The sequence below is a fragment of the Phocoena sinus genome, chromosome 4 (assembly GCF_008692025.1).
Source record: "Phocoena sinus isolate mPhoSin1 chromosome 4, mPhoSin1.pri, whole genome shotgun sequence".
NCBI classification, from domain to species: domain Eukaryota; kingdom Metazoa; phylum Chordata; class Mammalia; order Artiodactyla; family Phocoenidae; genus Phocoena; species Phocoena sinus.
In genome coordinates this window covers 118,568,427-118,856,784 of record NC_045766.1, presented here as the reverse complement: position 1 = coordinate 118,856,784, position 288,358 = coordinate 118,568,427, and positions in this window count along the sequence as shown.

Sequence of the window (288,358 nt, the reverse complement as noted above, 5' to 3'; positions counted from 1 at the left end):
ACCAAGCTGACCTCTCTGTGCTATGTGGCTACCAAATGGAATACTATGTTTTATATATTATTTGTTAATATCAATGATGTAATCATTTTAATAAGTAATGATGTTAATAACATTTAAATCATTGCACAAGCCCTATATTTGCACAACTTGTAAACAACTTGCACAACTTGTCCTTTAGCCTTGCATTGTACTATGCTACCTCTCCCCACCCCCCATTTCCTAGTTCTTCAATATCATTTAACATTACTTCTGGACTGCTATTGGCAATATTGCTTTCTTTGCCGAAACATCTGTGCAGTTTTTTAAAAAAATAAAATACAGTTTTGACACACATACTGTGTATTTTAAATTGATTAATTTTAAAGTAAGCAGAACTACCCCTTGTATTAGGTGACCTCTATGATTTATATTAGTTGAAATATAGTTCTATGACTTAATAAATGATCCACCAAAAGAAATCTGAATTAAATTATTGAATTTGTTTATACATCTACAGTAGGGAAGGGTATAAATGAATCTTACAAAAATTAACAACCTTTTTTTGTTGATGGTTCACCATCCCTGACAATTCCTCGTAAAACTCAATTTTTGTATCTTACGGATCTTTATCTTCTGAAGTTGGCTTTCATTACATTTTATATGATTACCTATTTACAACCCACTTTCAAATATTATACTCTGTTAAAGGCGAAAAGTCAGTCTTCTTTTATGCATGTAGTGAAATAGAAACTCAGCGAGGTTAACTGAATAGAACAAGGATACACAAAAAATTGTAAATAGTTATGTGCTCAGAATTAAAAGTGGAACATAGGTTCAGTCCACAGAACCATATTTTGAAAATACTTTTCACATTAATTTAAAAATAGCTTTTTAAAATTCTGCTGAATCATAATGCTTAATGAAAAGTCAGATAAAGAATAAGCCACAAACCTCTAAAGGCAAATAATTTTATTGATATAATTCCTTCAGTTTGATGAGTAGTAAATTCTAATTCTTAGTATCAGATAGTTTTTACTCGGAATTTTCCTCTCCTTTATTTTTCGTAATGCATATTACTTAAAAAAAATGTTTATTTACTTTTTCTTATTAGTCATCCATTTTATACACAACAGTGTATACCTGTCAATCCCAATCTCCCAATTCATCCCATCACAACCGCACCCCCCGCCAATTTCCCACCTTGGTGACCATACGTATGTTGTCTACATCTGTGTTTCAATTTCTGCTCCGCAAACCGGTTTATTTGTACCATTTTCTAGGTTGCACATATACGATAATGCGTTAATATACGATATTTGTTTTTCTCTTTCTGACTTCACTCTGTATGATAGTCTCTAGACGCATACACTTCTCTAAAAATGACCCAATTTCGTTCCTTTATATGGCTGAGTAATATTCCACTAAATATATGTACCGCTTCTTCTTTATCCATTCATCTGTCAGTGGGCACTTAGGTTGCTTCCATGACCTGGCTTTTGTAAATAGTGCTGCAATGAACATTGGGGTCCATGTGTCTTTTTGAATTATGGTTTTCTCTGGGTATATGACCAGTAGTGGGATTGTAGGGTCATATGGTAATTCTATTTTTAGTTCTATAAGGAACCTCCATACTCTTGACCATAGTGGCTGTATCAATTTACATTCCCACCAACAGTGCAGGAGGGTTCCCTTTTCTCCACACTCTCTCCAGCATTTGTTTGTAGATTTTCTGATGATGCCCATTCTAACTTGTGTGAGGTGATACCTCATTGTAGTTTTGATTTGCATTTCTCTAATCATTAGTGATGTTGAGGAGCTTTTCATGTGCTTCTTGACCATCTGTATGTCTTCTTTGGAGAAATGTCTGTTTAGGTCTTCTGCCCATTTTTGGATTGCGTTGTTTGTTTTTTTAATATTGAGCTTCATGAGCTCTTTATATAATTTGGAGATTAATCCTTTGTCCGATGATTCATTTGCAAATATTTTCTCCCATTCTGAGGGTTGTCTTTTCGTCTTGATTATGGTTTCCTTTGCTGCGCAAAAGCTTCTAAGTTTCATTAGGTCCCATATGTTTATTTTTGTTCTTATTTCCATTACTCTAGGAGGTGGATCAAAAAATATATTGCTGTGATTTATGTCAAAGAGTGTTCTTCCTATGTTTTCCTCTAAGTGTCTTATAATGCCCAGTCTTACATTTAGTTCTCTAATCCATTTTGAGTTTATTTTTGTGTATGGTGTTAGGGAGTGTTTTAATTTCATTCTTTCACATGTAGCTGTCTAGTTTTCCCAGCACCACTTATTGAAGAGACTGTCTTTTTTTCATTGTATATCCCTGCCTCCTTTGTCATAGGTTAGGTGACCATAGGTGCATGGGTTTATCTCTGGGATTTCTATCCTGTTCCATTGATCTATATTTCTGTTTTGGTGCCAGTACCATACTGTCTTGATTACTGTAGCTTTGTAGTATAGTCTGAAGTCAGGGAGTCTGATTCTTCCAGCTCCATTTTCTTTCCCTCAAGACTGCATTGGCTATTCAGGATCTATTATGTCTCCAAACAAATTTTAAGATTGTTTTGTTCTAGTTCTATAAAAATTGCCCTTGGTAATTTGATATGGATTGCATTGAATCTGTGGATTGCTTTGGGTAGTATAGTCATTTTCACAATGTTGATTGTCCCAATCCAAGAACATGGCATTTCTCGCCATCAGTTGGTACCATCTTTAATTTATGTCATCAGTGTCTTATAGTTTTCTGCATACAGGTGTTTTGTCTCCCTAGGTAGGTTTATTTCTAAGTATTTCATTCTTTCTGTTGCAGTGGTAAATGGGAGTGTTTTTTTAATTTCTCTTTCAGATTTTTCATCATTAGTGTATAGGAATGCAGGAGATTTCTGTGCATTAATTTTGTATCCTGCAACTTTACCAAATTCATTGATTAGCTTAGTAGTTTTCTGGTGGCATCCTTAGGATTCACTGTGTGTAGTATCATGTCATCTGCCAAAAGTTACAGTTTTACTTCTTCTTTTCCAAATTGTATTCCTTTTCTTTCTTTTTCTTCTCTGTTTGCCATGGCTAGGACTTCCAAAACTATGTTGAATAATAGTGGTGAGAGTGGACATCCTTGTCTTGTTCCTGATCTTAGAGGAAATGCTTTCAGTTTTTCACCTTTGAGAATGATGTTTGCTGTGTGTTTGTCTTATATGACCTTTATTGTGTTGAAGTCGATTCCCTCTATGCCCAGTTTCTGGAGAGTTTTTATCATAAGTGGGTGTTGAACTTTGTCAAAAGCTTTTTCTGCATCTATTGAGATGATCATATGGGTTTTCTAATTCAATTTGTTAATATAGTGTATCACATTGATTGATTTGCGTATATTGAAGAATCCTTGCATCCCTGGGATAAATCCCACTTGATCATGGTGTAGATCCTTTTAATGTGTTGTTGGATTCTGTTTGGTAGTATTTTGTTGAGGATTTTTGCATCTATATTCATCAGTGATATTGGTCTGTAATTTTCTTTTTTTGTAGTATCTTTGTCTGGTTTTGGTATCAAGGCGATAGTGGCCTCATGGAATGAGTTTGGGAGTTTTCTTTCCTCTGCAATTTTTTGGAAGAGCTTGAGAAGGATGGGTATTAGCTCTTTTCTAAATGTTTCATCGAATTGACCTGTGAAGCCATCTGGTCCTGGACTGTTGTTTGTTGGAAATTTTTTTTTTTAAACATCATCTATTGGAGTATAATTGCTTTACAATGGTGTGTTAGTTTCTGCTTTATAGCAAGGTGAATCAGTTATACATATACGTATGTTCCCATATCTCTTCCCTCTTGCATCTCCCTCCCTCCCACACTCCCTGTCCCACCCCTCTAGGTGGTCACAAAGCACCAAGCTGATCTCCCTCTGCTATGTGGCTGCTTCCCACTAGCTATCTATTTTACATTTGGTAGTGTATATATATCCATGACACTCTCTTACTTTGTCACAGCTTACCCTTCCCCCTCCCCATGTCCTCAAGTCCATTCTCTAGTAGGTCTGCATGATTATTCCTATCTTACCCCTAGGTTTTTCATGACTTTTTTTTTTTTTCTTCGTTTCCATATATATGTGTTAGCTTATGGTATTTGTTTTTGTCTTTCTGACTTACTTCACTCTGAATGACAGACTCTAGGTCCATCCACCTCACTACAAATAACTCAACTTCGTTTCTTTTATGGCTGAGTAATATTCCATTCTATATATGTGCCACCTCTTCTTTATCCATTCATCTGTTGATGGACACTTAGGTTCCTTCCGTGTCCTGGCTATTGTAAATAGAGCTGCAGTGAAGATTTTGGTACATGAATCTTTTTGAATTATGGTTTTCTCAGGGTATATGCCCAGTAGTAGGATTGCTGGGTCATATGGTATTTCTATTTGTAGCTTTTTAAGGAACCTCCTTCCTGTTCTCCCTAGTGGCTGTATCAATTTACATTCCCACCAAACGTGCAAGAGGGTTCCCTTTTCTTCACAACCTCAAAGCATTTATTGTTTCTAGATTTTTTGATGATGGCCATTCTGACCAGTGTGAGATGATATCTCATTGTAGTTGTGATTTGCATTTCTCTAATGATTAATGATGTTGAGCATTCTTTCATGTGTTTGTTGGCAATCTGTATATCTTCTTTGGAGAAATGTCTATTTAAGTCTTCTGCCCATTTTTGGATTGGGTTTTTTTTTTGTTGTTGTTATTGAGCTGCATGAGCTACTTGTAAATCTTGGAGATTAGTTCTTTGTCAGTTGCTTCATTTGCAAGTATTTTCTCCCATTCTAAGGTTGTCTTTTGGTCTTGTTTATGGTTTCCTTTACTGTGCAAAAGCTTTGAAGTGTCATTAGGTCCCACTGGTTTATTTTTGTTTTTATTTACATTTCTCTAGAAGGTGGGTCAAAAAGAATTTTGCTGTGATTTATGTCATAGACTGTTCTGCCTATGTTTTCCTCTAAGAATTTGATAGTGTCTGGCCTTACAGTTAGGTCTTTATTCCATTTTGAGTTTATTTTTGTGTATGGTGTTAGAGAGTGTGCTAATTTCATAATTTTACATGTACCTGTCCAGTTTTCCCAGCACCACTTATTGAAGAGGCTGTCTTTTCTCCATTGTATATTCTTCCCTTCTTTATGGAAGATAAGGTGACCATATGTGTGCGGGTTTATCTCTGGGCTTTCTATCCTGTTCCATTGATCTATCTTTCTGTTTTTGTGCCAGTACTATACTGTCTTGATTACTGTAGCTTTGTAGTACAGTCTGAAGTCAGGGAGCCTGATTCCTCCAGGTCCATTTTTTGTTCTCAAGATTGCTTTGGCTATTTGGGGTCTTTTGTGTTTCCATAAAATTGTAAAAATTTTTGTTCCAGTTCTGTGAAAAATGCCATTGGTAGTTTGATTGGGATTGCATTGAATCTGTAGATTGCTTTGGGTAGTAGAGTCATTTTCACAATATTGATTCTTCCTATCCAAGAACATGGTATATCTCTCCATCTATTTGTATCATCTTTAATTTTTTTCATCAGTGTCTTATAGTGTTCTGCATACAGGTCTTTTGTCTCCTTATGTATGTTTATTCCTAGATATATCTTTTTTCTTTTTGTTGCAATGGTAAATGGGAGTGTTTTCTTATTTTCACTTTCAGATTTTTCATCATTAGTGTATAGGAATGCAGGAGATTTCTGTGCCTTAATTTTGTATCCTGCTACTTTACCAAATTCATTGATTAGCTCTAGTAATTTTCTGGTAGCATCTTTAGGATTCTCTATGAAGAGTATTATGTCATCTGCAAACAGTGACAGCTTTACTTCTTTTCTGATTTGGAGTCCTTTTATTTCTTTTTCTTCTGTGATTACTGTGGCCAAAACTTCCAGAAATATTTTTTTTTTTTTTAATATTTATTTATTTATTTTTGGCTGTGTTGAGTCTTCGTTTCTGTGCGAGGGCTTTCTCTAGTTGCAGCAAGTGGGGGCCACTCTTCATCACGGTGCATAGACCTCTCACTATTGCGGCCTCTCTTGTTGCGGAGCGCAGGCTCCAGATGTGCGGGCTCAGTAGTTGTGGCCCACGGGCCAAGTTGCTCCGCGGCATGTGGGATCCTCCCAGACCAGGGCTCGAACCCGTGTCCCCTGCATTAGCAGGCAGACTCTCAACCACTGCGCCACCAGGGAAGCCCTCCAGAAATATTTTGAATAATAGTGGTGAGAGTGGGCAACCTTGTCTTGTTCCTGATCTTAGTGGAAATGCTTTCAGTTTTACACAATTGAGGACGATGTTGGCTGTGGGTTTGTCATATATGGCCTTTATTATGTTGAGAAAGGTTCCCTCTGTCCCTACTTTCTGCATGGTTTTTATCATAAATGGGTATTGAATTTTGTTGAAAGCTTTCTCTGCATCTATTGAGATGATCATATGGTTTTTCTCCTTCAGTTTTTTAATATGGTGTATCACATTGATTGATTTGTGTATATTGAAGAATCCTTGCATTCCTGGGATAAACGCCACTTGATCATGGTGTATGATCCTTTTAATGTGCTGTTGGATTCTGTTTGGTAGTATTTTGTTGAGGATTTTTGCATCTATATTCATCAGTGATATTGGCCTATAGTTTTCTTTCTTTGTGATATCTTTGTCTGGTTTTGGTATCAGGGTGATGGTGGGCTTGTAGAATGAGTTTGAGCATTTTCCTCCCTCTGCTATATTTTGGAAGAGTTTGGGAAGGATAGGTGTTAGCTCTTCTCTAAAAGTTTGTTAGAATTCGCCTGTGAAGCCAACTGGTCCTGGGCTTTTGTTTGTTGGAAGATTTTTAATCACAGTTTCAATTTCAGTGCTTGTGATTGGTCTGTTCATATTTTCTATTTCTTCCTGGTTCAATCTCAGCACATTGTGTATTTCTAAGAATTTGTCCATTTCTTCCAGGTTATCCATTTTATTGGTATATATTTGCTTGTAGTCTCTTAGGATTCTTTGTATTTCTGTGGTGTCTGTTGTAACTTCTCCATTTTCGTTTCTAATTTTATTGGTTTGAGTTCTCTCCCTGTTTTTGTTGATGAGTCTGGCAAATGGTTTATCAATTTTCTTTATCTTCTCAAAGAACCAGCTTTTAGTTTTATTGATCTTTGCTATTGTTTCTTTGTTTCTATTTTATTTGTTTCTGCTCTGATCTTTATGATTTCTTTCCTTCTGCTCACTTTGGGTTTTGTTTGTTCCTCTTTCTCTAGTTGCTTTAGGTGTAAGGTGATATTGGCCTATAGTTTTCTTTCTTTCTTGTTTATTTGAGATTTTTCTTGTTTCTTGAAGTAGGCTTGTATAGCTATAAGCTTCCCTCTTACAACTGCTTTTGCTGCATCCCATAGGTTTTGGGTCATCATGTTTTCATTGTCAGTTGTCTCTAGGTTTTGTTGATTTCCTCTTTGATTTCTTCAGTGTTCTCTTGGTTATTTAGTAATGTATTTTTTAGCCTCCATGTGTTTGTGTTTTTTACGTTATTTTCCCTGTAATTCATTTGTAATCTCATAGCATTGTGGTCAGAAAAGAAGCTTGATATAATTTCAATTTTCTTAAATTTACTGAGGCTTGATTTGTGATCAAGATGTTCACTTGAGAAGAAAGTGCACTTGAGAAGAAAGTGTAATCTGCTCTTTTTGGATGGAATATCCTATAAATATCAATTAAATCTATCTTGTCTATTGTGTCATTTAAAGCTTGTGTTTCCTTATTAATTTTCTGTTTGGAAGATCTGTCCATTGGTGTAATTGAGGGGTTAAAGTCTCCCACCATCATTGTGTTACTGTCCATTTCCTCTTTTAAACTGATAACAGTTGCCTTATGTATTGAGGTGCTCCTATGTTCGGTGCATATAAATTTAAAATTGTTATGTTTTCTTCTTGGATGATCCCTTAATCATTATTTTGTGTCCTTCCTTGTCTATTGAAAGATTCTTTATTTTAAAGTCTATTTTATCTGATATGAGTATTTCTACTCTGACTTTCTTTTGATTTCCTTTTGCATGGATTATCTTTTTCCATCCCCTTACTTTCAGTCTGTATGTGTCCCTAAGTCTAAAGTGGGTCTCTTGCAGACAGCATATATATGGGTCTTGTTTTTGTATCCATTCAGCAAGTTGTGTCTGTTTTCAATTTAATGATAATTAAGACTTAGCATATTCTTCAAAACTTGAAAACTCGGAACAATATAGGCAATGTTCTAAATTCCCTATTCAATGATTTCTTTAAAATTCCAAAATTAAATTGAATCAAAAAGATTTCTTATGTATTCAGAAAATTTTCTCATAGTTGAGACTTTTTTTAGATTTCTTTTTTTCAGTTAGTAAACATTACTTTTTTATTAAGCGATAGATTGGGAGTTTGGAAGTGAGACTTTAAATGCCACAAGTGGGCTTTACAACATGGATCCATCTTACTTTCACTTGCATATAATTTTCATTTTGTGATCTGAATTGCTAAGACCTACTGACAGGACTGTGATGCTCACCATTATGGACTGAATTATTATGTCTCACCCTCCCCCCAAAATTGATATGTTGAAGTCCCAGCCCCCAGTATCTCCAAATGTAACTGCATTTGGAGATGAAAACTTTAAAGAGGTAATTAAAGTTAAATGAGGTCAGATTGGTGAGCCCTAATCTGTGTGACTGTATTTGGAGACTGGGCCTTTGAAAAGGTGAATAAGTTAAAATGAGGTCAATTGTGTGGAGCCCTAAAATGAGGTCAATTGTGTGGAGCCCTAATCCAATGTGACATGTGTTCTTTTAAGAAGAGAAGGAGAGACTAAGGATGCATGTGAACAGAGAAAAGACCTTGTGGGGACAATAAGAAGGCAGCCACTTGCAAGCCAAGGAGAGAGGCTTCAGGAGAAAGATACTGGACTCCCAGCCTTCAAAACTGTGAGAAATAAATTTCTGTTGTTTAAGTCACCCAGTCTGTGGAATTTTATTATGGCAGTCCTAGCTAATATATTCACTAACAGATGACTTTTTTCCAAAACATTCTGTGAGATTGAAACTTCAGGTTCTGTAAACGAATCAGTGCTTTACTATGTCACTGCTCTAAGTCAAATGGGAGATTGAATTTCCTGGACCCTTTGTGGATGCAGGGCCTGTGTTACTAGTTCTAGAGCATTTAACTGCTGGTGCAAGAATCTCCAGAATTCCCTCTGCCCAGGTGATTGTGAAAACGTGAGGTAGGATTTCTCCCTGACTGACTATGCATCTTATATATAAACTTTTATTCTGTGAAGCCACTGAGGTTGGGAAGGGCGGGGGGAGTCACTGTTTGTTACCAAAAATTTATCCTTTCTGATACAACTGTGTATTACATTCATTAAAAATGAATGACAACTAACTAATATTTTCCTGCAATTAAAGAAGACATACAAAAAAATCAGGTGTCAGTTTATGGATCTATGACCAGCAAAAAACATCTCATTACCTTGTTTATGCAAAATTGTTGAATCCACAGATAATTTGATCATTCCTATTCATCTCCATGGAACAAGGTTAAAAATATTTTATCCATATCAGGGGAAGAATATTCGGGTGATTAAAGGCCTAGAGCTGGCAAATGTGACTCTTCACTGTTTATAGAACAGCGTTGGCAAGATTCCTAAACATCACCATTTATAAAACCATAAAAACCCTCTATTCAACATGAAACAAAGCCAAAGTTCATTTGCACAGTTTTGCTGCTGTAATTGAAACCACTTAGGGCTGTTTATTGTTCTAAGACCAGAAACAATAAAGATAGCATAAACAAGAAAGTGACCCAGTGTGATGCTATCGGATGAATCAAAGAAAAACAACTAAGTTTTTGCATACACAGTTGAGCTCATGCTCTTCCTGACTGTGGAACATGCCAGCATGAAGCTTTGTGTTATCTTTTTTTGAAATTGGGGATGAGGGAAAGGGCAAGTCTGTAGTGGTTATAGAGATAGCTCTGTCTCAGTATGTTTCTCTTCTCTTCTTTTTAATTTATACATAAATCTGACTAGGGAGAAAGTAAAGCTGATTTTAATGCAGCCATTCATTCTGTACTTCATGAAGAAAAGATAAAATGTTGTTCTCTTTATTAAGTTTGGTTAAGGACTTGAATGGGCCTTACATAAAGATAATAAATATTAAGCAAACATAACAAAGACCAAAAGTAAAGTGAACTGATTCCGAAATGTTCAAACTATTAGCAGACACTAGGAAACTAGAACAGGGAATCATAAATTGGGAAGGTACCAGGGGCAACTGAGTGGTTTTTAGTCTTTTAAAGACGACATTGGGCCATTCCGTCTGCTTTGTTTTCAGTGTTTGTGTTGGTAGATTTTCAGATTCAATTCTGTTGATATGTGTGAATGGGACTCAGGTAAGAGAAACAGGATGGCAGAAGGAGAGAGTGGTTTTAGAGTCACCTTCTCTAAGAGGTTACACAGTGTACCCAGCTAGACACCCAGATGCCACTGCATGTGCTGCTTAGATAGAGCCGTCAGCTGAATTCATCAAGACCCAACATTAGAAATTAGGTATGAGGTCGCCTGCAGTTAGATTTAGGTGATAGGAGACCAGAGGTTCCACCAGCTACAACTACAGATAGGGAGGGCCAGCTCTCCAGGGCCCTGAAGAACAGCTACTCAGTGTCAGACAACAGTAAAAGTTCAGGGAACAGTGAATGTCAAGGGGGTCCTCCTTTATCTGGATACACTATTTATTTGTTTTGTTTTTATTTGGTGTTTGTAGAGTAAGGCTGGAGAAATTCCTGAAAGCCTAGAATTTAGAGACTGGGTTTATCTGAAAGAGAATGTTTTATAATGGAAGGGAGTAAGATAATAATTTACATTATTAATTATTACTATTATTATTATGAGGATGATGATGTAATTTTCCCCTGATACCCAGTGGAAGGTGGGCTCATGGATGATAGGGTCAGATCCATTATACAATTAAAAGAAGCAACAAAATTTTGCACAAGAGGAGTTGTGTTATGTACATTGTTTCTCCTTCTACAAATATTTATTGATACTAGCTATAAATAAGGGACTGGCTAGTCATTTTATTCATTAGTCATGTTACCTAAGATATTTTCATGGTTAACTTTTTCAGTACACACTTTATTATGGCTGTAGGTTGCTCTTTTCACTGCTCTAATTATTGTAAATACATATGCTTGCTCAGGTTTAAAGATGAAAAGCATAATTTGCCATCTCTATTTGGGAAAATGTTCTATCTATAGTGGTTTTATTAGTGGCATATGTTTTCAATTCTTGTTTCGTCTCCATTTCCATGCTCCAGGGTGGAATGCTCAAATAAATATTTGACACCTCTCTGTCTCCTAAATATGTCACATCTCTTTCAATGCCTACAATAGCATAAGTACCCCATAGAGATTTGGTGAATGAATGAGTGAATATATTATATATACACATATGTATATATATAATTTAATATACAGATACTGTATAACCCAGAACATACTCTACAATTCAGAGTAATCTGTTTAAAAAATAAATATCTTTTTTTTTTTTTTTTTGGTGAAATAAGCAAGAAAAAATATTTTATTTTACTTTGATGTTCAATTGGACTTTTTTCTTTCTTTTTTTTTTTTTGTGATACGTGGGCCTCTCACTGCTGTGGCCTCTCCCATTGCGGAGCACAGGCTCCGGACGCCCAGGCTCAGTGGCCATGGCTCACGGGCCCAGCCGCTCCGCAGCATGTGGGATCCTCCCGGACCGGGGCACGAACTCGTGTCCCCTGCATCGGCAGGCGGACTCCCAACCACTGCACCACCAGGGAAGCCCTCAACTGGACTTTTGAATACAGGTTGGGTTAACCACTAGAAGGTATAAGATCAGTAACTAGTCAAGGAGTCCATAACTTTACATAGTGAGCAGTGAAATGGTCATAAATAAATCAGACTCTGCGAAGGTCCCTGTGAAGGAGATGCCTGTTGTCTAAATCTAGTTGTGATCTGTGATATATTTTGGCTCCCTCACCTTAGGAAGAAATCAGGAAATGAAAAGGCAAGTGACACTGGATAGAAAAAAGAAAAATAAACAGAACCTATACTTAAAGGTTTGGTCTTGGTCTGAGTGCCATGAAACAGTAATTCCATTAAAAAAAAAAAAAAAGTCAACCAGACAAAAACCCACCCTGAGTAACTGAGATCCTGTAACTACATGGAAGCTCAGTGTGGAAGCTACTAAGGCATTTATGAAAATATCCTGGAACAGTCTTCAGCATGCTTGCCATCAGATCTCCATGTCTCCTATGTTTTAGACAGTTCCTTTTAATGGACCATTATTTTAATCTTCAGAAAGTTTTTTAGATTGACTATAGCCTGAGCATCTACTTATGAGGGGCTGTGAGTTCCACAAGCAGTGCCATCCCTTATGGTACCAATTGAGTGATGCTAGAAGGTCCAGGAAGCTCTCTTATAGGCCTGAAACTGCCAGTCACTGACTGGCAAAAATGCCAGACAACAATGGAGGAAAAGCAGGCTCGACATCATTCACACGTCTTCCATCAGCGTGGATGATAGGTTTAAATGTCAGGTAATCTAGTCAATGTTTCTCTAGACTTTCAGATTCACTCGTAACTTTTTTTTTTTTTTTACATCTTTATTGGAGTATAATTGCTTTACAATGGTGTGTTAGTTTCTGCTTTATAACAAAGTGAGTCAGTTATACATATACATATGTTCCCATATCTCTTCCCTCTTGCATCTCCCTCCCTTCCACCCTCCCTATCCCACCCCTCTAGGTGGTCACAAAGCACGGAGCTGATCTCCCTGTGCTATGCAGCTGCTTCCAAAAAATAAATATCTTTTGATGACATACTGATAAATGTTAATCATAGAAAATCAGAAAGAAGTGTCCCCTTTCAGAAAAGCAACATATATGTAAATGTTCAGTTTGTGTTGTCACTGAACTTTCCCTTATTCTTTTTTTTTTAAATTTATTTATTTAATTTATTTATTTTTGGCTGCGTTGAGTCTTTGTTGCTGTGCACGGGCTTTCTCTAGTTGTGGCGAGCAGGGGCTACTCTTCATTGTGGTGCATGGGCTTCTTATTGCAGCAGCTTCTCTTGTTGTGGAACACGGGCCCTAGGCACGCGGGCTTCAGTAGCTGTGGCACGTGGGCTCAGTAGTTGTGGCATGTGGGCTCAGAAGTTGTGGCACGTGGGCTCAGCAGTTGTGGCTCACAGGCTCCAGAGCGCAGGCTCAGTAGTTGTGGCACACGGGCTTAGCTGCTCTGTGGCATGTGGGATCTTCCAAGACCAGGGCTCGAACCCGTATCCCCTACATTGGCAGGCAGATTCTTAACCACTGCGCCACCAGGGAAGACCCCCTTATTCTTTTTATGGTAATAAAAAGTATATATTACCATGGGAAGAATATATATATAATGTTTTATGTTTGTGTATATACACATACACAAACACACATACATTATTAGCTGATAATAACTAAGACATAATGCTCCCTGGGAATATTTGTATTGCAAAAGGCAGTTTTTGGAGTCAAAATATCTCAAAGAGCCCATAAAATGACAATGGGAAAATGGCAGGCTGTTTCCTTCATTTTGAGTTGGGATTAAATAGTACGAGAAGATAGAATGTATACCGAGTTGTGTTATTACAGCATAAGAAAATGTCATTTAAATACACTCTCTTCCAAACCTGATTTAACTTGATTTTCCATAAATATGTTCATATTGTGAATAAAGGAAATAATAGTTTAAATTTAATGTAAAAGGCCAGATATTACTGAGACACGGTATGGTATAGTGGTTAAGACAAAGGCTCTAGAACCAGAAGGCCTAAACTCCAATCCTAGTTCTGTTACCATTAGGTGAATAAATTTGTTAAGTGATAAAAATTACTTAACCTTTCCGAGCCCATCAGTCGAATTGCTAAAATACCAGGCTTGACCTCACAGAGCCCTTGTGAGGATTCAATGGGTTAAGAAATGTTAAGAGTTCAGAATAATGACGATACAGGGTTAACTAATATTCGGACATCTAATCACTTCAGATTTGGAAACACTCTTGGAGAACAAGGAATCAGAGAAGAACAAGTGAAATACTTAAAAAATAGAATTCATCTTATGAGGGAAAATAAAGGGTATAACATATACATTGCCTGGCCAAAGGACAAGGAGAGAAACATAATAACCACCTACTCATTTTTAAAAGATTCAAGTGGTAAAGAGAATTATTTAACATGGTACAAAGGAATAAAACTATAATTAACAAAACTAAGTCTAGAAAGAAAAACATTTTGACTCAACATCAGGAAAGTGAAAATGAGATACTTTAAAATTGAGAATGATGTGATTGTGGGAAGCTTCCCAAGAAAGGTGAGTGAAGCCTTGCTCGTGAAAGAATTTTTAACACTTCCATGTGTAAGAGACTGTAAAAGGTCATTGTCCTGTTCAGCTCGGAAGGCAAACTAGAACAGCTTTCCCTGTGCCAAACATAAACCCAGTTTTCTTTCTTTCTCCTACGTCATGGAGAAAAGAGTTCATCAGTAGGAGCTTCAGACTTCTGTGATATTTACTGTATCTGCAGGACCTAACTATTCAGTTCATGGCAGGAATAGACATGCTTAAATAAAGTGAAAGATGAAAATATAAATGCATTTTCCTCCTAGACAAATATTGTATTAACTCCAATTTCATAGACCACAAGAAAGCCGGATCATCATACTCTGTTCCTGAGTGTCTCATCTCTCTGAGTCTGCTGGCATCCTGACCTGCCTTTATACAGATAGAATATTTGTTGGCCTGCCTTCACCTGGCCTGGCCTGTTCAAGTTTATGTTGAACCTGTATAATGGGAGAGACCAAGCTTTCTTCTTGGATACTTGCTGTTCTTTTATATTGTTAGAAAAGGGGAAGCTAAATTTATGCCACGTGAGAAAATTCAATAAGCAAAACCAGAGACCTAAGTCAGTATACATGGTTTCTAGAAAATAAGAACAATGGGAAACATATTTCCAATATACATTGTATAAGGTGAAAAAGTGAAAAAAAAAAAAAAAAAAGAGTAGTCCAGGACCAAAAAAGAAATGGAGCACACATTACTTGCTATAATAATGTTTTTTTAAGGTGATTTGAGTACCTCTTTGGAAGTATCCATAAGGATTTGCCTCTAATACTTGGAGAAAAAAATATTTTAGATTTGTTTGCTTTTCTTCCTAGAGTTGACTATGTAGAGATTCTAATATAGGCAATGTAAGCCAGTGGTCTTCTTGGAACTATGAAAAGAATAAGCTGGATGGCAGATTGTTAATCTCCAGATGGTTTAATTTAGTGTGGTTGAATAATAATAATATCTTACATACTTACAGCACTTTTTAATTTTCAAGTGATTTCATATGTATTTTCTCATTTGATCAGTTTTGATTTATTATTTAAAGAAATCAGTCAGGGAGGGAGGTCCAGCCCATGGTTAAGAAATAATAGACTGTTTTGTTTCACATGAATTTAATATACAGAGATTTCTGTGTTCAGAAAATTAGAAAAATGTCCAGAGAAGAGGACTATTAGCAATTTCATTTCTTTTAATGCTTGTATTCCCAAAGCTAATTCAGTAAGTGTTTTCGCCATTTGAAGTTGGAGGCCAAGAGATACTATTCTATATTTATAAACCTTGACTTCACACTATAAGTTAGAGTCCTTGAATATTTATAGGTGCTAAAATCTGATCAGAACCAAAGCCTTAATTATACATTATGATTAATAAAAATAGTCCAATGTCTTCACAGAATAAAATTGCTTTTTTTGGAAATTGATTTTAGTTACACCATGGCTTTTCATGAAAACAGAACGAAAAACTTAATCCAAAATGATTGAATCTAGTCCAGGTGGAATTGTTCTTGGTAAATAAAAATAAACTATTACTTTTAATAATATTCATAATATTGATGATAAGACATTAGTTGACTGAAATAATTGTTTGAAGATTATAATGTGCATTTTATATAGAATTTGAAGCAATACATTTGCTAATCAGTCTTCCCCACCACAGTTATTCCATATTTGGCTTATGGTTACATTATATATGGAAATTACAAGGTACTAAAAAATGGTTCTATAGCATTGGAACATTCTTCTCACCTTCCATGCTAGATTTAACCCCTTAATTTTACCTCTTAAACAAAGGAATCCCTGGGCACAAAAATTTTCTGATTGAACACAGGGTAATGATGCTTCACTGAAATAGCTTATTCAAGTAATGTCAAACCAGAGTAGATTTGTTCTTTTTTCTCAAGCACTTTTAGTGTTATAATCCCTCCTAAGACCAGCCATTTACATCACAGATCTTGTCTCACTCTGCAATAATTGAGGGCAGTGAAAGGTGTGATGGTGGTTCAAAGCAGGATTTATTCCTGTGAACTGGCCTGTCATGGAGTCGGAGAAGCTTTAAAGAAAAGTGACATTTGGTCTGTGTCTTGAAGGCAGAGGAGAGGCGAACTTAGTTCTGCAGGAGGGCAAAGGGGGAAGGAATACTAGCATCAAGGTACAAAGATGGGGATGTGGGAAAAAAGCAGAGTGTTTGGGGTCCTGCATCACCAAATAAGAAATTTCATGAGCTCTAGGCACAAGTGGTGGGTCATATGGTGTGTAGATTTGTGCAGGTTTGTAGGGTCAATGTCATAGCAGAGGAGCAGTCCACTGGAATTCAGAATTTAATTTAAATAATTGTGTGGCAATCTGTATGGAAATACAGAAGACCCTGAAAAGCCAAAGCAATCTTGAGAAAGAAAAATGGAGCTGGAGGAATCAGGCTCCCTGACTTCAGACTATACTACAAAGCTACAGTAATCAAGACAGTAAGGTACTGGCACAAATACAGAACTATAGATCAATGGAACAGGATAGAAAGCCCAGAGATAAACCCATGCACCTATGGTCACCATATTTTTTTATTTTTTGAATTTAATTTTATTTATTTTTTTATACAGCAGGTTCTTATTAGTCATCCATTTAATACACATCAGTGTATACATGTCAAACCCAATCTCCCAATACATCATACCACAACCGTCACCCCTTGGTGTCTTTCTCCCCTTGGTGTCCATATGTTTGTTCTCTACATATGTGTCTCAATTTTTGCCCTGCAAACCAGTTCATCTATACCATTTTTCTAAGTTCCACATATATGCGTTAATGAACGATATTTGTTTTTCTCTTTCTGACTTACTGCACTAAGTATGACAGTCTCTAGATCCATCAGTATCTCTACAAATGACCCAATTTTGTTCCTTTTTATGGCTGAGTAATATTCCATTGTATATATGTACCATATCTTCTTTATCTATTCATCTGTCGATGGGCATTTAGGTTGCTTCCATGACCTGTCTATTGTAAATAGTGCTGCAATGAACATTGGGGTGCATGTGTATTTTAAAATTATGATCTTCTCTGGATATATGCCCAGTAGTGGGATTGCTGTATCGTATGGTAGTTCTATTTTTAGTTTTTTAAGGAACCTCCATACTGTTCTCCATAGTGGCTGTATCAATTTACATTGCCACCAACAGTGTAAGAGGGTTCCCTTTTCTCCACACCCTCTCCAGCATTTGTTGTTTGTAGACTTTCTGATGATGCCCACTCTAACTGGTGTGAGGTGATACCTCACTGTAGTTTTGATTTGCATTTCTCTAATCATTAGTGAGGTTGAGTAGCTTTTTATGTGCTTCTTGGACATCTGTATGTCTTCTTTGGAGAAATGTCTATTTAGGTCTTCTGCCTATTTTTGGATTGGGTTGTTTGTTTTTTAATATTGAGCTACATGAGTTGTTTATATATTTTGGCTGTCAGTGCTTTGTCCGATGATTCATTTGCAAATAGTTTCTCCCATTCTGAGGGCTGTCTTTTCGTTTTGTTTATGGTTTCCTTTCCTGTGCCGAAGATTTTAAGTTTCATTAGGTCCCATTTGTTTATTTTTGTTTTTATTTCCATTACTCTAGGAGGTGCTGTGATTCATGTCAAAGAGTGTTCTTCCTAGATTTTCCTCTGAGAGTTTTATAGTGTCCAGTCTTACATTTAGGTCTCTAATCAATTTTGAGTTTATTTTTGTGTATGGTGTTAGAGAGTGTTCTAATTTCATTCTTTTACATGTAGCTGTCCAGTTTTCCCAAAACCACTTATTGAAGAGACTGTCTTTTCTCCATTGTATATCCTTGTATCCTTTGTCATATACTAGTTGACCATAGGTGCGTGGGTTTATCTCTGGGTTTTCTATCTTGTTCCATTGATCTATATTTCTGTTGTTGTGCCAGTACCATATTGTCTTGATAACTGTAGCTTTGTAGTATAGTTTGAAGTCAGGGAGTCTGATTCCTCGAGCACCGCTTTTATCCCTCAAAACCGCTTTGGATATTCTGGGTCTTTTGTGTCTCCATAGAAGTTTTAAGAATTTTTGTTCTAGTTCTGTAAAAAGTGCCATTGGTAATTTGATAGGGATTGCATTGAATCTGTAGATTGCTTTGCGTAGTATAGTCATTTTCACAATATTGATTCTTCCAATCCAAGATCATGGTATATCTCTCCATCTTGGTATCATCTTTAATTTCTTTCATCAGTGTCTTAAAGTTTTCTGCATACAGGTCTTTTGTCCCCCTTGGTAGGTTTATTCCTAGGTATTTTATTCTTTTTGTTGCAATGGTAAATGGGAGTGTTTGCTTAATTTCTCTTTCAGATTTTTCATCATTAGTATATAGGAATGCAAGAGATTTCTGTGCATTAATTTTATATCCTGCAACTTTACCAAATTCATTGATTAGCTCTAGTAATTCTCTATGTATAGTATCATGTCATCTGCCAACAGTGACAGTTTTACTTCTTTTCCAAATTGTATTCCTTTTATTTCTTTTTCTTCTCTGATTTCCATGGCTAGGACTTCCAAAACTATGTTGAATAATAGTGCTGAGAGTGAACATCCTTGTCTTTTTCCTGATCTTACAGGAAATGCTTTCAAGTTTTAACCATTGAGAATGATGTTTGTTGGGGGTTTGTCATATATAGCCTTTATTATGTTGGTTCCCTTTATGACCCTTTATGACCACTTTCTGGGGAGTTTTTATCATAAATGATTGTGGAATTTTGTCCAAAGCTTTTTCTGCATCTATTGAGTTGATCATATGGTTTTTCATCTTCAATTTTTTAATATGGTATATATATCACATTGATTGATTTGCATATATTGAAGAATCCTTGCAACCCTGGGATAAATCCCACTTGGTCATGGTGTATGATCCTTTTAATGTGTCGTTGGATCCTGTTTGCTACTATTTTGTTGAGGATAGTTGCATCTATATTCATCAGTGACATTGGTCTGTAATTTTCTTTTTTTGTAGTATCTTTGTCTGCTTTTGGTATCAGGGTGATGGTGGCCTCATAGAATGAGTTTGGGAGTGTTCATTACTCAGCATTTTTTTGGAAGATTTTGAGAAGGATGGGTGTTAGCTCATCTCTAAATGTTTGATAGAATTCACCTATGAAGCCATCTGTTCCTGGAATTTTTTTTGTTGGAAGATTTTTAATCACATTTTCAATTTCATTACTTGTGATTGGTCTGTTCATGTTTTCTATTTCTTCCTGATTCAGTCTTGGAAGATTATACCTCTCTAAGAATTTGTCCATTTCTTCCCGGTTGTCCATTTTACTGGCATAGCATTGCTTGTAGTAGTCTCCTAGGATGCTTTGTATTTCTGCAGTGTCTGTTGTAACTTCTGCTTTTCAATTTCTAATTTTATTGATTTGAGTCCTCTCCCTCTTTTTCTTGATGAGTCTGGCTAATGGTTTATCAATTTTGTTTATCCTCTCAAAGAACCAGCTTTCAGTTTTACTGATCTTTGCTATTGTTTTCTTTGTTTCTGTTTCATTTTCTTCTGCTCTGATCTTTATGATTTCTTTCCTTCTGCTAATTTTGGGTTTTGCTTGTTCCTCGTTCTTCTTTCTCTAGTTCCTTTAGGTGTAAGGTTAGACTGTTTATTTGAGATTTTTTTTTGTTTCTTGAGGTAGGCTTGTACAGCTATAAATTTCCCCCTTAGAACTGCTTTTGCTGCATCCTGTAGGTTTTGGATCATTGTGTTTTTGTTGTCATTTCTCTATAGGTATTTTTATTTTTTTAAAATACTTATCCTTACTATGTGTACCTATATGGTGTTTTACATTTTATCTATTTCATTTTTTAATTAATTAATTAATTAATTTTTGTGGTACATGGGCCTCTCACTGTTGTGGCCTCTCCTGCTGTGGAGCACAGTCTCCAGACGTGCAGGCTCAGCAGCCATGGCTCACGGGCCCAGCCACTCCACAGCATGTGGGATCCTCCTAGACCGGGGGCATGAACCCGTGTTCCCTGCATTGGCAGGCAGACTCCCAACAACTGTGCCACCAGGGAAGCCCTGTCTCTAGGTATTTTTTGATTTCATCTCTGATTTCCTCAGTGATCTCTTGGTTATTTAGTAACGTATTGTTTAGCCTCCATGTGTTTGTGTTTCTTAAGTTTTTTTACCCTGTAATTCATTTCTAATCTCATAGCATTTGATCAGAAAAGACGCTTGATATGATTTCAATTTTCTTAAATTTACTGAGGCTTAATTTGTGACCCAAGAAGTGATCTATCCTGGAGAATGTTCTGTGCACACTTGAGAAGAAAGTGTAATCTGCTGTTTTTGGATGGAATGTCCTATAAATATCAATTAAATCTATCTGGTCTATTGTGTCATTTAAAGCTTGTGTTGCCTTATGAATTTTCTTTTTGTAAGATCTGTCCATTGGTGCAAGTGAGGTGTTAAAGTCCCCCACTATTATTGTGTTACTGTCAATTTACTCTTTTATAGCTGTTAGCAGTTGCCTTGTGTATTGAGGTGCTCCTGTGTTGGGTGCATATATATTTATAATTGTTATATCTTCTTCTTGGATTGATTCCTTGATCATCATGTAGTGTCCATCCTTGTCTCTTGTAACATTCTTTATTTTAAAGTCTATTTTATCTGATATGAGTATTGCTACTCCAGCTTTCTTTTGGTTTCAATTTGCGTGGAATATCTTTTCTATGCCCTCCCTTTCAGTCTGTTTGTGTCCCTAGGTATGAAGTGGGTCTCTGGTAGACAGCATATATATAGGTCTTGTTTTTGTATCCATTCAGCAAGCCTGTGTCTTTTGGTTGGAGCATTTAATACATTCACGTTTAAGGTAATTACTGATATGTATATTCCTATTCCCATTTTGTAAATTGTTTTGGGTTTGTTTTTTGTAGGTCCTTTACTTCTCTTGTGTTTCCCACTTAGAGAAGTTCCTTTAGCATTTGTTGTAGAGCTGGTTTGGTGGTGCTGAATTCTCTTAGCTTTTGCTTGTCTGTAAAGCTTTTGATTTCTCTATCAAATCTGAATAACATCCTTGCCGGGTAGAATAATCTTGGTCGTAGGTTCTTCCCTTTCACCACTTTAAGTATATCATGCTACTCCCTTCTGGCCAGTAGAGTTTCTGCTGAGAAATCAGCTGTTAACCTTATGGGAGTTCCTTTTATATTATTTGGTTTGTCTTTCCCTTGCTGTGTTCAATAATTTTTCTCTGTCTTTAATTTTTGCCAATTTGATGACTATGTGTCTTGGCGTGTTTCTCCTTGGGTTTATCCTGTATGGGACTCTCTGCACTTCCTGTACTTGGGTGGCTATTTCCTTTCCCATGTTACAGAAGTTTTCGAGTATAATCTCTTCAAATATTTTCTCGGGTCCTTTCTCTCTCTTGTCTCCTTCTGGGACCGCTATTATGCGAATGTTGTTGCGTTTAGTGTTATCCCAGAGGTCTCTTAGTCTGTCTTCTTTTCTTTTCATTCCTTTTTCTTTATTCTGTTCCACAGCAGTGAATTCCACCGTTCTGTCTTCCAGGTCACTTATCCATTCTTCTTCCTCAGTTATTCTGCTATTGATTCCTTCTAGTGTATTTTTCATTTCAGTTATTATATTATTCATCTCTGTTTGTTTGTTTCTTTGATTCTTCTAGGTGTTTGTTAAACATTTCTTACATCTTCTCCATCTTTGTCTCGATTCTTTTTCCAACATCCTGGATCATCTTCGCTATCATTATTTTGAATTGTTTTTTGGGAGGTTTCATATCTCCATTTCATTTAGCTGTTTTTCTGGCATTTTATCTTGTTCCTTCATCTAGTAAATAGCCCTCTGCTTTTCATCTTGTCTATCTTTCTGTGAATGTGGTTTTTGTTCCACAGGCTGCAGAATTGTATTTCTTCTTGCTCTTGCTGTCCGCCCTCTGGTAGATGAGGCTATCTAAGAGGCTTGAGTGAGTTTCCCAATGGGAGGGAGTGGTGGTGGGTACAGCTGGTTGTTGCTCTGGTGGGCAGAGCTCAGTAAAACTTTAATCTGCTTGTCTGCTGATGGGTGGGGCTGGGTTCCCTCCCTGTTGGTTGTTTGGCCTGAGGCTGCCCAGCACTGAAGCCTACCTTGGCTCTTTGGTGGGGCTAATGGCTGACTCTGGGAAGACTCATTCCAAGGAGTACTTCCCAGAACTTCTGCTGCCAGTGTCCTTGTCCTCACTGTGAGGCAGAGCCACCCCCTGCCTCTGCAGCAGACCCATCACCACTAGCAGGTAGGTCTGGTTCAGTCTTCTATGGAGTCACTGCTCCTTCCCCTTAGTCCCAGTGTGCACACTACTTTGTGTGTGCCCTCCAAGGGTAGAGTCTCTGTTTCCCCCAGTTCTGTTAAAGTCTTGCAATCAAATCCTGCTAGCCATCAAAGTCTGATTTGCTAGGAATTCCTTCTCCTGTTGCCGGACCCACAGGTTGGGAAGCCTGATGTGGGGCTCAGAACCTTCACTCCAGTGGGTGGACTTCTGTGGTATAAGTGTTCTCCAGTGTGTAAGTCACCCACCCAGCCGTTATGGGATTTGATTTTATTGTGATTGCGCCCCTCCTACCATCTCACTGTGACTTCTCATATGTCTTTGGATGTGGGGTATCTTTTCTGGTGAGTTCCAGTGTCTTCCTGTCGATGATTGTTCAGCAGTTATTTGTGATTCCAGTGTTCTCACAGGAGTGAGTGAGAGCACGTCCTTCTACTCCGCCATACTGAAGCAATCTTCTGGTCACCTTATTTTTGATAAAGGAGGCAAGAATATACAATGGAGAAAAAACAGCCTCTTCAATAAGTGGTGCTGGAAAAACTGGACAGCTACATGGAAAAGAATGAAATTAGAACACTCCATAACACCATACACAAAAATAAACTCAAAATGGATTAAAGACCTAAATGTAAGGCCAGACACTATGAAACTCTTAGAGGAAAACAGGCAGAACACTCTATGACATAAATCACTGCCAGATCCTTTTGACCCACCTCCTGGAGAAATGGAAATAAAAACAAAAATAAACAAATGGGACCTAATGAAACTTCAAAGCTTTTGCACAGCAAAGGAAAACATTAAAAAGATGAAGACACTCCTCAGAATGGGAGAAAATATTTGCAAATGAAGCAACTGACAAAGGATTAATCTCCAAAATTTTCAAGCAGCACATGGAGCTCAATATCAAAAAAACAAACCACCCAATCCAAAAATGGGCAGAAGACCTAAACAGACATTTCTCCAAAGAAGATATACAGATTGCCAACAAACACAGGATAGGATGCTCAACATCACTAATCATTAGAGAAATGCAAGTCAAAACTACAATGAGGTATCACCTCACACCTGTCAGAATGGCCATCATCAAAATATCTACAAACAATAAATGCTGGCGAGGCTGTGGAGAAGAAGGAACCCCATTGCATTGTTAGTGGGAATGTAAAGTGATACAGCCACTATGGAGGTTCCTTAAAAAATTAAAAATAGAACTACCATACAACCCAGCAATCCCACTACTGGACATATACCCTGAGAAAACCATAATTCAAAAAGTGTCATGTACCACAATATTTATTGCAGCTCTATTTACAATAGCCAGGACATGGAAGCAACATAAGTGTCCATTGACAGATGAATGGATAAAGAAGATGTTGCACATATATACAATGGAATATTACTCAGCTGTAAAAAGAAACAAAATTGAGTTATTTGTAGTGAGGTGGATGGACCTAGAGTCTGTCATACAGAGTGAAGTAAGTCAGAAAGAGAAAAACAAATACCGTATGCTAACACATATATATGGAATCTAAGGGGAAAAAATTTCTGATGAACCTAGGGGCAGGGCAGGAATAAAGATGCAGACGTAGAGAATGGACTTGAGAACAGGGGGAGAGGGAAGAGAAAGCTGGGACGAAGTGTGGCATGGACATATATACACTACCAAATGTAAAATAGATAGCTAGTGGGAAGCAGCTGCATAGCACAGTGAGATCAGCTAGGTGCTTTGTGTCCACCTAGAGGGGTGGGATAGCGAGAGTGGGAGGGAGGAGATATGGGGATATATGTATATTTATAGCTGACTCACTTTGTTATTAAGCAGAAACTAACACACCATTTTAAGTAATTATACTTCAATAAAGATATTAAAATATATATATATAAATAAATGTGTGTGTGTGTGTGTGTGTGTAGGGGTGTGTGTGTGTGTATGTATGCATATATTTCTGTATGTAGTAGGCATTATACTGGGCACTTGGGACACAGAGAAGAATAAGATAGCATTACACTCAAGAATCCTGCAGGCTGCTAGCCACCAAGTGCCTCCTGCCCACATCGAGCTCCTCAGTGTGTCCTGACAGATTGGACGGAGCCTTCAGATAAGAAGAGCAATGGGAGTTGGTATCAAACCCCTCCAGTTTTGGAGAAAACAAATAGTAAGCATCTTATTTTAATGGCTGACAAGCAGCATCAACTTTTGATATGAAGAACAGCTCATTAGCGCTGAGTAAGTACTTTATTAAATGACTATAAAGAAAGTCCTTTAAGCCTGACAAGAGTCCTTTGTTTTTAACTTAAAGAATTTTTTTTTTATTATTTTTAAAAAAATTTATTGGAGTGTAGTTGATTTACTATGTTGTGTTAGTTTCCGGTGTAAGGTCCCAGGTCCTGATTCCAATTTTGTTGCTTTCTAGATGTCTGCACATAAGGTTACTGAGTTCCATTTCCCATTGATAACAGCAACATCCCTATTCTCTCCTGCTTCACCATATTGTGAGGATAAAATAAGATGGTTGATGTAAAGGATTATGTAAATTTTAAAAAAACGCTATATAAATGCAGTGAATTAGGGCATAGCTCAAAGTTAGGGCATTTGCTGCAAAAAATGGCACTTAATCATAGTTATTGCCTTCATTTTGGTGGATAGACATTTAAAAGCTGAGCCTAACAGTGACTTCTGTAGCTCTGTTGGGTCATTGAGAAAACAGCTTACATTATCCTTATACAAAAGTATCCAGATTATGAAGAAATACTATGTTTTAATAAGTTATCTCTCTTCGAGTATTTAGATAACATTTTGAGTGCCTTCTATTTTATTAACCTTCTCAGTGGATAAAGAATTGAGAATTACATTCCTGTATTGTATGAGGAATTTCACTTTATCAGCCTCTGACATGACTTCAGAAAATGCTGGTGCGTCTGAATCAGTTTGCTGCTCTGTACATCTCCCATCACTGAAAGCATTAGATACCCTTATCAAATAAGAATTGATTCAACTTACAGCTTCCCAGAAAGGCTATTAGTGCAGATTAATGAGTTTCTGAGAGATTAGAGTTAGGGAGTTTTGATATAAAACATGTACCAAAATTAGTAGAATGCCATGTTAGGGAAGAACAGAGGAAAAACGACATTCAAAATTTTCTGATTATTTAGTCTTTATTTAGTATGCAGCTATAGATATGCACATTTTAAAGAATGATGTTAAAATATCATTAATGTTTTAAAAACTGATTTTCTAGTGAATGTAGACATATAATTTTTTCCTTCATGATGAAAAACTGTTTATCTTCAAAGAGGTTGAACTTGATATATTGAAGATGGCTACAGTTTTCACTGGACTAAGAAACTAATGCCCCTAAATGCCAAACTTCAGTGTGTTCTTCCATCTGCTTTTTAACTGCATTTTTTGCAAGAATTTACCAACTACTCAAAAAGGATAGGGTTTCTCAACAGCCTTACTAGTGACGTTAGGGGCTGCATGGGAGGCTGTCCTGTGCATCATAGACTGTTTAGCATCATCTCTGGCCTCTACACACTAGATGCCAGTAGCATCTTCTTCTCAACAAAATGTACCCATACATTGGTAAATGTCTGCTGGTAGGCAAGATCACCCCCTTTTGAGAACCGCTGCTGTTGATGAATGTTCTTTTCTTATATTAAACTTATATTTAACAAACTTGATGAATACTATTAATAGTTCTAATGGTTTGAGGATTCTCTTGGTTGTTTCATGTAAGAATTATTTACCAACAACATCTAAAAATATTTTTTACCTTTTCCTTTCCAATCCTTAAAATCTTTTTTCTTATATTATTGCCTTAACAAAATTTTTTCTTAGAGTATTGCCTTAACTAGTTAGTACTGAACATCCTTGTCTAATTTCAGACTGTAAAGGGAATTGCCTGAAGTTTCTCCATTTAGTATAACATTTACTGTAGTTTAGAAAATCTTTATCAAAGCAGGGTTGTTGTCTGGTTTCAGTTTTCTAAAAGATTTTCTCTTTTTCTCATGATCATAAATAGGCATTGAATGTTATTTAATTTTTTTTTGCATTTATTCAGAAGATTGTGCATTTTTCTCCTTTATTTTTTTCTTGTGGCAAATTACATTACATATATGGGATCAAATCATCCTTGCATTATTGGAAAAATTCCTTCATGAGTGTCATTATATCTGTTTGCATATATCAATATCTCTGTATATAAAATTTTGTGCATTTGGATTGAACTTTGTATTATGTCCTATTCTGTATTTAGTTAAGTATCAGGATTATACTGATGAGTTGACAAATTAATTTTATTTTCTTGAAAAAAGTTTATTAAATAGGCATTATCTGTCTTATTCATTTATTTTGCTTCTAATGCTTCATTGTCTTTCTTGCTTTGTACTCGTACTCTGCAAATATATTTTATCACACTTTCCTTCATGTTTTCTTTGAACCATCCACCACATTCACTAGAAAAATATATCTGGTTGTTGGGGAGCAAGAGGGGTTGGGGGTGATAGCTGGGCCATAGTTTGTTCTCTTCCAGATAATTTTAGGGTGTTTGGGGAGTTTAAGGCAAAGAGCCCCTGGTATAGCCAGCTGGGCTCAACTGGTCCTCATTTGCCCATCCAAGCACCTTTAGTGTTGAAGGCATAGTGGGATTAACAGCGGAGCCTACCATGTCAGATCTACTGACTTTTCCTTTGTGACCTCTTTTTGAGGTTCAGTATAAATAGTATAAACAGTATACATTTTACTACATTTTACTATTTTTTATTTCCTCAAGTGACAGGCAGGAAGATTCTGGAATTCTGATTCATTTCATAATTTGCTCAAAAGACTTGTTTATTTGTATTATTGTGGGGAAGGTCAGTTATGGGACACATTCTCTTAATCCCTATAGGTCCAAGGTGGTTTTTCCTGCCATGGGGCTAGGTCAGGGGCATGTCCAGACCTAGCTTCTGAGTATTCTTTAATTTCTTAAAGTGATAAACAAGAAAGTATGCAACATTAGGTAGGTCCAAGTAACAATAAAAAATGTTAAATGGAAATTAATGTTTTTATTAAATGTGGCATACAATCCCATTAGTACGATATATATTTATAATATGCATGATTATTATGCACATAGGAATTAATGAAGATGGTAAGACAACAGTCATTAATAGGTGTTGTTAATTTAATTTTTATATAGCCAAACTAGATTTTGAGTATCTTTATTTCGTTATTGATCATAGCACTTAAAGAGATAATTATCTCTGCTAAAGAAGAAAGTCCAAGTCAAACTCTTCTATAGCCATGGTTCCCTGTTCTCCTGCCATATAATGCCCAGCAACCCCTCCCTGTCACTTCTGCCTGATATAGAGTTAATTAGAATCCTTCATTGATTTTCTAAGGAGACTTTCATTCTGCTTTCTGTACCATCTCTCTTCGAAGGTCCTTCAGATAGAATATCTAAGTGTCTCCCTACCACAGGACCATGCACTGCGTTGTAGCCACTTTTGGTGGTATGAGCTAACAGAAACTTCAGCCCTAGGTTCATGTTTTCTGCCAAACGTTCAAAAGCTCATTTGGATTCAAGTGAAGATTTTGCCTAAATAAGTACAAAGTCCTGGGCATCGAGAGTTTCATGGAAAGATGCCCTTGCCTGGGGAAAATACCTGACTTCCCAGTTTTCTCTAGGTTTAGGGGTGGTGCTGAGTATGGACCATAAATAATAATAATAATAATAATTAATGCACTGATTTTGGGGCATATGTTCTTACTTTCTATTGACATGAATATTCTCCAAGATTACTTTGGCACCAAAATAACAGCTAAAGAAGAAGGAAAAACATTTGGTTCTGGTGGAAATCTGAAATTTTATGTTTGCTTATTGTCCTCATCACACTACCTTCATCTTGCCTCTAAGTCCTTGCTCATGTTTCTTTCTTTTCTAATGTGTGTTTGGAAGATAATTTTCTTTCTACCTACTATGGTTCTACCCTGTTTCTAAACTTCTTTTCTTAATTCATTAAAATTTCCCTGGTTACTCCTGGCTAAATTAGTCTCTCTCTTCTCTAAATTTCTTAAAAGAGTTTGAGTCCCTACTCTAAATTTTAGACTTAATGTTATCTCCTTATACTTAGATAATTTTAAAGATTTTTATTATTCTCACCTCCTCAAACAAAATCTTGGTTCCTAGACTAATGGTTTCCAGAGATAGGGGGTAATGGGTGAGTGAAATGGGTGAAGGGGGTCAAAAGGTACAAATTTCTAGTTATAAAATAAACAAGTCATAAGGATGTAATGTACAAATGGTGACTATAGTTAGCAATACTGTATTGCATATTTGAAAGTTGCTAAGAGAGTAGATCTTAAAAGTTCTTACCATAAGAAAAACTTTTTTTGTAACTGTGGTGATGGATATTAACTAGACTTATTGTGGTGATCATTTCACAACATATACAAATATCAAATCATTGTGTTGTACATCTGAAATTAATATAACGTTATATGTCAATTATATCTCAATAAAAAAAATTAAAGGATAAAAAACATGTTGGTTTCTGAATACAGACTTTGCCTAAACTTTTTTATAGCTCCCACAACACTTAGTAGAAATAAATACATGGCACATGCTAAATAAACACTTGGTGACAGACATTACTAATAAATTGATGCTTAGTTAAAAGATGACACTAATTTTCTTTACATTTTCCAAAGCAAACAAATTTTGGGGGAAAGCCTCTTGTTTTGATCAGTTTTCAATTCAAGGACATCTAAAACAAAGATATGTTTGTTGCTTTTGTTTGTTTTGTTTCTGCTTCTCAATTTTATTTATTTTAGCATTTTATTTTATTTTATTTTTATTTTTTAACGTTTTTATTGGAGTATCATTGTTTTACAATGGTGTGTTAGTTTCTGCTTTATAACAAAGTGAATCAGTTATACATATACATATATCTCCATATCTCTTCCCTCTTGTGACTCCCTCCCTCCCACCCTCCCTATTCCACCCTTCTAGCTGGTCACAAAGCACCCAGCTGATCTCCCAGTGCTATGCAACTGCTTCCCACTAGCTATCTATTTTACATTTGGTAGTGTACATATGTCCATATATACACTACCACTCTCACCTTAATCGAGATATAATTGACACATAGCAGTTAGTTGTTTTTTGAAGAGAAATTTTTTCCCTAGTTATTAATTTTTTTCCTGTGCTGATAATAACAGGGATTTTTACACCTTTATGTACTAATATATTATCTCAATATTCAGTGACCATCTTTCAGTCTTTGACTTTCCTGCACGTTAACACAAGTGATTTGACTAAAATTCAGAGGAAGCTGAGGGATTATTCTTTTTCTTTGTTCTATACATAAGTCCTTTGGCAAACTTGGATTCATTCAGGAGAAGAAATTACTTATGTAATGAGTCTATTTTAAAATAGACCTATGGAAGATGTCAGTTCAACTCTGTCATCATAGGGGGTAAGAACTGAGTCCTAGAGTGGTTGTTATGTATCTAAAATCATCAAATTTGTTAGTGGCAGATTTAGGATTGGAGCCCAGATATCTATAGATTACATTTGAAATAGTAGGCATTACACTTATGTGCTTCAATGTTTCATTTAACTGTTGTATACGTTGGGTGAAAATCTTCATAATGTAATACAGAGAGAATATCACTCAATGCAAAAATACCTTAAACTGATTCATGCTCATAACCTTTCCTCGTACTGAAAGATTTTTATTTGATGCCTTTAACCTTGACTTTCTTTCTCCTCTGTGCATTATCTTCCGTAAGGGAAAAATAAGTAAATGAAACAGCAGTACTTCTAAAAAATATATATTTTTTAATTTTTTTAATATATATTTTTTCCAGCTTTATTGAGATATAATTGACATACAGCACTGCATATGTTTAAGGTGTACAACATAATAATTTGACTTACATGCATTGTGAAATGACTACCATAATAAGTTTAGTGAACATTCATCATCTCATATAGATACATACTTAAAGGAATAGAAAAAAATGTTTTTCCTTGTGAGACCCCTTAGGGTTTCCTTTCTTAACAACTTTTGTATGTAACATTCAGCAGTGTTCATTTATTTATCATGTTGTACATGACATCCCTAGTACATATTTATCTTATAACTGGAAATTTGTACCTTTTAACTGTCTTCATCCAATTTCCCCTCCTCCACCCACACCTCTGGTAACCACAAATGTGATCTCTTTTTCTATGAGCTTGTTTGTTTGCTTGCTCGTAGTATACAACATAGTGATTCAAATATTTAGCAGTACATTTTTTCTTTCCTTTTTTTTTTTTTTAACAATTTTTAAGCCAAGGATGCTAGTATTTAAATATGTTTGGGGAGACCTTCAAGATGGCAGAGGAATAAGACGTGGAGATCACGTTCCTCCCCACAAACACATCAGAAATACATCTACATGTGGAACAACTCCTACAGAACACTTACTGAAAACTGGCAGAAGACCTCAGACTTCCCAAAAGGCAAGAAACTCCCCACATGCCTGGAAAGGGCAATAGAAAAAAGAATAAACAGAGACAAAAGAGCAGGTATGGGACCTGCACCAGTGGGAGGGAGCCGCGAAGGAGGAAAGGTTTCCACACATTAGGAAGCCCCTTCACTGACACAGACGGGCATGGCAGGGGGGGAAGCTTTGGAGCCACGGAGGAGAGTGCAGCAACAAGTGTGCAGAGGGCAAAGTGGAGAGAATCCCGCACAGAGGATCGGTGTTGACCAGCACTCACCAGTCTGAGAGGCTTGTCTGTTCACCCGCCGGGGCAGGTGGGGGCTGGGAGATGAGGCTCGGGCTTCAGAGGTCAGGCTGCGTGAACACAGCCTGAAGGGGGCTAGTGAGCCACAGCTAGCAAGGAGGGAGTCTGGGAAAATGTTTGGAACTGCCTAAGAGGCAAGAGACCATTGTTTTCAGGTGCGTGAGGAGAGGGGATTCAGAGTGCCACCTAAACGAATTCCAGAGATGGGTGTCAGCCACGGCTGTCAGCACAGACACCAGAGATGGGCATGAAATGCTAAGGCTAATGCTGCAGCCACAAAGAAGCCTATGTGCAAGCACAAGTCACAATCCACACCTCCCCTTCCAGGAGCCTCTGCACTGCACCACTGCCAGGGTCCTGTGATCCAGGGACAGCTTCCCTGGGGAGAACACACAGTATGCCTCAGGCTGTTGCAACGTCATGATGAGCTCTGCCACTGCTGGCTCACCCCACATTACGTACCCCTCCCTCCCCCCAGCATGAGTGATCCAGAGCCCCTAATCAGTTGCTACTTTAACCCTGTCCAGTCTGAGCAAAGAACAGACGCCTTCAGGCGACCTACATGCAGAGGCGGGGTCAAATCCAAAGCTGAACCCCAGGAGGTGTGGGAACAAAGAGGAGCAAGGGAAATTTCTCTCAGCAGCCTCAGGAGCAGTGGATTAAATCTCCACAATCAACTTGATGTACCCTCCATCTGTGGAATACCTGACTAGACAACAAATCATCCCAAAATTGAAGCGGTGGACTTTGGGAGCAACTGTAGACTTGGGATTTGCTTTCTGTATCTAACTTGTCTCTGTTTTTATGTTTATCTTAGTTTAGTATTTAGATTTTATTATCATTGGTAGATTCGTTTACTGATTTGGTTGCTCTCCTCTTTTTTTAATGTATATATATATATATATATTTTTTTTCTTTTTCTCTTTTTGTGAGGGTGTATGTGCATACTTTTTTGTGTGATTTTGTCTGTATAGCTTTGCATTTGCCATTTGTCCTAGGGTTGTGTCTCTCTGTTTTTTTCTTGTTTTTTTTTTTTTTTTTTAAGTATAGTTTTTAGTGCTTGCTGTCATTGGTGGATATGTGTTTGGGTCTGATTGCTCTCTTCTTTTGTTCTTTCTTTTTTTTTCTTTTTATATTACTTCATAAATTTTATGTATTTATAATATATTTTATTTTAATTATTTTATTTTATTTTTTCTTGCATTCTATTTTTCTCCCTTTTCTTTTGAGCTGTGTTGCTGACATTGTCTTGGTGCTCCGGCCATGTGTCAGGCCTGTGCCTCTGAGGTAGGAAAGCCGAGTTCAGGATACTGGTCCACCAGAGACCACCCGGCTCTATGTAATATCAAACAGTGAAAGCTCTCCAAGAGATCTCCATCTCAATGCTAAGACCCAGCTTCACTCAATGACCAACAAGCTACAGTGCTGGACACCCTATGCCAAACAACTAGCAGGACAGGAACACAACACCACACATTGGCAGAAAGCCTGCCTAAATAAGGTAACATACAATGCAAAACACACCACCCTACATGGTCCTGCTGAGCAGAAAGAAAAGATCCAGCCTCATCCACCTGAACACAGGCACCAGTTCCCTCCAACAGGAAGCTTACAAAACCCACTGAACCAACTTTACCCACTGCAGACAAACACAAAAAACAATGGGAACTACAAATCTGCAGCCTGCGAAAAGGAGACCCCAAACACAGTAAGTTAGGCAAAATGAGAAGACAGAAAAACACACAGCAGATGAAGGAGCAAGGCAAAAACCCACCAGACCAAACAAATGAAGAGGAAATAGGCAGTCTACCTGAAAAAGAATTCAGAGTAATGATAGTAAAGATGATCCTAAATGGAAACAGAATGGAGAAAATACAAAAAACGTTTAACAAGGACCTAGAAGAACTAAAGAGCAAACCAACAATGATAACAACACAATAAATGAAATTAAAACTTCTCTAGAAGGAATCAATAGCAGAATAAGTGAGGCAGAAGAATGGATAAGTGACCTCAAAGATAAAATAGTGGAAATAACTACTGCAGAGCAGAATAAAGAAAAAAGAATGAAAAGAATTGAGGACAGCCTTAGAGACTTCTGGGACAACATTAAACAGAGAAACATTTGAAGTATAGGGGTTCCAGAAGAAGAAGAGAAAAAGAAAGGGATTGAGAAAATATTTGAAGAGATTATAGTTGAAAACTTCCATAATATGGGAAAGGAAATAGTCATTCAAGACCAGGAAACACAGAGAGTCCCATACAGCATAAATCCAAGGAGAAACATGTCAAGACACACATTAATCAAACTATCAAAAATTAAATACAAAGAAAAAAATATTAAAAGCAACAACAGTAAAACAACAAATAACATACAAGGGAATCCACATGAGGTTAACAGCTGATCTTTTAGCAGAAACTCTGCAAGGCAGAAGCGAGTGGCAGTACAATTTAAAGAGATGTAAGGGAAAAACATCCAACCAAGATTACTCTAACCAGCAAGGATCTCATTCAGATTCAAAGGAGAAATGAAAACCTTTACAGACAAGGAAAAGCTAAGAGAATTCAGGACCACCAAACCAGCTTTACAGCAAATGCTAATGGAATTTCTCTAACACAGGAAACACAAGAGAAGGGAAAGACCTACAATAATAAACCCAAAACAAATAAGAACGCAGTGATTGGAACATACATCTCAATAATTACCTTAAATGTAAATGTATTAAATGCTCTGACCAAAGACATAGACTGGCTGAATGGATACAAAAATGAGACCCGTATATATGATGCCTACAAGAGAACCACTTCAGACCTAGGGACACATACAGACTGAAAGGGAGGGGATGGATAAAGATATTCCATGCAAATGAAAATCAAAAGAAAGCTGGAGTAGCAATTCTCATATCAGACAAAATAGACTTTAAAATAAAGACTATTACAAGAGATAAGGAAGGACACTATATAATGATCAAGGGATCAATCCAAGAAGAGAGTTAACAATTATAAATATTTATGCACCCAACATAGGAGAACCTCAATACATAAGGCAAATGCTAACAGTCATTTAAGGGGAAATCAACAATAATACAGTCATAGTAGGGGACTTTAACACCCCACTTTCACCAATGGACAGATCATCCAAAATGAAAATAAATAAGGAAACACAAGCTTTAAATGATACATTAAACAAGATGGATTTCATTGAAATTTACAGGACATTCCATCCAAAAACAATAGATTACACTTTCTTCTCAAGTGCTCATGGAAATTCTTCAGGATAGATCATATCTTGGGTCACAAATCAAGCTTGGTAAATTTAAGAAAATTAAAATTGTATCAAGTATCTTTTCTGACCACAATGCTATGAGACAAAATATTAATTACAGGAAAAAAATCTGTAAAATATACAAACACATGGAGGCTAAACAATACACTTCTAAATAACCAAGAGATCACTGAAGAAATCAAAGGGGAAATAAAAAAATACCTAGAAACAAATGGCAATGAAAACATGATGACCCAAAACCTATAGGATGCAGCAAAAGCAGTTCTAAGAGGGAAGTTTATAGAAATAAAACCTTACCTCAAGAAACAAGAAAAATCTCAAAAAAACAACCGAACCTTACACATAAAGCAATTAGAGAAAGAAGAACAAAAATACCCCAAAGTTAGCAGAAGGAAAGAAATCATAAAGATCAACTCAGAAATAAATGAAAAAGAAATTAAGGAAATGATAGCAAAGATCAATAAAACTAAAAGCTGGTTCTATGAGAAGATAAAGAAAGTTGATAAACTATTAACCAGACTCATCAAGAAAAAAAGACAGAAGACTCAAATCAATAGAATTAGAAATGAAAAGAGAGAAGTAACAATGGACCCTGCAGAAATACAAAGGATCATGAGAGATTACTACAAGCAACTCTATGCCAATAAAATGGACAACCTGGAAGAAATGGACAAATTCTTAGAAAAGCACAACCTTCAAAGACTGAACCAGGAAGAAATAGAAAATATATACAGACCAATGGCAAGCACTGAAATTGAAACTGTGATTAAAAATCTTCCAATGAACAAAAGCCCAGGACCAGATGGCTTCACAGGTGAATTCTATCAAACATTTAGAGAAAAGTTAACACCTATCCTCAAATTCTTCTAAAATATAGCAGAGGGAGGAACACTCTCAAACTCATTCTATGAGCCCACCATCACTCTGATACCAAAACCAGACAAAAATGTCACAAAGGACGAAAACTACAGGCCAATATCACTGATGAACATAGATGCAAAAATCCTCAACAAAATGCTAGCAAACAGAACCAACAGCACATTAAGAGAATCATACACCATGATCAAGTGGGGTTTATCCCAGGAATGCAAGGATTCTTCAATGTATGCAAATCAATCAATGTGTTGCACCATATTAACAAACTGAAGGAGAAAAATCATTTGATCATCTCAATAGATGCAGAAAATGCTTTCGACAAAATTCAACACCTATTTCTGATAAAAAGCCTCCTGAAAGTAGGCATAGAAGAAACTTACCTCAGCATAATATGGCCATATATGACAAACCCACAGCCAACATCGTTCTCAATGGTGAAGAACTGAAGCCATTTCCACTAAGATCAGGAACAAGACAAGGCTGTCCACTCTCACCATTGTTATTCAACATAGTTTTGGAAGTTTTAGACATAGCAATAAGAGAAGAAAAAGAAATAAAAGGAATACAAATCGAAAGGAATAAGTAAAGCTGTCATTCTTTACTGATGACATGACACTATACATAGAGAATCCTAATGATACTACCAGAGAACTACTAAAGCTAATCAGTGAATTTGGTAAAGTAGCAGGATACAAAATTAATGCAAAGAAATCTCTTACATTCCTATACACTAATGATGAAAAATCTGAAAGAGAAATTAAGTAAACACTCCCATTTACCATTGCAACAAAAAGAATAAAATAGCTAGAAGTAAACCTACCTAAGGAGACAAAAGACCTGTATGTAGAATAGTATAAGACAGTGATGAAAGAAATTAAAGCTGATACAAACAGATGGAGAGATATACCATATTCTTGGATAGGAAGAATCAACATTGTGAAAATGACTATACTACCCAAAGCAATCTACAGATTCAATGCAATCCCTATGAAACTACCAATGGCATTTTTCACAGAACTAGAACAAAAAATTTCAGTTTGTATGGAAACACAGAAGACCCTGAATAGCCAAAGCAGTCTTGAGAAAGAAAAATGGAGCTAGAGGAATCAGGTTCCCGGACTTCAGATTATACTGCAAACCTACAGTAATCAAGACAGTATGGTACTGGAACAAAAACAGAAATATAGATCAATGTACAGGATAGAAACCCCAGAGATAAACCCACACATATGGTCACCTTATTTTTGATAAAGGAGTCAAGAATATACAATGGAGAAAGGACAGCCTCTTCAATAAGTGGTGCTGGGAAAATGGACAGCTACTTGTAAAAGAATGAAATTAGAACACTCCCTAACACCATACATGAAAATAACCTCCAAATTCATTAATGGATTAAATATAAGATATATATAGACACTATAAAACTCTTAGAGGAAAACATAGGCAGAACACTCTATGACATAAATTACAGCAAGATCCTTTTTGACCCACCTCCTAGAGAATGGAAATAAAAACAAAACTAAACAAATGAGACCTAATGAAACTTAAAAGCTTTTGCACAGCAAAGGAAACCATAGACAAGATGAAAAGACAACCCTCAGAATGGGAGAAAATATTTTCAAATGAAGCAACTGATAAAGGATTAATTTCCAAAATTTACAAGCAGCTCATGCAGCTCAATATGAAAAAAACAAACAACCCAAATCAAAAATGGGCAGAAGACCTAAATAGACATTTCTCCAAAGAAGATATACAGATTGCCAACAAACACGTGAAAGGATGCTCAACATCACTAATCATTAGAGAAATGCAAATCAAAAGTGCAATGAGATATCACCTCACACTAATCCGAATGGCCATAATTAAAAAATCTTCAAACAATAAATGTTAGAGAGGGAGTGGAGAAAAGTGAACCCTCTTGCACTGTTGTTGGGAATGTAAAGTGATACAGCCACTATTGAAAACAGTATGGCAGTTCCTTAAAAAAACTAAAAAGAAAACTACCATACAACCCAGCAATTCCACTCTTTGGCATATACCCTGAAAAAAGCATAATTCAAAAAGTGTCGTGTACTACAATGTTCATTGCAGCTGTATTTACAATAGCCAGGACAAGGAGGTAACCTAAATGTCCATCAACAGATGAATGGATAAAGAAGATGGGGCACATATATACAATGGAATATTACTCAGCCATAAAAAGAAATGAAATTGAGTTATTTGTAGTGAGGTGCATGGACCTAGAGTCTGTCATACAGAGTGAAGTAAGTCAGAAAGAAAAAAACAAATACCGTATGCTAACACATATATATGGAATCTAAAAAAAAGGTTCTGATGAACCTAGGTACAGGACAGGAATAAAGATACAGATGTAGAGAATGGACTTGAGGACACAGGGAGGGGGAAGCGTAAGCTGGGATGAAGTGAGAGAGAGGCATAGGTATATATATATATATACACTACCAAATGTAAAATAGATAGTTCGTGAGAAGCAGCCACATAGCACAGGGTGATCAGCTCGGTACTTTGTGACCACCTAGAGGAGTTGGTTAGGAAGTGTGGGAGGGAGACACCAGAGGGAGGAGATAAGGGGATATATGTATATGTATAGCTGATGTACTTTGTTATAAAGTGGAAACCCACACACCATTGTAAAACAATTATACTCAAAGATGTTTAAAAAATGATAAATAATAACGTAAAATATTTACTACATGTTGAAATTCTATTTTAGATATATTGGATTAAGTGAAAATATGCTATAAAATTAATTTCACCTGTTCCTCTTTACTTTTAAATGGCTTCTAGAAAAATTTTAAATTACATACATGGCTCACATAATATTTCTATTGTATATTGCTGTTCTAGAAGTATCAAGAGAAAGAGAGAGAGAGGGAGGTGTTACTAATAAAAGAATAAGAGTATTATAGGCATAAGACTTCTTATCAAAACACTGGAGGACAGAAATAATGGTCTTTAAATTTCTGAAGTGTAAAAAAAACCTTAAATCTAGAATTTAATATCCTGCCAAAGTTATCAATTAAATATGAAGGGAAAGGGACTTCCCTTGTGGTTCAGTGGTTAAGACTCTGCTCTCCCAATGCAGGGAGCCCAGGTTTGATCTGTGGTCAGGGAGCTAGATCGTGCATACTCTAACTAAGAGCCTGTATACCGCAACTAAGACCCGGGGCAGACAAATAAATAAATATTAAAAATAATAAATATGAATGTAAAATAAACAATTTTCCATCCATGTTGATTCAGAATGATTTCAGAATCCTTATCTACCAAGCAACCTTTCTTTTTAAAAATTTTACAATATTTGAGGATGTACTCTACCTACAGGTAGAGTACAGGAGAGGGAGAAGCAGCTCATGGTCCAGGAAACAGTGGTGGAATTCTAGGTGTGAACCAGAAAGGGTAACACCTCTGCAGCAGCCCGAAAAAACACAGCTCAATTTAAAACACCAGATCAAAAGATCCTAAAAGGTATTCCTCCAAGAATAGAAAGAGGAAGATTTAACAGGCAAGACAATTAAGAAGCTGGGAGTTCTTAGCTCAGTGGGGAAGAAGACTTAGGTTTTTTTCCTCTCAACTAGAAAAAAGAACCCCAAGAAATTAGAAATGCCGAGAAGACAATTTAAAAATTAGAGAAGAAAGTTTTGATTCAAATACAAGATCAGCAAAACTGTGGCCTGATCACTTGAGGAATATGAGAAGTCATTTGACTTTAACACTTGGGACTTTCTCCTTTGAGAGAATCAGTGACAAATCATTATATTTCATTTTCAGTGGACCTAATTACACTATTTCTGCAGTGACAAATAGTTGAATGACCACATTTACATAATTATAATTAGATGTTTATTAGTTTCAATTTTTATAATCCAAACATAAAACCTAATTTTAGTTATAGAATAGAATGTTCATGTCATAAAAGACATTGTAAAGGTAACGCTCCAGATGGCAGAAGTCAAGTTGAGAGCAGGAGGAGGGAAGGGTGAGTGTAGTGGTGCTACTTTCCTCGTTTTACTTTGGAATGATACAAGAGATACTATGTAAAGAAGACGGAACGAAAATACAGGATTATGTATACATTACTTAAAAATATAAAGGCAACTAATAGCAAAAACACACATACTAATATAAGTATTAAAACTCAGGGGAGAGAGAGAGACAAGTGGAGATGTGAGCTGAATTCCTTGTCTATCAAAGAGGATGGAAATGACTTGATTTCTACTGCTGGTAAATTAAGAAACTGAGATCTAAGCATATCGTTTAGAATTATGGTGGTAACTTATCAGAAGAATTAAAAACAAAATGTTTAAAGGGGTTTCCAATGACGTGTGGGAATTGGGTAGGGGAGGTGAAATGGAGTTTTTATTGAATAACAGTATAGTACATCCTCTTTGATTTTTGAAACTGTGCACATGTTCTAAAATGTTTTTGAAAATACATTTATAAATAATTGGCGTTAATAAGTATAAAGAAAGCCCTAATTAAAGAATAGTTCTTCCCTGAAAAAAGTTTGTTCTTTTAACATTGCTATTTTTATAACAATAATTTTGATATAATAGAATATTTTAAGACAATTCTACACTTAGAACTTAAATTTCTCTACATGTTTTAGTTTGGTTTCTAGATTGTTTCTTTTTTAAAAATTTTTATTTACTTTTGGCTGCATTGGGTCTTCGTTGCTGTGTGTGGGCTTTCTCTAGTTGCCACGATTGGGGGCTATTCTTCCTTGTGGTGCATGGGATTCTCATTGCGGTGGCTTCTCTTGTTGTGGAGCATGAGCTCTAAGCTCATGGGCTTCAGTAGTTGCAGCAGGCGGGCTCAGTAGTTGCAGCATGTGGGCTCTAGGGCATTCAGGCTTCAGTAGTTGTGGTGCACAGGCTTAGTTGCTGTGGCTCACGGGCTCTAGAGCACAGGCTCTGTAGTCGTGGTGCACAGGCTTAGTTACTCCATGGCATGTGGGATCTTCCCAGGACTAGGGATTGAACCTGTGTCCCCAGTACTGCCAGGTGGATTCTTAACCACTGTGCCACCAGGGAAGTCCCTAGATTGTTTCTTTTATTCTCTTCAGTCCTCTGGTAATAGGCCATGTGATCAAGCTGCATCTTAGAATAAGTGGTACCGTAGCCCTGAAAGGATAATGTCCTGAGCATCTTTTGAAAGACACTATACGTTAAGCATTTTTAACCATATATACATGCAAAGAGATAGTTATTATTTCAGTAGGGCAAAATATTCTGTAGAATGTAAGCACAAGGATACTTGTAAATGTTCTGATACCTACAAATTCAGTGAATTAGCACAACTTTCCACCAAATCTTTGATCCTTATTACTTTATTTGTTCTCTTCTCTTAGTGGTTTAATGCTTTACTAAGTACTGATTATTTTTTCTCAGAGGTCTCTACCATGTACTGTAAAATAATATTGTCATATAGAAACTGATCTCCTCCCAGTCTTGAAGTTGTATTTCTTTCTCAAGGTTTTGCCTTGTTGATTTATTCTACATTTATCTACTAAAAAATTCTGCCTCGTATATTATTTCAACCATGTCACATACCTGATAAATAATCTGTAGTAGCTTTAATTTGACAATCAGTTCAACATCTTCAGTCTGGCCTTCAGGACCCTTAAAAAATTCTCTTTGGGGCTTCCCTGGTGGCGCAGTGGTTGAGGGTCCGCCTGCCGATGCAGGGGACACGGGTTTGTGCCCCAGTCCGGGAAGATCCCACATGCGGGGGAGCGGCTGGGCCCATGAGCCATGGCCGCTGAGCCTGCACGTCCGGAACCTGTGGTCCGCAATGGGAGAGGCCACAACAGTGAGAGGCCCACTTACCGCAAAAAAAGTAAAAAAATTCTCCTTGATTTTTGGTTGATGTTTGCCAATTTCAGTTTTCTGTTTCACCCATGATCTCATAAAGAGGTTCCTTTTCCTTTTCTTTATGCCTTGTGCATGCTATTTATCCTCAGGAAGCTCATAATAAACCCCTAACACATTGGACTTTTTTTTTACTTTTGTAGTTAAAAATGTTTCCAGGCGAATGAGCTCTGCAATTGCTCTTTACCTCTAGAAGTATTTTTCTTTTTTTTTGGTGTGGCTTTAACATATGGTTTATTTATAAGAAAATTATAGAATATATTAACACAGCTGTTCTGTATTTAAATCCAATGAGAGTTCAACTACTGGTTCTTGAACATGCTATGCTGTTTCTTGTCTCTGTGAATGTGTACATGCTGTTTGCTCTACCAGGCCCTGTACCCCTCTCTCCTTGGTCATGTCTACTTGTCAAATTTAATAAATTTTATTCATAATTATTTTTGACTCTTTAAATATCACCTATTATTTATATGTTGGTCATTCATTCTATGCTTTCTAATTCCATCATTTTCTGATTTATATTTTTGTCTCTTTGTTTTATATTTTCATATTTTGTATTTCACAGAATAAAATTTGTATTCACCAGAATAAAAATTCACAGATTTTTATTGTCTGCAGCATCAGCTATGCTCTTACAGTTTCCAGTGAGAGAAGATAATTTTTTTGGAGCTTTTTCAGAAAATCTTTTGCATATTGCATACATCATCTATTTTGATTTTACCTCATTTATTTCATCTCCATCTTTCCTAGTTCCTTCCTCTTGACTTTGGGTATGTGATTCTCAGGCAACATGTTTACTTTTCCTCTTTTCAGAATGACAGTTTTTTGAAACTTTCTAGCTCCTTAATTTCATTTTCAGAAAATATACTTTGCTATAAATATTCTGAGTGTGGCTCCCTTTCTTTTATTCTAAAGTACCTCATTTATTCAGCAGTTCAGCTGCAGCCTCAGATATTCAGCAGAATGAAGGTAGAGATACAACATGCTCAGTACAATTTCTGATTTCTATTTAGCTTTAACCAAGCACAGTTATATTGCTTTGCTCTTGTCATAGTAAGACAATAACAACAACAACAATAAAACAAAAACAGAACACCCCACAAAAGCATAATAGCAAACAGCAATAAGCATTTCTTTCTCCTATGGGTTGTCTGGGCTGTACTACTGATGTCATTTGGGCTTGTTCACACGTCCATATTTTGACTTAGAGTGTGCTCTGCTCACATGTCTCTCCTCCACTTGGACCAGTGGGATAACCAGGGGTTTTCTTCTCATGGCAATGACAGAAGCCAGAGAGAATAAGTAGAAAAGAGATATCCTGACACAATCACCTCATTCAATTGGCTAAAGCAAGCCACATGTTGAAACCCAAAGTTACAAGTCAGTAAAATATGCCCCCTCCTTTAGCAAGAGAAATTAAAAAGCCACATGACAAAGGGTAAATATAAAGGGAGGGATAGAGAATTAAGACTAATTCAATTTACCATTGTTGTCTTTCTATTACTGACAATATGAGCCCTGCCTGGCAGAACTAATATAGTAAAAGAGTAAATACAGCTACCACAGTGGATTCTACCAGGAGTACTATTGTCTCTGCTAACACACACAGTGCTTAACCTAAACCAGTCATTTAAAATATTCTCTTGCATTATTTTATTTAATATTTATAGGAATTCTAAGATGTAGGTATTATTACCCTTGGCAATTTTACAGATATTCCACTCAATTTATCCAATAGTTAAGAAGTACCTACTCTTCAGAGGCACTGTTTTGGGCATGAGTATTATAGCAGTGAACAAATAGACAAGGTCCCTGTTCATACCTTGAGGCTATAATGGCAAGACAGACAAGGAACTTAAGATAATTTCAGGAAGGGATATGTTCTTAAACAATAAACTATTTTGACTCTGTTGGTCAAAGAAATTCTTTTGAGAAGTATTTTATTTAAGACTTGAATGATTCAAAAGAAGTAAGCAGGCAGAAATTTAAAGGCAGGTATTTTCAAGGAGAGATACTGTCTAGTGCAAGGTCCTAAGGCAGTGTGAAGCTTAGCAGAAACAGAGGTGACAAGGGTGGCTAGGTCACAGAAAGTAAGCCAAAGATTAATACTAGATAAAGCTAAAAAGCCAATCATTATTCAGTATACTTTGTATTTGAAATTCATGAATTTTTGCGGTGGTGGAGGACACAATTTATTCCATAACATACTCCCAAGCACAACATAGTAAGAAAATATAAATAAAAAATCTTAAAGCAGTTAAGGAAAAGAAAACAGATATTCCTTCAAAAATCAATAGTTAATTTGATAACAGACTCCTTAACAGGTAACAACAGAAGTCAGAAGCCAGTGAATAATATTAAGTTGAACCACATGATATTCCTATTTTTGTACACTGAAAATTGTCGAACATCATCAGTGGTGTATGGTTTAACCAAATATCTTTAAAGTGAAGAAAAGAAATAACCACCAAGATAGAATTCTATAACCAGTAAACATGTCCTTCAAGAATTATGGAAAAATAAAGACATTTCAAAACACCAGTAAAATGTCTCAAGTTGAAGGCAAATGGTTCCAGATGAAATGTATAATATGCAAAAAAGAATGAAGAACAAAGAAAGTATTAATATGTGAGTAAATGTAAATAAACATTAACTATATAAAACAGTAGTAATATCAAGCTGAGGTTTAAAAAACAGATAGAATTAAAATATTAGATACAAATAATTCATTTAGATTTTATAATGGAGTCAATGGAATTAAGATTTGTAAGGTCTTTGTATTATTTAGGAAGAGAATAATGGTTTCAATTAAATTTAGACTTTGACAAAGTGTATGATCTCCATGTTTATCAATGAGGTTTAACACCTTCTGTATGTCTTTGGCAGTTTGTATTTTCTCTTTGACAATGTGCTGATTAAAGTCTCTTGCTCATTTTTATGTTGGGAACTCTGCCATTTTGTTTTCAATTTGTTAACAGTCTTTATGTTTTATGCAATTTCTTTATATATGTTATATTTCAAAAACTGTAATACAAAAATGTAGGGAGGCAGGAACTAATGTTAATTGAGGATCTATTAACTTATCTCTTTACTATTTCATGCAACCTGGCAAAATAGCTATCATTATGCCTGTTATAAAGAGTGCAATTGAGCCTCAGTGAGTTTAATTCAATACCCAAGTTTATGCAATTTATGAAGGCCAGTAGGTGACTTTCAGGTCTGTCTGATTCCCAGTGTGTTTGTCCATTAGTCCAAACCAAAGAAGTAAAATCTCCTCATATGATTAATATACATCTGGAATATTATGTATAATTCCAAGTGTTGCACATTAAAAAACATTTGAGGATTTGGCATAATTTGTAAATTGGTAGCTAATATATTAATGTTGGGGCCTTTAAACTAGATCTTATAAGTTCTAAGGCTGCTTTCCATAAAAGACAAAGTAGAAGAATATGGGGACAGTGAGAGAGAGAAGAGTGTTATTCTTCATGACGTATCATCAAAAATCTGGAGCACTATGATATGAAAGAAATGATGTGTACTAAATTAGCAAGAGCAAGTCACTCTGTTTAATAGGCAATGTAAGTACAGTGCCTAGTCTAGAACCATGTGCTTTAATGGTCAATGACCATGTTTGGGTTTAGGAAAAATTATTAGCCCCAAAATATGAAAAGATAATTGAAAAATCCAGGTTAAGGAATGTCAGTTAAGTAGAGATCCACGAAATCCAACGTCATCAAGGTCAAAGATTGACAAAATTTTATCAACATTAAAATTTTATTTGTAAAAGTGTGGTTTAAATCAGGGAAGATCTAGGTTTATTTCATGTATGAACATGTATACTCACTAAGTACCACAGATTTGAGTCCTAAAACACAGAGATTCTGATAAATTTTATTTTGTATGATTTTCATTAAAAATATGTAATTGGTGGATTTATGATTTTATATACTGCCTTATCAAATATGTTTCCAGTAGAAGGGAATGTCCATTTGACCAGGTATTGAAATAAAAATTAAAGTCTTTAAAAACATTTTACATGTCTGATAATTGGAAGAATTTCCCATACAATGGATTCTGGCTCCATAATTCCAAGACTTATTTATCCTTCTCTACCACATACTTACAGGGCTGATGCTCATGTCACATTCATTATTATTCTAGAGCCTCTGACCCTGATCACTCATATAACAATGCTAGATAAATTTGCTTGTGAGATACATGAGTTCTCCCAGAAGCTATCTGTGGAATAAGGTTAACTCAGTAGGTTTAGGGTGTTCAAACCCTCCACATGCCAGAGAAAGGCCTGGTTCCCAATTAGATTCTGTGAAATAACCTCTAAGCCCTTGGCATATACGGTCTGAGAAGAGTGTCTTTGTATGCCTCGGGCTTTGGGCCACACCAATTTGTTCTTGCTAAAGCTGATTTATGGTGGATGTTTGCTTTTGTTTGCCTTGGGCCCTGAGCCAGGATGTATCCGTTTCAACTCTAGAGGGGTTGGAGACTGAATAGCTAAAGTCCGTCATGTGGAGACTCCATGCATATGTGACTATCCCCTGGTAAATTACCCTGGTGAGTTTCACAGGTTGGTAATATTTTGTCGGGATGGTAAACATCTTGAGAATGGGAACAGCAATTTTATCTAGCTTCTGGGTAGTTATAATGATTAAATGAGATAGTATGTGTGATATGCTTAGAATAGTGGCTGACACTGTTATAATAATAAAACCTGTATAATGGCTTGTTAAATAAAACCATTTGGTGCTTACAGGAAAGCCAGAATTTGGAAACTGCAAACATATATCAAGCGTCATAGTTGGGGTGATGAGGTTAAAGCAAACAACAAGAGTCAAGAGGCAAACAAATCTGGAGTGAATAAATAAAAGAAGTATACACACATGCATACACCTACACAAAGTATGAAGTAGATGGAAGGAAATTGGTTTGGTTTAAGATATAAACCCTAGTCTAAGCAAATGTTTTAGAAATTCACCTTGTTGGGTTCTGACCTAGAGAAAAGTAGTTAGAGCCTGGCAAATAAATTCCTCCTGCCCCCTCCTTATATTTCATTTTGCAGAAAGTTTTTTTTTTTTTGAAATTTGGAATTTTGTTTTATTTTTTATACAGCAGGTTCTTATTAGTCATCAATTTATACACAGCAGTGTACACATGTCAATCCCAATTGCCCAATTCATCACACTACCACCTCCAACCCCCTGCCACTTTCCCCCCTTGGTGTCCATAGGTTTGTTCTCTACATCTGTGTCTCAATTTCTGCCCTGCAAACCGGTTCATCTGTACCATTTTTCTAGTTTCCACATATATGCGTTAATATACAATATTTGTTTTTCTCTTTCTGACTTACTTCACTCTGTATGACAGGCTTTGATCCATCAATGTCTCAACAAATGACTCAATTTTGTTCCTTTTTATGGCTGAGTAATACTCCATTGTATATATGTACCACATCTTCTTTATCCATTCGTCTGTCGATGGGCATTTAGGTTGCTTTCATGACCTGGCTATTGTAAATAGTGCTGCAATGAACATTGGGGTGCATGTGTCTTTTTGAATTATGGTTTTCTCTGGGTATATGCCCAGTAGTGGGAATGCTGGATCATATGGTAATTTTATTTTTATTTTTTTAAGGAACCTCCATACTGTCCTCCATGGTGGCTGTATCAATTTACATTGCCACCAACAGTGCAAGAGGGTTCCCTTTTCTCCACACCCTCTCCAGAATTTGTTGTTTGTAGATTTTTGGATGATGCCCATTCTAACTTGTGTAAGGAGGTACCTCATTGTAGTTTTGATTTTCATTTCTCTAATAATTAGTGATGTTGAGCAGTTTTTCATGTGCTTCTTGGCCATCTGTATGTCTTCTTTGAGAAATGTCTATTTAGGTCTCTGCCCATTTTTGGATTGGGTTGTTTGTTTTTTTAATATTGAGCTGCATGAGGTGTTTATATATTTTGGAGTTTAATCCTTTGTCCCTTGATTCATTTGCAAATATCTTCTCCCATTCTGAGGGTTGTATTTTCATCTTGTTTATGGTTTCCTTTGTTGTGCAAAAGCTTTGAAGATTCATTAGGTCACCTTTGTTTATTTTTGTTTTTATTTCCATTACTCTAGGAGGTGGATCAAAAAAGATCTTGCTGTGATTTATGTCAAAAAGTGTTTGTCCTATGTTTTCCTCTGAGAGTTTTATAGTGTCTGGTCTTACATTTAGGTCTCTAATCAATTTTGAGTTTATTTTTGTGTATGGTGTTAGGGAGTGTTCTAATTTCATTCTTTTACATGTAGCTGTCCAGTTTTCCCAAAACCACTTATTGAAGAGACTGTCTTTTCTCCATTGTATATCCTTGCCTCCTTTGTCATAGATTAGTTGACCATATGTGCGTGGGTTTATCTCTGAGCTTTCTATCTTGTTCCATTGATCTATGTTTATGTTTATGTGCCAGTACCATATTGTCTTGATTACTGTAGCTTTGTAGTATAGTCTGAAGTCAGGGAGTCTGATTCCTCCAGCTCCATTTTTTTTCCCTCAAGACTGCTTTGGCTATTCAGGGCCTTTTTTGTCTCCATACAAATTTTAAGATTTTTTTGTTCTAGTTCTGTAAACAATGCCATTGGTAATTTGATAGGGATTGCACTGAATCTGTAGATTGCTTTGGGTAGTATAATCATTTTCACAATATTAATTCTTCCAATCCAAGAACATGGTATATCTCTCCATCTGTTTGTATCATCTTTAATTTCGTTCATCAGTGTCTTATAGTTTTCTGCATACAGGTCTTTTGTCTCCCTAGGTAGGTTTATTCCTAGGTGTTTTATTATTTTTTTTCAATGGTAAATGGGAGTGTTTGCTTAATTTCTCTTTCAGATTTTTCATCATTAGTGTTTAGGAATGCAAGAGATTTCTGTGCATTAATTTTGTATCCTGCTACTTTACCAAATTCATTGATTAGCTCTAGTAATTTTCTGGTAGCATCTTTAGGATTCTCTATGTATAATATCATCATGTCATCTGCAAACAGTGACAGTTTTACTTCTTCTTTTCCAATTTGTATTCCTTTTCTTTCTTTTTCTTCTCTGATTACTGTGGCTAGGAATTCCAAAACTATGTTGAATAACAGTGGTGAGAGTGGACATCCTTGTCTCTTTCCTGATCTTAGAGGAAATCCTTTCAGTTTTTCACCATTGAGAATGATGTTTGCTGTGGGTTTGTCATATACTGCCTTTATTATGTTGAGGTAGGTTCCCTCAATGCCCACTTTCTGGAGAGTGTTTACCATCAATGGGTGTTGAAATTTGTCAAAAGCTTTTTCTGCAATTATTGAGATGATCATATGGTTTTTCTTCTTCAATTTTTTAATATGGTGTATCACATTGACTAATTTGAGTATATTGAAGAATCCTTGCATCATTGGGAAAAATCCCACTTGATCATGGTTTATGATCCTTTTAATGTTTTGTTGGATTCTGTTTGCTAGTATTTTGTTGAGGAGTTTTTTCATCTATATTCATCAGTGATATTGATCTGTAATTTTTTTTTTTTTTTTTTTGGTAGTATCTTTGTCTGGTTTTGGTTTCAGGGTGATGGTGGCCTCATAGAATGAGTTTGGGAGTTGTCCTTCCTCTGCAGTTTTTTGGAAGAGTTTGAGAAGGATGGCTGTTAGCTCTTCTCTAAATGTTTGATAGATTTTACCTGTGCAGCCATCTGATCCTGGACTTCTGTTTGTTGGAGGATTTTTAATCACCGTTTCAATTTCATTACTTGTGATCAGTCTGTTCATATTTTCTATTTCTTCCTGGTTCAGTCTTGGAAGGCTATACCTTTCTAAGAATTTGTCCATTTCTTACTGTTGTCTATTTTATTGGCATAGAGTTGCTTGTAGTAGTCTCTTAGGGTGCTTTGTATTTCTGCAGTGTCTGTTGTAACTTCTCCTTTTTCATTTCTTTTTCTTTTTTTCCTGTGGTACGCTGGCCCCTCACTGCTGTGGCCCCTCCCACCGCGGAGCAACAGGCTCCGGAAGCGCAGGCCCAGCGGCCATAGCTCATGGGCGCAGCCGCTCCATGGCATGCGGGATCCTCCCTGACCAGGGCACGAACGCACATCCCCCACATCGGCAGGTGGACACCCAACCACTGCGCCACCATGGAAGCCCTTCATTTCTTTTTTTTTTTTTTTTTGCGTTACGCGGGCCTCTCAATGCTGTGGCCTCTCCCGCCGCGGAGCACAGGCTCCGGACGCGCAGGCCCAGCGGCCATGGCTCACGGGCCCAGCCGCTCCGTGGCATGTGGGATCCTCCCGGACCGGGGCACGAACCCGCGTCCCCTGCATTGGCAGGCGGACTCTCAACCACTGCACCACCAGGGAAGCCCCATTTCTAATTTTATTGATTTGAGTCCTCTCCCTCTTTTTCTTGATGAGTCTGGCTAATAGTTTATCAATTTTGTTTATCTTCTCAAAGAACCAGCTTTTAGTTTTATTGATCTTTGCTATCATTTTCTTTGTTTCTATTTCATTTATTTCTGCCCTGATCTTTATGATTTCTTTCCTTCTGCTAACTTTGGGTTTTGTTTGTTCTTCTTTCTCTAGCTCCTTTAGCTGTAAGGTTAGATTGTTTATTTCTTATTTCTTGAGGTAAGCTTGTATAGCTATAAATTTCCTCTTAGAACTGCTTTTGCTACATCCCATAGGTTTTGTGTCATCGTGATTTCATTGTCATTTGTCTCTAGGTATTTTTTGATTTCCTCTTTGATTTCTTCAGTGATCTCTTAGTTATTTAGTAACGTATTGTTTAGCCTCCATGTGTTTGTGTTTTTTATTTTTTTCACTGTAATTCATTTCTTATCTCATAGTGTTGTGGTCAGAAATGATGCTTGATATGATTTCAATTTTCTTAAATTAACTGAGGCTTGATTTGTGACCCAAGAAGTGATCTATCCTGGAGAATGTTCCGTTCGCACTTGAGAAGAAAGTGTTATCTGCTCTTTTCAGATGGAATGTCCTATAAATATCATTTAAATCTACCCGGCATATTGTGTCCTTTAAAGCTTGTTTCCTTATTTATTTTCATTTTGGATGATCTGTCCATTGGTGTAAGTGAGGTGTTAAAGTCCCCCACTATTATTGTGTTACTGTCAATTTTCTCTTTTACAGATGTTAGCAATTGCCTTATGTATTGAGGTGCTCCAATGTTGGGTGTATATATATTTATAATTGTTATATCTTCTTCTTGGATTGATACCTTGATCATTATGTAGTGTCCTTCCATGTCTCTTGTAACATTCTTTATTTTAAAGTCTATTTTATCTGATATAAGAATTGCTACTCCAGCTTTCTTTTGATTTCCATTTGCATGGAATATCTCTTTCCATCCACTCACGTTCAGTCTGTATGTGTTCCTAGGTCGGAAGTGGGTCTGTTGTAGACAGCATATATATGGGTCTTGTTTTTGAATCCATTCAGCAAGCCTATGTCTTTTGGTTGGAGCATTGAATCCATTCACGTTTAAGGTAATTATCAATATGTATGTTCCTATTACCGTTTTCTTAATTGTTTTGGGTTTGTTTTTGTAGGTCCTCTTCTGCCCTTATGTTTCCCACTTAAATAAGTTTGTTTAATATTTGTAGAGCTGGTTTGGTGGTGCTGAGTTCTCTTAGCTTTTGCTTGTCTGTAAAGCTTTTGATTTATCCATCGAATCTGAATGAGATCCTTGCTGGGTAGAGTAATCTAGGTTGTAGGTTCTTCCCTTTCATCAGTTTAAGTATATCATGCCACCCCCTTCTGGCTTGTAGAGTTTCTGCTGAGAAATCAGCTGTTAACCTTATGAGAGTTCCCTTGTATATTATTTTTTGTTTTACCCTTGCTGCTTTCAATAATTTTTCTTTGTCTTTAATTTTTGCCAGTTTGATTACTATGTGTCTCAGCGTTTTTCTCCTTGGGTTTATCCTGTGTGAGACTTTCGGCCCTTCCTGGACTTGGGTGGCTATTTTCTTTCCCATATTAGGGAAGTTTTCGACTATAATCTCTTCAACTATTTTCTCAGGTCCTTTCTCTCTGTCTTCTCATTCTGGGACCCCTAGAATGCAAATGTTTTTGCATTTAATATTTTCCCAGAAGTCTCTTAGGCTGTCTTCCTTTCTTTTTATTCTTTATTCTTTATTCTGTTCTGCAGTGGTGAATTCCACCATTCTGTCTTCCATGTCACTTATCCGTTCTTTTGACTCAGTTATTCTGTTATTGATTCCTTCTGGTATAGTTTTCATTTCAGTTATTGTATTGTTCATCTCTGTTTGTTTGTTCTTTAATTCTTCTTGGTCTTTGTTAAACATTTCTTGCATCTTCTCCATCTTTGCATCCACTCTTTTTCCGAGGTCCTGGATCATCTTCACTATCATTATTCTGAATTTTTTTTTTTTTTGGTTTGTTGCCTGTCTGCACTTCATTTAGTTGTTTTTCTGGGAGTTTATCTTGTATCTTCATGTGGTACATAGCCCTCTGCCTTTTCATCTTGTCTATCTTTCTGTGAATGTGTTTTTTGTTCCACAGGCTGCAAGATTGTAGTTCATCTTGCCTCTGTTGTCTGCCCTCTGGTTGATGCAGCTATCTAAGAGACTTGTTGCAGAAAGTTTTTATAAATCTGTGGCATCACCAGTGCTGGCTTTGGTGAAGGGAGTGTTGTCTTTCTCCCCAAAGCTATGTTAATTGCCTATGAAATTTATGTAAATACAATGATCTAGTTATATATAAGCAGATTCAAAAGAAGCTCCCTAATTTTCTACCCTACAATCATCTTTTCCACCCCAATCTCTCCTATGTATAAGTTCTGGAGCTGCTGTATAAGTTTTAAAACATAGTATAATAAGACACGATTGTCCCTTAATTTGTTGTGGAGTTTATCATTATGTATTAATAATGCCAAAGAAGGAACAGTCTGAGAATTTAAGGAAAGCATGGGTTTTTTGGTAGAACAATTGAGAAAGACAACTCTACAAATCTAATGTCATTCAAAGTGTCTAAGAAATTGCTAGACATAAAATATTTCCTCTGGTCCATGGGTATCATTATCTTATTCAGTAGCAACTATGAATTTTGCAGGATAAACCTTCTATATAGCTGATCATTGCCTCCTTTCCTATCTTATTGGGTACATGTTCACCCTTTTTACTTGCTAAATATTTATTACAATATATGCATATTAGCTCCTGATTCCTTCAGTGTGAATCTTCTGGGATCTCATTTCTTCCAGGTGGTAAAATCATTCTTCTTCCTTAATTCCTGGGGCTTTCCTGTGAGTAGGAGAAGAGAAAAAGGAGTAGGTTCAAAGTAAACCTGACATTACCTCTATTCATCCACCAAAAGTTAGGAAAAGAGAGAGGAGAATATTTGAACACTTCATCTCATAGTAAGAGGGAGAACATAGACTGTGTCTTTTGTGTGTTCTATTCACAACCATCAAGTGCTCTGAAACTGTTTCTGTATGGAAAGTAGTCACTCTCTCAAAACCAAGAAAGGGACACAAAGGCACACAGTCTAGTAAAGTACAGGAACTGAACAGATGGAAATTTCTTTCACTTAATTGGGTTCAGAGGCTCTGAGGAAATGCAGAAAAAGTAATTTGAAGGAGGTCAGCCTGGGAGGAAATCAGTTTCGTGGTTAAAGGGAATGAATTTACCATGTAGGAAACATCATAAATATAAGAACTATACCCTAAGAAATACTATCTAGTGTCAACAGCATCAGTTATGTCTCCTAACATTCAAGAGGAACAAAAAAATCCCCTGAATTGAGGAAGTCTTCCTTATTTCAGATTTTATTCTTTAAATCTGTGAAGTTATGGTTCAGATGGGATTTTGGGTGGCCATAAAGTGTTTCCACATAAGGAGTCGTCTACTTAGGGTGACAGATTATGATGTTGAACTTAAAGAGCATGGATTCTGCAATTCTGTAACCACTCTCTCTCTCATAGATCTGTTTATGGAAATCAGATTATAGAAAAAAAATAAAACCATATGTCTTGGAATGGCAAATGCAGAGATTGTGAGTTAGAGTCCCATTCTTTGCAAATAAACTGCTCTGTGCATTTAGACAGGCTGCCTAATTTTTTAATGCCTTCCAATTTCTCACCTATAAAATCTAAAATCCAAATTTATCCTATATAAATCTCAGAAATTTAATGATGAAATGGTCCTTGCATTGCCATTGAGGTTTAGAAAGGGAATCACTCACTCACTATCATGGACATCACAAAAAATTATAAAGGAGGGTAAATAATTGAATTCCATTGTCTACCTGTATTAGCACCTAATACAGGGTGGGTCATTTTTAGGAACTCCCTTGAGAACAATTTTGATTCTAGTTGGTAATGAAACATATTTGTTCAATTCATTCCTTTGATGTTTTAATTTTAAGGTTAGATTTTTTCTAGTGAAAATACTTTTCATAAAGTTTAAAAATGGTTTTCTAAAGAATGCTTGAAATAACATATATCTCACAAAAGGAAATGGAATAAATGTTTTTAATGCCAATTTAAGAGAAGGTTAAAAGCACAGTAACAGTTCTTGATCCATCATTAGTTAAAAATGAATTGTAGCTAGTTTGTAAGATAATTGAAACTATCTTTAAGTTTTTAAGTGAATCTCATTTTAATAATTTTATTTTTTAAATTTATTTTTATTTATCTATCTAATTTTTACTTTTGGCTGCATTGCATCTTTGGTGCTGCACATGGCTTTCTCTAGTTGCAGCAATTGGGGGCTACTTTTCACTGCGATGAGTGGGCTTCTCATTGTGGCAGCTTCTCTTGTTGTGGAGCATGGGCTCTAGGCACATAGGCTTCAGAGATGTGGCATGTAGGCTCAGTAGTTGTGGCTTGCAGGCTCTACAGCACAGGCTCAGTAGTTGTGGCACATGGGCTTAGTTGCTCCATGGCATGTGGGATCTTCCCAGACCAGGGATCGAACCCATGTCCCCTGTATTGGCAGGTGGATTCTTAACCACTGTGCCACCAGGGAAGTCCTCATTTAAAACAAAATATATTTGAAAATGAATAGCACTCCCTACATTTTATGTTGAAGTACATTGGGCATTATTTAATTTGTTCTTGATAACTGATAACTTATATGTTATTGATATGATCCTGTTATTTTTATGCTCTAATTCAGAGATTCTCTTTCTGGCAGTTTCTTGATCTTATTTAATGGCCAGGCTCCTAAGCTTAGTGCCTTAAATGGGCTCCTTGTCATTTTTATTTCTCCCCTTGTTACAGATCATCATTACTAAGATGTTACTTTCTTACTGCGATAGTGTACCTTCTGGTACTTTCCATTTCTTTTAATTTGTTGTATCTAAACTTCTGTAGACCAGGAATCTCAAAGTTAATGAAACTAGTCGAATAAGACCAACTTTTACAAAAATTTTAGACTTGAAATTCAAGATGAGTAAGATGAGTGTTAAGAAATGTACCATGAGGAAATGGATTCTGACACATAGAAATAAAGAATAGCATGCTGCACAGAAGCGGTGATGGCATAAATCAGGAGGTAAGGAATATTTCACAAATAACATGCTAATTTACCTGCTTCAGGGGCAGCTTGCAAATAATGGAAATGCAAAACAGTTTGTGTTTGAGGAACACAGCAGTTGCACTCAAGTTGCAGAAACTTAAATATAGTTTTGTATTTATAACTTTTGAAAATTTAAAGGATAAATCCTCCTCTCCTTTGTAAGTAGCCCAGGGTCATTTTCAAATTTAAAAAAATACAGAAGAAGTAATGAGGAGGAGCTGGGGTAAAGTCACCATACATTCATCAAAAACTATTTGATGGGCTTCCCTGGTGGCACAGTGGTTGGGAGTCCGCCTGCCGATGCAGGGGACACGGGTTCATGCTCCAGTCCGGGAGGATCTCACGTGCCATGGAGCAGCTAGGCCCGTGAGCTATGGTCACTGACCCTGCGCGTCCGGAGCCTGTGCTCTGCAATGGGAGAGGCCACAACAGTGAGAGGCCAACGTACCGAAAAAAAAAAAATTGATAATTCTTCTGCTGTGGGTGAGGCACTTTGCTAGGCATTAGGGATACAGCAGTGAATGAGGCAGACAGGCTCTCCTAAAAATTATTGCCCTTCTTGGAACTTTAAAGAATGTTTAAAAATGTTAACATTAGGGGAACTAAGTGAGGAATATATGGAAACTCTGTGAACTATTTTTGAAACTTCTACAGAAGGCTATAATTTGTTCAAAAGAAAAAGAAGTATAATGACATTTGTGACATGACAAGTTCAGGATGTATTAGGAACATTTGATGAATCAAGATCTGGTGGTTCAGGAGAAAAAGAGGTCAATTACATCCAGGCAGAGGAATTAGTATAAAGAATGGATCTGTTTTGGAAGACAGCACTGGTATATGAGTGAAAATGAATGACATTTATGGTGACTGGAGCATGGAGAGTGAGAGGTAAAGTGTTGCCAGCTCACTTGGCCATTCCACCATGGATCAGTGCTCTAATTAGAGGATGCTGATGACAAGGATGCTGATGACAATGTTTTTGGAAAACCAGAGCTGCTGATTTTTAACATGTAATCTTGGTCTGATCCTTTCTCCTGAGTTACTGATGTAAAGCTGCTGCTCAGCCAAGCTTTACATTATACTTTACCCACTTCCCTTCACCCATAGCCAAGCAACTAGATTTTGCCAAGAGAATGTGAGCCTATAGGAAATTGTCAGTTATCATATGGAAGATACTCTCCTATTATTAAACCCCTAGTGTGTTAACTCACTAACATTTTCTTTTGTTTATTCCAGTAGCTAGGGTTGCCTTAACAACAGAGATATTAAAACCTCTTTTCAGGGTTTGGTGTTTCGAATCCTGAAGTTTCTAGACCATGAAACAACCCTGATATGTGGATCTTTGTTCTTACTCCTTCAGGCATGCTTATCTTTTGCTTTAATTTAACAATTATTTGTTGAGTATCAACTGTAAGCAAGAAAGACAACATAGTAAAGTAGAAAGAGCCCTGAATTTGGGATGGGATGAGCAGCATTCAGACTCTTTCACTTACTGCTAGCTGAACAATATTACATAGCATACTTATCCTGAACCCCAGTTTTGCTTGATGCATGTGAATAGTAAGTAGGCTCAGTACAGTTCTTTAGCTTTTTCAAATATTTCTGTTTACATTATTTAATTTATTTCTTCAAAGAACTCTTTATGTGACATAAGTATTATCACACTGCACTCTCCTTTTACTGACGCCAGCATTTTATAAATAAGAAATCTCAAATTGGTGATGTTAAACAATTTCACCAAAGTCATAGGGCTGATAAATATCGTAGCCAGGGTCTTCATATAGGTTTTCTGACTCAAAATCACATGCTTATTCCTCTTCCCAGTAGCATCTCATCACTTACAGAACATGAGAATAACATCAGGAAAAATGTAAAAGAATTACATGAAAATTGACCTGATATTCATGATCTATTTTCCTTTCTGAGTTTTTAGCCTCAATTTTTATTGGCCTTCACTTCATATGATTATGCTCAAAACTCTATATTAGAAAAACACATGTGTTCACAAGTCTCTTGATGTGCCTACAGTTTATAGGAAATGCAGTTACAAAAGAGACAAGAAATTAGATGATGGGTATGTGAAGTTCATTATACTAGTCTCTACTTATTGCATGATTGAAAACTTTGTAATCAAAAGTTAAGAAGAAAACAAACATGAAGGGCAACAAAACTTTTGTACATAGATCTATCTCTCTCCTTTGCTTCTCAGCTAAACTTCTTGCAAGAACAACAGTATCACTTCCTCATTCTCCATTCACTGTGCACATATCTGCAGCCTGTCTCCAATCTCCTCCAGAGCTTTGAAACTGAAAAATGGTCACTAATAAACTCTGTATTTTTTCAATTGAAATATAGTTGATTTATGTTTCAGGTGTAGAACAAAGTGATTCAGTTTTATATATATATATATATACATATATATATATATATATATGTTCTTTTGCATCCTTTCAGATTCTTTTCCATTGTAGATTATTACAAGATATTGAATATAGTTCCCTGTGTTATACAGTAGGTCCTTGTTGTATATCTATTTTATATATAGTAGCGTGTATCTGTTAGTCCAAAATTCCCAATTTATCCCTACCCCCCACAATAAACTCTGTATTGACAGTTATATAAGGTAAGTTTCAGAGATCTGCTCTACAACATAATGCCTACAATTAGCAATAAGATAATTATGCACTTAAAAATTTGTTAAGAGGGTAGGTCTCATGTTAAGTGTTCTTACCACAATACAAACAAACAAGGAGACACAAGAAAGATATTGGAAGTGATAGATGTTTATTATCTTGATTATAGTGATGGTAACAGGAGTGTGTATGTGTGTGTGTGTGTGTGTGTGTGTGTGTGTGTATATATATATATGTATACTCACCAAATTGTGTAGATTAATTATGTACAGTTTTTTATAGAAATTATACCACAATAAAACTGGAAGAAAGAAGAAAATGCATGGAGATCCAGTAAGAATAAAATATCTTAGAAGAAGAAGAGTTTGAAGGAGGTTTTCATTTTTAATTTTGTGAGAAGGAGAGAAAGAAAAGAAGAAATGTAAGCATGAGATGTAGGACTTTAGGGAGAGAAGTGAATGAGGAGGAATTTTAGAAAGTTTTTATGTGTGTTGGAAAATGTAATTTCTACTTTGCTGCCTCCTTATGAGACATTCAGTAGAGTTATCTTACTTGAAGAAAAATTCAGGGATACCTTAAATCCTTATTTCACTTGATATTTCTTTAAACATTTACTATCGTTGCCCAATGTTGAGGCACACAATATTTTCTGAATATATATTTTTTTCTCTTGGATTTTATGATAGGAAATGAAAAATATTCTCTTTATTTTTTTCTTCTCAGCTCCACTGGCTGGCTCTTTCCCTGACTTTTGCCATTAATGTAGATCTTCCCCATATGTCCACCTTTGGCCCTCTTCTCTTTCAGCCTTCACACAGAATAATATCAATCTTGTCCACTGTTTTCCCTATCCACAGCTCCTAGTTCCACAGAGAGCTGACGATCCCCAAATGTGTCTTCTCACTCTAGATCTTGATTCTGCATTGTATACTAGCTATTGGATCAACTCCCATTTGTGTATCCCTCAGGAAACTCAAACTCAACATGTTTTGTGATAGTTTTAAATCATGTTCACACATTTTTGATATTGCCTCCCTTCAAGAGTTGAGGCTTGATTACCCACACTTGGAATATGGGCTGGACTTAGTAACTCACTTCCAATGAACAGAACATGGTGGGAAGATTAGCGTGTGACTTCTGAGACTAGGCCATACAGACATAGCCACTTCCTCTTTGTTCTCTCTCTTGTATCACTAGCTTTGGGGAAAGCTAGCTGTTCTGTTGTTAGGACACTCAATCACTGATGGAGGGGCCAGGAGGTGAGGAACTGGGGCCTCCTACCACTCACCTCCATGGGTGAGTTTGGAAGGAGATTTTCAGTTCCAGACTATCCTTCAGATGCCTGTAGCTCTGGTCAACATCTTGATTGCAAACTAACGAGAGACTCTGACCCAGCATCACCTTGGGAAGAACTGATGAGTTCCTGACCCACAGACACCATGAGATAATAAAGGTTATTGTTTTAAGTCACTATGTTTTGAAGTATTTTATTGTGAAACAATAGATAACCAGAAGGTGTCTGAAACCAAGCTCATTATTGTTTTCACTTTACACATCTGTCTCTTTTCCTTCATTTTTACATGCTAAAGCCAGGAACATCTATTGTCCTCACTTTCCATGGACAGCCAGTAGGTCTGGCCATTTTAACATCCATAGTTTGGATGCCTCTGTAAGGCTGTTACTGCTCAGCACCACATTATACGCCCTCTTCATCTGTCACTTGTCATTAAGACCTTTTCAACATGCGTTGTCTTACTCCTTACCAAAATATTCTCCATATCTCCATATTGGTCTCTGAGGATTCTTGTCTAAATGTAATAAAGATTTATTTCTGTGGTTAAAAAATTTAAATATCGACTCCATTTTTTATCACTTAAAATAATGGTTTCCAAATATTGTGGAAAATTGCATGAGGAAATGTGGGATATTAGGGTGAGCGCTATTCTGAAAACTAAATTCAGCATAAAGGACAATCTTTTAAAATGATATAATCTCAGAATGTAATTTTAGTATTCTAAGAAATAGAAGAGTAGTTGCTTATTGTTTTTATTGTTGTTGTTGTCAGTGTCCTTATGTGGCAAAATAAAGGATGACTCCAAATTAAGAAAACAGTTTTTTGGTTCATGAAATCCAATAAAATTAAATTGTGTATCTGATCTTTCACCACTCCCATGAATGATCATTATACAGTAGAGTCTCTAAGCATATGGAGCTATTCCATGCCTCTATGTCTTTGAATGGTTTAGTTATTCTACTTGGAATGGTTTTCCCCTGGACTACTTAGAAAACTTCTGCTTATTCCTCAAAACCTGCCTCATTAACCTCTCCTCTGTGAAACTCTTTCTGTTCTATTCAAGTGGAATTGATTACTCTTTGTGTAGTTGTACCTAGTATATTTATATTACTAAAATTAACTTGTTATTTTGATATTTGTTTACATGCCCACCTCTCACCCTAGACTGGTAGCTCTTTAATTGGCAGAATCATGTTCATGTGCAGTATTAAAACATTACGGGGAAGATAAGGTTGAATAAGGCATGTCACTTTATTCAAGGAACTAGCACCTCTTAAGGAAAATAAAATATGTATTTAAATAGCTATAACACAAATGAATATCATGATGGTGAAACAACCTGCTAATATAGTAATGAGAAAGAGAATTTCCAACTAGGATGATTGGGAAAGGCTTCAAATAGGAGCTAGTTTGTGAACTGGATGTGGAAGGGTATTTGGGATTTTTGAGATCAGGGAAGATATTCCACGTGGGAGGAAAGACCAAATGTATCTTGGAGTTTGAAAGAATGTTGAGTCTTCCGTTTTGACTGATGTATAGTGTTGATGTCATAGAACAATGAGAAATAACAGTTTAGAAATATAAATGGGGCTAAGTGTAGAAAACTTTTAATGCTAGGCTGAGAAATTCAGGTGAAAATGGGGAGCTATAGAAACCTGTGTGCAGGAGGAAATGAGTTAAGAAGACTAATTTGGAGGCAACAGCAGGATTGTGAAGAGTAAAGCTGGGTGTGATGAGACTATGAGGGGACATAGTACAGTAGTCTAAGCAAGAAACAAGTAGGGTCTGCAATACAGTGAAGACAGTGGGAATAGAAATGGGGTGAGGATGCTGGAGACAAATAATTACATAGGGAAAATGGAGAAGAAAAAAAGAGGGAAACCATATTTGGATGTTTTGAAACTGTGCTGTTTGAAGAAATAGAAATTATTATGTGTTGAAAGGGTAAAGGGTTCTATTAATCTGAACTTATACATCTTGCATAATTCCTCCCCTTCTCCCCCCAGCCCACCCACACACACAAAAAAGCTGTTTGAGGCAACAGTGAGATGACCAAGATGGGATAAAATGTGCTGAAATATCTCATTTAAAAGTGAATTTAACAGTAGTTGATAATAGTGTAAAGTTTAAATCCAAAAGACATATTCTTTTTATTTTTAAAGTGTCTATTACATCCTCCCCACTTTCTCCTCAACCACCCTGGTTTTGGTAAGAATTACTATTATTTTTTTGCCAAATGGCAAAACATGTGGATGAGGCCATCTGGGAATAGGCAGTCCTAGCTGAACTTGCAAATGCCACAGATATATGGTCAAGCTCAGGCCAGATTAGCCAAACCGGGCCCAGACCAGCAACTGTCTATCAGAATTGTGAGCTAATCAACTGATTGTTGTTTAAACTACTAAGTGTTGGAATAGATAACTAATACAGTCATCTTATTCCTTTTTCTTTTTAAACATCTTTATTAAAGTATAACTGCTTTACAATGGTGTGTCAGTTTCTGCTTTATAACAAAGTGAGTCAGTTATACATATACATATGTTCTCATATCTCTTCCCTCTTGCATTTCCCTCCCTCCCACCCTCCCTATCCCACCCCTCTAGGTGGTCACAAAGCACCAAGCTGATATCCCTGTGCTATGCGGCTGCTTCCCACTAGCTATCTATTTTACATTTGGTAGTGTATATATGTCCATGACACTCTCTCACTTTGTCCCAGCTTACCCTTCCCCCTCCCTGTATATCCTCAAGTCCATTCTCTAGTAGGTCTGCATCTTTATTCCTGTCTTGCCCCTAGGTTCTTCTGACCATTTTCTTTTTTTTAGATCCATATAGATGTGTTAGCATACAGTATTTGTTTTTCTCTTTCTGACTTACTTCACTCTGTATGACAGTATCTAGGTACATCCACCTCACTACAAATAACTCAGTTTCGTTCCTTTTCATTGCTGTTTGTTTTTTTGATATTGAACTGCATGAGTTGCTTGTATGTTTGGAGATTAATCCTTTGTCAGTTGCTTCATTTGCAAATATTTTCTCCCATTCTGAGGGTTCGCTTTTCGTCTTATTTATGGCTTCCTTTACTGTGCAAAAGCTTTGAAGTTTCATTAGGTCCCACTTGTTTATTTTTGTTTTATTTCCATTTCTCTAGGAGGAGGGTCAAAAAGGATCTTGCTGTGATTTATATCATAGAGTGTTCTGCCTATGTTTTCATCTAAGAGTTTGATGGTGTCTGGCCTTATATTTAGGTCTTTAATCCATTTTGAGTTTATTTTTGTGTATGGTGTTAGAGAGTGTTCTAATTTCATTCCTTTACATGTAGCTGTCCAGTTTTCGCAGCACCACTTATTGAAGAGGCTGTCTTTTCTCCACTGTATATTCTTGCTTCCTTTATCAAAGATAAGGTGACCATATGTGTGTGGGTTTATCTCTGGGGTTTCTATCCTGTTCCATTGATCTATATTTCTGTTTTTGTTCCAGTACCATACTGTCTTGATTACTGTAGGTTTGTAGTATAGTCTGAAGTCAGGGAGATTGATTCCTCCAGCTCTGTTTTTCTTTCTCAAGATTGCTTGTGCTATTCGGGGTCTTTTGTGTCTCCAAACAAATTGTGAAATTTTTTGTTCTAGTTTTATGAAAAATGCCATGGGTAGTTTGATAGGGATTGCATTGAATCTGTAGATTGGTTGGGGTAGTACAGTCATTTTCACAATATTGATTCTTCCATTCCAAGGACATGGTATATCTCTCCATATATTTGTATCATCTTTAATATCTTTCATCAGTGTCTTATAATTTTCTGCATACAGGTCGTTTGTCTCCTTAGGTAGGTGTATTCCTAGATATTTTATTCTTTTTGTTGCAGTGGTAAATGGGAGTGTTTTCTTAATTTCACTTTCAGATTTTTCATTATTAGTGTATAGGAATGCAAGAGATTTCTGTGCATTAATTTTGTATCCTGAGACTTTACCAAATTCATTGATTAGCTCTAGCTGTTTTCTGGTAGCATCTTTAGGATTCTCTATGTATAGTATCATGTCATCTGCAAACAGTGACAGCTTTACTTCTTTTCAGATTTGGATTCCTTTTATTTCTTTTTCTTCTCTGATTGCTGTAGCTAAAACTTCCAAAGCTATGTTGAATAATAGTGGTGACAGTAGGCAACCTTGTCTTGTTCCTGATCTTAGTGGAAATGGTTTCAGTTTTTCACCATGGCAGATGATGTTGGTGTGGGTTTGTCATATATGGCCTTTATTATGTTGAGGAAAGTTCCCTCTATGTTGACTTTCTGCAGGATTTTTATCATAAATGGGTGTTGAATGTTGTCAAAAGCTTTCTCTGCATCTATTGAGATGGTCATGTGCTTTTTCTCCTTCAATTTGTTAGTATGGTGTATCACGTTGATTGATTTGTGTATATTGAAGAATCCTTGCATTCCTGGAATAACCCCAGTTGATCATGGTGTATGATCCTTTTAATGTGATGTTGGATTCTGTTTGCTAGTATTTTGTTGAGGATTTTTGCATCTATGTTCATCAGTGATATTGGCCTGTACTTTCTTTCTTTGTGACATCTTTGTCTGGTTTTGGTATCAGAGTGATGGTGGGCGCATAGAATGAGTTTGGGAGTGTTCCTCCCTCTGCTATATTTGGCAAGAGTTTGAGAAGGATAGGTGTTAGCTCTTCTCTAAATGTTTGATAGAATTCGCCTGTGAAGCCATCTGGTCCTGGGCTTTTGTTTGATGGAAAATTTTTAATCACAGTTTCGATTTCAGTGCTTGTGATCGGTCTGTTCGTATTTTCTATTTCTTCCGGGTTCAGGCTCGGTAGGTTGTGCATTTCTACGAATTTGTCCATTTCTTCCAGGCTGTCCATTTTATTGGCATATAGTTGCTTGTAGTAATCTCTTATGATCCTTTGTATTTCTGCATTGTCAGTTGTTACTTCTCCTTTTTCATTTCTAATTCTATTGATTTGAGTCTTCTCCCTTTTTTTCTTGACAAGTCTGGTTAATGTTTTATCAATTTTGTTAATCTTCTCAAGGAACCAGCTTTTAGTTTTATTGACTTTTGCTATTGTTTCCTTCATTTCTTTTTCATTTATTTCTGATCTGATCTCTATGATTTCTTTCCTTTTACTAGATTTGGGGTTTTGTTGCCTTCTTTCTCTAATTGCTTTAGGTGTAAAGTTTGTTTATTTGAGATGTTTCTTGTTTCTTAAGGTAGGCTTGTATAGCTATAATCTTCCATCTTAGAACTGTTTGTGCTGCATCCCATAGGTTTTGGGTCGTTGTGTTTTCATTGTCATTTGTTTCTAGGTATTTTTTGATTTCCTCTTTGATTTCTTCAGTGATCTCTTGTTTATTAAGTAGTGTTTTGTTTAGCTTCCATGTGTTTGTATTTCCTACAGGTTTTTTCCTTTATTGATATCTAGTCTCATAGCACTGTGGTCTGAAGAGATACTTGATATGATTTCAATTTTTCAAAATTTACCAGGGCTTGATTTGTGACCCAAGATATGATCTATCCTGAAGAATGTTCCATGAGCACTTGAGAAGAATGTGTATTCTGTTGTTTTTGGATGGAATGACCTTTAAATATCAAGTAAGTCCATCTTGTTTAATGTATCATTTAAAGCTTATGCTTCCTTTTTTATTTTCATTTTGGATGATCTGTCCATTGGTGAAAGTGGGGTGTTAAAGTCCCTTACTATGATTCTGTTACTGTTGATTTCCCCTTTTATGGCTGTTAGTATTTGCCTTATGTATTGAGGTGCTCCTATGTTGGGTGCATAAATATTTACAATTGTTATATCTTCTTCTTGGATTGCTCCCTTGATCATTATGTAGTGTCCTTCTTTGTCTCCTTTAATAGTCTTTCCTTTAGAGTCTATTTTGTCTGATATGAGAACTGCTACCCCAGCTTTCTTTTGATTTCCATTTGCATGGAATATCTTTTCCCATCCACTCACTTTCAGTCTGTAAGTGTCCCTTGGTCTGAAGTGGGTCTGTTGTAGACAGCATATATACGTGTCTTGTATTTGTATCCATTCAGCCAGTTTATGCCTTTTGGTGGGAGCATTTACTCCATTTACATTTAAGGTAATTATCAATATGTATGTTCCTATTACCATTTTCTTAATTGTTTTGGGTTTATTATTGTAGGTCTTTTCCTCCTCTGTGTTTCCTGCCTAGAGAAGTTCCTTTAGCATTTGTTGTAAAGTTCGTTTGGTGGTGCTGAATTCGCTTAGCTTTTGCTTCTCTGTAAAGCTTTTAATTTCTCCGTCAAATCTGAATGAGATCCTTGCTGGGTAGAGTAGTTGTGGCTGTAGGTTTTTCTCTTTCATCACTTTAGATATGTCCTGCCACTGTCTTCTGGCTTGCAGAATTTCTGCTGAAAGATCAGCCATTAACCTTATGGGGGTTCCCTGTGTGTTACTTGTTGTTTTTCCCTTGATGCTTTTAATATTTTTTCTTTGTATTTAATTTTTGATAGTTTGATTAATATGTGTCTTTGTGTGTTTCTTATTGGATTTATCCTGTATGGGACTCTCTGTGCTTCCTGGACTTGATTAACTATTTCCTTTCCCATATTAGGGAAGTTTTTGACTATAATCTCTTCAAATATTTTCTCAGTCCCTTTCTTTTTCTCTTCTTCTTCTGGGACCCGTATAATTCGAATGTTGGTGCATTTAATGTTTTCCCAGAGGTCTCTGAGTTTGTCCTCAGTTCTTTTCAATCTTTTTTCTTTATTCTTCTCTGTAATAGTTATTTCCACTATTTTATCTTCCATGTCACTTATCCGTTCTTTGGCCTCAGTTATTCTGCTATTGATCCCTTCTAGAGAATTTTTAATTTCCTTTATTGTGTTGTTCATCATTGTATGTTTGCCCTTTAGTTCTTCTAGTTCCTTGTTAAACATTTCTTTTATTTTCTCTATTCTATTTCCAAGATTGTGGACCATCTTTACTATCATTACTCTGAATTCTTTTTCAGGTAGACTGCCTATTTCCTCTTCATTTGTTAGGTCTGGTGGGTTTTTGCCTTGCTCCTTCATCTGCTGTGTGTTTTTCTGTCTTCTCATTTTGCTTAACTTACCGTGTTTTGGGTCTCCTTTTTGCAGGCTGCAGGTTCATAGTTCCTTTTGTGTTTGGTGTCTGTCCCCAGTGACTAAGGTTGGTTCAGTGGGTTGTGCAGGCTTCCTGGTGGAGGGGACTAATGCCTGGGTTCTGGTGGATGAGGCTGGATCTTGTCTTTCTGCTGGGCAGGTCTACGTCTGGTGGTATGTTTTGGGGTGTCTGTGTCCTTATTATGATTTTAGGCAGCCTCTCTTCTAGTGGATGGGGTTGTGTTCCTGTCTTGCTAGTTGTTTGGCATGGGTTGTCCTACATTGTAGCTTGCTGGTTGTTGAGTGAAGCTGAGTCATGGCGTTGAGATGGAGATCTCTGGGAGACTTTGCCGTTTGATATTATGTGGAGCTGGGAGGTCTCTTGTGGACCAGTGTCCTGAACTTGGCTCTCCCACCTCAGAGGCACAGCCCTGATGCCTGGCTGGAGCATCAAGAGCCTTTCATCCACATGGCTCAGAATAAAAGGGACAAAAAATAGAAAGAAAGAAGGAAAGAAGATTAAATAAAATAGAATAAAATAAAGTTATTAAAATAAAAAATAATTAAGAAAAAAATTTAAAAAAACAAAAAATATCTGGACTGACAGAACCCTAGGCCAAATGGTAAAAGCAAAGCTATACAGACAAAATCACACATAGAAGCATAGACATACACACTTCCAAAAAGAGAAAAATGGGGGGAAAAAGTATATATATATATATATATATATATATATATATATATATATATATATATCATTGTTCCCAAAATCCACCTCCTCAATTTGGGATGATTTGTTGTCTATTCAGGTATTCCACAGATGCAGGGTACACCAAGTTGATTGCGGAGATTTAATCCGCTGCTCCTGAGGCTACTGGGAGAGATTTCCCTTTCTCTTCTTTGTTGGCACAGCTCCCGGGGTTCAGCTTTGGATTTGGCCCCGCCTCTGTGTGTAGGTCACCTGAGGGCATCTGTTCTTCGCTCAGACAGGACGGGGTTAACTGAGCCGCTGATTCGGGGTTCTGGCTCACTCAGGCCGGGGGAGGGAGGGGTATGGATGCAGGACGATCCTGTGGCGGCAGAGGCCAGCGGGACATTGCACCAGCCTTAGACATGCCCTGTGTTCTCCCAGGGAAGTTGTCCCTGGATCACGGGACCCTGGCATTGGCGGGCCACACAGGATCCTGGGAGGGGAGGTGTGGATAGTGACCTGTGCTTGCTCACAGGTTTCCTGGTGGAGGCAGCAGCAGCCTTAGCATCTCATGCACGGCTCTGGGGTCCGCGCTGATAGCCGCGGCTCGTGTCCTTCTCTGGAGCTCGTTCAGGCAGTGCTCTTAATCCCCTCTCCTCACGCACCAGGAAACAAGGAAGCAAGAAAATGTCTCTTGCCTCTTTGGCAGCCCCAGACTTTTTCCCAGACTCCCTCCCGTCTAGCCGTGGCACACTAACCCCTTCAGGCTGTGTTCACGCAGCCAACTACAGTCCTCTCCCTGCATCCAACCGAAGCACGAGCCTCAGCTCCCAGCCCTGCTCGCCCCGGCGGGTGAGCAGACAAGCCTCTTGGGCTGGTGAGTGCTGGTCGGCGCCGATCCTCTGTGCGGGAATCTCTCCGCTTTGCTCTCCACACCCCTGTTGCTGCGCTCTCCTCCGTGGCTCCGAAGCTTCCCCCCTCCGCCACCCACAGTCTCTGCCCGCGAAGGGGCTTCTAGTGTGTGGGAACCTTTCCTCCTTCACAGCTCCCTCCCACTGGTGCAGGTCTCGTCCCTATTCTTTTGTCTCTGTTTTTTCTTTTGCCCTACCCAGGTACATGGGGAGTTTCTTGCCTTTTGGTAGGTCTGAGGTCTTCTTCCTGCGTTCAGTAGGTGTTCTGTAGGATTGGTTCCACTTGTAGATGTATTTATGATGTGGTTGTGGGGAGGAAGTTGATCTCTGCATCTTACTCTTCCGCCATCTTGAAGCTCCTCTCTTATTCCTTCTTGTATTAAAAAACTTGCCTAATTTTATCCACTAGATTGCCCCAGGGCAGGGACTGTCTCTTCTTAGCCGTCTTTATACAATGACTATTCCAGGACTTTCCAATAATTATTTGTTGAATTTAATCCTATCCTAATGTTATTAGAAAATTTTGGCATTTTCCCCAAAGCTTGATTTGAATCAAGGAAAAGCATTTGAAAACCTCTGGGTAATTGTGAGCTTTGCCCAGTCTTTGTCTAAATGGGATTGATGGTTGATAGACACTGACTAGCACTTTCTGTTACTTAATTTTTTCAAAAAGATTTTCATTTGTCAGAATTTGAGCTAATATGTTTTTCCATTTCAAAATCATATTTTAACTCCTAGTTCAATTTTGTACAGATTTACCTTTTGGCTCTCATGTAAAGTAAAAGTTTTCTAAAAGGCACAGCACTATATTTAATAGCTAGCGCTAGGCAGAGGCAACCAGAGCATTACTGAAATCAAATAATTGGCCAGAAGGGACTGAGCCTGGACGCATTTTGGATTAAAACTGTTCTCTTCACTGCTGTCTGGGACAGTATATTTCAAATAAAACTGCTTTACATAAAAGTACTGTTACAATTCTATCCTATAGAGATTTTTCTCTTCTCACAAAACATCTAGAGTGTTTTTCCAAAAAAAAACAGTTAGCATTGCTTGATATTCTTTCACATTAACTACACATATTTCCCATGATAAAATTAAAAGTAGCTCACCTGTTTTATGTTGGAGTGCCTTTATATAAATACATTAGGAGGGTTTATAGTTATATATATATATATATATATATATATATATATATATATGTGTGTGTATATTTAATATATGAGTCTATAGCTAGTAGGGCATTTGTGGGATGGGAGAGGCCCTTAAATAGCAAAGAGAAAAACGACTTAGAGGAATACATACTTGTTAAAATTTACTTGAGTTCTGCTGAAGTGTTATTATTTCAGAAAATGGACTAGCGAAGGAAAATATTCACTTCTGAAATATCTGAAAAACTGAAATTAAAAGAGAATGTTTCAAAGACCATATACATATCTAGACAGTTTAAACTTTATGAATATGTGTATATAATTGTTTTTTTCCTTTTTATTTATTATTATTAATTTTTTACATATTTATTGGAGTGTAATTGGTTTACAATGTTGTGTTAGTTTCTGCTTTATAACAAAGTGAATCAGTTATACATATACATATGTTCCCATAACTCTTCCCTCTTGCATCTCCCTCCCTCCCACCCTCCCTATCCCACCCCCTAGGTGGTCACAAAGCACCGAGCTGATCTCCCTGTGCTATGCGGCTACTTCCCACTAGTTACCTATTTTACGTTTGGTAGTATATATATGTCCATGCCACTCTCTCGCTTTGTCACAGCTTACCCTTCCCCCTCCCCATATCCTCAAGTCCATTCTCTAGTAGGTCTGTGTCTTTATTCCTGTCTTACCTCTAGGTTCTTCTTGACATTTTTTTTCTTAAATTCCATATATATGTGTTAGCATATGGTATTTGTCTTCCTTTTTCTGACTTACTTCACTCTGTATGACAGACTCTAGGTCCATCCACCTCATTACAAATAGCTCAATTTCATTTCTTTTTTATGGCTGAGTAATATTCCATTGTATATATGTGCCACATCTTCTTTATAAATTAATCCGATGATGGACACTTAGGTTGTTTCCATCTCTGGGCTATTGTAAATAGAGCTGCAAAGAACATTTTGGTACATGACTCTTTTTGAATTATGATTTTCTCAGGGTATATGCCCAGTAGTGGGATTGCTGGGTCATATGATAATTCTATTTGTAGCATTTTAAGGAACCTCCATACTGTTCTCCATAGTGGCTGTAACAATTCACATTCCCACCAGCAGTGCAAGAGTGTTCCCTTTTCCTCCACACCCTCTCCAGCATTTATTGTTTCTAGATATTTTGATGATGGTCATTATGACTGGTGTGAGATGATATCTCATTGTAGTTTTGATTTGCATTTCTCTAATGATTAATGATGTTGAGCATTCTTTCATGTGTTTGTTGGCAATCTGTATATCTTCTTTGGAGAAATGTCTATTTAGGTCTTCTGCCATTTTTGGATGGGGTTGTTTGTTTTTTTTGTTATTGAGCTGCATGAGCTGCTTACAACTTTTGGAGAGTAATCTTTTGTCAGTTGCTTCATTTACAAATATTTTCTCCCATTCTGAGGGTTGTCTTTTGGTCTTGATTATGGTTTCCTTTACTGTGCAAAAGCTTTGAAGTTTCATTAGGTCCCATTTGTTTATTTTTGTTTTTATTTCCATTTCTCTAGGTGGTGGGTCAAAAAGGAACTTGCTGTGATTTATGTCATAGAGTGTTCTGCCTATGTTTTCATCTAAGAGTTTGATAGTTTCTGGCCTTACATTTAGGTCTTTAATCCATTTTGAGCCTATTTTTGTGAATCATGTTAGGGAGTGTTCAAATCTCATACTTTTACATGTACCTGTCCAGTTTTCCCAGCACCACTTATTGAAGAGGCTGTCCTTTATCCACTGTCTCCTTAATCAAAGATAAGGTGACCATATGTGCGTGGGTTTATCTCTGGGCTTTGTATCCTGTTGTATTGATCTATCTTTCTGTTTTTGTGCCAGTACCATACTGTCTTGATTACTGTAGCTTTGTAGTATAGTTTGAAGTCACGGATCCTGCTTCCTATAGCTTGTTTTTCGTTCTCAAGATTGCTTTGGCTATTCGGGGTCTTTTATGTTTCCATACAAATTGTGAATTTTTTTGTTCTAGTTCTCTAAAAAATGCCAGTGGTAGTTTGATAGGGATTGCATTGAATCTGTAGATTGCTTTGGGTAGTACAGTGATTTTCACAATGTTGATTCTTCCAATCCAAGAACATGGTATATCTCTCCATCTATTTGTATCATCTTTAATTTCTTTCATCAGTGTCTTATAATGTTATGCATACAGGTCTTTTGTCTTCTTAGGTACGTTTATGCCTAGACATTTTATTCTTTTTGTTGCAATGGTAAATGGGAATGTTTTCTTGATTTCACTTACAGATTTTTCATCATTAGTTTATAGGAATGGCAGAGATTTCTGTGCATCAATTTTGTATCCTGCAACTTTTCCAAATTCATTGATTAGCTCTAGTAGTTTTCTGGTAGCATCTTTAGGATTCTCTATGTATAGTGTCATGTCATCTGCAAACAGTGACAGCTTTACTTCTTCTTTTCCGATTTGGATTCCTTTTATTTCTTTTTATTCTCTGATTACTCTTGCTAAAACTTCTAAAACTATGTTGAATAAGAGTGGTGAGAGTGGGCAACCTTGTCTTGTTCCTGATCTTAGTGGAAATGGTTTCAGTTTTTCACCATTGAGGACTATGTTGGCTGTGGGTTTGTCATATATGGCCTTTATTATGTTGAGGAAAGTTTCCTCTATGCCTACTTTCTGCAGGGTTTTTATCATAAATGGGTGTTGAATTTTGTCAAAAGCTTTCTCTGCATCTATTGAGATGGTAATATGCTTTTTCTCCTTCAATTTGTTAATATGGTGTATCATGTTGATTGATTTGCGTATATTGAAGAATCCTTGCATTCCTGGAATAACCCCAGTTGATCATGGTGTATGATCCTTTTAATGTGCTGTTGGATTCTGTTTGCTAGTATTTTGTTGAGGATTTTTGCATCTATGTTCATCAGTGATATTGGCGTGTAGTTTTCTTTGTGACACCCTTGTCTGGTTTTGGTACCAAGGTGATGGTGGCCTCGTAGAATGAGTTTGGTAGTGTTCCTCCCTCTGCTATATTTTGGAAGAGTTTGAGAAAGATAGGTGTTAGCTCTTCTCTAAAAGTTTGATAGAATTCGCCTGTGAAGCCATCTGGTCCTGGACTTTTGTTTGTTGGAAGATTTTAAATCACAGTTTCAATTTCAGTGCTTGTGATTGGTCTGTTTATATATTCCATTTCTTCCTGATTCAGTCTTGGCAGGTTATGCATTTCTAAGAATTTGTCCATTTCTTCCAGGTGGTCCATTTTATTGGCATACAGTTGCTTGTAGTAATGTCTCATGATCTTTTGTATTTCTGCAGTCAGTTGTTACTTCTCCTTTTTCATTTCTAAATCTATTGATTAGAGTCTTCTTCCTTTTCTTCTTGATGAGTCTGGCTAATGGTTTATCAATTTTGTTAATCTTCTCAAATAACCAGGTTGTAGTGTTATTGGTCTTTGCTATTGTTTCCTTCATTTCTTTTTCATTTATTTCTGATCTGTTTTTTATGATTTCTTTCCTTATGCTAACTTTGGGGTTTCTTTTTGTTCTTCTTTCTCATATTGCTTTAGGTGCAAGGTTAGGTTGTTTATTCGAGATGTATCCTGTTTCTTAAGTTAGGATTGTATTACTATAAACTTCCCTCTTAGAACTGCTTTTGCTGCAACCCATAGGTTTTGGGTCGTCGTGTCTTCATTGTCATTTGTTTCTAGGTATTTTTTAAATTTCCTGTTTGATTTCTTCAGTGATCACTTAGTAATTATATAGTGTATTGTTTAGCCTCCATGTGTTTGGATTTTTTACATATCTTTTCCTGTAATTGATATCTAGTCTCATAGCGTTGTGGTCAGAAAAGATACTTGATACAATTTCAGTTTTCTTAAGTTTACCAGGGCTTGATTTGTGACCCAAGATATGATCTATCCTGGAGAATATTCCCTGAGCACTTGAGAAGAATGTGTATTCTGTTGTTTTTGGATGGAATGTCCTGTAAATATCAAAGAAGTCCATGTTGTTTAATGTATCATTTAAAGCTTGTGTTTCCTTATTTATTTTCATTTTGGATGATCTGTCCATGGGTGAATGTGGGGTGTTAAAGTCCCCTACTATGAATGTGTTTCTGTCGACATCTCCTTTTATTGCTGTTAGTATTTGCCTTAGGTACTGAGGTGCTCCTATGTTGGGTGTAACAATATTTACAATTGTTATATCTTCTTCTTGGATCGATCCCTTGTTCATTATGTAGTGTCGTTCTTTGTCTCTTCTAATAGTCTTTATTTTAAAGTCTATTTTGTCTGATATGAGAATTTCTACTCCAGCTTTCTTTTGGTATCTATTTGCATGGAATATTTTTTCCATCCCCTTACTTTCAGTCTGTATGTGTCTCTAGGTCTGAAGTGGGTCTCTTGTAGGCAGCCTATATATGTGTCTTGTTTTTGTATCCATTCAGCCAATCTGTGTCTTTTGGTGGGGGCATTTAATTCATTTACATTTAAGGTAATTATCGATATGTATGTTCCTATTCCCATTTTGTAAATTGTTTTGGGTTCGTTATTGTAGATCTTTTCCTTCTCTTGTGTTTCTTGCCTAGAGAAGTTCTTTAGCATTTGTTGCAAAGGTGGTTTGGTGGTCCTGAACCCTCTTAGCTTTTGCTTGTCTGTAAAGGTTTTAATTTCTCCATCAAATTGGAATGAGATCCTTGCTGGGTAGAGTAATCTAGGTTGCAGGTTTTTCTCCTTCATCACTTTAAATATGTCCTGCCAGTCCCTTCTGGCCTGCAGAGTTTCTGCTGAAAGATCAGCTGTTAACCTTATGGAGATTCCCTTGTGTGTTATTTGTTGTTTTTCCCATGCTGCTTTTAATATGTTTTCTTTGTATTTAATTTTTGACAGTTTGATTAATATGTGTCTTGGCGTATATCTCCTTAGATTTATCCTGTATGGGACTCTCTGTGCTTCCTGGACTTGATTAACTATTTCCTTTCCCATATTAGGGAAGTTTTCAACTATAATCTCTTCAAATATTTTCTCAGTCCCTTTCTTCTTCTCTTCTTGTTCTGGAACCCCTATAATTCGAATGTTGGTTGGTGAGTTTAATGTTGTCCCAGAGGTCTCTGAGACTGTCCTCAGTTCTTTTCATTCTTTTCTCTTTATTCTGCTTTGTAGTAGTTTTTTCCACTATTTTATCTTCCAGGTCACTTATCCGTTCTTCTGCCTCAGTTATTCTGCTATTGTTCCCATCTAGAGTATTTTTGATTTCATTTATTGTGTTGTTCATTGTTGCTTGTTTCATCTTTAGTTCTTCTAGGTCCTTGTTAAATGTTTCTTGCATTTTGTCTATTCTATTTCCAAGATTTTGGATCATCTTTACTATCATAATTCTGAATTCTTTATCATGTAGACTGCCTATTTCCTCTTCATTTGTTAGGTCTGGTGGGTTTTTATCTTGTTCCTTCATCTGCTGTGTATTTTTCTGTCTTCTCATTTTGCTTATCTTACTGTGTTTGGGGTCTCCTTTTTGCAGGTTCGTAGTTCCCGTTGTGTATGCTTCCTGGTGGAGGTGACTAGTGCCTGTATTCTGGTGGATGAGGCTGGATCTTGTCTTTCTGGTGGGCAGGTCCACATCTAGTGGTGTGTTTTGGGGGTGTCTGTGGACTTATTATGATTTTAGGCAGCCTCTCTGCTAATGGGTGGGGTTGTGTTCCTGTCTTGCTAGTTGTTTGGCATAGGGTGTCCAGCACTGTAGCTTGCTGGTCGTTGAGTGAAGCTGGGTGCTGGTGTTGAGGTGGAGATCTACGGGAGATTTTTGCAGTTTGATATTATGTGGAGCTGGGAGGTCTCTTGTGGACCAGTGTCCTGAAGTTGGCTCTCCCACCTCAGAGGCATAGCACTGACTCCTGGCTGCAGCACCAAGAGCCTTTCATCCACACAGCTCAGAATAGAAGGGAGAAAAACTAGAAAGAAAGAAACAAAGAAAAAAAGAAAAAGAAAGAAGAAAAGAAATAAATAAAGAAAGAAAGAAAGGAGGGAGGGAGGGAGGGAGGAAGAAAGGAGGGAAGGAAGGAAAGAAAGAAAGAAAGAAAAGATAAAATAAAATAAAATAAGACAAAATAAAATAAAGTTATTAAAATAAAAAATAATTATTAAGAAAAAAGGGTTTTTTTTTTAAAAAAGAAAAACCCAAAGATCTAAAAACAAACGAATAGAACCCTAGGACAAATGGTGGAAGCAAAGCTATACAGACAAAATCTCACACAGAAGCATACACATACACACTCACAAAAAGAGGAAAAGGGGAAAAAAAATCATAAATCTTGCTCTCAAAGTCCACCTCCTCAATTTGGGATGATTCGTTGTCTATTCATGTATTCCCAGATGCAGCGTACATCAAGTTGATTCTGGAGCTTTAATCCGCTGCTTCTGAGGCTGCTGGGAGAGATTTCCCTTTCTCTTATTTGTTCTCACAGCTCCCGGGGCTCAGCTTTGTATTTGGCCCTGCCTCTGCATGTAGGTCGCCGGAGGGCATCTGTTTTTCCACTCAGATAGGACGGGGTTAAAGGAGCAGCTGCTTCAGGGACTCTGGCTCACCCAGGCTGGGGGGAGGGAGGGGCACGGAGTGCGGGACAGGCCTTCGGCGGAAGAGGGCGGCGTGACGTTGCACCAGCCTGAGGCGCGCCGTGCGTTCTCCCACGGAAGTTATCCCTGGATCCCGGGACCCTGGCAGTGGCGGGCTGCACTGGCTCCCCGGAAGGGGGGTGTGGATAGTGACCTGTGCTCGCATACAGGCTTCTTGGTGGCGGCAGCAGCAGCCTTAGCGTCTCATGCCTGTCTCTGGGGTCCGCGCTTTTAGCCGCGACTCGCGCCCGTCTCTGGAGGTCCTTTAAGCAGCGCTTTTAATCTCCTCCCCTCGCACACCAGGAAACAAAGAGGCAAGAAAAAGTCTCTTGCCTCTTCAGCAAGTCCAGACATTTCCCCAGACTCCCTCACGGCTAGCCGTGGTGCATAACCCCCTGCACGCTGTGTTCACGTCGCCAGCCCCAGTCCTCTTCCTGGGATCCGACCGAAGCCCGAGCCTCAGTTCCCAGCCCCGCCCTCCCCGGCCGGTGAGCAGACAAGCCTCTTAGGCTGGTGAGTGCCGGTCGGCACCGATCCTCCGTGCGGGAATCTCTCCGCTTTGCCCTCCGCACCGCTGTTGCTGCGCCCTCCTCCGCGGCTCTGAAGCTTCCGCCTCCGTGACCTGCAGTCTCTGCCCGTGAAGGGGCTTCCTAGTGTGTGGAAACCTATCCTCCTTCACAGCTCCCTCCCACTGGTGCAGGTCCCGTACCTATCTTTTGTCTCTGTTTATTCTTTTTTCTTTTGCCCTACTCAGGTACGTGGGGAGTTTCTCGCCTTGTGGGAGGTCTGAGGTCTTCTGCCTGCTTTCAGTAGGTGTTCTGTAGGAGTTGTTCCACGTGTAGATGTATTTCTGGTGTATCTGCGGGGAGGAAGGTGATCTCCGTGTCTTACTCTTCCGCCATCTTCCCCAATCTCCCCTGGAGGATTTCCTGTGTATATAATTTTGACATATTTTACCAGTAAGAATTCCACTGAAGCCTGTAATTGTAGAAAATGAGAGCCATAATCCTTAAATTGCTGCAACATAGCTCTTTAAAAAGTGATAGCACAGAGGGTCACTGCTATTTAAAAAAAAATGAGGAATTAAAGAGTTTCTTTAGGTCCTAATAGATATACTTGGAGACATGTCTGTATTCTCAACTTCTATTTTCCCCTAGTTCTTTTGGAAGATGGTTAATGTAGAACTTTCCTTTTACTTTCTTTCTCTTCAAAACCAGGTTTGATATGCGATCCTGATGGAATACGATAATGTGAAAGGAGAAAATATGGTTCAGAAAGGGGAAGTTGAAACAAAGCTTTTAAAAAAGTAAGTTATTTATTTTTTATTAACTTACTGCCAAAGTAGTTAGAGCCTCCTCTTTTACCTCAGTCAACAGAAGGAGTCTTTTGAAACCTAAAAAGATGTCAAAAGGAAACTAGGGTTGGGGAAAATTACTAGGGCTGAGATTACATTTTGGCAGTTGTAGGAATTTACCAGGGTGAAATGACTTGGATAGGAATCATGGAAATGTAGGTAAAATAAGTGTGGTTATTATATGTTATTTTCTCTTAAAAATCACTTCGTTTTTAATGCTAGAAAGAAAAGATTGATATGAGGAGGTTGTAATCAGAATTCAAAGCAATTAAATTTCAGGGACATAGACCTTATTAATAAGGGATTTTGTGAAAATTGGATCAAGACTTGGCTTAAATTTTAGAATTTTCTCCTATATTATTTTGAAAAAAAATTGAAACAAAAATTGACAGTATAATATTACAAATATACATATAACCTTTACCTTGATTCACCAACTGTTAATATTTTGCCATATCTCTCTCTCCACGTCCTTTTAAAAAAATAACTTTCAAAACTGCAATGGTGATATCAAGACCCTTGACCCTTAAGTATTTTAGCAGGTAACTCTGGCATAATCACACTCAAGAAATTTAATATTAATATAGCAGTAGCTAATACACAATCCATACTCATATTTACCCCATTGAGCCCCAAATGTTCTTTTTTAATTTTCAACTCAGTATCTGATTAATGTTCTTATAGTATATTTGTTTGTCATATTTCTTTAAATTCCTTTAGTTTAAGACAGTCACCTTACACTTTTTGTTTTTCATGATTATATTTTTGAAGAACCCAGGTAAGTGGGCTTGTAAACTCTCTCACAATCTGGGTTTGCCTAATTGCTTCTTTATGATTAGATTCAAGTTGAACATTTTGTCAAGAATAATAATACCTAGATAATATGCTAATTAGCTTGATTGTGGTGATCATTTCACATTGTATACAAAAGTCATACATCAAGTTGTATATCTTAGATATATACAACTTTCATTTGTCAATTACACCTCAATAAAGCTAAAAAAATTAAAAAAAAGAATAATACCTAAATAATGTTTTGTACTTCCCACTGCATCAAATCAAAAGGTTAATGATATCTGTTTTTTTTTCCTCTTATTGGTGATACTAGAGTTGGTCACTTGCTTAAGATGGTTATCTACAAGATCTTGCTGTTGTAAAGGTGGTTTTCCTACTTGATAATTAATGTACATACTATATGCTGATACTTTGAAATTATATGAGTAGCCTGATCTTCAATAATTTATCAGCCAATAGTTTTAGTGCCTATTGATAACTAAACCATTACTTTGATATTTGAAAATGATCTAATTCTTTTAATTCTGTCATTCTATGTTAATTAACTGGCATTATTCTACAAAGAAGAACTTCTACTTACTCACCCTTTCACTATAGTTATGGACTCCTGGATTCTTTTTTAATGAAGACGTTAAAACCTATTATCATTTATTTTGATATTTACATTAGTCTAAAATTATCCAGTGAGATATCTTTCAACTGGGTCCGTGCCCTATTGATATGTCCCTAATTAATACTTAATTCTTCAGTAATCATGCTAGTTTGCATCATCCAGATCCCTACTTTACGGATAAAGGATTTATTACCAATTGTTCCAAAGATTGAGATCTGACACCCTCAGCTGTCTGCCCTCTTTGGGAATTGTCCTTAGCTGAAGATAGCTGCCTTTTTCAAGTTTATATTCCCTTTCTGGTGTGAGGGTGTGTGTGTGTGTTGTGGGGGGTGGGGTGGGGAGAGAGAGCTAGGAACCTGAATGTGATAACTGGTCAATGAAGGCATAGAAAAGCCTTGCTTCTTCTTTTCAATTTGGTACAACTTGGAAGAGTCATGCCAGCTTCAGAGCTCCATGTGAATTTGGCTAAGGGATTGTTGTGACTACATCACAGACCAAATTTTTCCTCCTCGCAAATTTGCTTTTGTTCCCTTCTCCCACTGTTACTCATCCCAAGAGCATTCCTTAATGAACCTCCAATTTGTTAATTTTCATCTGAGTATACTTCATATAGATCCAAACTTGTGACAGTTTGACAATAGTCTGAAAAAACAGATGCTAAAATGGGATTTTGGAGCTGGATCACTCACTGCTCAGTGAGTAATGAGGTGGAATATGAACAGCTCCAGGCATCAGGTAGCAATGATAAAGCTTTTACCATGGGCAAAATGGGAGATTATTTTGAAGGAAAGTTGGAGGCTAAGTGAAGGAAAATGCAGTGGTGGGTGCAATGTATTAAGCATTTGAGATACATGTGGGAAATAGTGATTATAAGAGCAATGGTATTGAATAATGCTTCCTGGGGGCAATTGATGCTTTTGGAAAGAGAAAATGAAAGACTGAAGAAGGTTAGCCATCAATAAAAGGCTAAACGTGCAAAACAAAAGGCTGACTTGGAAACACACAAAGAGATTCTTATTGCCAGCAGCTTAAGGCAGAAAAGACTGGAGAACTAGGCTCAGGATTTAAGGCTAGCAAAGCTCTAGAGAAACGTAAGTACCTTGACTAGTTAGATTTGCCATGACAAGACTAAGGCCCTGATTGGCAAAGAATGGGACACAAATGAGGACATGTGTTTGATGCACTTGGAAATCTTGAATCCTCAGATTCCCCAGGACCCACTGAGTCTGCAGATATAACCCACCACCCTCAGAGAAAAAGGTATTTCTTCTAAAAATAGGGTGTGGCTTATCAAGATTACATTAAAAGCTAACTTTAAAACGTAAAATTTGGCTTTGATATAAATTTACTAAATATGAAGGAAAGTAGGCTTTGATGAGAGGGGACAATTAACATATTATTGATTCAAACATTTAGAGCAATGTAAAACAGAAAGTTTAAGTAGAACTTCCATAATTCTACTGAGATAATAACTTGCTTGGTAAGAAAGTGAAGACGTTGCAAAGCATAAACTAATGTATGAGTATTGGGTATTTCAAAGTGTTTGTGGGGAAGGCTTGCTTTGACAATTAAGTTCAGACAAACACCTCCTATTTATTATGAAAGCAGACAAGCACTCCAGCCTTTAGAAAAATCGTAAAGAAAGGTGAAACTATTTTTCTTGAAGGAAAGATGCACATGATGCTTACAAGTACATTTTTTGGATATAATATATATTGATCATTTTGTAATGCTCAGTTTTCACTGGAAGGCACTTGAGCTTCACAGAAAAATAAGAGAAAAATCAAGTGAGAGGTTATATGTCTGTCTCATTGCTTGGCTAGATTAAACCAGGCACAATACTATAAGGCTGTTGGCTCCAAATCAGAATTTTTCAAGATTAAGGTTGACGGCTGTTTTATATCCAGCCAAAATTTATTATCTCTAGAAACAATATGTATGTCTTCTTTAATTATGGAAATTCAATATGATTCTGAATACGATACTTCATAGAAAGAGCTAAATTTATTTGTTAATCATTACCCAGATGTGGCAAACTGATTAAGAAGAAAAGAGCTTCTCTATTGACTGAAAACGTGCAACATATAGGGGGCTGACACCCTGTGCCAAAGTACAGAAATTTAAAAAGCAAATGTTTTGAGTTATGGGCAAGATTCAATCTAAGTGAGAGCCCCACAGTTAGAGTTTCCACTCAATAGCAGCCCATGTAGATACAGGCCACTCTGTCAACACACATACATAGACCCATGCACACCACCCGTCCTTGCCTCCAAGCCAGTGCAGATGGGATCTGAAATAGACACGTGACCCTAGCCTGGCCATCATCCTCTCCCACGGGTGTATACACAATGAGCTGGGGTGATCATTTTTTTTCTCAGGAATATGAATCAAGAAGCAGAGAGAAAATTTGACTGTTATTTTCCATATTTCTTTGAAATTAGAGCAAGATTTCCATTTGTGGAAAACAGAAATCAAAGGTGTAGAGCATGGAATGAGTACAAAAATCCAGGGCAAAGGGAAAGAGGGAAAAAGAGGAGAGATACAAAAAGGCTGCCTTGACAAGCAGAGAATTTTATATGACGCTGAATAAAAAATTAAGGGCTTGTAGAGTATATGGGATCATGTGATTGCCAGATGAGGAGTATGAATTCTGCCCAGTGATCAATAATGCAAGAGCTCTCTAAACCATAAAGCAGGAGAGTAGCATCATCAGAGCAGGAGGCATGAAATCTAATGCAGCAGCAACGTGCAAAGGGAGCTGGCGGCAGAGGTACCTGCAGGGAGACCATCCTGGGGGGTGATGAGCATCTGGCTGGGAAAACCACTCTCCAAAAGAACCTTAATCTGACACTCATTATTGCTGTCTCATTATTTCACTTCTTCACTCATTCTTCTTAACTTTCTTCCATTCTTCCATGTTCCCTTTCTGTCTCCTTTCCTACTGGACTTCTTGCTACCGTTACTCTGTGGTCATGCTATTTTTTCTTTTTTTTTTGCGGTACGCGGGCCTCTCACTGTTGTGGCCTCTCGCATTGCGGAGCACAGGCTCCGGACGCGCAGGCTCAGTGGCCATGGCTCATGGGCCCAGCCGCTCTGCGGCATGTGGGATCCTCCCGGACCGGGGCATGAACCCGTGTCCCCTGCATCGGCAGGCGGACTCTCAACCACTGCGCCACCAGGGAAGCCCTGTGGTCATGTTTTAAGCAGTATCCACTGTTGCAAAATTTGTTGAATAATGACTCCCCCCCATCCCCCCCACTGCTGTCTTTCTAACCTCACTATTTGGATTTCCTGAAGCAATTGTCTGGAAATCCTTTTTACATATGAATATATATTACTCTAAAATGTTGGAAGTTGGTGCTTTTTTCCAATGATTGATAGAATTTTCAAAAGTCATGAGGCTGTAAAAAAGTCAATTCAGTTTTCCAAGATTGTTTTGGCTCTGCTAGTATTTTCTTATCCAAAAACATGCTTATCAACTTTCTGCTTCATGTGTTGTTTGCGGAATGTTGAAGAATATAAGCATCTGCTTTTAATAAATATAAACTAATGCTAATATTAGAGAAGCCCAACCATGAAGAAGATAAAATTACTAATTAAAAGAAAAAAGAGAAAGAAAAGAAAGATATGTCTTACTTTTAGAAAACTCATGCTTTGATGCATATATAAGTGAGTCAGCATTATGGAGAGATTCTTTTAGTGATTTCTCTCCAGGTTCAAAAAAAATCAAATGATTTTTTTTCTGACTATGTGGCTAAGAGGCAAAGACCAAAATGCTGGAGGCCAATTGAAAAATAAAAAGATATGAAAACAAAATCAGATATTTTAATGAAAATAAAACTGGAAATACGGAAACGATTTACCAAAATTCTATCTATTCACAGGTTTTTAGCACGTCTTCTGAATGAGCTCAGGAACAAGCTTTACACTCATTTCATTTGTCTACTCTAGACCCGCCTTACTTTCTTGGTTACCATGCATGTGGCTGAGGCTGATTTTCATGGTGAGGACCTGAGAGGAGGGATTTTTAGGGGGGATTAAGGGAAACTTATTTAGCATTTTCAGTTCATCCATATCCTAGTCAGTAGATACGAGCTTGCCTTTCTCAAGGATCTCACTGGTGAACTATAATTAAGGAACAGGAGTGTTGTTAAATTGGTGTTTCAATAGTCTGAGAGCTCCAGCTACTTCATTTTGACACCCACCACGTCCCACTTCTGCCATATAATCTGGAGATCTTCAATTCTGTTCCCAATCAGTTCTACATGTGAAACTGTGCATGGGTCTTAGATTCCAGGAGTGGTGGTGTAGAGATGACATTTGGCAGAGATATTACCAGATTTGTACCCACAATGGCCACTACAAAGACTTGAAATTACATCAACAAATTGTGAGGTTGCACAGGTTGACTTTATGTCCTTTATGCTTTTTTTTTTCTCTGTGCCCTATAATTTTGTCTAAGCACTTTTAGACATGCAGTTAATACTGAATATGCTTTTCTTATCTGTGCATTTTCCTGTTTTGCACACCAATCTTTATGCTTAACCTCTGTCAAAACTCATCTCAAAATTAATTTCTTACAAGTAGTTATTCATGGTTAGCCTGGCTTGATATTCTTGAGAACTTTATTACTGTAGGATTCAGAAATTAATTTTGAGCTGTATTAAGCTGTATTAAATTCACTTACATGTTATCGCCCCACGTGTACTTCAGTGATTGTTTTAGTGAAGGTTCCTGCGTGTATAGTTTCATCAAGTGTCCCTGAAGTCAAGGACTGTGCCATAGATTTATTATATCTTCCTGTGTCTCTGTAATGTCCTTTCCTCTATAAAGAAACATTGCTGGCTGACAGCCCAGGACCAGAACACAGCAGCCTCTTCGTAGAAATGTTTTTTTAATAGGATAAATGTATAAATGTGCTTTAGAGAGCCCAGGAACTTACTGGGGATTCCCCTAGATGACTCCTTCAGTCCTGTTCTTTTTCCTCCTGAATCCACACTGGATGCTCACCTACTGCATCAGCTGCCAGCCATCGAAGACACCCTGGAAATTCCAAGCTCTGGTTGTTTGGCTTTTCTTTCCTTTGTTTCAGAGCTTACACACTGCTAAAAATTTCCACAATATGACAGTTTGTGAGTATTAATATTACTCAAATTAAAATACCTGTCTCTTTTCTTGTGCTGAATCCTTATTGATTCCCTGCAGAGTCCAATAACTGGGCTGTGAAAAGTCCCCCAAATTGTGCAGTTGTTTAATGGCTCTCACTTATTCACTGCAGCACTCGTAAATGACAGATCACAGCACACCAGGGCTCAAATATCAAAACAGACATTGAAAATTCCATGAAAATCCAAAAGGGTAAAACCTTCCTGACTTTTGTTCTCTTAACTGCATTACTGAAGAGACAGCATGGTTAACCTGGGCCACCACTAAAATGCCAATGAGCATGAACTTGAAAATACTCAGATGAGCTTTTCTGAAACTGGCTAAAGGGAATGCTAGGAACACCTGTGAACATGAATCAAATACTTCTTGGTCATCTATTACTGTGCACCAGGCACTGTCCGGTGCACTTCAAGAGAACTGTCTTAATTTTATTAAATCAAATCTCCCTGTGTCTGAATCTTGTTTTTTTCTTTTTAACATCTTTATTGGGGTCTAATTGCTTTACAATGTTGTGTTAGTTTCTGCTTTATAACAAAGTGAATCAGCCATACATATACATATATCCCCATATCTCCTCCCTCTTGCGTCTCCCTCCCACATTCCCTATCCCACCCTTCTAGGTGGTCACAAAGCACCGAGCTGATCTCCCTGTGCTATGTGGTTGCTTCCCACTAGCTATCTATTTTACATTTGGTAGTGTATATATGTCCATGCCACTCTCTCACTTCATCCCAACTTACCCTTCCTCCTTCCCGTGTCCTCAAGTCCATTCTCTACATTTGCATCTTTATTCCAGTCCTGCACCTAGGTTCTTCAGAACCATTTTTTTTCATTTTTTTTAGATTCCATATACATGTGTTAGCACACGGTATTTGTTTTTCTCTTTCTGACTTACTTCACTCTGTGTGACAGTCTCTAGGTCCATCCACCTCACTACAAACAACTCAGTTTCGTTTCTTTTCATGGCTAATATTCCATGGTATATATGTGCCACATATTCTTTATCCATTCATCTGTCGATGGACACTTAGGTTTCCTCCATGTCCTGGCTATTGTAAATAGAGCTGCAATGAACATTGTGGTACATGACTCTTTTTGAATTACGGTTTTCTCAGGGTATATGCCCAGTAGTGGGATTGCTGGGTCGTATGGTAGTTCTATTTTAGTTTTTTAAGGAACCTTCATACTGTTTTCCATAGTGGCTGTATCACTTTACATTCCCACCAACACTGCAAGAGGGTTCCCTTTTCTCCACACCCTCTCCAGCATTTGTTGTTCGTAGATTTTTGATGATGGCCATTCTGACCGGTGTGAGGTGATACCTCATGTAGTTTTTTTTTTTTTTTCTTTTTTTTAACATCTTTATTGGAGTATAATTCCTTTACAATGGTGTGTTAGTTTCTGCTTTATAACAAAGTGAATCAGTTATACATATACATATGTTCCCATATCTCTTCCCTCTTGTGTCTCCCTCCCTCCCACCCTCCTATCCCACCCCTCCAGGCGGTCACAAAGCACCGAGCCAATATCCCTGTGCCATGCGGCTGCTTCCCACTAGCTATCTACCTTACGTTTTTTAGTGTATATATGTCCATGACTCTCTCTCGCCCTGTCACAGCTCACCCTTCTCCCTCCCCATATCCTCAAGTCTGTTCTCCAGTAGATCTGTTTCTTTATTCCTGTCTTACCCCTAGGTTCTTCATGACATTTTTTTCTTAAATTCCATATATATGTGTTAGCATATGGTATTTGTCTTTTTCTTTCTGACTTACTTCACTCTGTATGACAGACTCTAGGCCTATCCACCTCATTACAAATAGTTCAATTTCGTTTCTTTTTATGGCTGAGTAATATTCCATTGTATATATGTGCCACATCTTCTTTATCCATTCATCTGATTATGGGCACTTAGGTTGTTTCCATCTCCGGGCTATTGTAAATAGAGCTGCAATGAACATTTTGGTACATGACTCGTTTTGAATTTTGGTTTTCTCAGGGTATATGCCCAGTAGTGGGATTGCTGGGTCATATGGTAGTTCTATTTGTAGTTTTTTAAGGAACCTCCATACTGTTCTCCATAGTGGCTGAACCAATTCACATTCCCACCAGCAGTGCAAGAGTGTTCCCTTTTCTCCACACCCTCTCCAGCATTTATTGTTTCTAGATATTTTGATGATGGACATTCTGACTGGTGTGAGATGATACCTCATGTAGTTTTGATTTGCTTTTCTCTGATTAGTGATGTTGAGCATCCTTTCATGTGTTTGTTGATGATCTGTAAATCTTCTTTGGAGAAATGTCTATTTAGGTGCTCTGCCCAGTTTTGGCTTGGATTGTTTGTTTTTTGATATTGAGCTGCATGAGCTGCTTATAAATTTTGGAGATTAATCCTTTGTCAGTTGCTTCATTTGCAAATATTATCTCCTATTCTGAGGGTTGTGTTTTCCTCTTGTTTATGGTTTACTTTGCTGTGCAAAAGCTTTTAAGTTTCATTAGTTCCCATTATATTTTTTTGTTTTTATTTCCATTACCCTAGGAGGTGGGTCAAAAAGGATCTGGCAGTGATTTATGTCATAGAGTGTTCTGCTTATGTTTTCCTCTAAGAGTTTTATAGTGTCTGGCCTTATATTTAGGTCTTTAATCCATTTTGAGTTTATTTTTGTGTATGGTGTTAGGGAGTGTTCTAATTTCATTCTTTTACATGTAGGTGTCCAGTTTTCCCAGCACCACTTATTGAAGAGGCTGTCTTTTTCCATTGTATATTCTTGCCTCCTTTATCAAAAGATAAGGTGACCATATATGCATGGGTTTATCTCTGAGGTTTCTATCCTGTTCCATTGATCTATATTTCTCTTTCTGTACCAGAACCATACTGTCTTAATTACTGTAGCTTTGTAGGATTTTCTGAAGCCAGGGAGCCTGATTCCTCCAGCTCCGTTTTTCTTCTTCAAGATTGCTTTGGCTATTCAGGGTCTTTTGTGTTTCCATACAAATTTTGAAATTTTTAATTCCAGTTTTGTGAAAAATGCCATTGGTAGTTTGATAGGGTTTGCATTGAATCTGTAGATTGCTTTGAGTAGTAGAGTCATTTTCACCATGTTGATTCTTCCTATCCAAGAACATGGTATATCTTTCCATCTGTTTGTATCACCTTTAATTTCTTTCATCAGTGTCTTATAGTTTCCTACATACAGGTCTTTTGTCTTCTTAGGTAGGTTTATTCCTAGGTATTTTACTGTTTTTGTTGCAATGGTAAATGGGAGTATCTCCTTAATTTCTCTTTGAGATTTTTCATCATTTGTGTATAGGAATGCAAGCATATTCTGTGCATTAGTTTGTATCCTGCTACTTTACCAAATTCATTGATTAGCTCTAGTAATTTTCTGGTAACAACTTTAGGATTCTCTATGTATAGTATCATGTCATCTGAAGTGACAGCTTTACTTCTTATTTTCAGATTTGAATTCCTTTTATTTCTTTTTCTTCTCTGATTGCTCTGGCTAAAACTTCCAAAACTATGTTGAATAATAGTGGTGAGAGTGGACAACCTTGTCTTGTCCTAATTTTACTGGAAATGGTTTCAGTTTTTCACCATTGAAATCGATGTTGCCATGGGTTTGTCATATATGGCCTTTATTATGTTGAGGAAAGTTCCCTCTATGCCTACTTTCTGGAGGGTTTTTATTATAAATGGGTGTTGAATTTTGTCAAAAACTTTTTCTGCATCTATTGAGATGATCATATGGTTTTTCTCCTTCAATTTGTTAATATGTTTTATCACATTGATTGATTTGCTTATATTGAAGAATCCTTGCATTTCTGTGATAAAGCCCACTTGATCATGATGTATGATCCTTTTGATGTGCTGTTGGATTGTGTTTGCTAGTATTTTGTTGAGGATTTTTGCATCTATGTTCATCAGTGATATTGGCCTGTAGTTTTCTTTCTTTGTTACATCTTTGGTTTTGGTATCAGGGTGATGGTGGCCTCATAGACTGAGTTTTGGAGTGTTCCTCCCTGTGCTATATTTTGGAAGAGTTTGAGAAGGATGGTTGTTAGCTCTTCTCTAAATGTTTGGTAGAATTTGCCTGTGAAGCCATCTGGTCCTGGGCTTTTGTTTGTTGGAAGATTTTTAATCACAGTTTCAATTTCAGTACTTGTCATTGGTCTGTTTATATTTTCTATTTCTTCCTGGTTCAGTCCCGGAAGGTTGTGCTTTTCTAAGAACTTGTCCATTTCTGCCAGGTTGTCCATTTTATGGCATATAGTTGCTTGTAGTGATCTCTCAAGATCCTTTGTATTTCTTCAGGGTTCATTGTTACTTCTCCCTTTTCATTTCACATTCTATTGATTTGAGTCTTCTGTCTTTTTTTCTTGATGAGTCTGGCTAATGGTTTATCAATTTTGTTTATCTTCTCACAGAACCAGCTTTTAGTTTTATTGATCTTTGCTATTGTTTCCTTCATTTCTTTTTCATTTATTTCTGAGTTGATCTTTATGATTTCTTTCCTTCTGCTAACTTTGGGGTTTTTTTGCTCTTCTTTCTCTAATTGCTTTAGGTGTAAGGTTAGGTTGTTTATTTGAGATGTTTCTTGTTTCTTGAGGTAGGATTGTGTTGCTATATACTTCCCTTTTAGAACTGCTCTTGCTGCATCCCATAGGTTTTGGGTCATCATGTTTTCATCGCCATTTGTTTCTAGGTACTTTTTGATTTCCCCTTTGATATCTTCAGTTATCTCTTGGTTATTTAGAAGTGTATTGTTTAGTCTACATGTGTTTGTATTTTTTACACGTTTTTTTCCCCCATAATTGATATCTAGTCTCATAGCATTGTGGTCTGAAAAGTTACTTGATACGATTTCAATTTTGTTAAATTTACCAAGGCTTGATTTGTGATCCAAGATATGCTCTATACTGGAGAATGTTCCAGGTGCACTTGAGAAGAAAGTGTTTTCTGTTGTTTTCCGATGGAATGTCCTATAAATATCAATGAAGTCCATCTTGTTTAATGTATCATTTAAAACTTGTGTTTCCTTATTTATTTTCATTTTGGATGATCTGTCCATTGGTGAAAGTGGGGTGTTAAATTCCCCACTATGATTGTGTTACTGTTGATTTACCCTTTTATGGTTGTTAACATTTGCCTTATATATTGAGGTGATCCTATATTGGGTGCATAAATACTTACAATTGTTATATCTTCTTAGATTGCTCCCTTGGTCAGTATGTAGTGTCCTTCTTTGTCTCTCGTAATAATGTTTATTTTAAAGTCTATTTTGTCTGATATGAGAATTGCTACTCCAGCTTTCTTTTGATTTCTATTTGCATGGAATATCTTTTTCCACCCCCTCACTTTCAGTCTGTATGTGTCCCTAGGTCTGAAGTGGGTCTGTTGTAGACAGCATATATACGAGTCTTGTTTGTGTATCCATTCAGCCAGTCTATGTCTTTTGGTTGGAGCATTTATTCCATTCACATTTAAAGTAGTTATTGATATGTATGTTCCTATTACCATATTCTGAATTGTTTTGGTTTTTTTATTGTAGGTCTTTTCCTTGTCTTGTGTTTCCTGCCTAGAGAAGTTCCTTTAGCATTTGTTGTAAAGCTGGTTTGGTGGTGCTGAATTCTCTTAGCTTTTTCTTGTCTGTAAAGCTTTTAATTTCTCCATCAAACCTGAATGAGATCCTTGCTGGGTAGAGCAATCTTGGTTGTAGGTTTTTCCCTTTTATCACTTTAAGTATGTCCTGCCACTGTCTTCTGGCTTGCAGAGTTTCTGCTGAAAGATCAGCTGTTAACCTGGTGGGGATTCCCTTTTATGTTATTTGTTTTTTTTCTCTTGCTAGTTTTAGTATTTTTTCTTTGTATTTAATTTTTGATAGTTTGATCAATATGTGTCTTGGCACATTTCTCCTTGGATTTATCCTGTATGGGAGTCTCTGCACTTCCTGGACTTGATTGACTATTTCCTTTCCCATATTAGAGAAGAGAAACTTGTTTTTTCTATTTCCTATCTGGACTGTGTCTTTTCCTGAGGGAGTAACCAGAGCAGTTCTTCAGACGAAATATACTAGGATACTGAAAGAATTTTACTTTACTACATGTGGGCCCTCAAATACAATTGAGAATGACAGTACTGCAACCTAACACAGTCTGCAAGATTAAGTTAATCACTGACAATTGTTTAACCAGAAAGAAAGCCGACATTATAACTCACTTCATAATGATATATCTTTGAGAGAGTCTTACATCATAAATGATATATTTTTCATATATGATTTATTTTTAAAAATCATCTTCATTAAAAAATAAACATCTAATTTTTAAAGAATGTGAAGCAAAAATAAGAAATTAAAAAGCATTTCAACACAGACACAGCCATGTTTAACAATGCATAGGCAGCTCTTGCTAAGTAACATTCACTCTAACCTTGGGAAATTTAAAACAAGAAGCATTTGAATTCACTCATATGCCTACCAGCCAGCTTGGGATGAAATGATCTAGGCTGGACCAGGCTGGTCTTGATTCCAAACTCAAGACAGTGTGTTGGATGGATGGCGCTCCTTCACATGTCTCTCGTTCTCCTTGGATCAGTGGGAAAGTTAGGGCACGATCTTCTCACTGCAAGGGCATCTGTGCAAGAGAGCACGTAGATATCAGACAAGCACATTTCAAATCTTTGCTTGCATCATTTCTTCTAACGTCCCATAGGTCAAAGTTAATTGTATGGCTAATTCTAAAATCAGTGGGACAGTGAGATAAATATATTAAGTCCATAGTGGGAAGGGGTGGGGATGCAAAGATTTCCTGAACAGTAATCCGAGGTATTTCTTCTTATAGTTGCTTCACAATTTTACAGATAATACAAGTATTCTAGTGCAAACTACTGTTTTCTTCAATTTGGTAATTTAACTAAATGCTCTTTCTAGGCTTCAGACCTTTCTATGCAGTTCCCTCTGCCTGAAATGTCCTTTTAGCTTTCTGACTAAATTTTACTTACATTTCCAAATTTCCTCAGTATCATCTCCTTTAGGAAGATAGGGCTAAGTCCCTCTCTCCATTTTTAATTTAGCTCTTAGTACATTATTTTCAAATTTCTAATTACATATTTTTCTCCCATAATTGACAGAAAGCTTCTTCAGGGCAAGTTTCAGGTCTAATTCTAGATAATTAGTTTTTTGGTGAATTGAAATGAAAGCACATGTCTTGTGTATGTTTTTCCTTGTCTTGTTGTTATCAATGATCATTTTCCAAGAGGTTTAAGGGAACATATATACAGTATTTCAGTTAATAATAAAAACAATACCTCCAACCTGCATAAGGCTTTAGAGTTTATAAGCTGCATGTATAGTCACCTAATTTGAGACAAGAAACTGCTCTCTGTCCTCAGTTCCTGTATTTTTATTCATTTCTATCATTATCCTTTATTAAATCTTAAATCTGTCCTTTGACTTCATTGTACCTATCTCTTGTCATAGTCTTTGATTCTATTATTGACAAGTAGTGCTGGAAAAAATCACAAAACTGTGAGCCCTCTTTAGATTTTCGATCTCAGTAGGGTTCTGAAAGAAAGTCCTTTGGCCATCTTTCATCTTGTCAACAATCTCTTCCAGTTTTTTCAGCTGCTACTATAATTCTTCATAGCAATTTTAGTCCTCTAATTCATATCCTAACCCATCTTATTTTTTCTAAATTATTAATAATTGCTTGGAGAAAAATATTGTAGGAATTACCTATGTGGTCCTTATCAGAAGAATGCATGAAGCTGCCCAGACACACCAATTTTCTTCTTCTCCCTGGTGCTTTGACACTTTATCTTCCTTGTCCTTGTATCCCAAAGCCTATCCTCCTTCTCAGATGCTCTTCATCTATAATTAGTTTATTCTCTTTTCTCCCTAAGTACATACTTTTAAAATGATCATGTCAATAAATTATGATCACTTCCTCATAAGTTACCCATTAGAAAATGAGCACCTGGGCATGATCATTTTAGGACCTGCAGTACCAGGTACACAATCATGTTACGTTCCCACAGCAGCCCAGTCCCTATTTTACCCAACTAGGATGTAGTCTAGAGTAATATGCAATGATAATCCCTTCCTTGGTGTCGGGTGCTTGGCCAGAGGATGAGATGGATAGCAAGGGCAGAAATGGTGAAATACGTCTATTTGGTCTTTGAAGGCAGAGGTACCACTGACAAAGTTTGGATCAAGGGACTGATACTTACAAAAGACAGTACAAAGCATGATAGGGTAGGGTGCACTGGATTATCAGGCTAGTTGTTGGTGAATATTTGAGGGCTATTGCCACTTGTGGGGTACTAGGCATTTCTTTTATCAGACTGTACACACAACACACTGATCCATTAGAAAACAAGGCTCAGTTAGCACGTGCATTGAGTTGTGCATAATAAATACTTTGACTGATTGACCACCCCAAGTGAGTTGGGCATGACAGGTATAATTATTTCCTTTTTTTAAAAATTGATTTTATTGAAGTATAGTTGATTTTACAATGTTATGTTAATTTCTGCTGTACAGCAAAATGATTCAGTTATATATACATATATATATATTCTTTTTCATATTCTTTTCCATTATGGTTTATCACAGGATATTGAGTATATTTCCCTGTGCTATATAGTAGGACCTTGTTGTTTATCCATTCCTTTTTTTTAAATGAATATAATTAGTACTTTGTTCAAGGACTTGAAACAAGAATGTGGAAAGGCCCACACTTAAACCCAAGTCTTTATTCAAGAACTATCTTTCCCATTATCATTTGGAACTGAGTTTTGGATTTATTCCAGAGAAAACTCTGTCAGTTAGATATAACTCGTTATCATCCTTCCTTCCCACTTTATATGCTTTCGCCAAATATTTTATGGTCTTAAATATACATGGTAGGCACATCTCAAGAAGGGCGAGATCTATTTATGAAAAAATCCCAGAGTTACAAAAATTTCACAATAGACACAGAAATATATAGCCACACACTCTGAGCTGGATTCAACTCTTCCTTAAGAATGAATTTGAGAAGTTACTCTTACTGGCAGATAGAGGCATACAATTTCAAAGCCAAAGTGCTTCTTTTAATCTACTTGATTTGCTTTAGGAGGAACATTTTTTTTCTATCTACTCTATCTCCCTTTTATTTTCCTGACTTTCATTCCTTTTTAATTCTAAGCATCTCATCTATGAGCGACTTTTTAAAAATAAATTTATTTATTTTATTTATTTATTTTTGGCTGCATTGGGTTTTTGTTGCTGCAGGCGGGCTTTCTCTAGTTGCGGCGAGTGGGGGCTACTCTTTGCTTCAGTGCACCGGCTTCTCATTGCAGTGGCTTCTCTTGTTGCGGAGCATGGGCTCTAGGTACACGGGCTTCAGTAGTTGTGGCTCACGGGCTCTAGAGCTCAGTTTCAGTAGTTGTGGTGCACACACTTAGTTGCTCCGCCGGCATGTGGGATCTTCCCGGACCAGGGCTCGAACCTGTGTACCCTGTGTTGGTAGGCAGGTTCTTAACCACTGCACCACCAGGGAAGCCCTATGAGTGATTTTTTAATTAGCACTTCTCAATGTCAGAAAAGACATAGTGATAAAATAATTTGACTTACATTAAATTTTAAGAAAGGGGAATGAAAATTCATGTTATGTGCTGAAACTTTTCCTTTTGCCTGAAATGCTGTGTCAATCTGAGAAATCTGACAAAATTTTGTTCAGTTTTAAAAACAAATTCAAATGACTTCTCTTTCCCACTCAAGTAATCTCTACTCCTTTTGTTCAAACCACCAATTCAATACTCTTTACATTTCATCCAACTAAATCATATGTTTATCCGCTTCCCATGTGGACCATCTTTCCTCTAAAACATCATGTCCTGGTTTTGTGTAGCCAGCACTTATTACAATTTTGCTGAATAAATGGATGAGGGCCGAAGCCTCAAGGGGATTATTAAGAAAAGAAGTACAAGAGGGAGGAGCACTGATGAAATCCAACTAACATCCATAGTGAATTTGTGGGCCATATATGATCACAGCCATCATTGTTAGGAGCCTGGAAAAATAAAAAGAACTGGAATGAAAATATTGGTTTTCCTCCTGAAGTGATCACCTGCTGACTGCAGCATTCTAGAAAAATGGTAAAAAAAAAAAAAAAATCAATTTTGAGTTAATGTGTTGAGGGTAGGAGTAGAGAACGATGCTCATTTCAGTCACTAAAGCTGATTGAGAGTGTGATCAGTGCTCAGGAAGAAAATCACTCCAAATTACCTGAAAACTTATTATTATCCAAGCCCCAAATAAGGCTGAGTTTAATGCAATAGGAAGTACATTTCATATAGACTCATTTATCTATCCATCTGCCTCAATCTAATTTACAATTATAAGCATTTCATTAATCACTTAAAAAGGCATATTTATAAGGCACATTATCATATGTTACAATGGTAAACTGCCTTATCTTAAAGCCAACCTTGGTATTTGAGCAAGGAAAAGCTAATGCTGTTTATTCCAGTGCTCAGTTTTATATTAAAGTGTTGGATTGGGAATTAGGTTTAAGATGTAAGTCAACATTATGTTAAGAAATGCTTTAGATTATTATTAATCGTTTAAAGAGGTGAATTATTGATGAGTCTGGCTGATATATGATAGATGCAACATGAATATCAACATTTTTATTTTATTGATTTCATTTTTTAACCTCTTTATTGGAGTATAATTGCTTTACAATGGTGTGTTAGTTTCTGCTTTATAACAAAGTGAATCAGCTATACATATACATATATCCCCATATCTCTTCTCCCTTGCCTCTCCCTCCCTCCTACCAACCCTATCCCACCCCTCCAGGTTGTCACAAAGCACTAAGCTGATCTCCTTGTGCTATGTGGCTGCTTCCCACTAGCTATCTATTTTATGTTTGGTAGTGTATATATGTCCATGCCACTCTTTCACTTTGTCACAGCTTACCCTTCCCCCTCCCCATATCCTCAAGTCCATACTGTAATAGGTCTGCATCTTTATTCCTGTCTTGCCTTTAGGTTCTTCATGACCAATTTTTTTTTTTTTTTAGATTCCATATATATGTGTCAGCATACGGTATTTGTTTTTCTTTTTCTGACTTACTTCACTCTGTATGACAGTCTCTAGGTCCATCCACCTCACTACAAATAACTCAGTTTCATTCCTTTTTATGGCTGAGTAATATTCCATTGTATATATGTGCCACATCTTCTTTATCCATTCATCTGTTGATGGACACTTAGGTTGCTTCCATGTCCTGGCTATTGTAAATAGAGCTGCAATGAACATTTTGGTACATGACTCTTTTTGAATTATGGTTTTCTCAGGGTATATGCCCAGTAGTGGGTTTGCTGGGTCATATGGTAGTTCTATTTTTAGTTTTTTAAGGAACCTCAGTAGTGTTCTCCATAGTGGCTGTATCAATTTACATTCCTACCAACAGTGCAAGAGAGTTCCCTTTTCTCCATACCCTCTCCAGCATTTATTGTTTCTAGATTTTTTGATGATGGTCATTCTGACCAGTGTGAGATGATATCTCATTGTAGTTTTGATTTGCATTTCTCTAATGATTAATTATGTTGAGCATTCTTTCATGTGTACAGGCAATAGAAGACATGTTTAAAGAATTAATCTTTCATGCTAGCATGTTGGCTTCCTGTCTTTGTCATCTCTGTGAAATGTGATCATAATTTCTTGCTATTTGTAAGAGTCAAATTTTAAAACACATAATCAGGGAAATGATCGAATTTTTAAGTTCTTACAAGCATTTACAGTCAACTGTTCTATATAAGTTACTGAACAAGCATTTTGGAAAAGATAAAATGTAATCCTAGTTTCCTGCACCTGTGAATTTCAGGTCCAAAGAGTATGAATGAAGGTGAATAACTATCTCAAAGCAAATGCATACTCTTTCAAAGTAATTACATATAAACTTTCTTTTCTTGGTCTGAAAGTCTGCTGATACCAGCATAATTTTGAATCTTTTTGTTAGTATATGAGTTTCCTCTTCAAGTTCTCATTCATTAAGTTGAGCCAAAAGCCAGATCTTAGTCTCTTGAATGGTTTCTATTGTTACATTTTTCACCTTTTTCTGCCTTTCTGAGCCAAAATAGAGTTCTCAGGCACTCTTTTACCTAACCTGACATTGACCATCTCATTAAATGTGGAAAATATTATCAGAAGCATAATCAATGTTTGCTGAAGCTCCCATGTCCTAACAGCTAATCCAAAACCTCATGATTCTATAGCAAATCTTACCTGATAATTATAACCCAACTACCATTTTAAAGGGAGCCAGAAACATGTAAATGTGATTTTATGCTTTCTATCCAGCAGTGTTGCAAATGATTAGCTTCTAGTGCCTGGAACTTTAGCAAAAATATTAATTAGCTTTCAAATAATGCTACGGGTAGTAAAATGTTGAATTTTGCTGCAGGTAAAATGTGTCCTGTCAAATAATAATCAACAGCCAATTCACCTGAGTATTTGAGGAAAGAATTCACATTTGGCAAGTAATAAACCAACATAGACATTAATATTAATTTGAGTATCCTTACTTGTTTCGAACACTTATTACACACATTTTCAGAAACATCTTGGCATTGAATATTTATTCACATTAATATTACTATTCCTTCACTTAAAAGCTACCCTAAGACAATTTTTGTGTTCCCGCTGTTCACTTTCCCACCTATGACACAAAAGGGCCAAGTTTTAAAACCATATTGAATGTATCATCAAGTCCAAGTAGTATCTACTGAAGAATGTTCAGACATTACCTCAGGCCACACCTTCAGGGGGAGGTCACGGGGAGAAAACAAACCTTGCTGGAGTCTGGATTCAGGCAATGAACTGGCTTGGGATCGCAGTGGACTCGTTTTGCCCTCTGGATTTTATTCAGTACAAAGTGAAGTCTCTCCACTAGATTATCTCCAAGGTCATTTACAGTTCCAGGGGGAAAAATTCAAAACACATAAATTCTAATTTTCAAGCCATTCGATGCTGCCTTACTTTTTCCTGTTATTTGGTATGTTTTAGGAATTGCCATTTACTTAGTGATTACTGTTCTTCAGCCCAGGCTGACTTGGTTATGACAACCTACTTCTTTGTGACCTTTTCTTCCTAACTTAAGCAAAACAAGCAGATACCATGTGCTACATAAGGGAATAAATATGGGAATAAACTAAATCCCAAATATGCAGTACTCATAATTAAGACTCCTCTCAGAAAGACAAAGCTGTGCTTTGAGGCTCTGTTTTGATAATCCAGCAATGTGGAGAGTGATGTGTAGCAGCAAAGTATCCAGATGGCCACACAATTAATTCACATACCAAAACCAAGTTGAAACCCTTATTTTTCAAAAGCTTTTGCGTAAAGTTCTGAATTGCTACCATTTTGCCTCTAGAGAACAGAACACTTTCTTAATATTATAAGCTATTTCATTAAATAGCACTTAATACCTACAATAAACTATATCACAAATGGCTAAGCAAAGAATATAGATTTAGGGCAGATTATGACCTTGTCATTATCAGGTACAAAGGAAGAAAGCAATTTCTTTGTGTATAATTGCATTTAAATTTTATGCCATAGCAATTGAAATGAGAATTGTTAGTTATTTAAAGAGGCACTTTAACGATTAATTTAATGACACATACTTGGACTAAATAAGGAGGCCTAAAAAATAATAAAAGGTAGTTTTATTTGGAAAAATCCCTCACTTTGTAGTCCATATCAGAATCTATTATTGCAGCTTTGTGCTGGATGAATAGGTTTGTGTGGTGGCAGGGAGGACAGAAGGGGCTGGCATTTACCCAGAGGGCTTTCCAATTTCTAAAATTGAAAATCTTCTGTCACCATAAATTAAGTTTAATTTAAACCATTTAATATCAAATATCTATAAACAATAACTAAATTGAAAAGAGAAAAAAAGACAAAACGAGAGTAAGAAAAAGTGTCAAAGAGCTGAAAATCTCTTCTAAAACAAACTAAACTGAAATCATGAAGCTCTTAAGATGGTGTGTCAGGTTGTTACTCACACACCAGCCCAGCTCCAAATTACAATGTGTACTCAGACAGCACCCACCCTCAGGGTTACGGAACCAGATATTTTCCCCTTGATTCTGATCTGACTTTCTGAGAGATCTGAAGCAAACCTCAGGAAATTTCAAAGGAAGGCAGCTGGTGGGGTTGATAAGATAAGGAGAAAAAAGGAAGGATGGGAGGTGGTGGTGGTGGTTGTGGGTGAAGGAAATCTGAAGAAGGTAGAGAAAACCTGAAAGGAGAAAGAGAACAACAGAGAAGCATGGCATAATTGGAAAAAAGAAAAAGTGATTCAGATGCTTTTGGGTTCTTGACATCTGTACATTCCAGAAGATTTAGAAAAGAAAACAACAGTGGGAGCTTATAAGTTATGCAGTTTCTTCCTAGACTGTATTTACCATCTTGGAGATTAGGAAATTTGGCTTAGTTGAAGTCATCATTATTATTTTTCTGGAAATGTGAGACTCTACTATAGCTTGTTTATGGCCTATAAATACTATTTTCAACATCACAGGTTTTGATTACTTCCATTTAGTCAAAATTATGTTGTTAGGACCTGTAAAACACAGACACAGTATCTTGTGGGTTTGGTTCCAGATCATTGCAATAAAGTGAATATCACAATAAAGCAAGTCACATAAATTGTTAGGTTTCTTAGTTCATGTAAAAGTTATGTTTACACTCCCCTGTAGTCAGTTAAGCTTGCAGTAGCATTATGTCTAAAAACACAATGTACATACCTTAAATAAAAATATTATACTGCTGGGAATTCCCTGGTGGTCCAGTGGTTAGGACTTCACGCTTCCACTGCAGGGGGCATGAGTTCAATCACTGATCTGGGAACTAAGATCTCCCAAGCTGCGTGGTGTGGTCAAAAAAAAAAAAAAAAAAGCATATTCCTGAGCCCTCTGATTTCCACTGAGTCCAAATAGGGTCCCAGGAATCAGAAAAAGAAAAAAAAACTATATTGCTAAAAAATGCTAACAATGATCTGAGCCTTTGGTGAGTTGCCATCTTTTTGCTGGTGGAGAGTCTTGCCTCGATGTTGAGGGCTGCTGACTGATCAGGGTGGTGTTTGCTGAAAGTTGGGGTGGCTGTGGTGATTTCTTAAAGTAAGACAACAGTGAAATTTGCCACGTTGATCCCTTCAAGAAAAATTCTCTATAGCACGCAATGCTGTTTGATAGCATTTTACCCACAGTAGGACTTCTTTCAAAATTAGAGTCATCCTCTCAAACCCTGTTTCTGCTTTATCAACTAAGTTTATGTCATCTAAATCCTTTGTTGTCATTTCAACAATCTTCACACAATCTTCATCAGGAGTAGGTTCCACCTCAAGAAACCACTTTCTCTGCTCATCTATAAAAATCAACTCCTTATCCACTGAAATTTAATCATGAGATTGCAGCAATTCAGATACATCTTCAGGCTTCACTTCTCATTCTAGTTCTCTTGGTATTTCCACCACATCTTCAGTTACTTCCTCCACTGAAGTCTTGCACCCCTCTAAAGTCATCCATGAGAGTTGGAATCAATTTCTTCCAAACGCCTGTAGATGTTGATATTTTGACCTCTTCCCATGAATCACAAATACACTTAATGACATCCAGAATGATGAATCCTTGTCAGAAGGTTTTCAATTTACTTTGCTTAGACATATTGTGGAATCACTATCACTATAGGCAGCTATAGCCTTACAGAATGCATTTCTTAAACAATAAGAAATGAAAGTCAAAATGACTCCTTGATGTATGGCTGCAGAATGGATGTTGTGTTAGCAGGCAGGAAAACAACATTAATCTCATTGTAAATCTCCATCAGAGCTCTTGAGTGACCAGGTGTGTTGTCAATGAGCAGTCATATTTTGAAAGGAATCTTTGTCTGAGCAGTAGGTCTTAATAGTCAGCTTAAAATATTCAGTAAACCATGTTGTAAATAGATGTGCTGCCATCCAGGCTTTGTTGTTCCATTAATAGAGCAGAGGCAGAGTAGATTTGGCATAATTCTTAACAGCCTCGGGATTGTCAGAATTGCAAATGAGCATTGGCTTCAACTTAAAGTCACCAGTTGGGCTTCCCTGGTGGCGCAGTGGTTGAGAGTCCACTTGCCGATGCAGGGGACACAGGTTCGTGCCCCGGTCTGGGAAGATCCCACATGCTGCGGAGTGGCTAGGCCTGTGAGCCATGGCCGCTGAGCCTGCGCGTCCGGAACCTGTGCTCTGCAACGGGAGAGGCCACAACAGTGAGAGGCCCATGTACCGCAAAAAAATAAATAAATAAATAAATAAATAAAGTCACCAGCTGCATTAGCCACTAACAAGAGAGTCAGCCTCTCTTTTGAATATTGAAACCAGGCATTGACTTCTCCTCTCTAGCTATGAAAGTCCTAGATGGCATCTTCTTCCAATATAAGGCTGTTTCATCTACATTGAAAATGTGTTGTTTAGTGTAGTGACCTTCATTAATTATCTGAGCTAGATCTTCTGGATAACTTCTACAGCTTCTGTATCAGCACTTGCAGCTTCACCTTGCATTTTTTATGTTATAAAGATGGCTTCTTTCCTTAAACCACATGAACCAAACTCTGCTAGCTTCAAACTTTTCTTCTGTGGCTTCCTCTCCTCTTCAGCCTTCAAAGAATCAAAGAGAGTTAGTTAGGGCCTTTCTCTGGATTAGGCTTTGGCTGAAGGCAATATTGTGGCTGGTTTTATGGTCTATCCAAACAACTAAATCTTTCTCCATATCAGCAATAAGGTTGTTTCTCTTTCTTATCATCCATGTGTTCACTGGAGCAGCAGTGTTAATTTCCTTTAAGGGCTTTTTCTTTGCATTCACAACTTGGCTAACTGTTTGGCACAAGAGACCTCGCTTTCAGCCCATGTTGGTTTTGGACATGCCTTTCTCACTAAGCTTAATCAGTTCCAGCTTTTGATTGAAAGTGAGAGATGTGTGACTTTTCCTTTCACTTGAACACTTAGAGGCCACTGTAGGGTTATTAATTGCCCTAATTGTAATATTGTCATGTCTCAGGGAACAGGGAGGCCTGAGGAGAAGGAGAGAGATGGGGGAATGGCCAGTCAGAACACAAACAACATTTATTGATTAAGTACACTCTCTTATGGGCGAGGTTTGGGGTGCATCAAAACAACTACAATAGTAACATAAAGGATCACTGGTCACAGATCACCATAACAAATATAACAATAATGAAAAATTGTGAAATATTGTGAGAATTGTTAAAATGTGACAGAGACATGAAGAGAACAAATAGGTTGGAACAATGGTCCTATAGGCTTGTTTGATAGAGGGTTGCCACAAACCTTCAATTTGTAAAAAATGCAACATCTGTGAAGCACAATAAAGTGAAGCAAAATAAGGTATACCTGTATAAAGGATTTGAAATAAAATTATTTGTCATTTCAATGGTCTTTTTAGTACTGTTTGTGTATTATTAAAAATTCTACTTCGAGGAAGAAAGGAAGATGGCGGAAGAGTAAGACGTGGAGATCGCCTTCCTCCTCACGGATACTCCAGAAATACATCTACACGTGGAACAACTCCTACAGAACACCTACTGAAGGCTGGCAGAAGACCTCAGAGCTCCCAAAAGGCAAGAAACTCCCCACGTACCTGGGCTGCCTAAAATCATAACAAGGCCACAGACACCCCAAAACACACCACCAGACGTGAACCTGCCCACTAGAGAGACAAGATCCAGCCTCATCCAGCACAACACAGGCACTAGTCCCCTCCACCAGGAAGCCTACACAACCCACTGAAACAACCTTAGCCACTGGAGACAGACATCAAAAACAACGGGAACTACGAACGTGCAGCCTGCAAAAAGGAGACTCCAAACACAGTAAGATAAGCAAAATGAGAAGACAGAAAAACACACAGCAGATGAAGGAGCAAGATAAAAACCCACCAGACCTAACAAATGAAGAGGAAATAGGCAATCTACCTGAAAAAGAATTCAGAATAATGATAGTAAGGATGATCCGAAATCTTGGAAGTAGAATGGACAAAATGCAAGAAACAGTTAACAAGGACCTACAAGAACTAAAGATGAAACAAGCAACGATGAACAACGCAATAAATGAAATTAAAAGTACTCTAGATAGGATCAATAGCAGAATAACTGAGGCAGAAGAACGGATAAGTGACCTGGAAGATAAAGTAGTGGAAATAACTACTGCAGAGCAGAATAAAGAAAAAAGAATGAAAAGAACTGAGGACAGTCTCAGAGACCTCTGGGACAACATGAAACGCACCAACATTCGAATTATAGGGGTTCCAGAAGAAGAAGAAAGAAAGAAAGGGACTGAGAAAATATTTGAAGAGATTATAGTTGAAAACTTCCCTAATATGGGAAAGGAAATAGTTAATCAAGTCCAGGAAGCACAGAGAGTCCCATACAGGATAAATACAAGGAGAAATACGCCAAGACACATATTAATCAAACTATCAAAAATTAAATACAAAGAAAGCATATTAAAAGCAGCAAGGGAAAAACAACAAATAACACACAAGGGAATCCCCATAAGGTTAACAGCTGATCTCTCAGCAGAAACCCTACAAGCCAGAAGGGAGTGGCAGGACATACTGAAAGTGATGAAGGAGAAAAACCTGCAACCAAGACTACTCTACCCAGCAAGGATCTCATTCAGATTTGATGGAGAAATTAAAACCTTTACAGACAAGCAAAAGCTGAGAGAGTTCAGCACCACCAAACCAGCTTTACAACAAATGCTAAAGGAACTTCTCTAGATAAGAAATGCAAAAGAAGGAAACGACCTATAATAACGAACCCAAAACAATATAGAAAGTGGGAATAGGAACATACATATCGATAATTACCTTAAATGTAAATGGACTAAATGCTCCCACCAAAAGACACAGATTGGCTGAATGGATACAAAAGCAAGACCCTTATATATGCTGTCTACAAGAGACCCACCTCAGACCTAGAGACACATACAGACTGAAAGTAAGGGGATGGAAAAAGATATTCCATGCAAATGGAAACCAAAAGAAAGGTGGAGTAGCAATTCTCATATCAGACAAAATAGACTTTAAAATAAGGACTATTAAAAGGGATAAAGAAGGACACTACATAATGATCAAGGGATCGATCCAAGAAGAAGATATAACAATTGTAAATATTTATGCACCCAACATAGGAGCACCTCAATACGTAAGGCAAATACTAACAGCCATAAAAGGGGAAATTGACAGTAACACATTCATAGTAGGGGACTTTAACACCCCACTTTCACCCATGGACAGATCATCCAAAATGAAAATAAATAAGGAAACACAAGCTTTAAATGATACATTAAACAAGATGGACTTAATTGATATTTATAGGACACTCCATCCAAAAACAACAGAATACACATTTTTCTCAAGTGCTCATGGAACATTCTCCAGGATAGATCATATCTTGGGTCACAAATCAAGCCTTGGTAAATTTAAGAAAATTGAAATTGTATCAAGTATCTTTTCTGACCACAACGCCATGAGACTAGATATCAATTACAGGAAAAGATCTGTAAAATATACAAACACATGGAGGCTAAACAATACACTACTTAATAATGAAGTAATCACTGAAGAAATCAAAGAGGAAATAAAAAAATACCTAGAAACAAATGACAATGGAGACACAACGACCCAAAACCTATGGGATGCAGCAAAAGCAGTTCTAAGGGGGAAGTTTATAGCAATACAAGCCCACCTTAAGAAGCAGGAAACATCTCGAATAAACAACCTAACCTTGCACCTCAAGCAATTAGAGAAGGAAGAACAAAAAAGCCCCAAAGCTAGCAGAAGGAAAGAAATCATAAAAATCAGATCAGAAATAAATGAAAAAGAAATGAAGGAAATGATAGCAAAGATCAATAAAACTAAAAGCTGGTTCTTTGAGAAGATAAACAAAATAGATAAACCACTAGCCAGACTCATCAAGAAAAAAAGGGAGAAGACTCAAATCAATAGAATTAGAAATGAGAAAGGAGAAATAACAACTGACACTGCAGAAATAAAAAAAATCATGAGAGATTACTACAAGCAACTCTATGCCAATAAAATGGACAATCTGGAAGAAATGGACAAATCCTTAGAAATGCACAACCTGCCAAGACTGAATCAGGAAGAAATAGAAAATATGAACAGACCAATCACAAGCACTGAAATTGAAACTGTGATTAAAAATCTTCCAACAAACAAAAGCCCAGGACCAGATGGCTTCACAGGTGAATTCTATCAAAGGTTTAGAGAAGAGCTAACACCTATCCTTCTCGAACTCTTCCAAAATATAGCAGAGGGAGGAACACTCCCAAATTCCTTCTACGAGGCCACCATCACCTTGATACCAAAACCAGACAAGGATGTCACAAAGAAAGAAAACTACAGGCCAATATCACTGATGAACATAGATGCAAAAATCCTCAACAAAATACTAGCAAACAGAATCCAACAGCACATTAAAAAGATCATACACCATGATCAAGTGGGGTTTATTCCAGGAATGCAAGGATTCTTCAATATACGCAAATCTATCAATGTGATAAACCATATTAACAAATTGAAGGAGAAAAACCATATGATCATTTCAATAGATACAGAGAAAGCTTTCGACAAAATTCAACACCCATTTATGATAAAAACCCTCCAGAAAGTAGGCATAGAGGGAACTTTCCTCAACATAATAAAGGCCATATATGACAAGCCCACAGCAAACATCATCCTCAATGGTGAAAAACTGAAAGCATTTCCACTAAGATCAGGAACAAGACAAGGTTGCCCACTCTCACCACTCTTATTCAACATAGTTTTGGAAGTTTTAGCCACAGCAATCAGAGAAGAAAAGGAAATAAAAGGAATCCAAATCGGAAAAGAAGAAGTAAAGCTGTCACTGTTTGCAGATGACATGATACTATACATAGAGAATCCTAAAGATGCTACCAGAAAACTACTAGAGCTAATCAATGAATTTGGTAAAGTAGCAGGATACAAAATTAATGCACAGAAATCTCTGGCATTCCTATATACTAATGATGAAAAATCTGAAAGTGAAATCAAGAAAACACTCCCATCTACCATTGCAACAAAAAGAATAAAATATCTAGGAATAAACCAACCTAAGGATACGAAAGACCTGTATGCAGAAAATTATAAGACACTGATGAAAGAAATTAAAGATGATACAAATAGATGGAGAGATATACCATGTTCTTGGATGGGAAGAATCAACATTGTGAAAATGACTCTACTACCCAAAGCAATCTACAGATTCAATGCAATCCCTATCAAACTACCACTGGCATTTTTCACAAAACTAGAACAAAAAATTTCGCAATTTGTATGGAAACACAAAAGTCCCCGAATAGCCAAAGCAATCTTGAGAACGAGAAAAGGAGCTGGAGGAATCAGGCTCCCTGACTTCAGACTATACTACAAGGCAACAGTAATCAAGACAGTATGGTACTGGCACAAAAACAGAAAGATAGATCAGTGGAACAGGATAGAAAGCCCAGAGATAAACCCACGGACATATGGACACCTTATCTTTGATAAAGGAGGCAGGAATGTACAGTGGAGAAAGGACAGCCTCTTCAATAAATGGTGCTGGGAAAACTGGACAGGTACATGTAAAAGTATGAGATTAGATCACTCCCTAACACCATACACAAAAATAAGCTCAAAATGAATTAAAGACCTAAATGTAAGGCCAGAAACTATCAAACTCTTGGAGGAAAACATAGGCAGAACACTCTATGACATAAATCACAGCAAGATCCTTTCTGACCCACCTCCTAGAGTAATGGAAATAAAAACAAAAATAAACAAATGGGACCTAATGAAACTTCAAAGCTTTTGCACAGCAAAGGAAACCATAATCAAGACCAAAAGACAACCCTCAGAATGGGAGAAAACATTTGCAAATGAAGCAACTGACAAAGGATTAATCTCCAAAATTTACAAGCAGCTCATGCAGCTCAATAACAAAAAAACAAACAACCCCATCCAAAAATGGGCAGAAGACCTAAACAGACATTTCTCCAAAGAAGATATACAGAATGCCAACAAACACATGAAAGAATGCTCAACATCATTAATCATTAGAGAAATGCAAATCAAAACTACAATGAGATATCATCTCACACCAGTCAGAATGGCCATCATCAAAAAGTCTAGAAACAATAAATGCTGGAGAGGGTGTGGAGAAAAGGGGACACTCTTGCACTGCTGGTGGGAATGTGAATTGGTTCAGCCACTATGGAGAACAGTATGGAGGTTCCTTAAAAAACTACAAATAGAATTACCATATGACCCAGCAATCCCACTACTGGGCATATACCCTGAGAAAACCAAAATTCAAAAAGAGTCATGTACCAAAATGTTCATTGCAGCTCTATTTACAATAGCCCGGAGATGGAAACAACCTAAGCGCCCATCATCGGACGAATGGATAAAGAAGATGTGGCACATATACACAATGGAATATTACTCAGCCTTAAAAAGAAATGAAATTGAGTTATTTGTAATGAGATGGATAGACCTAGAGTCTGTCATACAGAGTGAAGTAAGTCAGAAAGAAAATGACAAATACCGTATGCTAACACATATATATGGAATTTAAGGAAAAAAATGTCATGAAGAACCTAGGGATAAGACAGGAATAGAGGCGCAGACCTACTGGAGAACGGACTTGAGGATATGGGGAGGGGGAACGGTGAGTTTTGACAGGGCGAGAGAGAGTCATGGACATATACACACTAACAAACGTAGTAAGGTAGATAGCTAGGGGGAAGCAGCCGCAAGGCACAGGGATATTAGCTCGGGGCTTTGGGACAGCCTGGAGGGGTGGGATGGGGAGAGTGGGAGGGAGGGAGACGCAAGAGGGAAGACACATGGGAGCATATGTATATGTATAGCTGATTCACTTTGTTATAAAGCAGAAACTAACACACTATTGTAAAGCAATTATACCCCAATAAAGATGTTAAAAAAAAAAAAATTCTACTTCAATCTCTGAATTTAACACTCTAAATTTAATTAGTTAATTAATTTTTGGCTGCGTTGGGTCTCTGTTGTTGCGCACAGGCTTTCTCTATTTGCAGCAAGTGGGGGCTACTCTGTTGCGGTATGCAGGCTTCTCATTGTGGTGGCTTCTCTTGTTGCGGAGCACAGGCTCTAGGTGCATGAGCTTCAGTAGTTGTGGCACGCGGGCTCAGTAGTTGTGGCTCGCCAGCTCTAGAGATCAGGCTCAGTAGTTATGGCACACGGGCTCAGTTGCTCCGCGGCATGGGGGGGTCTTCCTGGACCAGAGATCAAACCCTTGTTCCCTGCATTTGCAGGCAGATTCTTAATCACTGTGCCACCAGGGAAGTCCCTGAATTTAGCACTCTAAATTATCATGCTTTGTTTTAAAGCAGTGTAGTAATAAAAGAACATTCACATTCTAATGGCTTTGAATTGGTAAAATATGAGTAGCCAGGGCTCAAGTTTACCTTTGCAAAGCAAATCCTGTTTCAATGGGACAAAAATTTTGGAAAGAAAAAAATTTACATACTAAGAGAATTTTCTTCAAAAGCACCAAAGCAATTCAAAAGTACCACTTCACTAAGCACAACCATTATGCTAACTGGAGATTATTTAAATTTATTCTTCAGATAGGTTTCTAAGGGTCATACTGGGTCCTCTGTTAGCCTAGTTGAGTTAATGTATATGACATCAGGGAATGCTTTTGCTACACTTTAAATAAGTCACTGTGGCAAAAACTATTATTTGCTTATTTGATATCTATCATCTTCTTCTTCTTGTTGTTAACAAAACATGAATTTTGTGTGATTCAGCAGTATCTCTAGGTATATATTCCCTTTCCTAACTTTCTTTGCAGCTAGGTTTGGCCATGTGACACAGTTCTAATAGTTTGAAAGGTTATATAATCTAACCAATGATATTGAAGTGAATGTCTGCAAGGATTTCTGGAAAAATTTATCTTTCTTTCTTTCTTATTTAATTTTTTAAAATTGGAGTATAGTTGATTTACAATGTTGTGTTAGTTTCAGGTGTACAGCAAAGTGAACCAGTTATACATATACATATATCCACTCTTTTTTATATTCTTTTCCCATATAGGTCATTACAGGGTATTGAGTAGAGCTCCCTGTGTATCTTTCTTGATGAAAGGGTGAAGCAGCTGATACTGTTGTTCATATTTTCTTGATGTAATGTCTGGTTACAAGCTAGAACTTGTAACCATGAGGTGACAAGCAAGCAGATGAAAGTGAACACTGTTAAAATGGTGGAGGAGAAGGATGGAAAGAGCCTGGGTCCCTGATGGCATCTCAGAAAAGCTAAACTTAATGCTAGAAAATGCCTACCTTTGGACTTCTTGTTGAGAAAAATAAGTTCTATTTAAATTATTCTTAAGTGTTTTGTTACTCGTAGTCAAATCCACTCTTAAGTGATGCATTAAATATTAAGAGGTGTGTGTGTATATGAATATATATATATTTTAGTTTGTCCTTATCTCTTGTTGATTATGAATGATAAGGTGTATTTCAATAAATAAATGTGGGTTTCTTCTTACACCCAGCTACCTTTGGAAGCTTTCAGGGAGAAAAATGGAGAAAGAAAAGGAAAAGGAGAAAGAGAAAAGATAGACGAGAATAGGTTATGGGAAAGGAAGATAGAAGGGATTATCTTGAAAGAAAAGGCAGCCATAAACAAGATGAAAAGACAACTCTCAGAACAGGAGAAAATATTTGCAATTGAAGCAATGGGCAAAGTATTAATTTCCAAAATATACAGACAGCTCGTGCCACTCAATATCAAAAAAACAAACAACCCAATCAAAAAATGGGTGGTAGACCTACATAGACATTTCACCAAAGAAGACATACAGATGGCCAAGAGGCACATGAAAAGCTGCTCAACATCACTAATTATTAGAGAAATGCAAATCAAAACTACAATGAGGTATCACCTCACACTGGTCAGAATAGCCGTCATTGAAAAATCTACAAAAAGCAAATGCTGGAGAGGGTGTGGAGAAAAGGGAACCCTCTTGCACTGTTGGTGGGAGTGTAAATTGATACAACCACTATGGAGAACAACATGAAGCTTCCTTAAAAAACTAAAAATAGAACTACCATGTGACCCAGCAATCCCACTACTGGGCATATACCCTGAGAAAACCTAATTCAAAAAGACACATGTACCCCAACGTTAATTGCTGCACTATTTACAATAGCCAGGACATGGAAACAACCTAAGTGTCCATAGACAGATGAATGGATAAAGAAGATGTGGTACATATATGCAATGGAATTTTACTTAGTCATAAAAAGGAATGAAACTGGGTCATTTGTAGAGACGTGGATGGACCTAGAGTCTGTCATACAGAGTGAAATAAGCCAGAAACAGAAAAACAAATATCGTATATTAACACATGTATGTGGAATCTAGAAAGATGATACAGATGAACCTAGTTCCAGGAATAGAGACATAGACGTAGAGAACTGATATGTGGACACAGAGGGGGAAGGGGAGGGTGGGATGAATTAGGAGATTAGGTTTGACATAAATACACTACCATGTAGTAAAATAGATAGCTAGTGGGAACCTGCAGTGTAGCACAGGGAGCTCAGCTTGGTGCTCTGTGATGACCTAGATGGGTGGGATGTGGGGAGGGAGGGAGGTCAAGAGGGAGGGGATATATGTATGTGTGTGTATATATATATATATATATATATATATATATATATATATAGCTGATTCACTTCGTTGTAAAGCAGAAACACAACATTGTAAAGCAGTTACACTCCAATAAAAAAGGGTTAAATTTTAATAAGAAACAAATTTACAATACAACAGTAAACTTGAAAATGCAATGTAATTTATGTGCCTAATTATCTGCATAAGTCTCTGTGTGCCTTAATTTATTTAAAAAATATTTTCAAATGCCTATGATAACATTCTTTTAAAAAAATTTTATTTTTAATTGAAGTGTAGTTGATTTACAGTGTTGTGTTAGTTTCAGGTGTACAGCAAAGTGATTCAGTTATACATACATATATACCTATGTATATATTATATATATACGAATATATATCTATATATATATATATATATACTTTTAAAAATTCTTTTCTATTATGGGTTATTACAGGATATTGAATATAGTTCCCTTTGCTATAGAGTAGGCCGTTACTGTTTATTTTATATATAGTAGTGTGTATATGTTAGTACCAAACTCCTAATTTATCCCTCCCCTCCCCTACCCCTTTGGTAATGATAAGTTTGTTTTTTATGTCTGTGAGTCTATTTCTGTTTTGTAAATAAGTTCATTTGTATCACTTTTTCAGTTTCCACATATAAGTGATGTCATATATTTGTCTTTCTCTGTCTGACATACTTCACTTAGTATGATAATCTCTATGTCCATCTATGTTGCTGCAAATGGCATTATTTCACTCTTGTTTATGGCTGAGTAATATTCCATTGTGTGTGTGTGTGTGTGTATATATATATATATATATATATATATATACACATATGGCACATCTTCTTTATTGATGGATATTTAGGTTGTTTCCATGTCTTGGCTATTGTAAATGGTGCTGCTATGAATATTGGGGTGCATGATGTATCTTGTCTGTATATAGGTCCAGGAGTGGAATTTCTGGATCATATGTAGCTCTATTTTTAATTTTTTAAGGAACCTCCATTCTGTCTTCCATAGTGGCTGTACCAATTTACATTCTCACTAACAGTGTAGGAGGGTTCCCTTTTTTCACACCCTTTCCAGAATTTATTAGTTGCAGTCTTTTTGATGATAGCCATTCTGACAGGTGTGAGATGGTATCTCATTGTAGTTTTGATTTGCATTTCTCTAATATTGTAATTAGCGATGTTGAGCATCTTTTCTTGTGCCTCTTGGCCATCTGTATGTCTCCTTTGGAGAAATGTTTATTTAGGTCTTCTGCCCACTTTTTGATTGGGTTGTTTATTTTTTTGATATGGAACTGTATGAGCTGTTTGTATATTTTGGAAATTAATCCCTTGTTGGCCACACTATGATAACATTATTTTGCAAAAATGCAGGCATTTGACTTTAGCAAGAATGTGATGAAGCTTAAAGGAATGAAGGCACTCTGATGACCAATGCAGGCATGTTTCCACAAGATAGATCTGCCCACTCTGTGGATGTTCTCTTTTGAGAATTCTCAGACAAATCATATTTTTCTCCACTTGCAAAGTGAACTGTGCATATAAAAGTAAAGTGGGTCCTTGAGGTAAGCATGGCAATATGTGGGGCCTCAAAAATTCAGATGGTACATGCATGAAAGATAGATCCATGCAGGATGTGCTGTGCAGACTCTAAGAGCAATTTCTTCCTTTTATGGTACCTGAATGGTACAGGTTAGGTGACCAAGGTGGGTTGACCTCTTTTAAAAAAACTGAACTGGACATCTATTTGTTGGTAAATATTAGTTTTATTCTTACAACATTTATAACTCAAAAAAATGAGTGAGATAAATTGTATTTGAAAAGGCATGACCACAGTCAATCTTTTTTGGAAAAAATATGATTTTCCCTAATTTCCTTCTTCCCATACATCCCCACTCCTTAACTTCTAGGAGAAGTATACTCTGAAAACTCTTTCAATTGTTACATACATAATATACATTTATTGTCCAAAACACAGAAATTCATTTAACAAAATATACTCATCCTCTCACTACCCAGAGGTATACACTGGAGACATTTTAGTATGTTTTCTTTCAATCACTTGTCTATTTATGTTTTCTCATCATCACAAAGTTGTATCCTTCTGTATAAGCGGATTTATGTCAGGGCTTATTTCTTGTCTTTTCATCATGATCATGAGCTTGGATAAGTGCATTTCCATAGGTTCGGAGGCATCTTCTGGGAATCAAAATGATGAAGAGCCCATCACATCCAGTAATTAAATAGAAGAGGGAGGCAGACAGATAGAGGGGTGAATGTTAAATGCAGAAACCACAAATAATTGAGTGATGCTGGTAATAAGCAAGGTTAAAATCACTTAACTAGACTAGGGCTTGTAGACTGATGGCTTGCCAGCCACATCTGGCCTGCACATGCTTGTGGTTTAGTTCATAGAATGTTTTCTTTTTTTAGTTGAGTTACTGGCCAACATTTCTAAATTGATAGATTTCACATATGAAATCTGATGTTACATTTTGGAAAACCCAGAATTTTCCAAATTTCCTTGCCTTGAATTGGCAAGTCAAGGACCACATTGCTACATGACAAATATTGGCTGGAGTCAATAGTGGATACTCAGTGGGATGGAGAACATGCTCTCTAGTCTCCTGGTCAACTTGGCTTCTACAGACCTTTGAATGTGCAAAACTACGGACCAGTCTAGATACAATTTTAAAAATAATAATTTATTATTATTATTAGTATTTTGTGAGAGCATAACATCTCATAGAGTTCTACTAGACAGGACAGAGCAGGGATCATAATTTTCTTCTATGTGGCCATCACATCTTGCTGACTTACATTATTCTCAGTACATATTTGAAAACTGGCCATACTCTCTGATGGACAGGAAATTTTCGTCTAAAATATTTTACCATAGGGTATGATAAATTGAAAATATATTTGACAATACCATATTTCCAGATGAGCAACATAATAGCAGTAACAAGGAACAGCTTCCATCAAGTTTCCATATTTATTAATTGAACTGAGAGGCCCCGTTGAAAATGATTTTCATTTAAACAAAAACTCTAGTGTTTTATATTCAACCTGTCAGAAGAACAGATCTTTTCATGCTAGGCATATATGAGTGGTGGGGGTAAAGAGTAAGGCAGAAAGTCTATTAAAAATCATAATTTGTAAGCAGTATAGCAGTGGTGACCTTTGTATCAAATGTTACATCTAGTCCTTCTGAGATGAAGATCATATTCCCAAGTAAATAAAGGTATTCATCAGAATGAACTATGGAGTTTCTGTACTGCTTTATAACATCCAGACAAAGGAGGAATACAGGATATAAGACCAAAGAATGCCCCATGGAGCCTTATAAATGAAAAGCAATCTCATAGGAGTAATGGTTTTTAAAATCCACATATGGATAATGATTTGGAATAGTTGAAAATTTTCTTATGTCTTATAGCCCTCTTGACTCCTTCTAAAGTTTCATGCCTTCATGGTGGAAGAAGAGTGAACTGAGGGAGAAAGGGATTTTCTTTATATTCAAATCATTCATTTTAAATACATGCAATATGTTTTCCATTTCCCATTTTGTAAAATCTACTTTTCTTTTTTTTCAGCAGCCTTATTCTTCTAAGGAGAAACATAAAGTGGCTTTCTTTGGGACCACTGACCTTGACTTATTGGTTATCTAGGTCTCTGCTGAGCACCCTTTGTTTTTACTCTTACCAGAGGCAGGTATTAGAATTTAATGGGAGCAGAAAGGTAAGGATTGTGAAGACAGGAGATGAGAGAGGATGCCAGAGCAAAATTTAGGTGGTGGAATTAGACTGGGCTTATGTCTGAGAAAGCATGGGACTCAGAAGGGAGCTTTTTGTTTATTTATAGGTTGATAAGAACAGTTTGGATCTAAAGGTCAGACCTTCACTAATTGATTTCTCGAAAGCACTTTGCCAAATTAATGGCTTTCACTAAATCAATAACCTTAGCAGTTCTTTATTCCTCTAGTGCAGGATAATGTGATGAAGTAAAAAAACCTATCCAGCCTAAAAGGTATTTTTGACAAAAATGCATAGAAATATTTATTAAAACTATAATAGAGTACTTATTAACCTCAAATTATTTATCTATCTATTTATCTATCTATCTTAGAAGAAAATACCATCGTAAGCAAGATTTCAAGAAATACACTCTAGGTCATGAATTGATGATGTCTTTCTCTATGCTGTCTCAGTGTTAATTATGATTAATTTGCTCTCCACAAAGTTTATTTCCAAAGCTAAATTATGATGGCTTTAAATCCCCCTCAGCTTTCAATATTTAGAAGCCTTTAGCATCTTACAATCAGAAGTCATCACCAGCATATATGCAATTCCAAGCAACCTCAATACTTTTCCAATGAAAGAATAACTTGAAATAATGTCAAAATAGTCTCTCAGCCCATTCTATTCCAATCACCTGGTTACAACTTTTGAATATTCAGGCAGCAAACTTATTAATTAATTAGCTTTATCAGAAAGAGAAGACTAACTTCATCAGGAAGATATGTATATCCTGCGGCCTTATGGTAAGTTTCCAAACTTCAACAATGGTTATTTTTTTAAAAAAAATCAGGACATGATTTCTTGAGTTCTATGTATTGTGCTCCACAAATACATATCAAGGTTTGGTAAAGTCACTAGATAAGACCATAGATGGAGTCCTCCACTCCAGCCTCAGTGCTGGTTACAAGATGTAACTTAGAGTAGAGTGGAGAGACAGGTAGCAGAAGAAAGAGAGAAAGACAGAGACGGAGGGACAGACATGTACTTGGAAGGAATTGGGAACCAAGGTCACCACTAGGGCTTGGGGTCCCTCAGGTAAATATTTTTATAGGCACATGTCTATATAATCAATTTGATTACAAATACTTTACAAAATTCATGGTCCTATATGAAGAATAGCAATTATCAATGATGACTTGAAATAATAGGGTTAGGAAGAGGTACTTACTTATTTGTTTATTGTACATGTACATGTGAAGATTTGTTATAGGGTCCAAGCAGCACCTCTTTATGCTCTGGTCTAGGAACCATTTCTTTATTTTTTTTTTTTTATTGTCAGTACATCACTCTTGTCTAAGTTTATTTCTCCCACCGTGAGAAAAGGTCAGCAATGTTGTTATTACTCACAGTGTCATGGCTCCTTGGAACCTGTTTGTATTGAAGCAATAACCTCACAGCACTTATTTTACTGTGGAGCACATCATCACTTATGGGTGGGGCCCTACCATCCAATGCTGCCCATAAATATCAGCCTTCATTGCTTCTCTCAAAAATTGTACTGTGCTTTATTAATTCCTTTAGATTCTTCTTAAGATTATTTTTTTGCTTAAATTCATGATAATCATGGTATATATTCAAGGTCAGGTGAATCAAATCTTTCAAGTTCTACAGGACAGACTTGTCTCTGTCCTTTCTAAATCATCCCAAATGACCACAGCTACAGTGCAGATTTTATTACCAGTGTTGACGTATGATGGGAGGCAAAAGTTCTCCCAGAAACTGATACCTTCCTTCACCTCAAGAAAGCAGGACTAAAATCCCAGTTGGGTGTGATAGTAAAGCTGTGAAATTAGGAGACTATTTCTGCAGTAATCTCCTCACATTTAGGCTTGTCTTTCAGAATCTCCCTTAGATTTAACTTGTTTTCCCTCACTCCCCCATTCCCTTTCATTCCACTTCCCATTTTCTTAATGCTATGTATTAGCTCCAAAGTTGTAGAAAGAATAGCTCAATAGAAATTGCAATTTATTTATCTTCTGAATCTTCCATAGAGAGTGATTGGTAGTGGTGCACAAGAAAGTCTAGGGGTTTGTTAAAAATTCCTAAGTAAATATATTTAAGTCATGACCAGGAGTTTGTGATTGAGTAGGTTTTAATAGTTACCAAAAACCTTCAGTTTTAACAATTCTCCCTGGTGATTCTGATGCAAATAGTTTGAAGAGTTACTAATGATACAGTAAGGAATCACTCTCACATAACTATTAGAAGACAGCTCCAAATCGATACAGGCAGATAAATTGTGACCTTCTGAAGATATCCAATATTTTGGCATAACCCTTTAATAATTCTTACTAGGGAATAACCAGACTAAATAATAAGAGAATTGACTGGCTAGGGAGAGAATTTTTCTTAGCCATAGTGGAAATTTTGGTGCCTTTTAGGTCACACACTTTAGGTAGCAGATATTCTTCCTGGTCAGGGTGAAGTATACCCATGTCTGGTAAATATCTTAAGTTGGTTGTGTAGCTAAGAAAGGTACATAAGGGATGGAATTAAGCAGCATCTACTGTGATATTTCTGAAAATATGGTCTGTATACCATCTTTGATATAAAATTCTTTGTTGGTGAAAGGAACATCCATGTAGGGCAAGGGAACAGGTTTAAAAAAGTAGATTCCAGGGTCCCATCCTAGACCTTTTTTTCAGAATTTTCTTGAGTATGGCCTTGAAGCATGCACTTTTGTCAAGCTCTCTAGGTGATTCTTATGCATTTGAGAACCACTGATCCAAAGTAGAAATTGAAAGCAAGATCTTAGAGAGACATGTTTAAAATAGAGAAAAATAATAAATGTCTGAGCATGAGTCTTTTGATTATGTTGACAATAATGAACACAATATAATACATATATATTTTTTCTTTAATGTCTTTCCAGCACAAATCTTGCCTGGCTAACCCTTTCAGTTCCACCAAAGCCCAAATGACAATTTGTGTGTGACTTGAACTAGATTTAATTCCTCATCCTATGTTTCTATATATTTTTTATAAATTTATTTATTTATTTTTGGCTGTGTTGGGTCTTCGTTTCTGTGCGAGGGCTTTCTCCAGTTGTGGCAAGCGGGGGCCACTCTTCATCGTGGTGCGTGGACCTCACACTGTCGCCGCCTCTCCCATTGCGGAGCACAGGCTCCAGACGCGCAGGCTCAGTAGTTGTGGCTCATGGGCTTAGTTGCTCTGCGGCATGTGGGATCTTCCCAGACCAGGGCTCGAACCCGTGTCCCCTGCATTGGCAGGCAGATTCCCAACCACTGCACCACCAGGGAAGCCCTCTATATATTTTTAAAAAGAAAAAAATTAGTCTTTGAACATATGCCCATGTTTTGATTTGTGTGAGACAAACTTCTCTCTGCCTTGCTAATCTCTTTAGTGTCACTCAAAAGGAGATATGGGGATATATGTATATGTATAGCTGATTCACTTTGTTATAAAGCAGAAACTAACACACCATTGTAAAGCAATTATACTCCAATAAAGATGTTTATATATATCTATATCTATATCTATATCTATATCTATATCTATATGTCTATATATATAGACAGAACAAGGACTGCCAGGGGAGAGATGACTCAGCTCCATCTACTTTATTTCTGGAACAATCACAGGCTAGTTTGCAACATCACTGGATAGATACAATCATTTAAAATTAGTTTTAATTATATGGCATTGCTTGAATTTTCTTTCCTTTCAAAAATAAAACATCCCAGAAATAACTTTCTGTTCTCCATGGCTCTCCTTTCTCTGGACCTGAGATTTTGTTATGTTCTTACCTTATTCCGCTAAAGAAGGGCCTCCCATCCCACTATTTGCTGTAACACTCAGACTTCACTTCTGTTCCCAGTATTCAGAGAGGCTTTCATTCCTAGGCCTTCATTTTGTCCTTGGTTTGTAGCACTTTGGCTCTGTTGATGATTAACCAACACAAATCTCTTTAAGTACCTGCAGTAACACTTGTACATGACTAATAGCTCAGGTTCATTCAGTGTTAAATTAAAAATTGCCCAGTGATGGGTGCTTAAGAGGTTTTGAAATCTAATAATGCTGAGAAATATGGTGTTCTTAATGCTTTCACTGCTGTCATGCTGCTGTGCACAGTTGTCATGTGGCACACTTGTAGGTTCTGAACCCACCTTCCAGTCAGTAGTCAGAGGAAAGATTTCAGAAAGCAGGTACTTGTGTGCATGAAAAACAATGACTGCTTGGGAGATCAGTGTAATTTATATTAATATGTTGTACAATCTAATTACCTATGAAGTAATAGTATCTTCTTGAAAATATTCAAAGAAAGGCATAAAATAAAAAGCTCAGGAAAGTCTCAAAGAATAGCTTGATGGGAAAGAAAAATAAGTCTGAACTAAAACTTTATAACATGCATGAATGTTTAGATATTCTTTTTAGTATTATTCTGATCTATTCCATTCCATTTTATTCCATTTCATTTCATTCTATTCTTTGGTTTCTCAAATGCTGGTTGAAATTAGTTTTATGACTTACCAATAGTTTTTTAGCCCACAATATAAAATACACTGTTTTAAAGATTAAAGATTCTGCAGAGAGTCAAGGGACATAATACTGGAGACTTCTTTGGAAAGAGATCAGGAAAGGCCTTAAAAGGCAGTCTAAGGTCATCTTTAAAAAGCAGTCTAAGTTATTATTAGGCAATAATTTAGGTGTCACCATAGGATGTTGAGTTGATGTAGCATTATTACTGCTAAGTTTCAGAAAGATAGATCTAGCAGTAAATGTGTAAGAGAGTATTGGAGAGTTTGTTAGCATCCTATAGTACTAGTCTAGATAAGAAATTTCCAACAGAGTGGATACGGAGAGTAGGGAAAAATGTTACAGAAGGATTTATACAAAACATATTTGAATGGAAAGAGGAAGAGAGAGAGGAGTCAGAAAGAATTTGAGTTTTGGATGATTAGCATTTTGGGGTAGTTATGGGCTCGATTTTGTTCTTCTAAACTTCATATGTCAAGGTCCTAGTCCCCAGTATCTCAGAATGTGACTGTATTTGGAGATAGGACCTTTATAAAGGTAATTAAGTTTAACTGAGGCCATTAGGGTGAACCCTAATTCAATCCAATTGGTGTCAGATAAGAAGAAGAAATTAGGACAGAGAGAGAGAGAGAGACCAGGGGTGCATGAGCACAGAGAGACAACCACATGAAAAGGCAGCAGGAGGGTGGCCGCCTGCAAGCCAAGGAGAAAGGCCTCATAGGGAAGCAACACTGCCAGCACTTTGATCCTAGTTGTCCAGCTTCCAGAACTGTGAGAAAATGAATTTCTATTGTGTAAGTCATCCAGTTTGTGATATTTTGTTATGGCAGCCCTAATAAACTAAGACTGATATATTAACAGAAATAGAGACATCAGAAAAAGAGATAAACTTGGGACCTGGGGCAGGGTAGAAAAGGGAAATATTTTTCTGACTTTGGATATATTGAGCCTGAAATATTGATGAGACAGGCAAAAAGATAATAAGAGATAAACAAAGAAACATGATTTGTTGTTACCAAAAATACATACATATATAATACATACTTTCATACATAAATAGAACAAAAGTAAACTTAGTCTTATTCAGAGAGAGATTGTAGAAAATTCCTCATATATTTTGGAGGTGTCAAAAAATGCCACTTGCTGGAATTTGAATTTATCTTTTTGCATTTAAGGCTTAAAACTATAATTCAACTTTATAATATACTTACCTCAAAAATATTGATTTGATCCAAAGAATAACATGATAATCTAATTTAAAATAATATTCTGCGGTTTTCTTAGTTATTACCACATCCTTAGACAGCAGCAAACCACTCATGTATAGCATGCATAAGGAACTGAAAGAGAAAGTGATATACTTGTTTAGAACCTGCAAAAGATATACAGCTCTCTTTGTAGGCAATTTCATGTCTAACTTTAATTTTAGTCCAGTTTTCCTCTCTTGCTTAAGCCCTTTAACTATGAAAAAAAAAAAGATTCATACTGATTTGTCTAGCCATCTTTTCAAAATTTTGCTGAAGTTAAATTGTAACCTATGAAAGTTACAAACCCTTTATATATTTTTAATTTCACTTGAAATACCTTTTTTAAAAACAAAACTATGATCTTTATTTCCTTTGTTTTATTTCACAGAAAAAAATCCCATAACATAATATATAACATTACACTTCTGCTCCTTTTTTTCCACTTAATAATAACAAACAAGTAAGTATAACAAAAAAGGAGACTCACAATATAGAGAACAAACTAGTGGTTACCAGTGGGGAGAGGGAATAGGGAGGAGCAAAATAGGAATAGACATAGGGGACTAAGGGTACAAACTATTATGCATAAAATAAGCTACAAAGAAGGATATATTGTACAACACAGGGAATATAGCTATTATTTTATAATAACTATAAATGGAGTATAACCTTTAAAAACTGAATCACTTTATTGTACACTTGTAACATATACTATTGTACATCAACTATAATTCAACAACAACAAAAGTCTTGGAGAACATTCCATATGGTAAAATAAAGCTCTTCCTCACTTTATTTACAACTGAACAATATTCCATTGTATGAGTTTCCATAAATTTAATCAGTTCCCTTTGGTATGCATTTTGGTTGTTTTCATTAATTTTTTACTATTGCACACAATGCTTCTGTAAGTGGTTTTGAATGTATGTCATTGAGAGAGGCAAAGTTTTAACTCTCATGATCTTTGCCCTCTAGTCTTATGCTTGTATATGTTATGAAACATGGCAAGGGGACTTGGCAGATGAAATTATGGCTATGGAACTTAAAATACAGAGATTATCCCAGATTATCTATGTGAGCCAAATATAGTCATATAGGTCCTGAAAGTCAGAAAAGTGAGGCAGAAGAGTCAGTTAGAGTGATGTAATGATGGAAGAAGAGGTAGCGGAGACTTGAAGTATGAGGACTCACTGCTGTGGCTTTTAAAGATAGAGGAAGGGGACCAAAACCCAGGGAATGCAGGCAGCCTCTAAAAGCTGATAACAGTCCTCAGTGATTCACTTTATTATAAAGCAGAAACTAGCACACCATTGTAAAGCAATTATACTCCAATAAAGATGTAAAAAAACCCCAGAGATCTTATATCCACACTGCAAAGGAATTGAATTCTGTCAGCCACTTACCCCCTTGAGTGAATAGGAAACAGATTCTTCCCTGGAGGCTCCAGAACAGAGCACAGCCCTGCCAGCATTTGATTTTAGTCTTGTGAGACTGACTTCATACCTTAGCTGAAGCTCATGTAAAACATGAAATAAAATGTGTTAAAAATAAATGTTATGAATCAGTAGTAAAGTTTACCCAAGGCATTCATTTTTAAAAGTTGTTGAGAAAATACTACCTTTAAAATAATGGTTTTAAAATTTTTGATCAAGTTTGCCATAAGGAAAAGTTACAGTTTTGAACATTCACATCTAAATGAGGAGCATCAGCCACCACCATGTGAAACCTTAAGGAAAACTAGTGTAGGACTCAAGGTTTTTTCTATGGGCTGTAGCAATATCATAAAAACTTGTCACAGTACCCAGATTTGAATAAATGTACCTAATGTGGGACCTCTTATGTGCTGAAATTTAAAAAATTACGTTATGAAGTGACAGTGAATGTCACAACTGATATAAACAGAGCATAATTAACTAGATAAATCTATTTTAGAAAATTGGGTAGTATATCCATAAACCAAGAATAAGTAGCTTCAAAAACTTGTCTACAAATTTTTAAAAAGATGTAATATTTCATAAAAACCAAGGGAAGTTTCTCACCAAAATCTTATGTATTCCCACAATGAACTCCATTCAACTTTATACACATGCTTTAAGTTATTTTTACAAAACAAATGGAAATGTGGAGAGGAAGTTAGATGAAGTGTATCTGGATTGAGTAAAAACAAAATCAAAGAAGCACACACACACACACACACACACAATCTACCCTCAGAGAATATTCAGTTAAACAAATTGTAGAAGAATGCCCAAGACTCAAATTCAAAGAATAAGATCTGATGGAATTTAAGAGTTAAAGGAGCAAACTTAAACACTAAAGCAAATTCTCATTTTTTATAAATTTAAATGAACAAGTTGTTCTGTTTTCTAAAATTAGTCTTTGGTGGACATAAACCTAATTATAGATTTTGTTTCATGATACTTAATTGTCTTTATTTAGGAGAAACCAGCTGAGAAGTTAGATGTTTCCACCTATGGCTACCTAATATAATTTTTCCCATAAAATTTTGCATCTGGTTATTTAGTTCACTGAGCACCCTAAGTGAGGGAACAAGTTACTACAGACTTCTGTGAAATCACTATTTCCATAAATGTTGGAGTCCAACTTACCTAGTGAATGGGCCTTTAGATTTTAAAGATGTCTAGATTGTTTTAATGTAATTGGCACTTGACTCTGCATGGAAATTCAAATAAATATTCAGCACTGGGAGAAGAGCTCAACTCTAGTTCCTGAGGCACAAATGAGTTTGCTCTGATTCCTTCCTATGTATTAACAACCTGTACAGAGTCGAGGACAAAAAATAAACAAATGAACTGCATTTCTTATAATTTATTTAAACATAAGGTATTATTAAATAAGTTAATATCATTAATCTGTTGAGTACAGCCTTCTTCATCAAAGAGAACTCTAAACCATAGAATTTGTAACAACTTTATGTTTTAAAAGCAAGTATATGCACAAATGGCTGAAGGAAAAGAGAGATAATGAGAAAATGTCGAACTCCTAGAAGTAAATCAAGAAAAGAATTAAAAAAAAAAAAGATGTACCAGGTTATCTCACACCTTTCAGAAATTAGCAGTTCAGTAGCTTGTTATTATAGGTAAAGATAGGTGGTCAAGTATGTTCTAATCCATTCTTTTTATCTAGGCATAATACCTGGCACAAGGTGAGACAAGGATTAAGGGACTTATTTCTCTTCCTTCTGGTTCACTCATTTACCAAACAAATACTTTTTGGGCACTTATTATGAGAATTTCCTTTGCTTATTACTATGCCACACACGGGAGATAAAAAAGAAAAGCGGTGTCATACTCCTGGACTCAAGAGGTTTTCAATGATATTGAACATGTGGTAGGTCAGATTTATACAGAAAAGATCAAGTGGAGGATTTGCAACAACTTGGTGATTTGGATCTTTAGACCTAGAGTGTCTAAAACATTTGGGATAAGCATAAAATAGAGTTGTTTCCTAACCCAACTATTTTGTGAATAATCTAAGTGGAAATAACATCAGTGAAGGAAAATGTTAGTGGTAGAATTTCAAAACTGATAAAATATCAACAACCATTCCCTCTTTGATAGTCTTCATTTACAAAAAGCCCAATAATGAGTAATATAATAGGCTTTAGAGTAGAAGTCAAAAGAAACTCTATTACTTTTAATTTGTGTTAACATTGACTTTATCATTAATGTCATTTTGTCTTTGTAACATAAGACAGTACGATTATACATTTTAAAAGTAAAATATTTAGTAGTAGTTTTTATGTAGGATTTTTATTTACTTTTAAGTATAACCAAAAGAAAAAAGTAAAAATAAAGCATTTTGAAATGATTTAGCTATTGTTGCTTTTGAATGAAAAAAGCTGATTTGGAGAAGATACCTTATGGATCTTTGACTCCCCAATTTTTTCACCCCATATTTTGTTTCTCAATCCTCTCCTGTGCATAAGCATGATAGAACATCTTTGATCTTGCCCCTATTATTCTATATATATTTGCTGTTACTAATACTCAAACTTTCCTAATCTACTCTAGGTCTATTCCTTGAAGCTTTGAAGTCTTCCTGGACTGTCCAGTTGTCAAGTCTAAAGGCTACGTGAGCCAGGGGTTCATTCTGGCTTCTATAGCTATTTATACAGCCCATATTGAATTTGCAGTCATAGCCCCATGATATGTACTGGTTAAATCCCACTGTTATCCTTCATTTGCTGACAGTTCTTTCCTTCACCATTCTCTGATTGCTTCCAAGCTGTTATTGTCAAACTTGAGTCCTTTGATGTCTTGGAATTTTGGTCTTGTCCATTCATGTGTAGTTCAAACATGGTATTATGTAATTATGTGACTATTGCAACCTAAAGCAATAATACGAAAATCCTCACTTTAAATCCTCACTTTAAACCTGGGATACAGTGGGTATTCTTTGTGAATTTTTCATACACACAGAAACGAAGGCTATTTCTGAGAAAATGTATTAGAATCAAAAGTGTTAGGCAAGCCGTAACCCAGTCCAGAGAGGTTTATATATATATATATATATATATATATATATATATATAAACGTTTAAATAGATTTTCCACATTTCAAGTTGTTTCTGAGTTATTTCAACCATCCATCCATAAATCCATCCGTCAAACATTTTCTCAGTGTCAGCCATTGTCCTAGATATTCTTGGGGAGAGAGTAATCAATAATATAGACATTCTCATTACCTTCCCAGAGCTTGGAGTTTAATTAGCAGTAGAGATAAGTTATCAGGAAATTTGAAATAGTGTGTGTGTGTGTGTGTGTGTGTGTGTGTGTGTGTGTCCCAAGGGTTTTGAGAGCAAAAGTAAAAGGCTCTGTATCAATATATAGGAGAGGCTACTTATCAGAGATTTGAGTATTCAGAGAAGGATTCTTGAAAGAAGAACTATTTAGGCCTAAGACTAAAGTTAAGGTTAGTGAAAATGAGAGTTAGGTAGAGTAATAATGAAGGCAGAGTGAGCAGCATAGGTGTTTGAGGAACTGGAGGCAGTTGACATAGGTGTGTGGTGGAAGTAGGGGAGTAGGGAAAGAAGTAGAAAAGGAAATGCACCTTAAGCAGGGTCCTGATTATGAAGGACCCTTTAGCAAAATTTAATCATTTGGGCCTCAAACCAATAGCAAAAGACAATCATTAAAATGTCTTGAAGTAGGGAATGATGAGATAGAGTGGGGAATGGATTGGAGGGAAAAAGCCTGGAGATATGGAGACTGGTGTGAGCCTATTGTAGGAACTGAGGTAAACGATGAAGGCTTAAACTAGGACGGTGGTTCTCAGGATGGATAGATGTTGATGAATTTGAGAAATTTTTAGGAGGTATGTTGAGAAAAATTGAAGAATGATTTAATATTGGAAGTGAGGATAAAGTTGATTATAATGACTACAATATTGTCTTGAGTAGATAATGGTGATACTCTATACTGAGATAGAGACTATAAGGAGGATAAGGAGTTTGGGGGAAAAGGAGATGATAGATTAGTCTAGAACTTCTTAAATTTGATACGTGAGTGGAACTTCAAAGTGGAGATACCAGTGTAAGTAGGATAATGTTTTCCCCAACTCAGGAGAGCCCTGGACAGGAAATTGATATTTGGTATATATCAACCTATAGTAGTTACTAAAACCTTCAAAGTAAAGGTAACCACACAAAGAAAGTAATTGTAGAGTGAAAAGAATTAGCTTAACTGAACTTAAAGGACAATAACATTTAAGGACAGAATAGGAATGAAACACAGACACACAGACACACAAAGACACACACAGACACACACATACACACACACCCCAAGAAAGTCCAAGAGATGTAGGAAGAAAACCAGGAAGGGAAAATGTGATGAACACAAAGGAAGAAAGTATTTTAAAAGTAAAGAAATGGATAATGTGTCAGATACTTCCAAAAAATAAAATGAGATAATGGGTGGATGCCTACTAGTTTAGGTAAACCATTATTGACCTTGGGAGAGCAATTGGGGCAGAAGCCAGATGACTGTGGATTAAAGAATGAATGGAAAATAAGGAGATAGAGACAGTGAATACAGAGAAATCTTCCAAGATTAGCTGTGAATGGGAAGGAAGGGCTAGGGTAGTGCTGGTTGCAAGACTATGGAGGAGACTATATTCTGATTAGAACTGGTTTCATAGAGAATTGTAGTATTGTAGTTTTCATAATAAATTAGTAAAGATGCCAAATTCCTTCAGAATGGATCTTCTTGGCACTGCCTTTTAGTGCGCCTCACTAAGGTCCATGGTCCGGTTAGTAGCTATGTTGGTTCCAAAAATAGATCTTACTTATATTAAAGTTTGCATCAATGGGTTAGTCAGAATATTAGAATCTTAATTAATAGACTATTTTTTGAAAAGTGTTAGGTTTACAGAAAGATTGAGCAGATAGTACAGGCAGTTCCCATAACCCTCCTCCCACCCCCCAACCCCACACATGGTTTCCCCTATTGTTAATATTTTACATTAGCATCATCTATTTGTTACAATTAATGGGCCAACACTGATATATTATTATTAACTGAGGTCCATGATTTATTCAGATTTCCTTAGCTTTTACTTATTATCCCTTTTCTGTTCTAGGGTCATGTTTCCTTAGTCTCCTCTTGGCTTTGGTAATTTCTCAGACTTTCCTTGTTTTTGATGACCTTGACAGTTTTGGGGAGTACTCATTAGATATATTGTAGGATGACCCTCTATTGGAATTGGATGTTTTTCTCATGATTACACTGGGGTTATGTGTTTTGGGGAGGAAGTTCACAGAGGTAAGGCATGTCATTTTTATTATATCATATCAAGGGCGCATAAAATCTACATGATTTATGACCATTGATATTGACCTGGGTCACCAGGCAGAAGTAATGTTTGTCAGGTTTCTCCACTGTTACTCTTTCCCCCTTATTTCCATACTGTACTCTTTGGAAGAAAGTCACTATATGCACCCTATACTTAAGGATGCGGAGTTAAGTCCCCCTCCATTAGGGTGGAGTATCTACATAATTTATGTGGAATTCTTCTGCATGGGAACTTGTTTATTTATTTATTCATTTATTTATATCAGGTGGACTCATGGATATTTATTTTATCCTTTGAGTTATAATCCAATACTAATTTATTTATTTTATTGCCTCAATTTTTGCAGCTCTGGCCTTTAGGAGCTCTTTTAGTTGGCTCCTGTGTCATTTTGAGCTCCATAAGAATGGGGTTTTATTAATTTAAAAAATGTTTTAATTTGAACCCTGTACTTCACCTATTTGTTTCTTCCACCATCACCCTGAGCCCTGGCAACTAGTGATCTTTTATGTCACTCTAGTTTTGTCTTTTCCAGAATGTGATATAATTGGAATCATATACTCTATAGCATTTTCCAGTCTATCTTCTTTCACTTGCAATATGCATTTCAGGTTCCTCCACGTCTTTTTGTAGCATGGTAGATAATTTCTTTTTATCCTTCAGTGGTATTCCATTGCTTGGATGTACTAGTTTACCTACTCATTTATTGAAGAACATCTTGGTTGCTTTCAATTTGGGGTAATTATAAATAAAATAGTTATAAACATTTAAGGGCAGATATTTTGTGTACATAAGTTTTCTAGTCAATTGGGTAAACACTTAGAAGCATGATGGCTGAATGATATGGTAACACTATGTTTAGCTTTGTGAGAAGGTACTAAAATGTCTTGCAGAATGGCTGTACCATCTTGCATTCCTACCAGCAATAAACAAGAGTTCTTGTTGCTGTATTTCATTGTCAGCATTTGTTGTCAACTTTTAAAAATTTTCAGTCATTCTAATACGTACCTCGTTGCTTTAACTTACAACTCCCTAGTGAAAAATAAGCACCTCTCATATGCTTATTTGCCATCTGTATATCTTCTTTGATGAAGTATATATTCAGATTCTTTTACCATTTTTTATTGGGTTGTTTTATTTTTATTGTTGAGTTTTAAGACATCTCTGAATATTTTAGATACAAGTCCTTTATCAGATATGTGTTTTGCAAGTATTTTCTCACTGCATGCAGCTGATTTTTAAATTTTCTTAACAATGTCTTTTGCAGAGCAAAAGTTTTCAATTTTAATAAGGCCAAGTTATTAATTATTTTCTATAATAATCTTGCTTTTAATGTTGTATCTAAAAACTCATCATCAAACCAAGGTCACTTAGATATTTCCTGTGTTATCTTCTAGAAATTTTATAGTTTTTCAATTTACATTTAGGTCAAGATCTATTTGTAGTGAATTTTTGTGAAAGGTGTAAGTCCTATATCTATATTCATTATTTTGCATATGAATGTCCAATTAGTCCAGTACCATTTGTTCAAAAGACTATCTTTTTTTCCATTTTTGTTTCATTGATCTAAGTATCATTCTTTTGCCAAATCTATGCTGTCTTGGTAACTTTAAGTCTTGAAGTCAGGCAGTGTCAGTCCTCTAACTTGTTCTTCATCTTTAAATAGCACTGGGAATTTTGGGTCTTTTATCTCCCCATATAAATTTTGGAATGAATTTATTGATATCCACAGAATAGCTTTCAGGGATTTTGATCTGGATTGCCTTGAAACTATAGATCAAGTTGGGAAGAATTAATGTCTTAATAATATTGAGTCTTCCTATCCATGAACATGAAATATCTATTTAGTTAGATATTCCTTAATTTCTTTGATCAGAGTTTTACAGTTTTCCTCATATAGATCCTTTACATATTTTGTAAGATATATATCTGATTATTTTATTATTTTTGGTGCTAATGTAAATGGTATTGTGTTTTAAATTTCAAGTTTTCATTGTTGGTATATAGAAAAGCAATCGACTTTTGTATATTAACCTTCTACCCTGGGTTTTTGCTATAATCACTTGTTTATTGCAGGAGATTTCTGTTGATTCTTTGGGATTTTCCACATAGACAATCATGCCATCTCTAAAAAAGATAATTTTTATTTCTTACTTCAGCGACTGTATATATTTTAGTTCCATTTTTTGTCTTATTATGTTTGCTAGAACTTTTAGTACAATGTTGAATAAGAGTTATGAGAGAGGATATCCTTGCCTTGTTTCCAGTCTTAGTGAGAAAGCATCTAGTTTCTCACCATTGAGTATGATGTTAACTGTAGGTTTTTTTTATAGATGCTACTTACCAAGCTGAGGATGTTCCTTCCCTTTCATCCCCAGTTTTGCTGAAAGTGTTTTTTTTGTTTGTTTGTTTGTTTGTTTTTTATCGTAGATGGAGGTTAGGGTGTGTCAAATACTTTTTTTTTTAATAAGTTTTCTTCTTTAGCCTGTTTATATGATTGATTGCATTAATTGAATATCATTTGTTGATATACCAGTTATATAACTGGAATAAATCCCATTTAATCATGATATGTAATTCTCTTTATATATTGCTGAATTTGGTTTGCTAATATTGTACTGAGGGTTTTTGCATCTCTGTTCATGAGAGATATTTGTCTATAGTTTTCCTTTCTTGTAATGTCTTTATCTGGTTTTGGTATTAATTTTTTTTTTTTACATCTTTATTGGAGTTTAATTGCTTTACAATGGTGTGTTAGTTTCCGCTTTATAACAAAGTGAATCAGTTATACATATACATATGTCCCCATATCTCTTCCCTCTTGAGTCTCCCTCCCTCCCACCATCCCTATCCCACCCCTCTAGGTGGTCACAAAACACCGAGCTGATCTCCCTGTGCTATGCGGCTGCTTCCCACTAGCTATCTATTTTACGTTTGGTAGTGTATATATGTTCATGCCACTCTCTCACTTTGTCCCAGCTTACCCTTCCCCCTCCCTGTATCCTCAAGTCCATTCTCTAGTAGGTCTGCGTCTTTATTCCCATCTTGAACCTAGGTTCTACATGGCCATTTTTTTTTTTTTTAGATTCCTTATATATGTGTTAGCATACAGTATTTGTTTTTCTCTTTCTGACTTACTTCACTCTGTATGACAGACTCTAGGTCCATCCACCTCACTACAAATAACTCAATTTCGTTTCTTTTTATGGCTGAGTAATATTCCATTGTACATATGCGCCACATCTTCTTTATCCATTCATCTGTTGATGGACACTTAGGTTGCTCCCATGTCCTGGCTATTATAAATAAAGCTGCAATGAACATTGTGGTACTTGACTCTTTCTGAATTATGGTTTTCTCAGGGTATATGCCCAGTAGTGGGATTGCTGGGTCGTATGGTAGTTCTATTTTTAGTTTTTTAAGGAACCTCCATGGTGGCTGTATCAATTTACATTCCCACCAACAGTGCAAGAGGGTTCCCTTTTCTCCACATCCTCTCCAGCATTTACTGTTTGTAGATTTTTTGATGATGGCCATCCTGACAAGTGTGAGATGATATCTCATTGTAGTTTTTTTTTTTTCAGTACGCAGGCCTCTCACTGTTGTGGCCTCTCCTGCTGTGGAGCACAGGCTCCAGACATGCAGGTTTAGCGGCCATAGCTCATGGGACTAGCTGCTCTGCGGTATGTGGGATCTTCCCAGACTCGGACACAAACCCGTGTCCCCTGCATCGGCAGGTGGACTCTTAACCACTACACCACCAGGGAAGCCCAGATATCTCATTGTAGCTTTGATTTGCATTTCTCTAATGATTAATGATGTTGAGCATCCTTTCATGTGTTTGTTGGCAATCTGTATATCTTCTTTGGAGAAATGACTATTTAGGTCTTCTGCTCATTTTTGGATTTCACAATTTGTATGGAAACACAAAAGACCCTGAATAGCCAAAGCAATCTTGAGAAAGAAAAACGGAGCTGGAGGAATCAGGCTCCCTGACTTCAGACTATACTACAAAGCTACAGTAATCAAGACAGTATGGTACTGGAATGAAAACCGGAATATAGATCAATGGAACAGGATAGAAAGCCCAGAGATAAACCCACGCACATATGGTCACCTTATCTTTGATAAAGGAGGCAAGAATATACAGTGGAGAAAAGGCAGCCTCTTCAGTAAGTGGTGCTGGGAAAACTGGACAGCTACATGTATAAGTATGAAATTAGAACACTCCCTAACACCATACACAAAAATAAACTCAAAATGGATTAAAGACCTAAATGTAAAACCAAACACTTTAAAACTCTTAGAGGAAAACATAGGCAGAACACTCTATGACATAAATCACAGCAAGATCCTTTTTTTGACCCACCTCCTAGAGAAATGGAAATAAAAACAAAAATAAACAAATGAGACCTAATGAAACTTGAAAGCTTTTGCACAACAAAGGAAACCATAAACAAGACGAAAAGACAACCCTCAGAATGGGAGAAAATATTTGCAAATGAAGCAACTGACAAAGGATTAATCTCCAAAATTTACAAGCAGCTCATACAGCTCAATATCAAAAACAAACAACCCAATCCAAAAATGATATTAATTTTTAATGGAGATATTCCTGGTTTTTGAGTTAGGATTTTTAGCAATGCAATAACATCTATTTTATTACATCCAATTAAATTTGATTTATTTAAATTTTATTTAAATTTTATTTATTTCAGCTTGATTCAATTTAATTCAATTTAATACCATCATTAAATAATAATAAGGCACTCTGGCATGTACATGATAGATAAAACAGATTCCATACTTCTTGAGTCTGACAATCAGATTGAGTATGTTCCCTTAAGGTAGCAAACTCTAGGTCATATTAGTTTGTGATGGAGAAAGGAAGTTCTTTAAAAACAGTTTAACAAAGCTTTGGTAGGCAAATGAATTTATGTATCTACCTCAGAATATCTGCTCCTAACGAGCATAGATATTACCTATTTTTGTTTCTGCTGCATCCCCAGGGCCTAGGAAAGCTTCTAGTATAGAGTAAATGCTAAAAGAATTTTTATTGAATAAAAAAATAAATTGTGTGTATATTTCTGTATGAACACCTGCAACTGGTATTCTGAATTTACCGCTTTAACTGTCCTAGAAATGTTTTTTTTTTTTTTTTTGCGGTACGCGGGCCTCTCACTGCTGTGGCCTCTCCCGTTGCAGAGCACAGGCTCCAGACGCACAGGCTCAGCGGCCATGGCTCACGGGTGCAGCCGCTCCGCGGCATGTGGGATTTTCCCAGACTGTGGCACGAACCCGTGTCCCCTGCATTGGCAGGCGAACTGTCAACCACTGCGCCACCAGGGAAGCCCGTATTGGTGTATTTTAAATTGATCACTTAGAGGTAATATAAAGAAAATCATTTTATTCTAAAATTAACCTATCTCAAAATCACATAAGGGGGTTCATTTTTATTTTGGTGATATTCTCACTCCACCCCACACACATTGTGCCTGTGATCCTCCTTCCCCTTCTCAGTGAAGTTTCCTGTAGAGTGCTCAATACAATCATTATGTTCATTACCTTGAGTCAAAATGAATGTTCCTTCATTGACCCACACACAAATTTTTCTTTTTTGCATTATTTCTCTACTTTTCCTCTGGCTCCTCAGCTGTACAATATGGTATTCTGGCTACATGTGCTTACTGAGCATTGAAATGTGGCTAGTGTCACAAGATAAAATTGTAGTTTTTTGGATACATTGGGTTAAGTAAAATGGATTTTACCTATTTCTTTTAACTTTTTTTTTTTAATGTAGCTACTTGGAAATTTTAAATTACTACATGTATTGCTCACATTATATTTCTACCTGACAGCATTGAAGACTGTTACGGATATGTGAGATTGTTAATTTGTTTGTTATTAGAAATAAGTTAATTTGATCTTTAATTTTTGTCATGCATCTACTGATTTTTTAGATGCCCAGGGGAAAGCACAAGCAGCTTGCCACCAAACATTAATGTTTTCAACAGCCTTTTCCAATGGTGGGAAAAGTTGGTAACAAACTGGTTGAGTCCAGTATCTACGAAAGAATATGACCTCAATGAGTCAAATGATATGTCTAGAAAATGCAGAGGAACAGTTATTGGTTTCCTAGTTAGGTGGTTTTATCTCCTTTTAACATGAGTATTACATACTGTTGGAGTCTATTCCTAAGTCTTTACCAGGTTTAGATTTCTAAACCACATTCAGATCTGCTACTTTTTCAATAGGGGAGGCAGTTTCTGCTTTACTCTGTGGACATTCTATTATGGGTACTACTAAACCTTGAATCATACTAAGTTATTTCTCTTGCTTTGAGGTCTGTGCCTTTCACATTCTATAGACCATCACACAATTTTCCCAAATTATTATTATTTTTTCCTCAGCAAATTTCTCTTGGGTAATTTATGCTTCATTTATATTTCCACATGAATAAAACAATCTAACTCACTCATCATTTTGATTGCTGTCCTCTCTGGAACATTTCCTATATTTAAACTATTCTGGATTAGAGAAACCTCAGTACTTTTCTTTCCTGAAAATAAATGCAATCTCTATTTCATGAACAGGTTGTGTTCCAAAAGGGTGGGAATCATATTACAGCTGGCGTTACAGTCCCAAGGCCAGCTCACCTATCACACTGTATATCAAAAGTAGAATACTATCTCAAGAATGCTATGAAACTTAACACCACATACTGAAATGTTTCTCTGAAAAACCACATATTTTCAGGTTGTGTTGGCAGCAATACAATGGAATAACAGAAGTCTCCCCAACACTCCTACCTCTTAACAAGAGGATGGGGACAGCTTACCAAACTAATGGTGGTGGGTACCACCAGGGCTAGTTTAGGGATTTAAACAGCTGAAGTGTTGGGGATAAAACTCACTTTTTGTTACTGGATCCTGTCCTTACATTCTGCTCCCCCTCTCCCCCATCTTTGGTTTGCCTACTTCACAGCACTGTCTATGGCTTACAAGTAAAGTTTTTGTTCAACATGGTTCAATATTAAAAGAAATAGTGTTAGTTTTTTCTTTATTGTCCATTTCTAAAAGTAACAAAACCTCTCCCTCTCATTGTTTAATTGCCATTGTAGAAATGAGGCAATAACAGTTTTTCCTATGTCACCTTTCTCCTTTCACTTAGTGATTTTAGAGGTGCATATGGTTAGTGGAAGATAATCTCTGTACAGAAAGGGCTTAAAGAATATCAATCCACATATCAGTGGAAAACCATACTTGAGTCACACTGGAGATTCACCAAAGGCACTAGCTTTGGAATGAAGAGAAGCTCTTGTTATGGAAGCTGGGATAAGAGCTGATGCTCAAGAGCAGAGTATCCTAGATGGGTATGGCCAGGTCTAGGAGAGGAGCAGGATAGAGGTGAGGGGCAGATACTGAGATTCTAGCATTTCCTCTTTCTTCAGATTTTTCCCTGACTTTGGCTAAGGGAAATGATGAGAAATGGAGAGAAGTGGAATCAATAGGACAAAGTCTTAGCTTGAAGCCAAGGAGAAAATGAGAGATAGAGGTATTTTCAAGGTATTTCCCCCATTTTAGATATTTATCTACATTATCTCAGATTTAGTTTCCATGATGAGCTTTGACTTTCCTTTGTATTCCCTTTTAAAATATACTTTAAATATGGTCTGTGCCCAGTTAACTCTGTGCTTATGGAATTCAACTTTGAATTCATGGAAATAATATCCATTGACTTGCTATTATACAGTAGGTGCCATTTCAGAATCTGTAAGTAGGTCAGGATGTTTAAACTAAGGTTCTTGGTATTCATGAGCTTGTAATTGATATTAAAAAGCATGGTTTTTGGGACATTCACTTCAGGTGAAGAAAAAAAAGTGACTTGAGGTCACTTGTGTTACAGGTGAATAAAGAAATTTAAGCAAGTTTGTTTCCTGCAGAATTTCACTGGTTTCTTAACATGATATAGATACTGTAACTCTCCAAAAAGGAGACGAAGTGTTCATCATTCAACAATATTATTAGCCAGAGAATACTTTTAAAAACACTGCTTCCAAGAACTAGGACTTTTGGAATACAATATGTGAAATGCTGTGATATATTTCATTTTAGTATCATTTTTCCACATGTTTTAAGGCTTAGCCTCCTCTAAAACATAAATCTAGGAGCTCAAGGAAAGAAAAAAAAATAAAACCTTTGTTTTCTGGTATTTGTCAAGCTGCAGTTTTATCAGCATTACTTATTTGAAATTAACTGAAGAACCTATTTGGAAAAAGGAGTTCTATAATAAAACAAAATATGATAACCACTAGTCTAGGCCAAGTGCCTCATTGTTGTAAGTTAGAAAACTTAGGTCCAGACATTCCTTGCAGTGATTTATTATAGATCTTATAAAAGCTAAGGATCAGAACCCTAGTTCATTGTACTTTTGTATTCCCCAAACTACAGTGAATATGTCCCGTAGGGCTCAAATACAATAAAAAAAGGGGTATAACACAGATCCCACTAAGTGACAATAAAATGTAGTTCTTCTCAACTTTTACTCAAAAGAATTTCTAATTTATTTTATGCTTATCATTCTTTCTCATGTTAAATTAAGATGTTTCACTTAAAACAAACTTTTGTTCTTATACAAATTGTACTTCATTAGACTGATAAATATTTAGGCTGTAATATTTCATTAAATTCTGTAATACTTTTCTTTTTCAATTACAGCGATTGTATTAATATATGTTAAGTAACTTTTTTGCTATATATTCCTATTGTTCTTTATTTTTTATGGCTCCATTTCCTTATTATTGGCTTAAAATTTTCATCTGCCAGTCATTGTGATGGAGCATAATTAGAGCCTCCATCACAGCTGGGCTTAAATTCCAGCTCCAGCATTTGCTAGACGTGTGAGCTTGGGCAGATCACAAAATTTCTGTGATCCTAAATTTCCTCAGAAGATACGTGATGTGATGTCTGCTTCATGCGTTGTCAAGTTCAGGAACTGTTCTGTTCAGGCCTTGGGCAAAGTCTTAAACCCCAGGTCCATTCTTTTTGGTTCTGGTCCTAGGCCCTATTTTCCTCCCCTCCCTCCCTCCCTCCCTCCTTCCCTTCTTTCCTTCCTTCCTTCCTTCCTTCCTTCCTTCCTTCCTTCCTTCCTTCCTTCTTTCCTCTGCCTCTCTTTCCCTCTCTCTCTCTCCCTCCTTCCTTCCCTTTCTTTCTCTTTGTGGCAAACAAAACCTAAAGTTTCGATTGGTGGTATTCTTGCGTTGCTTTTGGGAATGTCTTTACCCAACCAACATTGAATCAGACACGGGTTCTCCAACTAATAATCTATTTTATGACTGAAAGGATAAGGACTGTTTTGCTTTAAAGCCAATAATTTTATAAAAGTAGATGAAAAATCACAAATCAAACAGGCCATGGGAACATTAGAAAGATTAAGCGATGTTACTTTTTAATAGCTTTTGTGCCTCTTCTAGAAATCCCAACTTATTTTCTTTTCTGCCATCTTGAAGTCTGTATTAGACTTCTGTTCTCAGCTTTTATTTCTAAAGGTAGGGTTTATCAGATGGTACCCCTCCTTTTCCTAATTCTACTCCAGGAATGAAGTGGACGTTCTGACCCATCATATTAGAAGCATCCAGGTCACTTCTTGTTTCTAATGGGGAATTGACATTCTTATGAGTCTGGGTACAGTGTATCTCCCACCTCACCAGACCTTCCAAAGCATCCTCACCCTTCATGACCATGAGGATTGGACAAGACTGCATGTTGTCCATATGGCACTTTGTCAGGCTCATAATATTCCATCAGGAAATGTTAGTTTTCCCTTTCTCTTTTCTCCTTCAAAGAGTTATTCCATGGAATGTAGAGCAGAAGATGTCACCAATTACATGTAATGAAAATTATTAGTGACTAATTCCTGAATTAATTTATATCATAATTTAATTCAGCTTTCTCACATTTTTCTAGTGTACTTCTGACTGCTCTGACTTAGGTTTTGGCTACCTCTACTCTTGGGATGCTCAGTGCCAGCACCTTCCTCTTATTTACATTTTTTTGTTCATTTTTTTCTTCTTAATCTTTTTTTCTGCTTGAGCTTGTCATTTGACTACATCTTTTACTCTCTTGTCTATACATTCTTCCAAGATATCACTTTGCCTAAAATACCAATTTTATGGTCTGCCAATTCACTATCCTTGTATATGTATGAGTTCTCCATGATTTTCTACCCTCATTACAATCTTTTGAGTTTTATAAGCCAGAAACAATTGAATCACATCAACCCACGTGAACATCAGGGGTTGCTTTATAAATGTTCCATCATAGATTCTCCAAATATTGGAGGATTGGCCCAGGATGCTATATGCCAAGCAGGTAGAGTGATAGAGCCCTAACTAGAATAATTATACCCACATCTTTTATCAAGAAAAACCTAAACAAGTTTGTTATATTCAAACTCTGCTACATATAGATGAGGAAGGTGCATTTGCTTCCAGGAAGTGTCCAGATACCTGACTTTTTGAACATTTATGAAGACATTCTCAATTTTAAGATAGGAAAATTTTGCCGTAGCTATTACAAAAGTTAAAATTGAAGACAAAATACTCAAGCCAATATTCATGCAAGTATATCATTTACTGTACAGTTAGATTTCAGAATAATTGCATCACTCATGAAAGATAGTTTAGTATGTCCCAAATGGCACTGTTAAATTTCCATTTGTTATTGTGTTAAATTCCATTTGTTATTGTGTTAAATCACGTAAGTGATACAGTTAAAATTGAGCCAGTAAGTGAAATTAAGAATAGAGTGACTATAATACTATTAAAGAATTTTGGTATTTTAATTCCTAAATTTGTAGACTCGTCTAGCAGCAGAGGTCACTGGCATTATAAATTCTCTTTTGTACCCTTTGAGTTGTTGCTTCTGTCAAAATTACATCATTTTTATGAGTCACATGTAGCTAAGAAAACCACCAAATAACCTGCAACTTCTTTCACAGTTATGACAATACATGTTGAAGTTTTTTTTTTTCTTGACCCCAAAAATCAGGGTTCTTTTGTGTCAAAATTTCTAGTACCGTGAGAGGAAAAAAAAATCTATTTCTTGGTCAAAATAACTAAGAATATCACCAAGGATCCTCTGTAAATTTAGTCTTACTAGAAATTCATTTTGTCATATACAGTGAGATTCAGAGAGAAAATAACAGAAAATATTAAGAACCAATTTATATAGGCTCTGGTCCCTCAGAGGGAGGTTGGCACTTTATATTAGGAACAGAAGTCTGACTATCATTTTATGTATTCTTAGAAACTTAAAAATGTAGGGGGCTACTGAGAGAGTTTTGACATTTTATAATTTGATTAGTAGCTAAGATAATAAAAGAAAGTATATCTGTGAAGTATATGGGATTCTTCCAAGTTCAAAAAGTGCCCTAAGGACTAGTGGTAAAAGAGAGTAATAAAAAATTCAGTGGAGTCTATATAGCATTCTGGAATTTCTGTTTTTCAGTATCTTCAATTTCTTTATATTCCAACACCTATGGTTCTTCAGCTCTTCCATTTATCATCAGAACTTTGTCCCATAGAAAAAGACAATAGAATCCTCAAAAAAAAAAAAAAAACAAAACACACACAATAAACAAACAAAAAAACCTATCCTAGGTTAAATCTTATTATTTTTTTTTTTGACATCTTTATTGGAGTATAATTGCTTTACAATGTTGTGTTAGTTTCTTCTGTATGACAAAGTGAATCAGCTATATGTATACGTATATCCCCATATCTCCTCCCTCTTGTGTCTCCCTCCTACCCTCCCTATCCCACCCCTCTAGGTGATCACAAAGCACTGAGCTGATCTCCCTGTGCTATGCAGCTGCTTCCCATGAGCTATGTATTTTACATTTGGTAGTGTATATATGGCCACGCCACTCTCTCACTTTGTCCCAGCTTCCCCCTCCCTGTGTCCTCAAGTCCATTATCTACATCTACATCTTTATTCCTGTCCTGCCCCTAGGTCTTTCAGAAACATTTTTTTTTTTTTTTTTAGATTCCATGTATATGTGTTACCATATGGTATTTGTTTTACTCTTTCTGACTTCACTCTGTATGACAGACTCTAGGTCCATCCACCTCATTACAAATAACTCAACTTCGTTTCTTTTTATGGCTGAGTAATATTCCATTGTATATTTGTGCCATATCTTCTTTATCCATTCATCTGTCAGTGGACACTTAGGTTGCTTCCATGTCCTGGCTATTATAAATAAAGCTGCAATGAACATTGTGGTACATGACTCTTTTTGAATTATGGTTTTCTCAGGGTATATGCCCAGTAGTGGGATTGCTGGGTTGTATGGTAGTTCTATTTTTAGTTTTTTAAGGAACCTCTATAGTGTTCTCCATAGTAGCTGTATCATTTTACATTCCTACCAAAAGTGCAAGAGGGTTCCCTTTTCTCCACACCCTCTCTAGCATTTATTGGTTGTAGATTTTTTGATGATGGCCATTCTGACTGGTGTGAGGTGACACCTCATTGTAGTTTTGTAAATCTTACTTTTTAAATAATTTTTTCTTTGAGAATAAAACTAAGGTATTTTAGCTGAGCATGGTAACTGATCTTTATAACACAGATATAAAAGGCTTAGGACTACAACTGAATTTCACAAACATATTTTACTAAACTCTATTGCTTGCATTGTATATTTAATGTAATAATTCATACCCACCCAGAGCATAGAATATTTTCTATTTCTTGGAGTCAGGAATATCACAAATTTACTACATACTTAGAAAAATGTTTCTTCCTTTTATTAATTCTCCTTCTTTTATTAACTCTACTTCCTTCAAATATCAGAGTGACATCTAAGTTCATTATTTTAAGACTTGGCTTTTACTCTGTCCATATTCTTTAAGTATTTTAAAAAAAAAATTAGCTGTATTTTCCAAAGGTACTCACATTTTCCAATAAAGGTATCTAAAATTTTCATCCTTAAATAGAAATAAGCTCATCATTTATTCATTGTGAATTCCTTTCTATGAACACAGCTAACTTAGTTCATTTTTTTTCCTGAGGTATAGATTCTAGAACTGCTGAAGTCAAGGACTTAATATTGGTACAGAAGCAAAACAACTTAAGAAACAAAAAACAAACAAAACCCTGTTCTTTAGCTGCCAGCTTCTAGGAGCAGTTTATATGATTCACATATAATTAGTAATTTTTTTCATAAATTGATCATCTTTAACTCTTCATCTACTGCTTTTATGCCCTCTCATTGAGCTTAAGATTTTTTTTTGTAACTTGTCTTTTTTTTTTCTTTTTTTTGTATAAGAAAATTTAATGTTAACTGAAAATTGAAAGGTTTCCCAGTGTCTCTCCTCTTCCTCCCCACCTAAAACTATATCCCCTAAGACCTTATCATCACTGATATCTGGGGAAAAACACCTACTATTATGGTTCATCTCTTTCTCTTAAAGCTATTTATGAGACAGATATAAGTGCAATTTTACATCTATACAAAGCTTGTATTAGAACATATAAAAGTGTGACAGCAACCACAAACCTCCCATGAACCTATTTTTAGCCTATGAATTTTTTTTTTAATTGTATTTATTTTTAGCTGTGTTGGGTCTTTGTTGTGGTGCATGGGCTTCTCATTGCAGTGGCTTCTCTTGTTGCAGAGCACAGGCTCTAGGTATGTGGGTTTCAGTAGTTGTGGCTCACGGGCTCTAGAGCACAGGCTTAGTAGTTGTGGTGCACTGGCTTAGTCACTCCACGGCATGTGGGGTCTTCCTGGACCAGGGATCAAACCTGTGTCCCCTGCACTGGCAGGCGGATTCTTATTTATTTATTTATTTATTTGTTTGTTTATTTATTTATTTATTTTGCGGTACGCAGGCCTCTCACTGCTGTGGCCTCTCCCGATGCGGAGCACAGGCTCCGGACGCGCAGGCTGAGCGGCCATGGCTCATGGGCCCAGCCACTCCGCGGCAGGTGGGATCTTCCTGGACTGGGGCACGAACCTGTGTCCCCTGCATCTGCAGGCAGACTCTCAACCAGTGCGCCACCAGGGAAGCCCTGGCAGGCAGATTCTTATCGACTGTGCCACCAGGGAAGTCCTTAGCCTATGACTTTTAAAGTAAAGCTGTACCCTTTAAAAATGCTTAATCATGGGAACTGTCTAGTCACAAAGACTGGCAAAATGAATTTTTTCACAGATCCCTTCCTGCTGGTGCTATCCAAGCTAAACCTGTAAGCCTTTTGAAATTTACTTTTTTTTATTTTTTATTTTTAAGTAGTTGGTTTGGAGTTTTGATAGTTGGTGTGAAAATTTTCTATCTACATGTGAATACTTGATAGATAATAACTATATATACTACAAGAGCAGACAAAGTATTATTCCATCTAAATCTGTCAACTTACACCATAATTAGTATAATTCTATATTGTTTTAGTTACATTACATCATTTGGTTTTAAAGCAAACAAATATTTCATTAGAAGAAAAATGTGTAAATGTTGAGTCAGCAGAGCCTAAAGCACTTTCCTGTGCCTTAACATCAAGGAAATCTTGCAGAGACAAATGTTTTAGAAACTTCTGAAATAAAGCTAAAATAACAAGGGCAAATGTCACATTGTTTCATGCAATTGAAATAAAAGTTAAGAGCCCTTGTTATAAACATTGTAGCAAAAAAGAAACATCATGGTATGAGGCATATATTTCAATGAGTATCTTAAGTATGCTAGACACATTTGGAGCTTGCCACGTACAGTGCATCAAACAAGAGGTTAGAAACTATAGGACTTAGACTATTTGGATTACTTTGCAATGCTTTTCATTTTCAAAAAAGAAACAGACATTCTTTTTCCAGAGAATTCCTGCTTCTCTTGGATGGTATTTAGTGTGGATCCTCAAGTATGACATCACTATCCATTGGTAAAGAAGTGTGCCTTTTAAAGCAAAGTGCCAACTTCTGTAGCCAGATAATCATGTATTTTTCTTTGTATACTGATTTTGGGGTGGCTACAAAGATGGCCACTTTATCCTCTGGGAATGGCTGTCTTCTTTTGGATTCTCCCACACTCTAGGCATTTGTACTTGGGCAACTTCAGATGGATCCATGCTGGGCTTTTGAGGGGTGAGCTTTAGCTCAGAAGAGAAGGTTGAAAAACAATGTTTTTCATCTCCAAATGCGAAGAGGTTTTTTCTTTTCTTTTCTCTTCTTTTTTTTTGGAACAGAATATAATTAGCTAAAGTGGAATTGGGCCAACTAAGAAGAATTAACAGGCTAAATGTGCCCTTAATTTTTGGAGCATTCCAAAGATGGGCTCATTCTTGACTCCCATGAAGAAAGGTGGAGCATCTATGAAAGTCAAAAATGGTGACTGGGAGACATGAAAAGAAAGAAACAGTTCAATTTTCTCACAAATTAAAGACGATATCTGAAGCTAGCCACCCCCTCTCCAATCTAAAATCCATGTGACTAATTTTTCTAAGCAGGCACTGAAATGTTCCTGCTGGGAACGGGACCGATAATATATGTAGCTGGCACTCTCACCCGAGGGAAACTATTGTTCTGTTTGGGGAATGGAGGCCAACTCCCTGCAACTTAAAGAAGAGCTAATTTAGGACACATCTAAAAGCAACTGAAATGAGAAAGGGGAACAAAAAAACCTCAACTTACTGTGAAGTGTGCCAGCTGACCAAATGTAAAACAAAACAGAACAAAACAAGATAATCTCCTCCCCACCAACTAAACAAGAAGGAGGAGGAGGGGGACATTTCTCTTTGTGCTTGATCTGTACTTGTTTGGGCTTTTTTCAGATACTTCCCCAAGTTTAAATTTGAAATTCGATGACTCCCAGGAGTAGAAATGTTCTTTTCCAGGTGTTGTCTTTATCTATTTCTGTCAAGCCCTTTAATAAGATAGAGAACCATCATTTAAGAAAAAAAAAAGATACAAAAGATGGTTGACTCCAAGACAAAAGGTAGTAGAAATACAGTAAATTTACCTAAAGAGGGGAGATTTCTTTAGTTAGTAGAAATAAGTCTGAGAACAGTGCCTGTTAAAAGACGACATCTGGAACTCACTAGAATTAACTACTTAATGGAAAAAATCTCTCCAGATTAAAAAAGAAATCTTCCTACCCAGAAGTTATATTTCTTTAACGAAATGAAATTTATCTTGTTTGCTGTTTCATTTTAGGTAAAAAGACAATAAATGTTTTTGAGATATAGATGCGTTTATATGCTTCTGTAACTTAAAGGCAATTTTGATTTTAACATCAAACTCTTTCAGATTTCAGCTCATCATGCCAGCAAATGCCTCGGGACATTTGTTTTAGTCTTTAATTGAACTGCTTTTATGTGAAGCTTGCAAGAGATCATGCAAGAACATTTCATATGTGCGATGTGGGATGGTAGAGGGAGCACCAGGCTTGAAGTTGAAACAACTGGATTTGAATCCCCAGCTGAGTGAGGCTGGACAAATGACATAACTATTTGAAAAATGGAGATGATAACATTTGACTTCTTATCCATACATTTTTAGAAAAGATTAAATGAAATAATGAGTGTGAAAGAACAGTAAAATTTATAAAAAGTTGTATAAAGTAAGGTATTATTTTCCCTGGTGTGTGGTCTTTTCTTAATGCACTTGCTTTCTATTATGAGTTTCTTTTCAAATCTTTATTTCTATCTCATTTCTTGGAGTTTTACTCATTTTACTAAAAGTTTTTTTTTAAAAAAGAATTAAGTGGATATTTGTTTACAGGGTTGAGTTTTTTGTCTTCATTTATTTCTGTCAATAATTTCTGGAGTGAATTTTAGAGATTTTTGACTCAGATGCTAACCCTCTGAAACCATCCTTTGTCCCATTTTACCACAATACACAGAAATCCTGGATAAGAATGGAGGCAAGAGATCCCAATATGATTTTAAAGCAATTAAAAATACTTAGTGCTCCCTATGAGAATATGAGCATTTATGCTTAAGTATGGAAAGATTACAACGAGAGAGGGATATTACAGGAAAATACATTTGTGAAAAGTGGTGGCAGTCCCAGTAAAAAAAATAGGCAATGACATGGGACTGTGGAATCAGACTCAAAGAGTACTTTAGAATTATCTAGTAATCCAGGGCATGGTAAATGAACCTTTTAAATAACATCTCTAATGAGAGGTATTTGTACTGATTTTTACTTTTCATTTGAGCCAAAGCTGTTGTTTCTTGAACAGTGTTTCTCAGACTTTAATGTGCATGTAAGTCACCTGGAAACCCTTCCAAAATATATATTCTGATCAAAATCTCTGGGGCGGTGGCTGAGCTAGTGAAAGGATTCAGTGTTTCCGACAACCTGTTAGTCAAGGCCAAGGCTGCTGCTTCTCAGACAATATTAGTAGCTAGACAGAATGTCACTAGAATTATTTTTCGCTTACAAATAACACTCCTGGAATGATATCTATGTTGGAGAAATTGTGGCTATGCAAGTATTATTCAAGTAAAGTTTCCCTTTTTGTATAGCTTTGAGATGAAATTGATGTACAACAAAGTATCATTTTAAAGTGTAAAATTTGATGAGTTTTGACATATGTATACAACCACGGAACCATTACAACAGTCAAGATAACAAACATTTTCATTAAAAAAAAACTCATGAAGCTAATATCAAAAAAACAAAGAACCCAATCAAAAAATGGGCAGAAGATCTAAATAGACATTTCTCCAAAGAAGACATACAGATAGCTAAAAAGCACATGAAAAGATGCTCAGCATCACTAATTACTAGAGAAATGCAAATCAGAACTACAGTGAAGTATCACCTCACACAGGTCAGCATGGCCATCATCAAAAAATCTACAAACAATACATGCTGGAGAGGGTGTGGAGAAAAGGGAACCCTCCTACACTGTTGGTGGGAATGTAAACTGATACAGCCACTATGGTGAACATAATGGAGGTTCCTTAAAAAAGTAAAAATAGAGCTACCATATGATCCTGCAATCCCACTCCTGGGCATATATCTGGAGAAAACCATATTTCAAAAAATACATGCACCCCGATGTTCATTGCAGCACTATTTACAATAGCCAGGACATGGAAACAACCTAAATGTCTATCAACAGAGGAATGGATAAAGAACATGTGGTATATATATATACAATGGAATATTACTCAGCCATAAAAAAGAACTAATTAATGTCATTTGCAGCAACATGGATGGACCTACAGATTGTCATACTGAGTGAAGTAAGTCAGACAGAGAAAGACAAATATCATATGGTATCACTTATATGTGGGATCTAAAAAAAGCATACAAATGAATTTATGTACAAAACAGAAATAGAGTTACAGATGTAGAAAACAAACTTATGGTTACCAGTGGGTAACGGTGGGGGAGATAAATTGAGATTGACATATACACACTACTATGTATAAAACAGATAACTAATAAGGACCTACTGTATAGCGCAGGGAACTCTACTCAGTACTTTGTAATGGCCTACTTGGGAAAAGAATCTAAAAAAGAGTGGATATATGTATATGTATAACTGATTCACTTTGCTGTACACCTGAAACTAACACAAAATTGTAAATCAGCTATACCCCAATAAAAATTAAAAAAAAAAAATAACCCAAAAGTTCTTTATCCTGCTTTGTAATCTTCCCCTTATTCACCCTCCTCCTCCCATGTATCCACTAATCCACTTTCTGTCTTTTTATATTATTTTCCATTTTCTAGAATTTTATATAAAATATCATACAATACGATACATACTTTTTTTATTATCCAACTTCTTTCACTCAGCATAAATATTATGAGATTCATCCATTTGCTCATTTTTGAAAATTGTTTTTTTGTTTCATAATTGAGTTGCATATACTCTTTTTATTACTGACTAGTATTCCATTCAATGTATGTATCACAATGTGTCTATCCATTCAGCTGCTGATAGATAATTGTATCACTTTCAGTTTGGGGATCTAACACAGAACGCTGTTATGAGCATGCAGGAAGATGTCTTTGTATAGACCTATTATTTCATTCCCAAGAGGAGAATGACTGAGTTGTATAGCAGGTGCATGTTTACCTATTTAAGAAATTATCAAATTATCAAAAGTGATGACACCATCTTCCATTCCTACCAGCAATGCTTGAGGATTCCATTTGCTCCCTCCTCACTTGCTTGGCTGGTATGAACAGTCTTTAATTTTAGCTGTTCTCATGGTCATATAGTTAGTGGTATCTCGCTGTGGTTTTAATCTGCATTTCTCTAGGAACTAATGATGTTGAGCAGCTTTTCATGTTTATTGGCCATCTATACATCTGCATTCATGAAGTGTCTGTTCAAATCATTTGCTCATTTTTGAAAATTAGTTTCTTTGTCTTATTATTATGACACACAAGTTCTTTATGTATTTGAGATCAGGGATTGGCAAACTTTTTTTTAAAGGGCCAGAGAGTGCCTATTTTAGGCATTATGGGCTATATTATTTTTGTTGCAACTATTAAACCTGGCCTTGTATCATGAAAACAGCCACATATAAGACACAAATGGATAAGCACGACCATGTATCAGTAAAATTTTATTTACAGAAACAGATGGCAAGTTAAACTTACCCCATGGGCCTCGTTTCGATAATTCTTGTTCTAGATGGAAGTTCTTTGTCAGATATATGTTTTGCAAGTATATTTTTCTTGTTAGTGGCTTGTCTTTCCATTTTCTTCATAGTGTCTTAACAAAGAACAAATGTTTTATGTTTTGATGAAATCTAATATTTTATTGATTTTTTTATTGTTCATGACTTTTGTGCTCTATTTAGGAATCTTTGCCTAGCCCAAGATTTACTCCTAATTTTTTTTCCTGAGATAAGAACTGATGTTTTTTTCTTTCTTATCCCAAAAGAATAATCCAAATTGTTCAGCACTATTTGTAGAAAGATGATCGATTCTCTGTGGAATTGCTTTGGCATCCTTATCAAAATCAGTTGACCATTTATACATAAATCTTTTCTGAGGACTTCCTTTACAGTTCCAATGATCTGTATATCTAGCTTTATACAACTAACCACAATACTACTACCACACTAACTTGATTATTGGAGATTGAAAATAAGTGTCCAAATCAGGTAGTACAAGTTTTTCAACCTTGTTCTTCTTTTTCAAACTTTAGCTATATTAGGACTCTTGTATTTTCATATAAATTCCCATTTGACAGCCTGTTGGGATTTTCATTAGGGTTCATTGCAAACTATAGCCCATGTATCAAATCCAGTTTATAGTCTGTTTTTCTATTGCCCTCAGGCTAAGAATTTTTTTTCACATTTTTAAAGGGTTGTGACAAACAAAGCAAAACAAAAAAAACACAAATAATATGCAACAGACATCATTATTTGGCCTGCAAAGCCTTAAGTATTTTCTATTTGGCTCTTTACAGAAAAAGTTTGCAAAATTCTGATCAATAGATCAATCTCTGAAGAATTTGTATTTTAACAACATTGGATCTTCTGATTTTTGAGCATGCTATATCTCTCCATTTATTTGTTTTAATTCCGTAAACAATATTTTGTAGAATTTAGCATACAAATAGTCTACATTTGTCAAATTTATTCCAAAGAATTTAATATTTTTGTTGCTCTTGTAAATGGTATTTTTTTTCCATTTTATTTTCTGGGTTTTTCTTTGCTATATATTTAAAACTTTTAATATTGAGATTGAGTCATGTGATTTTTTACAAACATTACATATTAGTTATAATAGCTTTTTTTTAGATTCTTTAGGGTTTTCTACTTAAATCCACCTGTTTCTGTAAATAGTGTCACTTCTTTTTCTATCACTATACTTTTTACTTCTTTTTTCTTTCCTTATTTAACTGACTATAATAAAGTGTTGCATAGAAGTGGTAAGAGTGGGCATTCTTGCCTTGTTTGCAATCTTAAGGGAAAAGGGTTCAGCCTTTCATCATTAAATATGTTAGTTGTTGATTTTTCTTAGATTTTTTTTTATCAAGTGTAGGAAGTTCCTTTCTCTATTAGTTTCTTAGGCTGCTGTAACAAATTGTCACAAACATGGTGGCTTACACAACGGAAATTTATTCTCTTATAGTTATGGAGGTCAGAAGTTTGAAATCAGTTACACTGGGCCAAAACCAGGGTATGTGTCATCAGTGTCCTGAGGCTCTAGGGCAGGATCCATGATCTTGTGTTTTCCAGCTTCTGGAGCTACAATCCTTGCATTCTTTGGCTCACAGCTGTTTCCTCCATTTCCAAAGCCTGTCATATAACATCTTCAGATCTCCGAGGTCATCACAAAACTTTCTCTCTTCTGTAGCCAAATCTTCACACTGCTTTGCTCTTACATTGACATTTGTGATTGCATTTATGACCCACCAGATAATCCAAGATAATCTCATTTAAATATCATATCTGCAAAGTCCTCATTCCATAAGATAATATTCACACATTGCAGTGATTAGAAGACAATTATTCAATTTACTGAAAATTCTATTCCTGGTTTACTGAGTTTTAAAATTATAAATGGATATTGAATTTTGTAATTTTTCTGCATTTACTGAGAAACATATGATGTTTCTATTCAGTCTTGAGTATTATGATGAATTGTTTGACTTTCAAAATCTAAATAAAACTTTCATTTCTGAGATAAACCCCACTTAGCCATGATGTATAGTCCTTTTTATATACAGTTGAAGTCCATTTTCTAAAATTAGGTTTTAAGAATTGTTCATCTATGTTCATGAGGGTCATTGGTATGTAGTTTCTTTCCTTCCTCCCTTCCTTCCTCCCTCCCTTCCTTCCTCCCTCCCTCCCTTCCTTCCTCCCTCCCTTCCTTCCTTCCTCTCTTCCTCCCTTCCTTCCTCCCTTCCTTCTTTCCTTCCTTTCTTCTTTCTTTCTTTCTTTCTTTCTTTCTTTCTTTCTTTCTTTCTTTCTTTCTTTCTTTCTTTCTTTCTGTCTTGCTTTCTTTCTTTCTTTCTTTCTTTCATCTCTTTGTCTGGTTTTGGTATCAGAGTTACACTGGTCTCAGAATGAGCAGAAATATTAATTGGTGTTGTTTTTTCTTAAATGTTTAGTAGAATTCACCAGTGAAGTCTTATATATGCCTAGAATTTAATTTTTGGGAAAGTTGTTAAGTACAAATTCAATTTAAAAAATAGATATAGGGCTATTCAGGTTGTCTATTTCTTCTTGAATGAACTTTAGTAGTTTTATTGTTTTAAGAAGTTTGTTAATTTCATCTAGTTGTTGAAACAATTCAACAAAGTTTGTTAATTTCATCTAGTTGATGAAACAATTCATCTAAGTTGTTGAAACAATTGCAATGCAATTTTTCATAATATTCTTTTAATGTCTGTAGCATCTGTAGTGAATTTCCTTCTTTCATTTATATTGGCAATAGGTATCTTCTTTCCTTTTTTTTGGCTAGAAGTTTATCAGTTTTATTGACCTTCTCAAATAACCTGCTTTTGTTTTTATTGATTTTCTCTCTGTGTTTCTCTCTCTGTCTCTCTCCCTGTCTTTCTTTCTCTGTCTGTATATTGTATCTCTCTGTCTCTATCTCTGTCTCTCTTAGCCTTTCTCTCTCTCTCTGTATATATATAGCTATATATACTTTATTTGTTTATTGATTTATACTCTTTTTAAAATTTTGCTTACTTTGAATATTATTCACTCTTCTTTTTCTAATGTCTTATTGTGAAAGTTTAGTATGTTGATTTCAGCCTTTTCTGTTTTTTTCTTATATAAGCATTTAAAGCTATAATTATCCCTCTATGAACTGCCTCCCACAAATTTTGATATAATGTGTTTTCATTTTTATTTCATATATTTTCTAATTTCCTTTGTGATTTCTTCTTTGACCCATCAATTATTTACAAGCATGTTGTTTTGTTTAAAAATATTTATGGATTTTCCATATACTTTATGTTATTGATTTCTAGTTTAATTTAACTGTGGCCAGACAACATACTTCTAATATTTTGAAAATTTTATATTCATCGAGACTTGTTTTATGGCCCCCAATATTTTCTATTTTGGTAAATATTCCAAAATAATGTGTATTTTGCTGTTTTATTAATCTCTAGAAATTTGACTTTGATTTTTAAAATTAAAAAAAATTTCCATGTCTCTCCTTATCATGTCCACTTTCATCCACTTTCCTAGACATACAAAGCATATTTGTAGTGACTGTTTTAACATTCTTGTCTTCTAATTCTTTCATGTGTGTTATTTTTGCATCTGTTTGTACTGAGAGATTCTTCTTTTGCTTCTTCACACTCCTGGTATTTTCCTGACTTGGTGTCACATTGTGAATTTTATATGTGGTGTGCTACAGTATTTGCATTTCTTTTAATATTTTTTGGACTTTATTCAGGGAAGCAGTAAGTTACTTGGAAACAAGTTGATCTTCTCTAGGTGTGGCTTAAAACAATACCTCGCTAAGGACTCTACCCAGTGCCCCATGATGTAGGAAGCTCTCCACTCTGAATGTATGAATTAGGCTCATGCTCATAACCGAGGCTCAAGGGGAACTCTCTGTAGACTTCTGAGGTTTGCTCTTGTGTAGCTGTCTCTCCGCCCTACAAATTTGTGACATCTTGACCTTTCTGGACTCTGAACTTGTCTTTCAACTTGGGAATACCTGCAGATTCTCTTTCAGTTCCCTTTCCCTGTACTGTATTGTGGAAAATTCCCTAGACAGCAGGGTGGGGCAATCATAGGGCTTACCTTGTTTTGTTTCCGTTCCCTCCAAGGATCATTGTTCTGCACTGCCTATTGTCCAATATCTGAAAACCACTGGTTTTTAAAAAAATATTTTGCTGGGCTTTTTTAGTTGCTTAAGGCAGTATGGTAAATCTTAGACCTGTTACTTCCTTATTCCTGGAGGCAGAAGTAAAAACAGATCACTTTTTAAATGCTATTCTTACCCTAGACATAATGAGAAATCTGCTTCAAGTGGTTCAAATTTAGAAAGCATCAAGTGACCAATTACTTTTAATGCTGTTGTATATACCTTCAATACGTTAAAGTCTTTTTTTCTATTCTACCCATTGTAGAAGACAACCTAGTTTAAATCCAACTTGCGACATACTTGGTGTCTACACCTGTGCAGTTGAACATCACAGAAGAAACACACACAGGTAGGAGAACTGTCCCCCCTTAAAATCCATAATCATTAACAAATATCTATTAAGGTAGAAGACCAATACCAAGGTTATTAAAGAAAATAAAAGTTAACAGAACAAACTGAAGAATCTTACAGAAACTTTATCTTCATAACTGGACACAGTAAACTTTGCAGAAGTGAATCTAATACACACAGCTCCTTTCAAACCTATGTGTTTGCAAAAAGCCTTAGTGCAGAAACTATTTCTGGAAACTGATTCAGGCACATGGGGCAGTGAAACAAGCTCATTTTGGCACATGGGATCCTGAGGACATCAGAGCAATTAGAAGTGGAGGTTAGGGCTGAACCAAACTGGTGGGTAACAGTAGATCTATTGCCTCCACTTGCAGATATTTGTTAGACATGTGAGATCAGAGCCTAGCTACTGGCCCAGGGCAGAGTCCCACAGAACTGTTAATTAATGGGAAAAAAAATAGACTATGTTAAAAAAAAAAAGCTTTTAATAGAAAATAGACTGTTTTTTTTTAAGTACAGCTACAAATTTTATGAAATGTTAATTAAAACATGATTAATATTTAGACCAACAAAATATTTAAATAAAAATATTTGAATAATTATGCTTCCCTTGAATGTAGTCTCTGCTTCTTATCCATAGTAATTTATTTGTTCCCTTTAAAGTACATTTATTTTATTTTTATATTTTTTAACATCTTTATTGGAGTATAATTGCTTTCCAATGGTGTGTTAGTTTCTGCTGTATAACAAAGTGAATCAGCTATACATAAACGTATATTCCCATATCTCCTCCCTCTTGCATCTCCCTCCCACCTTCCCTATCCCACCTCTCTATCTGGACACAAAGCACTGAGCTGATCTCCCTGGATTATGGGGCTGCTTCCCACTAGCTATCTATTTTGCATTTGGTAGTGTATATATGTCCATGACACTCTTTCACTTCATCCCAGCTTACCCTTGCCCCTCCCTTTGTCTACAAGTCCATTCTCTATGTCTGCATCTTTATTCCTGTCTTGCCCCCAGGTTCTTCAGAACCATTTCTTTTTATTAGATTCCATATATATGTGTTAGTATATGGTATTTGCTTTTCTCTTTCTGACTTAATTCACTCTGTATGACAGACTCTAGGTCCATCCACCTCACTACAAATAACTCAATTTTGTTACTTTTTGTGGCTGAGTAATATTACATTGTATATATGTGCCACATCTCCTTTATCCATTCTTCTGTCAGTGTATACTTAGGTTGCTTCCATGTCCTGGCTATTGTAAATAGAGCTGTAATGAACACTATGATACATGATTCATTTTGGATTATGGTTTTCTCAGGGTATATGCTCAGTGGTGGGATTGCTGGGTCATATGGTAGTTCTATTTTTAGTGTTTTAAGGAAGCTCCATACTCTTCTCCATAGTGGCTGTACAAGTTTACATTCCCACCCACAGTGCAAGAGGGATCCCTTTTCTCTACACCTTTCCAGCATTTACTGTTTGTAGATTTTTTGATGATGGCCATTATGACTGGTGTGAGGTGATACCTCAATTGTAGTTTTGATTTGCATTTCTCTAATGATTAGTGATGTTGAGCATCCTTTCATGTGTGTGCTGGCAATCTGTATATCTTCTTTGGAGAAATGTCTATTTAGGTCTTCTGCCAAATTTTGGATTTGGTTGTTTGTTTTGTTGATATTGAGCTACTTATAAATTTTGGAGATTAATCCTTTGCCAGTTGGTTCATTTGCAAATATTTTCTCCCATTCTGAGGGTTGTCTTTTCATCTTGTTTATGGTTTCCTTTGCTGTGCAAAAGCTTTTAAGTTTCATTAGGTCCCATTTGTTTATTTTTGTTTTTATTTCCATTACTCTAGGAGGTGGGTCAAAAAAGATCTTGCTGTTGTTTATGTCAGAGTGTTTTTCCTATGTTTTCCTCTAAGAGTTTTAAAGTGTTTGGTTTTACATTTAGGTCTTTAATCCATTTTGATTTTATTTTTGTGTATGGTCTTAGGGAGTGTTCTAATTTTATTCTTTTACAGGTAGCTGTCCAGTTTTCACAGCACCACTTATTGATGAGGCTGTCTTTCCTCCATTGTATATTCTTACCTAATTTGGTAAATTAGGTGACCATATGTGCATGGGTTTTTCTCTGGACTTTCTATCTTGTACCATTGATCTATATTTTTGTTTCTGTGCAAGTACCATACTGTCTTGATTACCGTAGCTTTGTAGTATAGTTTGAAGTCAGGGAGCCTGATTCTTCCAGCTCCGTTTTTCTTTCTCAAGATTGATTTGGCTGTTCGGGGTCTTTTGTGTTTCCATACAAATTGTAAACTTTTTGGTTCTAAATCTCTGAAGAATGACATTTGTAGTTTGATAGGTATTGCATTGACTCTGTAGATTGCTTTGGGTAGTATAATCATTTTCACAATATTGATTCTTCTAATCCAAGAACATGGTATATTTCTCCATCTGTTTATGTCATCTTTGATTTCTTTCATCAGTGTTTTATAGTTTTCTGAGTACAAGTCTTTCACCTCTTTAGGTAGTTTTATTCCTAGGTATTTTATACTTTTTGTTGCAGTGATAAATGGCAGTGTTTCCTTAATTTGTCTTTCAGATTTTTCATCATTAGTGTATAGGAATGTAAACGATTTCTGTGCATTAATTTTGTATCCTGCTACTTTACCAAATTCATTGATTAGCTCTAGTAGTTTTCTGGTAGCATCTTCAGGCTTCTCTATGTATAGTATCATGTCTACTGCAAACAGTGACAATGTCACTTCTTTTCCAATTTGTATTCATTTTATTTCTTTTTCTTCTCTGATTGCTGTGGCTAAAACTTCCAAAACTATGTTGAATAATAGTGGTGAGAGTGGGCAACCTTGTCTTTTTCCTGATCTTAGTGGAAATGGTTTCAGTTTTTCACCATTGAGAACAATGTTGGCTGTGGGTTTGTCATATATGGCTTTTATTATGTTGAGGTAACTTCTCTTTATGCCTACTTTCTGGAGGGTTTTTATCATAAATCGGTGTTGAATTTTGTCAAAATCTTTTTCTGCATCTATTGAGATGATCATATGGTTTTTCTTCTTCAATTTTTTAATATGGTGTATCACATTGATTGATTTGCATATATTGAAGAATCCTTGCATCCCTGGGATAACTCCCACTTGATCATGGTTTATGATCCTTTTAATGTTTTGTTGGATTGTGTTTGCTAGTATTTTGTTGAGGATTTTTTCATCTATATTCATCAGTGATATTGGTCTGTAATTTTCTTTTTTTGTAGTATCTTTGTCTGGCTTTGGTATCAGGGTGATGGTGGCCTCATAGAATGAGTTTTGGAGTGTTCCTCTCTCTGTTATATTTTGGAAGAGTTTGAGAAGGATAGCTGTTGGCTCTTCTCTAAATGTTTGATAGAATTCACCTGTGAAGCCATCTGGTCCTGGGGTTTTGTTTGTTGGAAGATTTTTAATAACAGTTTCGATACAGTGCTTGTGATTGGTCTGTTTATTATTTCTATTTCTTCCTGGTTCAGTCCCGGAAGGTTGTGCTTTTCTAAGAATGTGCCCATTTCCTCCACATTGTCTATTTTATTGGCATATAGTTGCTTGTAGTAATCTCTCATGATCCTTTGTATTTCTGCAGGGTCAGTTGTTACTTCTCCTTTTTCATTTCTAATTCTATTGATTTGAGTCTTCCTTTTTTTCTTGATGAGTCTGGTTAATGGTTTATCAATTTTGTTATCCTCTCAGAGAACCAGCTTTTAGTTTTATTGATCTTTGCTCTCATTTCCTTCATTTCTTTTTCATTTATTTCTGATCTGATCTTTATGATTTCTTTCCTTCTGCTAACTTTGGGGTTTTTTGGTTCTTCTTTCTCTAAATGCTTTAGGTGTAAGATTACGTTGTTTATTTGAGATATTTCCTGTTTCTTGAGGTAGGATTGTATTGCTATAACCTTTCCTCTTCTAACTGCTTTTGCTTCATCTCATAGGTTTTGGGTAGTCGTATTTTCATTGTCATTTGTTTCCAGGTATTTTTTGCTTTCTTCTTTGATTTCTTCAGTGATCTCTTGGTTATTTAGTCATGTATTGTTTAGCCTCCATATGTTTGTATTTTTTACAGGTTTTTTTCCCTGTAATTGATATCTGGTCTCATAGTGTTGTGGTTGGAAAAGATACTTGATGCTATTTCAAGTTTCTTAAATTTACCAAGGCTTGATTTGTGACCCAAGATATGATCTGTTCTGAAGAATGTTCTGTGAGCACTTGAGAAGAAATTGTATTCTGTAGTTTTTGCATGGATTGTCCTATAAATATCAAGGAAGTCTATCTTGTTTAATGTGTCATTTAAAGCTTGTGTTTCCTTATTTATTTTTATTTTGGATGATCTGTCCATTTGTGAAAATGGGATGTTAAAGTCCCCTACTATGATTGTGTTACTGTCGATTTTCCCTTTTATGGCTGTTAGCATTTGACTTATGTATTGAAGTGCTCCTATGTTGGGTGCATAAATATTTACAATTGTTATATCTTCTTCTTGGAATGATCTCTTGACCATTATGTAGTGTCCTTCTTTGTGTCTTCTAATAGTCTTTAGAAAATAGACTATGTTAAAAAAAATCTTTTATTAAATTCTGTTGCTTTTTATTTATGCTAAGATTTTACCAAAAGTAGAAGATAGCGTTTTATGTTAATATTTCAGTTGCATTCCATTTCAAGTGGGATTGAGTCACCATTAATTTGGTACAAAATAAATGTGCATATGCACATCATACTCCTTTGCTCATTTCTTTTCTAATTCTGACATTGACAGCTTGGGCATACAATAATGCCAAGACATATACTCCTAGGAAATGTATGAACTTTTGACATCTACTTAAAATTAAACAAAACAAATACTTTGTTGAGGGTAAAAATAAACTCTAGATTCAGGCTGAAACAACATAAATGGTGACTTAAAAACGTGCTTGTCTTTTTTTTTTAGGTTACAGGGTTTCATACAATCCTAATTTTGCTAATTCAGCCATATTTTAGAGTTACATTCAGGCAGAGAATAGAAAATAGCTAAGCTGTAAATTCTAGGGCCAGTGTCAATGTCTTATTAAATGTACTTACTGAGAACTAGAAGTTTTAACACCACTTTCTCTTCCAAAATCTTTTATGTTAGATAAGATCTTTGATCATTGGTGCCTCGACTCAGGCAATATTGTAAGATTCTCTTGAGACAAAGGTTTATTAGAGAATCTAAGGAATTTTCATTGGTCAAGTAACGTTAGGGTGGGCCTGCCTTCAGTGGAGCTGTGGCAGGAGGTCTCTTTTCTCCACTAAGGAAGATATGAGTTATGATTTGCTACTTCTCACCATCTAAGGAAGTTAAATTTATTCATAATATGATCTCATCAGCCACTATCATGTCTGGCAGGTAATGCTGTTACAACACAACTGACCAAGAACATATTTTCTACTAAGTAAATGTACTGCAGCTGCAAAAAGTGAAGTGACTTCTTGCCCATTGTCAGTTACTGAGTCAGCACAGGGCCAGGGATGGAAATAGAAAATTCAATAAATTATATATCTTCAATATTTTTGTAGTACACAGAAAACTAGTTCATGAGATGAATGACATACAACATACTGAGTCTTTGTTCCCCCCTCTAGATTGCATTAGCTTACCTTCATTGGGTTTTGCCTCAAGTTAATTTTACTTATTAGGTCTGTGAAAAACATGGCCATGTCCTTGGGGCCTCTGGACATGCACACTGAAACAAATCAATTATTTGAAATGCCACAGTATAAATACTATCAGAATAAGCTCCTTGGGAGAAGAAAGGTGTTATATAATTCAAAGCAATTTATAAATATCTACTTTCAGACACTGTTTGAGACATGATCCAAACTTCTTTGAATGGGGTTTAAATAGAGCTGCCGATATGATTCCATTTTCTTTTGTTTCATTCCTGTAGTAATGTTAAGTCATCAGAGTTCAAGTGTTTCCTCTAATATTTGTAGAACAGTATAAAAATAATGTAATTACTTATAAAGGGATATACATAGAAAATTACTTTGACTCAGATAGCTCTAGGTTGTAAAGTAGAGATTTATTCCCACTGGGATAGTGCAATCTTTATTGAAATTTCCATGCTGTTCTTTGAGTCAATACTTAACATACTTATAAAATAATATTCTAAAGTGAATGCATTTTAGGTATTATGCAGATATAATCAAAGTTCTAATATATTGTTATCAAACATAATGAGGAATGTCAGGGAAGAGAATTCTGAAAGTCAACGTAAGAGAAATTGCAAAGAAGACTTCTACAACAATGCATAAATAAATGGAATAAAAATATTGGTTAAAATAAGTTTATGTAAGTATTAAGGTAACTGTAATTACATAGTTCTTGAATTAAAGGGCCCATCTATACAGACATAAGGAGGAAAAGAAAATATTTTAAACTCTACGTACTCTGAAAAGTAAAGTAATTTAGTATGAAGGTGGCTATAAACTATAATTATAATTATAAACTGACATTGCTAAAGTATGCAGTTTTCAATGTTAACATTGTGCTATGTGCTAGACAAATCAAGATCACACATCTCTATTCTAAAGGATATCAGTATTCACAAACTAGTGAGAGAAATAGAGAAGAACTAATTACAAAAAGTGGAATAAATATATTTTTCTGAGAGAGGTATGCAAAGGATTTTATGGGGTCTCAGAAGAAGTTATCAAATCTAGGTTAGTTTGGAAATGAGAAGGCTTTGAAGAAGCTTTGTCTGGAATGTAACTGGAAAAACATGCAGGAACTACATTTTAAAACTGTGCCTGGCCTGGCATGTTAAAAATAAACCATATCCTTAATTTTATTATTATTGTTACTGTTATTATTACTGTTATCATCATCTAAATGTAATGATGACAAAGACATTCTACTGAGGTTAAATCACATGTAAAATATGAAAATAAGGGATAGCATGGCACAGTTGAAAAATGCCAAGTATTACATATGAAGTGTGTAAGGTGTGAAGAATTGATGGGAAAACAATGAGGTTGGAGAGAAACATCAGTTCAGATTCTGAATGCAGAGCTTAGATTTTTATATCCAAAGTAAGTGAGAAACTTTGAAAGAATGATACAAAGTGAATCATATTTTATTTGCCAGTTTGTTATTACTATTTAACTTAAAAAGTAACATATTCCTGTGATGAAAAATAATCATATTATTCAAAAGGAAATAAAATGAAAATGAAATATCTTCCTTCTTATTCCTATCATACCTCTCAGTCCAACTTCCCATTTTCAGACATTTTTAGTTGATTTTCTTTTAGGTCTCTGGAGGCTTACAATCTGTGTAGAGAATCCTCTTGTATAACGCTTCAAAACATCTCATCCCCCACATTTTCCAGCCTCTGCTCTGGCAGTCTGTTCTGTGCAGGTTTCCACTAGCCTCATGCAGATGTAACCTGAGAGCATCTCATCTTGGCCCTATGCTAACTTGTTCCCTGTGCCAAGGCTTACTGATGCTATAGAGAACCTACTCAGCACTCATATGTGGAACACAGATGTGTGGGGACTCCAAGCCCATAAGGCCACTATGAGCCAACAGTAGCTGGGAGTCAATACCTAACTGACTCATTTCATAAAAATTGCTAGATGATCTGGCAGGAAAGGACACTAGTTGCCTGAAGGGGTAGCCAAATTCATTGTTCAGCCTTCTATTAGCTTTTCCTACTCTCCTCCTTCACAACCCCTATGCCTAACTCCTACTTCCTGAGTTTACTTAACAAATAAGTTACATGCACACACAACTCTGCCCCAGGCTGTGATTTGTGGAGAACCCATGCTAAGACAACTAGTTCTAGGAATAATAGCACACACTCTGTATGGGAATTTGGAACAGGATCATTTGCTGTTAAAAGAGGGATAGTAATCCTGTCCCTGATCTTAAGAAAATGAAGATCTCTCCAGTCCTGTTGTAGCATAAAAATACTGAGTCTCGCCTATTTTAGTCAGGATTCTCCAGAGAAATAACAAATAGGATGTGTGTATGCATAGAGAGATTTATGTTGAGGAATTGGTCTCACAATTATGGAGGCTTGCAAATCCACTTCTTGTAAGGCAGGTCTAGTGGTTTTGAATTCCCTCAGGTTTTGTTTACCTGGGAAGATCTTTATCTCTTCTCTAATTCTGAAGGATAGTTTTGCTGGGTACAGTACTCTTGGTTGGCAGTTGTGGTTTTTTTTCCCTTCAAATCAGTACTTTGAATGTATCAACTCACTCTTGCCTTGTCTGCAAAATTTCTCCTGAAAAATCTGCTTATGGTCTCATGGGGTTCCCTTGAATTTAATAAATCACTTTTCTCTTGCTGTTTTTAGGACTTTCTCTTTATCTTTGACTTTTTTTAACATCTTTATTGTGATATAATTGCTTTACATTGTTGTGTTAGTTGCTGCTGTATAACAAAGTGAATCAGCTATACGTATACATATATCCCCATATCTCCTCCCTCTTGCATCTCCCACCCACCTTCCCTATCCCACCCCTCTAGGTGGTCACAAAGCACTGAGCTGATCTCCCTGTGCTATGTGACTTCCCACTAGCTATCTATTTTACATTTGGTAGTGTATACATGTCAATGGCACTCTCTCACTTCATCTCAGCTTACCCTTCCCCCTCCCCATGTCCTCAAGTCGATTCTCTGCATCTGCATCTTTATTCCTGTCCTGCCCCTATGTTCTTTGAGTTCTGATAACTTAATTACAATGTGGTTTTTGTATAGACTTCTTCAGGTTCAACCTATTTAGAAACTTTGGGGCTTCATAAATCTGGATGTACATTTCCCTCTGCAGATTTGGGAAGTTTTTAGCCATTATTGCTTTGAATAATCTTTCTGCCCTCTCTTTCCCTCTCTTCTCCTTCTGGGTCTCCCATAATGTGTGTATTGTTTCTCTTGAAGGTGTCTCATTAGTCTTATAGGCTATCTTCACTCTTTTTTGTTTTTCTTTCTTTTTGCTTCCCTGACTGGATAATTTCAAATGACATCTTTGAATTCACTAGTTATTTCTTCTACTTGATAGAGTCTGCTGCTGAAGTTCTATATTGACATTTTCAGTTTAGTCATTGTATTCTTCAGTTCTAAGATATCTGTTCAGTCTTTTTTATGATTTCTATTTCTTTGTTGAACTTCTCATTTTGTTCATGCATTGTTTTCCTGATTTCTAATTGTTTATCTGTGTTTTCTTGAAGTTCACTGGACTTCCTTAAAGTGACTATTTTGATATCAAGTAGTTTATGGATCTCCATTTCTTTAGGGTCAGTTACTTTATTAGTTTCCTTTGGTGATGTCATGTTTCTCTGCTTCTTCCTGACCCTTGTATCCTTGCATTGGTGTCCTTGCATTGGACTTTACAGGGCTGGCTTTGGCAGCAGAAGGCACTCACCTATCACCTGGCCTAGGATTCTGAATGAGTTAGCTGGCAGTCTCCATAATTGGGTGGAACCTATTACTGGGGGCTATGGTCAGTGAATGGGGCCTGCTGATCAGATTCTAAGGTTGTGAGGGACTTGTTACTAGGGTTAATGGTCATATGGAACCCACTGTCAGTGTTCCACAGTTGGTCAGAGCCTGCAGCTAGGGTTCCATAGTCAGGTGGGGCTGGCTAGTGAGGCTCCACAGTCAGGCAAGCCACTGGCGGGGATCCATAGTGACGTGAGTCTACTGATGGAGCCTTGCCAGTTGGGCAAAACCAGTAGACAGGGGTCTGCAGTTATGTTAGTGGGATTCCAAGGTTGGGCAAGGCTACTGATGGGATTCCTTTGTCAGATGAAGCTGCTGGCAAGGCTCTGTGGTGAGATCAGGCTCCTGATGGTGCTCCATGGTTGGGCAGAGCCAGTAGGCAGGGCTATGTGATCCTGAGGTTCCTGAAAGGACTCCTGACAGGACTCTGTGGTTGGGTATGCCTAGTAAGGGGTCCACTTAGTTGCAAGGCTGCTGGCAGGGCTCCCTTGTGGGACACAGGCTACTGATAGCCTCCATCACTGGGTGGGGTGGCTCTGGGAGTTCTTGGCCTTTTGGCATCTGCAGAGCCAGGGGAGGCTCTCTGGTTGGGTAAAGCTGGCAAGGACTTGGAGGGACTTCAGTTTGGCCGGGCTGGCAAAGCCACTGGTGGAGGTCAGCAGGCTGGTGCCAAGATTCACACTTGCTGGCAGCTGAAAGTTCTGATCCTTTTATTTGTTCCTAGCTCCCCTCAGGCAAGCTAGCCATGACATATCCCCTAGTGTTCTGCATAAATTTATATATAAGTGAGCCACTAAGGCAGTGTCAAATGCTGAGGAAGTTGGATGTCTACCTTGGTCTCTCTTTTACCTATAGCAGAAACTGTGGTCCCAGGGGCTCCTTATCAGCACTGTGCTGTGGTAGATTGAGGGATAAGTGATATGGATAAAGTACTCTTCTTATCCATTTTGATGCAGTTTTTCTCATTTATTTTTGCTCCACTGGTGTGTTGTAACATTTCCCCTGGGTTCCATAATTCTCACAAATTCTCTCTCTCACCCTCATTCATATATAGTTTCTGTTGGGGGTGGAGACTAGGACCCAGGACTTCGTATTCTTCAATCTTGCTCACATCATTGAGAGTGGCAATTCCAAATATGTAGGGTGGACTGGCAGACTGGAGACCCAGGAAGAACTGTTGCTACAATTTATGCCCGAAGTTTGGCAGGCTAGGAAGATTCAATGTTACAGTTAAGTCCAAAGACTTCTGGCAGAATTTCTTTTTTACTTGAGGAAGGTCAGTCTTTGCTATGATTTGATGAGGTCCAACCACATTATGGAGGGCAACTGGCTTTACTCAAGGCCCACAAATTTAAATGTTAATCTCATCCAAAAGCATCCTCACAGAAACATCTAAAATAATGTTTGGCTACATATCTGGGCATCATTACCTAGTCAAGTTGACACATAAAATTAACCATCACAATCACACACCTGGGATGGATTTAAATGAAAGTGTAGGGAGAAGAGAAAGTATTGGGTTATGCAGAAACTATTGCACTTGAATGGAAGGGGACAAGGGACAGTTTAAGGATTGTGGAGCTGTCTGGTTACTGTAAACTACTTTGGATGCACTGAAAAAAGAAAATGACTAGTTCATTTTAGTTAATGATCAACTCTAAGCATACTGTCAAAACCAGAGTTGCTATATGGCAGCTTCTAAGGACATTTTCTGTATTTGCAGGGAACATTTTTCTGAAAAATTAGGCCCAGCATCTAATTGTAAGTATAGCAGCGCAATAAAGAATGCATAGCCTTAATGGTTCCCTGGTGTCAGAGACAAGGCCTTGATAAGAAGGGACGTGAGCTAGAATCGTGGGAAGAAGACATTAGGACTGGCAAACTTGGCACTGTTGAACAGCCAGGTTGCCCTTAGTTCTCTGTGCCAGCAAATAATCTGCATACTAGAGGGGAAAAAAGACTACTCTTGATTGGAGAACCTGTAAAAACCTCAAGAAAAACCAGCATCTCAAAACTTGATATTTTGTAAAGTCTGCAACTTCTGCCCTTGCCAGTCCCCATCATGATAAGAGAAAATAGCTAGAAAATAAAGTTCTTGCTGTGGGAGAAAAGAGCTCACAAACTAAAGAAATCTTAAGATTTGGCTAACATGTGCCATCAGGAACCAGAGGAAAATGTGTGGGATCTTGAGGATGTTAGAATTCATCCTAAGTTATAAGCCTGGGTAGGGAAGAACTCATTGCTTTAATCTGTTTTAATTAATTGTTTAATACTCATTGTATTTAATCTGCTTAAATATACCTCAGAATGGCTTCTTATACATTGGACATAACAATGATCTTCAATGATAAAATGGAAATACTGGGACAACTTTGACATAGTAATAAGCAAGGGGCCAGAAAGCTCAGGAAAATGGGAATGTTTGAATGGTTTCATTATGTGAGACCAGAGAACCTATCTACTGGCTGTTTCCTAGGAGTTCCCAGAGGATGTTCTCTTTGCTTAGACAATAAGAAATGTACTAGTGAGAACTATACTAGCTTCTTGGAGAATTAGTTGTAGTTAACATCTGGAGGTTGAGATTAGTATTAGAGGATGATGCTATGAGACTGGGCTCCCAAGAATCAAGGATAATGGGGTTCAAGAATGGTGGAAGCCAGCTTGAAACACAAAGTTTGCAGAGATAAATTAGATACAATTACTAAAATGTGCAGCAGAATTGAGAATACTGAATGCTCAGATTTCCCTAAATTTTCTGTGCTAGAGAAAGAGTCTGCATGCTAGAGAAAAACAATCAGGATATTTTGTCTCAGAACGATTTCTGGGTAAAAGTAAAAGATTACAGTGTCTCATAGCACATGTTATTCCATCAGTTAAATATAGTACTATCTGACTTATATTAACAACAACAAAAACAGAATGTCTGGTGAGCAGAAGTCTGAAGTTAGACACTGCAATGGAAAAATCACAGTGCCTCACCCAGTTTCCTGATGTAAGTCAATTCACACACCCAGCACCCATTGATTGAAAAGAGGCCAGATTCCACTGAGAAAAGTCTTTGCAACATCAACACATTAATTTCTGAGAGAAATTCTAATTTTTCCCCAGCTGGCTATAGTTATTTACCAAGTAAGCTATTCTGGGGAAAGGGTAATACCTAGACTCTATGATGATTGTTTGGATAAAAATCTGAGATAACACTGATACCAGAGGACCCAAAATGTCATTATGGTCCTCTGGATAAAGTGGGAGCTGATGGAGTCCAGGATATAAATGGCACTCTGGCTCAAGTTACTTTCTTGATGAGTTCAATGGTCCATGTATCTACCCTGAGGATATTTCCATGGCCACTGAGTATATATTTTATGACTGGCAGAACTCTAAAATTTATTTCCTGACCTGTGAAATAAGTGCCATCATTGTAGGAAGGGTCAAGTGGATACCCCTTAATCTGTTTCCTGTTTCCCAGCAAAAACAGAAAATCAGAAGCAACAATACATCCCCAGAGGAACTACATAGATTAGTGCTACTGTGATTGAAAGGATTGTGGAGAGAGGAGTTGGCAACATCATATCTCCATTTAATTTTCCTCTATGGCCCCTGCAAACACAAATTGATCATGACAGATTAGGATGCAATAACAGAGCATTAAACAAATGGTACTCTCAGTTCCTTTATTGGATATGGTATCTTTAGTAAAAAATATAAACACAACCTCTAGTACTTCATATTATAGCTATTAATTTGGTGAATGTAATCTTTATCATGCCAATCAGTGGACGGTTAAATTCAACTTGTTTTCACATAGAAAGAACAGTTTGTACACACTCACTTGCCTGAGGTCTTTTGCTTTTGATGAGATTCTTGATTGTGTTGACATTAGATAGAACACATGTTGGCTTTACCAATGGGCCTGGGAGTGGATGGATAAATGTTTTCCTGTTTCATTTCCTGGGAGATTAATGTAAACTAATTTTTCTAATGTTCCTCAGAAACACATTAGAATTGAGTTTTAATCACCTGTGATGGTAGCCAACTCAATAACCTGCTCATATGTTTGCTTTTCATTCCTCTCTGTTTCACTCACTGTTTTGCTCATTCTTGGAATCACTTCCCAAATAAACTACATTTATTAAAGCCTTAGTCTGAAGCCCTGCTTTGGAGGAAACCAGACTAAATATTTCACTACAGGACTAAGTAATAAATACCTTTATCTTGAGACATTATATTCTTCCCATTTGAAAGAGAGTTATTTTAGCATTTTTTCTCTTCCACCTTGATAGATATATTATCATTATAAATTCATTCACAGGTTTCTTGAAACACATTAAAATATATTTATAATTTATTTAAAGATTTTCAAATTTAGAAAGTTTCTACTAACTTTTCACTATGTAAAATGAAAACAGTACTTTCTTCTTTATTTTTAATAGGCCTTTATTGGAGTATAATTGTTTCACAATACTGTGTTAGTTTCTGTTGTAAAACAAAGTGAATCTGCCATATGCATACGTATGTCCCCATATCCCCTCCCTCTTAAGCCTCCCTCCCACCCTCCCTATCCCACGTCTCTAGGTCATCGCAAAGCACTGAGCTGATCTCCCTATGTTATGCTGCTGTTTCCCACTAGCTATTTTACATTCAGCAGTGTATATATGTTGATGCTACTCTCACTGCACCTCTCACTTCCCCCTCCCGACCCCCGTGTTCTCAAGTCGATTCTCTGTGTCTACATCTTTATTTCTGCCCTGCAGTACCAATTTTTTTTTTTTTTTTTTTTTTTTTTTTTTAGATTCCATATATATGAGTTAGCATACGGTATTTGTTTTTCTCTTTCTGACTTACCTCACTCTGTACGATAGACTCCAGGTCCATCCACCTAACTACAAATAACTCAGTTTCGTTTCTTATTATGGCTAAAGTAATATTCCATTGTATATATGTGTCCATCTGTCAATGGACGTTTAGGTTGGTTCCATGTCTTGGCTATTGTAAATAGTGCTGAAATGAACATTGTGGTACATGACACTTTTTGAATTTGGTTTTCTCAGGGTATATGCCCAGAAGTGGGACTGCTGGGTCATATGATAGCTCTATCTTTAGTCTTTTAAGGAACCTCCATACTGTTCTCCATAGTGGTTGTATCAATTTACATTCCCACCAACAGTGCAGGAGGGTTCCTTTTTCACCAAACCCTTTCCAGCATTTGTTGTTTCCAGATTTTTTGATAATGGCCATTCTGACTGGTATGAGGTGAGGACTCTTTGTAGTTTTGATTTGCATTTCTCTAATAATTAGTGATGTTGAGCAGCTTTTCATGTGCCTCCTAGCCATCTGTATATCTTCTTTGGTGAAATGTCTATTTAGGTCTTCTGCCCATTTTTTAATTGAATTTTTGTTTTATTGATATTGAGCTCCATGAGCTGTTTGTATATTTTGGAGATTAATCTATTGTCCATTGTTTCATTTGCAAATATTTTCTCCCATTCTGAGTGTTATCTTTTTGTCTTGTTTATGGTTTCCTTTGCTGTGCAAAAGCTTTGTAGTTTAATTAGGTCTCATTTGTTTATTTTCATTTCCATTAATCTAGGAGGTGGGTCAAAAAAGATCTTGTGGTTGTTTATGTCAAAGAGTGTTTTTCCTATGTTTTCCTCTAAGAGTTTTAAAGTGTCTGGTCTTACATTTAGGTCTTTAATCCATTTTGGTTTTATTTTTGTGTATGGTCTTAGGGAGTGTTCTAATTTCATTCTTTTACATGTAGCTGTCCAGTTTTTACAGCACCACTTATTGATGAGGCTGTCTTTCCTCCATTGTATGTTCTTGCCACCTTTGTGGTAAATTAGGTGACCATATGTACATGGGTTTTTCTCTGGGCTTTCTATCTTGTACCATTGATCTATATTTCTGTTTCTGTGCAAGTACCATACTGTCTTGATTAGTGTAGCTTTGTAGTATAGTTTGAAGTCAGGGAGCCTTATTCCTCCAGCTCCGTTTTCCTTTCTCAAGATTGCTTTGGCTATTCGGGGTCTTTTGTGTTTCCATACAAATTGTAAAATTTTTTGTTCTAAATCTGTGAAGAATGACATTGGTAGTTTGATAGGGTTTGCATTGACTCTGTAGATTGCTTTGAATAGTATAATCATTTTCACAATATTGATTCTTCTAATCCAAGAACATGGTATATTTCTGCATCTGTTTATGTCATCTTTGATTTCTTTCATCAGTGTTTTATAGCTTTCTGAGTAGAAGTCTTTCACCTCCTTAGGTAGGCTTATTCCTACGTATTTTACTCTTTTTGTTGCAATTGTAAATGGGAGTGTTTCCTTAATTTCTTTTTTCTGATTTTTCATTGTTAGTGTATAGGAATGCCAGAGATTTCTGTGCCTTAATTTTGTATCCTGCAACCTTACCAAATTCATTGATCAGTTCTTGTAGTTTTCTGGTAGCATCTTTAGGATTTTCTATGTATAGTATCATGTCATCTGCAAACAGTGAGAGTTTTACTTCTTTTCCAATTTGTATTCCTTTTATTTCTTTTTCTTCTCTGATTGCCATGGCTAGGACTTCTAAAACTATGTGGAATCAGAGTGGTGAGAGTGGACATCCTTGTCTTGTTTCTGATATTAGTGGAAATGCTTTCTGTTTTTCACCTTTGGGTATGATGTTTGTTGTGGGTTTGTCATAATGGCTTTTATTATCTTGAGGTAGGTTCCCTCTATGCCCATTTTCTGGAGAGTTTTTATCATAAATCGGTGTTGAATTTTGTCAAAAGCTTTTTCTGCATCTATTGAGGTGATCATATGGTTTTTATTCCTTAATTTGTTAATATGGTGTATCACATTGATTGATTTGCATATTTTGAAGAATCCTTGCATCCCTGGGATAAATCCCACTTGATCATGGTGTATGATCCTTTTAATATGTTGTTGGGTTCTGTTTGCTAGTATTTGGTTTAGGATTTTTGCGTCTATGTTCATCAGTGATACTGGTTTATAATTTTATTTTTTTGTGATATCTTTTTTGGTTTTGATATCATGGTGATGGTGGCTTCATGGAATGAATTTTGGAGTGTTCCTCCCTCTGCAATTTTTTGGACAAGTTTGAGAAGGATCAGTGTTAGCTCTTCTCTAAATGTTAGGTAGAATTCTACTGTGTAGACATCTGGTCCTGGACTTTTGTTTGTTGGAAGATTTTTAATTACAGTTTCAATTTCATTAATTGTTATAGGTCTGTTTATAGTTTCTCATTCTTTCTGGTTCAGTCTTGGAAAATTGTACGTTTCCAAGAATTTGTCAATTTCTTCATGGTTGTCCATTTTATTGGCATATAATTGTTTGTAGTAGTCTCTTAAAATCCTTTGTATTTCTGTTGTGTCAGTTGTGATTTCTCATTTTTCATTTCTAATATTATTGTTTTGGGTCCTCTCACTTCTCTTCCTTTTGAGTCTGGCTAACAGTTTATCAATTTTGTTTATCTTCTCAAAGAACCAGCTTTTAGTGTTATTGATCTTTGCTATTGTTTTCTTCATTTCTATTTCATTTATTTCTGCTCTGATCATTATGATTTCTTTCCTTCTACTGACTTTGGGTTTTCTTTGTTTTTCTTTCTCTAATTGCTTTAGGTGTAAGGTTAGATTTTTTATTTGAGACTTTTCTTGTTTCTTGAGGTGAGATTGAATTGCTATAAACTTCCCTCTTAGAACTGCTTTTGCTGTGTCCCATAGGTTTTGGGTCATTGTGTTTTCATGTCACGTATTTTTAAATTTCTTCTTTGATTTCTGCAGAGATCTCTTGGTTATTTAGTAGGTCACTGTTTAGCCTCCATGTATTTGTGTTTTTTACAGTTTTTTTCCTGTAATTGATTTCCACTCTCATAGCATTGTGGTCAGAAAAGATGCTTGATACAATTTCAATTTTCTTAAATTTTCTGAGGCTTGATTTGTGACCCAAGATGTGATCTGTCCTGGAGAATGTTCCATGTGCACTTGAGAAGAAAGTGTATTCTGCCACTTTTTGGTGGAATGTTCTTTAAATATCAATTAAATCTTTCTGGTCTATTGTGTCATTTAAAGCTTGTGTTTCCTTATTTATTTTCTGTTTTGATGATCTGTCCATTGGTGTAAGTGAGGTGTTAAATCCCCTACTATTTTGTATTACTGTCAATTTCCCCTTTCATGGTTGTTAGCATTTTCCTTATGTATTGAGGTGCTCCTATGTTGGGTGCATAAACATTTATAATTGTTATATCTTCTCCTTAAATTGACCCCTTGATCATTATGTAGTGTTCCTCCTTATCTCTTGTCACAGTCTTTTTTTTAAAGTCTATTTTATCTGATACGAGTTTTGCTTCTCCAGCTTTCTTTTGATTTCCATTTGTATGGAATATCTTTTTCCATCCCTTCACTTTCAGTCTGTATGTGTCCCTAGGTCTGAAGTGGGTCTCTTGTAGACAGCATATTTATGGGTCTTGATTTTGTATCCATTCAGCCAATCTGTGTCTTTTGGTTGGGACATTTAATCCATTTACATTCAAGGTTATTATTGATATGTACGTTCCTGTTATCATTTTCTTAATTGTTTTGGGTTTGTTTTTGTGAGTCCTTTTCTTCTCTTGTGTTTCCCACCTAGAGAAGTTTCCTTCAAATTTGTTGTAAAGCAGGTTTGGTGGTGCTGAATTCTCTTAGCTTTTGCTTGTCTGAAAAGCTTTTGATTTCTCTGTCTAATCTGAATGAGATCCTTGCTGGGTAGAGTAATCTTGTTTGCATGTTTTTCTCTTTCATCACTTTAAATATATCCTGTCACACCCTTCCGGCTGGCAGAGTTTCTGCTGCAAAATCAGCTGATAACATTATGGATATTCCCTTGTATGTTTTTTGTTGATTTTACCTTGTTGCTTTTAATATTTTTTCTTTGAATTTAATTTTTGTTAGTTTGATTAATATGTGTCTTGGTGTGTTTCTCCTAGGGTTTAACCTGTATGGGAAACTCTGTGCCTCCTGGACTTTGGTAACTATTTCCTTTCCCATGTTAGGGAAGTTTTCCACTATAATCTTTTCAAATATTTTCTCAGACCCTTTCTTTTTCTCTTCTTCTCCTGGGACCCCTATAATTAGAATTATGGTGCATTCAATGTTGTCCCAGAGGCCTCTGAGATTGTCTTAAATTATTTTCATTCTTTTTTCTTTATTCTGCTCCTTGGCAGTTATTTCTACCATTTTGTCTTCCAGCTCACTTATTCATTCTTTTGCCTCAGTTATTCTGTTATTGATTTCTTCTAGTATATTTTTCTTTTCAGTTTTTGTGTTGTTCATCTCTGTTTATTTGTTCTTTAGTTCTTCTAGACCTTTGTTAAACATTTCTTGTATTTTCTCAATCTGTGCCTCCATTCTATTTCTGAAATTCTGGATCATCTTTACTATCATTACTCTGGATTCTTTTTCAGGTAGATTGCCTCTTTCCTCTTCATTTATTTGGTCTTATAGGTATTTACCTTACTCCTTCATCTGTGACATATTTTTTGCTGTCTCATTTTCTTTTCCATTTTTTTATGAGTGGGATTGTGTTCCTGTCTTACTGGTTGTTTGGCCTGAGGCTTCCAACACTGCAGTTTGTAGGCTGTTGGGTAGAGCTGGGTCTTGGTGCTTAGGTGAGGACCTCTGGAAGACCTCACTCTGATGAATATTCCCTGGGGTCTGAGGTTCTCTGTTAGTCCTGTGGTTTGGACTTGGAGCTCTCACCACAGGAGCTTTGGCCTGACCCCTGGTTCATGAGCCAAGATCCTGTAAGCTATGCAGGGCAGCAAAAAAAAAAAAAAAAAAAAAGAGAACAATAACAAAGTAAAAAATAAAATTAGCCCCTGAAACCAACAGCTATGTTAGAAAAAATATAATATAAAAATATAGATGAAACAACAGAAAACAGAACCACGATAGTAAAAAAAAGAGTAGGAGAAAAAAGAAAACGTGGAAAAAACCTTGGCTGTGGAGGGCAGGGCCTAAGCAGGGGTGAGGGCTGTTCAGTGGGCAGGGCCTATGCTTAGGACCTACAGGGCTCGAAAAGATGGGAAGGGGGTGTTGCGGGTGTGTGTGAGGGGTTTGGGGGGTGTGGGGGCTGAGTCTTAGGATTAACAGTACAGAAGGGGCCCAGGTGTGCCTCCCACCTCTGGTCTCAGAGGGCAGGGGACCCCACCTGGGAGCCCAGCAGGCCTCCAGTGCCCCAGTGGGTGAGGCAAACACCCTCTGCTCTTTTCCCGCTCCTCTGGTCCTGAAGAGCCCCTCCTGCCTCTCCTGTTCTCTCCTGGCCTCCCTCCTACGCCACCAGGACCAACCCAGCCCAGAGGGGACCTCTGAGGGTTTAGAATCTGGCAGAGATTTAGGCAGCCTTCCCTAGCTGATTGCGTAGGGGAAATGTTTGACCCACGTCCCCCTGATTGGAGCCCCTGAGGGTCCCTCCAGGCGTGGGAAACTCTTCCCTGTCTCAGCCACCCCTCAGGGGTGCTGGTCCTGTCTGGCCTCCACTTCTCCTCCCTCATCAGTGTCCCCCTACCGGTTTTCTTGGGGGTTCTTCCCTTCTCTTGGGGCTTCAGGGTCCCCCACTAGCATCAAACAGGTGCCTTAGTTGTGGGGAGATTTGAACTCTGAAAACACAGTACTTTAAAAAAACCCTCTTTCTCTCCATTTTCCTTGTTGTTACCTCTAGCTTTTAAAATCTAATCTCCATATCCTGTAATTTTTCCTTCATGGTTTTCATTTCTATCTTTTTTGATCCAACTTATAAGAAAATTCCCTGACCCTGTCTTTTAGACTTAAATCTTGAGCTATGTCATTCTTATACTCAGCAATTTAATTTTTAATCTGGAAATTATATTTTTAACATCAAAAAAATCCAAATGTTCTTTACAGTTTCTTCGTGTTGCTCTTTGCATATGATATCCACCCCTCACTCCTGAAGTTTCTAACACATAAGACTGTCAGATTTAACAAATAAAAATACAGGACACCCAGTCAAACTCAAACTCTAGAAGAACAACAAATGACCTTTTGTATAGGGATATCCCATGCAATATTCGGGATATACTCACACTAAAAAAACCCTGCTTATTGCTCATCTGAAACTCAAATCTAGCTGAGTGTCTTGTATTTCATCTCAAAATTCTACTAGCATGGTCCTTTAGACTCAGAAAATTTGGTGATTGAATGGAACTTGTATTTTTAATTTCTATGAACTCTTTGTTTTCTTATTCTTTTAGACCTCAAGCAGTTTCTTTTTATGAATTCAATGGTCTCTTGATCTATTTGAGGATAATCATTGGATTTTACATGAAACTATTTTCTCTTCTTGAGTTATTGCTTCTTTTATATAGGATCAGTTTGATTTGTTATTCTTTTGTCTCTTCTTTGCTGCTGAATCTGTTTAAATGTTTAGTGATCCTTCTTTGTTTAATAATCATGCCTGCCTGAAGAACTATCTTGATCAGTATTGGTAGCTGCATTTCTTTTCTTTTCTTTTCTTTTTGTCACTGTGTGGTTCTGTTTTCCTAAAATGCTTTCCTTGATAACATATTGACGAGGATCTGACACCTCTTATATGAGTGCCAATAATTAATTATTGCCTCACTTACCAAGATATTTGAAGAGAAGCAAGTTTCAAGTTTAAGGGGAAGAAGATACATTTAGTGTTAGACTTATTAAATTTGAGTAAACAGTACATTACACTGTTAGAGAATTTAATCAACTGGAAATTCATTTGGAGTTTGAGTGAGTGGTTGCAGCTAGAAACATAGATATTGAAACTCCTTGTTTGTAACTAGTAAATAAACTTGTGAGAAATTCATTGGTATTCCATCCTAGTTTTTAATGTCAGTGTTTACATAGTAAGGATCCTAGATACCTATTGACTGTTGATATACAAATAAAAAGAGTCAGGAAACAGATGTGCATTTATATTTTCCGTCTGTAGATAATATTTTAGAAATCATGATTAGGGAACTGAATGAATCAGGGTCATATTGTTGCACCATTACACATGTTTCTGCAATATTTCTGTTTGGCCAAACACTAAAATGAATAAATTTATGTCCTTAGTCAACAAAGCAGTAATTTCAAACAATTTTAAGAACTATCAAAATAAAACAACTATGCCACATATAGATATCAAATATATATTTTCCAGAAGCTTTTATGACTTTTAATAATTTTTTTCTTTCTTGTCCAAAACTTATATTTCTTGAATGAATGCTTCTATGCTTATAGAGCATAATGGTGGAAAAGACAGCTTAATGTTCAGCAAAATGTATTCACCCTTTCAGGATGTAGAATGATGGCTGTTCTTAGTCTGGAACTGTATTTCTCTATCCCCTTTGAATCTGGGTATGACCTTGTGAGTAGAAATTGTGTATTCACATTCCAGGTAAAACTTTTAAGAAGTAAGAGTGTTTTCCTTGTGCATCCTAAAGCCAGGTAATATATTGAAGCCCTGAGGGCATAGCAGAGTCACAGTGTGAAAAGAGTCTGAGTCCCTAAATTGTACCATGAAGAAGAGTCTCCATCAGCCAGGGGCACATACCCATGACTGAGAAACAAGCTCGAATTGTCTTAAGCTGCTAAAATTTGGCGTCCATTTACTACTTCAGCCTAGCTTACCTAAATCATATAATATTCCTATTTGATGCATTTGTCTTTCACTAGTGGCACCATGTCTTATAGAAGTAGTTACAAGTTACAAGTAGTTACTATCATTAGAAATGGATAAAAACAATCTTATAATATACAAAATTAATTTCTTTAATTCTTTCAAAAGAAAGCATACTAACTATAAGTAAATATAACAAATATTTTCAGGGTATTATTTTTGCCAATATTTTGATCTGTGTTGATGGATTTACAAGTATTATAAATTTCTTCTTCTACTGAAAAATGATTTATAAAGGGGAAAAACAGGTTGTAATAAACTTGGCCTTGTTAAATATGACAGTTTTTTCCATATCATTTAATAACATTGAAGTGATTTTGAGGATGCTCAAATTAATACTATAAACAGACTGATATGGACTAAATTGTGTCTCCCGAAATTCATCTAGTGAAGCCCTCATGATGGGATTAGAACGTGTATAAAGGAGGAAGAAACATCAGAGCTGTCACCACCATGTTGGAACACAAGAAGAAGGTGATAGGAATGAAACTGGGTCATTTGTAGAGATGTGGATGGACCTAGAGACTGTCATACAGAGTGAAGTAAGTCAGAAATAGAAAAACAAATGTCATATATTGACGCATATGTGTGGAATCAAAAAAAAATGGTATAGTATAGATGGTCTTATTTGCAAAGCAGAAATAGAGACACAGACGTAGAGAACAAACGTATGGATACCGGGGGGGTTGTGGGTGGGATGAAGTGGGAGATTGGGATTGACATGTATACACCACTATGTATAAAATAGATAACTAATGAGAACCTGCTGTGTAGCATGGTGAACTGTACTCAGTGCTCTGCGGTGCCCTAAATGGGAAGGAAATCCAAAAAAGAGGGGATATGTGTATATGTATAGCTGATTCACTTTGCGATACAGTAGAAACTAACACAACATTGTAAAGCAACTATACTCCAATAAAAGTTTTGAAAAAATTAAAGAAGAAGGTGATAACCCACAACTCAGGAAGAGGGTCCTCACCAGAAATTGAACCTGCTGGTATCTGATCTTAGACTTCCCAGACTCTCAAACTGTAAGAAAGAAATGTCTGTTGGTTAAGCCCCCCAGTCTATAGTATTTTGTTACAGCAGCCTGAGTAGACGAAGTAATAGATCTAACATTTTCTTCTTTTTCTTTTCTTTTCTTTTTCTAAAATCTTGGTCAGAATATTGTAAATAGTTACTGTTACAATTTATCCTGAAGCAAAGTGGAAGAAAACTAAGCTAGAAAAAGGGTTTATTATGTAATTGTGTAAAGTATCATAGACCTTAAATAGAGCAAAAACTTTTCAGATTCCAGTAAAAAAAAAAAAATTGATTCATGTAATTTTCTGTGTGTGTATGTGTGTGTGTGTGTGTGTGTGTGTGTGCTTGTTCAGAGACAGGAAATTATAACAGGTGGGTTGTGGTAGTTAAAAAGGAACAAAACAACCCTACTTAGAATTTATGCTCTGAATTCATCAATTATCTTTTATTCTCCTACTGTCTTTGGGTATAAACCAAAGTTTTAAAATACCCTCACTAAAGCAGTGATTTTCTCAATCACCCCAAAAATTAGTATGATTGAAACCAAAGTCTACTCTTCCTGTGTTTGATAGTTATATTCTTTTAATTCTATTATCGTCAACTAAAACCCTGGCACTAATGGAGAGCCACTGTAGCAATTATATAAATAGAGACCCATGGATATTGTACCAATAGCAATGCAATAAGCTTCTGAAACGAGAAGGCGTAGAGAGAACTGAAGACACCAGGCCAAGTTAGCAGGTTTTTTCGTGCAATTATTTACTGAATAGTGTCCATATTTATAAAGAAGTAAAAGTGTTTTATAAAGTAACTAACTTTGGTGTATATATAAACAGAAATACTTAGCCTTCAGTCCACTGCCCTGAGATTTAGGTGTTCTGAAAGAGGGAGTAGAATTGGGAGGGGAAAAAGACAGATTGCCTTGAACAGAATAGCTTCTCAAAATAATTTTTAAATGAATATGTAGTGAATCTAATTTTCAGCATGATGGGTTTACAGTTCATGACATGTCTAGATGGAGTTTTTAGCTGTCTGGTTTCAAACTGTCAGTTAAGCATTTGAATAATAAGTCTGGAAATTAAGTGGAGAAAATTCCAGCCATGTAACACCCATTATTTTTTATTAAATTTTACTTTAGCATGGTATGGTGGAACTTCTGCATATGTATTTTTGTTCTCCCTAAACTTGTACTCCACACTACAAGGGCTAATTGCTGATTGAATCTGAGAACATGAGTTTTATTGGCCCCATGATGTAGACACCCCTCTGCAACACCTCCAGCTCATCAGGCAAATTCTAAAATAATAGTACTGTCTACCGCTACTAAACTAGGTCTTTGAGAGGAATTTTTTTCCTCAAAATCAGATATGAGACAGTTTTTTTCTTAGTATAGTTTTCATCTTTTTCTTATTTCTTGGAACTCTTATAAGTTAGCTCATATATGTAGGTTTACTGTTAAAGAGAAGAAAGGGAAACTACATAGATTTATTTAAATTGTGAATTTTAAATTTTATCTCCAAATTTCCTGAGGATAATATTATATTTTTTCATACAAAAGTGTAACAGATATCAATTTACTGTCTTTGTACTATTTCAAGATTTCCTCATAAGTCACATAAAATACGACCCTGGTCTGATTATAACCACTGTCTAAACAAATGTTCACACTTCTTTCTCCGGGTATTATACTAACAACTCTGGGGGTAATAAGTAGTCATTTCATAATCAGCCTTTAAATAGGTGAAAAAATATTCCACTAATTGTTTTATTAAGCTTTTATCCTTTTTTCCTAGAATGATTTAGCAGGATGTTGTTATCTCTCTCTTAGTGAATGTACGTGATGTCAATATGACCTATGGCAAACAATTCAGTGTTTGTTATCTGTTTTCCCCGGAGTCTCTGGCAGTGTCTTATCTTGAACTATATTTGTAAGCTTCAAAATGTACAAATGCCAAAAACATGCCTGATATTATTCATATACATTTTTTAATTTCAGAGAAAATGAACTGAGGTTAATATGTGGAAGGCATTAATACTCAAAGAAATATATCATGGGAGTCAGGAAATAAAAGAGCCAATGTAGGGTAGAATTGCAAAAATATTTTTTTTTTTAGAATATGAACTGTTAAAGGAGACAATAATTTAAATGTTTGATATTTTTGTAAGGGAATATGTTAATATTTGCCTGTCAAAATTATTTAAAACTTAATGCAAAGTGGATAATTATATTCAAGTGAGACAGTTATCCTTTCAAAAATGTCATTTTTCAATACCAGGAGTGGCAAAGAAGTGAAATATATTTCATTTCTTCATCAGATTTCTAGACAATGTTTTCTTATCTTCTATAATTGTCAATTTAAATTCTAAAATACAAATATATGATAGAGTTTTTGTTTCTAAACATAATAGCTGCATTAGTCTTATAGTGCTATGTAACTCAATTTTATCTGTGTTTGGGGTATATGACAACAGAATTAGTGTTAAGGTATTCACTCTGTTTAGGTATATCTTCTGCCTTTAACTTCTTTATATTACAATGTAACCAGTATGTGTTATGCTCTGTTACAATTTGAAGGTAAGCAGTAAGACAGAGCTATATATTTCTATAGTGTTAATATCTTCATGTACCCATTGCAATTCAGGTTGAGGGTCTCAGCTCTGTAGTCTTAGAAATATGAGAGTTAATACAGGTGGAGATTAGAGGGCTCTGGGGCTTAACTGGCTAAAGTTATAATAAATGAATATATAGAACTTAATGCTAGTTTTAAAAGTTATAATAAAAATCAAACAGACCAGAGATCAGAGTTCACTTAGTCAGTATACTCTTTCTAAAGGTTAATTACATGCAAACCAAAAGATAATTAGCAAGTTGGTGGTAGGAATAGAATCAGAGAAGATGAGCTGGTCAGATGATATGAATGGCTAGTGTTACGGAGCTGTGAAAGTCTAATGGATTCGTATCACCTTTAGAGTCACAGTGGTCACTAGTATCAGGCAATACCTTTCATGGTCCAGGACCTCCTTTCCCTTGAAGAGTACTATGGATAGATTGACACTTCCTTCTTTGTTGGCATTCCACTTTCTATAATTATAATAATTGCTACCCCCTTTTGATTATAATTATTTCTTGAGCTATGACAAAATCTTCTACTGAGTTCCTATAAAGTCTTAGTCTAAGGACCATCTGGTTGTTTAGTATGGTTTGGCATATCTCTTCTCTGATGCTCACAGGCATAAGCAATCTTATATACCTCTTTCTAAATTCTTAGGAAGGCACCTCATTATGGCATATATTATAATACATAGCTTCGTATTTGGTCTCTTTTTTTTTTTTTTTTTCGGTACGCGTGCCTCTCACTGTTGTGGCCTCTCCCGTTGTGGAGCACAGGCTCCGGATGCGCAGGCTCAGCGGCCATGGCTCACGGACCTAGCCGCTCTGCAGCATGTGGGATCCTCCCGGACCGGGGCACGAACCCATGTCCCCTGTATCGACAGGTGGACTCTCAACCACTGCGCCACCAGGGAAGCCCTGGTCTCTTTTTTGAATTATTCTACATTCTCTCATCAGTACACTCTTCTAAACCACAAATTTAAGTGTGTATGTCCCTTCAAGGTTTAGATTCTATTATTCTCTATCGATGCAACTCCCATACTCACTAACAGTCAGTGACTTCCCGTTGCTTGTAGCAAAAATAACATGTAAATACATACCACCTCACAGCACTCTATTATCAAGACTCTCTTATGAAGGCTGAATGTGGTCTCAGAATCCTCGTCAATGTAGTTTATCAGAGTTGGTATTAGAGAGGAAATCAATTTATCATCTCTCTGGTCTATGGATAAAGTCTTAGTTTTTAACCTGACATCAACACAATTTACATTATGCTCCTAATCTGACTTTACCATTAAGTATGATGTTAACTGTAGGTTTTTCATAGATATGTTTTATCAGTTTGAGGAAGTGCCCTTCCATCTGTATTATGGATAGTTTTAGTCAGAAATGAATGTTATAATTTACCAAATGCTTATGTTGGATTCCATTTGCTAAAATTTTGTTTAGAATATTTGTATCTATATTTATGAAGGATATATTCTGTTGATTTTTAAAATTGTGTAATGTCTTTTTCTAGTTTGGTATCAGAGTAATCTTGACCTTACAGGATAAGCTCAGGAGTATTTCATCCTCTTCAGTTTTCTAAAAGAGTTTGTGTTATTTCCTTTTTAAATGCATAATAGAATTCAACAGTGAAGACATCTGGAACTGGGTTTTTCTTTGGAGAAAAGTATTAACTAAAAATTCACTTTATTTAATATACAGGGCTATCAAAGTTATCTATTTCTTCTTGGGAGAGTTTTAGCATTTTGTGCCTTTTAAGGAACTTGTCATTTCATCCAAGTTGTTGAGTTTATGGGCATTACATTTTTAAAGTAATATTCTTTTTTTAAAAGAAATATTCTTTTATTAATTTTTAAATATGTGTGGAATATGCTATAACGTCACCTCTTCCATTCCTTATTTTGCCATACTAAATAGAATTTAAAACAAATTAAAAAATGGTAAGAATTAGTTTTTCTTCCACTGGAAGAGATGTTAAAACTGAGGGAAGCTTCAGAATTGTCAGAGGAAAGGAGGAGAGTCAGACCTTGGAAAATATCTCCAAGCAAGTCTCAAGCTCAGACACTCACTTCCTCTACATTTTTGATAAGATTTGGTAGAACAAAATTAGAAAGGACTAGTTCTCTGCTTCCTTGGTGTAGCCTGGTGTAAATTCAAGTCCTCAGAAAAACTTTTTGAATAGCAGAATGTCAGTAGATGGGTGAGCGGTCACAGATTTCTGCTTACTCAGTATGGTACATGACGGAGCATACTAAGGTTTCCTAATGCCCAAGTGGGAGGGGTGAAAAAGGGACTTTGAGTGACCTGGAAGACTTGAACTGACATCATAATTGGTGTGATGAGGACAGAGTGTGTCTAGTATCAAACATGGTGATTAAAGGATAGGTAATGTACCAAAGGTGATTGCTAACCATCAAAGATCTATAAGGAATGTGCATCTTGGTAGAGGTCAGTGGAGAAAAGAGAGTTGTTGTGGACCAGGCAGTCTTTCTCCTCAATTCTAGAATGGTAAGTAAACTGCCTGGAACTTAGATCTCTCCTAGGTGGGTTTAATCTGGACTCTAAAATGGATTAAGTCTTTACTCAGAAGAATCTGTGGAAAACACAATGGATATGTGATTGATTATATCTTGAATTTTGAGAATGGTAGCTCAAGAGTTGGTAAAATTCAAATTTGGGGGAAAGGGTTAGATTTTTACATATCTGTAATTTAGTGATGCAAAGCTCACATTCAGTACACACAGAATCCAAGGCAACCAGTGGTTATATTTTTGTCCTCATTTTATTCCATCTCACAATAACATTTGACATAGTTCACCGATTCCACTTTCTTAAAATCATTCTTCTTCTGCAGGGATCATCAAATTTTTTTTTTTTGGTAAAAAGCCAGATAATAAATATTTCAAATTTTGCCTTCCATACAGTCTATGTTCGAACTTTTCTGTTGTAGACTAAATCATTCTTAACTCAGAGGTTGTATAAAAACAGGTGGGGTAAGAGTTCAGAGGCAGAGAGTGGAAGAAGGGTCAGATTTGACTCATAGGCTGTAGTTTTGCTGACCCCTGTTCTTTAGGGGTCAACATCATACATCCGTAATTTTCCTTCTACTTTTTTGTTAATTTCTCTTCAGTCCCTTCGCTTGCTATTTCTTTTCTACTATGTTTCTCATTGTGATCAGCTGTCTTCCCTCTAGTTATAAATCCTCCTTAGGTGATCTCATTTACTCCTATAGCCCTTTATTTTATTTTGTTTTGTTTTACTTTATCTTATTTCATTAAATTTTATTACACTTGCCGAGATGGTTAAATTAATCACACTTACAAATTTATAGCCATTTAACATTATTAATTTGTTCAAGGAACTGCGTTTTTTTTATTACCTATTTCTTTCTTTTTATTGTGTTTCTGTCGTTTATGTTCTTCATCTCCATTCCCCTCTGCCCTTAGGCATTCTTTTTTTGATATTGTGGTAAATACAGAAATTTTTTATTTGAAATTTACCATCTTCACCATTTTTAAAGTGTATAGCTCAGTAGTATTAAGTACATTCACATTGTTGTGAAACAGATCTCCAAGACTTTTTCATCTTGCAAATCAGAAGCTTGGTATCCATTAAATAACAACTTCCCTTTCCCCCCTCCCCTGGTAACAACCATTCTACCTTATGTTTGTATGAATTTGGTTACTTTTAAGTATCTCACATATACAGTTTTTGTCTTTTATGACTGGCTTATTTCATTTAGCATAATATCTTCAAGGTTCATCCTTGTTGTAGCATGTGACAGAATTTCTTTCCTTTTAAAGGTTGAATAATATCCCATTGTATGTATATACCACATTTTGTTTATACATTCATCCACTGATGAACATTTGGGTCACTCCCTCCACTTGGCTATTGTGAATAGTGCCTTTGTGAACATGGGTGTGCAAATATCTCTTTGGTACCTACTTTTAATTCTTTAGGATATATACCCAGAAGTGGGATTGCTAGATCATATCATAGTTCTGTTTTTAAGTTTTTGTGGAATTTCCATATTGTTTTCCACAGCAGTTGCATGATTTTACAATCCCATTAATAGTGCACAAGTGTTCCAACTTCTCATGTCTTCACCAACACTTTTAAAAAATGTTTATATTTTGGGCTTCCCTGGTGGTGCAGTGGTTGAGAGTCTGCCTGCCGATGCAGGGGACACAGGTTCGTGCTCTGGTCCAGCAAGATCCTACATGCCGTGGAGAGGCTGGGCCCGTGAGCCATGGCCGCTGAGCCTGCGCGTCTGGAGCCTGTGCTCCGCAACAGTGAGAGGCCACAACAGTGAGAGGCCCGTGTACCACAAAAAAAAAAAAAAAAAAAAAAAAAGTTTATATTTTAACAGTAGCCATCCTAATGGGTGTGAGGTGATATCTCATTGTGGTTTTGGGCATCTTTTCATTTGCTTATTGGCCATTTGTATATCATCTTTGGAGAAATGTCCTTTGCCCGTTTTTAAATTGTGTTATTTGATTTTTTGTTGTTGAGTTGTAAGACTTATTTTATATTCTGGATATTAATTCCTTATCAGATATATGATTTCCAAATATATTCTCCCATTCTGTAGATTGCCTTTTCACTCTATTGGTAGTGTACTTTGGTATACAAGTTTTTAAGTTGGATATAGTCCCATTTGTCTATTTTTGCTTTTGTTACCTGTACTATTGGTGTCCTATCCAAGAAATCATTGCCAAATCCAATATTATGAATTTTTTCTCCTATATTTTTCTGTTAGGAGTTTTAGAGTTTTGGATCTTACATTTAGGTCTTTATTCCATCTTGAGTTAATTTTTGTATGTGGTGTAATATAGTGGTCCAGCTTCATTCTTTTGCATGTTTCCAGTTTTCCCGACACCATTTGTTGACTGGCTTTTCCCTTTTGAGTGGTCTTGGCAACCTTGTTGAAGATCATTTTTTTTTTTTTTTAAACATCTTTATTGGGGTATAATTGCTTTACAATGGTGTGTTAGTTTCTGCTTTATAACAAAGTGAATCAGCTATACATATGTTCCCATATGTCTTCCCTCTTGCGTCTCCCTCCCTCCCACTCTCGCCATCCCACCCCTCCAGGCTGTCACAAAGCACCAAGCTAATATCCCTGTGCCTTGCGGCTGCTTCCCCCTAGCTATCTACCTTACTACGTTTGTTAGTGTGTATATGTCCATAACTCTCTCTCGCCCTGTCAAAACTCACCGTTCCCCCTCCCCATATCCTCAAGTCCGTTCTCCAGTAGGTCTGCGTCTTTATTCCTGTCTTACCCCTAGGTTCTTCATGACATTTTTTTTCCCTTAAATTCCATATATGTGTGTTAGCATACGGTATTTGTCTTTTTCTTTCTGACTTACTTCACTCTGTATGACAGACTCTAGGTCTATCCATCTCATTACAAATAGCTCAATTTCATTTCTTTTTAAGGCTGAGTAATATTCCATTGTGTATATGTGCCACATCTTCTTTATCCATTCATCCGATGATGGGCGCTTAGGTTGTTTCCATGTCCTGGCTATTGTAAATAGAGCTGCAATGAACATTTTGGTACATGACTCTTTTTGAATTTTGGTTTTCTCAGGGTATATGCCCAGTAGTGGGATTGCTGGGTCATATGGTAATTCTATTTGTAGTTTTTTAAGGAACCTCCATACTGTTCTCCATAGTGACTGAACCAATTCACATTCCCACCAGCAGTGCAAGAGTGTCCCCTTTTCTCCACACCCTCTCCAGCATTTATTGTTTCTAGATTTTTTGATGATGGCCATTCTGACTGGTGTGAGATGATATCTCATTGTAGTTTTGATTTGCATTTCTCTAATGATTAATGATGTTGAGCATTCTTTCATGTGTTTGTTGGCATTCTGTATATCTTCTTTGGAGAAATGTCTATTTAGGTCTTCTGCCCATTTTTGGATGGGGTTGTTTTTTTGTTATTGAGCTGCATGAGCTGCTTGTAAATTTTGGAGATTAATCCTTTGTCAGTTGCTTCATTTGCAAATGTTTTCTCCCATTCTGAGGGTTGTCTTTTGTTCTTGATTATGGTTTCCTTTGCTGTGCAAAAGCTTTGAAGTTTCATTAGGTCCCATTTGTTTATTTTTGTTTTTATTTCCATTACTCTAGGAGGTGGGTCAGAAAGGATGTTGCTGTGATTTATGTCATAGAGCGTTCTTCCTATGTTTTCCTCTAAGAGTTTGATAGTTTCTGGCCTTACATTTAGGTCTTTAATCCATTTTGAGCTTATTTTTGTGTATGGTGTTAGGGAGTGATCTAATCTCATACTTTTACATGTACCTGTCCAGTTTTCCCAGCACCATTTATTGAAGAGGCTGTCCTTTCTCCACTGTACATTCCTGCCTCCTTTATCAAAGATAAGGTGTCCATATGTCCGTGGGTTTATCTCTGGGCTTTCTATCCTGTTCCACTGATCTATCTTTCTGTTTTTGTGCCAGTACCATACTGTCTTGATTACTGTTGCCTTGTAGTATAGTCTGAAGTCAGGGAGCCTGATTCCTCCAGCTCCTTTTCTCGTTCTCAAGATTGCTTTGGCTATTCGGGGACTTTTGTGTTTCCATACAAATTGCGAAATTTTTTGTTCTAGTTTTGTGAAAAATGCCAGTGGTAGTTTGATAGGGATTGCATTGAATCTGTAGATTGCTTTGGGTAGTAGAGTCATTTTCACAATGTTGATTCTTCCCATCCAAGAACATGGTATATCTCTCCATCTATTTGTATCATCTTTAATTTCTTTCATCAGTGTCTTATAATTTTCTGCATACAGGTCTTTCGTCTCCTTAGGTAGGTTTATTCCTAGATATTTTATTCTTTTTGTTGCAATGGTAAATGGGAGTGTTTTCTTGATTTCACTTTCAGATTTTTCATCATTAGTATATAGGAATGCCAGAGATTTCTGTGCATTAATTTTGTATCCTGCTACTTTACCAAATTCATTGATTAGCTCTAGTAGTTTTCTGGTAGCATCTTTAGGATTCTCTATGTATAGTATCATGTCATCTGCAAACAGTGACAGCTTTACTTCTTCTTTTCCGATTTGGATTCCTTTTATTTCCTTTTCTTCTCTGATTGCTGTGGCTAAAACTTCCAAAACTATGTTGAGTAAGAGTGGTGAGAGTGGGCAACCTTGTCTTGTTCCTGATCTTAGTGGAAATGCTTTCAGTTTTTCACCATTGAGGATGATGTTTGCTGTGGGCTTGTCATATATGGCCTTTATTATGTTGAGGAAAGTTCCCTCTATGCCTACTTTCTGGAGGGTTTTTATCATAAATGGGTGTTGAATTTTGTCGAAAGCTTTCTCTGCATCTATTGAGATGATCATATGGTTTTTCTCCTTCAATTTGTTAATATGGTTTATCACATTGATAGATTTACGTATATTGAAGAATCCTTGCATTCCTGGAATAAACCCCACTTGATCATGGTGTATGATCCTTTTAATGTGCTGTTGGATTCTGTTTGCTAGTATTTTGTTGAGGATTTTTGCATCTATGTTCATCAGTGATATTGGCCTGTAGTTTTCTTTCTTCGTGACATCCTTGTCTGGTTTTGGTATCAAGGTGATGGTGGCCTCGTAGAAGGAATTTGGGAGTGTTCCTCCCTCTGCTATATTTTGGAAGAGTTCGAGAAGGATAGGTGTTAGCTCTTCTCTAAACGTTTGATAGAATTCACCTGTGAAGCCATCTGGTCCTGGGCTTTTGTTTGTTGGAAGATTTTTAATCACAGTTTCAATTTCAGTGCTTGTGATTGGTCTGTTCATATTTTCTATTTCTTCCTGATTCAGTCTTGGCAGGTTGTGCATTTCTAAGAATTTGTCCATTTCTTCCAGATTGTCCATTTTATTGGCATAGAGTTGCTTGTAGTAATCTCTCATGATTTTTTTTATTTCTGCAGTGTCAGTTGTTACTTCTCCTTTTTCATTTCTAATTCTATTGAGTCTTCTCCCTTTTTTTCTTGATGAGTCTGGCTAGTGGTTTATCTATTTTGTTTATCTTCTCAAAGAACCAGCTTTCAGTTTAATTGATCTTCGCTATCGTTTCCTTCATTTCTTTTTCATTTATTTCTGATCTGATTTTTATGATTTCTTTCCTTCTGCTAGCTTTGGGGTTTTTTTGTTCTTCTTTCTCTAATTGCTTGAGGTGCAAGGTTAGGTTGTTTATTCGAGATGTTTCCTGCTTCTTAAGGTGGGCTTGTATTGCTATAAACATCCCCCTTAGAACTGCTTTTGCTGCATCCCATAGGTTTTGGGTCGTTGTGTCTCCATTGTCATTTGTTTCTAGGTATTTTTTTATTTCCTCTTTGATTTCTTCAATGATCACTTCATTATTAAGTAGTGTATTGTTTAGCCTCCATGTGTTTGTATTTTTTACAGATCTTTTCCTGTAATTGATATCTAGTCTCATGGCGTTGTGGTCGGAAAAGATACTTGATACAATTTCAGTTTTCTTAAATTTACCAAGGCTTGATTTGTGACCCAAGATATGATCTATCCTGGAGAATGTTCCATGAGCACTTGAGAAAAATGTGTATTCTATTGTTTTTGGATGGAGTGTCCTATAAATATCAATTAAGTCCATCTTGTTTAATGTATCATTTAAAGCTTGTGTTTCCTTATTTATTTTCATTTTGGATGATCTGTCCATGGGTGAAAGTGGGGTGTTAAAGTCCCCTACTATGAATGTGTTACTGTTGATCTCCCCTTTTATGGCTGTTAGTATTTGCCTTATGTATTGAGGTGCTCCTATGTTGGGTGCATAAATATTTACAATTGTTATATCTTCTTCTTGGATCGATCCCTTGATCATTATGTAGTGTCCTTCTTTGTCCCTTTTAATAGTCCTTATTTTAAAGTCTATTTTGTCTGTTATGAGAATTGCTACTCCACCTTTCTTTTGGTTTCCATTTGCATGGAATATCTTTTTCCATCCCCTTACTTTCAGTCTGTATGTGTCTCTAGGTCTGAAGTGGGTCTCTTGTAGACAGCATATATAAGGGTCTTGTTTTTGTATCCATTCAGCCAATCTGTGGCTTTTGGTGGGAGCATTTAGTCCATTTACATTTAAGGTAATTATCGATATGTATGTTCCTATTCCCATTTTCTATATTGTTTTGGGTTCGTTATTATAGGTCATTTCCTTCTCTTGTGTTTCTTGTCTAGAGAATTTCCTTTAGCATTTGTTGTAAAGTTGGTTTGGTGGTGCTGAACTCTCTCAGGTTTTGCTTGTCTGTAAAGGTTTTAATTTCTCCATCAAATCTGAATGAGATCCTTGTTGTGTAGAGTAGTCTTGGTTGCAGGTTTTTCTCCTTCATCACTTTCAGTATGTCCTGCCACTCCCTTCTGGCTTGTAGGGTTTCTGCTGAGAGATCAGCTGTTAACCTTATGGGATTTCCCTTGTGTGTTATTTGTTGTTTTTCCCTTGCTGCTTTTAATATGCTTTCTTTGTATTTAATTTTTGACAGTTTGATTAATATGTGTCTTGGCGTATTTCTCCTTGTATTTATCCTGTATGGGACTCTCTGTGCTTCCTGGACTTGATTAACTATTTCCTTTCCCATATTAGGGAAGTTTTCAACTATAATCTCTTCAAATATTTTCTCAGTCCCTTTCTTTTTTTCTTCTTCTTCTGGAACCCCTATAATTCGAATGTTGATGCATTTAATGTTGTCCCAGAGGTCTCTGAGACTGTCCTCAGTTCTTTTCATTCTTTTTTCTTTATTCTGCTCTGCAGTAGTTATTTCCACTACTTTATCTTCCAGGTCACTTATCCGTTCTTCTGCCTCAGTTATTCTGCTATTGATCCTATCTAGAGTACTTTTAATTTCATTTATTGCGTTGTTCATCGTTGCTTGTTTCATCTTTAGTTCTTGTAGGTCCTTGTTAACTGTTTCTTGCATTTTGTCCATTCTACTTCCAAGATTTCGGATCATCCTTACTATCACTATTCTGAATTCTTTTTCAGGTAGATTGCCTATTTCCTCTTCATTTGTTAGGTCTGGTGGGTTTTTATCTTGCTCCTTCATCTGCTGTGTGTTTTTCTGTCTTCTCATTTTGCTTATCTTACTGTGTTTGGGGTCTCCTTTTTGCAGGCTGCACTTTCGTAGTTCCCGTTGTTTTTGATGTCTGTCTCCAGTGGCTAAGGTTGTTTCAGTGGGTTGTGTAGGCTTCCTGGTGGAGGGGACTAGTGCCTGTGTTGTGCTGGATGAGGCTGGATCTTGTCTCTCTAGTGGGCAGGTTCACGTCTGGTGGTGTGTTTTGGGGTGTCTGTGGCCTTATTATGATTTTAGGCAGCCTCTCTGCTAATGGGTGGGGTTGTGTTCCTGTTTTGCTAGTTGTTTGGCATAGGTTGTCCAGCACTGTGGCTTGCTGGTCGTTGAGTGAAGCTGGGTGCTGGTGTTAAGATGGAGGTCTCTGGGAGATTTCCACCGTTTAATATTATGTGAAGTTGGGAGGTCTCTTGTTGACCAGTGTCCTGAAGTTGGCTCTTCTACCTCAGAGGCAGAGCCCTGACTCCTGGGCTGGAGCACCAAGAGCCTTTCATCCACACGGCTCAGAATAAAAGGGAGAAAAAGTAGAGAGAATTAGTAGAAGTATGAGGAAAGAAAGAAGGAAAGGAGGAAAGGAAGGAAGGAAGAAAGAAGCAAAGAAGGAAAGAAAGGAGGGAGGGAGGGAGGAAGGAAGGAAGGAAGGAGGGAAAGAAAGAAAAAAGAAAGGAAGAAGATACAGTAAAAATAAAATAAAGTATAATATATTGAATTAAAAAATATTTAGAAAGAAAAAAAAGGGACGGATAGAACCTTAGGACAAATGTTGGAAGCAAAGCTATACAGAGAAAATCTTACACAGAAGCATATACATACACGTTCACAAAAAGAGGTAAAGGGGGAAAAATCATAAATCTTGCTCTCAGAGACCACCTCCTCAATTTGGGGTGATTCGTTGTCTAAAGGAGGGAAGGAAGGAAGGAAAGAAAGAAAGAAAGAACGAAGGTAAAGTATAATAAAGTTATTACAATTAAAATTAATTTTTAAGAAAAAAAAATTTTTTTAAAAACCATGGACGGATAGAGCCCTAGGACAGATGGTGGAACCAAGAGTATACAGACAATATCTCACACAGAAGCATACACGTACACATTCACAAAAAGGAAAAGGGAAAAAAATCATAGACCTCGCTCCTAAATTCCACCTCTTCAATTTGGGATCATTCCTTGTCTATTCAGGTATTCCACAGATGCAGGGTATCAAGTTGATTGTGGAGCTTTAATCCGCTGCTTCTGTGGCTGCTGGGAGAGATTTCCCTTTCTCTTCTTTGTTCTCACAGCTCACAGGAGCTCAGCTTTGGATTTGGCCCTGCCTCATTGTGTAGGTCGCTGGAGGGTGTCTGTTTTTGGCTCAGACAGGACGGGGTTAAAGGAGCCGCTGATTCGGGGGCTCCGGCTCACTCAGGCCGGGGGTTGGGGGATGGGGGAAGGAGGGGCACTGCGTGCGGGGCGGGCCTGCGGCGGCAGAGGCGGCGTGACGTTGCGGCAGAGGCCGGCGTGACACTGCACCAGCCTGAGGCCCGCCGTGCGTACTCCCGGGGAAGTTGTCCCTGGATCCCGGGAACCTGGCAGTGGCGGGCTGCACAGGCTCCGCGGAAGAGGGTGTGGAGAGTGACCTGTGCTCGCACACAGGCCCCTTGGTGGCGGCAGCAGCAGCCTTAGCGTCTCCCGCCAGTCTCTGGGGTCCACGGTTTTAGCCGCGGCTCGCGCCCGTCTCTGGGGTCCGCGCTTCTAGCCGCGGCTCGCGCCGGTCTCTGGAGTTCCTTTAAGCAGCGCTCTTAAACCCCTCTCCTCGCGCACCAGGAAACAAAGAGGGAAGAAAAAGTCTCTTGCCTCTTCGGCCGGTGCAGGCTTTTCCCCGAACTCCCTCCCGGCTAGTCGTGGTGCACTAACCCCTTCAGGCTATGTTCAAGCCGCCAACCCCAGTCCTCTCCCTGAGCTCCGTCCAAAACCAAAACCCGAGCCTCAGCTCGCAGCCCCGCCCGCCCCGGCGGGTGAGCAGACAAGCCTCTCGGGTTGGTGAGTGCCGGTCGGCACCGATCGTCTGTGCAGGAATCTCCCCGCTTTGCCCTCCGCACCCGTCGCTGTGCACTACTTCGCGGTCCCGTAGCTCCCCCCTCCGCCTCCCGCAGTCTCCGCCCACGGAGGGGCTTCCTAGTGTGTGGAAACATTTTCTCCTTCACAGCTCCCTCCCACTGGTGCAGTTGCTGTCCTTATTCTTTTGTCTCTGTTTTTTTTTTTTTTTTTTTTTTTTGCGGTATGCCGGCCTCTCACTGTTGTGGCCTCTCCCGTTGCGGAGCACAGGCTCCGGACGCACAGGCTCAGCGGCCATGGCTCACGGGCCCAGCCGCTCCGCAGCATGTGGGATCTTCCCGGATCGGGGCACGAACCCGCGTCCCCTGCATCGGCAGGCGGACTCTCAACCACTGCGCCACCAGGGAAGCCCTCTGTTTTTTCTTTTGCCCTACCCAGGTAGGTGGGGAGTTTCTTGCCTTTTGGGAGGTCTGAGGTCTTCTGCCAGCTTTCAGTAGGTGTTCTGTAGGAGTTGTTCCACGTGTAGATGTATTTCTGGTGTATCCGTGGGGAGGAAGGCGATCTCCGCGTCTTACTCTTCCGCCATCTTCAAGGTCCCTCTGTTGTTGAAGATCATTTGACTACATAGCCAAGTGTTTATTTCTGGGCTCTCTATTCTATTCCATTGGTCTATTTGTCTGTCTTTATGCCAGCAGTGTACTGTTTTGATTATTGTGTTTTGAAGGCATTTATTCTCACAAGTTTCATATATAGTCTCACAAGACTTCTATCCTAAAATTTGTCTTAGTTATTTATAAATGTTCATAAATGGCACTGTGCTATAACTTCATTCTGTTTTTACTATATTCATTCAAGTCTATTGAATTGTAAGATACCTCCATGTTGCTGAATCTGTTGTTTCTACATGCTGCATGGTATTCTCTAGTATGCATCTGCCCCAATTTAATTAATGGTTTCCTTAGTAATAAACAACTAATTTATCTCTAATTTCCTATGAATGCAGTACCTGGATGATAATCTTTGTATATGTCCTCGTGTAGACTTTTTCTTACATAGTTACCTAAGAATGGGATCATGGTATCATAGGTCAAATGCACAATTAATTTAAAAATACTTCCAGATTGCTTTTGACAATAATTAAATCATTTTACATTCCCACCAGCGGTGCATGAAAGTTCCCATCTCCTCACAACCTTGACAATACTTGGTATTATGTAGGTTTCTAATTGTTGCCATTTTGATAGATGTGAAGTGGTATGTCAGTGTTATTTTAATATTCATTTTTATGATTATTAGTGATTTTGAGCATCCTGTAATATGCTTGGGCATCTTCTTTTATGAATTGCCTTTACATCCCTTGTCTATAATTTCTATTGGATTTTCTATTATTTTTATTTGTGCTCTTGGTACCTTTCAGCTATTAACCCATTAGATATTGCAAATATTTTTCTTGGTCTATAATCTATATGTTTAATTTGATTTATAGTGCCCTTTTTTTGAATAGATAATTTAAATTTTAACACAGTCAAATCATGTTTTCTTTATCATTTGTGCTTCTTGAAGTCTTTCTTCAGACATAGGTCACAAAAATGGTCTACTACATTTTCTTCTACTGATTCTATAAATTTACCTTTTATGTGTAGTTCAATCATTTTGAATTTTCTTTGTACATAAGACATGTGTTCAGTTTTATTTTCTTCTTAGAATGTGCCAGCTCTCCCAAAGTCATTTACATAAAAGTGTATTCTATTCCCCTTGCTCTGTTGTTTACTTTTAACATATCAAGTTCCTATATATACATAGTTTTATTTTTGACCTCTGCACTCTATTTCAGTGGCCTACTTATCTGTTCTGTAATACCACATTATTTTAATTATTTTGGATTTCAGTTTTATCAATATATGTTAAAATCAGTCCTTAACTCTTTGCTTTTGTTTTTCACAGATGATTTAACACTTTAACAATCATTGTTTTTTAAATTAAATATAAGTTTCAAATTCCCCTAAAATTCTTCTGAGTTTCTGAATGGAATTTTATTGAATTTAATTTGTGGAGGATTGACTTTTTATGTTTATTAATCTTGTTTATAAACATACATATATCTCTTTATTGATGTCATTTAAATAATTTATTTTCAATTTATTTTATTTGTTTTTTGTAATGGTCTTATTCTTTGACTAAGTAATTCTTAGGTTCTTTTCAATTTTTTTTACTGTAAGAATAGATTGTTATTGTTTTCTCTTACATTTTCTATGTCTATTGCAGGCATAAAGAATGCTATTGATTTGCATGAGATAGCCACCCTATTGAATGTTCTTGTTAGTTCTAATAGCTTTTCTGGAGATTCTGTTGGGCGTTCTAGATATATGACATCATCCTCTGGAGCGAATGTAGTTTTACAGTTTCTTTTCCCACCTTTAGAGCACCTATGCAATTTTCTTTCTTACGGGATTACCTGATTACTGGGTTTGCCGCTTACCAGTTGTATCAGTTAAGGTATAACTAGGAGACAGAAATAGCAAAGTAATTTGAGAAAAAAAATATTATAAAGAATTATTACAGAGGATTGGAGTAACAGGAGATTGACTAGTGGGGAGTAAAATACTTTAGAGAATAGAGGACTTGCAAGTAAAGGAAACAGCCAGTACCCCTAGAAAATAAAAGGATACTTAAGGAAGGAAAAAATCTGGGAGACCCTTTCTTCCCAGGACTGAGATCCAGACTATCAGAGAGGGTGCAGCTATAGCTCACTGGATGGCAGACATGTTTGGTGAGGCTGCAAGATCATCCAAGAGAGTCCTGGTTGGGTTCAGAGGAAGCCAGCCACAGGGAGGTGCCATGTTAGCAGCTTTTGCTGGGAAAACACTCTCCAGGATGCTGGCAGAAAGTGCCCTGGAGAGACACAACATCTCAGAGCGCTCTGTGCAGCATTTTATGGGGAAGTACCTGACTAGCAGCATGTTCTGTTGTATAGCCACCCAAGAGGGTGCCTGGAGACACTCTTCATGGTAGGTGTCATGCTGGTGACTCTTCACTAAAAAGCCCCCAAAGAGGAAGCTGGGAGGAGCTGTCCATGGAGAGTTGCCATGTGCTGCTGCTTGGTGGATGCTGCTGGAACCACGTGCTACAGAAACCACCCCTGCTGCAGGGACTGATGTCACAGATGCTGTGCTGCCCATGTTAAGAAGCCTAGCTAGAGGAGCATGCCAGAAACAGGGAGAGAGAGAGAGACACCTCTCCTTTTCCAGTGTGCCTTCAGAAGCTTCTACTGTCAATGCTTAATACCATGCAGGCTTAAAAGGAGAAATATTTACAGGGTGTTAAGGGTAGAATCATGTCCCTCCAAATTCATATGTTGAAGTTGTAACCCTAGGTACCTTAGAATTGACTGTATTTGAAAATGCGGCTTTTAAAGAGATAATTAAGGTTAAATGAGGTCATTAGGATGGCCCTAATCCAATATTTCTTGTGCCCTTATGAGAAGAGGCGATTAAGATATAGACATGCACAAAGAGGAGACCACGGGAGGACAAAGGAGAAGACAACTATCTACAAGCCAAGGAGAAACGCCTCAGAATGAAACCAACCCCGCTGACATCTTGATCTCAGACTTCTAAGCTCCAGAATCATAAGAAAATAAATTTCTGTTTTTTAAGCCACCCAGTCTGTGGTACTTTGTTATGGCAGCCCTAGCAAACGAATACACAGGGTCTATCTCTGTTACTGGATAGCTGGCTGTGAAGGGTGGATTTGAAGCTGAGAATTACAGATTGATAACTGACACATCATGTTTGTAAACTTACAAAGTTAAAAGATTCTCTGAAGCTCTTATCTATAAAAATGGTATCCTTGCCAAAATTGAGGGCTCTTTTCAAACTTTCAAGAGTTATTTCCATTTTCTCCCTGACCATCAACCACTGAGACAGCAACTCTCTTACTCATAGAAATAATTTCAGGTAGACCCCACCCTTTGGAATAAAAAAAAAACCAACCTGTTAATTTTGGAGTCTCTGTGACCTCAGCTAAATTACTTAACTCCCTGAACCTCACTTTCTTCATATGAAAAATGTGGGTTATAATACTTATCTCAGAGAGATGTTGTAAGGATGAAAAGAGTATAAATATATATACGCATACCACTTAGCTCTGTGCTTGGCACACAGTCCTAGATAAATCGCAGAATATTATCTTTGTAACTCTGGTATCTAATAGAATGATTCTCACAAAATCTGTGCAATGTATTTGTTGCTGAACAAACTGAACTAAACTGAACAAATTTTCAGTGGGAGAACTTCAGATATAACAACTGACTCTGTGTGTGTGTGTGTGTGTGTGTGTGTGTGTGTTTGTGTGGTGTGTGTGTGTGTTGGAGAAGCTTGTATGTTTAGATAGAGTGTCTACTCAGTACCTTTCAAATCATAAAAATGGCCCTGATGGCTTGTAGGTGTGGATGACCACAAAGGAGAGAAGTGTGGGACTATTCTAGAGTTATAGGGGATAATAGACCTCAATGAACAGCCAGGAAAGAAGAAATAGAAAACCTTTCTGAAACAAAGAAAGAAATGATTGAAAGAGGTCACTCCCAAATAGTGAAAAGCCAGAGCAAATAATTTAACACTCTGAGCAAGGAACTAGCACCAAAAAAATAGGAAACCCATCACGCCTCAACTTGTTTTCAGAAAGTCCCTAATTAAATCATGAAGGCAAAATCAACAGGTACGAAAGAAAATCTGATTTTAATGAGTAACAACCTCATAGCTTTTGTTTGGGGCAACTTTAATATGGGCTCCCCCACTGTTTCATATTTTAGTACCTTTCTCCTTAAGATAACACGGTAGGAATCAATAAGTTTATTTTAAACTTCAAGTCTAAAACAAGGTCAAGCAAGCTCTTATGTCTTCAATAAAGTGATTGTTTCAAGCTGAACCTGTGTATTAGTGCTGAGGCATGAACAAACATAGGAATTTTCAACACCAGACTGGGAAGAGAAAGCACACATTTCAATGTTGAGATTTCTAATGCTAAGTGAACAGAACTGATCTTTTTAGAATTAAAAACGTGGCTGCTAATTTTTGCTCTCAAGGTACAGACAGTCACATACACACAATTACAAGATTTACTGCTTAATATCCTCTTAACCACTGAAAGTGATTTTGTTTATGTTAGGAAAAAGAAGCCAACGACAAAGGCCATTAAGTTGTGTCTGCAGCTCTCACTCCTAATATGTGAGTCTCATTTGTAAGTAGAGGAAAAAAATCAATAATCCTTTTAAGTTGCCCTGGATTCCAAGTGGAAAATGCTTTAACCCACTGCATTGTGGTGACTTAGAGCCATTGTGAGATATTATTCAATGTTTTTTTCACCAAGGAACCCAGCTCACTTCATTTGCTTTTAATTGCATGGTTGAGTCTGTCTTGGCTGGCGAAGAAAACAAAGGCTGTCACTGTTTCCTGAAAGTTTAACTCTTTTATTTATCATTTTTTTTATCATTGTCTTTTTATTTTTTTAAGTGTTGCTACGTTATCTTTTCAATAGTACATTTATTTATTTATTTATTGACTGCACCATGTGGCATGTGGGATCTTAGATCCCCGAGCAGGGATCAAACCCATGCCCCCTGCAACAGAAGCACGGAGTCTTAACCACTAGACCACTAGGGGAGTCCCTTTTATCATCTTCTTGAAGATTAATTTTGCTTTTAAAAAAGTTACCTGGAAGGTTGAAGTTTCAGAAACACAGTTCCAGAAGACCAGGGATGAAAACCTTCAAGCTTTTAATTTAATTATGTTCAACTAATATTAAATAAGCCAACTGTGTATAAGGTCTTGCATACTAGGTGGAATAGCTGACAAGAAATGAGTGAGACACTTCCTGTTTTCATGAAGCTTTAATTAGGGAGAATGAGTTAAAAAGCCAAATATCTGCAAATTGAAGTTTTATATAAGTGCCATATGAGATGAGGAAAAAACTTTGTCCAGAGTTCAAAGGTTCAAAGGAGCTCTGTCCCACACACATAAAGGTAAGGGAAGACAAAGGTCTTTGTGGCCTTGAAGAATGGATGGAAATTGAAATGAAGAGGCAGGGATATTGCCATGTAGGGGCAAGTGAATTAATAAGTAAAAGTGAAGGCAAGATAAACACCAGACCTTTCCCAAGCTGGAGCCCAGGCTATAGAAGCAGATGATTTAGAAAGCAGGTGGAGTTCAGGTTGTAAAGTTTTTTGTTTTGCATTGTTTTGCTTTTTTATTGAAGTATAGTTGATTTACAATGTTTCAAGTGTACAGCAAAGTGATTCAGTTATATATATACTTTTTTCTTTTTCAGATTCTTTTCTGTTATAGGTTGTTGAATATAGTTGACTGTGCTATACAGTAGGTCCTTGTTGTTTACCTATTTTATATATAGTAGTGTGTATCTGTTGTTCCCCAATTCCAAATTTATCCTTCCCTTCCCCTTTGCCCTTTGGTAACCACAACTTTGTTTTCTATGTCTGTGAGTCTACTTCTATTGCATAAATAAGTTCATTTGTATTATTTTTTTAGATTCCACATGTAAGTGATATCATATGATATTTGTCTTTCTCTGTCTGACTTATCTGTAAAGGGTTTTTAGTGTGGCACTTTCCTGAGAAAATTATTAACATGATCAAGGCAAAAAGCCAGAAGGAAGTTCGGTAGTAGAGGAAGATTACTCTGCACAGTAGGGATTGAGAAGATAGACCAAGGCAAGTAAAGACACAAGATGTATTTGATTAGGCATCAGATGCTTTGGAAATATATTTTAAGGGTATTGTATGTTGATGAATTTACTAAGTAACTAGTCGCCTGGGAAAAGTTCTTAATTTATGCCCCCAGAACATGGGTTCTAATGCAATTTTTCTTCCATTAAATGTGTGAGTTTAGTAAGGATAAATAAATAAATAAATACATGAGTGCCAATTATGGGCCAGAGACTGTGCTACACACTGCAGATATTTCTAATATCCACAGTAACTCTTAGGTAGACAACAAAAACTTCATTCTACAGATGAGGAACTAAGGCACAGAGAGTGTAGGTAACTTGTCAAATGTCAGAGAATTGATAAGTTGCATAGTTGAGATTTGAGCCAAATGGTTCTGATTAAAGTCTGTGCTTATTCAACACTAGGTTTGAATCAATTCCTGCCTTGCCTTTGCTCTACAACTTTTTGCATATTACTCAATATATTAGTTTCCTGATCAGTAAATTGGTATAATAACTTCAGACTTGATGGTTATCAAAATTGAATTAAAATGTCTGTATCATAGTGCTCCATAAACTTACTTTTTAAAAGGAAGATGAAATTGAGATTATAAAAAAGAATCTATAAAACTTGTTTATATGATGATAGTTCCTTGTCTCTAAAGTAAATGTTCCTATTCACCAGTGACTTAAAAAAATACTTTTAGTCCTTGTAACCTCTCCATAATTCATCTCTAGTTCATATTATTTATACCCTAGATTTTTAATAATGCCTCCACCTCATACTATATGTTGCATTCCATACAATATTCCTACAAATCGTCTAAATATGAACATGTGAATGTTCTAAGAATGTGTAGTGTAAGCACACTCGAAGTGCTTCATTAACATAACATATATAATTTACTTTAATCTCCATTGGTGAAAGATTGGGTGACACTGAATTGATTTTCCTTCCCATTTATTTGGTTTTGATATGCTTTGACAAATACGATAGATGAGAATGGTAGGGGTGTGTGTTTCTGATAGAAAATTTGGTGCACGCTATGGAATAATGTATTAAATGTATACATATCAACAAAGACGTATTTTTTTATACATTTATTTATTTTATTTATTTACTTTTGGCTGCATTGGGTCTTCAGGCAAGCAGGGGCTACTCTTCATTGTGGTGCCCACAGGCTTCTCATTGCTGTGGCTTCTCTCACTGTGGAGCTCTGGCTCTAGAGCACAGGCTCCGTAGTTGTGTCATGTGGGCTTAGTTGCTCCAAGGCATGTGGGATCTTCCCAGACCAGGGTTTGAACCCGTGTCCCCTGCATTGGCAGGCAGATTATTAACCACTGCACCACCAGGGAAGCCCAACAAAGATATATTTTTAAAATGAGTTCATAAAAAATAATATATATAAAAAAACATAATTTGTATAGATTAAAAAATATGTGTGTACCAAAACATGCATTTTGGGAGAACATCTATGAACAAAATTAAGTTAAACCCAATAGACTGTTTGCCTGTGGGAGGAGAGGGAATGGTATGGGCTATAAGAACATAATGAATGATAAGTAAAGCCGGTGTGGGTTTGCATTGCAGGTGTTGATAATGTACCACGAAATTAGGGCTATGATTAGTCAACTGCACCAGAAGTCGTTTCAAAACTAGTAGAAGAATGGACTTCTGATGAACTTTCAAAAGAGGAGGGAATCCAGGCTCGAGTCAACAAAATTATCTTACATCAAAAGGTGCAAAATATTTAGAAAGGTAGTGTTTGATGACATGGAGATAAATGAGAACCAGAAGCATGGATGGTTAAGGATGTAAAGCTGTTTCTTGGCAGTCTCGGTAGAACCTTATGAGGCTTTGAATTCTCTAATCTACTTCTTAAGGTTGACCCTACCCCTGGGAGACAGCAGGGTTCAGGAAGAGAACAGTGATCTATGGAACCAAGAATTGGTGCATTTAAACAAACTCCATCACTTACAGTTGTGAAGACCAGAACATGGTATTTAATCTTGTTAAACTTGAGTATTTTCATATGTAAAATAGCAACTTTACTATATTGATGTGAAAAACAAATCAGTAAAATACTTAAGTGTCTAGCACAGGCGTAGGCTTATGACCAGCACACTCTCAGTCATAGTTCCTATATGCTTTGTCTTTCTCCCATGTTGCCACTCATGCATTGTCAACCAACACTGTTTGAGAGACTACTACAGTTTATGCACTGAAAATACAAAAATGGAGAAGGCATACCCACTCTTTCAAAATGATAGCAGTGTGGTAGAAAAAACGGAGTTAAATTAAAAAACTATATTATCCGTTGAGAAATGCAAAGATGAATATTCTGGGTAGTAGAGGGTAAGAGAGGAGGAAGCTCAGAATCATCCAACATGTTGTTTTGGAAGAGAAGGTAACTTGAGTTGTCATGCAGATTTACTAAGAGATAGTTAGGATGCAAATTTTGGAAGAATCCTTTGTGAAGAAAATTGCTACACTTCACGGCCTGACCATTCGAAGCATTAGAACTGATCAATGAATCTTTTAGTTGGTTCTGCATTGTAAGATTTTATTTTCTAATAAATGAATTTATAGTTCCTGTAAATCATAGCTACACCCATTTCCCCACCACTTTTCTATGTTACTTATTTCACTGTGCTTTACTATGAGACTCAACTGGCCAGTGTGAAGCTAACCTTGTTTTCCATAAGGTCAAGAAGACTTTTTTTTAGAGCCTTGAAATCCCTGGGAACTATTTTGCTAAACTCTGATTTAATCCATATATACTTACTCAGTGTTTATGTTTCATGCTTCTTTTTGTTAAGGGAATATTATTTTAAATACACACTCATATTTTTGTGTATATACATATATTTGTGTATGTACGGAAGATACATCGTCTTCCTTAAAAAGAGAAAATAAGAAAGGTTATGTTTGGATAGGACTCTATAAACCCAATACCCAATACATGATAGTGATGTCGAAAATGTTTTTCCTTTACAAATTCTACTGAAATGGCAAGACTTTCCTGAAACAACACTTAGTGTTTGTTTTTCAAACAAACCCCTGGGTTTACTTTGTAAAAACTCATGAATGTTTTTTTATTCATCCCATATCCTTTTCAGGGCTGTTCCATGCCAAAGGAAATATGATTATGGCAGCTTAGGAAGAGTTTTGGTATGCAGTAAGACACAATGGGTATACACTGTGGAAGAGTCGAAAGGGAGAACAGGAAAATCTGAAAGGACACTCTTGAATGGGGGGCAAGTTATAACTCAAGCCCTTGTCAAACGATAACTCAGACTTAAAATACCTCCACCTTCAGACTGATAACAATAACTTAAACTTAGCTCCAAATCTTCTGTAAAGAAAACAAAAACAGCAACAACAAAACTAAGTCCTAAAAATTTTATAAAGCCCAGTGGTATTACTAAAGCTGGTATTGACAAAGCACTTAAATAGATCTATTCCCTGTGTGTTCACTTTTGTGGTTCAAATAGTTTTAAATGTGGTTTACTAGAAGAATTTCTCTCTCCTTGCCTTAAGTATTGACAGAGTTGGAAATAAAATATGTTTATGATGAAACCAATGAGAATGGAGTTCTTTGAAACCTGCTCCCTGTGCCGCGCCCCCCCTCCCCCCCCCCCCCCCCCCCCCCCCCCCCGCCCGCCACCTCCAGACTGCTGAATGCATCAAGGCTTAGAACTTGCCTGGATGTCAATGACAATGCTGCATTTTGCAGAGTTACATAAAGTGGGTAAGGTTAGGAAAAGAGAGTGTTGTCAAGTGGGTATTTAGGTTCCAAAGTTTTAAGGTAAACAAAAGACATAGAGTAAGTATCTTCTCCAAAGTATATTAAAACCATTTAAGTCACATAGATTCACATTTTCCACCTTCTTTCTGGAAACCTAGCAACTAATAATTATGAATTTCTTCATGTGTTTAATGTGAATACACACAGAGAACCGAATCCGAGTTGCCTTACACAGGTGACTATTTCAACAGCTCAATTGATGTAAACCAGTCAATTTTAATAATGGAATAAAATTAAATAAAAAATTCATTTAATAAAAAAGTGAAAGAGATTAGATTGAAGAGTCTTTGTTGCAATTTAAATAGTTTGTTGCCTCTTGAAAACAGATATGTGAGAGAAGGCAGGTGTTATTCACAATTTTTTTTGATTTTACAAGAAAATAAGTTTTAACAGTGTAGGCTAACTCAAGTAAAGAACATTAAGAATACCTCTCTCTGTGTATGCATATTTGTTTCAGGCAAACTGTAAAGTTCACACCTTCTTTGGAACATCCAGGTGGCCTAGCTAATGCCTGGCAAGTTTTCAAAGAATATTGGGTGACATGTTTTACTTTGGCTTTGTATGTGTCTTCTTTGTATGGGCCGAAGTTCGACTTTGGTCTTGGTGATTTGCAACAGATACCTCAACAGCCTGGGGTTCAGATGCAGCATGTGTGATACTAAATAGTAAATACCTAATATTTTTTGTCTCCAATTAATATATTATCAGTAATTATTTGCTCACAAAGGTTATCATCACATTCAATCAATTTCAGGAATGCAAACAAGTATATCATTTGACTTTATTTTGGCGATCTGAATATGCATTACAGATGAATAGAACATTCTATATGTAATTTGGAGTGGAAACATAAAAAATTCAACATAAAAAATAATTAGTGAATTTTTTGTTTTTTTAAAGGAAGTTCCTTCTCTATGGTTATACCTTTTATATGGGACATAGAGAAGGAACTTGCTTTTTTTTAAAAAAGAAATTCAACAGCAGAATGAAATAATGACTAATTCCATGCTTCTACCTTATTCATTGCTTAGGGATTTCTGAGTCTTACATAGCTTATATTACACTAAGTGATATTGTAAATATATTTCCAGAATGGAAAAACTTTATAGAAAGTGTCATGAATTTGCCACTGACAATGTAACAAGCATGGAGATTTTTATATTCATTCATTCAGTTATATGTTCACAGAGTAATTATAACAGCATAATATAACAAGATAACTGGCCGTAAGCCAAAGATGAGCTACATGACATACAGGAAATATTCTAGTACTTTTTCAATAATTTTTTAGATTCCCTTTACATATTACAATCATACACAAACAAATTGGACAACGTAGAAGAAATGGATACATTTTTAGAAACATACAACCTTCCAAGACTGTATTATAAAGAAAGAGAAAATCTGAACAGATTGATTACAAGTAAGGAGATTGAATCCATGATCAAAAACTTTCCCCCAAACAAAATTGTAGGACCAGGTGGCTTCACAGGTGAATTCTACCAAACATTCAAAGAAGAATTAATAATTCCAAAAATTAGAAGAATAGGGAACACTTCCAAATTCATTTTATGAGGCCAGCATTACCAAAATCAGATAGCACACCACAAGAAAAGAAAATTACAGGCCAGCATCACTGATAAACAAAGATGCAAAAATCCTCAACAAAATATTGGCAAACCAAATTCAACATGCCATTAAAAGGATCATATACCATGTTTAAGGAGGATTTATTCTAGGGATGCAAGGATGGTTCAATATTTACAAATCTATTAATGTGATACACCATATTAACAAAATGAAAAATAAAAATCGTTTGATTATCTCAATAGATGCAGAAAAAAACATTTGACAAAATTCAGCTTCCATTTATGATTAAAAAAAACCCTCAGCAAAAATGGGTATGGAGGAAACCTAACTTAATATAATAAAGGCCATATATGACAAGCCCACAGCTAACATTATACTCAATGGTGAAAATCTGGAAACTTTCCTCTAAGATCAGGAACAAGGGGAGGGATTCCTACTCTTACCACTTTTATTCAAGATAGTATTGGAAGTTTTAGCCAGAGCAATTAGACAACAATAAGAAATAAAAGGATCCAAATTGGAAAGGAAGAAGTAAAACTCTCATTATTTGCAGATGACAACATATTATATATAGAAAACTAAAGACTCCACCAAAAAGCTGTTGGAACTAATTAATGAATTCAGTAAAGTTACAGGATACAGAATTAATATACAGAAATATGTTTGCATTTCTATATACTGATAACAAACTATCAGAAAGAGAAGTTAAGAAAACAACTCCATTTACAATTTCATCAAAAAATAAAATACCTAGGATTAATTTTAACCAAGGAGGTGAAAGCCCTGAACACAGAAAACTATGAGACATTGATGAAAGAAATTGAAGAAGACACAAATAAATGTCAGAATATTCCATGCTGACAGATTGGAAGAATTAATATTGTTAAAATGTCTTTACTACCCAAAGCAATCTACAGAATCAACACAATCCTTATCAAAATTCCAATGGCATTTTTCGTAGAATTAGAGCAAACAATCCTAAAATTTGTATGAAACCACAAAAGACTCCAAATAGCCAGAACAATCTTGAGAACAAAAAGAAAAACAGAAGTGGAGGCATCATACTCCCTGATTTCAAACTACTGCAAAGCTATAGTAATCAAAACAGTATAATATTGGCATAAAAACAGACACATAAATCAATGGAACAGAATAGAAAGCCCAGAAATAGACCCATACATATATGGTCAATTAGTTTATGAGAAAGGAATCAAGAATGTACAATAAGAAAAAGTCTCTTTAATAAATGGTATTGGGAAAGCTGGACAGACACATGCAAAAGAATGAAGCTGGACCACTATCACCTCACACCTGTTACAATGGCTTTTATTAAAAGACAAGAGATAAGAAATGTTGGTGAGGATGTGAAGAAAAGGGAACCCCTGTGCACTACTGGTGGGAATATAAATTGGTGCAGCCACTATGGAAAAAAAAAAAAAAAATATATATATATATATATAATGGAGTGTTATTCAACCATAAAAAATAATGAAATACTGCTGCTTACAACAACATGGATAGACCTTAAGGGCATTATGCTGAGTGAAATAGGCCAGAAAGAGAAAGACAAATACCATGTGATGTTGCTTGTACTTCTGATGTCATATTTAAGAAACCTTTGCTTAATACAAGATAACAAAGATTTACTTCTATGTTTTCTTCTAAGACTTTTATAGTCTTCCATTTATTTCTATAATCCACTTTGAGTTAATGTTTGTGTATGGTATGAGATAAAGATCCAACATTATTCTTTCACATCTGGCTATCTACTTATCCCAGCATTCATAATTGAAAATATTCTTTCCTCATTAAATTGTTGCAGCACCCATTTCAAAAATCAGTTGACAGTAAATTGTCAAATCTAACAAAATGGGATTTTTTCTTTACTCTCAATTCTACTCCTATTACATATAGATATGTATAGGTATATGTGTATGTATATGTCTATCTTTTCATATCAATATTACACTGTTTAACTTTGTAGTAAGTTTCAAACTAGGAAAAATGAGTGCTCCAACTTTGATTTTTTCAAGATTGTTTTGCCTATTCTAGGTCCCTTACATTTCCATATGAATTTGAAAATTAGATTGTCAGTTTTTGTAGTTGGGATTTTGATAGGGATTGTGTTGAATCTGTAGATCAATTTAGGAGTATTGTCATTTTAAAGCTGTCAAGTCTCTCAATTTATGAAAATGATATTTTCCTATTTATCTAAATCTTCTTTATTTCAACAGTGTTTTGTGGTTTCAGTGTACAATTTTTACACTTTTTTTTGGTTAAAGTTATTTCTAAGTATTCTCTTCTTTTTGTTGCTATCGTAAATGGAACTTTTAAAAAATTTCATGTCTGGATTGTTCGTTGTTAATGTATAGAAATGCAACTGGTTTTTGTATATTGATCCTGTGACTTAGCTGAACTCATTTATTAGTTCTACTAGCATTTGTGTGTGTATGTATGTATGTGCTCATGTGTCTATAGAATCCTTAGGATTTTCTTCACACAAGATTATATCATCAGTGAACAGAGATAATTTTACTTCTTTCCTTCCAATCTGGATGTTTTATTACTTTTAATTGCATAATTACCTGGATTTTTCTTTCATGTTTTTTGTTCTGCTTTTTGTTTGTCCCAACTAGTTTTGCTGCTTCAGGCAGTTATGATGTTAAGTAATTGCCCAAATAATTACCCAACTTTTTTTTTTAATAAATGCCCTAGAGAAAATACTGTTTATACTGAGGGTTCTCTTAGTCAAGTCAAATGAAGAGAAGCCCTGTGAATGGGACTTTTCAGGGAGCTAGCTACCTGACAGGTCAAACACCGAAAGGTTCTCTGGTGATGCAGTTTTGGAGAAGACTCCAAACCCATTCTGCACCCCTCCCCCATTTGACTGTTTTTCTGCTGTTTTTCACAGCTACCCTGTTTGAGTGGCTTGCTGATTTCCAGGGTTATCATGGAACTGGGGAAAAGAGAATGGGAAAAGGGCAAGTCAAAGTGCCATAAATCTCACCACTGTTCTTACCAAGATTCAGCTTTTTTTCCTGTTAAACGGCCTTTGGATTATTGGAAACCTTTGGTTAATTTCTAGATTTCTGAAAAGGTTGATTTTGACAGTTCATCCCGTGTTTTTATTGCTTATGTGAAGGAATCAAATTTTGAAGTTCTTTACATTGGGTTCCAGAATTGCTTATCTTTGAGGGTTATTATTTTAAATTTACTTCTTAAAATAATCAGAAGGCATCTTCAATATTGCACAAAGCTTTAATTTGTGGGGTTGCTTCAATGAAATTGCGTCACCACCATCAAACAAATCTTTTAGTACAGAAATGAAAGAGAAGATGAGTATTTTCTATAGAGAGGACACAATGCTGAATAACTTGGGGTGATTTCATCAGCAGCAGTAACATATATAGTAATAGGCTGATCCAAAAACTGTCTTGTTTCTTCAGTGACCTCAGTTGAAAGTGGGTATATGTTTGGTTTCATAATGCACATTAGTGTGCCCACAGGAGCAACCTAGCTGTTTAGTACACTGAGAAATAATTGTTCTTTCATGGTCATGTTAAATTTTAGAACTCTGACTAGTAAAATTTTAATGACAAAATTGTAATAACAACTGATTTTAATACAATTTCTGATTTTTTTACCCTGAAGCTTATTCTATGTTGTTATTATGTGGCTTTGGCTTCATATTTAATTAAATACATTTGACCTCTTGTATTCATGGGGTCCTGCATCCTTGAATTCAACCAACTGTGAATGGAAAATATTTGGCAAAAAGATTTCAAAAAGTTCCAAAAGGCAAAGCTTGAATTTGTTGCAACTATTTACATAGCATTTATATTGTATAAACTATTTACATAATGTTTACATCGTATTAACTATTATAAGTAATCTAGAGATGATTTAAAGTATGTCGGAGGATGCAAATATTATGCCATTTTATGTAAGCGACCTGAGCATCCATGAATTTTGGTATCCACGGGGGGTCCTGGAACCAATCCCCTGCAGATACCATGGGACAACTGGGACTTTAATACTTGTTTATTCAGCATTTTTTCAATTTATGTTTTCATTACACCTCTACTTCCTAAGAGTAATTGGAACAACTTATGTAGTGCAGAAAATTATAACCAAGTAATTGATGTTTTTATAGGTTTTACAGATTTATATACTTGTTTTATATAATGGCTAAGACAATGGAAATAATTCTTGTGTGACAACAGGCATCATGTGAGAAGTTTGTGTCTGAATTTTTCATTTTCCTTCCTTACTTCAAAAACAGCTGTGTGGAAGGCTAGAAAGTAACAGTTTTCTACAAGGTCTTCTGGCATTTGTTTTACAAACTTGTTAGCCCCTATGAAAAAAATTAAGAAGAGCAGTGAGGCAGTAAAAGAGAGATTGGGTTTCAAAATATAACAAGAGCTTCATTTTGGATTAACTTTTACTTTTGAAATAATTTAAAATTTTCAGAAGTGTCGTAAGAACATCACAAAGAACTCCAGTACAACATTGTGATGGTTAACCTTATGTGTCAGCTTGACTGGGCCAAGGGATACTGAGATAGCTGGTAAAACATTATTTCTGGATGTGTCTATAAAGGTGTTTGTGGAAGACTTTAGCATTTGAGTCAGTAGACTGAGTGAAGAAATCCACACTCACCAAAGTGGTGGGTATCATCCAAGCAGTTGAGGGCCCAAGTAAAACAAAAAGGTGGAGGAAAGGTGAATTCTCTCTTACCCTCTCTCCTTGAGCTGGGACATCCATTTATTCTTGAGGTTGGACATCTGAGCTCTTGAGTCTTGGGCCTTTGTACTTAGACTGGAAGTTACATCATCAGCTCCCCTGATTCTAGGGCCTTCAGACTTGGACCGAATTCTACCACTGGCTTTCCTGCTTCTCCATCTTGCAGATGGTATATCATGGCATATCTCAGTCTCCGTAATCATGTGAACCAAGTACCATAATAAATCTCCTTTTATATACCCTATTGGTTCTATTTCTCTGGAGAACACTATTACAAACCTTCAACTTATTCCACAATTTTTAGCATTTTACAACATTTTCTTTTTTCTCTCTCTTTTTGGCTTGAGACACTTGTAAGTTGCATGTACAATGCCCAAAGCTCCCAAATTTTTCAATGTGGCTTCTAAAAGCAATGGTATTCCCCTTTATAACTCTAGTATGAATACAATACTATAGTCCAATCCTGAGACATTCAAATTTTATCAGTTTTCCAGATAAGTCCTTTAGAGAATAAAACTTTTTTTTTCCCTTTTCCTCATTTCTCTTCTGGTCCATAAACCAATCCAGAATCACACATTGCATTTAGAGGCCATGTGTTCCAGGTTCTTTCAACTTTATTTTTCATGGCCTTGATTTTTTTTTTTCTTTAAGATATAGATGTTTATGATGTTTCCATATAATTTGTTTCCAGTTGTGCATGTTTTGGCAGGAATATCACAGAAGTAATGCAGTGTTCTTCTCAGTCCATCCCATTAGGGGGCAAACAATTTGTCCCACAATTGGTGATGTTAACTTTTACCACTTGTTTAAAATGGTGTCTGCCAAATTTCTCCCTTCTGAGGTTAATTAATAATTTTCTTGTAACTTGTTGATTAACAAGTAAATAAAAATATTGTGTGGGAAGATACCTTGAGACCATGTAAATGTAAATATCCTGTTCCTAATCAAACTTTGATCTATTAATTTTAGCATCCATTGATGAATCTTTCCTGAATCAGTTATTATTATGATGATTGCCAAATGGTGATTTTTCCAATTCCACTATTCCTTCTTTATTTGTTGTTAGTTGGCATTCTACGGTGAGGCAGGGATTTCTCATCCATTTCTATAACAAATTATTATTTGTATTTAGTCAGTAAGGCACCTTCAGGTCAACTTCTCTGTTCTTTTGAAATGTCCTTATCAACCTTTGAATAAGCTCTCTTACTTTCTGTCATGACAGAATGTTCTAGGTTAATCTTATATTTTCCTAGCTCAAGCCCTGGAATCAGCCACTTTCCCAAGAAACTATGTTGTTTTTATGATTTTTTTTTTTCTTTGCGGTACACGGGCCTCTCACTGTTGTGGCCTCTCCCGTTGCAGAGCACAGGCTCTGGATGCGCAGGCTCAGCGGCCATGGCTCACGGGCCCAGTTGCTCCACGGCACGTGGGATCCTCCTGGACCGGGGCACGAACCCGTATCCCCTGCATCAGCAGGTGGACTCTCAACCACTGCACCACCAGGGAAAACCTGGTTTTTTGATTTTTAACTTGGAGAATGGATTTAGAATCCACAACTTGGGAACCAGGTGTGTATTCATTACTTCCAGGGTACTGTTGCTTTTTTTTTATTGGAGTATAGTTGATTTACAAAATTGTGTTAGTTTCAGGTGTACAGCAAAGTGAATCAGTTGTACATATACATACATCCACTCTTTTTTATGTTCTTTTCCCATATAGGCCATTACAGAGTATTGAGTAGAGTTCCCTGTGCTATACTGTAGGTCCTTATTAATTATCTATTTTATATATAGTGGTGTGAATATATCAATCTCAGTCTCCCAGTTTATCCCTCCCCCCTGCCAGGAAAGGATCTAAAGAGTCAAACATGACAGCATAAATTCAAGAGTGTAGAACAGGGCTCAGCAAAATTTTTCTCTAAAGAGCCAGATAGTGAATATTTTTGCCTTTGTAGGTTATACACTACCAAATTCTACCATTGTGGTGTGATGTGAAAACAGCCATAGATGATATACATAAATAATTTGGTGTGTCTGTGTTTCAATGAAACTTTATTTATGTTTATACAAAAAACAGGTAGTGGGAAGGATTTGACCCAGGGGTTATTGTTAACCCCTGGTAACCATAAGTTTGTTTTCTACATCTGTGACTCTATTCCTGTTTTTTAGATAAGTTCATTTGTACCCTTATTTTAGATTCCACATATATGCCATTGCTTTTAAGACTTCTTGGAGGGCAGTTAAAAAAATATATGTCTGGGTACATAAACTCACATGTACACATATCTATGTTTATTTATATGTAAAAACCATTAAGTTCACACTGATGCCTTAAATTTACTCTAGGTTTTCTTCTCTCTTATATTTGTACTTTTTTTGTCCAAGAAGGATAACTCTGATTATCCTAGTTCCTATTATTCTGAATGCATTTATTTATTTGTTCAATTATCTTGTCTTTAACGAATCCTGCAATCCTATGAGCTGTTTCCTTGGTGTCAGCTTTGTAAAATATGCCCCTTATGCTGATGAAATTCCTTTCCAGCTCAAAAGCTTCTGACTCATGCCATTGAGCAACTGATTTCCCACAGGAAAGGAAAAGGGAAGGAGCTAGGTAGAACATTCTGAAGAGTCATTTCTGTCCCAGACTCATAAAACAAATTACCTTGGCATTAATGAAGTGACGAATAGAGGACTGTGAATCCCAAAACAGCAGAGATTATCTTCTGCTTCTCAGGAAATGCTTCTCTAGAGGGAGACACGCGAATTCTAAAGAGAACTGCCTACACGGTGATTCTAGTAAGAAACAAAGGCAGCCTTTCAAAGTAACTGTCTCCCAATCAAGAATGGAAGCTGGAGAGAGTTGATGGTCTTGAAGCAACCATGTGGTCAGGAATAAGAGACATCAGTGAAGAGAGATGATTGGCGAATAGAAAGTGTCCCCTCCCACAGTGCCTTGGCACTGAATCAAGATACTGGAACCATGGAATGGCCTTGGGGATTGGAGAAAAACTGAGTGACTGAGGGAAAGGGACTTGGAATTAGAAATAAGACTGAGTTACAGAAAATAAGGTACTATTGCTTGAGCACTCAAGTTTATGGATTGAGATTCATAGCCATCACATATGGAAATGGTATAAGGTAACTACACAAATATAAAGTAAGGGAATTAAGTATTAATGCATAACTTGCAATGCTGATAAAAACCATGTGACTAAATTTTACCAGTAAACTGTAGAGTTAATGAAATCATTACTTGTCATAGTCTGATGCAACTGGAAGATATTTTTACCTCAAATTCCTTTAAAATTTTTAATATATTCTCCCAAACATCCTCTTTCTATGGTAGCTTTTCAAGTTTTGACATATTTAAGAAAGTCCGCTATGATAAAAATTTTTAATGATAGATTTTCTTTTTTGCAATAACCTCTGCATTCAAGTCTTTCTTTGCCCTTTGTAAGTCATAATCCTAGATTGAGTTCTCACCATCCTTTGACATCACCTTGATAAATGCTCCATATTATGCACATCTCCTCTGCCTCTGTCAACATCAGGAACAGGCACTGGGCTGTAGAATCTATTTTTGTCAAACAAGCTTCTCATTTGTTTTGCTTGTCACAGCAGGTTATCTTGGACTTCTTTTTGCTAACTCTGCCTTTTCCTTCTTGTTCTGCATAATGCACACACAATATGTCCCAGACATTTCAGCAGTTACAGAGTTAGAATCACAAAACAATATGAAAAAGTGTGCTCATATCCTATTGCCTTGACCTAACCTTGCAGATTGGTTCCCTGCTATTCTAAGTATCCACTTTGTTTCCTACAATCTCCTTTTCTTTGCTCACATAATTCCTTCACCAACTCTGAACTTTTGATAGTCAGTGTTCCAACTATCCTTTAAGGCCCTCCTCAAAGCATATTTTTTGAGAGAACATTCCAGATCCTTTCCATGTGAATTAATTTTTTTCTTTCTTGGATCTATCATTGCATTTTATACCACAAATATAGCACTTAACTCATTCTTTGACTGGATTCTCATTACTTGGGTAAACACAAATATGGGAAGGCAAACTTCAAAGCTTCACAGAAAAAGTGAAGACATAAGAATGTAAAATAAGCCTGTAAAATAAGCCTGAGTTTTGCGTACTTTCACAAATGCCTTGGATGAGGAAAAGTTGTCGGGAAAGGATCTAAAGAGTCAAGCATGACAGCATAAATTCAAGAATGTAGAACAGGGCTCAGCAAAATTTTTCTCTAAAGAGCCAGATAGTGAATATTTTTGCCTTTGTAGGTTATACACTACCAAATTCTACCATTGTGGTGTGATGTGAAAACAGCCATAGATGATATACATAAATAATTTGGTGTGTCTGTGTTTCAATGAAACTTTATTTATGTTTATACAAAAAACAGGTAGTGGGAAGGATTTGACCCAGAGGTCTAGTTTCCTGACCCATGGGCTAGAAGACCTTGTTAAAGGGGAGAAGAAAGCTTAAGTTTACTTTCTCATAAGAATGATTCGAATGTTGGTGTAACCAGTTTTTAATCTTTCTTCAACAGCTGGATCAGTTTCCAATTTCCCACTAGATAGTTTTATTATATGTCCTATAGGCACTTCATATTCCCCAAGCCTAAAACTAAACTAATTTTCTTATGTAGGATAAGGGTCCCAATCTGTTTACATCAAAGGTTACATAATTTTACAAGCAATTTAACTTCTAGGTCTATGTGCTTCTTTATTTACTTATGCTCAGTAAGTACCTGAGTGCTCTCAATTATAAATATTGAATAATTATTGTTGAGAAAAAATTTTCCATGGGTCTCTCATTTTTGAATTTCTTGGAATCAGAGGTATTCACATTTTTCTCATGACTGTCTTTTCCAAGAGGTTTGTATAGCAAACAGCCTTGTAAGATAGAGAAAGGGTCTTTTCTCTAGAGCAGATGACAGGTTTCTTTGTTGTCAAGTATAATAAGGATAATGCATTTCTCCAGGGCAAAGGTTAAGCAGGCTTTCTTGCAGCCCATTATAAAAAACTGGAGGTTCCTAAGATCGATTTCTTAGCTGTGACTGAATCAAGTATGGGTGATTCATCCTGAGGTAAAATTCTTCTCCAGCTGTGAACCTGTGAAACCAGGCAAGTTATGTGCTCACAAAATATAATAGTGTGATAGGCAGAGGAGAGACATTCCCATTTTAAAAGGGAGAAATTAAAAAGGAGAATCTACTCCCAAGCAAGTCCAAAACCTAGCTGGGGAAATTCCTTTAGATTTTAAGGCTCAAGATAATCCTCTCTGCCCCAATGTGCTGTCCTCCAGGCTTACTATGTGGTAGCCTCATCTTTTGGGCCCATTGGGATGGCAGTGTTGCCGCCTCAGCCCTGGATGACAGCCCTGCTCCACTGAAACCATGGAAGAGACAGCATCGTCTTGTGGACCTGTGCCCTTTGCACCTGTGGTGGCAACCCTGCTGATGAGCTCTGTGTCACTTTCATGGTCATTCTTCCATTTTCTTGAGGATTTAGCATGTTCCCAGCCAGATAGCCTTATTGTCCTATTCTTTAGAATCCCAGAAGTCTGACAGACTTCCTTTGTTTCATTCCCTCTCTGTCCCCTTTAGTCCACATTGACAGTGTTTCCACTGGAATAACCCCATCTCTATTCCTTTCTTCTGCTGAGATGGCTTATTGAATCCAGGCAGATAGAGTCACGTAAGACTCATACATATGAGCCACACCCACAATCTCTTTGTTTTTTTTAAATTTTCATTGAAATATAGTTGATTTACAATGTTTTGTTTCAGGTATACAACAATGTGATTCAGTTGTGTGTGTGTGTGTGTGTGTGTGTGTGTGTGTGTGTATATATATATATTATTTTTTAGTTTCTTTTCCATTATAGATTATTACAAGATATTGAGTGTAGTTTGCTGTGCTATACAGTAGGTCCTTGGTTATGTATTTTGTATATAGTTCTTAATTTTAATCCCAAACTCCTAATTTAGCCCCCCTTTGGTAACCATAACTTTGTTTTCTCTGTCTATGCCTCTATTTCTGCTTTGTAAATAAGTTCATTTGTGTTGTTTTTAGATCCCACATATAATTGATATCATATGATATTTGCCTTTCTTTGTATGATTTACTTCTCTCAGTATGATAATATCTGTTCATCCATGTTGCTCCAAATATCATTATTTTATTCTTTTTTATGGCTGAGTAATATTCTGTTATATATATATATATATATATATATATATATATATACACATAACATCTTTATCCATTCATCTGTTGGTGGACACTTAGGTTGCTTCCATGTCTTGGCTATTGTAAATAGTGCTGCAATGAACATAGGGGTGCATGTATCTTTTCAAATTATGGTTTTCTCCAGATATATTCCCAGGAGTGGTGTTGTTGGATCAAATGGTAACTCTAATTTTAGTTTTTTAAGGAAGCTCCATACTCGTTTTCCCCATAATCTCTTTATCAGATGATTGCACAGCCACATCCTTGGTGTTCTCTCCTGAACACACTTTCTCATTTTTTTGCATTATGGATAGACTGAGAATTTTCCAAGTTTTCAAGTTCTGCTTCCATTTTGTTTAACAATTCTTTCTGTAATTCATCTCCTTTTGCATTTTATTGTAAGCAGTAAGGAGAAATAAAGCGCCTTCAACATTTTGCTTAGAAATGTCCTCAGCTAAATATCCAATTTCATTGTTCACAGATTATTACCTTCCACAAAATACTAGAGCACAATTTATACAAGTTCTTTGTAACAAGGATCACCCTTTCATCAGAGTCCAGCAACATCTTCCTCATTTCCACTTGAGGCTTCACCAGAAGCATCTTCTGTATTTCTACCAAAAAATCTCTTCAAATAATCTTGGCTTTTTCTAACATGCACCTCAAAACTCTTCCAGTCTTGACCCATTACTCCATTCCAAAGTCACTTCTACTTTTTTAGATATTTTCTGCAGTAGCACCCCACTTCTCAGTTCTAAGTCTGTTGTAACAAAATACCATAGATTTAACAACAGAAATTTATTCTCTAACAGTTATGGAGGTTAGAAGTCCAAGATCAAGACCTAAATAGGCTTGGTTTCTCCTGAGATCTTTCTTCTTGGTTTGCAAATGGCCACCTTTTTGCTGTGTCCTCACTTGGTCTTTCCTCTTCCTTTGTATAATCAATTTCTTGCTTACAGTAGTCAATCTCAGTCTTTCAGAAGTTCCTTCTCATTTGGAAGTAATCAGGCTCAATCTCTTTATGTTGATGTATCTATCCACCCATCTAATGTTTAACTATTATGTGCATATTCATGATGCTGATTTTTTTAAGGTACCATCTAATAATAATAATATTAAAATATTTACTTCCATTTGGATAAGCTTCCTAAAGAGCTGATCTAGTGCTTTGAATTCTTCCTCATTTAATTTTAACTAAAACCTGAAAATAACAGCAATTAAGTCCTGAACCCAAAAGATGTTACCTAGGAATAAAATCTGTGAAATGTCTTGGGATGATTGACAAAGTAAGCTATCATGTAAATAGCTGACTCCATGGAAATGATGTATATATATGTGACTAAGGATTTCCTGGTAAATAGAAATTCAAAATCTGGTTGTTAAAAAAAAATGAATGAAGAATGTCACTATAGTGAAGATGAGTATATCAGATTAGTGTTTATAATCATTAATCTAATTAACATCCTTGTTCTTTTTTTCTCTTTTCACCAAGCAAATTTCTGATTATAATTTCCCTTCCTGTAGTAATTTGACTTCTGGCAGGAAAAGGTCTGCTGAGAACTTAATTCTCTCCTACTCTTGGCACTTATACTTCTCATTGTTTGTTTGATATTGAATCGTGATGTGCTAGATAGCTATGTTTACCTCTATAAGTGTACTTTCCACTTTTTGCATCTAATTATTTGCCCCACGTGACTGACTTAAGTGGACTAAATCAATGGGTTCTTTTGTCCACTAGTTTCTTATTGTGTTTGGCCAATGGGAAACCCTAAATTAGATAAGAAGGAGGAATGACTGAGAAGTCAGTATACTTATTCCACCATGTGCCTATGACTCACTATGACCCTTAACTGAAAGTTACTAATTCTTTCAAGGTGATCTTGCCTATAACACTCTTCACTTCTGAATTCTGATAAGAACTCTACCCATCCACCTTTTATTTTCCCAGAGGTGTTAATAGTTCCATTGTTACTAGGCCTGGGGTAATTCAGTGTCCCCTTGTGGCTTCGCTTTGTTCAGTATTTTTCAAAATATCCTAGTTAGAGTGTGCCTTACTAGGACCATATTGATTATTAGCTTTACCGTATTTGGTCTTGACTAACACAGTAATTGGTTCAGGCAACAGTTCCAGGAAGCAGATTCTCAAAACAGAATTCTAGAATGAATCACTCATCTATGCAAAGAACACAGGGATAACAACTCCTTGCTAAAGGCAATGGACATGGGTAATTCATAGCAAAGAGTCGCATTATAATTGATCAGATCAAATCATTAGATGAAGCACAGATGGAGGAAGATCAAGGAGCTGTGGCACCTAGTAATTATGGCAACAATAGCAATTATGAGATCGTTAGATTCTCTGGATTTGGTTTATCCTTAGAGATGGAAAAAGCAAAAATTTAGGAAAAGCAAAAATATGAGCAAAAACCAACTATGAACACCTGTGAAGATCCAGAAGCCCTGTTGGCAGTTTTGAAGGAATCCTTCATCTCAATTCATAGTGAATGTAAGACTGAAGATTAACAGGGTTTCGTTGTAAACATCAATTAAATACTCAATCTTGCTAAGTATCTCACACTAAAATATGGACGATTGTGGAAAAGAAATAGAATTTTCATGTATAGAATGGTGATGCTTACATAATAGGGACAAAAGTGTACTTATCCTGTTTTACCTCAATGCAGAGTCAAATCTGCTCTTCTACATAATATAGTCTGGGACAGTGGCTCTCAATTTTTAATGTACCTGGGAATTCTATTAAAATGAAGATTCAGGCTCAGTAGTTCTGGGGAGTGAGCTGAGGTGTGGCCTAAAAATCATCTTAATTCTTTGCCTTGAAAAAATTATGTTAATTGAAAATGGCGAACAGGAAGTAACAAGCATCGTAAGTATCCTAGTAAGATTTATGTGTGCCAGAGAGTGGGAGATGAATGCTGAAAAAGTTCAGTGGTATGCCACATCATGTTTAGGGGTTCATGGTTAGATAACTCTTCTAAAATATGAGACAAGTTATTCCGCCCAACACAATAAAAGGGACACATAGTTTGGTTGGCTTCTTTGAATTTTGGAGGCAATATGCACTACACTTGGTCACCCTTCTTCAGTCCATTTACTTATCCAGACCTGGAAAAGTGCTAATATTGACTTGGATCTTGAATAATAAAGAGCTCTGCAACAAGGCTGGTTTTTTTTCAAGCCACCTTACAACTTAAGTCTAATAACCTAACACATCCAATGATTTTTAAAAAGTATTTGTGGCAGACACAATATTGTGTGAAACTCTTCCAAACTCAAATAAGAGAAATCACAGCTCAGGCATCTACAGTTTATGAGTGATGCAATGTGCTCCCTATTCTTCCATCAGCTATTTCCATTTGAAAAGCTTCTAGGGCTATTGGGCTCTGGTGGGAAATGAATGCTTGACTTTGTAAAATCCTGTGCTCATGGGAATCAAACAGTCCTGGATAAACTGTATGTTATCTGACTGACCCAATCATAAACCTGGATATGCACAGCAGCATTACTTTATAATATGGAGATGGCATATAGTAGATTGAGCCCAAGCCAAGCTGCTCTGGGAGACATACTAAACAGCTCAAAGGGATGACTTAGTTTAACATCGTACATGTTTCACTGTTTTACCACCGTGGAGAAGGAGAAAGGATGAATGTGGTTTAGGTAAATCTGATTATTATACCAGCACCAGCTAGAAGTGGACAGAAGCTCTCAAGGAAGCCCTGAAAGACTGTGGTTATAGTAGATGTCATGGTGCACTCTCCAGATTATTTCCTCTGGGACCGAGGTGCTCATTTCTCCTGCGTTTGGGAGTCTTGGCAACCAACTGTTTCCAGTTGAGTTCTTGTCTATCTAAGCCTTGCTCTTAGCTGAAGAAAGTCTACCCACCTAAAGTCAAGCCCTCTACCTGGGAACAGCCCAATCCAGTAATTAGTCATGCAGAGGTAGTAAGGCCTGCCCCCATGTCTCAATACAGAATATCTCTGAAGAACTATCCCAATTGCAAAGCCATAGAATCAGCTAAGGTCTTTGCTGTGACTCTATCACTCTTCAAATTCTCCCTCTGCCTGGTTCTGCTTCTTCACTTCATAGCTTCTGATCTCGAACATGTCCAAATAAAATTCCTGCACACAAATCTTGGAATCTGTTTCCAAAGGTGCCAATCTGTGACAGTAGGTCTCAAGAGTGGTCTGAGCTGAGGTGCTGGCAGAGTGTAAGGGGACCATAGGTTAGGTTGTGAAGTAAACAACGTTTACTAACTCAGGCCTTTTAACCAGCCATAGGAGCAGAGTGTTGCAGCTTTTTTTTTTTTTTTAACATCTTTATTGGGGTCTAATTGCTTTACAATGGTGTGTTAGTTTCTGCTTTATAACAAAGTGAATCAGCTATATGTATACATATATCCCCATATCTCCTCCCTCTTGCTTGTGTCTCCCTCCCACCCTCCCTATCCCACCCCTCTAGGTGGTCACAAAGCACCAAGCTGATCTCCCTGTGCTATGCGGCTGCTTCCCACTGGGTATCTATTTTACATTTGGTAGTGTATATATGTCCATGCCACTCTTTCACTTCGTCCCAGCTTACCCTTCCCCCTCCCTGTGTCCTCAAGTCCATTCTCTACATCTGTGTCTTTATTCCTCTCCTGCCCCTAGGTTCTTCAGAACCATTTATTTTTTTTTTGATTCCATATATATGTGTTAGCATACGGTATTTGTTTTTCTTTTTCTGACTTACTTCACTCTGTATGACAGACTTTAGGACCATCCACCTCACTACAAATAACTCAATTTTGTTTCTTCTTATTAAAGCCTCCTTAATCAATCATTCTAATGACAATATCATACTGTTTGCCTCCATAATCTTTTTACCCAAGGCTCAAAATACCAGTTGTTTCCTTCAGTTCTTCAAGTCAAAACATTTACTTTTTAAAAATAACAAGTGTAAAAACAGTGAAATACTGATTAATTTCCAGCTTCCTATTTTCTTCCTCTGATAATTCAATAATATGCCCAATAAATGTCATTTTCAGTTTATATTTTTTTCCTGTACAATCGGGCTGAACAGATAAATAATACTTGCTTTTAAATTTAGTGTAAAGTTTCTTCTCTCACTTTATTATCCATTAAGTTAATAATCTGATTTTGATTTCTCAATTCTAAATAGTGATAATATTTTATCTTTTAAAATATATCTCACATGTTTGACCACTTTAACATCAATTTTGAAATGATTTCTACTGAACTAGAAACTTTTTATTGTTTTCTATAATCACTGTCCTGTTTATCATTTGAAAAGCATCATTATGATTAGCTAATTATTGACCAAATTACATATTCTTTAATAACATAATATTTTATGTTACTGTTTATTTATACTTGTTTAATACTATTGGTCATTTGCTATTTATTCATCCCTTTTTACTTCAGTTCTAGTAATTAAATGTGTGCTTTCCTTTTCTGTGTAAGTGAAGTTTCACATTATTTTAATTGAAAATCAAAGTTTTTCCAGTAACAGCTTTGGCCAAAACTGATCTTAAAAATTGTTGTGAAATGTGACAACAACCTGAAATATGATATTGAAGTTCTGTATGTCTTTTCTTCATTTGAAGTAATTTGGGTGTTTAATGAAATATTGAATTTTCTACTGTGTTCATCCAATGGAAAATTATCCAATTTTAAGTTGAGTCAGATTGTGTTTAGCTAGAACCATTCTCATACTGTGAAAAGGTGAAAAAGTCATTTTCCAGGGTCATAATTTAATAAACGTACCAAAACTAGTGGTGTAATTTTTCTGTTTTGCAATTTTGTGTTTTTATATAACTAATTTTTATCTGTTAAATAGCAGGCAAGTGTTGCACTGTTATAGCTCTGATATTAAAAATTATCTTCCTCAATCTCATCATTTTGATCAGCAGTAAAATCTTTATTAAATATTTAGAAGTTGCATTGATTTTGTTAAGCCTGTTCCACTTGTGAATCTGATAAGAATAATTATATTGCTCATTCTCATTGTTTTGATCAGCAGTTACAACTTTTTAAAATAAATTTTTTTAATGTTCTCTTTGTAAGATTTGCGTAAATCATGCTCGACAGAAGTCAGCTCCCTTTTGTTATTTCCTATTTTAAAAAATGTAAGTAATCCTTCTCTTTGAATATATTCTGTTTCTTTTATTTTTTCATATTTTTATCTTTTTTGAGTTCTGCTTTTCTATTTCTATCAATATATCAACTTGTACTCATTCTCAGTATCAGAGAGATTAAAAATTAAGTACAATTTAATTTACAAATTGATAAAATTTGAACATATTTTAGTAAAAATATTAAGTACATATAAGAATGAAAAGTTAAAATTAACTAAATGTTAAATGTATTTTTCTTCCAAAATAAAATCAATTAAATGTAAAGAGAAAGTTATAATTAATAAATATGAACATTTTAAGGAAAAATGTTTAAATCTAAAAATTTAGAAAATTTAAAAATTGGAAAATTTAATTAAATCATAATTTTTAAAAAATAAAAATACTTCATAAAAATATAACTATTAGCCATTCTAGACTTCAATGTCTACCTATCTGGAAATATAAAAATTGATATTATTGTTCAAGCATATTATTCTAAACCCACTTATATAAGAGTTTAAGAGCAGTAAATTATGCACTATTGTCAAATGTTCCCCAATCACTATTACAACTGCTGCAAATACAGCATTAATATGTAAGCACCTCACACAAACTGGAATATAATGAAAAAAGAAGAAAATGAATATCGACACCACTGGGAAACCACATTTCATAAAGCAAGAGTTTATTGCATTTATGAAATTTGAGAGGAAAGATTTGAAAAGTTTAGTTTCAGAATTTTCCTTTCCTAAGCTCTCTGTCATTCAAATCCTCCCAACCTCCCTTCCCATCTTTGATAGTAGCACAACCCACAGACTTAGACAGTGCCGAGATTCAACTGCCATTTTTTAGAGCACATAGAGCCCTGATCAGAAATGTTTCTGGGGTAATTAAAGTCAATATTTGGGGTTATTGATCACATATTTCCAGAGCTGAGGGCCAAATATCGAGAGAAGGAGTTGCTTGTGTCTTCTTTACCACAATGTTGTGTGAGTGGAACCACATTCCAAGGGCTCCCTAGTGATGTGAGGGAGCCTACCTCCCTGGATCTTACGGGAGTACAGGCATACGTTGTTTGATTGCACTTTGCAGCTATTGTGTTTTTTAAAAATTGAAGGTTTGTGGTAACCCTGCATCAAACAAGTCTACCAGAACCATTTTTCCAGTATCATTTTCTCACTTTGTGTCTCTGTGTCACATTTTGATAATTCTTAACCATATTTCAAACTTTATCATTATTATTATATTTGTTATGGTGATCTGTGATCAGTAATCTTTGATGTTACTACTGTAAAAATGTTATGACTTGCTGAAGGCTCAGATAATGGTTAGTATTTTTTAGCAAGAAAGTATTTTTTAAAATTGAACTATAGTTGATTTACAATATTGTGTTAGTTTCTGATGTACAGCAAAGTGATTCAGATATATGTATTCTTTTACAGATTCTTTTCCATCATAGGTTATTATAAGATATTGAATGTATTTCCCTGTGCTATATACAGTAAATCCTTGTTATTTATTTTATATATAGTAGTGTGTATCTGCTAATCCCGTACTCCTAACTTATCCCTCCCCACCCCCTTTTCTCTTTGGTAACCATAACTTTGGTTTCTATGTCTGTGAGTCTGTTTGTGTTTTATAAATAGATTTATTTGTATTATTTCTTAGATTTCACATATAAGTGATACCATATAATATTTGCCTCTCTCTGGCTTACTTCACTCAGTATAATAATCTCTAGGTCCACCCATGTTGCTGCAAATGGTAATATTTCATTTTTTACAGCTGAGTAATATTCCATACTACATATATACCACATCTTCTTAAGCCAATCATCTGTTGATGGACACTTGGCTTTTTTCCATGTCTTGGCTATTGTTAATAGTGCTGTTGTGAACATTGGGGTGCATGTATCTTTTTGGATTGGAGTTTTCTTCTTTTCTGGATATATGCACAGGAGTGTGATTGCTGGATCGTATGGTAGTTCTATTTTTAGTTTTTTAAGGAATCTCCAGACTGTTTTCCATAGTGGCTGCAACAGTTTACATTCCTGCCAATAGTATAAGAGGGTTCCTTTTTCTCCACATTCTCTCCAGCATTTATGATTTGTAGACTTTTTGATAATGGCCATTCTGATCAGTGTGAGGTTGATACCTCACTGGAGTGTTGATAGCAATAAAGTATTTTTAAATTAAGGTATGTACATCTTTTTAGACATAACACTATTGCACAGTATAGTATAAGCATAAATTTCATATGAACTGGGGAACGAACAAATTTGTGTGACTCCCTTTATTGTGACATTTGCTTTATTGCAGTAGTCTGGAACCAAACAATATCTTCAAGGTATGCCTGTACTCCCTATGGTATCCTCATTTTTTTTTACTTTTTATTTTATATTGTAGTATAGTTGATTAACAATGTTGTGTTAGTTTCAGGTATACAGCAAGTGATTCAGTTATACATATACATGTATCTATTCTTTTTCAAATTCATTTTTAAATCCAGTGACATGTCTATATATTACATTTCCTCAGCCTCTCTGTTACAAGCAATACTACATTGATTACCTCTGTACTCTTGAAAATTTCATTTCATCATGCTCTTCTGCTGCTCCAACTACTTGTTTGTTTTTTCTATTAATTCTTACTCTTAGCGGATCTTATATACATTCTACCAAATTTCTTTCCTTAACTCTTCTTTGTCTTTATACTTGCATTGATTTCAACTATTATGTGTATGGAGATGACACCCAAAGGTATATCCCGAGCTTTAGTGTCATATTTACAGTTGTCTGTTGAACACCCGAATACCTCTTTCTGGATATCACATGAGTGTCCCAGAATGGTACCTCCTAAATTGACTGTTATGCTCCTCAACATTGTTTTACTTGCTGTGAACTTTACATCTGTTAAAGGCACCACTAACCTCCTACTCATCCAGGGTTGAAGAGTCAGACAACTTTGGCTCCTACCCCTCTCATTGTCCCTCATCCAGTCAATTTCCTAATGTTGTTACCTTGATTTCTGGAATTTCTCTTACATTTGTCTCCTTTTCTTCACTGCTCACTTCTACTCGTTGTACATAGTATGTGCTTAGAGACCATTTCCTGAATATTGGCTTTATATGTAAGTAAAATACATTTTATGTGAAAGTGATGACATTTTATAATCTCTTTTATAATACCAGGGTAACTCAGTTATTCAAGGTATAATATAACCTTTGAAGCTATAACTTTTGGAGAGAATTCTTCAAGTACAAGTTGGCTGTCCAGTTTTGTTTTTATATTATCACTTTTTTATTCTTTCAAGTAGAAGGTCATAATCTGGCCCAAATAATCAAATGTTTTATTATAGCAAACATAAAAGTGAAAATCCATATGATGAACTCTGCAAATTAAATACTCTAAAAGAGATATTGGTAAAATTTTTTCATGCAAAGAGCCAAATAGTAAATATTTCAGGTGCCTTGGGCCCTACAATCTCTGTCATAACTACTGAACCCTGCTGTTATAGCACAAAAGCAGCCACAAGTCATACTTAAATATAGCAGGGCTATATTCCAATAAAACTTTATTTATGACTATTTTAGATTCCACATATAAAGTGAGATCATACAGTATTTGTATTTTTGTGTCTAGCTTATTTCACTTGGCATAATGTCCTCTAGATTCAAGCAAGTTGTCACAAATGGCAGAGATTCCTTCTTTGTTTTAAAGTTGAATAATTGTCCATTGTGTATATATATCACATTTTCTTTACCCACTCATCCATCAATGAATATTTAGTTTGTTTTTACCTCTTGGCTACTGGGAATAATGCTATCATGAACATGGGAATGCAAGTATCTCTTCAAGATCCTGATTTCGGTTCTTTTAGATAAATTCCCAGAAGTCAGATTATTGGATCATATGGTAGTTCTATTTTTAATTTTTTAGGGAACCTCCATACTATTTTCCATAATGGCTATACCAATTTACATTCCCACCAATAGTGTATGACCTCACTTATATGTAGAATCTAAGAGAATCAAACATAAGCAGAGAGTAGAACGATGATTTCTAGGGGATTGGAGGAGTGACACCTTGGGAGGATACAAAGTTTCAGTTATGCAAGATAAATAAGTTCTGGAGACATCCTATACAGCAATAGTGCTTACAGCTAACACTGCTATATTGTATGCTTAAAATTTGCTAAGAGAGCAGATCTTAAGTGGTCTTACTGCACAAACACAAACATAATGATATTAAAAACAAAGGGGTCTGGGGGAAATATTGGGGGATATTGGCATTGATGGTGATGATAGTTTCACAGGTATATACTTATCCTGAAACTCACCAAGTTGTATACATAAATTATGTACAGCTTTTTACATGTCAATCATAACTCAATATAGTGAATTAAAAAAAACTTTATGGACACTGAAATTTGAATTTTATATGTTACAGCATATGATTCTACTTTTAATGTTTTCTCAAACACTGAAAAGTTTAAAAACCAATCTTAGCTTTCAGGCTGTACAAAATGGAGGGAGGTCCAGATTTGGCCCATGGTTTTCCATCTCTGTTTTCAAAATAAGCATTTCTGAAAATCAAGAATCCCGATTATTATTTCCAGAAGAAGTCTAAAAATGAACATAAAGTGATACACATTTTTACTTTCCAAGGAAATTACATATTTGTTGATTCATATTTTTTTTGAAAAATTACTGGGTAAAGTTTTTTAGGAGATGCAAAGATAAAAAAGAGGCAGTCTTTGCCCTTCTAGAATTCAAACTTTATTAGAGGGCAAAAACAATGAAGTAAATAGCTATGAAACAAAACAGCATATGATAAATATTACTATTATGGATTTTTAAAAATCCTATAGAATTCCAGGAGAGTGATTGACTGATTGGGAGGAAATAAAATGTGTCATGGTGATGTTATTTAAGATCGGCCTTTAAGAGTGAATAGAACCATGCTTGGTATCAATGCGGCTTGAATCAGAGAGGAAGCCATGCGATGAAGACTCTGGATACTAGATGGACTTGGTTGAGAGTGAAGGTCGGTGTTGGGCAGACATATGTGGAGGGATATAAGTTTGGAAATGTTGAGATGAGGGCTTTAAAATATGGATTGATAATTTAGATTTTATTCTTTCTGCAATGGGATTCACTAACACAGGGGTTCCCAACCCCTGGGCTGTGCACTGGAACCGGTTAGCAGCCTGTTAGGAACTGGGCTGCACAGCAGGAGGTGAGTGGCGGGCGAGTGAGCAAAGCTTCATCTGTCGCTCCCCATCACTCGCATCACCACCTAAACAATCCCCCCTCCCCTATCCATGGAAAAATTGTCTTCCATGAAACTGATCCCTGGTGCCAAAAAGGTCAGGGACTGCTGCACTAAAGGATATCAGGGAGAAGAAGATATCAAAGATTCCATTTAAATAGTCTGTTTCCTTTAAGAGAGTGGTTAAGTCAGGAATCTAATCTTTGGACAATGACAGAAATTCTAAAAAATTAGGCCTAGATGTTACTATAAAATTTTCTGTTTTAAAATCTATACAAAAAAGTTGTCAGAATGGCCATCATCAAAAAATCTACAAACGATAAATGCTGGAGAGGGTGTGGAGAAAAGGGAACCCTCTTGCACTGTTGGTGGGAATGTAAATGGATAGAGCCACTATGGAGAACAGCATGGAGGTTCCTTAAAAAACTAAACATAGAACTACCATACAACCCAGCAATCCCACTACTGGGCATATACCCTGAGAAAACCATAATTCAAAAATAGTCATGTACCACAATGGTCATTGCAGCTCTATTTACAGTAACCAGGACATGGAAGCAACCTAAGTGTCCATCGACAGATGAATGGGTAAAGAAGATGTGGCACGTATATACAATGGAATATTACTCAGCCATAAAAAGAAAAGAAATTGACTTATACGTAGTGAGGTGGATGGACCTAGGGACTGTCATACAGAGTGAAGTAACTCAGAAAGAGAAAACAAATACCATATGCTAAAAAAAAAAAGGTTGTGAAGAACCTAGCGGCAGGACAGGAATAAAGACGCAGGCGTAGAAAATGGACTTGAGGACATGGGGAAGGGGAAGGGGAAGCTGGAATGAAGTGAGAGAGTGGAATGGACATAAATACACTACCAGATGTAAAATGGATACTGGGAAGCAGCAGCATAGCACAGGGAGATCAGCTCAGTGCTTTGTGTCCACCTAGAGTGGTGGGATAGGGAAGGTGGGAGGGAGATGCAAGAGGGAGGAAATATGGGGATATATGTATATGTATAGCTGATTCACTTTGTTATAAAGCAGAAATTAACACACCATTGTAAAGCAATTATACTCCAATAAAGACGTTAAAAATAAATAAATAAATAAATAATAAAATCCATACACAAACATTGTTTTTCAACAAAATGAAAATGGTTAGTTGACTTAGATTTTAAAATATCAATTCCTTCTTAAAGTTTTGATTATTTGCTAGAAAAGTTAACCATCTTTTTTCTTGAATTTCACTATCAAAACTTATATAGCCGTCGTTAGCATGTGTACATCAAAGTTATACTTTAATCTATGGTGTACTGAGCAAACATTTATTCTCAACCTTACTTACTTTACAATCTTATACATATTGTGAAATAAGTCCTTGACCAGAGTCCAATTTTTAGCTTGTGGATCCCATACTTTTCTGTTTTGTCTTTTTTTAAAACATCTTTATTGGAGTATAATTGTTTTACAATGGTGTGTTAGTTTCTGCTTTATAACAAAGTGAATCAGCTGTATGTATACATATATCCCCATATCTCCTCCCTCTTGCTTGTGTCTCCCTCCCACCCTCCCTATCCCACCCCTCTAGGTGGTCACAAAGCACCAAGCTGATCTCCCTGTGCTATGCGGCTGCTTCCCACTAGCTATCTATTTTACATTTGGTAGTGTATATATGTCAATGCTAATCTCTCACTTCATGCAGCTTACTCTTCCCTCTTCCATACTTTTCTGAAATTAGTAAAAAAAATTATAATTCAACTGGGTTGTGTATAAACTAAGTGTAAATGGATAACTGTGTGAATGAAGAAGTTTCCCCCATTGTCTTATTTTACTGTTCATTTCCATCTCCTCTTTGTTATTTCTACTACATAAGGCAATGTGTCAATATGCACATATGTGAATTAAGAAACAAAATCAAAGACCATGGGAAAGGAAGTCATGGCCAGAGGTAAAAATGGAATTGAATTGCAGGATTTGAATGTCTCTTATTAGTCTATGGCATTTCAGAATTACATGTTGTACTATTTTAGAGTAGTTGTTTGACAAGGGCATTTCCAAAAAGTGACACTCCCTCCTGATTTAAATAACATTCTTCTTTCACATTTAAAGATTTATGTTTTAAAAATCCTACTGAATAAACATGCCAAAAAAAAACTGCTTTGACATTTAATGATTGCTTATGCATTTTTGTAATAGTGCCCAGGTCATAAGAATTAATGTATACATCCTTCAAATAAATTCCTTTTAATTCCTGAGGGTTAGTAACAGAAAAAGCTAAGAAAAGACTATTAATATTTATATTTCACCTATCTCATATTAGGTGTAATAGGAGCACACATTTCATAATTCCAGGAATATTATAAGATACAACAGTGATTCTTAGACGATAAATAGGTTATTTCTTCAAATATTTGCTGTCAACCAGCAAATTTTGCTTGTTTAAAAGAAGGAAAAGGTAAGAATCCAAAGTAGAAAAGATAAATTCTTTCTTTAAAATTTTATGTTTTTATCAGAAGTTCTTTCATTTTATGTTAAATTCTGCTTACCATCCATTTCAAACTCACAAGAGAAAACTACTCCTTCAAAATATGTTTTGAAAATGGCTACTTACAGAGAAGAAACTCAGTTGTTTACAAATTTACCCCAATCCATGAAGAACCTACATTAAGAAAGTAGATACAAATCGTAGATAAATAGCAACAGTACAAATTATTTTTTATAATGACCCATTTAGTTAACATGATTATTTGATATTACCAAATAAAATCCTGTAGTTAAGTTCTTGCCACCTTTATCTACTTGCTCATTAAAGACCGGAGTGGATTATGTTGAATATCTTCCAACAAATAAACAGGATTTCATACTGCTGCTCTTGGCACCAGTTTATATGATGACTCGGCAGTTGAAAGCCAGTAGTTTTATTAATACCTTCATAGCTATATTTCAACAAAGGAGAGCTTTAGTGATATATTCCATCAATCACAATTCCCATGTCGCCTTTGTGTTATTTTCCAAGCTATACTTATATTGGGCATTATGAAGTAGTGTGTTGGGTGGAGGGTGGGGGGGGAGATAAAAGTAAAATAATGAAGAAATGGATTATATTGAGAATTCTTTCTAAAATATTACTTTAAAAGGTTCCTTTGTGAGGTATTTTAATATTCAGTTTCACTGGAGGTATTTTTTGTTAAAGAAATTATCTCAACTTTAAGCTTAAATCCATTATTAAGGGATATAGTAAAGGACTTTGCTACAGTAAAATTTCTTTTCTTAACACCTTTATTGGAGTATAATTGCTCTACAAGGTTGTGTTAGTTTCTGCTGTATAACAAAGTGAATCAGCTATATGTATACATATATCCCCATATCTCCTCTCTCTTGCGTCTCCCTCCCACCCTCCTTATCCCACCCCTCTAGGTGGTCACAAAGCACTGAGCTGATCTGCCTGTGCTATGCGCTGCTTCCCACTAGCTATCTATTTTACATTTGGTAGTATATATAAGTCCATGCCACTCTCTTACTTTGTCCCAGCTTACCCTTCCCCCTCCGTGTCCTCAAGTTCATTCTCTACGCCTACGGTTTTATTCCTCTCCGGCCCCTAGCTTCTTCAGAACCTTTTTTTTTTGATTCCATATATATGTGTTAGCATATGGTATTTGTTTTTCTCTTTCTTTCTGACTACTTCACTCTGTATGATAGTCTCTAGTTCCATCCACCTCACTACAAATAACTCAATTTTGTTTCTTTTTATGGCTGAGTAATATTCCATTGTATATACGTGCCATATCTTCTTTATCTATTCATCTGTTGATGGACACTTAGGTTGCTTCCATGTCCTGGCTATTGTAAATTGATCTACAATGAACATTGTAGTAGTTGACTCTTTTTGAATTATGGTTTTCTCAGGGTATATGCCCAGTAGTGGGACTGCTGGGTTGTATGGTAGTTCTATATTTAGTTTTTTAAGGAACCTCCATGGTGTTCTCCATAGTGGCTGTATCAATTTACATTCCCACCAACGGTGCAAGAGGGTTCCCTTTTCTCCACACCCTCTCCAGCATTTATTGTTTGTAGATTTTTTGATGATGGCTATTCTGACTGGTGTGAGGTGATACCGCATTGTAGTTTTGATTTGCATTTCTCTAATGATTAGTGATGTTGAGCAACCTTTCACGTGTTTGTTGGCAATCTGTATATCTTCTTTGGAGAAATGTCTATTTAGGTCTTCTGCCCATTTTTGGCTTGGGTTGTTTGGTTTTTTGATATTGAGCTGCATGAGGTGCTTGTAAATTTTGGAGATTAATCCTTTGTCAGTTTCTTCATATGCAAATATTTTCTCCAATTCTGAGACTTGTCTTTTTTTATGGTTTCCTTTGCTGTGGAAAAGCTTTTAAGTTTCATTAGGTCCCATTTGTTTATTTTTATTTCCATTACTGTAGGAGGTGGGTCAAAAAGGATCTTGCTGTGATTTATGTCATAGAATGTTTTGCCTATGTTTTCCTATAAGAATTTTATAGTGTCTGACCTTACCTTTAGGTCTTTAATCCATTTTGCGTTTATTTTTGTGTATGGTGTTAGGTAGTGTTCTAATTTCATTCTTTTACATGTAGCTGTCCAGTTTTCCCAGCACCACTTATTGAAGAGGCTGTTTTTCTCCACTGTATATTCTTGCCTCTTTTATCAAAAGATAAGGTGACCATATGTGCATGTGTTTATCTCTGCGCTTTCTATCTTGTCCCATTGATCTATATTTCTGTTTTCTATATTACTGTCTTGATTACTGTAGCTTTGCAGTATAGTCTGAAGTCAGGGAGCCTGATTCCTCCAGCTCTGTTTTTCTTGCTCAAGATTGCTTTGGCTATTCAGGGTCTTTTGTGTTTCCATACAAATTGTGAATTTTTTTTCTAGTTCTGTGGAAAATGTCATTGGTAGTTTGATAGGGATTGCATTGAATCTGTAGTTTGCTTTGGGTAGTATCGTCATTTTCACATTTCTTCTTTTCTGACTTGGAATCCTTTTATTTCTTTTTCTTCTCTGATTGCTGTAGCTAAAACTTCCAAAACTATGTTGAATAATAGTGGCAAGAGTGGACAACCATGTCTTGTTCCTGATCTTAGTGGAAATGGTTTCAGTTTTTCCCCATTGAGAACAATGTTGCCTGTGGGTTTGTCATATATGGCCTTTTTTATGTTGAGGTAAGTTCTCTCTATGCCTACTTTCTGGAGGGTTTTTATCATAAATGGGTTTTGAATTTTGTCAAAAGCTTTTTCTGTATCTATTGATATGATCACATGGCTTTTCTCCTTCAATTTGTTAATATGGTGTATCACATTGATTGATTTGCGTATATTGAAGGATCTTTGCATTCCTGGGATAAACCCCACTTGATCATGGTGAAGGATCATTTTAGTGTGCTGTTGAATTTTGTTTGCTAGTAGTTTGCTGAGGATTTTTACATCTATGTTCATCAGAGATATTGGCCTGTTGTTTTATTTCTTTGTGACATCTTTTTCTGGTTTTGGTACCAGGGTAATGGTGGCCTCGTAGAATGAGTTTCGGAGTATTCCTCACTATGCTATATTTTGGAAGAGTGTGAGAAGGATAGGTGTTAACTCTTCTGTAAATGTTTGATAGAATTCGCCTGTGAATCCATCTGGTCCTGGGCTTTTGTTTGTTGGAAGATTTTTAATCACAATCTCAATTTCAGTGCTTGTGATTGGTGTGTTTATATTTTCTATTTCTTCCTGGTTCATTCTTGAAAGGTTGTGCATTTCTAAGCATTTGTCCATTTCTTCCAAGTTGTCCAATTTATTGGCATATAATTGCTTGTAGTAATCTCTCATTAACCTTTGTATTTCTGCAGTGTCAGTTGTTGCTTCTCCTTTTTCATTTCTAATTCTATTGATTTCAATGTTTTCCCTTTTTTTCTTGATGAGTCTGGATAATGGTTTATCAATTTTGTTTATCTTCTCAAAGAACCAGTTTTTAGATTTATTGATCTTTGTTATTTTTTTCCTTCATTTATTTCTGATCTGATCTTTTTTATGTCTTTCCTTCTGCTAATTTTGGGCTTATTTTGTTCTTCTTTCTCTAATTGCTTCAGGTGTTAGGTTAAGTTGTTTATTTGAGATGTTTCTTGTTTCTTGACATAGGATTGTATTGCTATAAACTTCCATCTTAGAACTGCTTTTGCTGCATCCATAGGTTTTGGGTCGTCGTGTTTTTATTGTCATTTGTTTCTAAGTATTTTTTGATTTCCTCTTTGATTTCTTCAGTGATCTCTTGGTTATTTAGGAGTGTATTGTTTAGCCTCCATGTGTCTGTATTTTTTACAGGTTTTTTCCTGTAACTGATATCTAGTCCCATAGCGTTTTTGTCAGAAAAGATACTTTGCACGATTTCAATTTTCTTAAAGTTACCAAGGCTTGATTTGTGACCCAAGATGTGATTGGTTTTGGAGAATGTTCCATGTGCACTTGAGAAGAAAGCATATTCTGTTGATTTTGGACGGAATGTCCTATAAATATGAATTAAGTCCATCTTGTTTAATGTATCATTTAAAGCTTGTGTTTCCTTATTTATTTTCATTTTGGATGCTTTGTCCATCGGTGAAAGTGGGGTGTTAAAAGTCCCCTACTATGATTGTATTACTCACGTTTTCCCCTTTTGTGGCTATTAACATTTGCCTATGTATTGAGGTGCTCCTATGTTGGGTGCATAAATATTTACAATTATTATATCTTTTTCTTAGGTAAATCCCTTGTTCATTATGTAGTTTCCTTCTTTGTCTCTAGTAATAGTCTTTATTCTAAAGTCTATTTTGTCTGATACGAGAATTGCTACTCCAGCTTTCTTTCGATTTCCATTTGCATGGAATATATTTTTCCATCCCCTCACTTTCAGTCTGTCTTTGTCTGTAGGTCTGAAGTGGATCTCTTATAGACAGCATATATATGGGTCTCATTTCTGTATTCATTCCGCCAGTCTATTTCCTTTGGTTGGCACATTTAATCCATTTACATTTAAGGTAACTTTCGATATGTATATTCCTATTACCATTTTCTTAATTGTTTTGGGTTTGTCATTGTAGGTCTTTTCCTTCTCTTGTGTTTCCTGCCTAGAAAAGTTCTTTCAGCATTTGTTGTAAAGCTGGTTTGGTGGTGCTGAATTCTCTTAGCTTTTTCTTGTCTGTAAAGGTTTTAATTTCTCTGTCAAATCTGAGTGAGGTCTTTGCTGGGTAGAATAATATTAGTTGTAGGATTTTCCCTTTCATCACTTTAAATATGTCCTGCCACTCCCTTCTGGCTTGCAGAGTTTCTGCTGAAAGATCAGCTGTTAACCTGATGGGGATTCCCTTGTATGTTATTTGTTGTTTTTCCCTTGCTGCTTTTAATATTTTTTCTTTGTATTTAATTTTTGATAGCTTGATTAATATGTGTCTTGGAGTGTTTCTCCTTGGATTTATACTGTATGGGACTCTCTGCATTTCCTGGACTTTATTGACTCTTTCCTTTCCCACATTTGGGAAGTTTTCAACTATAATCTCTTCAAATATTTCCTCAGTCCCTTTCTTTTTCTCTTCTTCTTCTGTGACCCCTATAATTTGATGTTGTTGAGTTTATTGTTTTCCCAGAAGTCTCTGAGACTGTCCTCAAATCTTTTCATTCTTTTTTCTTGATTCTGCTCTGAGGTTTTTATTTCCACTATTTTATCTTCCTGGTCACTTCTGTGTTCTTCTGCCTCAGTTATTCTACTATTGATCCCTTCTAGACAATTTTTAATTTCATTTATTGTGTTGTTCATCACTGTTTGTTTGCTCTTTAGTTCTTCTAGGTCCTTGTTAAATGTTTCTTTTATTTTCTCCATTCTATATCCAAGATTTTGGATCATCTTTACTATCATTATCCTGAATTCTTTTCTGGTAGACTGCCTATTTCCTCTTTTTGTTTGGTCTGGTGGGTTTTAACCTTGCTCCTTCATCTGCGGTGTGTTATTCTGTTTTCTCATTTTGCTTATCTCACTGTGTTTGGCGTCTCCTTTTGTCAGGCTGCAGGTTCATAGTTCCCATTGTTTTTGGTGTCTACCCCCAGTGGCTAAGGTTGGTTCAGTGGTTTGTGTAGGCTTCCTGGTTGACGGGAGTAGTGCCTGTGTTCTGTGGATGAGGTTGGATCTTGTCTTTCTGGTGGGCAAGACCACATCCGGTGGTGTGTTTTGGGGTGTCTGTGACCTTATTACGATTTTAGGCAGCCTCTCTGCTAATGGGTGGGATTATGTTCCTGGCTTTTTAGTTGTTTAGCATAGGGTGTCCAGCACTGTAGCTTGCTAGTCATTGAGTGGAGCTGGGTCTTATTGCTGAGCTGGAGATCTCTGCCAGAGCTTTTGCCATTTGATAGTATGTGCAACCAGGAGGTGTCTGCTAGACCAGTGTTCTGGACTCGGCTCTCCCACCTCAAAGGCATGGGCCTGACACTCGGCTGGAGCACCAAAACCCTGTCTGCCACACAGCTCAGAAGAAAAGGAAGAAAAAAAGAAAGAAAGAAAGAGAAAAAAAGATAATAAAATAAAAATGTTAGTAAAATAAAAAATTAAAAGTAATTTAAAAAGAAAGAAAGAAGAGAGCAACCAAACCAAAAAACAAATCCGCCAATGATAACAAGGGCTAAGAACCACACTAAAAAAAACAAAAATAAAGAAACATGGATATACATAACCCTAGGACAAATGGTAAAAGCAAAGCTATACTGACAAAATCACACAAAGAAGCATGCACATACACACTCACAAAAAGAGAAAAAGGAAAAACATACATATAACTATTAAAAAAAGGAAGAGAGCAACCAAATCAATAAACAAATCTACCAATGATAATAAACTCTAAATACTAAACTAAGATAAACATGAAACCAGAAACAAATTAGATGTAGAATTCAAATGCCAAGGCTACAGTTGCTCCCAAGGTCCACCACCTCAACTTGGGATGATTCGTTGTCTGTTCAGGTATTCCACAGATGCAGGGTACATCAAGTTGATTGTGGAGATTTAATCCGATGCTCCTTAGGCTGCTGGGAGAGATTTCCCTTTCTCTTCTTTGTTCGCACAGCTCCTGGGCTTCAGCTTTGGATTTGGCCCTGCCTCTGTGTGTAGGTCGCCTGAGGGTGTCTGTTCTTCGCTCAGACAGGAGGGGGTTAAAGGAGCAGCTGATTACAGGGCTCTGGCTCACTCAGGCCGGGGAGAGAAAAGGGTATGGAATGCAGGGCGAGCCTTTGGTGGCAGAGGCCGGAGTGACGTTGCACCAGCCTGAGGCTCACCGTGTGTTTTCCTGGGGAAGCTGTCCCTGGATCACGGGACCCTGGCAGTGGCGGGCTACACAGGATCCCATGAGAGGAGGTGTGGATAGTGACCTGTGCTTGCACACAGGCTTCTTGGTGGCTGCAGCAGCAGGTTTAGGGTTTCATGCCCATTTCTGGTGTCTGCACTGATAGCCACAGCTTGTGCCAGTCTCTGGAGCTCATTTAGGCGGTGCTCTGAATCCCCTCTCCTCCCACACCCCAAAACAATGGTCTTTTGCCTCTTAGGTAGTTCCCAACTTTTTCCTGCATTCCCTTCCCACTAGCTGTGGTGCACTAGCCCCCTTCAGGCTGTGTTCACACAGCCAACACCAGTCTTCTCCCTGGGATCTGACCTCCAAAGCCCAAGCCTCAGCTCCCAGCTCCACCCGCCCAGGCAGGTGAGCAGACAAGCCTCGCAGTCTAGTGAGCATTGGTTGGCACTGATCCTCTGTGCAGGAATCTCTCCGCTTTGCCCTCTGCACCACTATTGCTGCGCTCTCCTCCTTGGCTCTGAGGCTTCCCTCCCACCAGCCCCTGTCTCCACCAGTGAAGGGGCTTCCTAGTGTGTGGGTCTTTTCCTTTTACACAGTTCCCTCCCTGTGGCACAGGTCCTATCCCTATTCTTTTGTCTCTGTTTTTTTCTTTTTCTTTTGCCCTACCCAGGTATATGGGGAATTTCTTCCCTTTTGAGAATCTGAGGTCTTCTGCCAGCATTCAGTAGGTGTTCTGTAGGAGTTGTTCTACATGTAGATGTATTTCTGATGTATCTCCATATCTTACTCCTCCGGCATCTTGAATGTCTCCTTGCTATAGTAAAATTTATCTCCAAATGTTCTAAAGTCTTAGAAGGTACACCTTTGATAATTTATTACCTTATTATGTTTTACTGTTATATTCATCTTACATCAAATTTATTATATTAGTGTTATGATTTATACTTGCTATGTTTATAGACCTTTAGAGATTTTTCTAAAATCGATATGGCTAGTACATTTTATGTGGCTGCAAGCATAATTTTTAAATTGAAAATATTTTAAAAGCTTTAGAGATTTGTATAATATATCCTTGCTTTATGAAATAAAGTTCAATATGGATCAATAATGCAATCTATCTCTAAAAGTCTTCATTATTTAAAAATAAAAGAAGAAAATAAATAAGCATTTAAATTTAGAAAATTAATACTTAGGAGAAAGTGAGTAATAAAGATAACAATAGAATCAGAAAGCATCAAGGAGTATAATTATAAATCTAAGTAAATTTTTAATTTTAAGTGAAGTTCAAGAGTTGGTTCCAAAAAACAAGTCAGTTAAACGTACAGTTGAAATCAGGTATAAAAGAACAAAAGCAATTCACTACCCTACTCCTCAAATATTTGAAAATGAAGAGGGTGTATGAAAACTGAAGAGATTAAAAATATACACTTAACAATTTCCTTGAATTGGATAGGTTATGAATAAACATGTATTATTAACATGAAGCCAAGAAGGAATAGATAACTAAATATAACAATAACATTTATGTCAAAAATCTACCTTCCTAGAAGTTTCTGGGCCTAGACAGCGTTGGAGAATATTATATACAAACTTTCATTGCAGTGCTTTCTAAATTCTTTTAAACACACACACACACACACACACACACACACACACACACACACACACACACAATGGAGAGGCTTCAAATGGCTTTTACAAAGCTAGCATAACCTAATAAAGCCTGTCAAACCCTGTCCACAGTAAGAAAATTCTTCAATAATCACACTTAAAGAGAATAGAATAATCCTAAATACTTCTGACCTCAACATATATTTCACTTCCTCTGGAAGCATTCCCTGCGATAACTATTTGTAACTATTTGTAAAAATGTTTTTAAAAAATATTATCCTGAGTATGTAAAAATAGATGCATGAAATATATAAAAATTAATATATATATATTCATGCAAAAATTTAAAAAGCATATGGAGCATGCAAAGTATGTAATGTATGGGGGCTTCCCTGGTGGCGCAGTGGTTGAGAGCCCGCCTGCTGATGCAGGGGACGCGGGTTCGTGCCCCGGTCCGGGAAGATCCCACATGCCGCGGTGCAGCTGGGCCGGTGAGCCATGGCCGCTGGGCATGCGCGTCCGGAGCCTGTGCTCCGTAACGGGAGAGGCCACAACAGTGAGAGGCCCGCGTACCGCAAAAAAAAAAAAAAAAAAAAAAACAAAGTATGTAATGTATGTATTTATATGTATTAAAAACCAAAATACTTAACATTTGATTACACATGATTTCATTTTCCAGTCATGTTGGAAATACTTTGTAATTCTTACTATTTCTGTTGTGCTAAATATACATAAATAAATAGCTCATATTATATTTATGATGTTCATCTTATGGAAGAATATATTCCAGAGTGTTACATGATCCCTAGGAACTCATGATGGTAAAAATGATTGCCCATGAGTTAGGTTTTGTTTTGTTCTTGTGTTGTGTTTGCTTCTCTGAGGAAGACTCACTACTAGCCGGGCCTTCTAAAAACTCTTTGTACTACTTATGTGCCTCAGAGTACCTGCAAGGGAGAGGGAAAATCTACTAGGAGAAAATGGAATTACCAGTCACCCAAGGGGGTGGATGCCAACACAGGAGGTCCTGATCATGTCGCCCTCTGGCTGTTCATTGACAGTTACAGCCAACTGTGTTTTCAGCCTCCACTGACTGTTTAGGGAATGACTCACTGACAGCTCTTTGATTTCACCCTCCCTTACTCCTTACTATTTCCACTTAATGTTATTTTTTTCAGTTTTAAGATCTTACTATTTTTATTTAAATTGCTAACACATACATATGGTAAAAATGAAAATAAATCAGAAGTTACCAAGTGACATATTATGTAAAAGAAAGTTGTCCTCCTTGCCCTGTCTCTTAGTCCATTATACTTCTCAGTGGCAGCCTTGCTTTCCAGTTTTCTATATATAGTTCCAGAGATGTTCTCTGCACATCCAAGAATGTAATTTTCTGAGAAAATTAATGTTCGAATGTTATCACACTATTTGACATATTTTAAAAAAATTAACAACATATATTGGAGGTTTTCCCATATTAGGTCACGTCGAATTGCCCGACTTTTAGTAATGACTGCCTTATTAAATGGCTACACAGTAATATATTTAACTAGTTCTTTATGATGGACATTTAGAAAAAATGAAAAAAGGATGTGAAAAAGAATCCAATGTCATTAAATAAAGGAAAATAGGTCAAACACTCATGATGAGAGAAAATATACTGTACTAATGTGGGTATGTGAATGTCTGGTGGATTGACAAGTCCTCTCATGTATTGTTGGTAGAAATATAAATAGATGAAACTTTTATAGATGTTTTGACCAAAGTTTAAGTGATTTTAACTTTCAACCCAACACCTCCATTTTAAACATATAGTTTTGAGAAAAAATTACACAGGAAGTTTATAAATGGTTATGTAATGCAGGATAATTTATAAGACAAAAGATTGAAATGATTTTCAATGGTTTTTAGATTATATTTTCAGGCCAAATGATAGAGGAGGGGAAAGAGAAGCAAAAGAAGACAACACAAGTTTCTAGTCAGTCATTTTTGCTTGGTGAAGGCATTTATGATAAGACAGCTTGGCAGAGAAGAATGTCGGCAATGCAAAAGAAACTGTTTGGATTAGATTTCAGGAGAATTTCTCTATGCTTTCTTATTTCCTTAGAAATCTATCAGCTGCCATCTATGACATAAATCACAGCAAGATCCTTTTTGACCACCTCCTGGAGAAATGGAAATAAAAACAAAAATAAACAAATGGGACCTAATGAAACTTAAAAGCTTTTGCACAGCAAAGGAAACCATAAACAAGACCAAAAGACAACCCTCAGAATGGGAGAAAATATTTGCAAATGAAGCAACTGACAAAGGATTAATCTCCAGAATTTACAAGCAGCTCATGCAGCTCAATATTAAAAAACAAACAACCCAAGCCAAAAATGGGCAGAAGACCTAAATAGACATTTCTCCAAAGAAGATATACAGATTGCCAACAAACCGATGAAAGAATGCTCAACATCACTAATCATTAGAGAAATGCGAATCAAAACTACAATGAGATATCATCTCACACCGGTCAGAATGGCCATCATCAACAAATCTACAAACAATGAATGCTGGAGAGGGTGTGGAGAATAGGGAACCCTCTTGCACTGTTAGTGGGAATGTAAATTGATACAGCCACTATGGAGAACAGTATGGAGGTTCCTTAAAAAACTACAAATAGAACTACCATACGACCCAGCAATCCCCACTACTGGGCATATACCCTGAGAAAACCATAATTCAAAAAGAATCATGTACCACAATGTTCATTTCAGCTCTATACAATAGCTAGCACGTGGAAGCAACATAAGTGTCCATTGACAGATGAATGGATAAAGAAGATGCGGCACATATATACAATGGAATATTAGCCATAAAAAAGAAACGAAATAGAGTTATTTGTAGTGAGGTGGATGGACCTAGAATCTGTCATACAGAGTGAAATGAATCAGAAGGAGAAAAATAAATACCGTATGCTAACACATGTATATGGAGTCTAAAAAAAAAAAGGTTCTAGTGAAACTAGGGCAGGACAGGAATCAAGATGCAGACACAGAGAATGGATTTGAGGAAATGGGATGGCGAAGGGGGAAGCTGGGGTGAACTGAGAGAGTAGCATTGACATATATACACTACCAAATGTAAAGTAGATAGCTAGTGGGGAGCAGCTGCATAGTACAGGGAGGTCAGCTCGGTGTTTAGTGACCACCTAGAGGGGTGGGATAGGGAGGATGGGAGGGAGACGCAAGAGGGAGGAGATATGGGGATATATATGTATAGCTGATTCACTTTGTTATAAAGCAGAACCTAACACACCATTGTAAAGCATTATACTCCAATATAGATGTTAAAAAAAAAGTCTATCAGCTGCCAGATGTATATTAACTTAGCTAGTATGGGTGTATGTGCACCTGACTTTATTTCTCACCCAGAGAACTGGAAGATCTTCCCTTTGGATAACTTGTAGTCATATTGGACACATTATTTATAAAAAAAATATAAAGATCATTAAAAGAAAGTAAGAAAGAGAAGCTACTCTTGAAAATAAGCTCACTTTTGTCATAAGTCTGGCATTGGCAAACTGCCTAACTCCCAATGACTGCCACCAAGAGGGCCTATTCCAAATCTGATGGTCCCTTAATTCTAGGAAACTGATTCCTGTTGGAAAACTCACTCTCCTGGGATTCCCAATCTTGTTCCTCCTTTGTCTCTCATGACCTGTGTGACATAGGGCAACTCTCTCAACTTCTTAGGGTCACCTCTAAAATGAAGCCTAGATAATTATTAACTTCTTCTAGATTCTGGCTTCTTCTCGCTTCTGGTTTCTCATTTCTTTACAAGTCCTGAGGGGATGCTAGCAGTAGTCAGCATTCTAAAAGCAGGATTTGGTAATTATATCCACTGTGTAAGCAGAGGTAGGCTGTACTGAAACATATGCCCTCGTGCTATTTAAAGCTATATGCATCAAAGTGCTATTTTTCAAAACTTGAGATGATGTTTTCTGCATGCCTATGGATTCTAGATAGAATAGAAACCCTAAAATATGATTACTTCAACACACATTTTACTTCAGCTTAAAGTCATTAAATGTTTACTATTTTTATTTATAAATAAACCAATATTCCACATAAATGACATTTATCTTTGTGTCACAGTTTGATCTAAAAAGCTGTTTTGCGGGAAAGCTGTAGAATTGGGCAGATTACACAGCAGATATCCACCTACTGGAGAACTCAGAACCATCTCAGGGCCTTTCTGTGACAGTGCAGGCTGATTGTGTTTTTTGTACATCCCTCTATTCCATTCAGTGTTGGTTGTTTGCTGGTCAAGTTTCAAATAGATGTTTAGGTTCAAACCAGGTCTCATTTAAGTTTGCTATGTTCCTAGGCAATATAATTGTACTTTCACAGATTCAGGCTTTGTGTACTGAAATTTCAGACAATTATTTATATCATAATAGATCACTATTATGAAACAGTCTATGTTATAGGCAGGACACAGTGTACAGAACATTATATTAGGAAGAAGTACTCCTCACTGCTCATGACGATCACAAAAGAATTTAAAACGGGACTTAAATGGGCAGCACATATATAGAAAGAAGATAAGAAAGGATAAAATATTTTTTTCTCTTTTTATTTTCTATTGCTTTGAAATGAGTTTGACTTGAAGAATAAGTGAAAAATAACATGTATATAAATTAACTAAAGGGCTTAGAGTTTTAGTAAATATCTATCTTTCATAAACATCCTATGGATTAACAACATGGTCCTTTATTTTGTTCTGGTTTTGATTTTCTGGGAGGGATGTTTGCTGCATCTTTATGTTATCTTCAATCTGGGATTCTAATAAATTTGGATGCATGAGGAGACACAATATGTCTCCATCCCAGTGTGTTCTGCTGACTGTGTATATTTGCCCCTTTGGGTGCATATGACACCTGAATGCAGACACATAGCTGAGAAGCAGCAAACAGAGTAGACAATGTGCCACAGATAGGACAGGAGTCACTTCTGGGCACTCTTCATTCATTTGGCAGTGTGCAGGTTTTATGTTCATGTTCAACAACTCACATGCTGTTATGTAACTGCACATGTATGCTTTTGGGTGCATGTATGTATACGTATGTGTCTATCTGAAAAGGCAGTAAACTTGCAGAGGGAGGCAACTACGATTTCTATCTTTTTGTACAATCCCCTGACATTGGTACCTGGTATTGAAAAGGAATAGGGCAGGGATTTGTAGTCTCCCACTGGCCCATCATTCAACAGACATGTATTTAGTCTTTACTTTGGGCCAATCACTGCCCTGGACACTAGGAATATTTCTGTGAACAAAATAGAAGCATATAAGGATCATATACTTTAGTATAATATCACCAATAAAACAGTATTTTCTCTGTCCCTATCTAAACATACTTCTAATATTCCTAAATCTCTAGCCCAATGTATTAACTACTTTATAATTAGTCAGTAATCACAGGATTCTGTGCTTGATGCTCTTCATATTACAAATACAAAACATGGTCTTTAAAATTAAGTATTTATAATCAAGTGATACACTGATTTGAAAAGATACATGAACTCAATGTTCATAGCAGAATTATTTATTATTGCCAAGATATAGAAGCAACCTAAGTGTCCAACAACGGATGAATGGGTAAAGAAGATGTGGTATATATACACAATGAAATATTACTTAGCCAGAAAAAGAATGAAATTCTGCCATTTGCAACAATGTGGATGGACCTAGTGGGTGTTATGCTTAGTGAAATAAATCAGACAGAGAAAGACAAATACTCTATAATAGATTTATTTTAACTGAGTAAAATAATATTAAAGATTATATGGAAGACTAAACACTTTAATCAAGAAAAGTATCATAAGGAAGATCAACAAAGGGAAACTTGCCTTTCTAGATATCAGATCATACACTTATGACACTGTAATAAAAATAATAGGAATTGATATAGGAATAAATGAATAGATCACAACAGAATAGAGAATCTAGTAATTGACTCCACTATCAACAAAAATTTAATACAGTATTCTTAAATAATTATAGTAGTAATTCAGTGTAGCTGAAAGAAGACAAACTATTTAATAAATAATCCAGCAACACTTCATACCCTGTGGAAGATCATATAAAAATGGACCTTCCCTATACTATAAACACAAAATAATTCTAGATTTTAAAACCTTATGTAAATAAAATTAAACAGTTAAAATATTTCCAAAGAATATAGGATCATACATATACAGTCAGGGGAGAGAAATTCTTAGCTGAAAAGTAAGAAGCTATATAAGAAAAAATATAGGCAAAACCATTTCCATTAAGATGTAAAATTCTGATAAAATCCTATTAGGAAAAAGTAATTAGAGAAAACATAGGTAGGAAGAAAAGACATTTGTAAACAGGTGACAAAGTATTATGTCTATAATATCCAAAATATTTAAAAAATTGACAAGAACAAGGTGTGTTATCAATAAAACCCTGGGTAGAGCACATGAGTACATAATTCACAGAAAGCAAATCCAAATACTAATTACATGAAAATTCATAATGATTGAACTAACCGGTAGCCAGAAAAATAGTATGTAAATTACATTAAACTGGTAAAGGAGAGTAAGAATGGTGGTACAAGAAAGCCTTGTACCACTATTCCTGGTCTTGAAGAATAGCGGTACAAGAAAACCCATTGGAGGTAGAACTTCAAGTAGGACAATTGCTATCATTTTTGCCTAGAAGGAGAGATTCTCAGAGACTTCAAAGGAACATGATTGGAAAAGTGGTGACAAAGATGTCTGAGGAAAACATATGGGAATGGAAATGCACTATGAAGATATTTGTGTCCCATGGGCAGGCATACTCACCAAGGAGACTCAGTGGGTAAGATGACCTATTCTGTGAATGCCAGTCCATCTCTTTCCCTATGTGGTTCCCAATGGATGTGAAAAGAGTAAACATGGCAGTAGGGATGCTGGTTATGCATGGGCTCAGCAACTTGGACTCTCATTTACCAAGATCAATCTTCTAGCAGCAGAGGACAAAACTGAGTCTCCATTATGGCACCAGTTCCAGACGATCAGCCAACCACCTGGGATTAAGTTGTTTATATAGGTACTCTTCCATCAGGGAAGGAGCAGTTCTTTGTTTACACTGAAGCAGACTTTCATTTTACAGCAAGTAAAATGTGACAAGAGGCTAACACTCTTAGAATTAATTAGCTTTACCATGTTAACTGATAAAATACTTAAATGGACTTTTGATGATTCAGTTATGGCACCAGCTGGGTGACAACACCCTGTGAGGGCTGGACTAGTTTTCCAGGGTGTGTTGTGTGCTTCTTCTATGATGGCTTTCCCCCCAAAAAGGCAGGGTTGATGGTTCCAGGAATCAAGTGTTGAAAATGTGAGTGACTCCTTTTATTATTATGCCTAGTGATCCACTAGTGAATATATTTACTTCTTGTACTCACAACTGTGGGTTCTGTTAGTTTTGTTCCCAAGGAAGGAATGCTTCCATGGGGACATAGAAATGGTTCCATTAAACTGGAAGCTGACATGCAAATTGGCCATTTTGACCTCCTCATGTTAGCAAATCAATAGGCCAAAAGGGGTTGACTCTCTTGGTGAGTGACTGATCATAATTATCAAAGGAAAATTGAGTTGCTATTATACAACGGAGATAAAGAAGACTATATCTGAAATGCAGGAGATCTTTTGAGGGTCCTCTTACAATTTCATGTCCTATGATTAAAGTCAACAGAAAATTACAATCAAACCAGGCATAATGACTAAAGATCCAATCCTTAAAGAACGAAGGTTTGACACACCCTAACAGACAAGGGAACACAACCACTGAAGTGCTTTCTGAGGACAAAGGGGATACAGAGCTGCCAAAGGAAGAAGTAAATCATACATACCAGCTACAAGTATGAGTCCAGTGTAGAAATGAGGATTGGAATACTTATGAATATTAATTCATTATTTTCATATTGATATTTCCTGTGTATATTGAACATTTTTCCTTCTCTCTTATTTTCCTATTATGTAACATAACTATTTTTAAATTGCAGCTTGATATCTCAGTGTCATCAGAAACTCTTCAGGGTCTAAGATTTTACCCTACTTGCATGCTAATAGTCTAGCTGGTTTCATAATTACTGGCAGAAAACACAAGATGCTTGGATTAGAGACAAAAGAGTTTTTTTTTCACTCACAGTAGTAACACTAGCCAGAATAACAGCCTTTTGCCAGCTCTTCAAGCCCCAGTTTCTACAGGGTGATGTGATGAGAGGTAAGTGTTGCTTGCTCATTGCATTACACACATATAGGAATGGAACACTGATATTAGGAATCCTAGATCTTATAAAAGGAGCTGTTGGTCAGCCTGATCATATTCCCCTCTGGAGAGAAACATTATCTTTCTTACTCTAGAATGCAATCTGCCTCCGGGAAGAGCCATACTTCTACCTTTATTATCCTAGAATATAGATATCTGTATCTTCCAAACATCCTTGAAAACACAGTCCAAAGAAATTAGCTGTTAAGGCCTTTGAAGACATGCACAGACATTTGAGGCTTATGAAGAATCATCTTCCCAAACTCAATATTTAAGTTATAGGATGCCCAAAAGGCAAGAGGGGCTCAACTCGAAGAAGGAACATAATCCAAAGATGGATAAAGGTACTTGTGTCTTCTTCTTGGGAGAGGTTGCCATATGATTAATTGTACAAGGGAGATTGCATCACATTTGCCAGAAGCATGATTTAAGTATTGTCTTTAAACGTTGAGTGTGGTTCAAAGAGGTATCTGTATATTAGAACTGCTCAAGAGGTTGACTCCGGTGCTTGTTGATTGTGTCAACTTAGGTTAAGTTGAAACTGCATTTCTCTAAATGTCCTTCTGCTATGGTCCTAGGTCAGGGTGTCCCACAAGAGAAATTTGCATGGGATTTGGAAGGTGAAAGTGAGTCAGCAGGCTCTACTTTCTGAAAGTCAATGTAGGGCACCAGATCCGCTGCAGCTTTTTCATGTTGCTGTGAACTTGCTAGTTCATCTTGTTGATAACATAGCAGCCAGGCCAAGGAGCCCTCCAGATTCTACTGGATCTTCCACTTCAGTATTTCCAAGTTTGGGAGCAAGTATATTAAAAGCTCTGTGGCAAAGAGCACCAGTTTTCCTGTGGGTCACCTGTGCCAGGTTAGAAGAAAATTAGGTGTGAGTTCTGGTTTAAATTCATGGGTTCCAGTTTATCTGAATGGGCTCCAGTTGATCCTCAATCTGTCCAGTGCAGCTTTCCTTCCTAATTGTCGACCCTGATAACCAGCTGTGACTTACATACAGCATCTGACACAGGTGACAAGCCTTTCCATGGTCCTTTTACCAGCTCCCATAATTGTGTAAAATCTAATCCTTATAATAAATTCTTTATTCCATGTGGTTCTACTTCTCTGATCAAACCCTAAGGGATTCAACTCCCAACTTTATTTTAAGCAGAATTCCTTAGGCATTATTTCTAATAATATTTCTATTACTTTGTAACATTAATTTAATTCTCTGTAATGTAGATTTTAATCTTAAATAGTTAGAACCATATTTCCATCCTTATAAGCTATATATAGAAGACATTAATCATATTCTGAAGTAATATCCTATGTTTTCTATTGCTCCAAACATAAGAGGAATACATAAATATTATTTCTCATAAGTAAATGAGAATTAGGCCCTACTCAATAATAGCTAATAAAAAAATGAATATATTATTGTAGGAAACATGACTACACTGAAACACTAGAAAGGACTTGAATGTGTTGGATCATAGGAGAATAAAATAAGAGAAAAAAGAACAGGAAAGAAAAGAATACAGAATGAAGCAGCAAGGTAAGGAAGAAAAAATAATATTTCCCCAAATCTAGAATTGATTGCCTTCCATTCTCTAGGCAAGAAATACATAGAATATATATAGAGAGAAATCATTTTCTTTATTACTCATCTACTGCAATAAATGAATATGGATTTTTGGATAAAGTTTAGAGACCTACATGGTTGATCTATAAACTAGTCACCACCACTTTATTACCTCCTGTGCTGTCTAGAATTTTCTATGACTTGGCTAAGCCAAGGTCTTCTTCCCCTCATTTTTCTGATAGTAGCCATCTTATGCCATCATCAGCATTCTTTATCTCGACCAACTAAGGACCCTCTGTTGTCCTCTACCAACTTATTCTACCTCACATCAAACACGGACAGGCATGCACACACGCGCACACACTCACACACCCACAATTACATTCAGGGGGATTTTAAAGTTTACAGGAAATAAAAAGTATTAATGGAGTAGCTCTTCACCTTTTCCTCACTTTTAGCACTTTCATATACTACTTTTAATATATTTGTCGCTAAAGTTATATTTTAGGTTATGGAGTCTTTAGGGACAAGCTCTTCAAAAGAAAATTGCACAATTATTAAGGTTTGTATACTTCACTGACTCAGCCCAAAAGAGATGACAATTAATGCCAGTTAAGATGAAGAACTTTGCAAAAATCACAAAGTCACAATGATTTGGGTCATAGTAGATCTGCTGAATGAGTCAATAAAACACAAAAGCAGGTCTTCTTTGTTCTCACCATTTATATAGAATCAATATGCTAAAAAAAGAAAAGCAACACCCACTCTAGATTTAAAGAGAAGAAATAACAAGAAGGAGATGGATGAGGAGAGTCAGAGTTAGAGGAACAGGGAAAACGGCCATGAGCAGTAAGACTACTAAATTGTCTTCATTTATTCATATATGTAAAATGCTTCATTCATCCTAAGTACCATCATGGGTTTAGGCTACTAATCAAAATAAAATTCATGCAAATATATGTACATGATTTGCAGATGAGCCATGGCCTCCAGGTTTTTGGAAATTTGCCAGTATTGTCCTTGATAAAGCAAAGTTTAGGCCCTTCCTAAGCTCTGAAATTGTCATTTCTTTGTTAGAAATGCAGGGTTCATAAACAGTGATGAGGAGAGAGAGTGAAATTGGAGTGAGGGATTTTAACCTAGTGACAATCTTTATAAGAAGAACATATCCAGGTTTTCCTTACACCACAGGAGTTATGAGCTCTGGAATATTTAAATATTTCCAAATATAAAAGAATCACATTCAGCACAAAATCAGTATGAAGGAATATGTTATTCTTTCATAAACAGATTTTTAAATTGTAAGCAGATTGTGACTCTTTAAATTTCTAAGTATTAAAACAATTTTATAATTTAAAATTTAACTCATCAAATGTTCTATGGGATATTGTTAATTATAACTGGGTTATCTTCCTTTGTTCAAATGAGGGACAGACACTGCACAGCAATAATGGTATATTACTGGTTCCATATTCTGGATTATTTGGCTATCTTGAAGGTGGACATGCTGTCCTTGAGAAATAGTGTCATGTATTTGTCAGGGCGAGTATTGGGTAAATAATTAGGAATCAAGAGGGAATTAATAAAGTTTATAAAAATTCAATAAAATATTCATGAATATAGGGTACATTTTCCATTCAGCCATTCATTCATCCCACAAGTATTATTAAGGTATTGAAATAAGGTACTAGGAACATAATGATTCATGAGACACAATCCCTACCTTTAAAGTACTAAAAACCCAGTGGAAAAGATAGACAAGTAATCAAAGTATAGGTGCATGTAATTAAAGATGTAACAGAAGAGCACTGGGTGCTGTGGCTTGTCAAAGAAAAGTGAAAACCATTTTACACAGATAGCATTTATTTTAAAATATCTCCAAAGATGGCTACTATCGTTTTCTTCCTTCCTTGTAGACATTTGGTGTTCCTTCCTTCAAGAGGTGGAAGAGTGTCTTTCCCCTCCTGCATAGTCAGGGCTCCCCAGAAAAACAGAATCAATAATACACACACACACACACACACACACACACATACACACACACACACATCTCCTAAGATATTTATTTTAAAGACCATTTGAAGAATGTGACTTAAAGTCAACTTGAAGAATGAGAAAGAGCCAGTCTGACAAAGAGCAAAGAAATGAATGCTATAGACAAAGGTGTAGCAAGTGCAACGGACTTGGGTGGAAGAAGTTGGCAAGGTTAAAGCAATGAAAGAATGTCAGTGTTTCCTGAGCAGAGTAACCCAAAAGAAGAGTGGGAAGATGAGGCAAGAGAGGAAGGAGAGGCTTGTTTATGCAATACTTTTTAGGATATGGGAAGGAATTTGGCTTTTATTCTTATGACTATTGTAAATATGGGAGTGTATTAGCTTTCTATAACCGCTGTAACAAATTACCACAAATTTAGTTCTTAAAACAGTACACATTTATTATCTTAACAGTTCTTGAGGTCAGAAGTCTGAAATGGGTCCCAATGGGCTGAAATTCAGATATCAGCAAGGCTGTGATCCTTTCTGGAGTCTCTTTGGGGTACCTATTTGCCTTTTCCAGTTTCTAAAGGCCACCTGCATTCCTTGGCTTACGGCTGCTTTCTCCACCTTCAAAGTCTGCAGTGTAGCTTCTTCAAATCTCTCTCTGACTCTTCTTCCTCCCACTTTTGATTATGCTGAGCCCACTCAAATAATGCAGGAAAATCTCCTCATCTCAAGGTCAGCGGATTAGCAACCTTAATTCCACCTACAACCTGAATTCTCCTTTGTCAGATAACCTAACATATTCACAGGTTCTGGGGATTAGGATGTGGACATCTTCGGGGGGCCATTATTCTTCCTGCAACAAGATTGGCAAAGTGGGAGTCATCATGGAAGAAACGGCGGAGATGTCAGACTGGGTTGATTTTCATATAAACAGAAATTGTGCCCATATCTATATTTATGTATACAGACACATCCAACTACAATGAGAGACTAACATTTTACTAAAATAAATCATTTTTAAATATTGAAAGTAAGAAATCCTCCTAGGTAATTCTGATTGCCGAGTAAAGGCTTTTGTAACCAAGTCATGCAAGGGAATCTAGCTTTCAACCAGGCTTACAGAATACTCATAGAAGCTGAATGTATAGTTCAAATTATTATTTGACCATCAAAAATTCTGATTGGATGACTTTGGGGTCAATTTTATTAAAAAAACAAAACTAGCAGTTCCTGGATTTTAGCGTTAACAACATCTTCTCTTGTTAGAAGCCTGTCTCTGGAAACAGGGATTTAAGAATGACTCCGCTACTCTGTTACCTTTGCAGAATAGGCTGATGATGAGAGAAAGCTCCAGCTTTTCAAAGCCTACCTCTAAATCATGAACCATACCTTCAAAATGATTGAAATTCTTTTTTGAGAAATTTTGGTAGAAAGGGGGTGAGACCGGGGTCTCACTGTGGTCAGAATTCTTCTCAAAAGGCACATATTTGACTAAAAATGTCTGCTTTTCAATTTTTTGATTCAGCAGTATTAATTTTATTTACTGCTCTATAGAACTGCTTTATTTTGATAAGTGTAACAAGACTCGAGGATTGTTAAATATTTAATGACATCCTTGTTGTAATGTTCAACCTAGCTAGAGCCATGCAATTTTGAGGTGAGGGAATTTACTTCCATCTGTTAGCTTTGTAAAACCCATGGTGACATTTTTAAAAAATCATGTTTATTTGCCAGAAATAATTTTATTACTCCTGTTGTTTCATGAATTCCAAAAAGTGAGACCAAGAACCATTCCATTTGCCTCTATCGAGTTTCACCTGCAGTACATTTAACTGTAGGGAAATTCTCCTTTGTTGAGTTCCCCAAGTTTGCTAATGTTCCTGATTTTCCAGGAAGTGATATTATTTACTATATATAAGGGTAGGACCTCATAAGTCATAGAATAGGTACAGATGAATTTTTCAAAAGAATTTTGTATGCCTTATTTCCACACTATCCTTTTAATTTGTGAGCTTGGTATAACTAATTAACAAAATTTGTTTCTAAGTGTATTCTTTCTTACATATTTTGTTTATTTGATTCTATACTGGCGGGAAGTAGGTTATAGTTATGCAAGTAACTACATTGTACCATGAAAAGTAAAGAAGCTCAGTAAAAGCATTCGAATGCTTTTGAATATTGTTCTAGACAGTTTTTCAGACAAAAACTACCAATATGCATTATTATTCTATATAATTATTATTCTTTACTTATAGGGTTACAATCTATAACAAGTTTGTGTGTGAAATATCTTTCTAGAATTTTGAGTGGTCAGAACCAGTTACAATGAGAAAAGTGTTTTATTTCAGTTTGTACAAATTTATTTTACTAAAATTAAGAATCTTGGAAATTATTTTTAAATTAGTCTGACAGAGCAACACAATCAAACTATCAAATGCTTGTCAGAGAGATAACCTTTTACAACTTTATCAAGATAGGGTAGGTGTAGTAACTAAGTTCACATGATTTGACTGTCTCCAGTTCACAAGAGGTCTTTAAAAGACATCAATATTTATAATTCAATTTAGTTTAACACATATGTTTATATCCGCATAACCTTAAATAATTTATGGAAATAATAATAATTGATCTTCCCTATAAACCTAGCATAGGAAATTTAGCTAATTTTAAACAATGAGACTTGCCATAAAAAATTGTAACCAAGTCTTAACATGCTTGCTGTGACAGAATGCAAAAATGGCCAGAGATTATTCTACCCCTTTATTCATTTTGCTCTTTGTAGTATGACTTTGCAGCTCTATACATCAAGAGGTGGAATTTATTTTTCCACCTCTTGAATGTGTGCTTGGTTATGTGACTTGCTTTGGGCAAAAATGGATATTATCAAAGGTAACATAAGATGAAGCCAGAGAAACACTGCACACTGAGAACTCCCCTTGTGACTCTTAGGTATTTTGCCATGACTGAATAAGTCCATGTTAATGTGCTGGATGATGAGAGACTAATGCCAAAATCATCCCCCCCCACCCAAAGTGATATCAAACCTACTGCCAGATATGTGAACTAGGCTATCTAAAAATTTCTAGCACCAGACTGCTAGACCAGAGAAGAAGAACCAGCAGGCAAACCACAGCATCACAAAAAATTATAAATGGTTATTGTTTAAAGCAGATATTTAACACAGCAAAAGCTAATGATGTAAAAACTGGTATCTGAAAGAGAGTGTTGCCCACTTTAGGTTTTGTTTCCATAACAATTTGTATATATATAATATTGGCTTTGGATTCAGGCTGTAGATGGAGGTTGAAAAACAATGAGGCAACTGTTAGTAGAGACTGAAAAAAATGGTGAACCATGTTATGACACAGTAGAACATTTTGCAAAACTTTCATTTAGAGGAACTTGGACAGAAGACCCTTTGTAATAATACCTCTAAAAGTTCTAAGTTAAACGTAAGAGTGCTCAGCAAGACAAATAGGCTCCTAAGAATCCTAAGGACATTTTTTTTTTCTACAGCAGCTTGCCACATCCAAAGTAGAGAGATCCCTGCCTTGAAAAAATGTGGTTGCAAACTTTAGGAGTAGAGAATTTTAGGACTCACATGGAGTGGATGTGCATGAGATTCATAGGCAATCCATGAAGTTTTAAAGACCATTGTACTAACAAAAGAACTGCCTGCTTGGATGAAAGGGGATTGCAATAGTTCAAAAAGAAGTTAGATTTCTGGGCTTCTAACATTTTATGGGTAGAAATCAGAATGAGAATCACAGACGTTTCTTACCCGAAGAGATGAAAACCCTAGAGGTGGAGCCAAGAGACTCAGAGGATTGTAGACAAATTACTCTCAGGGAGCAGAAGTGGACTCTAATCAAGGAACATCCCCAGACCCAGAGTTGGGGAACCTTTTAACATGTGCCTGGATGGATTATAGAATTGGTTCAGACCAAGGACTTCTCTGGGCCTCCCATTCCTTTCCTTTTGATTAGAAGCAACTATTGCAGTTCTCTTGCTCCCTTCTCACCCTATTAGGTTAATTGGCAGCAGATAACTTATGTTTTTAGTTTACAGTTGTCTGGATGAAGAGCAGCTGCACCCAGTGAGCCACATCCACATCTAGACAAGAAGCAGATCATGAGAACTTGAACTTCAAGCCAGATGCCATAAAGGGCATAACTGAATCAGACTTTTGGCATCTGGGAAGGGTGAGCATATGTTACACAAAGTAAGAATAATTTGTGGCCAGAAGGCAGTCTGTGTTAGATTACAAAAATTGCTACAAATTTTCCATCTGTTTAGCATATCTCTTTGCATTCTGATTTTACAGCTCCTCCCATCAAGAGGTAGAGTCTGTTTCTTGAATCTAGCTCTTGGATCTGGGCTTGGTCATGTGACTTGCTTTGGCCAATGAGATACTAACAAATATGGTACAAGCACAAACTCTAAAGGACTTGTGTACTGGAACTTGTTCCCATTTTCTGTACTTGGAACTCTGCAACTACGACCACATCAACAGTCCTAGCCTGTTGGATGATGATAGCCAAGTCATCTCCATCGCCACAGGTGACATTGAGCCAACTGCCTGAGGCCATCCTAGAGCATCCAGCTTCAACTGAGATAGCCAGACAAGAGAAACTGCTCACCTAATCCATATCTCATATAAAATAGTAAAAGTATTATTGTTTGAAGCCACTACATTTTGAGGTGTTTTGTGATTCATTAAAAGCTAACTGATATACTGTATTCCTCATTGCAGTAAGAAAGATGCATAGTTCATTTAAGAAAAAATCAATAAGCCAATGTAATTCATTGAAAGAGTTATCTTGATTAAAAGGGATAGTACACAAATGAGAATGCTTATAATTCTTCCATATTTATTTGTCAAATATGAACAAAGAAGCTTTCACTAGTTCATTTAATGACTGTTAATAGCTAAATGGTCATTTAAAAGTATTTTTTCATGTCTAGAAATCAACCTTTAGCATCACAGTTTGACTTTTCCTGAACATGCAGAGAAAGATTCTTTTTCTTTATGGGGCAACACATTTAAAGCACAAAAATTCAGTTTTTTTACTTATCTCTTTTAAACTTAAGAAATCATAGTATATTTTATTAGTCTCTTCCTGAGGAAGGCAAAACCATACCAATTTGCTTTCTTAGGAAATATTTAACATTCATACAATGAAAGGATCTTATCAAATTTTGGTCAGGCTAGAGAACTTTTGTGTTTCCTCATGCCTCCGGAATATGTCATTTTTCCTAGTGTTGAGCCTTGAATATTTATTTAGATTGGATTGGAGTGTATAAGCTAAGAAAGTGTGAGGTATGGAGTTTATCATTAAAGAATATTTCTACCTATTTTTTCCATATAAAAGAAAATTATAGACTTTTAAATATTTCTTTAACAGTATAATTAACAGAAGGTCATGAAGCTTCATCCAAACCAGAAGATCATTATCATTCCATTTACCTTCTTTATCAATACACTTTTCAGACTCCTTCAAATAAATGTTGACATCAAAGCAAGCCCCCTTGTTCTCTAAGCTATGCCAAATCTGCTTCTATTTCTTTATTTGCACATCTTTCCATCCTTTTGACAATAGATCTACCTGTTTTATTAGGTATCCCTATAGTTCATGAAAATGAGAGCCTTATGATCTATAAACTTTTAAGGATATTTCCAAATGAAAATGACATTAGGAAAAAGAAGTAGAATTGCAGACCTTGGATTGTACGAAGCTAAGTCCCTTTCTTCTGTAAAACTGACAGAGGTTTTTCTGAGTCACAAGCAATGACATACAGAAAAGTGATTGTGTTAGACAACTTAAGAAGGATTGATTACCGGAAGGGAGAGAAAGGTAGGAACCACAAATCATTTCCATGTTCCTGATGCTAGCAACTTAGAAGAAAGTTTTGCTGATATTAATGGGAAGGAAAATGAAGGAGGAAAAGATTTAAGGGAAGAGGTTTGTGTTAAAGGTTTGTGTTAAAGGTTTACTGCATTGAGTTAAAGGTTAAAGGTTTACTGCATTGAGCACAACCATGCTTAAAAAAAAAGATTCTCTGAAGAGTTAAAATAGAAAAGAATAATAATAGTAATAATAATAATACACCAAACATTGGTAACAAAGGGGATGTAGGAGGAAATGTCTGTGAAAATAACATTATAGTTTTTGAGTGCTTGATTTTTGCTAGGTACTATGCTACGCTAAGTGCTTTATGTGGATTATCTGATGCAATTCTTATAAAAATCATGTAAGATGGTTGACTATTATTATTAACTTTTTTAAAATTTTAAGAAAATTTTATTAAGACTATTTTTAAGAGCAGTTTTAGGTTCAGAGCAAACTTTGGGGGAAGGTAGAGATCTTCCATGTACCTCCTGCCTCCATATCTGCATAACCTCCCGCATTATCCACATCCCCCGCAAGAGTGGTACATTTGTTACTATTGACGAGCCTACATTTACACATCATAATGACCCAAAGTCCAGTTTACCTTATGGTTCACTCTTGGTGTTCTTCATTCTGTGAGTTTAGGTAAATTTATAATGACATGTATGCATCATTATGGTACCACACAGACTATTTTCACTGCCCCTTAAATACTCTGTGCTTCGTCCATTCATCCCTCACTGCTCCCAACCCCCAGAAACCTCTGCTCTTTTTACTGTTTCTATAGTATTGCCTTTTCCAGAGTGTCACATATTTGGAATCATGCATTCTGTAGCCTTTTACTTCTTTCACTTATACATTTACAATGTCTCCATGTCTTTTCATGTCAAATGGCTTGATAGCTCATTTCTTTTTAGTGCCGAATAATATTGCATTGTCCGGATGCATCACAGTTTGTTTATCCATTCACTTACTGAAGGACATCTTGGTTGCTTCCAAGTTTTGGCAATATGAATAAAGATGCTCTACATCTGTGTGTAGGTTTTTGTGTGGGCATGTTTTCAACTACCAAGGAGCGTGACTGCTGGATCATATGGTAAGAGTATGCTTGGTTTTGTAAGACAGTACCAAACTGTCTTCCAAAGTGGCCATGGAATTTTGCATTCCTACCAGCTATTATTACCTTTTAACAGTTGAAAAACATGAAGATTAGAGAGTTTACATTATTTGACCAATATCATACAAGAAAAAATTAGAAGAGCTGGGATTTGTGCACAAACATGTTTAATTCCAGACAGAGCTCTGCTCATATCCAGGACACACGTATAGTGGGAGTGAGAGTCTTCCACTTCCTGATGGCTACCTCAGTGGTTGAAGGTAGTAGAGATTAATCATTTGTCTTCATTTCTCCAATAAAACAAGCTGTATCGACACCAGAGTCCAAATAAGCACCCAGATAGAAATAATGCAATGTATCAATATTTACTTATACACTTCTTTTTTTAACCTTACTCCTAATGATAATGTCATATACAAAAATTTATTTGTGGATATGGATTAACATGATAATGAAGACAGTTTTTGAGGACAATGAGAGCATAGACGTTACCTCAGAGATAGTCTGATAATCTCATTTTGCAGATGGAACTGTTCAACTCAAAGTGAAAAATCTGGTCAACATAACATCAAAAATAGAAACGAGGTCTACAACATCTCAATCTGGGGCTCTTTTCTTCAACTGTTCTATAAGTGCGATCTGGGGGTCCATGGGACCTTTGCAGGGATCCATAAGGCCTGAGTCTTTCCATAGAAATACCCACATATTATTAATATTTGCCTTGCTTACTCTCATTCTCTCACTAGCTTACAATAGTTTTCCAGAAGCTGCACTGTCTATGACTTCAGAACAGATTGAAGGCAAAAGCAGATATGCAAATATAGCCAATTAAGCCAGTCAATAAAAATATTTATAGAAATGTGAAACAATGCCATTCTTCTCAATTATATATATATTTTTGGAAAATAGCACACTTTCTCATAAAAATGTATTGTTTATGTTAACATGCAATCTGTTTATTATTTATGTTTTAGTAAATTAAACATTTCCAAACTTTCTCAGTTTTAATTTCTAATAGAGTAAATACTAATAGGCATAATCTACGTAAATGTACTTGGCATTCTCAGTAATTTTTAATAAATTAAAGGGGTCTTAAGTTCAAAAGTTTGACAACTGCTGTATTAGAGAACATTTACTTAAAATATTTTTAAATGTGCTTACTAGGAAAACAGTATTACTTTAATATATATTGCATTTAAGTGTTTCATGTGTTTATATATTCTAAATTTTTTTTCCTTAAATTTTTTATATTTTTGACCAAAAAAAGACCTTCATATTGTAGTGAAATTTACCTTGTATCTACAAATTCCATATTTCAATGTTCAATCACACTACCCAATGACTAAATTAAATCTTACACAAATGTATTCTTTTCTTATTTTCCTATAAAATATTTCGGCACAGAAAGCAATTTTATAACCTAAGTTAGATTACTTCTCATCTTTATTACTAATTTAAATTATATTTCTTGAAGTTAAAGAAGCATATTGTTTCAGGAAAATTAGATGCTTTCCCTTGGTATTATGGCATGCTTAAAATATATGCTAATATTGCAGTGAGAATCATTATTGGGTTTTTCTATATAGTGCTGAAAGGAAAAACAATTAAAACTGCTTTAGAGTATCAATAATTCATGAGGGAAAAGTCTATCCCTGCTAGACTATATCTTAAAAAAATCCTAGTAAGACAAGAGAGAGCCTCATGAGTCTTTCCCAGGAGAGAAGCCCTTCCTTTTATGAGGTAGTTCATTTCAAGCTGCCCATGGGCTTCTAAAATAGCTATATGTCTTCCTATTCTTAATTTGTCTTCTCCATAAGTTAAAAGTAGAAATGAAGCTTTAACAAGAAGCCACTTGTAAAAGTAAATGAATGAATGAATGTCTAGGGAATACCTTCTGCATCTTTTTGATTACCCAGCATAGCACCTATAATGATGCCCTCCATGTTATAAGAGCCAGTAGACAGTGTTTACACATTCCATCCCCACCTATGTTTTAGAATTCCATCCCTCCAGCTCTGCTTCTTAAATCTCCCGCTTGCTTGAAACCTGGGGTTTCCTAAATGATTTCCAGGCCTGCTGTCATATCCGATTTTTAATAGGAATCTCTAAAGTGAACTATAATTTGAAAATACGTAATCGAGGACACTGTGGGATTCTCAGCTTTAGGCAATATGTTCTGTTGGGTAAAAGAAAGCTCTGGCAAACAGCAGACCCAGATTCTTTCACCAGCTGTGCTCCCGACTTGTTCTATAATTTCAATCAAGTCACTCTGGCAACCATTGTCTGTCTATTTCAGTAGTGGAATCTACAGAAGTCCTAGCCTGCCTGACTCCCTAACAATGATCATGTGAGGATTAATGAGATAAAGGCTGTAGAAATATTTTGTCCCCTTGGGGAAAAACACTCTGAAAATAAAGGTATTAGAGAAAATCTCTGGATATGGCTTTCAAGAACTCAGATTCCCAAGTCTCATGTTGTATGCATGTTTTCTGGCAATTAGATCATTATTGCTTTTTCTCCTATAATAAAAACAATATGAAAAAGCAATCTCCTTTTGAAATAGAGCAAAGAAAGAAGATTTTCCTTCTGTTTCTTTTATGTACAGTGTATTTTCTGAATATAAGCATATTGTGTTATAGTGCAAGTTGGCAGTTTTACCCTCAAATACACTCACAGCTGTTGACTGGACCTCAGTTTTACACACCCAATTGCACATCGTTTAATTGCCCGTCTCTGCTAGTAGCATAAATATATATTTATATTAGTAAGCTCTTGTATATGTTTTACACGTATGTATACATATATTGACTCTGCTTTCATTGAGTTCTTGGGCTGCATATTTTTAAAAACATGGTTCTGTCTGTGCATTTTAACAGAAATAAACCCCCTCAAGCTTTCTGTTTAAAATCATGCCCACAGGCATAGACTGAGAGGCATGCCTGCTATGATTTCACCTTCCCATACTTCAAAAGAATGTGTGCATGTTTGCTTTTGGGGAATGGATGAAGTAGGGAAAGGAGGTTAGAAAGAAAATCCTTTGTGAATGTAAAATATTCCCAGTGTATTCTTCAGCATCTAAATATCTGAATTCAATTCTTTCACATGGTTCTTCAGTTTAAAATGTTGGGCTTTGACTATATTTTATCGTGGCCTAATTTCATATTATCCCATCACCAAATACCCTCGGAACACTTTTTCTTTTGCATCAATCTCTCAAAAAATGGATAAATTTCTCTAAATTCCACATTAAAGCTAACAAAATCTTTTGAAGAAGTTGCAAAGTATTGAAAAATAAGATTTAGCATGAAAATGCCTTCCGAATAAACCACAAAAATGCCCTCTGTGATGGTCTGTGATGAGGGAACCTGCTGGCCACATGGTAATGACGTGAGGAATTCCAACAGCTCCCTCTGAGTTGGGGAGATAATTGCTTCAGTAGAGTTCATAAACTCGCAAGCTCAATTCATCCAGTGAAAAATCCTAAATAAAATGTCACTGGAAAATAAAATCTCTACACATGGATGTCTGCTGCTTTACAGCACAGAGACCTACTACTCTGGAGACTTGTCAGTTTTGAAATCTAAAGTAATGCATTATCCTACAGGGCCTGGTCCATGCCAGCTAAAACAGATGTAGCATATTTGTTTCTGGAGTGTGCTCTGCTGGGGAAAAATACCTCTTTTTTTTTTTTTTTTTTTCCTTTCTCATTTAGAAACTGAGGGTTAAGAAAAATAAAACTTGCTTTTGGATTGTGATTTATGCTACATTTCAATATTGGACAAATGTGCATGACTGCTTTATAGGTGCCTGAAAATAGAGTATTAACACAGGATCATTGTCACAATTCATATTGTGGTATTAGCACTTTCTACTGTTGCAAAGTGACATTGTTTTAATATGACAGGACATAAAAAAAACATAACATAGTCAAGAAAGAATTAACCATATATGGCAAACGTTCAACTTATCACTAATGTCCTAGCCAGAAAACAAACCCTAAACATCAAAGTAACTGTGAAATTCACATTTGTTCATAGACTATGAAATGCAATTCATTGCTAATATTCTAAATCTTTTAGAGTAGTTTTAATAGTTTTAAATACACTCTAAAACTGAATAATGGTTACATCCTTTATGTAAATTAATGTCCCCTTTCCCCCAAAAAAGAAAAACCTACATAAGTCGAAGAATACATATTAAATAAAGTCTATCCCCTAAAACAAATCAGAACTAAATCATACACATTTAGATAGAATTTAAATTCTTTAAAATTTTCATGTTAATTTCATTGATAGGGTATATTAGATCTTTTTCTTTTTATTGGAGTAAGATTGCTTTACAATGCTGTGTTAGTTTCTGCTGTACAATGAAGTGAATCAGCTATATGTATACCTATATCCCTTCCCTCTTGGCCTCCCTTCCCCCCTTCCACCCCTGCATCTAGGTCATCACAGAGCACCGAGCTGAGCTCCCTGTGCTATACAGCAGGTTCCCACTAGCTATCTATTTTACACATGGTAGTGTATTTATGTCAAACCTAATCTCCCAATTCATCCCACCCTCCCCTCTCCCCACTGTGTCCACATGTCCACTCTCTATGTCTATGTCTCTATTCCTGCCCTACAAATACGTTCATCTGTACCATTTTTCTAGATTCCTCATATATGCATTAATATACAATATTTGTTTTTCTCTTTCTGGCTTACTTCACTCTGTATGACAGACTCTAGGTCCATCCACATCTTACAGATGACCCAATTTCATTCCTTTTTATGGCTGAGTAATATTCCATTGTATATAGGTACCACATCTTCTTTATCCATTCAACTATCATTGGACATTTAGGTTGTTTCCAAGTCCTGGCTATTGTAAATAGTGCTGCAATGAACATTGGGGTACATGTGTCCTTTTGAATTATGGTTTTCTCAGGGTATATTATATCTAAAAGTTGATTTAAGTTTGAGATTAATTCTCCCTTCTTGTTAGAAAATCTATCAGTTACTCATTTTACATGCAAAATCTTCTTAACTTATGTGAACTACTCTTTCTTGCTTCAATGATAGAAGTAAATCAGTGCTGAGAGAGGCATTCTAATGGAAACAATGCAGGAGTGTCAAAAAAAATGTGATTTATCTCAAAGGAAGTAAAAACCAGGGAAATACTATTCTAGAAGCCTAAAAAGAAAGTGAGTCATATTCTCCCAGAGTTTATACTGGGCCATGGTGGTCAGACAAGAAACTTTGGAAGTTAGTGGCCACTGTAACACCACATTACCTCTTACTAGATAATGTGTTACAGTAAAATAAATAGTAATCTTAGAATCAAAAACAGCTTTTTCTTTTTTAATTTCAAAAATGGACATCTATGTCTCAGCTTCTTTTCTTATTTTAAAGGAAAAACTTGCACTTGCTCTCTGGGTTTCCCATTTTCTTCTGAAAGACACTTCTTAGTATTATGTATTAATGTACACTTCTTAGTATTATGTATGTATTAAGTGCAAGTACATAATACTATGTATTATGTACTAATACTATTATGTATTAATACTTATTAATACATTAATATTTAATGTATTCCCTTTTCGTGACTTACAATTCACAAAATTATTTGCAGAATCACTGTTTTCACATCTTGCGGTGAAAACTGTCCTTCTCTGATGAAAGACTCAAGCATGTCAGCTCAATAATCAAAAAATATTCTGACTTAAAATGGGGAAGATCAGATGTGGGCCACTTTTGTAATAATCAAAATACAATAAATAAATAAATAGATAGATAGATAGATAAAATAAAACCTAACATTCACTGAAGTCTTACTATGAACTGGGTCTTCTGCCAGTTGTGTTACATGTATTATTCCATGGTATACTTAGAACAGCCTAATGTGGCAGGTACTATTATAATCTCCTGTTTAGTGGTGGGGAAACAAGGCTCAGAGATGAAAATGTACATGTAGCTTTTTGTATTAAAGTCAGGGTCAAGGCCAGATCTGATTTACCCATCCTTGTCTTCATAATCTCCAGGTTGCATAATCTCTGTAGGCTCGCAGAAGAACGTCGTGCAACAGAGGAGTCTCGGTGATCCCTAGAACACCCCCTTTTACCTTCTGTCATTAATGGCAATTGTGTGATGAGATTAACCAAGGAAAGCATGTCAAGCAACTGAAAAAAAGGGTCTTTATTTGGATGAACATATTCAAGAGAACAGTTTGCACCTTTCTTAAAGTAAGACTAATGCATATTATTTCTGCCCTAATCCATAAGTAATATTATTGTACTTATTGATTTATTATTCTATCAGGGAAATAATCAGTTGATGAATATTTCAGAACCATAATAGTTACATTATACAGCAACAGGCTAAAATGTCAGCCCCTGTCTTGGAATATCCCAGGATGGTAGCCAATTTTAATTGGTAGCTATGTGTGACTTTATAAACCTTCCTGACTGACAATGCAAACATATTTCCCTACTACAAAATATGACATTATCTGAGTAATGGGTAACGGGGGCTATGGGTTGTAAAAGCAATCATTTACCATGGTTCCACCAGGAGGGCCTCATCTCAGAGTGGTCACTGCCTCTGAAATAGTGAAATAGTTCAATCATTGGATTGGGTTTGCTCTAATTGGAATACCAATTCATATTTTGTGACTGGTTTATAACAAGGATTCATTCATGAACAGAATATACATTCTTTTTTATTTTAAATTAATAATTAAATTAATAAATGCCATGCAATTTGTATTTATAAATTATGTATAAATAAACCATTTTAAACTCACTCTGATGGAAAATTCAAGGTTAAAGGTTTATAATCCAGAATTCTGCATTTTTCGGTCCCAGTTTTGACTCAGTACGTTATGATCTACCACAATCTATGAATATCTGCATTTCTTTTTCCCCAAATAAGTCTTAATAGTTTATACCTTATAACTATCCAAAAATTCTAGAGGGAAAAATACCAAAAGCATCTTTTACTATTATTTTTAAAAACTAGTAATAGAAACTCAATCCTGCCATGAGTTGTTACAGTTGAATGACATTTTGGCCTGTTTTCATAGAGTGTCCTACATGTGTCCTGTGGATGGTCTCCATGCTCATCCCAACACCCCAGTACGATTATACTCACTTCCATGCATCTGCTCTTATACTGGGGAAAGGGAAGACATGAAAGTCCAATGGACAACCCCTGGGATGACAGTCTAGCAAAAATAAAGATATCAAAAAGCTTTAATAGTTGCTTGAAGATTAGGAAACTAGAAAAAAATAAAAGTAACAATATCATTTCTCAAAAGTCATTGATAGTTAATTTGTGTCAGGTAGTGTAAAAAGAAAAATTGGGAGAGTGAATTCTGAGGGAAAATATATCTAACCCATGGCATCTGTACTGACCACTGTTTGAGAATCGGTTGGTTCTACAGCAACTATTATAAGATGGCTCAAGATCATTTTTACAGGAATCGTGTTCCATGATAAATTCACCTTTGCTGAATGCCAATGTCAGCCAGCCACCCAGGATAAATATTTACTATGAAAACATCCTGTCAACCACCATATATACTCTTCAACCTCGACACAGCCAGGTCTCCAATTTCTTTGCACCATTTATTATAGAATTAGTTTACATTTTGCCAACTCCAATCTAATTGTAGACCTTTTAAGAAGTCTTCATTCAGGAAGTTTTAACTGTAGTATGCTAGAAAGGGTGCTCTTACCTGATAATTAGGAGATCTGGATTTTCTTCCCCATTTTGACACAGCCAGCCATCCCTTTGGGGCAAATCACTTAAACTCTTAAAGTTTCAACCTCCTCATCTGTAAAATAGATTGGCTGAAGTGATTACTCGTTATGGCCTGCCATTCTGTGATGAAGATATCAATCTGAGAGCTTTTTCTTCCATAGCAATTGGATTGTAGCAGCCCTGGCTCTATAAAGCCAAGAAAGAATGAAAAGAGGCCTAGAAGAAAATTAGTGAGCTGAAAGGACTTTCTACCCTAACCAAAGTGTTAGTTTCCTTAGTACCCTGGGCATATTCTTATTGGTTTTATCAGCAGTTTACGGGCATTTCTCTGACACTTTGATACTTTAACTCCTGTCTTCTTTAAACATTGTGTCTTGCACCTTGAAAATGACAGATATTATAATATTAATGAAGATGCCCTTGAAAGAAGACCAAGAAAAGCAAATTCATCAGTAGTGTTATTGGAGGTCACCATTCCTAATTTCATACTAAATAAGCATCATGAGAAAAAAATTATTCCTGAAATACTGTGCTCTCCTTTGACTTAGATTTTTAAAAATTTTTATCTTGTGAAGCATATTGCTCATGTTTGTGTCAAGGTTGCCCTCATTATGCCCAATCACTTTTTAACTACATTTGGCTGAGGAGTAATGTAGAAGAATGTAATATCTAAAGTTATCTGTTTGCATATGGTTCCTTCAGGAGGGATTCAAAGGATACAAATATTGTGTTTATACAAAAGACAACATTCTGTTCCCCCCTAAGCCTAAATATGTTTTTCTAAATGCACCCTCAAAATCAGTGCTTGCTTCTACACAAATAAACTGCCGGTCTTTCTTAATCTAATATTATATTGGAATAGCAGGCATTGTTTAGACACATAATCATGCTACTACTAACTGTTGCTATAAAAATGAAGTTTAATCTTTGCACAATTTCCATTGCTTTTCCTTTGAAATCTGGTGTTTATTGCAACAGAATTTCAGATTTTGCAACATGAGGGTCTGAAAGACAGGCCAACACAGGCGGCTCTTTGGAAACAAGAGACCCGGTACTTCCAACAGTCAAAAAGCTGTCCAAACACCAGGAAGAGGGAAAAGACACATCAGGTAGGTTATGTTGATGCCACAGACCTCTTTTGATTCTCTGCTAGAGGACTTCTTTTGACAAAGAATGGACTTTTTTTTTGGGGGGGGGGGGCGGCGTGCATTGATCTGTGTTTTGTCAACCATACTCTCCTGGAAGAGACTTTGACCATCTGGATGTGGTTTTTGTTTCTATGAGAAGGAACTTTTGTGTCCTTGACATGCCACTCGTATAAATAAATGCTCAATGAGAACATGGATCAAGATGTTATATATTTCCAGGTCAGATTAGGACAACTACTAGAAGTTATTTGGTGTGTACAATTAAGCATGCGAGAATGAAAAACTGTACTCATTACAAATATGTTTATGGGACATTCCAGGATAACATGACAGCTAGTTTGGGAAAGTCACAATAAACAGGACCCTCTGTATACAACATGATCATCTATAGGATAAAAGGCAACTAAACATGAGTTGATGCACTATATAAAAGGGTGAGAATTTTATAATTTTATTTCAAGAGATCTTGATATACTTGTTTCTCATAAAAACAATTATGGATTTAAGATATAGATTTGAATTTTGCAGCAAACTGTAGCAAAAGGCAAGCTAAAAGGATAAGTCAAATGGAAGAATAAGGCTTCCCTGGTGGCTTAGCGGTTGAGAGTCCGCCTGCCGACGCAGGGGACACGGGTTCGCGCCCCGGTCCGGGAAGATCCCACATGCTGTGAGCCATGGCCGCTGAGCCTGCGCGTCAGCAACTGGAGAGACCACAACAGTGAGAGGCCCACGTACCGCGGGAAGAATGGAAGAATAATGTTTGAGGAGCATATCATTTTTCTGTTCTTCATCCTTTGCTCCATTGGCAATTCTTCTGCCATAATTCATCCCTCAATATTGTTAAGTGCCGTATCCTGCTCAGTGAGGGTTTTTTTTTTTTTTTCTCCCCTGAATCTGAAAATCTAACAGCCAGTGAGGTAGATTCCTCAAATCAAGTTATCTATATTGATGTTGACACTAAAAAGTACAATTTTGCTTATTTTATACTTGAAATAAAGACAAAAATCTTATTTTAAGATTGGGTGTTATTTTTAGTTGGGTACTTATTTCTATACCCTCATTCTAAGGAGCTAAATCCCCATTGGGAAATGGAGTTCTGTCTCATCTATGTCTGTGCATAAAATGATTGAGCTTTCTGAAGCTATGGCTTTGGAGATAACATCTACCAGTGTCCTCTACCAGAGTCTGCATTCCCCTGCCTGGGGTGGTGAAATATTATTGTGGCCTTTAACTCTATTCTTGAGATATATTAATTCCTTCCTTTTCTTCACTATTGACTCTTAGGAAACACAGAGATGGTATGAAAGCTAGTTGTGTCTTTGTCATATTCTGTGATTTAGATTCTCTTCTTAAAGGATCACCCTCTAAAGCCATGAGAACCTTTCCTAAATTCCACCATTTTAATTAGGAAATTACTATTTAATCAGTTGAGTTCATATAGAACATTATTTGTGATTTTTATTACAATATAGAAATATCCTGGATCAAATAATATTATATAAATCTAATAAGTAGGTATTGAAAAACTCTTATAAAGTAGTTATTATATTTTCAGCATTCTGCATATTTAGAGAGTTGGTTTGTAATTCTGCAGTTCTTAATCACAGACACCATAATTAGTGTCTCAAATACTAGATCTTTGTGAACATAGCTACAGACCGTTTCTTAAATTGAAGTATAATTAACTGACAATATTGTGTTAGTTTCAAGTGTACAGTAAAGTGATTAATTTATATATATATGTATACGTATATGTATATATATACACATATATATTCTTTTTCAGATTCTTTTGCATTCTAGGTTATTACAAGATATACAGTATAGTTCCCTGTGCTATACAGTAGGTTCTTGTTGACCTATTTTATACACAGTAGTGTGTTATGTCAATCCTAAACTCCTAATTTATCTCCCCATCCCCATCACCTCTATCCCCTTTGGTAACCATAAGTTTGTTTTCTAGGTCTGTGAGTCTATCTCTGTTTTGTAAATAAGTTCATTTATATGATTTTTTAAAATTCCACATGTAAGTGATATCATATATTTGTCTGATTTACTTCACTTAGTATGATAATTTCTAGGTCCATCCATGTTACTGGAAATGGCATTATTACATTCTTTTTTATGGCTGAGTAATATTCCATTGTATATATATATACCATATCTTCTTTATCCATTCATCTGTCGATGGACGTATAGGTTTCTTCTGTGTCTTGGCTATTGTAAATTGTGCTGCAATGAACATTGGGATGCATGTATGTTTTCAGATTATAGTTTTCTCTAGATATATGCCCAGGAGTGGGATTGCTGGATCATATGGTAACTCTATTTTTAGTTTTTTAAGGAACCTCCATACTGTTCTCCATAGTGGCTACAATTTACATTCCCACCAGTGGTGTAGGAGCATTCCTTTTTCTTGACATCCTCTCCAGCGTTTATTATTTGTAGACTTTAAAATGATGGCCATTCTGACTGGTGTGAGGTGATACCTCATTGTAGTTTTGATTTGCATTTCTCTAATAAGTAGTGATGTTGAGCATTTTTTCATGTGCCTGTTGACCATCTGTATGTCTTCTTTGGAGAAATGTCTTTTTAGGTCTTCTGCCCATTTTTTTATTGTGTTGTTTCTTTTTTTTTTTTTTTTTTTTTTTGATATTTAGCTGTATTAGCTGTTTGTATATTTTGGAAATTAATCCCCTGTCAGTCACATTGTTTACGAATATTTTCTCACACTCCATACGTTGTCTTTTCATTTTGTTTATGGTTTCCTTTGCTGTGCAAAAACTTTTAAGTTTAATTAGGTCCCATTTGTTTATTTTGTTTTTATTTCCATTACTCTAGGAGATGGATGCAAAAAACTATTGCTGCAACTTATGGCAAAGAGTGTTCTGCCTATGTTTTCCTCTAGGAGTTTTATAGTATACAGTGTTATATTTAGGTCTTTAATTCATTTTGAGTTTATTTTTGTATATGGTATTAGAGATTGTTCTAATTTCATTTTTTACATGTAGCTATCCAGTTTTCCCAGCAGCGCTTATCAAAGAGACTGTCTTTTCTTCATTGTACATTCTTGCCTCCTTTGTCTTAGATTAATTGACCAGAAGTGTGTGGGTTCATTTCTGGCCTTTGTATCTTGTTCCATTGATCTATATGTCTGTTTTTGTGCAGTACCATACTGTTTTGATGAGTGTAGCTTTGTAGTATAGTCTGAAGTCAGGGAGCCTGATTCCTTCAGCTCCATTTTTCTTTCTCAAGATTGCTTTGGCTATTCAGGGGCTTTTGTGTCTCCATACAAATTTTAAGATTTTTTGTTCTAGTTCTGTGAAAAATGCCATTGGTAATTTGATAGGGATTGTATTGAATTAGTAGATTGCCTTAGGTAGTATAGTCATTTTGACAATATTGATTCTTCCAATCCAAGAACATGGTATGTCTTTCCATCTGTTTGTGTCATCTTCAGTTTCTTTCATCAGTTCTTATAGTTTTTGGAGTACAGGTCTTTTGTCTCCTTAGGTAGGTTTATTCCTAGGTATTTTTTTTGTTGTTGTTGCGATGGTAAATGGGATTGTTTCTTTAATTTCTCCTTCTGATCTTTCACTGTTAATGTATAGAAGTGCAACAAATTTCTGTGTATTAATTTTGTAGCCTGCAACTTTACCAAATTTATTGATGAGCTCTAGTAGTTTTCTGGTAGTGTCTTTAGGATTTTCTATGTATAGTATCATGTCATCTGAGGGCAGTGACAGTTTTACTTTTCCAATTTTGATTCCTTTTATTTCTTTTCCTTCTCTGTCTTCATTTCTTTTCTTTTTTTCTGTTCAGTGGCAATGATTTTCACTACTCTGTCTTCCACCTTTCTGATCCATTCTTCTGCCTCATTTAGTCTAGTATTGCTTCCTTCTAGTGTATTTTTCATTTCAGTTATTGTATGCTTTAATTCCATTTGGTTGTTATTATTATATTTTCTAATTCTTTGTTAAAAACTTCTGACTTCTCCCTCTGTGCATTCATTCTCCTCCCGAGTTCTTTGATCACCTTTATGATCATTACTCTGAACTCTTTCTTGGGTAAATTGTCTATCTGCATGTCACTTTGTTCTTCTGCAGGTTTATCTTGTTCCTTTGTCTGAAACATATTCCTCTGTCACCTCATTTTGTCTAAATTGCTATTTGTATTTTTATGTATGTGGCAGGTTGGTTATGCTTCTCAGCCTTGGAGAAGTGGCCCTCTGTAGGAGACGTCCTGTGCATCCTAGCACTGCATTTCCCTCTTGTGTCCCAACGTCCAGTGGCCAGTTGGCTTCAGGTGTGTCTGGCCTGTGTTTGTGGACTCAGTCTGCAGGTTGCAGGACTGTGTTTTTCTTGCTTCTGGCATCTGTTCCCTAATGGGTGAGGCTGGTCTAGAGGTTTGTGCAGGCTTCCTGGTGGGAGGGGCCCATGCCTGCCCCCTCATGGGTGGATCTAGGTCTTGATCCTCTGGTGGGCAGGGCTGAGTCTAGGGGTGTGTCTAGAGGTGGCTGTGGGCTCAGGAAAACTTTAGACAGCCTGTCTGCTGATGGGTGGGGCTGTGTCCCCACCCAATTTGTTGTTTGGGCTGAGGCATCCCAGCACTGGAGCCTACAGGCTGTTAGGTGGAGCCAGGTCTTGGCACCAAACTATCAGCCTCCAGGAGAGCTCATGCAGATGAATGCTCCTGGCTATATCCACAACCAGTATCTATGTCCTCAGGGTGTACTACAGTCACCTTCTGCCTCCCCAGGAGGCCCTCCAAGACCACCAGGTAGGTCTGGCTCGGGCTTCTATCGAATTACCACTTTTGCCCTTGGTTCTCGTGCACATGAGATTTTGTGTGTGCCTTTTAAGAGTAAAGTCTCTATTTTCCCCAATCCTTTGAAACTCCTGCAATCAAGCCCTATTGGTCTTCAAAGCCAAATGCTCTGGAGGATCCTCTTCCTGGTGCCAGACCCTCTGGGCTGGGGGGCCTGATGTGGGGTCAGAACTCTCACTTGTGTGAGAGAACTTCTGTAATATAGTTATTCTCCAGTTTGTGGTTCACCTACCAGGGGGGTCATGGTATTTGATTATATCATGAGTCCATCCCTCCTACCAGTTTCATTGTGGTTCTGTCTTTATGTCTTTAGCTGGTAGGTTTCAGTCTTTTACAATGGTTGTTCTGTAGATTGTTGTGATTTGGTGTGCTCATGAGGGCAACAGAGTTTGTTTATTCTACTCTGCTATCTTGGCCACTCTCTCAAGTTAAGGATCTACAACAGACCTTTGAAATCAGTATGAAAACAGGGTGCACTGCACCTGAAGGGAATTCTGGTCTATTCAATGTGTTTGATCACCTGGTTTGGATAAACAAACACATTATATCTCATGCTAGAAAAGGCTTTGGAAATTAGAACAGAAGTTATAATTAGGTTTTACTTGAATGACATACACTGTGCAATTATAAAATGAACTAGAGAAATGAGGTTACATTCCTAGTTTTATTCTAAATATCAATATTAGGCATTTATCATTAGATCCTTTAAAAGTCTCCACTTTTAAAATAGACATGGTGATGGACGGCTTAAATCCAGACAATAGCAGACCTAAAAGCAATATAAACCACAAGAAATTGCTTTCTTTCCATTTGAGGAGTCTTAGACTTCTTAACAAATCAGTAGATGATATATTATAATGATTTTTATGTTAATATACTGTTTCTAGCATTTGAACTTGTTGCATCGTTCATAAACTAAACAGATGAAAAGATTTATCTAAAAACATGTTGCTCAATAGCATCTTGTTAATAGAGAGTGAGCCAACTATTCAATCATTTGGAACATCAATTAGGAATTATTCAGGAATAGGTGTAGCTTTGATCAGTTATGTTTCACATAAACAGTATCATTCACAACAAGACAATAATATTAGGTCTACTCTAAATTTAGGCCTTTATTACTCATAACCTGCTACTATGAATGCTTTTTCTCTTCTTTAGTAAGCTGTGCTGTAAATCATCAGGGTGATTACTATATAACAGAAAGTGCTGACTGATATTCTCATACTTTCCTTTCCACACCAGAGGCATGAGGGAATTCTATGTGGTGAAAACAAATAAATGAAAAACCCAAAACCAACAAAGATAATAAATATCTGAATATAAGAGTGCTAAACCTTTAGGGACAGTAAAACCCAGATTATTGCACTTCACATGGATATATTATATTATAAGGTTATGTCAACATCAATGTATCCAGAGAAGCTATACCCTCTTCACCAGCTACTTTTTACTTAGAAACTTCTGTGTCAAAAGGGTTTTGCTACCTAGACTTTGGGCTGCAAAAGAACAGGAGTGATTGTAGTGGCAGACGGTTGTGCTAAAAACGCAGTTATATGAATAGTGTGGGGCTGGCAAATGGTCTAAGCCTGGAAAGTCAAAGGGCCACTTCACTGAGATGAGCCAGGGGAAAATGAGTTTTCCAATTTCATAGGTCTGAGCAAGTAGGAAATCAACTTGATAAGTTTTGAACCTTGAATCAGTAGATGATGTATTATAATTGTTTCATGTTAATATACTATTTCTATCATATTCATCGGGAACCTACTCTAAAGAACTTATAAACTCAAGGGAAGGAATTCCAGGCAGTTTTGGAGTATAAAAAAATGACTAATTTAGTTTAGAGACTCTAAGTAACAGCTGCATAATATCAACTATGGGAAAAATGTCCTTTGAGGTTATTGAAGATAATGTGTTCTTTACATTTTTTATTCAGTATCAAGCCTGAACATAAGGGATAGTCTATGCACTATCTTCAGTTGTTCTACTGCCTAATTTATTAATGTAATTATTCACTGTTAGAACTTTTCTTCAGAGCACTGCTTTAGCTCTATTCTGTAGTCTTTGATATATGATATCTTCATTACTGTAATGGTAATGGAGTAATGAATAGCAGATAATCAGCAAGTGTGCTGACAAGGTGTTTGATAAAATTTAATATCCATAGAAACTCTTAATAAAATGTAATAGATGAATATTATAAAGTGGTAAAATATTATCTATCTCAACCTAAAATCTGGAATTATCTCCCTACAAATGAGAGGAAAAAATCAATGTTATGGCTATTACTTCATTATAATATGTGAAAGCACTGTTTTTCTACATCCTTATTAAAACTTTTGAACTTTGCCAAATGTTAGGTTAAAAATCATAGGTAGTTTTAATTTGTAATTGTCATGTGAAAAGTGATATTGAGCATTTCTTCATGTTTAGAATAATTTTCTTTTCTGTGAACTATACCCTTATAACTTTTAAGCATTTTTCTTGATTTATAAGAGCATGATAATTAGTTCAATTTTTTTTTTCTTATTTTTAAATTTGTCTTGTGACTTTCTTTATGGTTGATTTTGCTAATCTGAACTTTTTTTAGGAATTGAAATTTATCAATTATATTTTTAATGACTTTGTGGTTTTTTTTTTGTTTGTTTACCTGGGTTTCTTTAAAATTTTGTTTTTGCTTTGAAAAGGCATCCATACCTCAGCAGTAATAGTCAATTCAGATAGAAGCCATGAAAATAATATAAATATAACGTTTTTGAGAGGAATGTAAAATTATATATTTTTTTGACTTTATATTTTGTAGTTGGAGGATTTTGAAGAAACAACTGAGCAAGCATAGAGTGAAAGAATTCAGAAATGTATCTGATATAAAATTAATACAGAGAGATCAGTAGTAATCATTTATAGAAACAATATACTAGTTAGAATCTATAACAGAAGAAAATTTCATACTAAAATTAACCACTAAATAAAATGAAATACCTAGGAATAATAAGAAATTTCCAAGATGTATATAAAGAAAACTCTGGGATGTAAAATGTGTCTTGATCAATGAAATTATGGACCATGTTCTTGTAAAGAAAGCCTCAACATCATAAAAAGGACTAAGCGCCCCTAAATTAATCTATAAATCTAAAGAAATCCCAATAAAAATATTAGAAATTCAAAAATTTAATTGTAAAGTTTATATGGCAAAACAGAAGAGAAAAAGAAATTGGAAAATTGAAAGAAGACCAATGCAGTATGGACACTCCTGTCATACACTTTTAACTTAATATAAAAGCTACAATAATTTAAATTGAAGTAATGGTGTTGAAATAGATATATACCAGTGAAAAGGAATGTAAAGTTTAAAAATAAGCCTACATACATTTGGGAATTTAATATATAACCAGCTATCACTTCTAATTAGTAAAGATGAGATTATCAAAAATTGGTGTTGGGTAAAAGTAACAATCTTGAAAAAAATTAACTTGGTGCTAGCCCTTATATCTTGTACCAAATAAACTCTAAAATATTAAATATTTAAATTTGTTAAGGGAACTAATAAAAATTCTAAGAAAAAATGGGAAAAAAGCGATCCTTAAAAATGTCAGAATATGGATGGTTCTCAAATAAATAAATAAATAAACAAATAAATTTCAGTTCCTATAAAAAGTTCTACTTAGCAATAACCACCTAAAGGAAAATCAAAAGGCAAATTACAAATTGAAAAAAAAAGTTTGGACTCATTGATATACTCTTGCAAATCAAGAAAAATTCCAACAACCAAGAAAAAATATAGGCAAAAGATAGCAGAAAAGAAATTGCAAATGATTTAGAAAGCATGAAAAAACTCTCAGTAACACTTATATGATAATTACAAATTAGAATTATTCTATTGTACTACTTGCATCTAGATGTTTGGCCAAGACCCTTAGTCTTAATTTTCCATTATGCTGGTAAAGATGTGTAAAAAAAGCACTTTCGTGTATTATTTGTGAAGTTTTAAATTTGTATAATTTCTTAGAAGGATAACTTGTCAATATCTACCAAAGTTAAAAATATGGAATTTTGACCCTGCAATTCCACTTCTAGGACTTTATGCTATACTTAAATTTGCCTATAGACAAAATTCTATATGAACTCAGCTATTCAGTGAATAACTTTTTTTGCAAGGGTCAAAAGACTCAGAACAATAAGAAGTCCATTCTTAGAATATGGAGTCAATATATTACACATATTCAAAAAGCCATTTAAAAGAATAAGAAAAATTTTATTATACTGATATATGAACTCCAGTATTTGCTATTAAATAATAATCAGTTCAATGCAAATAGAGATAGTGTTTGTATAAAAAAGCAAAAAAAGATAGCAATATCTTCTGAATTTTGAAACATGTCAATGTATTAACTATTCAAACTAATAACAAAATATAATTTTAAGAAATATGTGAATATTAGACATTACTATTCTTTCAAAAAGTTCAGCCTTTCTTCTTCTGAGACCCAACTTTCCCCTCAGCTCTCCCTTCCTCTTCCAAAACCAGTCTTTACCAGCTGAGGGGGAGTGGAATTAAAAGATATAGTATGACACAACATCTCATTTACTTTCTTATGACAAGTTCAACTCTAAATCAACATTATAAACTAGCCTCTGAATCTACCTTTATGCATCAACAAAACATTTATTAAGGTAATATGTTAAACTGTATGTAAACGTTACTCCTTTTAACTCCCTTGGTAATTTTTTTTAAAGAAAAGTCTAAAAAGTTATAGTTGTTCTTAATTTGGGTCAAATAAGTGTTTTGTATGAATTTTCTATCCCATTGAACAGGATACAATTAAAAAGAGTTTCCATTATATTACTTTTAGACCCGGATTCTATGACACTTATTAGTAATCATAGAATACCTTTAGGCTAATTTTAGAAAAGATTTTCTCCAACTGTACCCAATCTGTTCATGTTTCTTCATCAAATGTCAGCTCTTGCCATTAGGTAAGCCTACTGTCCATCTTGTATTTTGATAACCACTGTTGAGATCTAGGCAAATGTGTTGATTTTCTTACCTTCTCTCTTGACTCTTCTGCTTGCTTACTATCTGAAGCCTAAAAGAAGTAAAAGAGAAGGGATGTGAAGATCTACAGTACACCTCTAGTTTAGGCTTTTAAACACTGAAATCTTTCATTATAGTCACCCAAGGATGGAAGAAAAGACTGACTCAAACTAGAAAATAGAACGGGAGTAGATAGTATACATAGTAGATACATTTTAAGCAGAGAACAATGGGATTGTTGAGCAACCTTCCAAATGATGAATTCTCAGTTTGAAATGTTATAAATTCTCAGGATCTTTTCATACATAAAAAACAAACAAAAAAAAAAACACACTTTTCAAAGCTAAGTACAAATCATTGTTATTATACACTTTAATTGTCAATGGATAAACTAGAGCAAACTGTATATTATAAAATAATAGGCATATGAGCTGGTGTATCTGAAAGCTTTTGTTAAGCCTTAATGTGATCTACAAGTACTAATTATTGTCTTTCCTAATAATTAAAATTATGTTATGGGCTTCCCTGGTGGCGCAGTGGTTGAGAGTCCGCCTGCCGATGCAGGGGACACGGGTTCGTGTCCTGGTCCGGGGAGCATCCCACATGCCACAGAGCGGCTGGGCCTGCGAGCCATGGCCACTGAGCCTGCGTGTCCGGAGCCTGTGCTTCGCAACCGGAGAGGCCACAACGGTGAGAGACCCGTGTACCACAAAAAAATAAATAAATAAATAAAAATAATAATAATGTTACAACAGTCAATGGTTCCTCAACATTTGTTGAGTTTTTCCTTTGTATTGTTGCCCTTTTATAGGAGGTGTGAGTGATAGGGTAGAAACAGTCCACTGATAAGTTATCTGGTGACAATGATGTAAAAACATGCTTGTGAATGTATGCACACACACAGAGCAACTTATTGACAAACATCTGTAAAAAGAGTAAATTGAAGAGTGAAATGCAAAGTAAAAGAGTGATTAATGTCAGAAGACAATGAGAAGAAAATTATTCATTGAGCTGTTAAATTTTGAGTCATGTTTTGAGAGAGGAATAACATAGAAAAAGATAAACGAAAGTAGACAACCCAGAAAAGGAGATGACAAAGTCATTAATAGGAAGAAAATGCAAAAGTTGTAGCAGACTTTGAAGTGAGAATAAGAAAATGGAATTAGTTCAATGGGACATCAATATAGTTGTGATTTTTAAAATGCACTGGTATACTTATGGCTATGAAATTTATCCTGAGTCTTTCTAAAGATTATTTTCAATTATATTTGTATATGGCTCATTACAACTTTACAAAGCTTACTTACAGTTTCCCCTTTTCTTGACTTAAACTAAATTTCTGCCTTTTATTGCCAGTTTAATTTTTACTTATCTTCAGAGTTCTCATTATAGACAATAAAGGTGTATATCACCTTATAAATATTGTTATCCTCTCTTCTTACTGAGAAAGTAATATAGTGAAACTACTTTGATATTTGAAAACTTAGGTTTTTGCTGTTACAATTTTTGGAAATTATTTGAAAAAACAAGTTATTTTTTACAAATATATGATAAGGTTAAACAATATTTTTACAAGGGATTATTTGATGACAAACCCCTTCCTTATTTTCAAGATAACTTTCTACTGTGAAATCTTATGCAAAGAATCTTATGCATAAGAATAGAAAGGACATCAAAGCCATAGATGTCAGAGGAACAGAGAAACAACTGAGAAACGATTATAGAGGATGAATCAAAGTGCAATAACAGGGCTGTTCATACACATTTAGGTCTATGTATGGTCATAGTTTCATTGATTTCCTTTATAGTCATTCCACCATTTATGAATTTGCTAGGATTTCATGATAGTAATGTAAAAGATTGATCGTTTTTTTCTACACCAAGACTATGAAAAAACATCTTTTGCTTTACAACTATTACAGTTATTTACACAGTTTGATGGTCTTGTCAGATTCATTTGTTTTGAAGAGAATCGCCTCTGTGTTTGCTGCACATCAAGTGTAATCTCTTCCCTCTTTTCCTCCAGTGTTCCAAGCATAGCCCTGCTGCTCAGGATCCACTTCAGTTCCTCTTCGTAATGTTGTCCCTAGACTTACATTTTACCTTACTTAGCAGAGTCACTTTATACATGTTTTTTTTTTTTTTAATAGACTTCATTTTTTAGAGCAGTTTTAGATTCACAGCAGAACTGAGTAGAAAATACAGAGAATTCCTAAAACCTTCTGTTCTCACAACTGCATACCCCCATCACTATCTACACCCCACACCAAAGAAGTTCATTTGTGACAATGGATTAACCTACAATGACACACTATTATCAGCCACAAGTCTCTAGTTTACATCAGGGTTTACTTCTGGTGTTGTATATTTTACGGGTTTTGACAAATGTATCCCTCATTGCAGCATCCTGTAGAATAGTGTCGCTGCCCTAAAAATCCTCTGTGTTCTTCCTATTCATCTCTCCCTTCCTTCTAACCCCTGGAAACCACTGAACCTTTTTACTCTCTCCATAGCTTTGCCTTTTCCAGAATGTTATATCATTGGAATCATAGTGTATGTAGCCTTTTCAGATTGGCTTCTTTCAATTAATAATGTGAATTTAAGGTTCCTTCATGTTTTTTTAGCACTGAGTGATATTTCATTGTCTGGGTCTATCACAATTTATTTATTTACCCACTGAAGGACATCTGGTGTTGTCAATTTTCTGGATTTTGGCCATTCTAATAGTGGTATATCATTGTTTTTTATAATCATTCTTATTTTAATTTATGATTTCCTAATAGCATATGATGTTGAACATCCTCTCATATGTTTATTTTGCCATCTGTATATCTTCTTTGGTGAGGTGTCTCTTCAGGTCCTTTGCACACTTTTTAAATTTTTTTATTGCGATATGCGGGCCTCTCACTGTTGTGGCCTCTCCCGTTGCAGAGCACAGGCTCCGGACGCACAGGCTCAGCGGTCATGGCTCATGGGCCCAGCCGCTCCGTGGCATGTGGGATCTTCCCGGACCGGGGCACGAACCCGTGTCCCCTGCATCGGCAGGTGGACTCTCAACCACTGCGCCACCAGGGAAGCCCCCCTTTGCCCACTTTTAAACCATTTTCTTTTTGTTGAGCTTAAGAGTTCTTTGTATATTTTAGATTAACAGTCCTTTATCGGATATGTCTTTTACAAATATTTTCTTCCAGTCTGAGGCTTGTCTTCTCATTCTCTTGACAGTGTCTTTTGCAGGGCACAAGTTTTTAATTTTAATGAAGTCCAGCTTATCAATTATTTCTTTCATGACTCATGTCTTTGGTGTTGAAGCTAAACTCATCCTGAGACCCGGAGTTTTACAGTTTTACATTTTACATTTAGGTCTTTGATCCACTTTGAGTCAACTTTTGTAAAGTTTGTAAGGTCTGTGTCTAGATTCACCTTTTGCATATGGATGTTTAGTTGTTCCAGCACCATTTGTGAAAAGGACTGTCTTTGGTCTACTGTATTAACTTTGCTCATTTATCAAAGATAAGTTTACTATATTTATGTGAGTTTCTGTTCTGTTCTATTGATCAATATCTCTATTCTTTCACCAAGACAGCACTGTCTTGATTATCTGAGCTTTACAGTATGTTTTGAAGTCAGGTAGTGCCAGTCCTCTGACTGTTATTCTTCTTCTTTATTGTCTTGGCTATTCTGGGTCATCTGCCTCCCCTTATAAATTTTAGGTCAGTTTGTTGATGCCCACGAAGCAACTTGCTGAGATTTTGGTTGGGATCATGCTGAATCTAAAGGTCAACTTGGGAAAAACTGACATCTTGGCAATATTGAATCTTCCTTTCCATGACCATGAATAGCTCTCCATTTATTTACTGCTTATTGAATTTATTTCATTAGAGTTTTGCAGTTTTCCTCATGTATACCTTGTACATATTTTGTTAGATTTAAACCCAAGTATTTCATTTGGGGGAATGTTAATATAAATGGTAGTGTTTTTAACTTCAAATTCCACTTGTTCATTGATGGTATATAGGAAAGTGAGTGATTTTTGTATATTGAACCTGTATCCTACAACCTTGCTATAATCACTTCTTAGTTCCAGAAGTTTTTTTGTTATTGATTTATCACTCACTGAATCAATATGAATCACTCATGGGACTTTTCAGTTTTCCAATATTTCTTACACAATTTGGAAATTTCTATTATAATAACTGTGAAAATAAATAAAGGGAATCTCATTTAAAATGGAGTCAGGAAGCCCTGAAAGGGCATCTCTCACATATATATCACTTGTTACAGCCTGCATAACCAGCAGGAAGAAGGAAGATAAGAATTATTTTAGCAAGGCCTGTTTGTATAGCATTCTTTGTATAAAATTCTTTCGCTCTCAACTTCTTATCTATAGTGATAAGAATGTTGCTTTTCTTCTGGTACAAGTCGGGGTGGGGGGGTGCATTTTTCACATAAGAATTTCATCTCCTGTTTTTAAGAAAAAGAAGGAGGATCCTTCCCTAGCCTAGCAACAAAGCACTCACCACCTCTTGCAGCCAATAAGAAACCACCACAACTTTGAACTCGTTCTTCTCCAATAAATTGTATTCAAACAACCCTCCCCAATTTTCTCCTAATCCTTAGTAAAAGCTGACCTTCCCTTTGTCTCTTTGGACTTGCCTATGGTTCACCATAGTTTACATTTACAAATTGCAATTCCTCTGCTATTCCTGAATAAACTCATTTTGCTGGTAAAATAACTGACTATTTCGTTTTTCAGGTTGACATAACATGATTTCTTCATTCAGTTTGTTTCCTGCTTGTACTCAGTCACTGATTAGTTCTCAATTGTTTCTTATTGGTGCTTCCCTGAGAGTTTTTTGTTTTGTTTTTTTAATGTTCTACATAACTTCTCTGTTTATTTTTGAAGAAGTATTTTCATGCTTTACTGGAGAGATAACAATTTTACTCACTGTGAGAAGACTTCAAATGACTCAGGTAGCTAATGTCAACATTATATAGTGTTCGATCATCATAGATTTAGCAGATATCCACTTTTTATACTACACCCCATTCCACAACTTAGTACTTGTGATATCATGTTATATGGATATAAACCATTTCTTAGATCTTTCCTATTGAGTTACCCTGTTGAGCAAGTGAGTATTTGGTATACAACACAAACATGAAAGATGAATATAAAGTTTCAGCTGTAACATTATTTTTATCCTAAAAAATTACTCCTTAGCCATCTAAATAATAATCAATTTATGTCATAAATTTTATTTTGTTACAGAAATTAAAATATCTGGGAATTGTGGATAAATGAAAGTAATAATCTCTTAATTTGGTTTTTATCTTTATATTATCACTTCCAATAACAAGATGATTCTCAGAGTTATGATGTGCATGTAGACAGGTGCTGACCATGCCTTCTCTTTCTGGGCATATCTGAGTAATTGGCTACAAAGTAAAGTTCTTCTTTTTTTTTTTTTTCCAAGCCTTATAGCTTAGTGCCAAGAATGATTGTGTTTGGGAGCTCAACATATTAAAATTTATCTTTACATATTTGAATATAAAGAGATACTTTAAAAATATATGACAAAGCAAAATAACAAAAACAAACCACACGTATGGCCAAGGAAGAAATGGAAGTTTCTACTCTTTCACCTTAGCAGTTTTGGTGGTATGGGAGTTGGGGACTGTGGCATATCTGGATGTATATGAGTGTCTTCATTTTTCTTGCATCATTTGATGAAGCCGTGTACTCTTCCCTCTTCACTCGCATTGTCTGAGTCACTGCCAAGCACTACTACCAAAGGATTCCTGAAGAATGAACTCTGCAGTAATCTTGCTGCTTTTACATGTTCTAAGGGTGGCCCTGATCATATATATTTTTTAGACTGGCATGTTTCTTTTAGAAAACTAGAAACATTTTCCTCCTCTCCTGTAATATGTTCACTTTTATGTTACATAGGAAATAAATGTTGATACTTAAATGAAATCTCCCAATTTCACAGTACATATAATGAAAATTTATAATGCCAGATGTAAATATAATTAGAAAATAAGAGAGAATTTTAAGTTTTAATGGCATAATTTAATATATGTGCATTAGCAGTCTATTCATTTTTAAATATGAGATCTTTATCAAACTGCCTAAATCTGTTTTCTGTTTAAATTTATATGGTTTCCCAGCTAGACATTATACATTTCCTTTCATTATGGTCTAAAGTAGTGGACATGAATAGCATGCACCCAGCCAGTGTCTTCTAATTGGTTCTAGGCGAGAGAACTAGTGCTCATTGAGTGCCTACTATAAGAAGGACATGTTATTCAAATTTTACTTACTTAAGTCACACAAAATCTCCATAAAGTGTATCATCCTCCAAAAGAAAATGACAATCAAAGAGGTTACACAGCTAGTAGTGACCAGATATAATCTAGAGTTCATGTTTTTCTGTTTCTGAATTCCAACCAAATCATTATTTTACCTAGAAATCCCAGTGTATAATTTTTACCTCTCAATGATAGTAGCTGAAATATCTTTCCTTTTCTTTTCTTTTTTCTTTTTCCTCCCGTCTTTTCCTTTCCTTTCCTTTCCTTTCCTTTCCTTTCCTTTCCTTTCCTTTCCTTTCCTTTTCTTTCCTTTTCTTTCCTTTCTCTGTTAGGCCTATTATTAATGTAACACAAAGGACACAACAAGGGAATTCAAACTTGGAATAGGGTTTTGAGAAGTAATGCCAGGGATACACTAGCAATTTATATAGCTCTGTATGAAGAGAAAGGAACTATGCAGACCAAAGGAGTAGATGTTGTCTCTTAGTGTGATGGAACTTCAAAATATATATATTTTTTTACCATGACTTATCCAATCCTGAGGTTTATTTTATTTAGTTTTGTTTCTTAATTTTCATTCATTTATTGGTTGGCTGGGTTCATGATCAAGTCGATTTTTCTACAAGGAACTTAAAGGTGCTGTATTTTCTGAGCTTTTTGGTCTTTGAAAATGTCTGTTGCTTTACTTTATGACTGAGTGATAACTTGGCTGGATACAGTGTTCTTGGGACTCTTTTTTTCAGCCCTTAGAAGAGAGTGCTTCATTCCTTCATGGCATTGAGGTGTGCCATATCAAAATCTGAGACCCAACTTGACTTTTATTTTTTAATTTAAGTATAGTTGATTTACAGTGTTGTGTTAATTACTGCTATAGAGCAAAGTGATTCGCTTACACACACACACACACACACACACACACATATATATATATATATATATATATATATATTCTTTTTTTATATTCTTTTCCATTGTGGTTTATCATGAGATATTGAATATAGTTCTCTGTGCCATACAGTAAGACCTTGCTTTTTATCCATTCTATATGTAAAAGCCTACATCAGCTAACCCCAACCTCCCACGCCATCCCTCCCCCAACCCCCTCCCCCTGGGCCACCACTAGTCTGTTCTCTATGTCCATGGTTCTGTTTCATAGATAGGTTCATTTGTGTCATATTTTAGACTCCACATATAAGTGATGTCATATGGTATTTGTCTTTCTCACTTACTTTACTTAGTATGATAAGCCCTAGTTGCATCCACGTTGCTGCAAATGGCATTATTCATTCTTTTTTATGGCTGAGTAGTATTCCATTGTATATATATACCACATCTTCCTTACCCATTCATCTGTCACTGTACATTTCGGTTGCTTCCATGTCTTGGCTATTGTAAACAGTGCTGCAATGAACGTTGGGGTGCATGTATCTTTTTGAATTATGGTTTTGTCCAGATATATGCCCAGGAGTGGGATTGCTGGATCATATGGTAATTCTATTTTTAGTTTTCTGAGGAACCTCCACACTGTTTTCCACAGTGGCTGCATCAACTTACATTCCCACAAACAGTGTAGGAGGGTTCACTTTTCTCCACATCCTTTCCATTATTTATTTGTAGATTTTAATGATGGCCATTCTGACTGGTATGAGGTGGTACCTCATTGCAGTTTTCATTTGCATTTCTCTAATAATTAGTAATGTTGAGCATCTTTTCATGTGCTTATTGTCCGTCTGTATGTCTTCCAAAAGTCCTATACTTTGATCAGACATTTGGTTTGCTATTTTATATGGTTCAGAGGGATATGTAGCCATACCTCCACAAAGCACCCTTCATAATATTCAAGCTTCAATATATTTCCTTATATTTTAGAAAAGTGATTGCATTTTGCTAACATGCTACCTTGGTTTGACATTAAGTTCCAGTGTAAATGAGTCTAAATTATATTTATTTCAGGGCACTTTCCAGCTGGTTGCTCCAGAATAATCTGCAAGTAATTTAGGTAGGACATTGTTTTGATAGATCAAGTGGTCTTCTCAATTTATACCAGGTAATAATCTTGATACTATCCTTGCAAGGGTCAATGAAACTGAGCCCTGGCCATTATTGTTGATATTTGAGTGCTTGCTAAGAACACAGTGAAATCGAGTGAACTCTAGGACTCATACATTTTCCTTATATTTTACTTATTTCTGTTATTCCCACTTGGTTTGGAAAATGTTCTTACATTTTATTAGACATTTTAAAAAGAATTATTATTAAAAAGGCAATTATACTCAATGTAAAAGAAATCAAGCTACACACACACGTACACAAATGTAATGCCTCCAGCTTATACCCCAATTTAAATTTGAATGTTATCCCATGCATTTTAATTTTATCCAACATAGATCTCTCTCTCCTCTCCCCCCCACCCCACCTCATTTACTTTGTCTTCTGTGATGCAGGCTAATCTACAAATCTCAAAATATTAAAACTTTTGTCTATAGTCTCTTCCAGAAATACACAATGAAACTAAATTATTCTCTGAGCTGATACACCCAAAGTATTCTATGTATTGCTCTTCAAATGTCCTTGTTGAGGCTATGGAGCTCACTTTCAATCTTTACAAATGATCTCCAGCTTCTCAGTTTTTAAGACATTATTCCTTGGGAAAAATTATTTCTCCCAATTTAGATCTGCTACTCTGTATTTTCTAGCCATTCATAGGTTCCCATGTTTCATATCTCCTAAGCAAATCAACAGGGACTATGAAATTGAATCCTTCCCAAGACAGATTCTATGAGCTCACCTCACTATTCCAAACTTAACTCACATGATCCTTTGCAATTGACCCCTTCTCAAGATCAGGCAGTATTAGAATAAGAAGAGTGTACAATGGCCCCAGTTCTTCTTATATAACTTGGTGGGGCTGGAGGAGAAGAGGGAGGAAAATGAGAAGCACTACCTCAACTTGTATAATGAGTTCTTAACTTGGGTCTGCTGTTCCTTGATTCTCTCGGGAGTAAGCATGGCACACCAGGAAATGTCAACCCCAATTGTTCAGGGTTCAAATGTCTTTAAGTACATAAATATTTTATATATAAATTCTTAAATATATACTTATAAATATGTCATGTATAGGATTTTAATGTTATTTAATTTTAAATATATTTTATAAATGTATTGTAAATATTTTATAAGGATTTTGATAATGGGTATAGGAAATCAGGGAAGATGCCGGAATATACTTCATGGCTGTGAGCTCCCCAGCTTCACTCTTCCTATGTTCCCTGATCTAGGGTTGCACTGGCAGGTATTCTCAGGTAGCACAAACATATTCAAGACTTTTATTCTAACATTTTCCCTAAAGTTTGAAGTTCGGGGTGCCATCAGACAAAATTAGGCTAAGGCTTCAGGCTTTATTCTGAAGAAGCCAATCATAATGTTAGTGTTGTGGGTTGGTCCAAGGTCTTCTATATCATATTTCCCCCTCTACTTACAATTATCAGGCCCTGTTCTAACCAATTTAATACTTATAATGACACACTGAGACAGGTATTAACATTACCTTCATTTTATAGATTATGAAACTGATGCACACAAAGGTTAAGTAGTTTGCTCTAAGTCACAAACCTACTAAGTAGTAGTGCCAGGATTCAAACAGAGGCAGCATGATTCCAGAACATGGGCTTTTAAATATTACATGTTGCTTCTTCTAATAATAGATGTTGATATACTATATTTTCAGTTTATAACCTTCTCATACCTTGGAGGGCTTAGTTAAGATTATGTGAATCTATGGAAAAAAAGTTGTGTTATTGTGTTTTCAAAGTTCACAGGTCAATAACGTTGTAGATGCTGCGCAGAAAACAACACTTTGTAATTGATAATGCAAACATCAATGAGTGAGAAAATACTAAATAGAAGAGCTTAGGGGCCTCAGCATATTGCACAGGTAAGGAACAAGAAAGAGGAAAATATCATATGCTAATAATATGGAGAATAATTTTATTTTTTAGAAAAGTCATATTAGGGATCTGCCTTTCCTTTTTCTTGCAGTATGTTCTGGCCTGACCAGTATCTTGATTTACCAGTCTGCTGGTTCCAGATATCTTCAGTTTAGGTCTTGTCTTTGTTACTTATCTAGGAGCTCTGAGCTGAGCTGAAGAGGAAGAGAATTTACTCACCATCACTGGTCTAATGGTATATATGGCAAGTCTACATTGGACTCATGGCAGTAACAGTAAGCCCTTAGGCTCCTGTGACCTCATTGTGTTTAGTGATAAAAAGGAGACCAGAAAGATTTGTATGACTCTAGTCCTAGTAGACTTCATTTTCCTACCAAAGTTTATCAAAAGGACAAAGCATATTTGAAAACAAATAGTAAAGACTAACTTAGAATGCAGTCTCTCTAGTCCCGTGGTGATCTACCTCTCCTCCTCCCAAAATATGGCTTTGCCATATTTTCTCATCAATGTATTTTCTTTTCAAGTGAGATTGTTTACTTTCTTACATTTCACATACATATTTCTTGGAAATGGGGTTGGGAGACAATGAGAAAGGAACAGAAGAGAGGGTAGGAGAAAAATTCTACTTTGAAATTCTACTGTGAACACCTACTCTCCAGACACTGAAACTTTTATGGATCTATTGCAGTGCTGCCTTATTCATTTTGGCAGCTGTTAGATATTCAGGCTATATAAAGCAGTTCATCCTTTTAAGTCTTAACCATAGCAATAAATTAAGACAATAAGAGCTAGGGAACCTGATGGGCAAGTGAATAGGTAGTAGCATATATTGAAAATTTAAGAATATCAGGAGATCCATCTTGGCAAAAAATAATCGAATTCTTATTGCTACCTGAGTAGTTGATCACCCACTGTACTTCCACCTTTATATTTCCATACTCCTAGGCGGAAAAAAAACACATCATTCCATTACAGCATACTGTGAATAGTGACCAGGTACTATGAACTTATTAGTACCTGGAACAAGTAAGGTGAAATGGTTGAAAGAGGTATAATTAAAATTGTAAAATTGCTAGAAGAAAGGGGAAAAGATTCATGGCATTGCTCTTGGCAATAATTTCTTAGACATGTCATCAAAAGCACAACCAATAAAAGCAAAATATAGACCAACTGGAGTACATCAAACTTAAAAGCTTCTGCAAAGCAAAAGAAACAATCAACAAAATAAAAGAGATAACCTACAGAATGGGAGAAAATATTTGCAGATTATTTATATGTTAAGATGTTACTATCCAAAATATATAAGGGACTCCTACAACTTAATAAGAAGAAAATGAAAAGAAAAAAGAAAAAAAAAAAGAAAAATGAATAACCTTATTTAAAAATGGGCAAATGATTTGAACAGTTCCTTTCTCAAAGAAGACATACAAATGGCCAACAGATATGTGAAAAAATGTTCAACATCTTTAATCATTAGGGAAATGCAAGTCAAAACCACAATGAGATATCACTTTACACATGTTAGGATGGCTATTATAAAAGAAATGTAAGGAATGTTGGTGAAGATGTGGAGAAATTGGAACCCTTGTATACTGTTGGTGGAAATGTAAAATGTTGTGAAACTGCCATATAATCCAGCAATCACACTTCTGGATATATAGCCAAAAGAGTTGAAAACAGGATACTGAAGAGGTATCTGTACCTCCTTGTTTATTGCAGTATTATTCATATTAGCCAACATATAGAAACAAACCATATGCCCATCAACAGATGAATAGATTTAAAAAATGTGATATGTACATACAATGGAATATTGTTCAGCCTTAAGAAAGAAGGAAATCTTGCCATAATTGACAAGATGGAGAATCTAGAGGATATTAGGCTCAGTGGAATAAGCTAGTCACAGAAGGGCGAATGCAGCATGATTCTAATTATATGAAGTATATAAAATAGCCAAACTCATAGTTACAGAGTAGAATGGTGATTGCTGGGGGCTGGGGGTAGGGGGAAATGGGGAATTGCTGTTCAATGGGTATAAGATTTTAGGTATGTTAGATGAATAAGTTCTAGAGATTGCTGTAGAACATTGTCTCTATCCTCACCACTGTATTGTGCACTTAAAAATTTGTCAAGAGGGCAGATCTCATGTTGTGTTCTTACCATGATTTTAAAAAAGAAAAGCAAGGGAAAGAATAGAAGAGAAAAGAAAAGGGATGTATCAGCATCCTGAGTTGAAAGTTGAAGTCAGCATCCTGAATTGAAGTAGGGCTCACTCTGATAAAATTCTTTTAAAGGAACCAACAAGAGATGTTGAGGAACCCAGGGTCTTACACAGTGAGAGGCCATCACTGCCTTTAGGCCTGAAAAGGCAAGCAGAGAAAACAGTATTATTGAAGTGATGTTAAAGACAGGAGAAACACTGCCTAGAAAGATTGCAGTCAGAGGGACACATCCAATGGATAAACCATGGAACTGAAGCATGAAGGGAGTCGGGGGAGAAATACCCTGCGTATTCTCTGCTGGTGTCCCCTGTACTCTCACTTTTTGTTAGGCAGAAGCCAGAGAGCAACAATGCCTAGGTTCTACAATTTATGGTGGTAGTCCCTAGGGCAAAGCAAAGTGCAGTGAGGGGCAGACTGTGAATCTAGAGGGAGCAAACAGAGAAAAAAACAGTTCAGAGAATGAAGAAGAAAGAGGTGGCATATTAAAGACTATTTCTTACGTTGATATAGTGGGAGGAGGCCCAAACCTCATAAATAATGTAGACCTAAGAAAGAGTTCCCTTATTTTTCTTTCCTATTTTATACTTGTCTCTGTGAAGTAGCAGCATTTTATTTTGAGTTAATGCAACTATTTCAAAGAATTCCATATTGTCATGAAGCATTTTCAATGTTCTTCATTATTCTTGGATGAAAAGAAAAAGTGTAGGTGAATCCTTGAAAAATATTTAATCTGTGAAGCCATCAGTATTCAGTCTATGAGAAAGTTTTCAAGGGCTGAAAGTATGTCTTCAAGAAAATAGCCACACAGTGTATTTAGTTCCAACTGTTTACAACTAAAGTATGCAGATATTTGTTTAGAAACCTGATTCTCTTTAGACATTCTCCTGTAAAGTTTAAGAGCAACCATATAGTTATTAAGATGATATTCATGATGATGGGAGAGAGTCACTTATCTCTCTTGAGGAGGAATATTTTGTGTTTGATTCTTCTGAACAAATGGGGAGAATGTAGGTGAGATATTTTCAAGAAAGCCAAATTGCAGATGTCAAACATGATTCACCTCCTTTTTTTGTTTAACATGAATGTATTTTGGGATTTGGATTTTTTCACATTGTATTTATTTATTTATTTATTTTTATTGGTATATAATTGCCTTACAATGTTGTGTTAGTTTCTGCTGTACGGTAAAGTGAATCACCTATATGTTTACATGTAGCCCCTCCCTCCTGGGCTTCCCTCTCCCATCATCCCATCCATCTAGGTCATCACAGAGCACTGAACTGAGCTCCCTGTGCTATATAGCAGGTTCCCACTAGCTATCTATTTTACACATAGTAGTGTATTTATGTCAAACCTAATCTCCCAATTCATCCCACCCTCCCCTTCCTCCCCGTGCCCAGTTTTAAAGCTACTAATGTGGAAAATACTTCAGCCACTTTATAGCAATTATGAAATGCTTTATTGCTTTCACATTCTTTTAGGTATGTGTGTGGCATTTTTAATAGAAGTTTTTGCAGAAAGAATGTAATGCTTGGTTATTTAAATGAATATAAATTTAAATTTTCAGCTTACATCTTCAAGCTTTAAGATTATTCTTACTTTTTTTTTTGCATTAAGCAGAACAATTTATTTGACTAAAACAAGAGAGAACACAACATTGAAGGATTCTTAGTGGAGTCTCAGGAGGATGAAATGAGGGAGCGATAGGTATAGGTCTTGTGGCTTAGGTTAGGTGATTTTTTTGTTAAATTGCAGTTATACTTATATTTAAAAATTTTTATTCTATTACTAATTAGTTCCATAAATGTTCAGTTATTGAATTAGGCCTGTGAGACAGAAAATTGAGTATGTGAAAGAAAAGGTGCAAGTATCAATCAGTGTTCCAGAAGGAAGCAGATAGTACAGTAGAAATGGGGTGATAGAAATGAGTTTATGGACAGATTTTTAAGCATGGTACAGAGAAGGAGCATCTAGAGTAACTGATGAGATCTAGTGAAGGATCTAACTGTTAGCAATATTGGAAAGCCTTTATCATCACTCCTGAGACTAAAGGGATGAGAGGAAGCAGTTACTGAAAGCCTATGAGAGCAGTAACTCTGGGAGAGGTACCTCTACCAAACAGTATCTTTTGATTAGAGGAACCCAGCCTCTGCTAACCCTCAGTCAAGCATGTAGGGAGTTGGGAGAATGAATACTCTTGATTCCCTCTCCTTTCCCTTCCCTTGTCTTCCATAGCTGAACCAAATGGAAGTACAGAGGAAGAAAGGCAGAAGGATGTGATCTGTAGAGTTCATCTTGGGTACAGAAAAGGGTAGAAAAAGCTGGGATAGTGTAGAGAATTGATCTGGAGGGAGCAAATCTGAAATATACAGCACAAGGTGCATGCTTGGAAGCAAAGGAACTCTACGGTGCTGAAAACACTGATGGAGTTAAAGTCTCTGCATGAGCATATATCGCAGAATGGGATTTACTACCAGTATTTGTGGCAAAGGCAAGGCAGTAAGAATAAATTAATTTTCGAATTCAGTTCAGCCTGAGTTTCCAAGTTTTATCTTGGGGTCTACATTGGAGAAGCTACAATTTTCCATAGGTAGTCGTTATTTTATATAAAAAACAGAAACAAATGAAGAGTAGTGGTCAGCATAGATTGATGCTATGTTAAGTAACAACTGGGCAGCAGAGCCACACTCAACCTCAAACATTACTTTTTCAACGTGATTGCCAGCAGAGCTCCAGAAATTTAGATCAAGCAGGGTTTAGAGAAGGCTTCACTGGAAATAAATGATGGAAAAGGAACATCACCAAGAAAAGATATCAAGGAAAGAAATTAAGAATTTTTTTTTGCGGTACACGGGCCTCTCACTGTTGTGGCTTCTCCCGTTGCAGAGCACAGGCTCAGTGGCCATGGCTCACGGGCCCAGCCGCTCCGCGGCATGTGGGATTTTCCCGGACCGGGGCACGAACCTGCGTCCCCTGCATTGGCAGGCAGACTCTCAATCACTGTGCCACAAGGGAAGCCCAAGAACATATTTTAAGAAGTAAAAACCAAGGAGAAGGAAACTAAAAACAAATAAAGAAGTCCTTGATTAAAATCAAGTACAAATAAAGTGTCAATAAAATCAACTCATTTCTATTAATTCCTATTATATCTATTTCTGTTGAAGAAATCCATGATATTTTGGGTTGTATATTTTTGTGTTCCTCTGTGTGTGTGTGTATTTGTACACACTCACATGTCAAACTGTAATCTAGAATATGGGATAGTTCCTGTCACCAGACAATAACTAGCCACTAGTTTGTGTCATTTAAGTAAAACATTTCATCTTTATACAGACCAATGCAATGTGAAAATATCGAGTTCCGTTCAAGCACCTATGAAAATTCCATAGCTTTATTTTGCAATTCAAAAACTTTATATCATAATGACAAGAAAAACAACTGTTATTAGCCAAAGGAAATTTTCAGTCTTAGGAACTGGAAACCTTTTTTTTTTTTTTTTAAAAAAAGAAGTCCATCTCTATCTTGAAGTTACAAAGGCAATTATGAAATAAGCAGCTAAAGTGGATGGTACAGAAAATGTTTGTAATAAATGCTTTTGGAATCCAGAAGAAGCAGGGAAGATTAAAGTGAAGAGGAGAGCCTGGGAAAGAGGTAGAGAGGCAGCAGATCATGACCCAGATATTCAGTTGTGTGAAAGTTTGGAGTGCAATATCCAGGAGTTCAAGGCATTCCAGGAGGATGCCTACATATAGCAATCTTAAGGAAACGGAAGAGTTACTGAGGATTTCTCATAGGGAATGACTATGCTAGAAGCACTGGTGTAGGAAGGGTAGTCTGCAGCAGGAAGGTGGAGGTAATATGATCATTCCCAGGCCTGTGCTTGAACTCAAGCTTTTACAGATTATTACAATTTCCTTCTAATTGGGAATAAGGAGACCTGTTCCAGGACATGGTTGAAAGGAGTAAATAAATTAACACACATGCAAGCAATTAGCACATTGCTTGGCCTCTCAACCAGCACATGTTAGTTATGGAAGCTCCTTTCTTTGAGACTGAGGTCGAGAGGATGGACCAGACAATGAGAAAAGACGGTGGTAAAAGAGAAGCTGCAGACTGGGGTAAAGGGTACTTGCAGTCAAATTTTTGAGAAGAGACTAATGGGCAAATTTCTACTCCTTCTAGGTACCCCTATAAACTCTGAGGAGAGGGAAAAGATGATTGGCTTCATTTGTAACTTGGAACAACTCCAAATTTAATGGAGGATCCCAGTGTGTGGTTTGGAATGTACGTAATTCCTGCTGAGTTTCATATACATCCCTTAGTAGTCTAGCTCTCCTTGCTTATTTTTTCAGAAGGTGCCATAGAAGAAGAATGCAGAAGCTGAGAACTGACATTTTATCTAGCATTTGGCACATCAGTGTCCCGGCCCATGGTTTCTTTCATCTCTTGTATCAATCAATGGCTGGTGATGGTTTGCCTTAGGCATATACCAAAAGCAACAGTCTACCATGACTGTTTTATCCCAGTTGTTGCTATACCAGATGAAAGAAAGAAGGATGGTACACTGAGGCACTGGTGACAGAAGCATGTGGGAATATACAAAACGAGGGGAGTGCAGAAGATGGGGGAAGAGCCAGGTTAGGGAAGAGTCTTCTGCTACTTAACACATAGGAAAAGCCACCATGAGGTGACTAAAATAAAACAAGTGAAGTCATTTACCTGATACCTATCCTCAGAAACACAGATTTATTTTTTCCCCATAACATCTGCAATTGCATAAGTGCATGGTGTATTCTTGGGAATTATAACACTACTCAAATGTAGTGCTTGATGGTAAACTCTGTCAGATTATCAACGTTTTTTCTTTTTTTGCTCTTACAAGCTTTTTATTGTGCTTTCATTTTTCTTCCTTTGCCTGAAGTTCCTTGTAAAGGAGAAGGCCCTTTTATCACCTTGTCCAACAATCCAACAATCTGTTCTTTTCTGCTCTCTTTATTCTCCCATCCTTTTCCTTATTCTGTAACCCCTACTTTTCCTTCCAGTTGTGAATGAATCATCTGCTAATTCTGGAATATGCCTATGTTCAATTGTCATCAAGTACCCTTAATCAGCCCTCCGGAATATGGCTAAATTAACACTCTTGTTTGTTTGTTTTCCTTTTCCAAAAAGCATTCTG